The sequence below is a fragment of the Lathamus discolor genome, chromosome 4 (genome assembly GCF_037157495.1).
Source record: "Lathamus discolor isolate bLatDis1 chromosome 4, bLatDis1.hap1, whole genome shotgun sequence".
Taxonomy (NCBI): domain Eukaryota; kingdom Metazoa; phylum Chordata; class Aves; order Psittaciformes; family Psittacidae; genus Lathamus; species Lathamus discolor.
Window position 1 is genome coordinate 101,250,611 of NC_088887.1, and position 288,358 is coordinate 101,538,968.

Here is a 288,358-nt window from a genome sequence, read left to right on the forward strand (position 1 = left end):
AAGTTCATAGTATCATATAATCACAGAATGGTTTGGGTTGGGAGGGAACTTAAAGCTCATCCAGTTCCAAGCCCCTGCCATGGGCAGGGACACCTTCCACTAGACCAGGTTGCTCTAAGCCCCCTCCAAGCTAGTTTTGAACACTGCCAGGGATGGGGCAACCACAGCTTCTCTGGCTAACCTGTGCCAGTTCCTCATCAACCTCATAGTGAAGAATTTCTTCTTAGTATCTAATCTAAATCTACACTCTTTCAGTTTAAAGCCATTCCTCCTTGTCCTATCACTACATGCCCTTGTAAAAAGTACCTCTGCAGACTTTCTGTAGGGCATCTTAAGGTAGTTCACGTTCAGTAGAGCCATGCAAAATCATGGCCAAGATTGCTAAGCAATGACAACAAAAGCAGCTTTCACAGACCATGGGCACCTTATGGCACAGTGGACTCCTCATCCCACGCAGGATTGCTAGGGAAAGGCTCCTGGTTTTCACTGGGACGTTTCCTTGTGTTAATGGCACGAAATGATATATCTGGTGGAAAGACTGGAATCTGAAGCATGGTGCTGCAGGTCCAGCTCTCCCAGTACAAGGGCAGCACAGCAGGGCAATCCGATGCCTCCCAGTGATGGTGACCCCACCACGCACAAATACACAGCTGTTCTCCAGGAGGTGGTTATCCTGCATCAACCCTGCATGAAGTTCACAGGGAAAAGAGTTTAGATGAGGGGAGCATGTGCGTGGATTTTTCCATCCACACTGATGCCTTCATGCTTTGACATTGCATGGCTGGGCAGGAGCTCAATATGCACTTGACTACTCCACTGAAGTGCAGGGAGATTTCGCCTTTGATCTCAATGGCATCATGAAGTGGGTAGCTGTGCTATGTATCTGCGCTCATCATAAAGATGAGAAGGTGAATCCTGTCTTTTGTATGGCTGAAGATACGTAACAGGGATATACCTTGTAGCTAATGGCATACACATTGTTAGGTTTTCAGTAAGCACTTCTGATTTTATACATTTGCAGAGCTAGGAATAGCTGCTGTACCATCTCCTGCTCTAGCAGATGAATTAATCTTGTTTCCTGAGGTAATCTTTGGAAGTTTGCAGGCATGTGTGTGTCTGCCCAGGGTGAACCCAGTAATTTAATTCTTTGCTTTTGAGTGCGAATTATCATGAAGGGGTAAGCTCATTGTTATCTGGACATCAGAGAATCCGCACGGGAAGTGGTGCCAGTGAATAGGTATGCACGCCACTGCTCAGGGAAGTCTTTTTTAGTTTCTGCTGTTCCTGGGTAGTGCCTTAAATGTATGAGATGGTCCAGGCTACCCCCTCCCTCCTTCTGAGCAACCCTTCTGAATTTAAGAAGATATTTAAAAATTCATGGATTTCAAAGCGATCTTAAGCCCTAATTGTTTTTTGGGGGGCAGGGAGTTGTCTTTTGCTCAGTGTGAGTGTAACCCTATACTACTGATGGAAATGGCTACCTGAGAACTTAGCAATTTATGCGTCTCATTCAGCAATAGAAATGTGTGTACTTAGATAGGGACAACTCTCACATGCTTTTGTTTTCCCCACCTTCAGTTGTGAAACAAGAGCTTCAATCTCTTCCAAAGGTTGGCAAACAGCACCCGTCCAAAGAGCACAGCAGCACATATTTACCTGCACAACTAGGCACATGTGACAGGGAGCAGGGCCCAAGGGTCAGCCTCCCGAGCAACCCCATGGCACGCCAATGCCCATGGGGGAGGCAGGCTGAGCTGTTTGCTTTCCTTGGGTTCGGTATAAAAGGGAAAGCTCATGCTGGGCCGTGGCTTTAGGGGCTCCCCCTTCCTGGCAATTCAGGTGGGCACCCTCTGAGCCCTGCAAGAGACAAACATACTGCCATTCGCTGACTTTGTGGCTGGGAAATAGCAAAACAGGTCTGCTCTCTAGGACAGGTTATGTGCATTAGACCTTGCTACTGGCTTGGAAATAAACTGCAAGATGGAGCTTTGGACCAGACTCATCAGCAGTGTGAGAGCTACTTCAATCTGTTGCTTAATTTCTGCTGCTTGGTTGAACAGCACATGTTCCAAATGGAAGCTCTGAAAAACAGAGAAGGGCATCCATGGGTCCAATAAACTGGCTGGGCTCCAGTGACTTCATGATATTGTCTGTTTACTTCAGCTTGGGGAGCCAACTGAGAAAATATTGCTAATACCAGAAATCCAGAATACAGGAACTCTACCCATCTGCTTTCTGTGGTCTGAAGGCCAAAACCGAATGGGGTTGTTTTCTTTGCTTACACTTTGAACCAGTGTGTTTGTTCTGTTTTACTTTTCTGGTCTCTTAAATGATCAGAATAGGCACTCTTCAAACCATAAAAAGCTGGTCCCCACTTTGCTACGCTGTTGTTATCTATTTATTAAGGTACATCCTCTTAATAAAAACATCCAAGAAATCAGCCTTTGCTGATTATACATTCAGGTATTCCAGATTTATAGCACTCATTTACTATAATTGAGGCTTATGATGAGTACAAAATTTCTGCTAAAAGAAAAAGAGAGAAAATAGCAAAATGGTATGGGGCAGCGCTCATGTAGATATAAAGCAATGATTGTGTCATTTGTTTTGGAGGGTAGGTTTGCTATTAAGCTGAAGTCTAAAGTAAGGTACATTGATTTACAGGAAATTACTCACTTACACGCATAGTAGACATTTACATTCCGTACTTCAGAAGCCCCTGAATACTGATAAGCCTTTGAGATTTCATCCAAGTATGTCATCAATAACATCAGTGGCTGTTTATAAACATTTTCTTTTCCTGAATCAGGTAGTCAAAGTTCAGGAAAATATTTGTCTTTGGTCTCTGCAAGTGAATAGCTTGAAATTCAGTGACATTGTCCTCTTCAAAGGGAACCAAAGGAACCCAATCCTATTTCCTAGAAAAGCTTCAGGCGAGGAGATCCAATGTGACTTTCCAGAGAAGTGGCACCCTTGTTTTCATTTTTACCATTTAATAGAAAAAAATAATTGTTTCCTGTTATTGTCCCCTTGCATCTTGGGAGCTCTGAAAATTGCTTTCTTGATTTCCCGGATTACTTGTGGAGGAGTGATATATATATGACTTGGAAGAGTGCGTTAATAATTAAAATACTTTCCTACAATTAAGACACCAAATTTGGACTTGGCCACCCCCCGTGTAATAGCTGGCACTGGAACCTTTTTCCTGAAAGGTTTTGGCCCCATCTGAAGGTCCTGATTTAGCAAATCCCTTAAGCACATGCTGCTGTACAGCAGATGTGCTTAAGAGTTGCTGAAGTGCGACTCTACATTTCACTCCTCCTCCCATGTGTAAAACTGCAGAAAACAGTCTGTCTTTTGTCTGTCTTGTGCTCTGAGAGAGAAAGCTTCAGCAAGCAGGTGGTATCCCCTATTACATTTCAATACAGAGAATACACGATAATAGAACTTGGCACCAAGGCAAAATGCAAGTAAATATCATGTGGAGCATCTATCTGTTGCTCTAAAGCAAACATTAGGAAATGAATAATCTAAATAATTACGTACAAGAGGGCAGAGCATGGGCCATCATTATATAGGCTTCCTCTGCTCAGAGGCAGCCACTGGCGCTGCGGTGCTTCCTTCAGAGCTGGCCATTCTCCATTCCTGTCTTGGCCGGGCAGTAGCCCAGAAATACCCATTTTCTCCAGGCTTTGAAAGCGACATGGGGAGACTCTTCACGGGAGGCAGGATGTTAATTTATTTGCTCTGTTGAGTTTCTACACCTGATTCCCACCCTGCTCTTCTGCACTTCCCTTCCAACCTCCGGTAGGGCAAAGCTGACCCCTCCTCACCCATCCCTCTTGTGCCATCTTCAACAGATTTGGCTGGCAACAAATCTGGCTCCAAAACCAGCAGAAGTGGCAGTAACCAGAAACACTTCTGCTTTGCCTGGAGACAGGTTTTGTGCCAGCTGGTGCTCTAGAGACGTGATTGTTCCCCAGTGCTGTGGTTAAGCCAAAGTATCTTATGGCACTGGGAACTCATCCTGCTGTGGAGAAAAATATCAGGCTGTGGTCAACATGGGCCTTCAAGCACACCTTAACCACAAACTAAAAAACCTCAGCTGCTGTGTTTGCCCAGCAGCTCTGGCACTGCTGGGTGACATTACCCTGAAGAGGTTATCCTGCGGGTTTTTTCCCACTGAAAACCCTGAGATGAATGCAGGCATAGAGAAGAAATACTTTGTCAAAATGAAAAAGGTGCATGATAGTTTCTCAAGGTGGCTCTCCTTACAATGGCCAGGAAGGGAGCAGAGGGGTGTCTGGGGGACTGACCGTGATGTGCAGGACACAGAGCCCTGTGGGTCACCTCTCCACAGCCATGCTGCTCCAGCACCACCAGCTCCTGCTGTAGCAGCACTTGCTTCAGCTACAAGTGAATGAAACCACACAGTGGACAGCTCTGCAGCCTGTTGAGGATGACTTTTCTGAATAACCATGAGGTATGAGCTGGGCTTCCCCCTGAAGGTACCACTACCCTTCATGCCCACAGCTCTCGCTGAGCACTGGTATGCCTAAGCTTATCTTATCTTGTACAACTGTGTATATTCTCATTACCCATCTTGGTGCCTTGTACTCATTGAGTGGCACGAGCTATTTGCCTCTTACTGCCCAAAAGCAGGGGTTATGAGAGGAGAAGATAGGGGAGGATTTGCTGTCTCTTAGTTTATCCTCCTGTCAATCAACCAACTGCAATCCCTTACATATAACAGCTAATATCTGTTCAGATCAGCAACTGCTCTTCAGCCTCTCTTGCTGGGACCAAGCTTGAAATCAATGTATCCAAACACATTATGCTGGCTGAGTTAATGAGCTGTAAGAGCAAACTGAAATGGGGAAAGGAGAGAGAGAGGGAAGGGAGGGAGAGATGTTTGATGGCCCAGTTTCTGCTCAAGCTCCACTGGGAGGTGGGCGCTCACCTACCTAGAGCATTCCAGCTCTAGAGACTTAAACAGGCGGAAACGATATTGGCAGTGGAGCAGCTTTGCAAGAGTAAGCAATGCTGAGAAAGGAGGGAAGGCATTTGCAGTATCTACTGTAGCCACAGGATGCCCTCTAAAGGAGCTCTGCCTTCCCCCACAGCCTTTCAGATCATCACTGGCTCCCAGCCTCACTAAAGCTCCATACTTATGGATGTGCTTAGCAGATGTGACTATGTACATCTATGGCTATATGACATACGTATAGTCAGCCCTCCAGGTGAATGTGAACGGACAGATGTGGTGCAGCTTTTGGCACGCAGTTTCTCACCCAGTCACACCTGTGTCATCAGCAGATCATTTCTGTGCTGTTAGAGGGGTGCAAAATGTGCACACGGGGTCCCAGCAGTGGTTGCCCCTTGTAAAATGATGACAGCTCCTCAAGAGACACAGAGGAATCACCTGGGTGGAAGCCCGGCTGTCCATGACTCTCTTTAGTATAAGGGACACCCACTCTGGGAGATGATTTCCCCCCTTTTTCAAGCAGCACAAGAGGAACATGGAGTTTGTTGCTTTCTCGGCTTCATAACAAAGCTATCCAGTTCTAAAATTATCAGAGTGAAACGGAGGCTTATGAAACGTGTGTGTGGGTGTTAATGGAGACAGAACCGCTCTTATAACTGCCTTAAAAGCTATTTCATAAAATAGTTTCATTGTCAGGGACTTTAAACATACGCGATTAATATCTTAACTGACTATGCCTCATTTTGCATTATCTCAAAGGACAAATTTAAAAGATGATACACACTATCTAGTCTTTCTAATGCTTGCATCTGTAACTGGCATGCTTTGGGAGAGCTTTACTATCATTGCTAGCTATAGAAACATACTAACTTGCCATAAACAACCAGAAGTAAATTAATCAGATTTGCAAATGTGTTATACTGCATATGAACTGCCAAAAGCAACCTGATATCTGCATGAAGAGAGGTAAATATTGCTTAGAGATACTAAACAATACATGTATAAGTAAGCTTAATTTAAAGCATACTCAAAACTACCGATGCTGTTTTTTTCTTGTGACATGAGGTTGCATATTTCATAGAAATGCTTTTACTGAAAACTTTTAGATTTTAAAAATATGACAAATATCTTATAGCTTTCCTATTTCTTGAAATTTCATTTTAACATTTGCAATAGCATTGGTAGGGCACCTATTCGTTTTATTAGGTAGCCTCAATTTGTTAAGAAAGAAAAATGAAAAATGCTAATTATAGGATGCCTTAAAACACGTTACCTTTCAGAAATGTTTCATGCCTGGTAATTGCACGCCCCTGGGCGCATCACTGCACTCATAGGAATCCCTCTGTCTCTCCAAGCAGAGTTCTCACAGGGTGGGATGCTCAGGGAAAAGGAGACTTTTTCTATGAGTGCACAGGGAAAGAGGTCAGGTTCCTTAGTCTTGCAAACCAATAGCAGAAAGGAGATATGTTTGTTGCCTGTGAATATTAGAGTAACATAACCAAAAGCTCTTTCATCCAGTGGAAAATATTGGCATAGAAATAAATATGAGCATGCTAAGAAGACAAGAATTGACAGGTCTATGCAGCCCTGAGATCCTGTTTCTGACGTAGTGATGCTTAGGGAAGAGTATAAAAACATATTCATTTTAAGCTATCCCTCAAAGATTTTGAAATATTACAGAATCAAGAGGGATATCACAAAGCTCTGAGATGAAAGAGGGAATGTGATGCCCCAGTTTTCTCAGATAGAACAAGCATGCTATCCTTGTCTTCAGAGACTCCAGCACCAGAAACATGTCTCCTCTACTTTTTCCTGATGGCCACTCTCCACATCCTAGGAGGGAAGACCAGTCTTCTTTTCTGGTCTGAAAGATCTGTGCAGTTGTACAGAAAATGCATCATTATTCCTGACATCAGGAGATGAACAAAAAGGAGGAAGGTGCGCTCACCAATGCACACCCCATGTCTTCATTAGCTAGATATCCCCAGCATCCTGTACAATGTCTAGGGACACTGCATTACTCCCTGAGTGCTCTCTCTGGTCCATACACTAGACCTAGACACTGAGTCATAGAATCATAGAATCATAGAATAGTTAGGGTTGGAAAGGATGTTAAGATCATCTAGTTCCATCCCCCTGCCATGGGCAGGAGCACCTCACACTGGGGTCCATCTGCACTAAGGAGGCAAGGCATCAGCTTATAATATGTATATGCTGGGCAGTTGAAATAAACTGCCTTTGCAGCTATGGATGAAACCAAAAAAGCCTGTTGTGGGAGGTGGCATTCCCATCACTAGTGTCCTCTGGAAGACAGTCGGCTACATGGTTGGGGAGGACTGCATAAACCTTGAAAAAGAAGAGATCTACTGGGGAACATGGCATTAGCAGAAGGCATGCCCTTGCTGCAGACACATCACTTCTATGCCTTATGTATCGTTTCTTGCTTTGACTCATCCCTCCGTGGAACTATATCTCCTGCTGCATCACTGATGACTTCTGCCTTCTTGAAGAACAGCCTCCAAACCAATTTGTGCTACTAAAGTTTAGACGCCAAATGAGGTAGGTGATTCACAACTGCAGGTGCATGAAAGGGAGACACAACTCCAGGAGACTGGGATGGATTTGAGAGTTTCTTTCTTTTCTTCCTTAATTGTAGGGTACATCTTAGGGCAATTGCACCCCTAACTTACACGTTGCTCTTGGGTACTAATTGTAACCAGTGTAAGAGAAAAGGCGCCGCCAGCTATAAATTATCTGTCAGTTTGGTGACGTCTTTTGTAACTGAAATGGTTTCAGGACTTATGTACAAGGCTGCTCTCCAACCTGGCTAGCCAAGGGCCTGCTTAGAGCTCATGTTGCACACTACATCCTCCTCTCTCACTGCCTTCAGCAAGGACTTTACTGAGCAAGTTGCTCTGCCTGCCAGATCTCTTCTGGACCCTAGTGCCATCCCTGTAAATGAACATCATTGCGTTGGCTGGAAATAATTTCCAAGTGCACAGCTGTGGTCTGATCTCTTTTCCTTTTTCATTCCCTCATAGTTTGTTGCATCAAAATACTTTGCAAAGTGGCTTTTAAGTGAAGTAGCACAGCCCTTCATGCCCACAGCTCTCAACCATTTGAAGACAGTGATGGACTTAAATATATGAGGTACAGCTAAAACATCTCCTTGTGAAAGTCCACATCGTCTGAATCATACAAAAAGAACAGAGAAGAAGAAGAGAATTCTTCAATTCATAGTTATGTCTTCTAAATGGTCTTCAAATTTCTTGTCTTTCATCTCTGGGTTTGTATGCATTGGTGTTGCCTAAACCTTGCTTTGAACCCACAGACTTTCTTTTCCTCTACAGACTTAATTATTCCTCCATTCTTCCTGTCAGAGAAAGTCTCCTGCTCATAGACACAGCCTCAGAAACCCTAGCTGCTATTGAAGGCCAGGGCAAGAGACTTAAAAGATAAGCAAGCAATTGGCACTCTAGTGGGTATTTGAGGTTAGGCACTCAGGCAGTAGAAATAGCCACCTCGGTCTAAAAATACCTTGTAAGACTACATCACTACCAAGGACCCTGTGTGAGAGCTATTTTCACATGAAAACAATGTCTGTGACTTTCAAGGGAAGCGTATTTGTTGTTTTGCAAAAACCTCCATCTCGAGAACTTTGCTATCTTCTCCTGCTGCCTCCTGCTCGCAACCCCCATCATGTTTTTGTTCTTCCCACTGTTTAATCTTTATCTTCCTTTGCAAAAATAAAAGTCAGGTGGGAAACTGTTTTTTCTGGGCATTCTCACAGCACGTATTTGCATTTTTTAGCAGTATCTTAATAGCATGGTGTTCCTCAGATAATCTGAAATCATGGAGGCTATGCAGGTAGCAATCGCAGTACTATGCACAACTATAACTGACTATGCCAAGCAAGAATCAACACCCCAGAAACAAAACAGACTGGATGAAAGTGCAAAGCTTAGCTGCAAATATGTGCAGTCCCGGCTCCTACAAACTGCAGGTTAAAGGGCAGTGACATCCTGCAGTGGAGATTTCTCCCTCTGTTGTCTAACCACAGTGAATTTCAGGCTTTATTTTACAGTCCTGTGTGGACCAGCAGCACAGAGTGACATGGATTTCTGAAAGCCTTTAATATAAAGATACTTCAAAAGTTTCAGGAAACCTTGATCTAATCCGACAAATTGCAGCACCTCCAGAGGATTCGTTCAACTTGAAGCATTTCTTTGCCTTTTATATATTTTTTTAAACCTCAGTCATGATGTGAGGTGATAAAAGTGCCCCCCCCCCCCTTCCCCTCCCCCCATTGCTGGAGTGAAAGGCATCCAGTTTCTCCAGCGCTGATGCTTTGACACTTCGAGTAGTAAGCAACAAGGATTTGAGTTGGGGTTTTTTTAGGATTTTTTTGTGTTTGGTTGTGTTTGGGGTTTTTTTCTGCTTGCACAAGGGCTGGAACTGTATTTAAAAATACACCAGCTTCAGACCATAGAAAAGCTGCAGAAGAGGTCAGTGGTGAAGTGACTTGTTGCTACAACCAGTCTGGCTCTGGGTCGTAAGTAACAAGTGGAAGGTTTCTGTAGAATAGAAAGGTGTTAACACAAGTGCCTACAGTAAAGCAGGAGTCAAGTGTCATGTTTTTACAACCTCTGGCTTGTGTCCATTCTTTAGCTTCCCCATCCCCTCCCAAATCGGCATGCAGTATTCAGCAGTGCTCCAGTCTGGCTGAGCCTTGGCCAGCTTTTTGGACAACTTCATTCAGCACTGTTGTTGCCAGCAAAGATCCCTGCCTCTAGGTTTTCAGCTGGAACCACTCTTTCCTGATGCCCTTTTCTTGATAAACTAGAGCTAAGCAAACAGCCATCAAAACAGATTTAAAGAAGCACCAATATAAACAGGAACGTTTTGCTGCTGTTTTGACTTGGCAGGACCGAATGCAGATGCCTGCTGAACTGGGTAAACAGGGAACAGGGCAGTATTACACTTCGCTTTTTTATCAGGGTTCAAGGCAAACCTTTCCCTCCTTTCTTCCTATTTCGTACATAGTTTGGAGCTCTTTTTAGAAGTTACTTTTATTTGTAGGTTTCAGTCTTTTCCATTTTTCTGGAAAGTGAGCTAGCTGAAGCTGATTGTGAAGTTACTCCCCAGGAAAAGGTAAACACGAATCATGTAGAAATGCTGGCTAGAAAGAGGTTTTCACAAAAAATCTTTGTTTTCAAAAAGGCTATTCTTCAGTTACTGGTTAAATGCTTGCATGTTTGAATGCCCCCTGTGTTATGAATAAGCAGAAGCTACAAATCTGCCATCCTGGACCAGACCTAGAGCTGAGCTGGTTCCCTTCCTGCTTGCAGTGGTCTGGGAGAAGGGCCAAGCAGGATGTGTCAGGATTTCATGAAGGGGAGTGGTAGTAGTTCACCTTCACACCATGTCACCCCATTATGGGATGGAGACTGTCTAAACATAGAAAGTCTTGCACAACTTTTATTCACCAAGACAAAGTTCTGATATTCTTGCTCAACTTATACAAGCCCAATGACATTTTAAAATTTGCTGAGATACTGGGTCAGGCCACCTCTGTGTTTCTGATTTCCACAGCTTAATTATAGACAGCAGAGGGCTAAAGACCAGGGGAAACAGATGCTACTTAACAGAATCACAGATTCAGCTTCTCCATGCATGATGCGTGTCAACTGCTCCAGTACCTTTATCATCTCTTTGGCCCTTCCCAGGACTCACTCCAGTATGTCCATGTCTCTCTAGTAATGGGGAGCCCAGAACTTGACCCAGCACTCCAAATGAGGCCTCACCAGTGCTGAGCAGAGGGAAGGATCACTTCTCTTACCCTCTTGGCAATTCTCTTCCTAAATGCAGCCCAGGATACAATTGACTTTCTTTGCAGCAAGGGCACATTGCTGGCTCATGTTCTATTTGGTGCCCACCAGGACTTCTAGGTCCTTTCCTGCTAAGCTGCTTTCCAAATGGCCACCCCCAAGCTGGTTGCTGGTGCAAGACTTTGCATTTCTTCCTCCAGGTGCAGGACTTTGCATTTATCTTTTTTGACCTTTATGTGGTTCCTGCCAGCCCATTTCTCCAGACCTGTGTATAGCAGCACAACCCTTTGGTGCATCAGCCACTCTTCCCAGTTTTGTGTTGTCTGCACATAACGGGTAGAGATTTGACATCAAGAGAAGCAAGCAGCCCTCCGCAGACCATAGAGAAAAGCTGGGTAAAGCCAGGAACCGGCTTCAGTCAGAAACTATCAATTTGTGTGCAACAAATTTTCTGCTTTACACACAGCAACTCTATTTGTTATCAGTTTTTAGGCACACCGTATCTATTTCCATTCTGCACTATTTTCATTACCGTTGAAAGCCACAGTGAATTGTAACGGGACAGACCTATAAATCAGTTTTTCCTCTCTTGAAATTTTTGTCTATATTTATTCGGTCACATTCGCTCTCAGCACCCACTGGGGTGAGGTTCCAGTCTCTTACACATCTTCCCTCTGCCTTCTGCTGCTGAGAATCGCAGCACCTCAGTTTCACCTGAGACCTCTGAAATTTTGCCAGCTGCCATTAATTCTGCTGCCCTCTGAGCATCCATCTACCCCAAAGGATCATGCTCCTGTTCTTTCTCATCTCTGAGCAGCATGAGTCCCGTTGTTTAATGATCCCCAGCAATAAACAGGAAAGACAGGAGAGTGCAGGAAGTGCCTTCCTGGGTCAAATCAGTGTGTCTGTCCGGTTTTTCTGAGAAGAACACACAAATCTTGATGTTACCCAAGGTCCGTTGTCCTTGTAGTGCCCTACACAGCAGCTGTAGAATTAGGGATGTTAGAGAATACATCCTGGCTTATTTTCTTCAGGATCTGTTTATGGACCTGTTCACAAAGTTTTTCTCAAGTCATTTTACACCTGATGGTACTGTCTGTCCCCACAACCTCCAGTGGCAATAAGTTCCCAATTTTTGCTAGTTGCCATGTAACATTTTTCTTGCTGCCGTTATAAATTCATTTGTATTTCAGTGAGCGCCCACACCTCTGCTATTGAGGGATCAGGTGAACAACAGCTTTGCATTACCCTTACTATTGCATTCATATGTTGTAAGCCTCTGTCATAGAATAGTTAGGGTGGGAAAGGACCTTAAGATCATCTATTTCCAACCCCCCCGCCAAGGGCAGGGATATCTCTCAGAAGATCAGATCCTTAAAGTAATTAGAGAACTGATGTTGAGGCCTTAGAGAAGGAAAAGCTGTACTACTTGGTGCAGTGCAGCGTGGTAAAGAAATCTCAGGTAGCTCCTGTGGACAAAGAGCCAACAAATGGAAAACGGGAGAAATAGCTTGAGCATCTCCGGGACACAGAAAGAGAGGGAACCTTCTCTCCCAAGATTTATGGCTGTTAAAACAAATAAACAAGCAAAAAACAACAAAGAGAGGGTTAAAAAAGAAATATAGCCCTTTCTGTACAGAATAAAACTTAATAGTCTGCAAAGTAAAGAACTTGGAGGAAAATCCACCCTGAACTTCATTTTTCACAGTGAAAAGTAACTAACTGATTGAAAGTAGTTAGAACAAATAGCAGAGCTGCTTCAATTCAGATTACTACAGGGTAAAATCCCAGTGCAAATGCCTATAATTTTATGAAAGCAATCTAGCTAGTCACAAGTGACTAGGACTAAGGATTAAAATAAAACACTGTGGGAGAAGTTTAAAAGATATGATCTCCAGTTTGAGATAGAAGACAAGGCTCCTGGAAAAGAACACAAAGGCAGGGAAGCTTTACAAGGGAAGCAAGCTTTAAGAGGGAAACTTCATCAGCAACAAAAGGGAGGAAAAGTGGCAAGATAAAGAGAGGCAGATAATTCTGATATAGAAAAGATAAGGCCAGAAGAGATAAGAAAAGAGGAAAGGGTTTAGAACAAAAGTAGAACCAATCTTCAGATATTAGGTAATAGAGCTTAAGGGTTTACAAGAACAACAAAAGTGAGGGTAAATATCTGTGTAATGTGCCCCATCCGTACTCCCCATGACCAGCTTAAGAATGTCTTTGTACAGTTGACCTGCAGTGTGTGAAGCTGCAGAAAGCCAACTCTCCTTTAATGTACAAGAGACAATTCTTCAGATGTTAGACACAGCTCTTAGTGAAAGCTGGTGGGAAATGAAGAAATAGCCTCTTTCAATAAACGTGAACAGCAGCAAAAAAGCAAAGCCTTAAAGTTTCAGTTGCCTCAGGTGGATGTTTGGGTAGGGCCAAAGCTGTGCCCCTATGGGTGTTTTTACTACTGGAGTTGTTGTCCACAAAAGGCACATACTCAGGTTGAAGACCTGAGCTATCTTCTGTATAATTTGATGCAAGGCTGTTTTTTTCTGGCTTTAGGACCTGATCTGGCATTTAAATGTACAGCAATCCTTACTGCTTTACTACCTCATAGTCTTTGCTAAATGACATTTCAGATGGAGGCAGTGATCTGGCATCCATCTACGCCACTGCTGGAGAAGTAAAGTAGGAAGAGCAGATAAGCAGATTTAATCTGCTGCTGCAAGCGGATGCTAGGGGATGCACGAGGAAGGCTAAGCAGAGCTCCTCCTTGCTGTCCTGCAGGCTGTGGCCAGATAAGGGCACAATCAGAGCGGAAAGATTCAGATTAGACAGACAGTATCAGGGCAGTAAAATATCTGCTTATTCAGTGCTGTGGTTTGGGGAGGGAAAAGAGCCCCTTTCCTCACACATGCATGTGTTTATCCTCCTCTCACCCCATCAGGGTGGGTGGCTATTCTTGGTTCTGGTTGAGTTATTCACAACACCCAGAGCAGGGGAACTGGAGGACAGAGATTAAGTGACTTCCCCACCAGTGGTGACAACCAGGAAACAAACACAGATTTCCTGCTTTGCCCTTTTGGGCTTTAACCACAAACATTTCCATCACAGGGTACTGCAAACCTCCTTAGCTTCTCCCCCTGCTCCACTGCTCGACACCATGGCACTAGGGATGCTGAGGCTCAGGCATGGCTTTTAGTCTGTTTGCTCCTCACACCTCTCTATTCCCACAGAGCTCACTGATTCCAAATGCCAGTGCACAAAGCAGAAAGGGTCCTGCTGGCACTGTGCATCCCCACTGCCTCTCCCAAGCATCCCCTCAAGGCTCTCAGCAGCCTCCCCACCTTCTGCACAAAGGCAGGAGAAAGGCACACACCCCATCTATCACTATCACCTGCAGCCTTCATCAGCCTGCCCATTGCACTGCAGCAGGGCTAAGGATCATGCAAGCTGCATGGTTTTGAGGCTTATGCAAGAGTGAATGTAACTCTCGTGGTTTTTGTTTGTGCCCAGCATGTAACACCTGTAATACGGTGTATTGATGTTTCTGACTTCTGATATAGATGGGCCTGTCTGAAATGTCATTACCTGAAACCTGAAAAGCCTGTTTTCTTGCGCACCAGGGTTTATTTTTATTGCATAGTATGATCCTTTGCTCAGGAATGATCACTAGCTCTCCTGTTTCACTGTTCAGTGAGCAGCCTCTGATCTTGCCACTGGCCCCCCAAACCATGGAAGAAACAGTCTCCCACTATCTACAGAAACACCCTTCCCTCCACCCTTCACCCCAGCAGCTTCAGCACGGTCCCTGTCCCCATCACCCAGCTGCAACTGCCTCCTTTATCTGTGCTGAGCAGCCCTTCCTCTGTCTTTTCACTCTGCCATCGAGGGCTAGAGCAGCTTCCTGTAGTATTTTCTGTGCCACTTGTATCTTAACTTTGCCTCAAGTAATCAGTGTGTCTGGTGAGCATTTTCCATGCCATGTCTTGCTGCAGACCATATATCTTGCTTTGCCCCCATCCCTCACACTTCGTCTGATGCTACCAAATCTCTTCTTTACTCACTTGTGATTTTAGGGTTTCCTGTTCTCAGGACCTGGGATCTCCAGGCAATATAATGCAAACTGCCAAACCAATTTGCTTTTAACCTTCTTATTAAAGTATTCGAGATAACTCTTGCCCTGTTACACTCAAAGTATACATTGCATGTGTTGGTTTCTCCTGCTATTTCCCAAGCCCCTCCATGGTTTTGGACCCAAATGTGTTTTTAATCATTGCTGCAGTCAAGATTTTTCACAAGAAATCAGTTAAAGGCAGTGCATTTAACAGCTTGACCATTAGAGAAGAACGTTTATATAGGAAAGTCTAAAAGAAGTTGCAAATGTTCTATATACTATGTCTTGAAACTAAAATGAATGGGCATCATATGGAAAATTCACAGCACTCTATGTATTTCCCTAGGAAAACAGGACATTTAGTGAAGATTATGTTTTTAATATATGGACCATTACAAAGTATGTTTTGGAAAGGAGATATATGGAAAAGAACCATAACTGAGGATTTCCATGTTCTGTGCTCCTTTGTTTAATAGCAAGCAGCATCAATATCCAAGTTAACAATTTACTATGAAATTTGCCTATTTTTCCTTTTAGGAGGGGATAAAGAGAAATAATGCAATGGATAGATTAGTTTTAACTGAGGTTAATGAGAGATTCTTTAAAAGTGTAAATACTGGCTAATCACACAGAATCACAGAATCCCAAGGGTTGGAAGGGACCTAAAAAGATCATCTAGTCCAACCCCCCTGCAAGAGCAGGGTAACCTACAGTACATCACACAGGAACTTGTCCAGGCGGGCCTTGAATATCTCCAGTGTAGGAGACTCCACAACCCCCCTGGGCAACCTGTTCCAGTGCTCTGTCACTCTTACAGTAAAGAAGTTCTTCCTGATGTTAACGTGGAACTTCCTATGCTCCAGTTTACACCCATTGCCCCTTGTCCTATCACTGGATATCACTGAAAAAAGCCTAGCTCCATCATCCTGACACCTACCCTTCACATATTTGTAAACATTATATATGTATAAAATTTTGCCCATATTTATAGCACACCTAAATGCAGAAAGAATGATTTTTTCTATTGGTTTGTTAACAAATTGATCTTTTGGTGGTCTTCTCCATGTGGAGAGCTGGACTGGGAGGTTTCTGCTCAGCACATTTGTCAAATTCAGTCCTTGACTGGAAGAATGTTGTTTCTCCATATATAAAAATAACTCAGATGTGATGGGACACTCTTAAAGATTATTCCAAGACTCTACCTCTGCTGAGAGACTGAACTTCAAATGATTGGCTGCCTTACATATCCCTGTGTAGTGGCTGTACATGTCTCCTTCCTTTGTAATGACCTGCTTAACCTGGAATACATGGATGCAGCAAGATTACTTATGTACTGAAATGTGTGCAAAGGTTTCTACAGCATCAGGAACTTATGGAAGAAATAAACCATTAAAAAGTCAGGCATTACCACCACCACCCTCTGCCACCCCACCCAAGTTAGTCACCTGCGACAGAGCTCTGAGCTCACTCTGGTTTCCCCTTAGACAAGTTTCAGCAGCTTTTCTAGACTAAGAACATCATGACTTCAGAAAATGCATCCAGGATAAGTATACTCGGGAAGCTAAAAAACGTCTGTGTCTTAGGACACAAATGACGTATTTTAAACCCACTGCAGTTCTGTATCCAGAGAATCAGTAAAATCAATCTCAGAAATGCTGGTGCTGATCCATTCTCATTTCCCAGCAACACGCATTTACCTCGTGAGAAAACATGACTCTAGGGGTGGGAGAAATGATACTCAGTGAATCCATGTTAAGCAATCTCTGCTCAGGACTTTGGTATTTGCACTGGCTGTAAAGCTTTTCAGGTGAAGGTGACAGTAATTGAAAGGTCCCGGTCTCATTTTTGCTGTTGCTGCAACTGCAGTCATTGCCATCACCTGAGCTCCTCACAAAGTACCTCTTGAATAAGGAGTGTGGAGCAGCAGGCTGCTCCATGGCTGCTCCATGGCTGGGGCTTGCTGAACTCAAGGTGCCAGGACATCCCAGGCATGCCGAGAAAGATGGCATTCAAAAAGATCTCAGAAACATCACAGCCTACACTTTCTGTCCAGACAAATGCAGGCAGGAGTGTGTGTATGTGTCTAGCAGATTAAAAGTGCCCACCAGATAATTTTATTTCTCATGCGATTGTGGCATTTAAGGGTAATTTAGGCCATGCTGGGATCTTAGATTACTTAAAGCTATGCCAACCCAAGCACTCAGTATCCAGGTGGTTCCGTGTGGAGCCAAGTTTGCTCTATTTGCTTTTCTCTGATTCTGCCTTTTCCTTACTTAACTGCAAGAACAAAGCAGGACCCGGGGCTTGGATAGACCCAGTGCAGATGGCTGTTTGTGAACTGGTCCCCACTGTACCATCTAGGGGAACAGATGAGCACTTTTAGAGCACAGTTAATGTCTTCTGAAGCAGTTTTCTCTACCTGATCAGAAATGCATCGCTCTGAACACCCAGTCCTGTGCTGCTGACATTGCTGAGATCTATGTCCTCAGCAAGAGCTGTCTTTCGGCCTCAGGTACCTGTTAGACTTAAAGTTAAGGACATGTTCACGTTCCTGTGAAGTTGGTTTTAATCATATGCTGAAGAGCTTTGCAGGGCTGATGCCAGAATTCAATCGTTTAGTGGGTGGTTGGAGAGAAAGTGGTAACTTCAAAGACCTGCAATGGAGAGTCAGAAGAAAATGAGTTCGTCTCCAAATAACACCCTTGTATTGCCCATGTAACACCCTTTTATTATTTATCCCCTTATTTGCCTTAGGAATCTGCCTGATTGATAGATGAAATTTTGATTTTTCAGCTGTTTAACTTGTGATCTCCCTGCCTGTTTTCTCTTCTAAAGTTAGCCTGAGTAAATATTTGACTTTGTCCCCTAAGCCACTGCATACCGGTGTGTAACCTAATAAACCCTTTTATTTCATTAGCACCAGTTTATCCAATGTTCCGGACTAATTGAGAGTGGATTTCCAAGAAGAAAACGGAAGAACATGTTCAGAGCCACGGACACCTCCTCACCTGTTTACGAAAGACAACACGGGTTCTGCAGGACAGAAAAAATCCTGGCATAAAACACCGCATCTCACCTCCCTGCAATTTCCTCAGTCCCTATCGATTCCCTGAACTAAACCCCACAACATCCCGTGTTCAAATAAAAATGAAAGCTAAAAAGTAGAGCTGCTGTTTTCCTCTGCCCAGGAGGGATTATTGGAGCAGGTTCTGCGCTGACAATTCTGCCTTAGCAATGGGGGAGGCGGCTGGACACGCAGGTGGGAAGTGACGACCGTCGTCTTGTTTACAGCTACTTGCTTCAGCAGTGTTTGATCTTCGTAAGGAAGAGAGGAATCAGAGGGAAAGAAAACACCATGGCAGCAACAAGCCTGGGTCCCAAGCCTGTATCCTGCTTAACCTCCCTGACCACGCCATGGCAGTGGGGGTCTTCAGGTAGTGACCACCCCCTGCCTTGCATGGTCACTGCTCTCACTGTACCCATCACAGTCTCACCTCCAGACAGCTCGGATTGATTATTGCTGCTCTTCGGTCTCAGTTTATCGCTCAAAAGGATTTTCTGGGCTACATCAGAAAACCTTGGGAATATGATGCGTTATAAAGGAACAGAAAATACACAGCATAGGTCCTTTTCCAAGGAGGTTTGCCTTTAGGTGAGGGAAAGGCATATAATAAATGTCTGAAAACCTGGTTTGACTTGAACAAAATTGGGAGTGGAGCTTGTACCCTGTACAGTGTTTCTCATTGTGCAACCACAGCGGCTCTGATGATACCCGCAACCAAACAGCAAAGTTGCTGTCCCAAGGACCCACAGTGTCACCCTTCAGAGCCTCCAGGAGCCACTCCACTCTCCGTGTTGACCCAATAAGATGCCAGGATCCACTCTGTAAGTGCCCTGCATTACTCCTAAACATTTATGTTCAGGCACTACCATATCTGGGCTGCATACCTAAGCAGGTGATTTGAAAATGGCCTGACACCTCTTCCCATTAGAAGAACAAGGACTAACTGATAGCACTCCTCATGCAGCAATCTAAGTCATACACTCCTTGTGAAATGGTTCATAGAATCACAGAATGGTTTGGGTTGGTAGGGGTGTTAAAGATCATCTAATTCCAACCCCTCTGCTACAGGCAGGGACACCTTCCACTAGATCAGGTTGCTCCAAGCCGTGTTCAACCTGGCCTTGAACACTTCCAGGGATGGAGCTGCCACAGCTTCTCTGGGCAACCTGTGCCAGTGCCTCAGCACCCTCACAGTGGAGAATTTCTTCCTAATGTCTAATCTAATCCTCCCCTCTTTCAGCTTAAAGCCATTTCCCCTTGTCCTGTCACTACGTGCCCCTGGAAAATGTCCCTATCCAGATTTCTCTTAGGCTCTCTTCAGGCACTGGAAACCACTCTAAGGTCTCCCTAGAGCCTTTCCTTCTCCAGGCTGAATAAGCCCAACTCTCTCAGCCTGTCTTTGCAGGAGAGGTGCTCCAGCCCTCAGAGCATCTTCATGGTCCTCCTCTGGACTTGGTCAAGCAGGTCCACATCCTTCTTACGCTGGGGCCCCCAGAGCTGGACATAGTATTCCAGGTGGGGTCTCATGTGGATTTCCCCATAATTTGGTCCTTTTGTGGAGCATTTTCTGAGCCATTTCTAAGGGAGAAGGACCTGTAAGAGCTTAGACAGTCTTTTACGTGTCATATTCCAAAAATCATTCATAAATTCCTATTAAAAGTTAATGAGGCTGCTAAGCTACAAATGAGGACACCAAAAACACTAAAGGAAAAAACCCATAATAAACTATGTGTCCTCTTCTGACTCTTATGAACTCAGGACTCTGATCTTTCAAAGTCAACTGCCGATCCAGAGAATGAGCTCACGTCCTGCCTGTGCAGCGTGGCACTGTTACTGCAGAGCCAAGACTCTACACAGCTCTGCCCCTGTGAAACCTGCCCTTGCTCAGTGACAAGAGCGTGGCCGGCCAGGGACAGCGCAGGATGCACCCAGGCAAATCTGTTTTCTTCCCTTTTTGCTTTCTCCATGGCTCCTGGAATGTGTTTGCAGATGGTGGAAAAAATGCAAGAGCAGGGAGAAGCGGCCAGGAACGTCACTCTCCTGTCACCCTCCCTGTCGGCACAGTGGCTCACGCCAGCATCAGTACCAAGGGAAGCCACAGGAGCCCCTGATGCCTGTGTCAGGTGGAACACCCAGAGGTGAGATGAATTTTGGGGTAATCCAATTTGGAATTAAAGGAGGAAAACGCATCATCTGCACAAATTTTGTTAATGCAAGCTTGCAGCAGAAGAGGCAAAACCTGTTTTGGTCAGAAAGCTGGCTCGCAAGGAGTACAAAACACTTCACAAACTTTCAAACCAGTCTACTCGTTTGTTTTTTTTCATTAAAGGGCACATTTTATCCTGTCCTAAGCAACAGCAACAAGACTAATTAGTTTAACAAGTACAACAAATGGTTTTATTGACAAAAAAGAACCCTTTGAAATATACATTACATTCACAAAAGATTAAATTACACCCTATTATCCATTTTCCATAAAATAAAGATTACTTTGATAAATCACGACTAATGTTATCTTTGGCTGATAAGAACTCTGTGCTTATTTGTGTGGCTTCTATAAATAGTGTGTTCTGAATTTTTTTCTCCCTAAATATAGTCAGTGATACAGTCTGCCAGGCATTTTCCTGCAATTTGACAATACCACATCTGTGAACTAGGCAGCAAATGAAAGCTTCATTGTCTGAATATGAAACATGCAACAGCCTTCTTTCTTTTTTGTCAGCTGCGCTGCAGTAATTTATCAAACACCTTTCAGCCATAGCTTGCTCGATCAAGGTTTCCTTACTGCTAAAGCGAGAGAGCAGAAATAAACTTTCTTTGTTAAGAGAACAGCTTTTGTGGTCCATCTTTCCACTGTATGCAAAGTCTGTGTAGTGTGAGGGGGGCGTGCCCTCATTTAGGCCTTGATGTACATAAGAGATGTACCTTGATGAGCATAAGATAAATGTGCATTTTCAGGTGCTCCTTTGCACTTTGTCTTTCCATGGCTTTGCACCGCAGGATTCTGCAGATGACTGAAGATTTACTTACATCATCTTTGAGGGGATCAACAGCCTGTGAAAGATGTGAAAGATGGAAGCGATGTCTGAGTTTATTTCAGCCCTACCCGAGTTCTGTGTGAAGAGGCTCTTCACTCAAGGATGTAGATAGCTGGGGTATCAGAAGGTGACCTTTGTGTGACAAAGGCTCACCCAGGTTTTGAGAATTCAGTAACTACATATACCGGGCATCCCCACCAGAGCACCAGCCGAGCAGCATAGCTGGGCAGTGGACACCCAGTTTAGAAAAGCACAGGAGCACATGCTCACCTTCAAAATACAGACCTGGTTTCATTCTGAAACACTGAAGTTGGCTTCCTGCTGTGCAGCAGGCAGCCAGAGAGACCTGCCCTGCCATATGAAGGGTCATTGCCTCTCCTGCCCTTCCGGACAAACATCTAAGTTCAAGTTACATTAATTTCCCATTTTCTTTTAATTATTTCAAGAATGAAGTTGGCTCCAGGTTCAGCTACTGCGTCATATGTCCCTGGGTGATGCCAAGCATCTCATTTTACTCTGAATCACCTGAGGGTTAGAACTGGTGAAGCAGTTGCAGGATTGTCTTGGAAGATTAGTTTGCAAAGAGCAAAAAAGCAAAAGCTGAAGTTTAGTTTGCTTAAAAGCAGGGGGGAAAAATGCATAGGCTCTGGAAACCTTTAACGAGTAAGTATGAGAGGGAGTTCAGTTACATACCTTTCTTTCACTTCCACTGCCAGTTGCTTCTAATCCACATTTTGAAGATTCTCCAAACTATTCAAACATGACAAACATGTTCAGCCTGGAGAAGAGAAGGCTGCATGGAGACCTCATAGCAGCCTTCCAGTACCTGAAGGGGGCCTACAGGGATGCTGGGGAGGGACTCTTCGTCAGGGACTGTAGTGACAGGACAAGGGGTAATGGGTTAAAACTTAAACAGGGGAAGTTTAGATTGGATATAAGGAGGAAATTCTTTCCTGTTAGAGTGGTGAGACACTGGAATCGGTTGCCCAGGGAGGTTGTGAGTGCTCCATCCCTGGCAGTGTTCAAGGCCAGGTTGGATGAAGCCTTGGGTGAGATGGTTTAGTGTGAGGTGTCACTGCCTGTGGCAGGGGGGTTGGAACTAGATGATCTTGAGGTCCTTTCCAATCCTAACTATTCTATGATTCTATGATTCTATGACATCAATTTACAGCATCCAACCCTACTACGGCTGTTTTGGATGGGCGTCCTCATCATAAACAAGTGTCTCTGTCTGCTTTTTCCCTTTAGAAGCAGGTGGCAGAAGATTTCAAACAAACCCACACCCATGTCTGTGTTGCTTCTGGAGGGTGTGTTTTACTCATGGAAATATGTCTAACCCCTTTGTTTGATTTTCAGTGTTTTATAAGCTTCCCACCCCCAGGGTTGCCTGTGAAGTGACTCAGCAAGGCAAGCAAAGGGATCAAAGGCCAGATTGAGGTTTTTAAGTGAACGGAAAAGTTTAGCGGTTCTGAAAGTATTTTCCTCCGACACATATTTCAAAAACTTTAATAAAAATAATTACAGCTGAGTGTATTAACAGACAAAAAGCAGGGCTACAGACATAAATCTCTGAGAAGAGGGAGGAGCACTTTGAAATGCTGCAAAACAAATGTACTGCCACCTTTCCAAGCCTCCTCAAGCTTCTGTCTTCCTATGACAGAAAACAAAAAATCACTGTGGCTGGGTTGCTGTGTGCTTGTTGCAATTAAAACCAGTTCTGTATTTAATTTCCATAGTGGTGTGTGCATTTATAAAGGGGAGGACAAACTTCCACATACAGGATTGAACACAGAGGCATCGTTACCAGTGTGGAGGAACTACTTTGGGTCTAACCCAAAGTCAGCTCTGCATCTTGCTGTTTGATGGATATTCTGTGGGTGATAGTGTCATAGAATCATAGAATGGTTTGGCTTGGAAGGGACCTTAAAGCTCATACAGTTCCAACCCCCTGCCATGGGCAGGGACACCTCGCACTAGACAAGGCTGCTCAAAGCCCAGTGCAACCTGGCCTTGAACACTGCCAGGGATGGGGCAGCCACAGCTTCTCTGGGCAACCTGTGCCAGTGCTCTACCACCCTCACAGTGAAGTCCCAGGATCCTGATTCTGTTTTGGAGACTCATATATTGGAGGTCAATGCTAAGGTCCCTACGTAACAACTGGAGGTAGATCTAGACTTGGAGTCCTCAGGAGAGCCCTCACACACATACATGCCACAGGGCCAAACTCCTTGCTTATTCTGTCTCATGCCTCCCACATTTTGTACTGATTTATGTACAGCTGCTAAACTCAGAAGAAACAGAGCTGCCCCATGTCGTATTACACAACTGCCAAGGGCTTGGGTGCTCTCCAGGAAGGTGGGAGCTATATATTCCAAACTCTTTTGGCCCAGAACCCAGCTCGCCCACTTCCCATGAAAGTGCTCTTTGCATCACACAACGATGCAAAAAGAGGCCTTGTATGCATCTGTTCTTGAATTGGGTTGTCAGTGTCGAATGCCAAGAGTGCTGCCTGCTATAGCCAGTACTCAAACACCTCTCTTTACCCAGTCTTCCCAAGCATATTGCTGCTCACAACAGGGTAAGGGACTCACTCTTTGAAAGCATGCCCCTCAAAATGAAGTGCTGAAGGACCAACAGGAGGAGTGCTGACTTACCCAGCCATGCAGCTAAGCACCACTTCATGAACTGTCACGCCTGTCACAGCCGCAGTAACTGAATACGTGCCCGGTACTGACACCCATAATGATTCCATTTACTGCAGTGTTTATGGGGCATCCCTCTCACTGAACAATTAGAGGACTGTGGTGCCACAGTTCCTGGTGTGTGAATCCTGGGAATTTGCAAAATAAAAAAGGTCAGGAATGCCCAGCTAGAAGAAGCAGGTCAAAATCTATTCATCTTTTCCTTCCGCCACTTAGGTAGGCAAGCAAGAGGAAATAACAACATGGAAGGCAGAAATCAGTACTTTTATTAATGTCCATTCTCATTTGTGACCCTTTGTCATTTACTTTAATTGCACAGACCAATATTAGTGATTGACTTTATTTTTGTAAGTTACAATTTTTATAGCTTTTACATTTGCATAGCTTTATTAAGAGAAGATAAAATCATGGATAAGTCTCTACATGGATTCAAAGACAGGAAGCAACTTCTTACTAATCCTCATGCAAACTACTGACTGATTATTGGAGACTGAGGTTGAGTGTAGTTTCAGAAAAAAGTTCCCTCTTATGAGCATGTTAATCTAATAACAAGCTAATTTATAAATCTTTCACAACTGATGTAATTTTCATATATTAGATAATAATTATAGGCATATTAAGCAATATTAACATTATTAAACAACAATGAACAGCCGCCCGAATCTATACTACGATAATGCAAAATCTGAGTAATTTAAAGTGCCTTACCTAATATAAGAGCATAATTTTCCATTACAGCTTTCCTAAGCTTCTAGAATGTTTTCTGTCTTACAGGTCTGGAGTTTTTAAACAGAGTAAATCCAACACTGACATTTACAGAAAAATTTATGCCTGATCCAAGAACTCCAGGGACACTTACACTTTAAAATCATTTTCCATTATACCAACAAATTATGCCCATTTGGAAAAGGAGCTATTGCTTTATTCTGGTATTACCAAGGAAGCTGCTTTCTGAGCACACTGGATATATCTTGTGCAATGAGTTTTCAAGAGACTAAAAAGTATTGCTGCTGCTCTTCTCTATTTCTTGCTCTTTTGCAAGCATACACGAAACTGCAGACTTGGCTGCCACTAAGTATATATTTCATATGGAATATTATTACTGATAAAATGAAATATGTAAGTTATTCAATATGAATGACTGCTCATCTCTCCCCTGAGGTACATAAATAAGACACATCCAATATGAGTGCAAACTCAGGCAACTGTAGTAACTCTGTGGCACACAGAGAGAAGGAAAAAGATCATGAAATGCTTCCAAAAAAACAGTTATCTTAAATTATCTTAAGGAAAAAAAAAAAAACAACCCAAAAACCAAAACCAACACTAACTCAACCAACCAACCAACCAACCAAAAAACCTAACCTAAAGCACCCCAAGTTCCTTTTACTAATTTCTGTTTCCTTACGGTTTCTCTATAACAAGGCCTTCCTGAAGGAATAATACATTTAAGGAATTTGCAAAGAATTATCATAAGGCCCAATGGAGAACAAGTGCCCTAAGTTATCTATTTTCCATTTTACTAGAAGCAAGGGTCCCCTAAATCGTAACTCTCCATATAATTAAGATTTCTACACAAAGCAGGTTCAGCTCTGCACTGAAGGAGAAAAGAAATTAAGCCTTCACTCATGGCTTTCTACGCATCAGCCTAAAACACCTCCGCCCCCCCCCCCCCCCGGCTCTCGCACGTAATTCCCAGGACAAGCTGTGGCTGCCACAGGTGAACTTAACTACAATTTTTAAGAGGCAAGAACACTGCAGACATCTAAATCATGAAGCTTTTGGTGGATTATTAACTGAATAAATGCTTGTACTAGACCAAATGGACTTTCCCATACTTAAAAAAAGTCAAAACAAAAACCATGTACATGAGGAATGGCCACAGTGCTGTGCCAACCATTCTCCTAACCTTCTCAAGGTTCCAGCCTTAAGAGATCAACAAGTTTCAACTGGTATAAGGAGTGCTACAGAACGACTGCATTAAAACAAAATCCTTCACAAATAAAACAAATTTATACAAATATCTGAAAGCATTAAGTTCCAGGTTCTGTACTTGTATGTAGTTAAAACATTTCTTTTTCTTACAGAAACAACCAGAACTAGCAACAATGATACTGGATTCCAACAAAGCACACAAATTTTGCCTCGAAGATTTAATCAATAGGATTTGAAAAAACAGCATCAAATATTCTGAAATGATTTATGAGCTGTAAAAGTGATGCACTTGAGACATTCAAAGTATATCAGTTCTATCAAAATTACAGTTATCGGCATTTACTCTTGATAAACTGAGAAAAAGAGTGAAAGAACAGGAAAAAGAGCAAATAAAAGTACTGGTGAGGTTGTAAGACCCTCTAGTTGAAAGGATTATGTACAGCAATGAAAAAGCTTTTTCTTTTTCAAAGAGATTGCACATTGTCAAGGTCCATTTCCATAAGAGAAATACATTAAAGTAATTTTTAATCTATATTCTATTGTCTGGCCTATAGAAGGTATTCAAAGACACAGGAAAGACGACTTCTGCCAAGCAGATTAAACAAAACTGCATTCCTACACATTTTAACAACACAGTTACACATCAAAATTCAAAACAGAAAAATAACTCGATGCAAATACTTAACAAATACAATTATGGATTCTGAAAAACCTGGGGGAAACAAGATTATGAAAGGAGTGCCTGAACTTGATGAGGAGATCTGTGTAGTATGGTTTCTGGAGCCTTATATTCATTTGAAGGATCCATCACAGCTGCATATAACTCACTGTAAGCTCTGCAGACCAGTTCTGTTGACTGCTTTATTATCTGCTCTCTAAAAACACAAACCACAAACATAATTTGAAAACTGTAAGGAATAGAATTATACTACAAACAAGGAATTAAAAATACACACTAAAAATACAGATTAAAAACCAGTGTCAGTTACATTAAAAAGCTCTTTTACTTCAACTGTGAAAACATCTTAAAGTTTTAAAATAAAAGAAGGCTTCTTCATCTCCTTTCACTGTACACAGATAAACTCACAGATATGATCGTGATAACCAAGAAATTAGCTTCTTAGTTTTTGTAATCATGTAAAAAATAGTAGAAGGATTTAATTTGCATACATTAGTTTTCCACCTGCACTCCCCTGCATCTCCTAAAAGACTGATAATCTTAGTGATCTGCCTTCTGCCTCCTAGGACTTCTCACTGTCCTTTGTAAATAGACTCACTCTTTTTCATCTACCAGCAAATATATTCTATTTGCTGTATCTCAATAGCACCTGATTCCATAGTCAGTCAAAAAGGAAGAGCTGAAAGTAATAATGGACAGAGATATAAAAATTGCTACAGCCTTCTACCAACAATCCTATGAGGTCTGCGTCCTGTTATTTTACTGGATCTAAATGAGTAAGAATGCATGGAGACTGCATGCTAAATTCAACTGGAAAGTTTAATATTTTTTGAGGATCAACTAATATTTTTGTTTTACACTGCACTGAATCAGTTTAATCACCATGGTGATGTGTTTATAGTTGCAGATACATTTTTATTTATCAGAAAGGGTAGTTGCAACTGTTTTACAGCCAAACCCATGTAAATGGAACACCAGGAGAAGCTGAGGAAAACAAGGTAACCATGAATGCAGATTCAGCCCTGCTGTAGTACACAGTAAAGGAACAAAGACACCAAAACTGCATCCACAAAAATCAGGGCTGAATTCACCAGCTGCTGGGAAATGACAAATCTGAAAGATCAAGTGTGTAGAACTTCATCTTTTCAGAAAATAATTAAGCAGCAGAAGCTATGAGAAAGAAGACTAAGAGACAAAACCTGCACTGTATTCTGATGCATGGTATCCAGTTTTTTGATATACTATCAACTGCTAGTATTACTAAGATTTTAGAACACCTGAAAAAAAGACTGGCCTTATAATAGCAAATCTAGAAACACTGTTACAAGGAAAATATATTCATGGCATTCAGGTAAAACACCTGTAATCCTCCAATCACTGTCTGGGATCACTAAGCTACCATAACATGACAATCTTTTAAAGCATTGCACACAGAATTCATATAAAACTAACTGTACTGCACCAAATAATATTAAAAGGAAAAGTTCGTTAAAATATTCCAGAGGAGCGAATAGCATCAAATGATGCCGTTCACAAATCCATCAAATAATGTCAGTGTCATTAATCAGTACATTAGGATTTCAGTTGCCATAACAACATGATACATTTTATCACTAACACAAATGACAGCACCTTCTAAAAATAGTAATTCCAGCATTCAGTTTCTGTGATCCAACACAAATGCAAAGAGCTTTCCAAGACCAACAGTGACATAAATTAGTAACTTGAAACTTTTTAAATGAGCAAAGGAATTAGAAAGACAAGAGCATGCACTGCCAAATGTCGAACGTTCTTTATAGTTGTAAAGCATAACTGATATTGCCAGTGAGTATTTCACACACTGATCCCTTATCAAAGTATGTGGTCTGATTTTGAGAAACAAAGAGCTCTTGGGTTGCAGCTCAACTGTTAGCACAGTTATGTGAATTCAAGGAAGACATCTTCAAAATTGAACATCTGCAAAACTACTCAAAAATTTCAACTGCTATAGCCAAAGATTAAAATTATAGTACTGGTTAAATGTTTTAATCAAATCTTGAGATACTTTTGGATTTTGAAAGTTTATTCACTACAAAAAATATTGACTCTTAAGACTGTGATTCTACAAGCATGCACCTCTATAAACAGGAATCTTACCTTCAAAAGGACTGTTTATGTTTAAAGCTACATGGTCTAAGGCTGACAGATTATTTCTTTTTTAAATTCTGAGCAGAACCTGACCTATAGCACTGAGTTACAGCAGGTTAATAAACTCCTGCATGTTAGCTGAGCTCTAGCACCTATAGCAACCATCCTCACACAGGCCCCCCTCGCACCTCTCAGCTGCCCCCTCTCTCAAGATAACATGAATTCAGCTTAAACTGCACTGAGAGGTTTAAAAACCTTATCAAGGGGATAAGGCTAGGTGTGCATACAGGCCCAGTTTGTCTTGGATCATCTTACAGAAGAAAACAATTAAGTCAAAGTCATTTCACTGTGCCTGAGTCGTTACAGTAAAGTCTACCTCTGAAAAACTGCTTCTGTGTTAGCAGAGAGAAGTTGAAGGTTTCGAAATACATTTACTGTTGTTATGATTTTTAAATAGATCTACATTAACAAAATACCAAGAGCTAAAATACAGGTTTAATAGCTTGACACCTAGAAGCAGAAGTTGCAATACCTCACTGACATTACCACTCAAGCTACCCTGTTTGATCTGTACTGGAGCAGAACAGCTCTCACACACCAGGGTCCTCTCAGTGGGAATAGTAACCCTCGCAAAGACAGCCAACAGCCTGCTGAAAATCACCAACATCCCCCATGCCAAGCCATGCACCAAGTATATGGCATGAAACTGGAAGTCTTTGGATGAGGAGAACCTGAACAATACAGAAGAACGCAGCAGCTGCATGAGCTGATCATGGCACGTCTCTTTCAACTGAACTATTCTATTCTAATAAATTCCCAACAATAAATACTTCTCCCTTGACATACGTCACTGTTTAATTGCAAGATGCTGTAATACAATCCTGCTGAGGACAGGTGCTAGTGAGACTCCAAATATTGTTGCATTACACAATATGTGATGTGCTAGTCTTAATTCTTGATACATTCTCTCACCTGCATTCTTCCCAGAAGTGTGAAAAATAACTTGAAGAAAAGTTTTTGATCGGTGCACCATATAATTCTCTGACTTTATGTACTACAGAATGTCTTCGTATAGCTCACATTTAATTGTAAAGAGATTCATGCCACTTTCCTTAGCCTAGGGTTCAGTTATAGTCAAAAAGCAAGAGAAGAAATAAATAATATAAAATGAAAAATAAGAGCTATCACTTCTATACTTCACAGAAGAAATCACTGAAAAAAACCCCAACACATTTTAGGTAAAAAGTAAGGCAATTTCAGCACAACATTCCATGAGACAAAAATGCCAATCCTCTACAGCAGAAGACAACAAGGTTGAAAATCCTCGACCTGATGGAGCAGTGGGATAAAAGAAATCTTGAGTAAGAATTACATATTTCATCTGTCTTTGGAATGCTTACAAAACAGTTCTAAAACAATCTACAAATAAGTTGACAAAAATTGCCGACACAGCGGAACATGTTCAAAATAGATGAATGTAATTCATTTTGATGGTGTCTGTCAAATCAAGAGCAAGTACTTCAGCAAGTTACAGAATTATTATTTCTCACTGCTTGTTCAAAAGGAGAAGAGTAAGAACAAAACTGAATTGTGATCTGAAGGACAATACAGATGTTATCACAGCTGGTAACTTGAATTCTCACCATGAGCCACTAAATCCTAATCAGATTCATCCTGCTGATCATTACATAGGCATAATAGAAATTCAAAGGTAAGGTACTTACTTCACAGTGGCACTCAGAAGGAAATTCAGCTGGGCCATTAACAGACTATCTGGAGCAGACAGATAGCGATCGAACTGAGCCTAGGGCAGAGGGGAAGAGAGTATGAGACCAACATATTAAGAACTTGCTGTTACATGAAAATAGGTAAAACCACAAATCTCTGAAAAGTGATTACGTTAAAACGACACTCTCATATAATAAAATTTCCTCTTTTTATGTATTTAAGATAGAGCCTTATCATCTACAAATGTTTGAGGTAGAACTTAATTGTGCAAAACAAATAGCTAACTTCAGCACCTCTGTCACCAAAATTTTAAGTTTCTGACTCTGAGGAGTAAGGGTGGAAGGGTAAGTAATGAGAACCTAGCTTCCCTAATTATCCATCTAAGTTTCCTATGCAGCTAGTGCAGGTATGCATGCATCACTGAAGCTCAGACCTTGCCTATTAGGTGCAGAGGGAATATAGTAGCTTCCAGACAGAAATCTAGTCTGTCCAAGTTAGACATGTTGCATGTTTCTTTTTGGCAAGGAGTCACTGCTTAATAAGGAGCACTTACAAAAAAACAAAAGGGAAAAAACAAGAGCAAGGGACCTAATTCAGACTCCTTGAACTGCTTCTAAGCCTACTTCCCCTCCCCCATATAATACAGTTGTGTTGCTTTGATTCTAGCAGTTTGGAGAGGAAAACAAGAAAGAAGTCTTCAACTATCTATCAGTGAAGTTGTGGATGGTCTGCACCTGGAAGTGTTCAAGGCCTGGTTGGATGGGGCTTTGAGCAAGCTGATCTAGTGAAAGATGTCCTTGTCCGTGGCAGGGATCTTTAAGGTCCCTTCCAACCCAAACCATTCTATGATTCTATGATCAAACGGGTGACTACACAGAAGATGGAGCCAGGGCTTCTCATGGGTGAAAACATGAGGAATACTGGACACATATTACCCTAAGGAAAATTCTGATCAGATATTAAGGGAAAAATTCACACCAGGAGTGTCACCAAACACTGAACAGGTTGCCCAGAAAAGCTGTATAAGCTCTATCCTTGGAATTACTCACTCAGGAAAGGTCCTAGGCAACTTTATCTAATGATGGTAACCTTCCTGAACACTGGATAAATCTTCTCAAGCTGGTAAACCCTAAAATCCACATCCATCCATCATTTAAATTGGCAAAATGTCGGCACAAATTACTAATGAAGTTACAGTTCTCACAAGTTAATTTTTTAGGATTATCTACCCTTGTTTGGAAAGCAATACAGCTTTAGCTGAGAGAGGGATACGGACTTACTAGAACAGCATTTGCAAGCACACGTGAACAACTTAAAAAGACGGGACCTGCAAAACTTTCAGGTTAAATTGGGAGGCAGTAAATCTGCTTGCAAGTACTCCCTCCACATGGTTTACATCCTGGGAAGCCAACAGATTACGGTGACAGATGGGACTTTTGTGGGTTTCATTTCAGCATACTGGGTTCCATTCTGATTAAAGTGTACGGACACAAGCAGACATTGAACAAAGTAATGAAGGAAATAAAACAATTGCGGTCTTCTCTAAGTGTTCAAGTGAAATTACTATGTACCACTATAGATAATGGAGTTACATATATATAACTTAAGGAGATGGTTCCCAAACTGCAGTCTTTAAATTCCTTGTTGGTGTACAGACCATGATAAATAGAAGATATTTTAAATGCAAAATTTATAAAGGTTATATTAGTAAGAATGCACGCAATCTGAGTATACCACTGAGTGCTCTGTGCCAGAGCTCTGTTCATCCAACCAGCTTCAGAATCACTGGTTTAAAACTTGAGCAGAGGAAAACAGGTTACACTGACACCACTGGGATGGATTCAACACACAACTTTCTAAAAAACTTTGTTTGAAAAGAGAAATAATTTTTAAAAGACCTTTTTTTCATGGGGGTATACATGTACTGCTGGATGAGTGAGCCTTATTTACAGTTAAACTTTCAGAATGAAGCTAAACTTGGCTAAGCAAGAATAATGACAGACTATATATTATTGCCTACTGAACTGTGATATTGTTATCTCTATGCAAAATAGCCTCCACACACCCGTAAGAAAAAGTATCACCTGATAATTTGTTTTAAAATATATTATAGCTTTCAACTTAAAAAACACTACTGTGACATGCCCAGCACCTAATTTCTGACTTTAGCTGAGCTATTTACATAAAATCAAAGTGTTAGGACTAAAATTATAAACGATAGCAGAACCTATATTTCAAAGCATACAGGCAAAAAAGAAACTTTGGTGATTAAAACTAATTAGAGCTAAGTATTTGCTTTTAGCAATTTAAGATGACTCATGGGATAGCATTCTTGTAAGTAAAGTTCTGTTTCTTGAGGCTCAGAAACTAATCTACTACTACCAAATAATTTATGTATTTATTACTTTGAGTGGTCAAATTACTACAAATGAAGAAAGTATTCCCAGACATGTAATTTAGCTATTCTTAAAGAGACTGTTTAGATGACTATCTACTACATCATATAATTAATAGTATTCTTTCCCATGTCACAGCATCACCACCATAATATGAAATTGTAAAAATGCTTACCATTGCAACCTTTAGGGACACAGAATCCATATTTGGCAAACTTGAAAGAGGACCCTAAGAATCAGTAGTCAAAGGCGGAGGAAAACAAGGTCATATTAGCATATGGAAAAAGATAAGAAGGAAAAAGATAAGAAATAATAAATTCTATACTCAGTTCAGTGCTAAATTGTTGTTTGGTCCTGCTACAGGGTCTTAAACGTTTGGAAACTGAATCACCATATCAACCCCCTAGCATATGCTGTAAGAATTGTCACCTCTGCAGCCAGGCAATTGTACAGGCATAAATGAAAATTGCTACATTCCATTAACAATCTGCCCTGGTTGATCTGAAATCTGTTTTAGAAAAGGAGATAGGCTCATGAATAGGAAACCAAACCGAGTTATTAATAATTATTATTTATATATTTATTTATTCATCTTTATACACAAAAAAAAAAAATCTGTCAAGTTTGGGGACTTTATGCAAAATTACTGGCTGAAGAAACAACATAAAGCTATCCAAAAGAGTTCTGCTTTCTCCAGAAACACTGCTCTTCACTTTCTCAAAGGATCACAAAAGGACATAAGCACAGCTGAAGGGAAGAAGGGCTGTATTAACTCCTATCACATAACAACTGTGGTTCACAAGAAAGAAGAGCATGAAATCTGAATTTCAGTTTTCAGCTCACTCAAAGAAATCTCAAGTTTTCACTTTTAGACTTTCGCTGTCTTGGTGCTAGAACAGCTGTAGCAGTGAATAACGACAAAAGAAAAAATTATTTCAAATTCTGACTAAACTCACCTGCCAAGTTTTCACATAAAAAAAGAGTAAGTACCTACTGCATGCAGGGTATTTATCTACTCCATGTATGGTGCTATAGCATGCAATAGGAAAAACCTGAATGCTTCATGCACTCATGTAGGTCCACTGTGTTCTAGGTGCAATGGAAGTAGTATACCTACTCAGTATTTGTTTTAAAGCCAGTTTGACACTTTCTGAGGCATATTAAACTACTTATACAGTCAGTCTGATAATGTACAGGATGTCTGTGGTGTATGGAGCCTGTTGATGGCACACAGATAAGCTGCACAGGATTGTTGCATACCAAACCTGCTAGGCTTGCTGAACACACAGTGTAGGGGAAACGTTTAGCTGCAATGTGTCAGGTGTAATAGTCCTGGTCCCGTGTGAAAAATCAACAGGTATTACTGAGCTTTTACTTTCAGAAGCAGCTTCATTTGCAAAAACATTAATGACAAAATTTTTCTAGTAGGCAAGCATGCAGTATATCCTCGACACGAACATTAGACAAACTTACCTGTTCTGGTTTGTGTTGCTGCAATGAGTTATATATGTAGCTTAGACCAGCTCTTGTTAACACATAGGAAGCTTGCTCATTTATGAGTGTATCTAAATGAGCTTCAATCTGAAATTTTAAGCGTAAGGTATTTATAAAACGCATGTGAGAACATTAAATTGAACAAGCTATGGGGATAAAAGGTCTAGAAGCACAAATAAGAAAGAGAGTAGTCAATAAACAATAAAAAGCACAAATACATAGAGCATAACTATTTTATCCATTTACATCTTTTATATTACAAGAAGCCAATAATAAAAATACAGATATTTCTTTCACATCTGACAGAAGAACCTAATTATTTTGTATTTGTAAATACAACAGCATTAAAAAAAAAAAAAGAAAAAAAAAAAAAAAGAGAATACCTAAACTCTAATCTCAAAAATTGTTTATTTTGCTATAGTTCTTTGAAAATACATGATGAAAATCATAGAATCATAGAATAGTTAGGGTTGGGAAGGACTTTAAGATCACCTAGTTCCAACCCCCCTGCCATGGACAGGCACACCACACAGTAAACCATGTTGCCCAAGGCTCTATCCAACTTGGCCTTGAACACTGCCAGGGATGGAGCATTTACCACTTCTTTGGGCAACCTGTTCCAACGTGTCACCATCCTCACATAAGTGAACAGTAAAGAATTTCTTCCTTACATCTAACCTGAACTTACCCTCCGAGACCATTACCTCTTGTCCTATCACTACAGTCCCGATGAAGAGTCCTTCTTATTGAAAATACTGACAACAGCATCGCAGTTTTATGACAAACAAAGAGAAAGTCTTTCAGAAGGAAAATAAAACTGAAACTAAATAATAATCAGTAGTGATTCTAAACTCAATTCTGATAAATATGTATTTGAAAAAAGTTAACAGAAAGAACAATAGACAAATTACAGCTATCAATTTTGCTTTCATTATCTTCATATGAAAAGCGTCATAAACATATTTTACATTCTTAGTATAATCTTCACTTTGCAGAGAAACCTAATCAATAAATCCAGTCACAGCACCAGCAACCATTTTTTAGCTTTGTTAGTCTTAGAATAATATTTGGGAATATACACACTATTACTTTGTTATTACAACTAGCCCACATTTCATTTCTTTTTCTTCCAATCCTAAAGAAAAGCAAAAACTGGTAATAATTCAAATTCTAGTAAAATGTAAGATTTCCATGTCTGATATTTTAAGGGTTCACTTTTTTACTTTTTAAAATTGTTTAGAAAAACACTCATTTTAAATCAGGATGGAAATCTTAATTTGGTGATTTTTAGCTGTCTTAATAGAATTCTTTTTTCCTATGAAAAATGCTTCTCTTATTAAATATGCCATTCTATCTCCACTTTAATAACCTACTTATGTATAATCCTAGAGACAGTTTTTCAGTCTGTTCTTGTATTTGTAAAATGCTTGAAGAAAGTAAATGGTATTAAATGCATAACCTAAGCTCTACTGCTTATTTGAAGAATAATTCAATTGCAACATTAACTGTGAAAAAGAAACTGGTAATGGAAATTAGAAATGCCCCAGACAGTTTGGTGGAGTTGTCTGTTTGCTGCAGAGCTAAAAGGTGCTAGAAATCCTGATTAGGAGTAGAAAGCAAGAAATGGCTCACGGCCAATCTTTACTGATGCCTTCAAGTAAGAAGTTGTGACTTTTTTCCAAGCCCCCCAGCTCCAAAAGCTCTCCTGAGATAGATTGCAGAGATTTCATGCGGCAAAACTATAAATGGGAAGCAACTGAGTTTTCCCAAGTCAACTGTGTATAAACATACATTTCTATTTCAAAATGGCAGCACGTATGAATTACTATTCTGGCACATCAGGTGAAACCAAACAAATGAGAAAATAAAGGCAGAATGACAGACTGAAGTAGTAACTTCAGCTATACAATACTCTAGTATAAACAAGATGATGATCTAGTATTAACTACATGATGGAATATAGTCAGCCATTTGGCTGTTTGTGCTTTCAATTTCCATTTTCTTCTCCTCAGTTTGCAGATTAATATTAGAATTATTATGATAATGAAAATATTCACTTATACGGGTTTATCTGCAACTAAACCAAACAAAAACAAATCTTTTAATCATTTTTGCCAGTTGAAAATGAAAGATGCTTTGTACCATAAACTCTGATATCAGCTATTTGCTTATGGTCTCTAGTAAGAAGCCCTTTTATCTCATTTCCCCGATTTAGAATTGAGCCAAAGCCAGCATTACCAAAGATAAGTATGTTCACATCATAACTTACAGTCCGCAAAAATCACTAATATGTTCATTTTTTTTGGAGACTATTAAAGCTTACCTGAAACTGCAACATTTCTAGACGTTTATCAGTGAATTCAAAGAGAGCCAAAGTAGTCCTCATCATATAAAGTGAATTTACCATGAAGGTTGCCATATCAGCTGTGCCCAAATTACTAGCAGACATAGTACACATCTGTAATAATGGATCTAGCACACAGGACAGAACCTAAAATAGCAAATACACAGAAAAGGGGGGGAGAAATCACGTCACACAAGGCTTCTAAGCTCGTTCTGTCTCTATCACGCACTTATTCCCCAAAGCAGAATAAAGAGAAATGAGAGTTTCCAACTGCGAAAGTAGTTTTCTGCTGGATTTGTCAGCAGGTTATCAGATACCATAGTGTTGGGAAAAGCATAAAAACCTGAGAAGAACAGATTCCAACATAGCAGGAGGAAGAGTAACCCAGATTAGATAATTGGTAATTCAGAGTGTATTTACTTAATGGAGTAGTAATTGGATAACGGAATTTAGATATTGCATTAAGAGCAGCACTCCATACTGTACTGTAATTTGTTAGTCACCCTCTTATTCACATTACAAACTCGGGTTTGGCAGAAAGCTCCAAAACCAGACAAAATGATTAATGTTTCAGCCATCTTTTGTGTACCAAGACTAACTTACATATACTTTCCCCCAACACTCCTCTTCAGAGCATTCAAACATTCTCATACCTGCACGAAATCAGCTTGACGGGCATCCAGTGGAACAACAGATGAGTCGTGAGATGCCAGAACCTCCCGTAGCAAGTTAAGTGTCTGATTCAGTGCAGAGCTTGGGCCAAGATCAGGAGGTGGGAGTTCAACCTGAAGAACAAGATTATCCATTTGTGTTTGTGGCTGTTGCTTTTTTTTTTTTTTCATTTCATTTACAGCAAACGACAGAATCTGCTAGCACAAATGCAACCAGCTAATAATAAAATTACATGCAGCCATGCAGAGAAGAACTTCAACTTGACACTAGACAAACCTAGCATGTCTCAGACAACAACTGCCTGCAACTTTCAGCATAACCATCCTATTTTGTGACAAACAAGCAACATGAATTTCTCCTTTTGTTCAGACTATGCCTTTTTTATGAGCTAGAGAAACCCCAACACTACCGGTTTTGTTAGTAAAGAAAACCCCTGACATTTGCTAGATAAGGTGCCAAAGAATAGCCACATTGTTGGCATCAGTGAGCTGACTTTCAGCAGGACCTTCTGCAGACACTCCAGAATCTAGTGCAGGCAGAGCTCCGGGCTATTAAGGATATTAGGGCCATAATGCAGCAGCTCCTGACAAGGCTGCACAGCCCCTATCATACTGGCTATGGAAGCAGCAGTCACAGATGCAACAGTCATTATCCATAGCAAGCTTCTACCTTAATTTACAAGTACATAATGAATTGTGCACAAGTAACTCAATTACCCCTACCTAAGCCACAACGGTACTACAAGAACTGGAATGCAGGCCTACCTCAAAGATAAGAAGTAGGAACCACAGATGTTTAGAAACCAGAAAGAATAAAAGTTTGTATATATCAAAGAAAAAACAGGCTTTCTGAGTCGAATTCTAGAAAGTTGGAGCACCTGAAATGGACTGAAATTCCATGGTATTTTAACCCAGGCTCACTTACCTTAGCCCTTCTTTGTAACAGGCAAATACTCATTAAACACTTCATAACATGTTTATATAATTTAAAACCTAGCACAACTCTTTTTCTCAACCCACATTCCTCAGGCTCTACTCCAAACATAGTTGCATCTTCTTGTCTTCAGTGTTGCCTCAAACTGGCTTCCTGCCGCCTCCAGACCCCTACTATAATTCAGGCTGCTGGCCTTGCTTCCTTCTGCCAACAATCCTCTTTCCACTTGTCTCCTGTCTATATCCAAGGGCAAACATAGATCTGGCTGGATCACATGGGATTAAGGCATAGTATCAATCCAGAAACATGTACGGAGAATTAAATTTGGCCAGGACTGGCCTGTGTCTCACTCAAGGTGTCTGAGTGCAGCAGACCAAGGCAGAGGGCCCTTCTGCAATGCACTTAAGACTCCAGTCAACAAGAAAAAGTGGCAGCTTTGGATGGACCTCCAAGCCACAGGCAGCATGTTCTATGCCTTCCCAAATGAGCACTACTGATAAACAGCATAAGGACATGGATGTCCTGTGTCTTCCAGGGAGTAAAAAATCCAAAACCAACCAAAACAAAATCCCAATCAAATGGGCAGAGGCTGACAGCCAAAGGAAACCAAGAAGGAGAGCATAACTGGCATTTTTAGAGGGGAGCATACAGAGCCCTCTCAAAATGAATCTGTACCTAATGAAGAACACTCCAGCAGCAAAAGAAGAAACAAATCTCTCTCTTTGGAGCCAGGCCTAGCTTTCATACTTTGTGTGGTTGGAATACTTGAGATACTGTGCATGTCCCTACACTGTTATCAAGACAAACAAAACTAAAACTTATCTGCATCCTTCTGAATACAAAGTATTCATCTATTCTCACTTTTCCAATTTGAGGAACTAATGGAAAACTAAATCTAACAGGTTCAGAAAATGGTTATTTGGTCTAAGGACCACTGAAAGCATAAAATCAGTACTCTAGCCATGAAGTAACAGTAATTCAGAAAGAGGTACTTACTCAGTGCTGATCAGTAGTAAAGTTTACTGACATTTACAGCACTGAGTGACTTTCTTGTTATTCTTGTTATTATTAGGGATATTGATTGCATCCTGAACACACTGTTCTCAAACCTGAACTGGACCGTGTTCAGGGATATTTGGGCATTAATTTGAGACTAGAGTTTGATGGAGTTTTTACTTCCAACACACACAGAGATCATGGCAATGATAATTTCAGGCTTCTTTGCACAGAATTTTTGTCTCCTGAAGTAGCTGATGGTCAGCAGCCTCTAAATCAGCTTCATTTTTCATTTAATCTGTTGTTTTTAAGTCCACTGTCTTCTACATAGGAGCAAGGAACAACATTATGGAAGAAGAAAACATGGCAAAGAAAAAAGGTTTAGATCATCAAGAGTCTATTGGGGTTAGTCTGAAAATTCTGACTACTGCAATAGAGACAGAATTACCAGTAAGTGGGAGGAAAATTAAAGCCGTGCTATATTCATTTTGAAAATTCTAACTTTTGGCACATTAATATAGATTTTTTTTCAGGAGTAAAGAGGAAAATTTAAAAACAGATATATCTAATTTGTAGAGGCACCTGCCAACTTCAAGTGAGCTAAATCACTATTCTAATAATAAAAAAAACATCTGAATGTTTTATGTGCACTAAAAGATTATTATAACTGATTCTATTTCCAGAAAAATAAACTTGAAATGCATGTGGAATTCTACTTTTGAAGGACCTGCTTCAGATGCAAGCCAGACAGGAGCTAAGTAAAAAATTATCGAACATAATGTTCTGTAGCAGCTAGTTCAACAGCATTAGAACCTACTCTAAAACAGTATTAAGCTGCTAATCAGTTATAATCTGCAGTTCAGCCACGCAGAAATGAGACCAACCATATATTCAGCCTTTAAAGAAAACAATAAGAAATTCCCAATTTTTAAAATCCAATATACAAAAATCAAAAGAATTCTCCTAAGATACAGACTCAAAAAACCTCACTGGCAGGTTGTGGAGACAAAGTGCTACAAACCTGGAACCTTGTAAAAAGGTAACTGGATGTATCATCCTGTCTGTTACAACTGATTATAGAGTTCATTCTACAAATTGAGACAATATTCAACCATAGTTAAGCAGCAGAAGAGTAAGAAACTTGAGTGCAGGTCTACCAGGGAAATTTCAGAGAAGCTGTCCTTTGTTCTTGTAAGCATTATTAGGACACTTCAGAGATCACCGAAGTAGGATGCACAATGGCATGCTTTCCAGCTATCAAGTCAGTCTTAGAAGAAAAGACAACAGAAAGATTCTTGCTGTTTTTACTTGTTCACATGGATGCATTCAAAACCACAGCAATCTGATCACAACATCAACCAGCCTCATTTAATCTGTCCCATATCTGGTTTCCCAGAAACCTAATATGCTTCATTCTAACAGGAACCAAATTATTAGTGAGAAGATTGCATTCCCATGCAATGTTTTAATACCTCTCCCACTGACAAACTTAACAGATAATGCAATCACAGCACTTAATTTGCATACATATACTCTACAAAGAAAAGCGTGAAGGAATAACACTCCCAAAACTTGATTTGGGGTACTCTACTAATAGTCTTCTAACAGCTCAGCAGATGACAGTTTAGTTTGGCGTAATCTCTCTTTAGTTCCCTTATGACAACGCTCATCCCCTTTAATTCAATGTTTACAATTGTTCTGGAGTAACACTGAAGGACAGGTGTGCTTCAAAATTCCCACTTTCCTAATGTATTAGTTGGTCCACTAAAACATGCTGGCATAAGTTAGTCTAACAGGCTTGTTAAAATGCCTCACCAGTGGACTCATGATTTTAACTGACAATTGTAATATGAGAGAACAGAAAGAGCAGTCCACCCACTCCAGTGCATTAGGCGCTTTGAACTTTGCTACCAGTTTCATTGGAACATTTTCTGTTGTTCTGATAATTATTTTCATTGACTGTTTTTTCCTAAATTATCATCACCTGTAAAATGGCAATCAGTACCAGGCTGTTCATAGTTAGATCCAAACAGTGAGATATGAGTTATGTTCTTAGTTAGATCCAAACAGTGAGATATGAGTATTATGTAAATCCCTAAATATTTGATTTATTAGCACAGGGTCAAAGGAAACATACAAGGATAGATAAGGATTGAACCTAGAATTCTGGTCTGCTTTACTAGCATTGCTGGTAGGCCCATGGCTAGGTCCATGAAAGCTAAAGAGAGACAAATACAAACACGACTTTTCAGCACAAGGGCACTAACATTAACCAAAAAATATTCTGGATGAACCAACAACCAGAACAAATCAATTAATACCAGAGCCAGCAAGCACTGGCAAGACTGCCCAACACTGCCTCTGAAGGGTAAGGGCCAAAACCGCAAAGGAGAGACAGTGTTCGCAGTAAACGATGCACTGAACCTTCAGTGACGCAGCAGAAAGGTGGTGATGCACACCTTCTATATGATGTCAGCACCGACCACTGCAGTGATCTGAGAACCTCAAAGGTGTAAGTGGCATTTTAAACCTTGAAAACAAAGTGGCTTTGCAATGATTCTGTTAACACAACAGGTTTCAAGAAGTACCACAGCAAAAGAGACTCCCTTGTGTACTGCCTTTTTTAGTAATGAGGGACCTAATTTCAGGCGGTGTGCTGAACGTCTCTGTTCCTCAGATTTCAGATCGTGAACAGCTACGTTGAGAAGTCTGAATGAGAATGCCATAAAAAGAGTTTCTCAGACAGAACAGTCTAAAGTTGTGAGGATTGCTGACTACCTTACTTTCAGATTACGACCAGGATGCCTGAGATTTTCTGATGTAATGAAAAATCTCCTGTTCATAGGAAAATGCTTCTAAGCAAGCCAGTAAGAACTCTGAAGCAACTAGGGACTTTCCTGTATCATTTACACTGATGGCTTGACAACCAACTGGGAGAATCCTGATCTAAAACTGCCTTAAAGTTTCCATATAGCTCCATGCCTGTGACACTCCTTCTGTAGGACTCGTCTCAAAAACAGAAGGAAGTTATTTTGTTGTTCTAGAAAGAAGAGTGCGAAGTCTCAGTTTCCCATGGTGCTTCAGAAATTAAATCCCAGGCAACTGGAAGGCACTGCTTAACTCAGCATGCTAATAAATGAGGGAATTAAACATTCATCTCCATCCACAGGAAGGGATCTTGAGGAGTTAGCATATTTAATGAAACCTGGGTTGTTTTAAAAAAAGCTCCCAATAGCTATAGTTACGAGAAAGATTTGCTTAAATACTGTTCTCGTCTATTAACCAGTAGGTAGACCGTAAATGTTAAATAGGCATACCACAGCAAGACACAGTAACATACCAGTGTTTCCAGACCATTCTCCCCATGCTACAGCACAAGAGAATTTGCATGGGGCTAAAGAGACTCCTATCAAGTTACAAATTTACTGGTAATTATGACTAAGTCTTCTAGAATTTTGTAGCAATTGAGAAAACTCTTGAACTCTCTTGAAAATGAAATAAAAAAGTGCAGAACCAATTTCCATTTAGAATTCCTTGTTTATGATTTTCACATTAACAGCAAGAACTGATGATACTAAGGGAAAGCTATCACTAAAATGGTGCATCTTACACAGGCTATATTCACCACTTTCCAATGATCTGAACAAAAGAGGCATTTACATTTCTAGAAATAAAAATATTCTTTAAGAGCACACTATTTGCACTTTCATTTATTTCCAAAGTTATTTAGATTTCCTTAAGAATCATATTGCAACCCAAGTAAAGGACAACAGATATTCTTTGAAACAGGCTTATCAATGCCGTAAGATGCAAAATATAAGCAGAAATAAGGAACCATGATTTTCAGACTGTCCAAGTGAAAAGTAATTTATTAATTTTACAAGTGAATATTCTCTTTGTACGTAACAGGAGCAGCAAGGAAGTCTTTGCAATATGTAAGCACTAGGAGTTTGCTTTCCGGTGCTTTAATCTTCTCTGAAAATAAAAGTAATTTTGGAAGCAGCTGTAGTGTGTACACAGCAAAATGCTGGTAAAAAGGCTGGATGTGAAGAAACTCCTACTAATACATATACGCAATTTTGGTCTGAACACACATTAATAAAAAGGATGGTTAAAAGCAACCTTGAGATTCCTCAAAATGTAAAAGCACTGTGACATTCACTACTAAGTTAATGAAGACATATCAAAAGGCATAAAAGCTGGTTATCTGTATATTAACATACAATAAACTAAGTAACAAGAAAATTAGATTTATGATTGAAAGGGGTCTTTATCTCATGGAAACTAATGTTTCTCTGAGTGTAATTCAGCCCATTAATTTTTGTGAAGTAAAACTAATTTCAGTCATAAGACATCACTCTATCAATTCACTAGTCCACTCATAAAGGATAATAACATAAGGTGCTTCAAAGGACTGTCTAAAACAGAGCTACACACCAGTATAGTATGACTCGCTCTCAGCCACAGTTACCTCGTTGTTAATTCCTGAAGCACAGAGATTAATCAATAACTGTGGATGCCTTAGTTACTTGTATATCTAACCCTCTTCCGAGGCTCTTTAAGCTTTTGATCTCAATTATATCCTGAGGAAAGATCTTCATAGGGCATATATGCAATGTTTATGATTCAAATTTAATTTGTAAAATGTGTTTATGAGAAAGAGCAATATTATGATCTTTTTACATTACACGGTAGGCTCGGTATGCCATTCATTATTTGCAATAAAACACTACTGAAGGTGGCAGTACAATTACTGCCTTCATTTAACGTTAGGAAAACCAAATTCAACTCCTTTTTAAAACAATGGCAGCATCTAGAGACAGTTACATTCAGGCCGGAGGTTGAGGGAAGGGGAACTAAGAGGGCAAGGAGGATTATGCAACCTTCCCATAGTGATAATATAAGGAACACACATTATAAACTGGGAGAACACAATTCCTTAATCATCCCTTCTTGTATACATCTCCAAAGTGAAAACAACATAGCACCCAAAACAAAAGTATGAAGATCATATTACTCAAGTAGAAAAAATTATTCTGGATCCTATTTGAGTATAGATCTAAGACCCAGCAGAATAAATACAACAGAGCTAAATATTACAGATTAATAAAGAGCAGTCCTACAATTTCAAGCCAAGGAAACTTATTTCCTTAAGTGCAGCTTTGACTGCACATTCTTTGTAAGTAAAGAGCACTCATGTATTTTTGCTAAAGTCCATCATTGAATGGCCAGTGAACACTTCCAGGGATGGGGCAGCCACACCTTCTCTAGGCAATCTGTTCCAGTGCCTCAGCACTTTCTCAGTAAATAATTTTTTCCAGTCTCTAATGTAAATCTACCTTCTTTTAGTTTAAAGCCATTCCCTTTTGTCCTGTCACTACATCACATCTCAGACAGGGATGATGGATGAAGATCAGATGTGCAGCCTAACAGTTTTGTCTTTGCTTAGATTTTATCAAGGTGAGACTTCATGTATAGCTCCACCAACAGCAACATGATACAAATACAGCAGGTAGAAATCAGAAAGAACTGTCATTGTTACTGAACAACAGGAAGTTCACTGAAATGCAATTGAAAGCAATCAGCAGAAGAGGAAAAGATACCAGGAAAGTGAAGCTGAATTAGGTACAGTTGTTTGGTATAACAAATGTATATTCTACTTTCAACAGCAGCAATGCTCATGTGGCAAAACTATTTCTACAAAGGACAGGAAAAAAACAAGTTTTGTTTTTACTTAGCACACTCTCTTGGGATATACTTCTTAACTTCAAGAAAGGAATTATGCACATGAGTAATTAACTACTGATCTGATGAGGCATTAATACAAATTATCTGGATCAATCAGCTGACTTTGCTCTATCGCACTTAGGGAAATTTACTGATCTTGTTTCTTCTCATAGATTTTAAAAATATGTAAACTGCTCTGCAAACAAATACTGCTAAAAAGAGGATTTTAGTCATATTAAAAAAAAATCAAACTATTAAAACAATTAAACTGTATTTTTAATATAATTTCATAGCTAAAATATATAAACCACAAAACTTCAGTTTTAGGAAAAGTTGGCATATAAAACAACTATTTGTCTAATAATCTTACTAGATGAAAGGGAAATGAAGTGTATTTTGAAACATGAAAGCTGGATGATTTTGAAACAAACCTTGTCCATTAGTTTACTTGCATGAAGACTCAGGCTATTAAAGAATATTTTCTTGCTCAATAAATGCATTTCTTCAATTGTTGTCAACAGTGTGGCTGCGCTGTTTCCTACAATACCACTGGAAAGAAAATAAAGATTAAATAACGTGAAGGCGGGGCAAACATGACAGGGTCGGATACTTCACAGTGCATTTCAAATCCAATTATTTTCAAAGTTCAAAATTTACAACAAATAATTGCAGTGAACAGTTCTCCATATTAGCAGAGAGATTCATTCGTAAGATGACTGTGAGAACAAGCATTATCAACTATGTCATTAAACAGATATTAAGTGCAGGCTATCTAAAACTCTGCACAACCTTTTTAGTAGAATTCGAAAATCTACTGCATTTCTGTTTTGTTACTCTGTAAATCTATTTATGTTATAGAAAAAAGATTACATAAACAAAAAGGACTGTTAACTAGTCTGTCATACTGTCCTTTAGCGATACGATCATCTCTCTTCCTTCTTCACCATGATGAATCCAAAAAATACAAGAATTCATGCCTTTCTATTCACTGTCAAGCTATTACACTAAACACAAACACCACACAAACCTTAAACAGCACTACTTGACTATTGTTTTAGATATACCTTCTGTCTAAAGTAAAAATCCTTTTAAGCTACAAAAATGGCAGTGAAAATTCACAGCATCATAATAGGACTAACTTAAACCAGCAGCTTGATTTCCAGAATATAATCTTGTTGCATTTAATATATAATTTTTCTAGAAAATTGCATTTTCCCTTCATTAGTCAGGTGCACTTCCTCTATACAGAGGAAATTATTTCACTGAAGGTACTTTGGTGGTCTTTAAATAATGTAATATTAAGGCCGAATGCAACAGACCTTTCATTTTAACATAACATTTTCAACTGCATCCAGCAATTGGGAAACACTAACTTTGGAGATAGAAAAAAAATGTGGTTTTGTTTTGGAGTTTTTTTCCTTTTTTTTTTTTTTTACAATAAAATTAGGTCTTAAAAGCATTCTACCATAGATCTGCAATGCCATCATAATGAAGTATTTTAAATACAGGGGCAGGTGCCCAAGAACCACTTATCCCAATCTGCCCAACATCTAAATATCTCTTTACACAGAAAAGAGGCTCAAGTAGTAATATTTGTGATTGAAATTCTCAGTAATTCAATCCAGGGATGTTGGATCTCTGACCTACATGAACTACTCAAGAGTTACAATGTATAAAACCAGAAGTTCTGGCTTTTCTCCAGTTTCTGTGTTCCTGGTGGAATCTGGAAGATTGGAAGATGATTTGTGTACCTTCAAGAGTGAGATGCGGAATGAGGCAAGCATCTTCACAACAAAAATATCCAAGTGCATTTAGGAAAAATGTATCAAAACAGAATAGTTTAAGGAAGAAAACTTGAAGTTCTAGAGACAATTCAATTCTAACATTTTCTCAGAAAGGACTTGACTTTCTTAAATGTTTTGTGTAGGTTTTTTTGTATACTATCTGTATCCACACAGAAAAATAAGTTTCTGTGGCAAATTGGTGCTATTTTCCAAAGAAGATCTGATACAAACAAGGAATGACAACAGATAAATGGCATCTGCTTGACATCATGCACGTTTCTTCTTGATTCCGTAGTGCAGACTAGAAACTAAGCTACAAAATACTATTTTTACTTTAATCTTTATATATACAATTAAAAAAAAAAAAAAAGGCATCTTTAAACACGCTTTGTAATTTTGCATACCTGATTGTATGGTGATAAAACTTGAGAAGATTAGAAATCTTGTACAGTAAAACTGCTCCTGGCTCAGCAACAATGACCTGCTCAATTCTAACCTGCAGAATAAAGAAATACAAACTTCCTTCAGGTCGTACATTTCAAAAGCCAATGTGTATGATTTTATATGCAATATATGTCCCTCTTTTTAATGAAAAAAATAAACAGGAATAAATTTAAGAAGAAAATGTCAAGTTAATGGCAACATTCCGCTTGAACCAAAATGCTTGGTTGTCAAGCCTCTGTGTAGAAAACCAGCAGATGTATATATTCTTAAAAAAAATAAATCCTGTTTACCAACACATTGCTGTTGCAACTTGTTATTGAAAATCTCAAAATAAAGAGATGATCTGTGGGACTATACCAGTACATACTGGAATTCTCCCCAGCACTGAATAGCAAGAACAGCTGCAAAGCTGCAAAATCCCTAAACTACAACAGTTGATCATTAGCATCATGCAGCAAGTCAGAACATGCAAAGTACTAGGTATTTTACCCCAAAGACAATTTCACTTGGATTAGTTTCCCCTTCACTTCAAGGAGAGATTACATACCTCCTACCAGTATTTCATAACTAATGACCAACTACGTTGACTGATTATCTCAACTAGGAGATGCTGGCTACACAGACCAAAACAGTGCTGACTCTCTTCCTAGTTGAACAGTTGATGTCTTGTCCCCATGGTACACACACTCCCAATCCACTCATAAAAGGCTGCCCGCAAGGTCAGTCTTTGGGCACTTATGAAGCAGTGACAGACAGTGACTTATCACTGCACTGTTTTCCCACGTGCCTGTGTCTGAAAGGCCTACACACAAATCACCAGCTGCCACCCACCCTCCAAATTTATCTGGCTGCTGTTCAATGGAATGCAATGTGCAGCAGTGCCTCCATGTCAGAGCCAGCCGCAGGGAGAATTAGCTAAGATCATGCCTCCTCAATCCTCGCCCTTTGCATCTAAGTCAGAGACCAACAACAAAGAATAACTTTTGACACTCATTCACAACACTCAATGCACAAAGTTAATTTCAACACTCAGGTGAAGTTTCCTCTTCAATGTATATGTATATACAAAAGTATATATATACAAACTCCCCTCTCCCGTGTTGCATAAAAGGTCATTTGGGCAAGAGTGCCAAGTATAGTCAGGGGAAAAAGAGGAAAATCAAAATATTGACACCCCCCCCACCAAAAAAAAAAAAAAAAAGGAAAAGCAATAAAGAAAATAAGAAAAAATAGATAAAGACAGAATAGACAGAAAGAGGAATAACATACAAAAGATTTTGGAGTTAGGAGACAAAAATGAGAATTAAAAAAAAAAAAGGCAGCAAAGCAGGAAAAGAAGCATTGCTGCTTTCCATACAGAAGTCTTTACTGCAAAGGAGAATCAAAATTTGCAAGTGACTCAACCTAATCTGCTCAGGGAAGTCCTGGATTTATAAATTCTTACTGTTTCTTAATCCTATGCATCCTGTAGTCCGTTGACCATAAAAGATTATCTGAAGTCTACATAACGCATCAAAAACATTGTCTTAGTTTGACCTCATCTTCCTTCTGAAGTGAAAGTCCTGTGGTAAAATATACCACTACTGAGTACTCAAGACTCACTTGGATGACTAAAACTCAAAGCAACTATCAGTAAGAAATGTGGATAATTTGTACTGCATATAAGCATAATCCTTCTTCGAAAGTAAGAGAACTGCTTCATGTTATACATTCACATGGAAAAGCATAAACAAGTGAAAAAATTCTGAATAACTCTTTAAGTATTTAAAAGTCCTCATGGAAATTCTATGACTAGGCTTTTATCAGACTATTTTATACTTCAACATCAATTCAAATCAAAGTGTCAGGTTTGCAAACAGCAGCAGAAATCCACTAGAAAAGCAATATACTGTGGTGCCACACAACTACAAGAAAGAGTGCTTTCCCTGAAATTAATGCAGTTATTTTTCTTAACAGTGGACAATCTTCAGAACAATGTATTGTAGAAAAGATTTCTCCAAACTGAGTCTATTTTTGTTGTTCCTCCCAACACAACGGCTTGCAATTATCTAACTGCACTATATGAAGGCTTCTCTGTTTGGGTTTTTTTTTCTGCTTTTTTCCTTCTGAAACATTTTCACAGGAGAAATAGGAAGTATCGCATATTTTGTTTTGGGAAGTCTAGACTGGCAGTGAATTAACCCAAGTTGCATTCTCTTTAAATACAGAATATAATGAGAAATTTTTAATTGTTCTTTCAGGTTTTTTTCATTTTTACTAGTACAGTAACTACCTACCAACAACATTTCAGGGGATATTTTTAAGGACAGCAGAAGCATGCCAGTGTAAAGAGTCTGGCAATGAAAATGGAAGGTATTTTGTACCAAACTGTACAAACCACAAGTACTCAAATCAAGACTAAAACTCCCTCTGATTTATACAAAGGTTTGCTTCTATCCCTTATTACTTTGTTGGAATGCACAGAAATACTGAACTCAGACATCAGCATTCAGCAAGAAGCAACCTGCGATAATAGTTTGTTTGTCTGATACGACTCAGTGGATAAAGAACTGGCTGGATGGCCACATTGTTGTGGTCAATGGCTCAATGTCCAGTTGGAAAACAGTAATGAGCGGTGTACCTCAAGGATCGGGGTTGGGACCGGTCTTGTTCAAGATCTTTGTTGCTGACATGGACAGTGGGATTGAGTGCGCCCTCAGCAAGTTTGCCGATGACACCAAGCTGTGTGGTTTGGTTGATACGCTGGAGGGAAGGGATGCCATCCAGAGGGACCTTGATACGCTTGTGAGGTGGGCTGATGCCAACCTCATGAAGTTCAACCATGACAAGTGCAAGGTCCTACACCTGGGTCGGAACAATCCCAGGCACAGCTACAGGTTGGGCAAAGAAGAGATTCAGAGCGGCCCTGCAGAGAAGGACTTGGGGGTGTTGGCTGATGAGAAAATGAACATGAGCCAGCTGTGGTGTGTGCTCCCAGCCCAGAAAGCCAATTGTATCCTGGGCTGCATCAAAAGGAGCGTGACCAGCAGGTCGAAGGAGGGGATCCTGCCCCTCTACTCTGCTCTTGTGAGACCTCACCTGGAGTATTGTGTGCAGTTCTGGTGTCCTCAACATAAAAAGGACATGGAACTGCTGGAACAAGTCCAGAGGAGGGCCATGAGGATGATCAGGGGACTGGAGCACCTCCCGTATGAAGACAGGCTGAGGAAGTTGGGGCTGTTCAGCCTGGAGAAGAGAAGGCTGCGTGGAGACCTCAGAGCAGCCTTTCAGTATCTGAAGGGGGCCTACAGGGATGCTGGGGAGGGAATCTTCATTAGGGACTGTAGTGACAGGACAAGGGGTAACGGGTTAAAACTTAAACAGGGGAAGTTTAGACGGGATATAAGGAAGAAATTCTTTACTGTGAGGGTGGTGAGGCACTGGAATGGGCTGTCCAGGGAAGTTGTGAATGCTCCATCCCTGGCAGTGTTCAAGGCCAGACTGGACAAAGCCTTGGGTGGCATGGTTTAGTGTGAGATGTCCCTGCCCATGGAAGGGGGGTTGGAACTAGATGATCTTAAGGTCCTTTCCAACCCTAACTATTCTATGATTTTATGACAGGTGGTTTTCAAGAGGTCAAAAAACAAAAGCTGTGAAGGATGACTATAATTATATTGCAACAGGCACAAACTGAAACACAGGAGGCTCTGTCTGAACATCAGGAAATTCTTTTTTTACTGTGAGGGTGACAGAGCACTGGTGTAAGTTGCCCAGATAGGCTGTGGAGTTCAAAACCAGTCTAGACAAAGTCCTGGACGACCAGCTCTGTGTGGCCTGCACCAGACGACCTCCAGAAGTCCCTTCCAACCTCAACCTTTCTGTGATCCTGTGACATTCTAAATGGCACTTTCTTCCTACCAAGAACTTACATAGAGTATTCAGAACCTACCTATTAACATTTGAGACTAAGTATTTGACAGCTGGAGACAGTTGTTATAGCTACAGCATCCATGAGAAATTTACTGCATTTAGTAGAGTAGATTTTACTTCAAAACCACTTTGACTTATGTGCTTCATGGTCAGGCAATTACTGGTATCAGCTTCACCTTGAGTATTTTATTTTGTGCTTACATGAAGCACATTCAATAAATACGACAGTCAATCATTTGATGGAAATCATTATTAAGGATTTCTATCAAATGGGCCTCCTAATCTAAGGCTGTAACTTCAAAAAAGACAACTGTGGAGGAATGTGACAGAAATACAGCAAGCCAAGGCAGCATGAAGACTGCAAGTAGGAAACATTTTTCGTGGTCTCTTTACAATACAAGAGCTGGAGTTGTTAAACAAAACCAAAGTGAGTTGGCTTTCCACAGAGTTAAAATGTGCTCTTCCCTCCCGCAGGATATGTTACGAATACCAACATTTCATATCAACTTGACGTATTCATGCAGGAAAAATCTACTGAGGTCTATTAAATACAAACACAGTAGCTATGACTCAGTGAGTCCTTAGGAAATTCACAAACAGGCGAGGAAACTATTCTATCACAGTATCATGACACACCTGCGTAACCTGTACGCTTTTCCCTAAGCATATGATAATAGTAGCTATGAAAAACATGGTAGTAAATCAGATAGACATTTCATTTGACCCACTAATGCCATTTCTATAGACTTATCCCAAAACAGTCTTTTATATGTAAGCACTCCCAAACTTAGGAAAAAGAAAACAAAATCAAGATACAGATTTAGTATCCTAGTATCTCTCACTATATGGCTATTTAACGCAGGTATCTATGAACCACACAATCTTTAATTTTGAAGGTCTTTATGTTTCTTTATTAGATGAGAATCTAATTAGATGAAAATCTAACGCTTAACCAAGAGTACTGAAAATACACTGCAGAGATGTGGATACAGGTTCTAGAAAAAAACCCAGAACACAATATTTTTCATGTTCAGAATACTAAGAAAACAAAATACCTCACCTTCAGAGGCCTGCAGACACCTTCTGTGATGTGTCCAACTACTTCTTGAATATTTTCTTCCACACCTACAGTTAATGTAAACACATGCTAAGATTATGCAAATGTAATTCTCTTTTCTTCAAGACTATAAAACAAATAAACAAATGTAGAAGCTACTCCTTCCTAAAAAGCATTATGAACTGCATGTTTTTTCCTCCACAAGACTAGTTCACACCTTCACTGAACTTCAAGTCTAACCATTAAGAAATAGCTGCATGACAAAACAGAGCCCTGAAGAGTCATTACCTTATGCTAATAATTGCTTTCTAGCACATCATAGCGCCTGGTGATTTGAGGAAGAAGGAGCCAGGAGAAGGAAAAATGATCTCGCAAGAAACTGTCAGAGTAACGCTCAATATTAGCATTTCCTGAGATTAAACAGGAGGGAAAAAAAAAAAAAAGGCCAGTGAGATGCTCAAGGAGCGACAGTACAAACCCATTTTGAAAGGTCTGAACCATAAATACACGTGTCTGTCAGCATTCAGTGCTGACGTGCTCGTGGCATTGTTATCAATTAAGTGACATATGTACCTCCACACTACCACGTGATGCAGCATTAGCAAATGCTTCCTCCCCAGCAGCAACTGAAACTCATCTTTCACAGAACTATATACAAAAGAGAATATTGTCCTAACTTACCGTGGAACACAAACGAATTGTTGCATGGCAACCAGTACTGTCATAAATCAATCAAACTGAAAGCAACAGATCTTCAAGCTCTCACTTCAGTAACAACTCAGAATAGATTTATGGAGAAAGCAATACTTTAATTCTAATTTAAAACTTGTCAACAGGAGTTCATCTTCAGATGGGACCCATGCAATGAACAGTAAACAAACTGGCTGTGACATGTGATAGAAATCAGGTGACCTGAAGCTATATTTTACAGATCTTATTACAGACTAAAAGAGATTACCTCTGAGAGTAAAAATTATCAGAGATCTTTGCCAGTACCCCTTCACACCAAGCTACGTCAAAAGCCACGTAACAACTGAATTCAGTGTGGTGGCCGTAAGAATTTCAGCATATTAAATTGGCAAGGTAATAAAAATGTGTTTATTTATTCAAGTATTGATATCAAGACAGAAACCAAGATGACAAACCACAAGACGTATGGTCTGTTATGTAACAGCCAGCTCCCAGATACACCCTAGCAATTTACACTTTTTTTACTAGGAACAGTCGCACTTTCACTGTTCATCAATATAACAACCACCTAGCAGATATTCTGCAATAGCGTATCTAGACCAGATTGATGTAACAACAAGTTGTTGTGTATGAAAGTTTTAGCTGAAAAATATATACAAGTTCAAATACCAAAGGACATGGAGCCTTTATATATCACAATCTTGTGCCTTTAAACGTATTTTCATGTCCCAGTAGAATATTTTAGATTCAGCAAACAGTAAGAAGAAATTTTCCATCACAATGGGTTATGCAACTGTTGCAAGTTTCAGTATGCCACACGGACATAAAAGAATTATAGAATAAACAACTCTTAGAGACCCAAAATCACTTTCAGAAAACAATTCATTACTGAAGTTATGCTTCTGCCTGCTACACCATTCGTGTATCCTACATGTTTGTGTACCCTTCTGTAAGAGAAATACCCTTCTTGGACTTTGCTTGGCTTCTACTCTCCAGCTGGGTTCCTGCAACTCCATGAAAAAAATGGGTTTCTACTGCATCCCTTAAACAGAATGCCTGAAATTCTTCCAAGTGCAAGATCTCTGTAAGACTAGAAGACTCCTGTTAGCAGAACACCCAAGCTCCAAAGAAGATAACCAGATGCTTTATGCTTGTCCAGTATAATACAAAATAGGTAAACTTCTCTGAATTTGTTTCAGTGCTTAAAATTTTAATAGCATTTTTGGTCAGATTAATTTTAAGCAGTTAACATTTGCAAGCTGAACATTTTAAAACTTTTTAAAAGGTATTTGTGAATACTTGATTATGGGCTACATAGTTTGCTCTCTTTTAAAGTAAAAACTGGGATAGGAACACTTTTCCAACAATGTGGCATTCACAGTTTCTTCCACTAAGACCAAATCCACCTTTATTGCACCCCTGAATTAAAATAATAAAACGAGTACCACCCACAAAAAGCTACTCAGGTTGAAATTAAAGTTAAAACATTTGACTAACTTAACTTTAGAACCCCAGTTAGGTGTCTTATCTATAGCAGTTGCTTGGGCTCCCTCTATAGGGAACGGAAGAAAAAACCCCAAACAGTTGAGGTGAAAGCCTCCAGAAATGCCTACATTAGATCTAACTTTTGGTAAGATCTGCCCTCTGGAAATGCAAATCACTGTTGTTAAGTGTAACTGCAAATAAAAAAAGATGTCCACTTTTTAATTGGCTATGTGAAATTAAGTCAATCTCTGCTTGGAGCCTGTGCAACAAGACACCTCAAGACTGCAGGGAATTCAACTTGAACCTCTCAGTACCAGAAACACTGTACTCACTGATTAGCCACTACAAACTCAGAATCTGTATTTATGTAAAGCATATAATCTCAAGGTACTTCATACAGCTGCAGTTCCTATAAATATTTCTTATTAAATCTAGGGGTACCCCATTAAGAACTGCTCTGTCTTGCAGATCTTATTGCATAACCATTCTTGTCATCAAAACAAATCTCCCAAAGCTGCAGAGAGGTACAGTTAACAGACGGCACTTCCCAGGCTTTGCTGCTTCCAGTATGAAGCTAAGAATCCTTTTTACGTTTCTTCAGAACTGTACAACAGTGATGGCAAACCCGTTCCTGGACTGCTTAGGAAAACATACTTTTCCTCCAGACAGGAATACTTAATCTCTTGTTCATACTCATCTCTTGGGAAAAAAAGTTCTGACCTGGTGATTTAAAAAAAATTTATAAAAAATCCTCAAAACATTTTTATGCTCTGGATTCTGAAGTAATTTACTCTGATCTGTGACTGAAATGCTCTTCATCTATCTAATTACATGGTCATAGCATCTCAGACTAACGCCCTGCCAGAAGGACAAAGGATTTAATAGCTGAATAAATCACTGCATGAAAAGGTAGAAGAATTTCAGAATAGAATGAAGGCCTAGGCAGCAGCAACAGCCCAAGCAACAGCAGAACCAGATACAGTAACATGCTCCATGAGGCCGACTTGTCCTGAAGGACTCCCCAGCTACAGCAGAAGCATCAGACATTCACCTGCAAAGAACTGCTATGTCTTTTCCTCTACCATTAAACCATCACAAGGCCTGCTTTCCCATCTCCCTGAGACAGTCAGTAAATGGTATTAAATTCACTTCTATAGTAGTCTGTGTAACTGTAGATAAAACTCAACATTGCTTCAGTTTGATTTACAGTATTTCCTAAAGTCTCCTTTCTCATACCGTTAATTAGGAAAGCCAACTGCTTGATGAGAAGCTCAGCATGACCTGGCAACATGCGCTCACAGCCCAGAAAGCCAACTACATGCTGGGCTGCATCAAAAGAAGTGCAGCCAGCAGGTCAAGGGAGGTGATCCTGCCCCTTTACTCTGCTCTTGTGAGACCTGACCTGCAGTACTGTGTCCAGCTCTGGGGTTCCCAACACAGGAGGGACATGGACCTGCTTGAGCAAGGCTACAGGAGGGCCATGAAGATGATCAGAGGGCTGGAGCACCCCTCCTATGAAGACAAGCTGAGAGAATTGGGCTTGTTCAGCCTGGAAAAGAGAAGGCTCTGAGGAGACTTGATTACAGCTTTCCAATACCTAAAGGGGGCCTACAAGAAAGCTGGAGAGGGACTTTTTGCATGGGCATGTAGTGACAGGACAAAGGAGAATCTACCCTGATAGAGCAGTCTACTTTGACCTCTGTAATCCTAAGTTATGTCACATGACAAAAAAATTACATTTTACTTGTAGCATAGAAGAAAAAGAATTATAGAGAGAAAGAATTCTATTTTTCAAAATTACTAAACAAATGAGCAAGGCATAATAGGAATACTCAACATATCAATAAGCAACCCTATATGGCAATGCTTTTGGAGACATATGTATTCACACATTTTACAGACAATTTTTTAACTCTCAGCTATGGTCTAAAATGTCCCTTTGCAAATTTAGTGTAAATCCGTTATAAGCATAGTAAAATGAGAAGACTGCATTTTGAAATAGTCTTCTTTGTTAAGGGCTTTCTTTTGATAAACTGCAAGCACCACCTATTTTGAAATTATTCCCAGGAAATCTAAGCTCACACTCATAACTGCAGCACAGCCCAAGAAATTTATCATATTTTCTGACTTATCACAGACTTTTCTTTTTATCACTTCCCAATTTATGTTTTAAAATCTAGTACTACCTTCAATAGTTACAAGCTTTAACATAGCTTCTAGGTGTTCTTTTTCAGAAGCTGTAGCTTGATGCAACCAGGCCAGCATGTCTCCTATGTACCTAAAGACAGACAGAAATTTGTTTAAATCAGAAGTTTATGGTGTCAGGGTTTCGAAGTGCCAACAGGCAAAAGAAGAATTACTTCATATACATTCTTGCTAGTACTGTACCTCAGAGGATCATGGGAGTGCATTTCAATAGGGCGGGGAGTACCACCCAGACCTCCTCTAGTGAGAGCATCTATAAAGCCACGGACCACAGCACTCCTCCTAGCTGTTCCAAACTCATCCAACGTGTACCTGTTATTGAAAGATGAAAATGGGTAAAACAAAACAGTCCACCTTATCACAGTTTACTAGCTCAACTTTATAGTTAATATAAGCAACCATTTTTATAGTTCTAGGAATCTTGCATCAATATTTCTGATATGAAGCATTCAAAACTATCTCATTTTCCTGTCTAATCTAAGCAGATACTAAAGGTAACTTCTTCTTGACCCTCTCATTCTCTCACCTCACACAAATACATAAATGAAAAATCAGCTTTTACATTTTTGTACATATAAACACATATACATGTGTGATTAGTAGCAAAAAAGTTACTTTCATTTGATACTTGTCCACTTGTTTTAATCAAATTAGTCTTAGATATTTAATGGATGGACAATTACAGCCCAGAGTGCACAATCTCAAATGGCTTTCTGGTAGTAGAGAAGATACCAACAACATACACACAGCTCATTTTTTGGTGCAGGCTACCTTCCTACTGGGGCTGATGCATGATAGCAAATGAAGGATGGGAACTAAGCTCTGCTAATGTCCCTGCTACTGCTGCTTAGAAACAGGATTTCTGCAAGCCACGTAGCACTTCTTCAAAAACAAATTTAAGCATTTTGAACAAAACACATAAATTACAAAGGAGAAAAAGAAAATACTCATGACAGTTTATTTTTCCAATATAAATGCCAAAGAATAAGTATGGTGTCACTCACCAATGACACCCAGCAGCTGAAGAGATAAAAAAATAGTAACAAAAAACATGTTACTCACTGACTAAAGTTAAATGAGTACCGCATTCACAATTAACAGATGTGGAAAACAAAATCAAAGCAAACAAACAAAGAAAAAAACCCCAAGCAAAAACCAAAAGAAAATAGTATACCGTTCTAAATACGTAACAAGTTAAGTTCTATTAGATTTCTATTAGGCTATAAGAAGTCATAGGGATCCCTCATTTTCGTTCTTTTTAATCAACATTACTATTTGGGGGGGCGGGTAAAAAGCACACTGAAGAATCCAAAAATTTCTGTTTAAATCCTTCATACACTGTACTTGTTAACTCAGAGAGTAAATAGCTGAGTTAAAAAAAGAAGTCTAATGAAAAAGTCTTTAATAAATTGCTATTTACAAAAATTAAGCAATTAAAAGTGGGAAAGATCTGGGAGCTGCCAACTACCCACAGACCAGGAGTAGCAGCACTGCAGTGAAAAATCTCAAGTGTTTGTAGAAACCAGATAAGCTTTTTTTCCCCTTCAATAAACAGCAATATAATCATTAAAAATACAGCAGCAAAATCATTAAAAATCATTAAAAATACAGCAGCAAAACAGATCTTGGGTTCTTGTTATTAGATTTGAAAACAACATTTAATAACGATAACTTCGTTTTAAAAAGAAAACTACTAGTCTTTGTTTTGCTCTCAGTGGAACAGGGTACAAATATTACAAAATCCTACATCTTAAAAAATTCAGTAATAACTGAATTTATACTTGTTAACATTTAGATTCTTTTCAACCCAGCTTCAACTTTGTAAAACCCCAGTAAAGCAATGATCGCTGCAGGGAGAGGAAGAAAATGGAGAAAAAGCTCTGAAAACCAGAGTGGATGATGGAAGAGAACACTGCTTTGAGCTGTGATGCATTTCCTATGAAACACTTTTCTGTTACAACCAGGAAGTGTAAAACAAACTGAAATGCTTATTTCAGATCCCTAGTGACTGCAGTTCCCAAAAGTCCATCCATGGTGCAACCTTTCTGACACCCTAAGTTAACAAGACAGAAGTCCATATAAGGAAACAAGAATTTGTAGCTTTGTTTCTAAACTCCTGCCTCCTCCATCTCACTCACTTTCACCCAATCAAATCACAGTCTTTATCAGATGCAAGGGCAATGATCTGGAGAAATTACACAGCAATGGCCATACAACAATTTAAAATTATTTTCTTGTATGACATAATTTTTACATTTTAAACTCTTATGTACTGAAGGCATACAAAAATTTTTGGAAGGCAATAAATTAAATCTTGAGATTTAAAATGTAAAGCATCAGTACTGCAATTTTCACAATACTTCTGTAGCAAAGTAGTTAAGCATGATAATCCATGATGAGAGACATATTGCTACATCTTCTACAGTAATGTTTGACTTCGCACTTTAGGCAGGAGAGAAGTTCTACCTTTGGTAACATTAGTACTGCTGGTGGTGAGAGAGGTGTCAGAAGAAAAATAAAGTCTCTTTTGCAGATTCATTTTAACCTGGACAGTTATGGATTTATACAGAAGATGTTTGGGGTTTTTTTCCCCTAAATGTTAAGAAATCAAAACAATGGTTTTATGAAGTTTGAAAGTAACATAATTTAACAAAATAAATATTTACAGAAAATAAAACTGTTTCCATAAATGCTCCTATAAAATGCTGTGAACACAGCTGTGATTGATCCCTTGCAGCTGTGAATGAGGGCCTGGAGGGCACAAAGCAAGAAAGGACTCTGCAGTCCACAGCTATGACACAATGTACTGCAATCACCACATGCAGTAGCTCGGGAGGTCAAGTGACACCACTTCCCTCACATCAACCAGCAGAACTGACTGAACATGTCACGATGTGCACTCTCTCTCATACTGACAGAATTTTTAAGGTCCACTTGCACTATGCATTTTCCCCATGAAGAGCTCCATGGAGGTTTACACTGTGACACCTTTGCATATTTCACACTCTTAAAGACAAGGCTAGCCTTTGACAAAGCGCCTAAGGATTCTGCTGTCCTGGATGCCTGTGGCTGAAAGTAATTTGCAATAGCTGCAAAATGTGATGAATGCAGTTTTCAAAACAAAACCCTAAAAAGCAAAGAAATGGAAGTACCTCTTCAGCTATGGCCACCCCAAATAAAAGTAGTTCTTACAGTGCCACCTCGTGGTTGTTTCTACTAAGTCCCCTAAGCAAATTGTGAATAACTAAACAGTAATACATTTTATAAATACACATATATACATATATATATATGTACCCCTATGCTTTATATGCCCACATGTAATAGACTTTTTAATAGGTTACTGTGCAACTCATAATGGAAAGCATTCTTACTACCAGAAGAATTTCAGTAAAAGCTAATTTAGCCTTTTAACAATTTTAATCTTTGGGTATGTAAATGAGACAATCACGTGCTTTGGATGGCTTTTTTTTTTTAATTCAGAAAAACCCTACAGTGATAGCATCAGAGATTCAAAATTCACTTCAATAAAAACAGTCTGACATTTTACTTTAATTAGAAACCACTAAGTTGGAAAAAGCCCAATGACATTTACTGTACCATAATTATGTCAGACTCCTGAAATTTAAAGGAGTTGGACCATCATTTTTTTATATTCTTATTTTTTAAAAAAATCTGACACAAGACTATATTGTCACCATCCTTGGCACTGTAATTCATGCCCATCTTTAGATTTTATGGGCTGAAAATACTCCTTTCTGTTAGAGATAATAGTGAACATTTACTTACTTATACAGGACAGGTCTATCTTTTAAAGCTTCCATGGCTTGAGTGAGCACTGGAGAAATGTCACATGATTCTTGTGTCAAAGTCCTGCATTCATCTATAAAATATCAACACAGATTATAGCGCATTCTTTACACTGTAAGGCCTTTTATAACAACTTGTCAAACACAAAAATAAGTTAAAAATTCAGACATTTTTGATTTTGAATTGAAACCTTCAGAATACGCTACCTGGCCTACTTTGTGTTAACGCAACTAAATCAGCAATAAAGCATAAAGCACAGCAAAATGGATGTCCATCATAAATTTCAACAAGAATAAATATTAAAGGAAGCTTAATATCTATTTGCACCCCCACGTGCAAATGTGAAATCATTCAGCCACCAGAATTCTGTCAGGCTCCTTTATAACTATTTACTACATTCCAGATAAACTATTAAGAAAAAAGGGAGTGATTATTTAAGCAAGCTGTGGGTTTGTTTTGTTGGGGGTTTTTTATTGGTGTTTGCTTGCAGTTTTTTTGTTGTTGGAATTTTTTGTTTGTTTCTTTTTTATCTGCTTTTGGTATTTTTTACTTTAATCACATTAACTATATAATCTTGTACATTCCATGCAAATGTAGAAATCGTACTAACTAAATCAAACATCAGCATAAAATTCACTGACTTTTCATTAAGGTGAAACCACAACCATTATCTGAGGTTTTAGCATGCACTGAACAATAGCTAATGAATACAGTATTGCACTGCAGCATAATTTTTCTTTCCAACAGATCTTCTTGCCAATGTACAGGTACAGAGAAGTAATAAAAAAGCATCTACATTTTACACTATCAAGATGTAATATCGAACACTGATGCTTGGATCCATGTAAAAAAAATAATCGCCTACTATCATGCAAAAGAGCATCCTTATAAAATATGGTTGCATTGGGGTTTTTTTTCTTTTTTAAAGATAATAACCCACTCCTTCGACTAAACTCAATCTTACTACCAGATTGTCAAAAATGAAAACATCCCTGAAACCTGCAAGAATATGAAATGCCATACACTTAACAATTTGCTTAGACTACCAAACTGTAGTTGTTGTTCTCTGTGGAAAACCATCTAAAAATACAAATAATAGACTTTTACTAACAGAGATGAGATCTGCCCCAAAAAGGAGAAAATCTCCAATTAGCTGTTTGATTCACAACAAATCTTTCACTAAGAAGGAAACCCAAAGCCTTGTTAACGAATCTTGGAAGGGGTTTTTGCTGAGTTCAATCCACATGAAGGAATTAAAGGAATCATTATAATAATTTTCATAAACATAAAAACATTTAGTCCTACTTTGAGTCCATCTGTAAAGTCGTTCGTAAGATGTCTCTTGCAGTAAAGCCATCTGTTCCATAATTTCCAAGCTAGAACACAGAAAGATTTTATTTGCAAGTACTATTTTAGATAGTACTAGCAAAGACATGTTCAAATCAAATAAAATACACCATTATTAAAATAACGAAAATTTTAAAAGATGTTACTATTCTTCAGTGTTTTGTGCAATACTCTGTACAGTCATAGGAAGTAAAGAATAAGACCTTGCTTTAACTTCTGCTTTTGACTAGTAAATGGTTACCTTACACTCATTTATGTGCCACTCACCCTGCCCTTTGCTGATTTGTCCGGAGGAGAATCTTGACATCATCATGAATTTGCTTTACCCTTCCCAAAGCCTTGAAAAAATCCTAAAATCAATAATAAATAAATAAATTAATACATATAAATAAAAGCAGCATTCAAAAGCACCAGCTTCTTAGCCAGATATCTAGCACTCTATACTCCCCATTTCAATTCTGTACTTACATTCCTTACAGGTCTGTGTACCAAGTGCTGCTTTTGAAATACAAGCCCCTCTTTGCCACTCCTCATTTTTCATTCCACCTTAAAAGCCTTTGGAAATTTTTCTTTCCCACTGCATCATGCTTTTCTTCTACAAAACCCCAAAAAGTAAAAATAGAAGCAAAGATGTGTTTTTAACCTGTCTTTTACATACCATGTGTGTATTTTACATTTATTAGTTAACACTACAGGGAGTTTCTGAGGACATCACTATGCATTCCATCATCTTCTCCCCATTAATGTTAGCAACTATCATGTTTCAGTTTGCTCTTTAAAGTACAATGACTACAGGTTGATGTTTTTTGTTTTAATGTAATGGGGTAACAATTTCTAAGAAAAATAAAACATTTGCAGTAGAGTAAGCCAAGTTTTTTCAGGACAATCTTCCCTCCCTGAATAACTCAGCAGCAGCAGTGAAGAAAAAAGAAACAACCTAAAAGACACAGATATACAAGCAAATGGAAATCCACTAATATTTTCAAACACATGTCTTACAATGAAGACATCTTTCAAACATCATGGAGGGAACTAGTTAATGCAGATATAACTGCTGTATTTTCTGTGATTTGAACACAGTTTGCCTCAGGAAAGTAGAGTTTTATGCTGGCACAACTCATATAAAAATATATACATTTTAAGTGAAGTAGGACACTGATTTAACCTACTGCCTTGAATCAACTGCGTTGAAGATGATGTTTATTAAAACCCAAATCCTTCTTCCTTCAGGGAAAAATAAAAACCAAAACAAACTTTAAAAAATTGCCAAAAGAAGCCTGACTAAGAATATTTTAAGCATGCTGGTTGATTCTATCATAGGGAAAATGCACACACATGATTTTACTGAAGTCTGCCATTTCAGTAGCACAACTGTGACTGTATCTCTATTACATCTGCACATTTTTTAAACAGATCAAAGTATCAAAGGACTAATCCTCATTCTGCTGCAAACTGAGCACTGAATAAATGGCACAGCATTGCTGTCATTGTTCCCTGCAACATGTGTTTTTAGAAACCTGAATGTTCTTTCACAGTAGTAGTTGGCACAAAAGCATACAGCAATTACTCAAGTGCACAATCATTTAACACATTCCATTTATGCTTTCATTAGCACTGTTTATGGTTATCTGTTCCATGTCTTTAATAATGCTTTAACGCAACTGCAGACAGGATGCCTGTTGAAACAAGACAGTATGTCTCAGCAGGTAGCCTACATTTAAGTGAAGGTTTCTATGCAACCACAATAATAAAAATCTGTTAGGAGTACTCAATTCTCTCATTATTCAGTCTCTGCTTTTAGTGCAGAACAATGCGCCTTTCTATTAAAACCATAAACACTCAAAAACTTGTTTTGGAAGGTGCCTAAAAATGAATCAGCACATAACATCTTCATCAACCATATGCAAAATGCACACATGCACAAGGGTGAAGCGCTGCAGATTTCTCATTTGCTTTATATGAGTATGATGAAGCTTTAAAACATTTTTACTGAAAATTCAGACTTCATAAAGGTCTTTCTGAAATGTAGAACCATATGATAACTCATTTGCCTCTTTAACTCATCATATAAACTAGAATTTAATGTTGATTTTCTTTCTTGTTCCTTGAATCTTTCATCACATATTTCCAACTCATCAGAAATTCACCATTCTGTTAAAAGGTAAGCTCCTCCAATAAGAAATTATGCTACAAACTGATAATAAGATCTCATGTACAATTCAGCTAGGATGCTTCTACATTTTAGTTCAGGGCAAAGCTTTTAATATTCATTGAGATACCTCAGTAATTGGCTCATCTTTCGTGCCTCGAAGGAGGTTCATTTCATCTGGTGTCAGCTGGAATTTTGCTATAAATGCATCTGCAACTTGTGCTTTCATTTCTAGTCTCTGACTGTAATAAAACAAAGTGAAGAGGACATTACTTTTTTATGCTAATTTCAGATTTACTTTACATATTCATACTTTTGGGAATATATTTAGCATTAGAAATCAGTGTTATTAAATTATAACAGTGTGTTCTTGCCATCAAACACTTGAGTTACATCTTCACATACAATTTTCTATTAAGCTTACCTAGATAACTGAGTAAAGGCAATATAATGGTAAGTTTGCACATATGAAAACTAGTAAGTTCTTTTAAAAATATTCCTTTAGCATTTGTATCACAAATTATCTAATTCAGATACTTTGTGCTCGTACAGTTGGAATGGTTGCAGTTATTTTCTTTCAAATTCATCAAGGAAAGAATAAGATTTCAAGTCACACTTTCTGAGACACACAGAGGGCTGTAGCACCCAAAATGAGAAAATGATCATCTAATAGACCCATTTCTTTCTAACAACATACAGTCAGGATACAAATTTACCAATCTCACAAGCAATCAAAATATAATGGCTAATTCTCTTGCTGATTACCCTCTCCGAAATGAACACAGCAGGGATGTAATATGCCAACGCCATCTTGTGGACAGTATCGTTTTGCACCTTTTGTCATACACATTACAACTGCAGGACCTGAATGAATACAGTTTTATTCCACAGGAAGGGGCTGGAATTCCTGTAGCAACAGAAAATTAGCTCAAATTGTGGTTCGAGCACACAGCATTCCAGGAAATAAAGACTACTTTTTCAAGACATTGAGAAGACACTAATTAGTTATTTGTAGAAGAATAAGGCTCAATTACATCTAGATCATTTCAGCTTCCAATGTAGTTACTAGCTGATAAACACACTTATTATAGGGTGGTGAGACAGGCAAGTACACTTCTAATACTGACTGCAATAATTCAATTTCCTTGCAAGATCAAAGCTTGAAAAGTAAGCTTGCTTTTATTTACTCCTTCTCTACTATTTAACTAGTGTCTGGACTTCATTCAGCTGAAGCAGCACAGAAATCCAGTTTCCTTTCTGTAGACATGGATGACCTTCCCATCCTGCAGTACCACAAACTCTTTTAGAAATCAGATCAAATGGTTTGCAAGTGTCAGTGCTCTAGCAAACTGAACAGCAAAGCATCAATGAAAAACTATGGCACTTTCCAAGCAATCTTGTGGTAGCTCACTGCAAGTGAGGAAGAACAGGGAAGAAATCTAAAAGGGAGGGCTCAAGAGTGCACGCACAGCTTGGAAATAAGAAAATGCGGATACAGAAGAAATGAAAGGTATCTGGAAGAGAGGCAAGAGGCTGAGAAGCATCATGATGGTTTAGCAAGGACATGGAGTCAGTTTTCTATGCACAAGAAATGGGTGGGCATGGAAAAGTCATAGCCTTAAGAGAGAATAGAAAGCACCAAAAGACTGGGTGCAGAGAAGGGAGACATGTCAAGGGATGGGTCTAAAGGGACTGTAGTTGCCCCATCTTCTCTTTGAATAACTTTACCTAAACCTCTCATATTGGGGTGAGGACATGCAAGACTATTTTCAAACCTAAACAGCTGGCACTGTTCTCCAGCCTCACTGCTGTGCTTTTCTGACACAGAAATTGTGGTAGACCTCAATACAGTCCAAGGAGCATGGAAAAACAGCATTTTGAAGATATTCAATAAATTTTCAGCAGGAAGAATAGGCCACAGAATCTGAAGAGAGGAAGCCATGACATAACTTCAGCTGGAGACAGAGATAAAAATACCAACAGAAGCTGTCTACAAAACATACTTAAGAGAATCAATAGACAGGAGGATTTAACAGACAAAGGTTTGTGGGAGAATTTCTGATGATAACACATCATTCTCATAAAACACATGAAAGATGGGTCAGATCTGCTCTGCAGTAATATATTTCATCATTACACTTATGCCACGGCAGCCTAAACCACGCTGCTCAGGCTGCCTTGGCAATCCCTACTCCTGCCTCAGCTATAATGCCCTTTCCAAGGTGCCAGAACCTTGGAATCTGATCAAGGAACAAATCTGGAAGAAAAAAAAAAGACCCAAAAGTTTTTATTTTGTTTATTTTTGGGGGGTGGAGGTTATACGTATTCTCTAATTCGGTTTACCACAGGCCTGTACTAAGGCACTGCGGGGTACTAAGTTCTGCCCACCCCTTGTTGTAAGGGGTGTGCCAGCACAGTGAGCTGCCAAAACAAGGAGGCAATAGTTGCTCCAAGTCTCTCTTCTTGTGATGGAAATCTCAATTCAATACAAAACCATAAAGCTGGAAATACACTGGATTATCCCTCCCTTTAGGGAAAAGAAGGAAGGTAGGAAAGAGACTAGAGAAACAAATGCAAGATTTCTTTGGCTTCTACTGAAACAAGATCTCCCACAAACACAGATGGGATGCTGAGAAACTTTTCTGTTCTTTCGATGCATGTATTCCCAGAGTGCATAAAATTTTAAGTTCTATTACAGAAAAATTCCATTTACCATTACATCCTGTTCTTCAGACTATTTGAATGTATACATTCACCAAACTGAGAGCAGGGGGAACTCCATATTTAAGAAGTGCAATATACTGGGCAACACAGTTGTTTCAGTTTGGTTTGCAGATTTTGCTGGAATCATTTCAAAGAACAAGGACCAGAGTCAGGAACTGTACAATCAGCACGTTCATTAGTCTATGCTGGAATTCTGTGCTCCGTTCACTCCTGAGGTGATAAAAATGAACAATGGCAGAAAATCTTGCTACTCAATCTCTGCTTGCAAGTCCTCACTCTGCACAGTCCATCCTCTTGCTTTTTTGCTGCTACAGAGAACAAGATTCAATAAAACATCTTGCTTTAAAGTCATTCTAATACCTGGCTGTGTCTTTGGCTAATACCTGCTGTAACTGCTCACCCTCTACACACTCCCAATAATTAACTTCTATAAAACTGAGCAAATATATTAAACTCCAGCATTCTAGCAAGCTGAAAGTTTCACAATGTAAATACCCTCAAGGTGGCAGCAATGTTTTACCTATCTTTCTCAAGACAAGTGATTCGGAGGCAGTGAGAAACATCTATCTTAAACCTAAAACCATGTGTCTGAAATCTGATAAAGCTATTGCTTTGGGGCTCTTTACAAAGCACATGGGAATTCAACAAGCTACTCAGTTTCAAAACCCAGGCTAGCCACCTCTGCTTATTCTGGCTATGAAAGTTGCCTTAGTTATCAATCTGCATGAGAGATTCTATATCCTAGATGATGGATCAGCAACAGAACATGTAAGTGCTATACCTGGCAGTATACTGTATTAATGAAAGCAGTACATTCACACAGGTATTTAATTTTACATATAAATATATATTTCCTCAGACATAATCTAACAGATATTTAACTAGGATTTCATTAGCCTTACTCAAGTTTGCTATAGGTGTTTTACTGCACCAAGTGCTATGAAAAACACAATGCAGGTAACAAACGCAAGAGTAAGGCCATCATATATACAAGCTACAGCAGTCAGTACCTGCGTAGACACCTCGACATTACAAGACCAACTGGCTTTTCTGTAAACATAATCATCTCTAAGCTGTGTCTAAGCAAGAGCAGTAGAGCAGAGGAAAGGACACACTGTGCTCTTATCCCAAAGGTGTCTCTTGTTTTATTTTGCTTTTTACCAAAGTTATCCCTGCATAAAAGAACAAAACTAACAGATCATGGGAACACTGCACTGCTGCAAAGGGGGAAGTGCCAAGCTGTGGTAGACTTTGGAGCTTGGGTGGGGGACGAGAATCCAACAAAGAGCAATTTCCCCAGTTTTAATCGTTGCCAGGGAGACAGAATTCTTTTGCAAGAGAACTCAAAAGGCTGGGAAAACTATGCACTTCATGCACTTTTCCCTTGAATCAAATACAAATGTGCACTGTTCGTTAGGATTATCACCTAGACAGCTCAAAAAATGAGATAGAGGAGAAAAAGGCTTTTCAAAAGTTTAATTTTATCTTGCCACCAAATACAGCATAAAAATCTGTGAGCTTCCTTTACCTAGGACAAGTCATATCAGCATGTTCTGAAGTTACTTGTAATTTGTGGTACTTAGGATTCAACATATTTTTAAAGCCTCATAAAGATGGAGTATTTCTAACCCATAAAGAAATAACAATCTTTAACTGACATGTATAAAGGCTTTTCAGCAGCAGCTGGCAAAATTATTTTTCTGTGATGTTTTTTCTGGAAGGCAAATATACAAGACTATACAATAAAATGCGCTGGTAAGTGTTAGGAAACCATTCTTAAGTACCAGGGCGCAAAAATGCATTTGTAAATGCTGAGAAGAAATGTTTTTACTCTACATTTTGCAGTCAACTTACTAAAGAGAGAACCGAAATCCTGTGAGAAGGTACCAATTCCACCCCAGAATATAATTATGAAATCTTCTTAATTAAAAAAAAAAAAAAAGGAAGGCACAGAAAATCATAGTGAACTGACATTCACAGGATACGGGGAAATAGCATTAATACTACAGGAGGCTTTAGTGAGATCTCATCTGGAAAACAGATCACAATCCCAATCATCTGTGTTCAAGAACAACAGACTCCCGTTAGACCAGAGCTAGCAGGATGATCATGCGAATGGAGAACCTAATTTATGAGAGGAGATGAAGGAAGCTCTTAAGATAAAGGACAACATGAGAAAACAGGCAATTTATAACCAAGAATTAAGTTGGAAATTAGGGAAAGGCTTTTACTGGAAAGAAAAAGCTTTTGAGGTAAATGTTCCAAGAAAACAACACTTACAAAATGCAAAAATAATTCACTAGTTATATTCCAGAAAAGTTAGCGAGTTTATGAAAGTCATCATGCAAATGACAGCGAGCAGCAGTAGTGCAAGATTGAACTTAGAAGTTTTCTCCCATCTGTAATTTCCATTTAAAGACACTAGCCTGCAGTGCTGCAGCCCTACCATACAATATATTCTGCTCTAAAAATGAATAGCTAAAAATCAAAAAGGCTAAACAAAAAATTCAGCAAGAGGATACTAACTGCATTGACATGATTCAAATCTTGTCAAACAGATTACTAAACACTATAATTGAAAAAGCTTATATACTGTATATAAATTCATATAATTCAGTAGTTTTCTATTTACATACTGATCAGGCTTCCCACAAGCACCATTGATATGCATCTAGAGAGTAGTCTGGATAAGCAATTTTCACAGGCAAAACTTTACAGCAATCGTAATATATATACTTACTAGGTAAATCAGTGTTCAGCAATGTTTACAATACAAGATGTGGTTTCTAACTTGCGAAAAGAGATTGAGTTAAAAAGGAGTATATTTCCAGTGAACAGATTCTTTTCCATCCTGAAGAGGTAACCTAGTTGATACTGTCATACCAAAGAGACTGATAACTTCAGAATACCTTTTATACAATCTGATATAAAGACACTTGAAAGGGGCCAGCTTAGTCTATCTTCAAATTTACTATTAAATCCAAAAATACTGCCACAGGCATGAAAATAACACACTGCTCTGTACATCCACCTGGAGTAAGATTAGAACAAAGGAGCTTAACCAGCAGCAAAAGGAGAACTAAATCAGATAGCAGGAACACAATAAAGAACAAAAATCAATTCCAAAGGAAGATCATGGGCTTCCTGTTCCTGGGCTTTTCTTCTAAGAGCAGATTAGACAAACATCAGTCAGGCATGGTATCATGTAACTGATTCTGCACTTCAGATTACTATTTCTCAACCCATAACACCATCCCTTATTTCTATTGACCAAGGAGTAGTCCATGTCTTAACAGACTACCTGGCTGCCAGCTAGAAAAGGTTTTGCACTTTTTCTGATAGAGAGAAATAGCTATAACATGACAAATCAAGGTGTGGATTGTTTTGGGTTTTTTTAGATCCATTCTAGCTGTTTTGATCCCTGTGTTATGTCCAGTTACCTATGCTTTACTTTGGTACAAAGAAACCTGAAAGTGTGCTCAAGTAAATGTACAGAAATCTAGAGAAGATATGGAAGTGGATTTTTAACAATTCATGGAAATTGTCTAAATTAACTACCTCAGTTTTTCTTTATTATCAAAGTTGGTTATGAAATACATTAAAAATCCCCAACATTTTATTCAAGATTCTACATTACAGAACAGCAACAAATTAACCTTATGTTATAGAGAGATGGGTTGAATGGTTTGGACTACTTTTATTTCACACCACATTTCACATCTATTAAGCTGTGGTAAGTCTCAATTTTAAGGGGAGGGTGGGGGGGTGGGAAGAACCCAGTTCCCGTGTTAGGCAGATTTCATAATTAAAATAACATGAAGGAAAACTGTTCTGCTTCTAAGGTACAATAATTTTAACTAGTCTTTCTAGAGAAAATAAAAACAGAACTAGCAACCTAACTGACCAAAGAAATGCACCAACTGTGACATAAATATAAACCACAATTTTATTAATGTGTCCTAGTTTCGGCTGGGAGAGTTAATTATTTTTTCTTATGGAACAATTATTTTTCCATTATGTTTTACAATAGATTACTTTTTAAATTTATTATCTAAGTAACATACTCTGCTTAGCATTCATGCCAAATCAGATCTAAAGCTCGCAAAGCTACAAGAAAAACAATGCTGCAAAGCAACAACCTGAGAACGCAGAAGTTTCAACTTAAATCTGAGATTAACATCTTATTTTCTACCCCAAACATTAAAAAAACCCCACAAACCCACAAACAAACAAAAAAACCCATCATGAAAGGATAAAAGCATGAACAAGTATTCTAACTTAAAACGTGCATCCTCATACTCAGATTCCTACAGCCACTCTGCATTTTTGGGAAACTATTCTTCACTGCTATCATGCAGTCCTTGATTAAAAAGACCCCAAAACAGTACGCAGGTTCAAATGCCACATAGGGAAAAACTTCTGAAGATATAATTACAACCGCAATGTTGCAATCTAAGAAAACAGTTAACTTACTATTTCAATCTATCCTTTGTACAGATAGGCGAATAAAGTTACAACTCCAATCAAAAAGACTCTGGCTATTGACTTTTCTTAGGCTGGTTTTTAAGTGAACATTCTGTTCTTTTAATAGCAGTTTGCTTTAAACTTGATACTAATTCTGACTCCTTTTGACAAAATTTACTTTCCACAAGAACTGACCAGGCATGAAGAGGGTTTACCTAAGCCAAAGGTTCCACCTGCCATTTACTGAAAACAGCCTTAAGAATATTACAGAAAGCCAGCCAGACATCTTTGAACAAAGCCAGAGCTAAAATGTATTCTTAGAAAATGAACGGATGTAAATAAGAAGCTGTGAAATACAAATTCAAGTATTTGCCTAAGGCAGTTTTCTTTGTTACACTTAGTGAAGACAGCAACTCATTTTTCCTAAAATTTCAAACACAAAATCTAAGTATTTTTAAAAATCTAAATCCCTAGTTACTGTAAATGCATGAAATGCATCTGAAAGTATAATGTCTTCCTTCAGTTTTAGAACATTTAATCAAACCCTAACATTTTGTTCCAACAGAAACACAGCTAGCTAAAGTAAACAGGTAAATGCTAAGCATAACAGAATACCCTTTTTTTGACCCATAAGTAGTACAGCAAATCATTTACTACAAATCAGACTATTTCTTTAGTTATTTTTTAAAAACGGCTAAAACCAACAAAAACAGATGAGGACTTAATACAGTGAAGGGCAAAGTCAAAAAAAACTTTCCTGAAGGACACTATAAACAACTGGTTCAGCAAAATGGTATAATGTATTCTCTCTGCTATTTCAAAATGCTCAGTAATTGATCATTGTGAAGAAGAACATAACTGATGTGAAAAGGAAGAACATAATTAATTTGATTTTTCAGGGTAATGTTTATAAACCCATACCATTACTCAGCACTGATTTAAGAACTCACTAACACTGTGGTACATAAAATGGATTTTTTAAATTGAAAAATATTTTGATGTTATATTAAAAAATTACACAGAAAAATCTACTATATTGGTGCTATTAAAATACAAATTCCCATTATCCTAAATTTCAAGAAGCTTCTACCTGACTCATGTTTTCTTGTGAAAAGCCTATCATAAAATAAATAGCTGGTAGTACCAGAGAGAGTAGAATAGGAATTTGGCACTGAGGAAATCTGAAGACAACTTTTGTCTTCATGGTAACAAAACAGACATTTTTTTACAGGAAGAGCTCCAAAAAATTTATTATACTCAGGAATTACTGCTTTCTTCAAGACTAACTGCTCTTGCTTTAGGGTCACTGTTTCTATTGCCTTCTTTTTGAATGGGTCCAACTTTCATCTCTGCATTTCAACCACCATTTTAGGACAACCCTTGGAAGACAGAGAAGCCATGCCCTCCCAGTATCACCATTTACTCCTTTATTGGCTAAGGAATGTCACCGGTTAAACTGAAGGAGTCATCAGTTTAAAGACCTGTATTTTGTCTGACTGTAGGCAAAACTTCAGCTTCTCAAGAAACCCCTAACATTCAGCTGCAGATGCCTCTTCATGTGCCTGATGTAAACCAGAGTGATGCATCAGAACAAAGTCACTTAATGAATTAAAAGGTGACTAAAATGTCCCAAACAGAATAAAACAGCCTTCCCACTGTAGCTTTGTGATCTTAAGTTTAGCCAAGAAAACTAAAAAAAACAACTTTATTAATGAATGGCACTATGAGTCTTCCATAACCATTATATGGTAATATGACAAGTATTGTTTGGCTTCTGCTAGTGAGCACTTCATGATATGCTTTAAAAAATGTGTGCTCTCTGAGGCTATAGACCCTCAGAAGGACAGGCTACTTTCTAAACCTTTTTTTCTCCACACACTAGGGGGAGTTCTGCCTCTTAAAAGGAATTACCAGAAAGTCCTTTAAGTAAACTACTGTTAAGTACTGATGTACAGTCTGCATAATCTCCTTTAATGGTATTAAAGGCCAATCAGACATACACCACTTGGGATTGGTCTTGGTATCTTCCATTCTGCTTCAAAACAAGCAATCAAAGCAGCTTTCTTTTCCTTGAGACTACAAAAAATACAACCACCTCTCTGTCCTACTACTTCACATTTTTATATTTAAATTAACAAGTTTTCTACTACTTGACTTCTGCTCACTTATTAAACTGTGACTTTGCCAAATTCTTCATTTTGTATCAACCAGCACTGTATTTTATACAGCTATTCTACATTCAACTTTTAAAATATGTACAGATTACACACTAACTTCACAGACTCTCACGGGACATAATCCACTTCCTGCTGAAGTCCACAACATGAACCTACTGATTTTGCAAGTGCACCCAGAGCTCTCCAAAGCCATAATTTTTACTAGAAATTTATCACTGGAAATAATTATTTCTAGTCTCCAGTGAGCTGCATGTAATTTTCAGAAGAAAGCTCATAAAGCAAGGAGATTCATTCTACACTCACAAAGCCTGAAGCTGTAAAACCAAATACCCAAGCCATAAAAACAATAAAGACTACTTGAACCTGTCATAGGCTATTATCCCCTTCCTATGAATAAAAATACTTAAAGGAGCAAAATACAAATCTTTTCTTCCACAAGAGGCTGAAAGAGCCAAGGGGAAAAGTAGTCTGTGTTAGGCTCATTGAACAGTGCTTACGTATTTTACAGCTAGCTTTAAATACGGCAGAGTAGGTTATAATATAACTTTCTGTTCCCACATACAGTCCCTGAACAAGAGCATGATTTCCACTGGATATGATGCATTAACAAGAAGCCTGTGAAACTGATGAGACACTGAGGACGTCCGTATCTGTTACAAAACAATATAACTTATATTACCAACTGACATTAGGTAAACCACATCTGTTTAAAGCATGCTATAACACTATAATTGATTCTATTCTCTGAAAGACCAATTTTTATTGGTACAAACACTAACACATTCTTACCTTTTTGTACCCCCTGTAATAAACTAAGAGTTCAGTATTTTTATTCCAACTGAGCTACAAACTCAGTGTTAAAAACAAATTACAAAAAAAAAAAAAAATTCAAAGTTATTAATAAGAGTAGCAGAATAAGATCTATAAGATAATTCCATCAGTATTATCATATCTTAAAGAAATAAATAAGCTAGTATACATACTTTTCTGCCTGGAGCTTTGTGGTTTTTACTATCAAGTCCTGGGTCTGCTCCTTTGCTGCCTAGAACACAATTAGAATCATTAAGCATGTGAAAACCACAAACATATCAGATGTATCACACAACCCTTAAAATACGTAATACTTTTGACGCTTTCTGACCGTAAGCAGTTTAAAGAGTGTACTTTTTGGAACAAAAGGCCTTCTTGAATGAAGTATTCATTAACTCTACTTATCTTCAGGCATGAAAATATACATTAATAACCTTGTCCATATATATTTTCATCTCTTCATATTCATGCACCATCGATTAATTTAACACAAAAATATTATTATAAACATTGGAAATTGTTCTGATTATCTTGTTTGTCTGTTGGCTATAAATTGTTTGCTGTTACAAACTGAAAAATGAAACAAGTTCCTTCAGATACTAAACCACCCAGTACCACTGTTCATTCAGACATTCTTAACGTGAATACAGCTCTGCTGGTTTAAGCAAGTTTAGCTCCACTGTCCAAACAGCTTACAGGGCTGTTACAGGGCTGTAAGAACCAAGACGGATTATTAGGAAAAATTTCTTCACCAAAAGGGGCTGTCAAACATTGGAATAGGCTGCCTGGGCAAGTGGTGGAGTCACCACCCCGGTGTACATGTAGATGTAGTGCTTAGGGACATGGTTTAGTGGTGGACTTGGGAGTGCTAGGTTAACAGTTGGACTCAATGATCTTAAAGGTCTTTTCCAACCTAAACTATTCTATCAGGTTTTCCAATATAAAACATTTTATGTGATGAACATTTAGCTCATCACAATGCTAAATGTTCAATTATGACAATGTAAGGGAACCCATGCAGAAAGAATTTTGTTACAGACAGAAGGCATGACTAAAGGGATTGCTGCAACTGAGTTCTGAAACTTATCACTTTGCAAGAAGATAAAAGGTATCAGGAGTTATTTTCCTACTGGATACCACCAGTGATCATTTGGACAAAAAATAAGAAGATTTAACCAAACAAAAAACACTGAAATCAAAATGCATTCAGCATAGAATAATACTGCAAATGAAGAGGTGGAAACAGCTATAAAGATATTCTGCATGAATAATGTCACTAAATTATGGTGTTTGCCAAAATGGAGATGCCAGTCTTGAAACCCGTTGAGAGGTCTAATGCAAGAATATACACACACTGATTCACTTCAGCCTTTCTATCTGCCACACTTCATCAGTTACAGTGGAAAAGCAGTCAAGGCACAGGAATGCTTTGAAAGGGGAAAGCAGAACTGCAACTACTCAAGTACAGCTTTGGTCATTAGAGGGAGCCTGAGCTGTTCCATTAATATAGACAGTGGGCACCACTAAGGTGCATTTGCTGAATTTTTTAAAGGACACTATCATAGAATCATAGAATAGTTAGGGTTGGAAAGGACCTCAAGATCATCTAGTTCCAACCCCCCTGCCATGGACAGGGACACCTCACATTAAACCATCCCACACAAGGCCTCATCCAACCTGGCCTGAACACTGCCAGGGATGGAGCACTCACAACCTCCCTGGGCAACCCATGCCAGTGCCTCACCACCCTAACAGGAAAGAATTTCCTCCTTATCCAATCTAAACTTTCCCTGTTTAAGTTTTAACCCATTACCCCTTGTCCTGTCACTACAGTCCCTGACGAAGAGTCCCTCCCCAGCATCCTTATAGGCCCCCTTCAGGTACTGGAAGGCTGCTATGAGGTCTCCACGCAGCCTTCTCTTCTTCAGGCTGAACAGCCCCTACTTCCTCAGCCTATGTTCATTCGGGAGGTGCTCCAGTCCCCTGATCATCCTCGTGGCCCTCCTCTGGACTTGTTCCAGCAGTTCCATGTCCTTTTTATGTTGAGGACACCAGAACTGCAAACAATACTCCAGGTGAGGTCTCACAAGCGCAGAGTAGAGGGGCAGGATCACCTCCTTCGACCTGCTGGTCACGCTCCTTTTGATGCAGCCCAGGATATGGTTGGCTTTCTGGGCTGCAAGCGCACACTGAAGCTGGCTCATGTTCATTTTCTCATCGACCAGCACCCCCAAGTCCTTCTCTGCAGGGCCGCTCTGAATCTCTTCTTTGCCCAATCTGTAGCTGTGCCTGGGACTGCTCCGACTCAGGTGCAGGACCTTGCACTTGTCGTGGTTGAACTTCATAATGTTGGCATCAGCCCACCTTACAAACGTGTCAAGGTCCCTCTGGATGGCATCCCTTCCCTCCAGCATATCAACCGGACTTGCATGCAAATTTGATAAAAACTCAACAGAATTTACTGAACATTTAGTAGTTCCAAAATACCTTTAAGATTTTAATATCTTATATAAATTGTAATATTGATGGGTTTTAATGTATTTGTATTTTAAACTCTTTTTTTTTTAATAATATTTTCAATGCTTCAGCCTAACAAAAAAAGACTTACAACAAAAGACTAGACCTGAACAATTCAGTGTGTAAACCTACTAATTCCAGACTGGTTTCTTCCCCCCTTCCTTCAGAGTTGTAGATTTTAGTAAACCAGAAAGACAGAAGAAAGTTGCTTCCATTCCAGTACTTTCTGGACAGAAGTACTGATTGCCAAGAAGAATGCTAACTGGAAAGCAGGATTTTTTAGATCTAGGTAAATATCAGGAAGCCAGTTTTTATTTCCATGCATTCAAATAGAGGCTAGACACTGTTGTTATTGTATCTATGTGATGCAAGAGCTTAACATCTAATCAAAACAAGGTAACTGGTAGAAAAGAGTCAGGTAAGCCAAACAAAAAAAATCAGAAGGTTGGTATCTGAAGTTTCTTGCAGATCCAAAATAGAAATATTTTTCTCTTCCTTCCCACCTCAGTATACTAATTAAAACTTGCATTATCCTTCATCCTTTCTTTACTCCATTGCAGCACTTGCTTCCTTCTCTCCCTTTCACTACATTTATTAAGTCATTGTCCTGAAATCAGATCTGACTGGTTATTTGGATTGCATGATATTATAAACTCATAAAACAAAAAAAAGGTAAAACGCTTTTTGGCTTACCAATATATAATCCCTTTCATATCTTGTATTTGTTCTGCTCTCTTAATACAGCACACCTTCCTGCCTTACATGCTATAGATACTTGTCTTTGCATCTTCTATTTGCTCTATTTAATTCATTTTTGTCTTCTTATTCAGCCTGAGCACATGCCTGCAAGTCTTCGTGTTCTATTACAGATAAAATACCAGAGTATTTGACAACCTAGTGCTAGTTCATGGGCTTATTAACTTACATTCCTGCAGACAGAGAAAACATGGGTTGAACTGATACAAGTTACAAGTTCTGCAGGGCTGTAGAGGAAATCTCCTGCAGACCACAGAACAAAACTACCTACTGACTTTAACAGAAAAAGAAATCACTGCAGTGTGGCTCTACTCTGGAAAAAAAAAAATAATCACAGATGATAGTTACAATTCATGATCTGAAGACAGACAAGAGTAAAAATCTGCATGGACACTTGACTCGTTTCCGCATTTAAGAGTTCAGTCAAATAGTTCCTGAACTGCACTAGGGAACACAACCACATTAACAGTGTTCAAAGAGATCTGAGACCTCTGAGGTGCCTTATCTATTGTCACCACAATTGAAAACTGAGTACTGCAGAGGGCTACACTATTCACTCACAGTTTCTGGAAAAAGTTCAAACTACAATCATTCTTATGGGAATTACAGACAATGGCTATGAAACCTATATATCTAAGTAGGAGGACACCTAATGTACCCACACACACAAAAGGAGGGGAAAAAACAGCTGTTGTCACAGGATTTTTTACTGAAGGATTCTCATTCACATGATACAGCTTATGTGCTATATTCAGAACAGATTTGCTTTAGCAAAACATGCACACTTCAATATACATAAACCTTGTACACTAAACCTAAGCCAGATTTAGTAACACATTCTAAAACACAACTTTTTTTTTCCCCCCATAGAATGCTGTGGATTCAGGATTAATATGGAACAGAATTGGTTTTGTTACATACCAACATTCTGAAATACTTATGAAACAAAATCAAGAGAACAAAGACTGGCACACTAGACTTGTCTCCCTCTTTGGATTAGAAGATACTTTCTTATGAATGTATTTGAGGTATTTATATGAAGACGTAACTCAAGACAAGATTGTCAGTATGAAAGGTACACAAATTTTAAATTTAAATACACAAATGTAAGTAAACCTTTAGCCTCAAACACATAATTGTATCTTCACTCCTCAAATGGATTTCACACCACTATTCTCAAAATAAGTATATTGCTGCATACTGAAGCGCAATTTGGAAGAAATTAACACATTTTCTAAACAAGGAAAAAGAAACCGATTAATGTCCTAAAGTAATATAACACGCATACTATGGAAACAACTTGGTGTCACTGTTAGTACTCCAACTTTTAAAATAAAATAGGTGCATCTCAAAACGAAACACATACAAAGAATATCTATTAATGTATTACCTTCAAACGACTGGACATATCTTCACAGCAGCTGCTCATCGCTTGTACATCTTCATTTATACTCTCAAGCTCCTAAATAAGTTCAAATATCAGTAACTGTGATTTAAATCAGAAATGCCATGCCTAAGCTGAGCTTCATCCCACCAAAACAAGATGCCCAAGCTACAAGGAACAGATTTGCTCTAGATTCCCTGCTAATGGAGAGAGCGTACCTCTAAAGATCAACGTTCACCTGGGATTTTAATCTGTTTGAAACATCACTTCTCTCTGCGCAAGACTTTTCACCAAATGAAATAAATTATGAAATGGTTTTACTGTAAAAGTACATTTGTCCTGGAAAGTCAAAATCTCTTTGTTTAAACTTTAAATTACATAGCAGTACTCTTGCAAGACAGCTAGCCACACTGTAAAAAATGCTACCTCTTTAACTTGCTTGAATATGTGAACAAATTCTTCATTTATGGCTAAGCTTCGTCGTTCAATGTCTCCACGCAAGTTTCTTCGGGTGCGCAAACTGTTTTCAACAAAAAAGGTTGAGAGAGCCTTGAGTGCTTCCAGCATTTCCTGTAAAATAAACCAAAACACACTTTAGCTTTCCATACAGTTACATTGTGTGCAACCATCCCAAACCCATGGTCTTATAAAAAACAACACTATTACTGGGTTTAGACAAAAAAATACCTACACACAATCCAGATCAGTTCATAAACAAGTAAAATAACTGCTGAGTCTTTCTTACTATATAATCAACCAGGTTGGAAAAGACCTTTAGGATCATCAAGTCCAACCATTACTCCAGGACTACCAAGACCACCACTAAACTACGCCACTGAGGGCCTCACCTACACAGTCATGAGCACTTCCATGGATGTTGAGTCCACCACTTTCCTGGGCAGCCTGTTCCAATACGTGATTACCTCTTTGTGAAGAGATTTTTTGTAATATCCATTTTTTTTTCTAATATCCAAAGAATATACTTGCATGTTATAACACAGAACTTTGACTACTATTTTATAACAGCCTTCATCAGTAAGATCACATTCGGTTAAAGTATGAGCTAACCACAGTTACAAAACACTTAAACCAAACAAGCCTGAGACGCAGCCCGAGCTAAGCAATACAAACCTCCCTCCGATCCGAGGGGATCGGGCAGGTGCTTGGCATGTCAGCGGAGCAGCAGAGAAGAACCGCACTGCTAACGACCGCTGCAAACGTCAGGCTGCGCCTCCGCAGCGGAACTGAGGGTACGACCGGGCTCGCTTCCCAGCCCCGGAGCCTATCGGGGCTCGCTGCCCCTGACGGCTCATCCGGCCGATTCCCCGCAGGACGCTCCCCGCCGGGCAGGCCCGGGCCCCCGCCTCGCCCCTCAGCCGCGCCCGCCCCACCTTATCGTTCTCCAGGCGGGTCTCCAGGATCTTGTTGAGCTTGCGGGACAAGGGGTTGCTGCCAGGGGCCGCCGGCAGCCCCGGGGTGGGGACGGCGGGCAGCTGCGGCGCGGCGGTGTCGGCCATGGCTGCCCCCAGCGCCGCGGCGATGGACCGGCTCCGGCGGAAACGCGCTCCCGAGGCTTTGGTTCCGGGCTGGCCTAGGACGCCAGCCGGCGGCCGCTGAGTGTGGGGAGGTTGGATCCCTGGTACAGGGGGCACTCGGGGGAATGAATAAATCATTTTGGGATGATGATAAGAAAGAGGGTTCGCTTCGTGGGGTCGGAGAGCTGTGGTTCCTGTTCAGTTCTGAGCCCCTTAATACAAGAGAGATACCGAGTTGCTGGAGTGGGTCCTGGGAAGGGCAGTGAGGGTGGTGAAGGGTCTGAAGAATAAGTCTGATAAGGAATGGTTGAGGGGACTGGGGTCGTTTAGTCTGGAGAAGAGACGGCTCAGGGGAAACCTTATTGCTCTCTACAACTACCTGATAGGAGGTTGTAATGAGGTGGGAGTTGGTCTCTTCTCCCCAGTACCAAGTCATAGGACAAGAGGAAACATCCTCAAGCTGCACCAGAGGAGGTTTAGATTGGATGTTAGGAAAAATTTCTTGCAGAGAGGGTGGTCAGGCATTGGAACAGGCTGCCCGGGGAACTGGTGGCATCACCATCCCTGGAAGTGTTCAAAAACTGTGTAGATGAGGCTCTCAGTGACATGGTTTAGTGATGGACTTGGCAGTCTTGGGGTAATGGTTGGACTTGATGGTCTTAGAGGTCTTTCCAACCTGGTTGATTCCATGATTCTGTGATTTAATGCATGAAATAAATGCTTTTGTTACAATCATAATGAAAAAGGAAAAATAAATGGACTCTGAAAGTATTCAAGGCCAGGTTGAATGGGGTTTGAGCAACCTGGTCTAGTGGAAGGTGTCCCTGCCTGTGGTGGGGGCAGAGTGTGTGTGGGGGTGGAACTAGATGATCTTTAAGGCCCCCCTCAACCCAAATCATTCTGATTCTTTATTGCAGAAGCTAATAGCAATGACAGGAAAAACATGTCAAAATGAGGAGGGCATCTTGTTTTGGCTGTGCATTTACTGCCACAGAGGTTCTACCCCTGAAGTCTCCTTGTGGCTTAAGAGTAGCAGATCTGCCTTTCACCATGGTAAAGAGGAGATGTGGCTCCATGAACTAGGGTTTTGGTGGGATCCACATCCCCCGCCATGGCAGCATCAGCCTCCACACCCTGGACAGCCTGGACAGGGGCCTGCAGCCTTGCCACTCTGGTGGTTTGGCTCAAACATCCGCTGGAGCCCGGCTACATGTCCCGCTTTTGTGCTGCAGCCATGACATGTCCCATCTCAAGCACTGAGGTGCAATGAAGGGATATCTGTGAGTGTTTCCAAAGGACGAAAAGCTGGTATGCAGATGAAGGTCAGATGCCATGGAAAGAATTATAGAATTATAGAATGGTCAGAGTTGGAAAGGATCTTAAGATCATCTAGTTCCAACCCCCTTGCCATGGGCAGGGACACCTAAACCATGTTACCAAAGGTTCTGTCCAACCTGGCCTTGAACACTGCCAGGGATGAAGCATTTACCATTTCTTCAGGCAACCCATTCCAGTGCCTCACCACCCTCACAGTAAAGAACTTCTTCCTTATATCTAACCTGAACTTCCCTTCTTTAAGTTTGAATCCGTTACCCCTTGTCCTATTGCTACAGTCCCTAATGAAGAAGCACTCTCCAGCATCCTTATAGACTCCCTTCAGGTACTGGAAGGCTGCTATGAGGTCTCCACGCAGCCTTCTCTTCTCCAGGCTGAACAGCCCCAACTTTCTCAGCCTGTCTTCTTATGGGAGGTGCTCCAGTCCCCTGATCATCCTCATGACTCTCTTCTGGACTTTGGACTTCTAGCTCCATGTCCTTCTTATGTTGAGGACACCAGAACTGCACACAATACTCCAAGTGAGGACTCACAAGAGCAGAGGGGCAGGATCCCCTCCTTTGACCTGCTGGTCACGCTCCTTTTGATGCAGCCCAGGATACGGTTGGCTTTCTGGGCTGCGAGTGCACACTGAAGCCGGCTCATGTTCATTTTCTCATCGACCAGCACCCCCAAGTCCTTCTCTGCAGGGCCGCTCTGAATCTCTTCTTTGCCCACTCTGTAGATGTGCCTGGGATTGCTCCGACCCAGGTGTAGGACCTTGCCCTTGTCATGGTTAAACTTCATGATGTTGGCATCAGCCCACCTCACAAGCGTGTCAAGGTCCCTCTGGATGGCATCCCTTCCCTCCAGCGTATCAACCAAACCACACAGCTTGGTGTCATCGGCAAACTTGCTGTGGGTGCACTCAATCCCACTGTCCATGTCAGCAACAAAGATCTTGAACAAGACCGGTCCCAACCCCGATCCTTGAGGTACACCGCTCATTACTGTTTTCCAACTGGACATTGAGCCATTGATCACAAGTCTTTGTGTGCTGCCTTCCAGCCAGTTCTATATCCACCGAGTAGTCCATCCATCAAATTATATCTCTCCATAGATAGAGACAAGGATGTCGTGCAGGACAGTGTTCAATGCTTTGCGGAAGTCCAGGTAGTTCATGTCAACTGCTTTGCCCCTATCCATCTGTTCTGTGGCCCCATCATAGAAGGCCTACTTCACACAGCTCTTATATGAAAATACAAGGGTGCCACCATCATATTAGCTCTGAAAACAACAGCACCTTGCATATGCAAATTAAAGTTTCTTTCCATTTGTCTGATGGTGTGTTGATCAAAAAGCGAAGTCTCAAGCAGTAGCTTACCTCTTGAGGAGACTTCACACTGCTCTTCTGTAAGGCTTTTCCTGAGAACTATAAGCAGATTGAGTAGCCTTTGCCCAAGATGGAGCACTGATGTTCTGTTTAATTCACTTTTTTTTTCTTTTATTTTGATTCATTTATCTAATGAAAAAATTGTATGATCAGAGCCCCCTTCCTAAAATCTTAGCATGATGGGGCCAGTGATGGGATGTTTTTCTATTTAATTTTTATTTTTGTTTGCTTCCTCACATGGATCCACTACATAAAAGGCCAGGTTTTCTGAACAGCCTGTGCAGTGACTTGTTTCTACTCTCAGCTAGTCAGCAAGCAGGTTTTCAAGTATTTTCAGACACTTGTTTCCCTTAGTTTCTGTTCTTCCACCCCATTACACTGATGTTATTTCCTCTTAGATGTCCTTTATTTCTGACTAAGCTTCTGGGAGACAGGATCTCCCTTCTCCATGTCAGAGGAGATAAAACAGTATGCAGTCATCACAAGTGTGAGCAATTAGTATGTAAGCATGTCAAGAAAATCCTATTATTAGAAAGATTCCCTCTGAGCTATAAATTGGATGCTGTTAGCAGTTTGAACATTTCAAATGCTGCTAACCTGTTGGATGAGTTGACAGAGGGAAGGCACACTTTGAAGTCAAGAAGACCTGAATATCTGAACCGCAGGTGTCAGAAAAGTCAAGACCATTGCTGAGGCTCGTCTGGCAAGTTATACTACAAATATACAAGGAGCCACAAAGATTCTCCTCTATCAGTTGGGACATGAATTTTCTTTTTAAGCACCCAGTTCTGCTTTCAGATGCTCATTGAATGGTGTGCATTTTTGCAAGAATGTGTTTCATGAGCCAGAATGCTTCTAGCTCACGTAACACAGGCCTGGTGGGAACTGATAGGATTCTGAAACAGCATGCATTTATGTGTGCATGAGAAGAAGTAATAAGGGGAGCACTTTTTAACCTCCCACAACTGAAAGAAGTATTTGCATGAGGACACCAAGGTTTATTTTTTGTTCTTCTTTTACGAATATTGGATGCAGCTACAGAAAAAATCCTCATCTGCAGGAAGCTGGTTACAGTAGCTTGCTGCTCAGCTATGCTATCCTTCTGAAAGTGATCATAGCTCTCTATGCTGCAGGCCGTATAGATGGTCAGGTGAGTGGAACTCAGCTTTGCCAGGCTCTCCACTGCACACAGCATAACCCAGATGAAATTCATCATTGCCTTATGTTCTTCACTGATTCTCCGCCATCAAATTGTTTATTAGTTTTTTCCAGCATTGTGTGCTGTGGTTGAGCTAGAAAATCCAGCTGATAGGCCGGAGTACAGGAAAATATTCTGTGTCTTCAAGTCAATTAGAGTTATATCTTTTGATCCTTTATTTTCTGAGAGGTTCATATTGTAGATACTTTCCACCAGACCACATCAGCCCATTCCTTGATCTAACAGTTTTTCTAAAGCTCAGACAGTGTTGATCCCATTCTGCAAATTAAGGTATGACTCTGTGATTATTTGGCCAAAGGTCACCCTGACAGCAACCTGTAGTCATGTAGCGAAACCTGTCTGTGTCCCTTGAAGGTCCAGAGGAATGTACAGTTCTCAAATTTTTGGTTAGCTCATGCTGTTTCACTTGAGGATTTATTGTCATGCCTCCCAGTCAGCAGTAGTGGCTATAATATATGTGATGCTGAATCAGCCACCTGGTTGGAGGGCTGTTTGTTATAACTCACTGAAGAGATAACACAAGCAGTACAATATGCGCTTTAATGCATACCAAACCCATGAAATTTTCCTGTTCATCTTCTGCTAAAAGATACCCCCAACCATTGAGTTCAAGGGAAGCACTGTGTCAGCAAAACTAATAGGGTTTGATCTAAATATATTTGTCCCTAGTACTCTAGAGAATACAGGACTTCTCTAAGTCATCCAACTATCCAATCTAGGTCATCCAACTACATGGCCACATCCTGGGCAAGGTCAATGTCATTGGTCATGGAACTGCCACTCACTTCAGTAGGGGCCCAATATCACCCAGAAAAAATGAAACAAATAGCTTAGATGGTGAAGAACTAATATCTGCTTGTGGCTGACTAACAACATCACCTTAGTGACACTGTGTCTCTGTGGCTGAGATATAAAGCTTATCTTAGTTTGCATGTGCTAATTACTATGTAGATATGTAATAGAGATTATTGTTATGACTATAATAACAATATAGCAATGATGAAGAATATTTTTGGGAAAAATAATTTAAAAAAGTAAAAGCCAGACACAAGCATACACATGGTATATTAACACATATTTATATATATATATAATATATTTATCTATAAATATATTAACACATGATATAATGCTAATGGTGTTTTCCAGGCCTGCTATCCTTTCTCTTCAAGCAATGACTGCCTATATCCTGCTGGCAAAACATCTCAGGAATATGTTCTGTTTTACAAATTAAATAAAAGTAACCCAAACTACTGAACAAATATTACAACTATTCACCATCAGGCAGAGAAACAGTACACTTCACTATGTCCTGATCTCATGTGAAGTCAGTCTCTAGTGAAGAAAATCTGGTGAATACCTAAATTAATGGGCAGTGCTTCCATATCAGCTAACCAGCGCAAGGCCATTTATGGGATTATGACATGGCCATGCCATGGATCATGAGAAGCCAAAGGTATAGCTAATAAAACATAGGAATGATGGCATTAGAAAAAATGCATTTTGAGTAAATATATCAGGAGCACAAGTTTTAACACAGACCATAATGGCTGCAAGCTTGGCAGAGTTCTGTGACATTGCGATCCCTTAATGGAAATCCAGACCACTGCCTTAAGCCACCACACCAAGTGATGAACCATGGCTACTTCTCACTGAAATGCCTGCATAGCTTAGGCATTCTTGTTATCCCAGGAACCCAATCACCATGGTCGCTTTGTGTTTATGGTTCAAGTCACTGAAGACACATGATAAATATAACGTATATTGCTGCCATTCAGGATTAATACAGAATTTCAACATAGTATTACTCTGCTTTGCAAGACAAGTATATAGTAATAAAATCTATAACAAAGTGCATTTTTGTAGCCTTTTCTATTTCATTCTCTCTTCATTGACTGGCTGGTCTCTGAAACCTATTTGTCTTTTCCAAAGCCCCTTTTAAATTCCTGTTGTATATCTTTTGCCACCTTGCTCTTTATGTACCTACCCACACACACACTTCTGCCACACAAGCAGGGTAGTATGACAGGCTTCTCTCAGCTCCAGCCTATTTCCTTACCATAGTCACTATCCAAAGTACAGTTGTTTAGCATTAATAACTGCTGTACTGGATGTCGTGGCTGTTCCTTGAGATGTAGTTGCATAAGATGATGATAGATTTCTCACCTTGCTAACCCAGCAAATCTTGCACAAATGTTCATATTGGCACAGGAGAGACAAGAATATATTGCCAGCAACTCTGGGGGATAGGACTTCCCTTTCAAAGGGTGTCTATCAATTATATCAGGTGAAGTGAATCTGGAACCGTGAGGGCACAAAGAACTTTTGAGGGGACAAGCAGCGGTGTGGCAGAGAGGCAAAAGTGGGGCAGCTTCACCACAAAAGCCATCATCTTGTGAAACTGCAACTTATGGATGTTGCTAGTGCAAGTCATATAAAAATACTGACAATCATGGCAATTTTCATAGTAGCCTTACAATATCAACCTGATTTTACATGTAAGGGTGTCATAAGCAGGTTTTCCTAGTGTTCATACCAATTCTGTTTGGGTCAATTTAATGGAACTTTATTGCTATAGCAGGAAAAGTGAAAGTTTCCAAAATGCTAGAAGTCACACTCTATCAGGAGAGAAGCAAAACAACTTCTCAGGAGCAACGATGTGGTGCTACCTGGTATATTTGGATTTGATTTCCTCTGTAAAGTTGAGTCAGAAGTGTCCTCTGGGCTTGCCTCCACCATTCATCTTTGTGTGTCAGCTCATGCAGCACTTCCAAAGCCTTGGCGAGATGCCATCACCCTCAGAGATGCTGTAGAGCTGCAGTGGATAAAAATAACTTATTACTTAACAGCTGACACTGGTCGCAGTCACTGCAGATGGGTTGCAAATAATTTCTCTGCAAAGATCTGCTCACCTCCAGAAGAAATATGTTTAAGCCTGCGGTTTCTAACTAAAATTACCTGCCACCCCTTTCTGGTGGTCATTTCTGCCTTCATGATATTATTACATGACTGGCATCCCCATGACCAGTGCTGATGCACTGGCAGCCAATGATTATGTTCCCAAGTGAAGGCAAAGATCACAGGAAGCAGCCTTGTTTCTAAGCTTTGACTTCTCTGGTGTATATTTATCCATTTTCAATCTGAAATAGTAGGACTGGAATGAGCCTGGGCACTTCTGCCAAGAGCAGGCATCATGGTGGTTACCTAGCCTGTCCCAGACCCTGCTGGGTGGTTCTAGGACAGCTGTCAGGAGCATGGTGATGGGCTGCCTGCACTAAAATGTAGAGGGAGGACAGCTCAGCTTTGCCACCCTGGGTGATGCAGCTGTCAGATGGCTGAATGGTACTGATGTCACTGTGATAACATTGGAAGGCAAAGCTTTGTGCGTTTTGTTGCTCAGACGAGAGTTTTGCCAACCTAGGAGCTCTATGTCACCTACTGCAGCCGAGGAGGTTGTTTCGGCTGGTGTACGGCATGGCATCAGCAGCTATCTGAAGCACTCACATTCCCTGGCAGGAGCTCAAGGAGCATTTCCAGCAACCTCCAATTACAGTATTAATTACAAAAGACTAAGTTCTCCAGTAGAGGCCCTGAGCTTCCTTTGCATGCAACTAGCAAGGACTTTCTTGTCCATGCAGATAGAGCTCTCTTCAGAATATCATCAGCTTGTTTATACATCACCCATCATTGTCAGCTTCCCTTAAACAATGAGACATTAAAACATTGTTGTGCATGCAGAGCACATGCCTTTCAAAAAGCAAATGTCATGTTGAGTGAACTGCCAATCTGGAGGTGTTGAAAGGATATTATAATGTTAATTTTGATGATCAGTGGCTTCTTTCTACTTCTGTTCCATACTAGCCTTTTGTGTGATAACCTCTAGAATCCTAATAATACTGACACAGTAACATCTTAAAGAGAAGCATCAGGTGCCTTAACCAGCTTGCAGATCGCAGATTGCAGCACTAACTGGCAAAAATAAGCAGACTGTCTCCAAGCAATATTTGTGCCTCACTGTGGAAAGCTTATGGCAAGAAATGCCCATAGTGGCATGGAGCGAGACTTTCCTTTCAGTGGTCAAAAAGAAGATTATTTTGCTGCTCTATTAGTGATGTGATTGCTGACCCACATCTGATATAGGAAGTTCTGAATACTAAGTGACCCGAATCTCCTTTAGCTGTCTTCAATTTGGATACCTGAAGACTTGAAGACAAAATTAAGTACTTATGGTAGGATACATCTCACCAGTCTTCTACCATGTAAAGGTCAAGGGTGAAGCCCATAGTTAACTGTCCTATCAGAGGAGTACAAGAAAGGCACTTTCAGAAGGCCTTATCCCGAGCTAGTCCTTTAAACTGGCTTCATAGAAAACCTGTGTGATGGGTCGTTGACTAGACACTTAAGTTTTTTCACCCTTATTGGCCTGACTGTGGCTTTTGATTTCTCTGCAAATAATACTGTGTATATCCCAGCTTCTGTGCTGCAGAAATGAAACACTGTGCTTGAATCCTGTTTTAAGCCAAGACTCTCCTTATGCATATGGGGAAGGGGGGTTATTTTACAATTAAATAAATAAAATGTCTTACTTTCACAGTAAAATGATCCACTTGGTGCCTGTAGGCATGTGAAATATCATCAAGATGTATATATTTTTGGGTGACATATCATGGACTTCCCAGCTGCAAAGGTAGAACTGCCCAAGGGCTATTTGATTTTCACACCTGAAACAGAAAAACTTCTAGGTTTTCATTCATAAATCAATGGTGCTGTCCAGTTCATACCTGCTACTTCTGTTTCCTCTTCTTCTGTGCCTCCTTTCTTTATTAATTTTGTCATCTCTCTGTCTTCTCATGCAAATCCATCTCTCGGAGATATATGTTCCACTCTGTCAGAGATATGCCTACTTGGGATGCATTACTCACCTTCTCAGATACCAATATTAATCCAATTTTCTTTTAGCATGATGGGATTTGGACACAATTTCTATTATCAGTAGTGGAGATATTATGCCAGCATACCACCACAGGGATATCAGCTTGTGTCTGATTCATGGAAATGAATAGCTGTTTTATGAAAGACTTGTGCATGAGCAGGAATATGTGTATTGAGCTCCATTCTCCAAAGTCTTGGACACAGGCTTGAAGATGTGCTTAAGCACTTGGTGTTTCATGGCCAGAGTTTCTGTGTTTTACATGGTTGAACCAAAGTTCCTTTCTTTTTTCAGTCACTGAAGTTAACAGAAGGATTCATGGATGGGTATTGCAGTATAAATTAGAAGAAATAAGATGGTTGCAAAGAAAGAGGAAAGACAACTTTCACTGCATCAGATAGGAAGGATGCAATGCCTTCCTGAATTTGTCCTCCTCATCACTGCCTCTGCCACATTCTGCCTCATTTTCCTTTAGATGGTGAAAGAGCTCAGCAATGGGCGGTTCTTCAGTATGCAGAGCTACCACAAAGTCCTCTCTTCTTAAATGTGAAAGTGGCTTAGCAAATATAGAATCATAGAATCATAGAATAGTTAGGGTTGGAAAGGACCTCAAGATCATCTAGTTCCAGCCCCCCTGCCATGGGCAGGGACATCTCACACTAAACCATCTCACCCAAGGCTTCCTCTAGGCTGGCCTTGAACACCACCAGGGATGGAGCATTTACAACCTCCCTGGGCAAATTCACAACCTACCTACTCTAAGGACAGCTTATGGTGTATATTTGAGTGAAGGAATTTTTGTTTAAAAAAAAATAGTCCTTGGTTTAATGGGTAATTTCCCTTGAAAATGGTAAACTGCAAATTAAATGGCAAAAAGCAATTAATTATTGAAATGATAATATCCTTATAAAGGTTAAGAGGTAATATAAATGAAGTTCCTGTGAGCACATTAATGGAATTACTATCTTCCTCCTTATAAGTGGCAACTGTAACGACCTTGCTAATTAGCTATTTCAGCAGGAAAAGGAATATTGAAATATGTAGTTATATTGCAGAAGCACAATCTATGACAAGGTTATTTTGCTACTACATAATACAGAGAGAACCCTTCTACATGCAGTGAAGAGCTCTTCCCAGAGCATGCAGCTTTTGGTGGAAACAAGAAACTGCATTTGAATGACATAGGAAGAACAACTTCTAATCTGAAGGATAACAGGAGTCAAAGCAAAAGGTTTAACACGGATACACAGGCCAAGATACACCTCTCTTCAGCTCACTGCAGCCTCCCTGTGAACACAAGGCATGGCCAGAACATGATTTGACCCACTGTGTTTGAATAGGAACCAGTTGCTCCCCAGGCACAGGTAGCCTGGACTCTACAACCCAGTCTGGGTCTCAGGTACTGCCTGTGCAGTATCTGTAATATGTGGTGATATATATGTATAATACAAAAATGCATAGCTATGTAGGTATATGAATACTGTATATACTGGATTTTCTATTGACAAGTCTTTTAGGAAGCTTTAAAAAATGAGCTTAGTTCTTCCCCCACTGAGAACATGTTTTGGACATTGATACATGGCAAAGTGGGCACTGTTTGCATTTCAGCATTGAGATGCAAGAGATGGCATTCCAATTTTCCTGTGAATGAATCTGTGGGAGATGACAGGGATTCACCCTGCATGGAACCACCTGAGAGCGGTACAAACCTCAGGGTATGATGGGGAGGAAATGAGCTTCCACTTGTAGAACAAATTTGCCTTTGTCCCCAACAAAAGGATTTTCATCTTTCCTTTCTAAAAACCCCAGAAATCATTAGCATCATGCTTGGGAATGTGATCTAATATAGTGACCTAGATGCAAATGATTGCTAGAGCTCAGGGGGAGAAGCAGCTCAGCTCCAGTTCTGCAGCAAAGGGCTGGGGGGAGGAACATGTCACTGCCTTCCATCCCCATCTCAGATACACATGGTTTATGCAAACTGTGACACTAAAGTCACCATTTGTGTAAATGCACCTCAGGAAACTCAATATAATGGCACAGGGCTATTAGAAATCACTCAAACTTTGTGTAAAATAGAAACAAACTCTGCTCTCTGCCCCCACTTTTCATGCACATGCCTTTGTCTGCAGCCCGCACCAAATGCTTCAGCAGGAAGAAAGACCAAATCCCCTGCTATTTCTACAGAGCCCAGGAGGTGTGAAGCCCCCCTGTGCTTGCAGGCTGGCCTGTCCCTTTTTCCACCAGTTCTCCATGCCCTCCCTGTCCTGGACACCCAGCGAGTGCCACTTGAGCAGCACCGAGCACCACTACAGCCTCTACTGCACCAGGCACCCTATGGAGCTAACCCGAGGAGCAGCCCGCTTCTGGCCCTTGTTTTAAAATGTGACCCTCAGCTTAAAGCTGATCCCTAATTGAGGCTTTAATTTAAAAAGAAAAATCTTCTGGTTGCATGTGCCCTTAAAAAATCTTTTTTCTCTGGACGCACATGCCATGAATTGCAAGAAAACACTGTGGCAATACCTGTTTGTGGCACATTCCCCACATCTTTATTTAATAGTGTCAAGGGAAGACAGACAGAGATTTCCCTGGTAAATAAGATGCCACAATTGAATTATTTGTATTGGTTCTATATGCACAGAAAACATGCTGCCAGTTTCTTACCAGGAAATCACTCATTCATCATCCAGACATTCCTTATTTTTCAAAGTCCACTTGGGAACAGTGGAAATTTAGGATTGAAATCATCCTTGTTTTTCCTGAGTTTGTGCAGGACTAAGCCAATTCCCTGTTGAAGGAGGATGAGTCTGGGACCTGTCATCCCAGAGCTGTCACCTTGGCAGTGTCTGCGAGGGCAGAGCAGGCATTCCTCCTTTCAGCTGCGAGGCTGGTGCAGAATAAATGCTCTCTGGCCTCTCCCACAGCCACCAGGCTTGTCAGCAGCAGGACACAAAAGAGATAATCAGTAGCTTGATTTGCTGTAGCTACTATTTTAGAGCCTTGTAAAATGCAGATCACCTGGTGGCTTTTATATAATAGATAATAAGTAATAGTTTTATAAAGATGAAACAGCATAGGGAGGGTTTATGGCAAATAATAAAGGATGTTGCTTTTTTCTTATGTTACACTGACATGTTGTTTGTATGTGCATGTGTATTGGTTAACAGACTGATGTTAACAATAGTGTTATATCCAGTAAGGCAACTGTCCTCCAGAAGTGTGTTCTGTTCATATACTGTCAGTAATATGATTTATAAAAATTGCCACCACAAAAATAAGCCCTAATCATAATGCAGTTTTGGAATGGAAGTGGAGAGAGGATTTTTTGCTCAGAGCTAAGTTTTTAGGCCAGGATTCAGGTTTAGATGCCAGCCCCAGTTCTTGGGACTCTAGTTCCTCCCACAGTAGAAAACATGCAATGTGTTTGACGTGGAAAAGACACCACATGGATGTGCTGACTTGAATTTGTTTTCTTACCTTCCTTGGAGAAATTTGCAGGTGTTAGATTTGTGGTTATCTTTTTCTGCCTATTGAGTTGATTTTGTTTTTTCCCAGCTGCTGGGATTGGACATATTTCAGGCAAATATATTAATTATCAGATTATTTTCCTAGCAGTACTTGTCTGTTTGGTTTTTAGTGACTGTATTTGAATAATTGGGTTGACTTTCTGTTGCTCCCAGTATGCAGCCTCAAGTCTATTGTTGTGCCTACACCTTTCTTTTTCATTTGAAATCAAGTACAGACATGACCTGAAGATCCAGTTTTGTAAGATGCTCGGAACCATGTCTGCATGATCACTCTCCTGCAGACCACACAAGAGAAAACCAGATCGTGGCCTGCAAGATCAAAACGTCTTTTTATGTCAAAGACTGAAGAATAAGATGGAGGTTTAGTAGCTGCTTAATTTTCCTCATGGTTTGGGAACATACATATTTCCCTATGGCATTTTATAGAGAGTGGATTGTGTTACAGGATATGCTGTAATGGAAGAGTCTCTGGCTGAGCCTGTGATGTGTATATTAGTGAGGATTGAGTCAGGTTCGGTGATACCATCCTCTCTCTTTATTCTGCTGCTCTGATTAGCTCCATCAAGTCTGTAGGGCCCCAGCTGTAACAGCAGCTTAGTCAATGGGTCAGGGAGAAGAGAAATGGTAAAATCTATAGGCATATTTCCCCATCTCCCTGTTAGGGTAGTTTTCTGACAGTGTATTCACGGGTGTTTGATCCAGTCTGACTTCCAGTGGTTCCAGCAGTGGGGAATCTGGAACTCAGGTTCCCTTGACCAACTCTGAAGCATATTCTCTTAAATTTCAAAACACTAGAACCAGTTTTTAAAGCAGCTGCTATTTCAGTATAGACAAGACCCTGGGGACCATGACTTTTATCGCTCTGCTCCGAGGAGGTCTCTCTGCTTTTGTGGTTAGGAGAGAGACTGTGGATCCTGAAGCATCACATGATAACTCCCGTTTTCTTTCAGACAGGCTAGATGTGGACTGAAATATTTCCGCTAACTTTCCCAGCAGAAATACTTCTATGCACAATGTTCTCTGAAAGCGAGCAAATGCAGATACAGTTGAAGCATGCTGTGTTGTAAACATTAGGAAAATATGGAATGAGAGTTTGGATGTTAACTTATACACACAATGTGTTTAATTTGTTTCTAATCAAAACAAAACTCCTTCTCTGACAGAAAATGGACTGTGAAATAAAGCTTATTGCCTTACAAGTGCCAAAGTCATGCAGCCAGCTTGTGGGGGCATTCAGAGACAGCTGGCAAGATAAGATGCTTCAGGAGAGATGCAGAATTCAGTGTACAGTTTCTGTGAGGGAATGGAGGATGGCAGCAGCTCAGGGAGTGAATGTAAAGGCCATATAAGGGAAGTAAATGAACTGCTGTAGAGATGCCATTAGCAAAGCAAACACTGACTTGGGGACCTTGGCATATACCATGGAAGAGATAAATTGCATGAATAAATGCATACTTGTTTGCTTCTGCCTAGGTTTACAAAGCTAGTTTTAACTGAGACACTGTTCACATGTGTGAAACAAAGTTTTTCCACAATTTTAATGCCAAGCAATTTCTACCCATGTCTAATCCCAACACATGCCTAATTTAGACACATTTATCACAATTTCATTATAAGCAAGGCCCCTGGCCAAGGAAAGAATGTCAGACTGGGTCTTTAAACAATTGTGGGGTTAGTAACAGTACTTGATTCTTCTCTTTCTTTACACCAAAAGCACAGTTCAAGTGACACAGGGAGCTTAGTATCCCTGCCATTACAGGCACTGGTACAATGAATAGCAGGAGGTAAAACACCTGACTGAGCTAGGTGAAGGCACGCAAGCAGTAAATGAAGAGTGTCTATGCTCATGGAGCAGTGCACAGCTCCCTGCCAAAGTGGAGACCTGAGAGCCTCTCAGAGGTGGAGGCTTGGCACCAGGCAGACAGCTGATTTGAGGGGAGAGTGCTAGAATGGTATGCTGCAGAGCAGGCTCCAGCTCTCAGCCTTGGGAAAGTCACACCAGCTCTCTTTCTGCCTGCACATCTGTGGGCACATCCACATTCATGTTTTGGTGTGGATCAAGGGCATGCTTTTGAAGTGAATCTCCAGATCAGCCTCACCAGGCTGCAGTTCATTCAGCAGTGGTGAGTACACAAAGTGGGTGTACAGGGCACTGAGGCAGAATTCAAACTTCAGGACCGCATCTGATGTGTTCTGAGTGCTCATGGAGTCCTCAGTCCATAGACCTAGGTTGGAGTAAACCTGAAAAATAAAACTGTGGAAAAGTGTGAACATATTCAGGTCCTCAGCACCAACTGATCGGATCAGACTAATCCACATTACTCACTAATACAGGTGTATACCATGAGGATATAGCCTAGAGGTAGCCAGGGGTGGCATGGTTCTTTCGGGAGTATGCCTTCACTGTCTTCCTTGTGAAACACATTATTGCACATATTCTAGCACTCAGCCTACATTTAACCTAATTCTTTGATTTGAAGCACTTTTCCTTAAAGAATACGCTTGAAATGTCAGTATGGAAAACTCGATCTTGCTAGATACGTTCCAATCCATTTTTTATCCCTTGAGAAAATACGCATTTTCAGTAGTGTTCTGATTTTAAGACTTTGCATTATGGGGGAAAATGGGAAAGTCTTATAAAAAAAAACCTCAAACCCAATAATGTGGTTAAGTAATTTAATTCTGAACATGACTGTTGTTACTATTAAATGGTGTAAACACAGGCTGAGTGCAATAAGCCTCATTTCCATTTAGCATTAATAATATTAATGATCAGTACTTAAATCACGTACCATGTTCCAGCACTGAAGAAGAAACATTACAAAAGAGATTTTGCATGTCTGGTGCTGATACAATTTAAACCTGGCATAAAATAGTCTTCCCTCTGAAGGAATTTATTCAAGCTGCAGGGCGGGGAGGAAAAAGCCGAATAGGAAATCTCCCTTTCTCACAGAGGCTCCGTGTGCACCATCCCTCCTCGCCCCCAGAAGGCAACCCCTCCCCAAAACTTTCCCACTGAAGACACTCTGGGAAAGGACTGGAGCTCCTGCCTCGCTGTTCGCATTAACCCAGCCGCGATGAGCTGCTGGGTGCTGTGGTCACATTTACTCCCGCTGTAGACCAGGCTCCCGAGCTGTTGCTATCAAAATGCTGGATCAGCAGCTCGCATGCAGACAGACAGACACACACACGCCCACCCCCATCAGGAGATTAGCCCATATTTTCCCATGTAAGGGCTGCAGCCTTCCTCTTTCCTTCTAACACTCCTTCCCCGCCGGCTTTTTCCTCTTCTGCCCTCTCCCCCTTCTCCGGCAGCGGCTCCACAGTTCCCCACGCCCCGCAGGCAGCCGCCGAGCTGCGGCGGGCGGAGAGGAGCCCGGCGCCGCCGCAGCGCTCCCCGCCGCTCCCAGACCGAGCGGCCCCAGCCCGGCCCGAAGAGCCGTGACCCACCGCTCCGGCCCCCGAGAACCGAGACCCACCGCTCCGGCCCCCGAGAACCGCGACCCACCGCCCCGGCCCCCGAGAACCGAGACCCACCGCCCCAGCCCCGGCTGGGCTCGGGAAGCCGGGACCCCCACCCCGCCCCGACCCCTCGGAGCCGTGACCCTTCCCCCCCCCAGGGAGGGCTCGGGGGACCCCATTCTTCGCCGTGGCCTGTCCGCCGCTTCCGCCGCTCGGGCGCTCGCCCCCGACCCCGTCCGCGGCCCCGCAACAGCGCCGTCCGCGGCAGGTCCCGCCCGGGGAGGCGGCGGCGGGGGAAGGGGGAGGAGAGGCGGCGGAGTGCATTGCCTGCCGAGGAATCAAAAGCGCGGAGAGAGGAACGTGCGGAGGAGGGGAGGGAAGGACGGACGGGCCGGGCTGGGGAGGGTCCCTGTCCCGCCCGCCTCGGAGCGCCCGCGTCGCCTTCGCGGCGGCACCGCCGAGAGTCGCTTGGGGCGGCCGCCAGCCGCCGGCCCCACGCCCCGGCTCCGCGCCCATGTGCTCCTGGCAGCCGCGACGGGCGAGCCTCGCGCACGGCGTGTCAGTAAGTAGCCCTTCTCCTCCCCGGCACCTTCCCGGACCCGGGCCGGCACCCTCGTCACCCAATTCCTCCTGCTTCTCCCAGACCCCTGCTCTCTCGGACCCCTGAACCCTCTTCCTGTCACGGAGTCCTGACCTACCGCACTCCCTGCGCGCTGCATCTCCCGCATGACTCCGGTTCCCTGAGCCCTCAGAACCTCCTTTCCTTCCAGACCCGTGACCACCCTGCGCGGCCACATCTTCTGCAGTCCCGGACCCTCTGCCCCTCCCGGATCCTTCTTGCCCGCTCCGGCCCGCATCCCTTGTCCGTTCCACCGGACCCTCCAGACTCCCTTTTCCTCCCGTATCCCCAGTCCCCTTGCCTTCCCGCATCCTACCCCTCCCGGGCCCCCGTTCTTCCTGGATCTCCCTGCCACCAGGACCGCTTTCCCTTCCCGGCCCCTCTGTCTTCTCGGCTCTACGTCCTTCTGGCCCCCCAGGCGCCCTGCCCTCCCGGCACCTCTGCCTTCCAAGCCCTTACCCGCACGCATCTCCCTTTCTCTCCAGGACCCCCTTCCCCTCCCAGCCTGCTCCTTCCGACCCCCCTGTTCCCCCAGCCTCCTCCCTGTCCCCCCGCGCATCCCCTGCCCCCCTCATCTCGTGCACTTCCTCCCCCGCTCCCCCGCGCACCCTCCCGGCCCCGCGGGCACGGCACCCGCTCGCCCCGCAGCCTTCCCCTCGCATCACCCCGACGAGTTTTGGTTCCCGGCCGCCGCCTTCCCTCAGGGGGAGCCGGATCTCTCCGCCGCCCCCTCCTACCCCTGGAGGGCCGGGAGCGGGGTTTCGGGACCGGAGGGTAGAGCCCGCCTTCCCGCAGAGCGCCCGGCTGCGGGCTGGCAGTCTCCCGGTAGGCAAAGCTGCTGCCCCACCGCACTCGGCGGGTTGCGCAGCCCTACCCCTGGAGCCTTCATGTTGTGCCTTATTTCCAGCCGTACCTCCTCCCCTGATTTAGGGAATGATCTTCCCCAAGTGCCGTGACCCACTTTGCCTTAGACATGTGGTGCCACGCCAAGACACAGGCAGATTCTTCTCAAGAAGGTGTCCCTGGAGGGATGGAGGCATCCTGTGCCCCTCTGTCAAGTTTTTGTCCCCAGGGTTCTGGTGTTTTGCAGGTTGAAAGACATTTCTGTAGATAGGTGTATACTTCTTGAGTAGCAGCATAGGCCTTTTTTAACATTGTAGAAGAGAATTGCTTTTCTTAGTGTTTTAAAAGTAAACAAAACTTTTGTGTGGTGCACATGCTTAATTTCACTTGCAGACTCCTTCTCTACATTCCCTCCTTGTGCTGAAGTAGTATTAATTTTATTGCCTGTACATGAATTGAATTCACTGATTGATGTCTAATCACACTTAGAAGAAAAAGTGCCTGTATAAATAGCTATCGGAATTAATTTGGCAGCAACTGTGAGAAACGATCATACATTTACAAATACAGTTGGACTAATGATCCAGCGTGGATATAACAAGAAACATACCCCTAACCTCTGGGAAGTAGCATGTGGGTTTCTGTGGCAGTCAAACGCACTTGGTCACACTGGTGCTGAGCTTAGAGGCTGGGAGTTGTCTGAGGAGGAGGCAGAGGGGTTAAGGCTCCTGGGTTTGAGCAGGAAGAGGCAAAGAAGCGAAGGAGCTGGGCTGAGTAAGAACAGGACTATTTTGAGAGACCCTTGTGTTCTAATCATGTGCTGCTTGAGGGTATGTGGGGGTGAATCCAGAAGATGTGGTGATGTCTTCACCTACCAGGAGCCCACCTGAAGTTTGGGCTCCTGGCACTTCTGGACATCAAGTGATAAAAGGCTCCTTTTTGCACTTAAGATGCCAGCAACGTAAGGGAATGCTGGAAAAAATGTCACCTCATAAGACTTGGCTTGGGGGTGTGTTGATGAGGTTTACCTCAGCCACAAAGGTCTGATCTTGAAAAGCCTTAGGCACTGCAAGCAGTTTTGCACTGAAGCTGTGGGGACAGGTATAATGGGAAGCACATTCCCCAGGCATCACAAGAGGAAGGCCTGATAGGGGAGGATAAATGAGACCTCGCCTTTTTTCTTTATCCATATGAAAAGGATCAAGATCTACAGTGAACAGTGAGTAGGCAAGTACCCAGGGAGCCCCTGAAGGTGGCTGCAGAGTGTTCCTGGGTGCACACAGCAGCCTGTGCCAGCCGGGCTGCTTCCCACCACTGTCCCACCAACCCAGCAGCTGGTATCACTGACAGCGATACTAGCCGCTGCCTGCAAGGATGGGGCAGTAGATGAAATGTCTTAATGAAAAGTTGTGTGGGAAGGAAAAGCACTCTGGCAGGTAAACAATTTTTTTCTCCAGTGTCAGTATTACTGAACTTCCAGTTTTCTCCTTTTTTTGTATGTTATTTAATTATAGGGTCCTTTGACTTCATGATGGGAGGAAACACCCCCCTGGCTGTAAGGATCCGAACTTCTCCCAGTGCAAGGATTTGTCAAGGCTGAGCGACTCCGGATTATCCATAAACAGCTCTAAAACACACAACTGCTTTTCCGTCTCCCCATCACAAGGGGTCTTGGAGGAGACACAGAGATGGCCTCCAGCCTCACCTGTGCTGGTGTTGTCTGGGCCTTCCTCTCCTTCCTCTGTGCCGCTGCCTCCTGCGTGGGTTTCTTCATGCCCTACTGGCTCCTGGGGTCTCAGCTGGAGAAGTCAGTTTCATTCGGCACTTTCCGGAGGTGTTCCTACCCGGTGCGGGATGAGAGCCGCCAGACAACCGTGATGGTGGAGCAGTGCGGCCGCTATGCCTCCTTCCAGGCCATCCCGAGCGCCGAGTGGAGGATCTGCACAGTGGTGACGGGCCTGGGCTGTGGGCTGCTCCTCTTGGTGGCCCTCACAGCGCTCATGGGCTGCTGTGTGTCCGAGCTCATCTCCAGGACCGTGGGCAGGGTGGCAGGAGGCATCCAGTTCCTGGGGGGTAAGTGCTCATGTGGGGGGGGGATGAGGGTGTCTGTGTGGAGACTCCATTGGTGCCTGGGGAAAAGCCGGGGATGAGTCAAACTTTCTGCTGGCGAGGGAGACCACTTGGCTCTCTTGGTGGTTGAGCTGGTTGCCTGGATGTGGCCCAAAGACACAGCCACCTTTGGTCGCTCTCTTGTGCTCAAGTCCCTGCCTGGTCATTGTGCAGCCTTTGAGAGTTGCATGGCAAGTTGACTTCTGCGGGCCATCATCTTCGCAGTGGTTTTGTGGGCTGTAGTTTACAGCAGAGCTCTGCCAGGATGGCAGTACCTGGAGAAGCAATGGGACTGCAGAGCTCCATGGAGCATTACGGTTTTGGAGAGGAGAGGCTGTGTTACGTGGGAACATCTTTCTCCTTCCTACCCCATCCCTGGCAGAGCTCCCTCCACCTCTGCTGTCTGCATGGATCTAGCACAAGTCTGTGGCCAAGGTTTGAGGTGGGCGATTGCTTATCACTGGTAGGGGTGTCCCACCATCTCCCAGGAGGAGCCCTCCCAGGCTGCCTGACCCATGCTGCCTGCTGATGGTGCCACGGGTTTGTTGAGTCCACGGGCATTGGAGAATTACCTCCTCTCCTTTTTTTAGCATGTAATTGTACAGAGTATTTGTAACTGTGAAGTGTTTGAAGGGTACGAGACAATAAACAGGATCCTCAAGTGTGTTTTTTATAGGGCAGTTTTCCCAGTAAATCATCACTCTCTTGTCATTGGTGACATGCAGCTCACTGGCACTCACTTTTGCCTGGTGCAAGTGCTCCACCGCCTCTGTGTGCTTGCTCCCATAAAGGGATGCGTTCCCTTGAGCTTTGGGTGCAGGTGCCAGTGTTCTGGGTGCCCTGCAGTGTCCGGTCCCAGCCAGGGACTCTGGCTCATGCCCTGCAGGAGCAGGCTAGAGAGGGACCAAACAGAAACTTGCCCACAAAAGCAGTGTGGATACATCCCGAGACTGCAGCCCCAAGGAAGAACGGGACAAAAACTCTGCTACTGTCCAGCTCAGGGCAGACAAATGAGACAAGGAAAGGGCCCTGTGCCAAGCCTCCAGACAGACAATGCCAGCACAGTTCACTCCTGGCCACGGGCAGCTCTGCCTCCAACTTTTTGAGTAGTTTCTGTACTTCAGAGCAAGCCAACCCCGTCATTTCACCCTTCCCTCAGCTTTGCAATCCACAGGCATTCCTGTGTTTAATCTGTCTGACAATTAGAAGGTGCAGCAACTGCTGGAGAGTTAACTGCTGGGAGCTACAGCTTCTTGAAGTGTGCCCCATTATAGGATCCAGGTGGGCATCTAGGGGATGGAGGGGATTTTCTGTTCGGTGACACTCTGCAAGCCCACTTGGTCTGGCTATTTTCACTCAGAGCCGTCACAGGCTTGTGCTGTAACCACCCCCCTCTTTCCAGCTGCTGGCTTGGCTCATCTTGTTTAGAGTTTATCTCTTTTCTCTCTGGTGGCAGTGCTCTCTTGCCTGCCCATGGAGCGGGGCCGGCCGTGCCTGTGTCTGCTGACAGCCATCCCAGCAAACACGGCAGCTCCATCGATGAGTGGCTGGCTGGGGGACATGGGAGGAACCCCACTCCCCATGACATGGTGTGGGCTAGATGCATGCACCCTTCTCTGAGGAGGGATGGTGGCTGTTGTGGAGGTGGGTGAGAGGTCCCTTCAGACCCTACCATGTCCATTCCCAGAGCTTGTTCCCAGCTGACCAGGCAGCATTCCATCCATCCTGGAAGGGTGTGAGCAGGCAGTGCTTGTCCTCTGTAGGTGACAAATCAAAGAAATGTGAACTTGTGATATGAAAATTGCCAACAACTTTGCTTACAGTTCAGAAATTAGTGACACAGCGTGTCTGATTTTCTCCTCTACTGCCTTTTATGGTTGTCTCTCATTTCACTCAGCACTGCTGGAAGTGTGTATGAAATGAACGATGTGAGAGCCTGTCAATTCTCAACCTGCTTAAAACCCAACTGTGGGGACATGAGGGAGAGGCCAGGTGGTGAAAGCCAGTGATTTGGATGAACTGAAGGGACATACTGGGGTAAAGATCAGATCCTTACATCCTTGATCAGATCCTGCTGCTATAAATAAGTATAGTATCACTGTTTAAATGACGTGACTACATTTATTCAGATGTCTAACACAGGCACTGTAATTATTAGGTTGTTTTATTTCAAGATAGTCACAAGCTGTTCACTTTATTTACTAACCAGGAATGCCAGCTCTTTGTTCCCTGTACTACAGCTGTAGGTTTACTTATATACCACAATGTGTGCTTTGAATATGTCTCAGTGGCAGTACAGTGACTGTAATTCTGATTGGCCTCCACTTGGAGATCTAACCAAATAAAACCCTCATATATATATATATATAAATATGTATATATATATATATATTTTTTATGGGGGGAAAGAATCCCGTCCTATCTTTATATGAAATAAAAACCTTGGGGTAATAAGCAGCCCACTGAGTGATGCTATTTTGTATTAGGGCAAGGAGATGGCTAGGCAGTTTCACTTTCTTTTTGTCTAAGTCACCTGCGCCATCCTGTTCTAGTGGTGGATGATGAGCATTGGAATAAACTGTATTTCTCTTGAAGTTAGAAACCAGCATAAAGACATGCTCAGGGTAGCTAGTTTATGGCTTTAGTAGTGTTTCATGAGTCCAGGATCCAAGTAATTTTCTCAGCATGATTTAAAAACATGGACTTGGTGAAGACCTAAACCAGTTGACAATGGAGTGTTGTGGGAAGCCCATGAGTGGGTGAGATTTGCAAGCCTCTGAAGCTGTGGTGAACCAAAGTACTAAGGCTGCTAAAACTTAACTTCAACACTTGAAGCATTTTTACTGCTGGGAAGAGGTGGCGGCGAGGTTTGCTTACCAGAGGTGGTAAACAAGCAGCCCGATCCTTTCCTTCTAGCAGTATGAAGGAGTAGTAACTCCAAGTAGGTCAGTGGAATAGCACCTGTATAAAGGCAGTGCATTCCGCACTAGAGAAATGGTGCCAAGGTTTTACAGCTGGGATTTCCCCGAGTTGTATGTGGCAGCTCATGGGAGTGAATTATTCATGCATGCTTATACCATAAATCTGCTCTTCTCATAAAAATTGAATGGCAGAACCTGCAAGAAATGCAGTTCCATGTGGAGTCAGAACGGCTCTTTAGATATTGTATGATCTTGCACACTTAGTCTGTATTTGCTATTTCAGATAATCCTGGCTACAGAGATGCATGTATTTTAAGATGACTCGGGGATGCTACACGCTGAGTTTCTGTTCCTATGAGGAAGATTGCATCATAGACTTTTCCTCCCATTTGCAATTATGGGAACCGCTTCCTTTCCCATGCATGGTCACATGGCAGCTCTGTAGTCATTACAGCAATTGCTTAGATGAAAAACAATGCTAATTTTAGCTTTTTCTAAGGCAGTTTGGTGGTGGGCAACAAGAAGTAGACAACACCCCAAAGCCAGCCATTTCTGCAGTGGCTGTCAGTGGTCTGCAGTCCATAGCTGGCAAACTGCTGCTGTCTCAGAACATGTGTCATGGACATCTCTGTTGGATTGCTTCAAAGAACTGACAACTGAGGTGAAAGTCATGCTGTCTGTAACCTCTTGAGGGCACAGTTATGTAGACGGATACAGTCTTCACTGATAGCAGTAAGCGCAGTGTTTCCAGCTGGTTTCCTTTGAATGTTTGGAAGACTGAGGCATATATAATGTGTCTAGAACAGATTACAAGTATGTATCTTTGTCCATAACTACTGAGGCCATGACAGCAGGAAGTGAAGTTTAACAAATCTATTGCAAATTGGAGCCTGTAATTACTGATTCATTATTTTCATTGTGCTGCGGCAAGTCAATTCCACTCAAATGGGGAGACTAGAAATTTGCAGGTAGAGAGCTCAGATACAACGTACTAATTTGGTGAATAGTTTTGCTCTCTTGAATGCAGAGCAATGATTTTAAGGACATAATGAACTTAAAGCTTAGCCAGTTTTATGAGAGGCAGTAGATCAAAAGACACAAGTATTGCAAGGATGGTCAATTTAAAGAGCGTTATGCTGGCAAGGTGAAGCTTTTCATTAATATGGTCAGCACACGGGAATTATAGATGCTAGCTGCTATCTCAGAACTCCCTTTGGTTGCATAGGACAGCTAAGCCAAGCTTAGAGGGGGATGAATCCAAAGGAACACAGCATGTAATGATCTGCTGACTTATGCACCTCTCTGAACCTCACACTTTGGCCCTGATCCTGAGTGGCATGTGTGAACTGAGCCCTCTCTGTGATTACTGGGTAGCCATGGGGTTTGTATACTGTCAGCTTCAGTACCGATCCCTCATTGGTTGTACTCAAGTAAAGCACAATTTTTGCTACTCCCTTCGGTAAATGGGCAAAGTACTCAGCAGTGCCTTCTCTTCCTCTCATGATCTTGTTTCCCTCGTGTCTCGTGAGAGTGCTGAAACTCCTGAAACTGTGGTTGAATTGCTGGGTAGAAAATCTGTGGAGCTCTTGCAGTAGGGGGTGATGAAAAGAGCATTTGGTTATTTGAGGAGAAGGGGGGACAGATCCCAATGACTTCTGATTTTGTCTCAGAGAAATTAAAAAAAGTGGCTTTCTGGAAAAAGTTCTTAGCACCACATGAAATCGCTGCAGAATCCTTCTCCAAGTGTCCTATGCCCATAGTGGCCATAATTGTTTCCATCTCCCATAGGGTGCTCAGGACAAGTGTGTGCTGGGTGAAGAGGGTAGAAGAATAAGAAACACTCCATTAAGATAAGGAGAATGTCTAGTGTAGGGTGTTGGCTTTGTGTTGTCAGTGATGAAATCTTAAAGAAAGCCTTTGAGATTTTGGGCTGGAGATTTTAAAAAGACTGATACGAGGGAGATCTGCAGGTTATTAACCCACTAATAGCTGAATCTGACTCTAGGTTGAGGTCTAAAATGTAGAGGGCAGAGAAGGGAAGAGCACCAAGTCATAGCACTGTGGCAGCATGTAGAGAAGCTGTTCCTCAAGGGAAATGCTTGGGAAACAGTTAAAGAAGAGGAGGCTCTTGGGAGAGGAGTTGCTGGACCTGAATCATATTTCAAAAAATGTGTCAGAGACAACCTGTGGGTCAGTCTTGGTTCTGAGACTGGCAAAGTAAGTAGGGGCTTTGGTGAGGTTAGTTCTAGTTGACTACAGGGATGAGAAACTCCTGGTAAAGGTTTGTGTTGAGCTGCAGGCAGTGACCAGTAACCATTATTTTGTCTGACAGCTGAAGTGGGACTCTGCTTTCTGCTTGGAAAACTAAGGTCAGGATCATTTTCTGCTTGTAGGGAGAAAATGTAACTGAGAAGAGCCCTGCTGGGGACAGGGAAGATCTGAGATGGTCAAGAGATTTCCAGGAAGGAAACAGTTACCACAGACTCTTTTGCAATTCCCCCAAGGCTATCTCATCCATTTCGCCCATCTATATACATTCTTCCCAACTCCTTCCAGAATCTGTACCTGGAGAAACCTCAGGCAAAAACATGCAAAAATGGCCTTTTAGTTCTTTCGTCCTCTTTAGCTTAAAAACATTTTTCGAAAAGCTGACTTTGGGGAAAGGCTGGGGAGGGGCACCTTCTGCTGTCCAGCACCAAGCCCTCTCCTTCACCTGCAGGTTAGCTGCTCAGGCCTGTTCTACCATATCTTCCTCTCTCTTTCCTTCTGTTAGATGCAAAGATTCAGTGACCTTGCCGTGCTCATGTAGGCATGTGAAAGGGCAGTCCTCATCCTAGACAAAGACAGACTGCAGGCTAGGTAGTAATCCAGTGTATACATGCACATATGAAGATGCTGCAAGAAGGACATACGAAAGTGACAGATGCCTCACTAGGAGGTGGCAGAAGAAGAGCACACGAGGAACACAGCCCTGTTAAACGTTGCTAGTGTGTAACTGCATGGCATGTCATAGGCTCATAGATTCAGCAATAATAAGGTCAGCAGAGAACACTGTATTTAAGCTGAAGTCTGCTGTAGCGTGGGTCATAGGAAAGCATTCATGTAATTTTGGTTTGAACAAGAATATATCTGTGGGAAAAAAACTTCTAGTCTGAGCTTAATTAACTTCAGAAAAGCAGGATCTTCATAAGTTGTTCAGTGAATTACCCGATTTTTCTTCCAGATCATTACTGCAAATATTTAATTGCAAAATTACATTTTCTTGAGGACCATTATGAATATTCTTTTTAAGATCCAAAGTTATGTTGATTTTCATTCATTTAAGCTGTGCTATGTTGTGGTTTCTTTACCAACCTGTATAGAAGCTGATTCATAGCTGTTACGTTTCACACCAGTTATCTCTCCGGTTTTCTATAGGCATCCACCAAAAGGTGAGTGCAGTGAACAGTTTTGCAGCTCCATCCCTTTTTCGCTTGACTTCGACTTGCTAAACCGCATCCTGCAGCTACTAGTGCATATGTTCAATATCAGCTTTCCTGCACTATGAAATACCTTCCCATACTATGGTACAGCACAGAGTTAAATTCTTGGATTTAGGTTTGGAGTCCAGATGAGTTAAGGCAGGGAAGCATTTGGGAAGATTATCAGAACAAGGCAATTTAGACAGTGATGTTATCCTAACAGATTTTGTAGCATATGTTTTACTGAAGATTAGCCAGCTTTCTCTCTTCTGTATTCATACAGGATGTAAAATATAAGACAAATTCAGGACGGAAGCTGAACCAATGGAATACATGTCCTCTGTCACTCTCAGTTTATAAATGACATTATTTAGATTCCTACACTTTTAATCAGATGTAGCCTGTATTGCTTGAATCTTTCGTCTGTGCATGGGCCAGCAAGTCGGATTGGAGAGGAATAAAAGTCAGCAGATACTTATCTGAAATAGATAAAGAAAAGGTACAGACTTAGATCCTGTATATTCTTAAAAGGATCCCATTTCCTGTGGTTGCTTTCACCGTGCTCATGGAAGTTCTGACTGCAGCCTTGCTAAGGCCTGCTGCTCTGACAGATCTAACAGCACAGCTCTTTGTGCAATTCTTCTCTTAGGAGTCCCGCTGAAGGAGACCTGACTTAGCAGAGATTTGCTGTTTAAGTAACACTAACCATTTTAATAGACCAGATGAGCAGGGAAGAATCAGTAATAAACATTGCTGGTCATGAAGTGCAGAATCAATAGCTCTGAGGAGCCCATCCCTGTCCGCAGGGTCATGAGCAGTGTAGAGCAAGCAGGGAGTTGTAATGCTGTTGGAATAGTAGAGCTGCAACTTGAAGAAGACAAATGAGAGTAACCATCATGTCATACTCTGCTGTCTTCATTTTTTTCTTTCTGTCCCCAGCCACTTCAGATATCTTGGCTCTTTCAGTATTTCAAAATCATACTATAACAGCAGCGGAGCCCTTACAGGCTGCAAATTTTTCTGTGTCCTTTGAAGTCAGAGACACTAGTGCAAATTACATCAATACTTCTATCCTAGAGATAAGATTATTTGACTGTGACATTAGCCTAAATTGGGTGTGGTTCTGAGGCTGAGTTTCCTTCTGAAGACTTACTTTGGTAAGCTGTAAATTAACTTGTTTATGCTGAATTGTGCTTGGAAACATAGATTCTTCCCTCCGCCTATAATTTTTACTCCAATATAAATTTTGGCTAAATACAGAAGAAAAAAAGCGCCAAACCCAAACCTATGCAGAGTTTGAGGCTGGAACAAATACTACAAGTTAGAATTGAGGTGCTTTGGAAGCACATTTAAAATGGAAATGCTGATGTATTATTAAAAGATGCTGCTAAAATATTGGGAAGGATCTCTCTGCTTCTCTTTGTTTTCATATTGATGTTGAATGTAAAAGTGGTATTTTGAGTATTGCTGCAGCTGTGTTATGTTTAAGCAGAATTTTGCAGTAAGGAGCAGAATTTTTGATCTAAAGAGGTCCTGGAGTGCTGATTTATTTATCTGTAGAATGAAGTTCAGACTTCTTGCTTTTTCTCTCCCCTCTTTTATTAGAAAGGAACAATGATGCTCAGCACTTCTGTGATGCTCTTCATTTCAAAAGGCTTTGCTTGCATGACCTAATGAAACTTCAGAAAATGTGAGGCAGGGGAACAAACAATCTATTTTGCTGGTGTAGAGTCAATGTAAATTCAGAGTTACTTTACTTGAGATCCTCTGCATTTGTGTTGATTAGAGCAGAATCTGGGCTGGAGTTAGGAATTTTGTTTCTGCATTGAAAGATGTGGTTTGTTTTGCTTGCTGAGCTCCATGAAGTATTTGAATATCTCTGGGAACTTCATTTAGGCATCAAAATGTTTCAGTATTTTCCAGTGTGGATGAGGTCATATGCCCTACAGACAGGATAGGATTGTTCCCAATGGTGTATTTTCTAGGATTTCATCCAGTCTGGTGTTAAATGTCTATGTAATGTGTTTTGGACTTTATTCATTTACCTCAGGAAACTCAGTTTACTAGGCATCCTACTTGGAAGTTTGTCACAATATTCAACCTGCATTCTCCTTTTCTCACTCACATCCTTTTACTTTTCCTATACAAATCTTTACCCTCTAAGTTCTTTAATTTATTCTTTATAAAGTACATGAGACAGTTTTCAATCTCCTTCATCATTTCAATTAACTCAGGCCTAGAACTTGAGGGCAACCAATGTATTCTTTTCATGCAGTGAGGAGTTAGGAAGGAGCATGGTGTGATTAAGAAATGGACTGTAGTTTTAAACCAAAACTCCACTGACATCTGCATGTCTTGTGGTGGCCATCATACTGGCTGCTCCCTGGTCAAGGATTTCCTTCGGCACTGTGGAATGCCTTTGCTGACTTAAGCAATGTTAAGCTTTTTATGTTTCCCAAATGCAAGGTCTTAAGTGGCATTCAGACCATGTGAGGATGGCCTCAAGCCACAGAGGACTAAGAAGAACATCCTCTACTTGGTTTTGGGATGACTCTGCCACCACAAGACATCACAGGTCACAGGGGCAATATTGCATTTGACAGATCCCTTCTAGTAGCTGTCCTGTATCTTCTCAGGCATGAAAAATTGGGCATGGTCAATGCACCCTGACAATGCTGGTGATAAGGCTGATTCACTAGGCTTGATTAGATCTCATTTACATTGTTTGTTCAACTGTCAGTCCCCTGATGTCACAGGTACATCTGGGAACAGAGGCAGACTTCTTTTCCCTCCAGGCTGGCTTTTTCTTAGAGCCTGACCTGCTGACATCAACCGCAATATTCCTTCATGGGACCCAGGGGAGGGCAGGATCTGGAGCTCAGGGCTGTTGCTACTTATTGTTGCTAGTGGGATTTGGAGGAGATTGCTGCTGTGTAGCAGTACAAAGATGATCATGGGATGCCAGATCCTACCTAATTCACCAGGTATAGAATATTAATTGTAGCAGGACTAAAGCTTTAGAACAAAACTCTTGAAAGGGTTGGCGTACCATGACCTGAGTCCACGTTTTCCTGCATAAGTCTGACAAAGCCCAGTCTTTCATGAAGACTGACTATTTTGAATTAGTTTGCAGGTACAATTCTTGACGGGGCTAATAGACTTTTAGTCTTTTAGTGCGCTTGGCAGTAGTATGGAGGAATATAAAGAAAATGTTAATGGAAGAAAGCCTGAACAATCACCTATTAGAAATCACTGTTATTTTTATCATGTAGCATGATCCAAACAGGTCCAGAGAGAATGAAGCAGAAAATGCAGAGTTCTGATAAACACTATATAATTTCTGTAGTAATGTAAAGATTTGACCCTTTCCTTTTCAATCGGACAGTTCACTTGCCTTGCATTGTCTCCCAATAAAGATGCCTTTGTAATATAAAGTGGTATTGTTGTTTTGAGAAGAATGGTTTTGTAATAAATGTGAAGGGATATGGAGTTTGTCCCTTGCATTGAGGAGAAAGGATTTGAGATAAAGCCATGAATGATCTTTCTGGAATAACAAAAGCTGCTTCTGAAATACAGCACTCTGTGGAAGGATATGAAACCTGCTAACATAGTAGAGTGTAAGAAATAGCCTTATGGCTTCTGAGGAGTGTGCTACCTGACTTTACAAGTTCAGGCTTTTGTCTGAGTCTGCAGCTAACTGAAAGCCTATATATGAATACATTTTGTCAATATTTTTTTTTTTTTTAATGAGAATTAACTTGATATTCAGAGCATTGCAAGCAATTCAGGTCAGGCACAATACAGCTGAATGCCAGGTACTGTGAAGGGTTATCAGGACGTACTACAGAATTCTTAGTTTTGAGAATCTATAGAAACTGGGCTAGCATGATTTTGAGGGACCTTTGTGAGTATACGTGTGAGAGGAAACTTGTTTCAAACTTTACTGTGACTCAGCCGAGACCCTGTGCATGACTACGAGCTTTAAATGTCATTTGGAGATTAGTACATCTGCCTAGGAAATTTGTACCAACATCCTCAGTTGTACAGTTGTGGTTGTTGTTATGGTGTAGGAAATTCTAGAAATCCATTGTGCTGGGAGAAGAGGCAGAGACAGTTGCTGCTCCAGAGGAGTCCTGACTGAGACAAAGTCAGACTAGGAGATTGAGGTTTAGTGCATTTTTGCTATGGTAAGAACTGATGCTGACAAATTTATTGTGTACTTTGTAGAGGAGTAAGTAAAAGGAGACCTCTAAATGTTGGCTTAGTAACAAATGACAAATGTATTACTTTCATGGGTAGGGTTTCCTCTTCAGATAACCTGCATCCCTTTAAAGCTCTTTTACTAACTGCAGCCTCAGAAAGGTATGGGTGGAGGTGGGAACAGTCAGAGGCCAGGATTACAGTAGGCAAGGCTGGCCGAGGAAAGCAGGATGCTGCAGGGGGAAGAAAGCATGCAGAGGGGTACAGGAGGAGGATGCAAGGGGCTTCATCCCCTTGTAAAGCGCCATTTGCTGTACCTGCAGACATACATATTTTCTGCTACTGCTGACTCACAAAGGGTCTTTCAGATGTTGTATGCGTTACATGCAGGAAAACACAAAACTTAAGACTTCTGTGCTGTAGTGTGTCTTAGATTTCAAGAATTATGTTAGTTTTCAAGTCCTTTTTCTGGCACAGCAGTAAAAACATGGTAAATGGCACTAAATACTGGGATAAAGCTCTTTACAGCCAGCACAACTCCCTAGACCATTACAGGCACATTTTTGCAAAATCAAGAGGTTGTTAAAAAAGTCAGGACATTTTTACAAGAAACCCAGTGGCTGGCTCTGGAGAGCTTTGTTCAGTACTGGAAATCTCTAACTAGAAACTTTTTTTCTGAGAAGTAGTCCAGCAAATTGGAGCAGGTTGTGGTAATGAAACCCACAAGTGACGCAAAGGTGCAGACCCCCTGAGCCTCTCTGTGTAGCCCAGGGCCAAGAAAAAATACTGGTATGCTCTTCCCATGTGTCCGCCAAACTACTGATAGATCCCCAAGCCCCTTGAAATAAAGAATATAGCTGAAACTATTTCCAACAGAGATGGACTGCATACCTATTTTGTCCCTTGTTCTCAACCAGAGTTTGAGGCATGAATGAATGCAAACACAGTTCTGTTTGCGAGATGAGGTTTTTCTATAATACTATCTCAAAATAATGCTGTTATAATGATTAAGGAGTAAAATGATTTCTTAACAGGCTACAGTGCAGTGATGCTTGGCAAACCATTCTCCTTGTCAGCACTGAGCTATCTGATGAACAATCTGTTGCTTCTTTCTTCTCCTACTTTAATCTTCTATTTCCTATTTATTCCCCAGGCTGTGGAAGGGGACACTATGGCTGAAGACAGTTTATGGCGAGTTATTCACAACTTTGTTTAGCTTGTTCCTCTTTTCCCTAACAATTTGCAATAGAACCTGTGTCAGGAAAGAGCCCCGTGAGGGCTGCGACAAGTCTTACACTGGAGATGGCAAATTCCATTTCAGGCCACTAAGCCGGAGATCCGGTGCTAAGAACACAGGAAGCTGGGAGGATAAATAATGTAACTTTTCATCTCATGCATAAGAATTGCAGTCTGTTTTGATCTTGTGATAGAGAAAAGTCATTCTGCTTATCTCATCTAACATAGTGGCTAGTCTGATTACAAGCTTCCCTGCTTGGCACCTTTTTAAATTCAATTTGGCTGCCTGTGCCCTTGGCACACAGTAGGTTTCATTAAATTTCACAGCAGTTAGTTTTCATTCCCTCTGTGACACCTTTTTATCAACATTTGACTCTAGTGTAATTTCAAGCAATTGTGCTTTTTTTGCGAAGTGCTTGTATCATAATAAATTGGCAGAGCAGATGGAGATGATGATGCAGACACCGTTGCAAATCCGTGTAGAAAACTTAAGATATGGAAGCCAGGTCAGCTTGCAAGTGTTTTTCACATGATGATAAAAAAGGAGCTGCTTCCCTTCCTTCTCTGGTGCTCTCATTGAGGACTGTCAAAAGTGCAGTTAAAATGCTTGCTGTAAGAGGCAAATTTCATCTCCTTCAGGCCATTCACAGCTTTATTTTAAAAGGAGAACTAGTGGACTGGTTGGATTGACAATCCAAGGTTGTGAGACAAACCTTCTGCAACCCCGGCTGCTTAGTAAGTCTCTGTGAGTTTTCTTTTCAAAAACAGATGAGGAAGCTGCTTTGTTAGGAAAGCACGTGTGTGTGTGTCTGAGTGCAGGAATGCAGAGAGCAAACATGGTTGTTTTCCTTTTAGTATCCCATACTCAGTCTTTGGTAGGTGGAGTGAAGAAACGCAAGCACCCCAGCGTGGACCTGGCATCTCTTGTCCACATCGCTGCTGCCTCCTCCTTAGCGCAGAGCAGCATTTTCTCAAGTTTGTGTCTAAGGCAGATGCTGGATGCAGATTTGTGCAAGTATAAATGGTTTTGTGTAAGTATAAGTGGTTTTGAGGTGCACTCTGAAGGGCCTTTATTTGCAGACTGCAGGCCCTTTTCAAATGCCATCCCTTTTTCAGTCCAGCAAACCGAATATCCAAAAATAATGTGCTATGGTTTCTCAGTAATATTTTAAAAAGTACCTAATTAAAAATTAATTCAAAGTGAAGCTTTAAAGTTCTTGAAAGTGAGCTCCACATTCAGAGGCAACTCAGAGACTGGCAGACCTGTGCCTAACTGCAAGCCAAGGTCAGCCAGGCTTAGAAGACCATAAATCATTTTCAGATTGAGAGTTCTCGTTGATGAAACTTCTCCTTATACTCTTTAGAAGGTATTGGTTCAAGTCCTTTCAGTTTAAATAATGGAGCATCTTGCTTTCACCTACCCTAAGGTATCCATAGTCCCTTCACAGACAGTGTTTTCAAACATAGTCTTGAGCCTCCTTAAACACCTTAGTTTTTCCTTAAACCCCTCAGGAAAGCTGGAGGTTATGGACAGCTTTCTACCTCCTTTGCAGGAGGGACCTTTGTGCTCTGTGGCTCCTGGTGGGAGAAGACCCACTGAGGATCTTTCCCAAAGTACCCCTTTTCCTTGGAGGTTTCCCATGGGGTAGGACTGGTCAGCCGTATGCATTCACGTATGTAGCATCTTTTTGGTGAATAGGCTGACTGTAGTTTACATCTCAGGCAGTGGCTTGAGTTTACTGGGAAGGAGGCAGCTTACCTCTGCCAAGAAAGCAAGGGTGTCTTGCCAGGAAAGCACAGGCTCTCCGGTTTCCCCCGTGTCTCCAGACAGCAGTGGCTGCTGGAGTGCTTTGTGCTTCAAGTGTCACTTTTGAAGAGCGAGCCGGGTATGCAGCCAGTGCAAATTGGCGTGGTGCCGCTGAAGTCAGCCCTTGCTTGGATCTGGCTGGAAAAGGTGGCCTCACCCTTTCTTCTGGGGATGGAAAACATCTTTCCAGAGTACAGTTTTAGTGCATGGACCTCTGGGTATGGACTGAAATCTTGCTTGTGTTTTCCAGGTTGGCTGAGTACATTGGTTTCATGGATGAAGGCATAAGTAAGAGTTTCTGTAGCTTTTTCCCTACTAAGCTGAATGGAAGAATACAGATTTTTCTTTGTCTTAGAATGAGGGCATGAAGTTCAGGATCTTTACTCAGTGTTTCCAGCAGAAAATGCTCCAATGTAAGTAGCAGACCTAATATAATAGACTGTTCAGCAGTCAAATAGCTCTGGAGGAAGTTTCTTCCTCTTTCACATAATTAGCGATTAGTTTATATCCTAAAGTCTGGAGATTCCTATAAATTTTATACCTAGCGTAATGGTTGAGATTTAAACCACAAAAAGCATCTTATAATTATGCAGATATGCAATACCCAGGATTATTGTAGACATCAATATTTACAGAAACATTTTACTGGTGTGGCCAGTGGCAGCTCTGAGAGAGTAAATATTCAAAAGATCATTTAAGAATGCAAGTAAACGTAAATCCTAGAGGAGTTATATCTTCATGTTTGATATCTTAGAAGACATTAATACAAGAATATGTAATTTTGTTTCAAGATGATATATCTAATTATCAGTCCTGATGAGCACCTAGATTGGTGGGCCTTCAGCTAGAAAGAAGCAAGACTGCTAATGTCATGTGGATCCTGACAGGCGTCTCTGAGTACGGGCCTTGATATATATGCAATCTATGGATATTTCAAAACTGATTAGCATTTCTGAACCTGAGTTTAAATTTATACTTGACATTTCAGTAGTGTCAGGGCGAAATTAATCAGTGCTCAAAAGATATGCTGTCTTACTGACATGCTAGTGACAGTGAAATTATAAACCACTGAGAAATAGCCTACTGAAAGACAGAATCTAACCTGATTTTGGAAGAGGATCTGCGAAACTGGCTTGCTGCCATGGGCAGACTCTGAGGTGGTGTGCAGTGGTTTAACTGGCATTTACTGTCTAAGGTACCAGCTTAAATGACTCGGGGCTCTGACGAGTTATATGTCCTGTAATAAGTCACTTGAAAATCTTCTTACTTGTGAAACATTAACATATTAAATATGCAAACTAATCTCTTAAAACAGTTCAGATAAGCAGCAGTTTTAAATGTACCCAGTCAAGATGTTTTTCAGTCAATGAGGCTCAGCAAGCAAATGCTTCATTTCAGTGGCCCTCTTGAGGATAGTCAAAATTTATACTGTGTTGTGATTTTAGGCTGTATGACTTTGTAGTAAAAATGAGAAAGCAGAATGAATTTTTCATAGGGGGTTTTATCTGTTTGTTTGTTTGTGTATCTTTGTTTTAAATAGGGCAGCAATAGTCTACATATTTCAAAAGACTGCATAGAATCAGCTGCCACTCCAACCAGTAAAGCCAAGGTAGCTAGAAAAGACCTAGGAGGGGAAGAAGTTTGGCATGGAAGGTGGTTTGGACTGGATTAGTTTCTTTCCTCCAACTTTTTATATTTTTCTGCTTACTCATTGTGCAAGTTGTCTTAATTTAGTCTTTGGCAAGAGTATAGCAGCCCCCACTACTCCTATTTACCTCTGAGTTTGGTACATGGTAACCTATGTCCTCATCCATTGACACAGTGAACCTGGATTGAATCTTACATCTGGAAGCCATTCCTTTTCACATTTCCCCTTTACTCCCAGGACACTCTTTGAAGTACTTATGCTGTATTCAGCAAGCATTCCTTAGTCATCATGGTAGTGGTTGTTCCTATTTAAATCCAGACTGCTCAGATTGTCTTTAAAATATCAGAGATTTTTCTTAACTTCTGAAGATACAGGGACAATGGAGAATCTTCTGTCCTGCTAACAGATGGTGAGAGGCACAGCTTCCAGATCAGGCATACAAGTTTGCTTTGAATATGGAGTGGGACTGCTCTAAACCAAAGGGAAGGGTGGTGTGGTTTTCAGTGATCTCGAGCAGTACGTAAGCAAGAATGGAAAGCAAACGTTGACACATGCCTACGGTCTCAACAGGTTTAAATGTGAATTCACAAGTTGCAATCAGATTTTTCATTGCAGCCTGTCTCCAAATGCTCACAAGTAAAACTGAGAAGCCAGGTGCATCTTTAACAGGGATAATCAGTCTTCAAGGTGGATGATGAGGGCAAAACAGGATGGCAAAAAAGGAAGATTTGAGGGAGTTTAAAACTGCATAATTGTTGGTTTTTTTTCCCCTTCACTATTGGAGTACTCAATTTGATGTCATCTCTGGCAAAGTTGATTGACAGAATTCAATATTCTAAGTTTTAAGAGTACCTTTCCATAAAATATTTGTCTCCACAGAGTATTTAAGCACAGATATTATTTCCATTTTGCAGATAGGATGCTAGAAACTTATTGAAGATTGCATACGAAACTTATGTTTAAAGAAGTGTTGAGTAGAAGCCTTCCAAGTCTCAGGTTCAGCACCCACTGAACCAGCTGTCATATGGAGACGCTACTAAAACATAAAGGTATAATAATGTGCCTCTTCCTTACACAAAATTATGACTAAAGGATTATTTGCCTGGCATTTTTGAGGCAGACAGAAATTTATACTATGTGCAGCCTGAGCTGGTGGGTTACTGTGCAAACAGCATTGGTGACAAGCTAACACACACTGTTTCTCAAGGCAATTTATGCTGTTGAGCTCCGTGCTGCTATAATTAAATGGCTTTTTTTAGTCTAGTTGTGCAGAAGGCATGTCCTAACTGAAAGACACAGCTAATTTTCTTTTCTGTGAAGCTCTTCTTGTAATAATAAATGGTATTCCATGGTTCAAAAGAGGTCATAGCTTCTTTTGTATACAAAGATTATATACGCTTGTATAGATGACTGGTTTTCAACTTTTCCCGACTGGTTAACTCCCTAGACTGCTGAAAGGCATGGCTAAGCTTGCTGTGCTTAGTTACCTTTTGTGGACCCCTCAAAGGTCCATGACACTTCCTATGGTCTTAGGTCACAGACTGAAACCAACTGAAAGACCACTGTAAAAAATGTGATTTTTTCCATGGATAGATTTGTAAGTTAGTGCTGCTTTGTTGTGTTCGCGTTTGATAAGTTTTGTTAAGGACATTCCATTCTCCCTGCATAGAAGGAACAATAATTCTGTATGCTTTTGGCCAGAAAAGCAAGCAAGCAAACAAACAAGGAGTAGATCTGCTACACAGATCAGAAAAGGGATTTTAGATAGAAGATCACATGAAGCCATTATGTGGTCATCTTTTGTATATGTAAAATACGTAATTCCTGCACTTTTAATCTGTTGTGCAAATATGTATTTAGAAGATTAATGAAATGTGGATTAAATTTTTTTCAGAAGAGTTATTAGGGTGTTTCACCACACTTTCTAACTGGATCTTTCAAATGAGCAATTACTAGCTCTGCAGATTACATGGCACTGAACAAATAGTACTTTGCAGCAGGCTATATGCCATCATATTCACAAGGAAGGAAACATTTCAGACCAGTGTTGGACTGAACATACTTTTTAGGTTGGTACTGCCCTACATATTCTTAACTGCTCTTGAGATATACCTGTGTTAGGGGAACATAAGTGTGAAACAAAAAGTGGGAAGAGCAAAAGCTCTCCCCACACACAGTCTTCATGCATTTTAACCTTTAAGCGGCAGGAATTGGAGAAGTTTTTCTTTCTTTCATATCTTCTGATTTCAGAAGGGCTGCTCATCTGGATGCCTCATCCAAGGGTGAACAATCTCTCACGGAAGTATGCCTCCATATCTCCCTGCCAGTGCAAAGGGAAACAAACTTTCTCCCCCACGGCATTTTGGGGGTAGCAGGAAATTGCCCACAGCCAGGCTGACAGCCCCTGTATGACCTAAGAGTTTCTTGTGTGAGGAGCACAGCAGCATGATGGATTACCATGGTTTGGTGTCTGCACTGGGTGGGAACAGCAGCGCTTGGATGTTGATGGGAATTCTACCATTTGTGGAAGTGGGACCTTGATACACTGTGCAGCACTGTGACATGGGGTCTGTGTCTGACAACTGCAGAAGAACCAAGGCATTGGTACACCTCACTGTAGAAATTGCAGGAAATCCTACATAGCTGAGCCTGTCAAGCAAGGTCTAGCACAGTTAAAGTGACTCTCTGGCATATCCCAGTGATGGAGTCTCTATGCAGTTGTGCCCATGAAGAACTGGGGCAGGTCCCTTATGTGCTGTGAAATAAGAAAAAGTGCCAGACAACAGAGTTTTGTGATAATGTGATTGCAAGATTAATTGGCACACAGAGTTAGCAGAGGACACAGAATTTGCATTTGCTTGTGGGAAGAGTGAGTCAGAATGACTTTGTACCTGTTACCTATTAAGCGCATGTCACATATATTTGATATTTTTAGTTTAACACTTCACTTACTTTATTGTTTTCTTGCTTATTTTAATTTTCTGAACTACTTAATTGTGAAAACATATCACAGAAGATGCTGATACTTTTTATTTAGTAAGATGCTTAAATTATACTTCCGAAGTTACTTACCCAGCATTTTAGTTATCTTGCAGTCGTAATTATTCAGTGCCTCCTCCATTTGCTTTTATTTAATTATGACTGTATAGGCAGCAGCCACAGAGATAAGTCTCTCCAGGTGATCGGTTGCACAGAGTGCCTTCCACGCACTGTAATGAGTTTGCTTGACACCTGGAAATTAAATGGAATAGACTTTTTGTCACTATTCATGAGGCTTGGCGCTATATCAGGCATCCAGTGACGTGGCTTGGTTCTCACATGTGTGGCAGACTGTCTCTGGCAGTATGAAAAGGACAAATGAAATAAATTATAGAGTTGCCAGATGCTTTAAACAATCCTGTTCAGCTTCATAACCCAGTCTTGTCAAGTTTCTGGGATTGGATGCATTTTTGTGTGAATGTCTTCTTCAGCCTTTTCAACTGTTGCCAGAGAGAACCTCCTACTGAAATTATCGCTGCTGAAAATTTAAGAGTGCTTTCAACTTCTCTCTAAGGCAGGGTTTTCCAGAGAAGAAAGGCATTCTTTATCATTCTCCTGTATTTAATATATCCTTTTTGATGCCATGAACAGTGGTGGAGTGACTGGAGCCTGTGTATGTCTGTCAGCTAAAATTATACTCTTATACACTTGTTTACTGCAGGGCAATGCCACTTATTCCTATGGGATTTCTCCGGGTTTACTCCTCATGTAGCTGAAATCCGAATATGCACCTGCCTGTTTTCTGGGGTGCATAGGCACAACCGCAATTCCATTTACTGGGAAAGGAATTTGACCCATCTGGGTTTTATTCCCTCAGACTTGTGTGTATCCTGACTCTTCATGAAGGTGACTTGGACCTACAGATTTACTAAGCTCAATGGAAATAAAATATTAAATTACAAACTTTTTGACAGTTTTATCACAGAATATACCTGTGGTGTGTATCCACAAAGGCAACAGTTTGCTTTATCTTTTTGTTGTTACACCTTTTTATTTTTCTGAGCAGTGTACTTTAAATCAGTGTTATGACTTTGAGCCATTAACCGTTTCCAAAAGTGTATTCATTTTGTCATTTAAAGAAGCGAACATTTTAATTACTCTAACAGTGGCTAAAATCTGTTCATATTGAAGCTGGATACCCTGATGACTGATCCCCAAACAGTTGTGTTGGCCAGCCAGCTCTGGGTTTGCAGGGAAGAGACAACCAGGTGTCTGATGCCCACCACTTCAATCCATTTTTGAGAGAAAAATATTTTTCATGTTTTCACATGTTCCAGGCTTGCTGAGGGGCTTAATTACCCATCTCCCCAAGTGAAAAGCTTAATTTTGGTCATGAGGAGTAATTATTCCAGGAGGAATAGTCTGAACAATTAGAAAGTGTACAAGTAATGAAACAGTATCCAAAATGTCATTTCGATACTCCTTTCTGTGCGAGGCAAAGCATTGTTCTGTGTATGGTTCCTGTCCTGCTGAAGCACTTATGCCGATATCTTTGTCTTGCTCTGTTGGAGTACTTCTGCTCTATCAAGTTTGTTTCACATTTCCACACGCTGCAGACAACTATTTTACCCAGACACCTACTTCTCCTCTTCTTGAGCCAGGGGACCACCTGACAGCACTACAGCATCCTCCTCCTAAGGACAAAAAAATCAGAACACATTGATAGATTTTTGGCCATCTTTGAATCTTACTTAGCAACTGGCAGTAAGAATGAGCCCCAAGACTCATAATGGAAAAGTGTGCTCCGTTAGCAAAGTGTCTGTAGTATCCCTGCTATGCTGCAGACCTGCTAGTATCTGAGGAGCTCAGCTTTTTTCTTTACTGTCTGAGACTCTTTCTGAGGTCTTTAACACTCACATGTCTCTTCAGGTTTCTATTTCTGCACTGTTTGCAGTTGAGACCATAGGACAGGGCAAGACACCAGTTGGTACTTGAGCCCTGTTGCACCACCCCTGTGGGAGACATTTAATCTGGAAGCTCTGGCACCACATCTGCTCACCAAACCCTCACCTCCCACCATCACTGGAACATTTTCTGATGCCTACAATGCTGCCACTGTTGCCTTGCTCGTTTTTCACCGTGGTTCTACTTCCTCTGTACCCCATGCACTGGCTGCTGTACTTCTGCTGTTTCTCCTCAGTCTGTTCTAAAGTGGTTAAAGGCAGCTTCTCTTCGACATCATTTCTATGCCTTTCCTTGCACTGATCAGCAGTGTCACCTGCTTTTTTTGTACCTGTGTGCTCCAGATTATAGCATATGCTTCATTATTTTCTGTCTTCTTCAGGAGGTGAACACTTCACGCTGTGCCTGGGTTTCCTCATACCCTTTATAACGCTTCAGAAAATTATTAGGGGCATCTGGTAGTTCTCCTCATGTTGTATTTTTTAATCCAAGCTATTTATTGCTTGAAGGACAAGTCCAATTGACTTGGGGAAAAATAGAAGAAGTTATTTTTAGCTGGATCAATTCCCCTCTCTGATTCCCAGTACGGCTGCACAAATGTTTGTGCTGGCACAATTGAAAGGATACTGTGGGAGTGGGAATGAGCAGTCACAGATACGAGGAGGAGAGCGCAAGGAACTGTATGTGTCACCAAAAAAAGTGTGCATGCACTTGTAGCCTGAACTCAGTGGGAATATCAGGAGAGTCCTAAAATGACTAGTGTTTAAGAGTAACAGTATATGTAAGTGCAGGTGATGATGAATATGGAAAGTGAACATTTTCATGGAAATGAGGTGGCCAGAACAGTCTAAGAAGCAGTGGCTGGAATTACAAAGCAAGAAGTTTTAGCAGAGCCTTGCTGAACTTCTGATGGCTTTTTTCCAATGAGCATAACAGTATCATCCCAAAACCAGCAGGTTGTCTCTTGTAGCCAGATCTTTCTGAGTACGTAGTGCAAGTGAGAAGTACATGTGATAAACAAGGTTGGGTGCTTAATTATTTAGAAAGGAAATAATTTCTATTATAATGCATTTCGCAATGGCAGCCTCTAGTTCCCCTACCTTACAGCATGTATGACCAAAACCTTAGTCACAGCTTGGGGCTGCAGAACATTGTCTTTATTCAGTGGATAATGCAGAGATTTCAGTAATCCTCAAGGGGTGGGGAAAAAAAAGAAGAAAGAAGCCTTCTGCCGATGAGATTTCCAAAGCCAGAGTTTATGCACTGTATATTTAATGGGCACAAGTGAAACAATTGTATTGTTTCTTTCCAGGATGGTACGAAGCTTGTACTCAGGAGTGCTTGTCAGTGGGATTCCTGTACCTAACATTTAAACAGTACTTTCTGGAGGGAAGAAAATAGATCTGAAATTTAAACTCATGGATATTTCTAACGCAGTTTTTCAGGTTTAATTTTGCATGCAGTCATGATGCAGTCTGTCCTCCTCAGCAAGACCTAATGCTGTAATACATCACAGCACTTTTCTCTGAGGACTGTTACTTAATGCCTGCAACCAGGTTGTGAAAATTTGAGGCTTTTTCTCTGCAAAGTGTACACTCATAAAAAAGGCGTTTTTCAGAGCTGTGTCAGCTGAAGTGTTTCTGTTATTATGCTTGGCTGCTTTATGATGCTATTAGCATCCACCTTACATGCTACACCAAAATGATCCATCATGTCGTGTTAGTAGCTTCGCTGCTTAATCTGCCTTGCATTCATTGTCTTGCATTTTAAACTTAAGACATGGTCCTCCAAATATAACTTTCTTTAATTTGTGGCTGTAAAACCCACAAGGATCAAGTTTCCTGAGGACTGCATTATTTGGGATTTTTTATTTACAAAGGAAGAACGGCAGAGGTGTCTGTGTTCCCAGGAACTTGGATTCTCTGGAAGATTTCTGTTTCCAGGTAATGGACCAGAAAGTGTCAGAGGCTCCAGAAATCTTGCCAACCTAGAAATAATTGAATTGGTGTCCCAGAATGAACTGAATGTACACAATGTATGTTACTAAGCAATTAGGACCACTGCTCTCTGAGTGCCTGCAAATATGAGACCCCCTTGCAGATACCCAGTGGATTTCAGATCTCTCATGTAAAGTGCATTGCAATGCTATTTCTTTAAACATCTCTCCCTTTGGTCTGCTGTATGTTTGCTTTCTTAAAGTCCAGTCTGATGTCTGGCAGTGCCAGGTCACTATATAATTTTCAGAAGAACATAAATATCAGAACCACAATACCATAATTATAGCTGAATTCAGGATGCTCTATTTTAGTCTTCTCCTCCCATGTCTAATTTGTGATGCGATGCTGAAGTTAGCTTCTACCACATGGCTGCCCGTTGTGAAACCAGTCCCCACAGTCACTTGCTTTTTCTATGGAATCAGTAGGGCATGAGGGGAAACTCACGATCTCGGTGACAGTGATAACTATGAAGAGCTGGATCCTGACATGCGGGGAAGCTGGGGTTGAAACTTGGCAGCCAAACAGAAAGAGCCCAGTTTTAAACCTCCATGCTGAATTATCCTAACACTTAGAGTTAAATGTGGAGCTGATTTTGACCCATGTACATCTCACATTGGAGCGGGTCATTTCTTGGTTCAGAATAGTTGTCTGATATTTATGTATCCTGTACTTCAACAAGGGTTACACAAGCAGTTTTAAATGCTTCATCATAATGTCTTTACGTGTGACATAAACGTAGCAGAGCAGCTTCTCTACAAGCAATGACATTCCAGAAATAGGAGATCACACTGTTCTGAAAGGTTGTTCTAGATCCTCAGCCCTTTGATGGTTAGAAGTCTTCTGATCTATATCCAGGATGAATTTACATATTGTTAGTACATACTTACATGCTCTTCAGCCAGTGTTGACCCTTAGCTTATATAGCTATTTTTCCCTCTCTGCGTCAGTTGCTCTGATTTATATAGACAGCAGTCTCCACTCAGACTTAATTTTCACTGTATATTTTTTTAAATCTTGAATTGTTTTACCTCCTGTTGTAAGAATTTGCAGTCATCTGTCTCACCTTGATAGTCCTTGTCACAATCTTGCACAAATTTGTTTCTCCTGTTTTTAATTCTGGCAGCCCTCAGGTCTTCGGGGGTATGGTTTCAGCCTGCTGTTGAGGTTCTCTGTGTTCAGAGAAGGGAGATAGGCACCTCCAGTAGGAGCCTGGTCCCACCTGTGTTAGATCCCACATGTATTAAGTGAGAATAAATAGTCTGCCAGAGGGGCCTCTGGTCAGGATAGAGAGAGTCTGGACAAATAAGCTCATATAAGATGCTTCACTGTTAGGTGGCTAAAGTTTGGTGAGATGAATCCTGCCTGCTCTGAACAACCTTATTTGGTATTAGTTTAAGACTAGGGATGATCTGTGAGTACACCCGTGCCACATACTGATGTGGTTCTCCTCCTTCAAGCTGGCTTTGTAGGGCATGAAAACACCTCACAATCTTTTTTAGAATCAGTTTAATGACACCACAGCATAATCCTTTATCATCTGTTATGCTCCATTGCACTGAGTACATCCCATAGGACAACTCTGGAAAGAAGTGGTTGCCTGCCATCCATGTGGAAGGCCTGTTTCCCTGATTGATTACCCGGCTGCATTTCATACTTCAGATCACCCCTGCATGAGAAAGCTATGCCTGATGAATGCTAATATTGGCACTACAGGTTGTGCCTTACTTTACATCAGGGCTCACATTACTAATTTTCTTACTTTGATTTCAGGATCTTCACTAGGTGACCCCTTGTCTGTATATCTAAATGGTGGGAGACTGCATTTTCTCACATGGGTGGTGACAGCATCCTTTGTTCACGAATTAATCTTGGCAATTAAATGTGGAACTTGTGTTGATACAGCAGCCCACTCAGGACACTGTGCAGCTTGTAAACTCTGTATTCTGGATTAAGTAGACCTTTTTTGGGATTCACTCCATAGGCATGAAATTGAGCCATGAATGAAAGGATGTGCCTGAAAAAAAAGATTCAGGTATGATGCCTTGCCAATGTAGTTTGCTAATGCCTTGAACAACTGTAGTTGAGTTTCAATTATTTATGCTAATATCTTTGAATGTGCCAATAAACATACTGTAATAGGATTTTTTAAAAGTAATGAATTCCTAGAAATATGAGATCTTGCTACTAACATAAATTAAAGCTCTGCTGAGAAGTGGGATGAGTCCCCTTGGGGTTAAAGGGGTTGGTGAGTTCTTTAAATGTGTGGATTAGCAAAGGGAGAATTAATGAGCTGTTATTATTTATAGAAGCAACATCTGATCAGTGTTTCCTCATAATTTATACTTTCAAAAACCTGGATTTACTTTACTTTTCCTCAGCTAGAGGCTTTAGACTCAGTAATATTTCTTCTACAGAACCAAGATTCACCAGTATTTTAAATGGGGTCTCCATTTTGTACTAGAATAATTATTCCTGATTTATGTTCTGGTTTGCATACAATGGGCTAAGTTTCTACTTAAAATTCATGTAGTTCCACTCATGTGAAATAGGCTTGAAACAGTTCAGAGGCAGAACAAGGCAGCTGTGGACATGCCTGAGACCACGACTCAGAACAGAAATTTCTCTTGTTATCCTGACCAAATCACTCAGGGTGGAATTTATCCACCTGCAGACAAGATAGCTGCCTTAAGCTTCTTACCTGGACCCTCTCTAAAGTCAAAGGAGAGAGAATTTCATCAATTAGAGGTTATTAATTCTACCCTAAAATGGTTGTCCTAGGTGACAGAGGCTTGATCATTTGTCTGTGCTCAGTATTTGGTGCTCCGGCCGCATGGTGCTCCTGCATGAAGGTCAGGGTAGCCTGAAAGCCACCCTACTTTGGTGGCAATTCCCTGCTGACATTTACTTCTCAAGTCTTGGAACCATTTAAAAATGCATTATTTGTGTAAGTCAGTGATATTTGTGTTTTGGTAACTCCTACTACAGCTGCAGTTGCATTTTGTCTGTATTGCTACATCTGTATTGCTTATCTGTATTGCTGCTCCTATGTAAAAGGACTATGAGCAGTAAATACCAATGAGTTTGGCACCAGGAAGAAGTGAAGGTGATATACTGTGATATATGATTTCAGATATGATGTCTGCTGTCTGTAGCATCAGTGCTGTCCCAGCACCTCTGGCTGTGTTTCATACTGTTTGAGCCACTGGAGTATCTGAATCGCCAGGATCCACTTGAGAGTGCCCCTTTTAATAGTGATTTGTAAGCTTTAGCCTCTGTGATTATTTCTGGTCCATAATCTCATTACCTAAAGACTCTTATATTGAACAGTCTGAGTCACTTATCATCCTGTAAACTAATTTATTCCTGTCTCTTCTGAATGTGTTTGCTTTTGTCTTCTGATGGATGGTAATATCTTTGTGCCTTCTGCATCATGCTGCTGTCATCCCTTCTGTTTCTTCCCTTTCCCCAGTCCTCCTGGTACTCTTGCTGATAGCTGCTGTTTCCTTAGGTGAAAACACCTCTGATTTCCTGCTGCTTTTGTTGGCTTGTTCCAAGTCCTGCTTCTGCTCTCCTTTTTCTTTTGTCTTTAGTCTTAGGTATATTTTCTTACTGTCTCCTCAAAATGATGTTTAGTGGTTTCCTTGATGGTTTCTTCTCTGTACGTACGCCATATTACAACAACCCTAACTCAGATATGTAAGTGCCTTTTCCTATTATTACCATTATTATGCCTACCACATTCATTACCAACAGGCAGCCACAAGCTTTACATATTAAATATTTTCCCCTTGAATGCCCTCTATTTCTCCTCTCTCAAGTTTATTTTCCCCTCAGCGTATGGGAGAAATTATACATATAACTACCATTAATGGTAGTGGGAACTGTGTGAGTAAATCTCCCTTGTGTTGAAAAGAGAATGGGCCTGCATGTTTCTTGCCATTTAAAATGTCATCCTGGTGGGCTTTCTTAATGCTTCTCTTTTGTATTTTCCCCCTCCCCTCACCCCATGACACAGTATATGGAAAGTGCACGTAAAATGTGGTGCAAGTCAAGGTACGTTAAACAGGTGTCAAAACCCATACGGAAGAATGGGTAAGCTATGGTGGGGAAGTGCAGAATACAGACAGGCACTAAGGAGGATGAATGTGAGCTGTGCCTTGAATAATTCGATGAAACATAAATAAAATAGTGACATGATTTGTTTCCCCACTTACCTCATGAATAGGAGACACCAGCCCTAACTCTTCCTTACTGGAGGGGAAGCATCAAGTTCACTGTGTTACTCCTGAATTGCACTGATGAAAGTGAAGAAAAATTGGCTTTATTTTTGGAGATGATATTGAGGGAGTTGTTGGAAAGTAGTGGAGCTATTGGACTGACTGTTTAAAGTCTCCTATTACAGCCTTGTGTATGTCAGGGCAGAATTCATACTTCCCCTGTATGATAAATTAGTATTTGTCCTGGAGCAGACATAGATATTATGGTATCAATGTGTCTTGTGAGTGAGATGGGAGACTGAACCATGACAGAAAGAAAACCGCAAGGGAATTAAGCCATTTGGCATGGTAAAGGGGGCTATATTGTAAGGGATAACAGATTTTAATTTTAATGTAGGAAATAGCAGTACCACATGATGACTTCAGTAGGGTGCTTTAGCATATTGAACAAAGCTACACAACTGAAGCAAAAAAACCCTGGCTGCATTAAAGGACGTCTTGAAGGGGTTTTCTATGTGTTTTTCTTCAGAGATCATAAACAAACCACATACTGAATGTTGCTTTCTGCACATAATAGAAGGTTTTGAGTTGTCCCATTGGTTTCAGTGGAATGAAATCAATCTGTAAGCACTGGCTTTTCATGCAGGCACCACTGTTATTATTCTTTATTAATTTGTACAGCATCCAAACAGGCACTTTGCAGACAGACACAGTAAGATTTTTTCCCTAAGGAGCGTAAGATTGTAATTAATCCTAGCAGTGATTTTAACAGAACATTTCAAGCACTTAATATATTAAATACATATTGCTTCCAGTATCTGATCTAGAGGAGAGGTAGGGACCACTCCCCAGCAACGCCCAAACTCCTTCTTTCCCTGTCAGTGTCTCACACACTCTATGGTCTGTTGACCCTTTGCACTGGGCTTTGACATGTAGGAAGAAAGTCCTGGAGCTGGACAGCTGCAGCTGTGCACTCCAAAATGCCCCAGAGGATGATAGTCAGGGGTTAGAAGCTCATGGGGGAGCTGTTCCCTTCTGGTGCTTGTCTTGACTGAAATGCAGATGTTGTGTAGGTCATGTAATCACAGGTGATCTCCATCCTCAGCAAAGGATAGGAGAAAGGCAACTCATGTTACATCAGGACAGCAAAACACCATGATTTCATAAATGTTTTGAATGTTTTCTAATAAGACATAATGGACTATTATTGTCATATATGAACTATTTTTAATAGTGCCATGGCTTTGATTTTAACTTATTCAGGACAAATTCAGTCCTGGAATGAGCAAGAGCAGCTCCAAGACAAACCTTAGGATCAAATATGAAATATAGCTCTAAAGACACACATTTGATCTCATTTGGCAATGGGATGGGTATATGAGAAGAGGGCATGATGCAGCTTTTGCATCCTTTTTAGGCTCTGTTTTAGTTCCCTTGGTGTCTGTGCTCATAGCTGTATGTGTAAAGATTTACCTTTTAAATGGATGGAGACTTCAGCCTGGAAAGTACCTTTTACAAGTCAAGGGTTGCTCATTGCTGATGTACCAACTATATTTTACTTGGATGAAGCAGTTCTGAACACAGTATTAGAGAAATGAAAACTTTGCTCAACCTGAAACTAGTTTAACTGACTTCTTTTTTATTTTTAGTCCTTAAATTTTTCTAACTGAAAAGTAGCATTACAATCTGCATTAAAGTTACAAGTAATAATTGTAATAATGATATCCAGATTTCATGTAGCATTTGTATTTCTTATTAGTGGTAGTTTCCAGCTATGATGATAATGTGTGAAATAATTTCCATGGGCTCATGTTCTTGCTGTGAAAATATGAGTTCAACCCATGGTCTTTAGTGAACAGTTTGTTATAAAGAATCTTCTTTTAAAAATGGTCACTTGGGAAGCAATTACTAATAATTACAGAATCCTTCATCACTGCTTTTGATCTTTTGCATGCATGGATCTAAACCCCTAATATTCGCAATGCTGACAGTACAGCACAGTTCAACAATAGCTTTGATGCCAATAAGAACAAAAGGGCTTTTTAAAAATACTCAATTCAGCAATTACTGTCACAGCTCTACTCCCTTGAATGCAACTGTGTGTGTTCTTTGCAGTTAATTCATTCATACTACCTTTTAAAATTTACAATATTTTTCTAGCCCTTATAGTTTTTAGGTGGGAATTGTATCAGTAGTGATATCCATCATCAGTCGGTGTTTGCTCTGTGAGTGTGTGTTGCTCTGTGTGCAATGTGTACAATTACTTTTGAACCATAGACAAGATAATAGTCAGGCCATTTCATGCCTTAGGCAGGGGACATCTGCCAAGCATATATTGTACTCTACCAATAGGTCTTCAATCTTTCGCATCCCCATGAAATTAATTTTTCCTGGAGCTCTAGATAATTTGTCTTGTCTAATGAAAGTACAGTCATTTAACAAATGACAGAATGATTCTGAAAACTTGTATTATAGAAAATACTTGCCTTTTTAAATGTGAAAAGCTGATTTTTTCAATGAGAATAGTTTTTCTGTTTAATTTTCTTGGGAATTATGAAAAGAAAATATAGGATGTGACCAAAATGGATTATTATGCTAAAGCAAAGGTCTTTAGAAAGGTCTGGAATGCAAAATGTATCCATGCAAAATATGAGATATATATCTATATGACTCATGTCATACATATTTCATGTCATATAAATCATTAAGGCGAAATATAGGCAATGTTGTTCACTCAGTTGTAAGCTACAACCCATCATTGTTCATCACTTTAGACTGTGCAGTGTTTGGGACCATCCCACCATGTGGCATCTTAACAGCATCTCATAGTGCTCCCAGCTATTAGAGGTTGCTGCTGCCTTGTGCTCAGTTGCTGAAAGGTCTTCAGCCACACGGCGAAAGGCCACACTGGCTCATACTGCAGCAATATAGCCTTTGCCCCCTCCATCAAGAGGCAGGAGATGTGTGGTTCTGTGTCCTGTGACCAGGAATCATCAAGAGCTGGCTCATGGCTGGTGCCCCTTCTACCTAGCAGAGCTTCTCCAAGCACGGCACTGGGTTTGATCGCTTCTCCCTTGCAGCAGCCCTATGTTGAGGCCTCTTTCCATCTTTAAACTCACCTGTACCAGGTGTACCCATCTGGCAGGTGCCAGAGCAAAATAACTGGCTCTGGTGCCTGTGGGGCCAAGGAATAGGAGAGAAGCTGTTGGACTCTTCAGCCTGGAAAAGGTGGGATACACTAAGGAACTACAAAATCCTGGATGTAGAGAGAGTGGATAAGGGCTATTTCATCCCAGGCAAGAATGGATGTCTGTAAGATGGAGCTACTTGGGAGACAGGTTCAAAAGTAATAGAAGGCAGAAGAAGGCATGAGCCTGTGGGACTCCCTGCCAAAGGAAGTTAAGAATGCACAAGTTAAAGGAGAGCCTGGGCAAGTATTTGAAAGAGAAGATTTACAAAAGATTATTAAACAGGCAAAGCACATGAGGCTAAGAAAATCTGCTCAGATGAAAATAATAAGGGGTATGTGGGGAAACACTGTAAATGTATGTCCATTTCTTATTTTTCACTGGACGTGGGCTTATGGCCACTGTTGGAGGCTAGAACTGGTCTAGATAAACTCTTTGTTCAAACCAAAACATCCACTTATACATCCATCCGCATGTAAACCACAATGCTGGGGTGGAAGCAGCAATACTTGTCCCTGCACAAAGGCAGCAGTCTCTTAATGCTTGTCCTGGAAAGATGACACGACTGGAAATCAGCTGAAGTTATGCATGTCTGGGGCATTCAGGAACAGGCCCAGAGATCTGTCTGGCTTGTCTGTCCTTTCTTATCCTTTTAAAGCCTTGAAGTTACTTATTTCCAGAGGATTTTGAATGCTTGCTGTGGCAGGCTGGAAGTTTGCCACTGTTCTACATCTGTATCTCTGGGGATTTGCTGAATGTTTTGGTTGAGTCAATTCCACTTTAAATACCCTTCACATTTTAAGCGGTGATCCCAGCAGCAGATGCAATCAGCAAGAACAGAAACAAATAGGTCTACTTCCTCTCTGGCTGGACTCCTGTGCCACAACTCCTGATACGCTCCCGAAGCATGGAGTGGCTGTTGAGTCTCAATGACCTGGCTTATCTCCTGTCAACTTAAACAAGAAAAAAACTCCTTAATAAATCATGTAATTACAAGTTACACAGAGATAGGAGTCTGAAACCCGCTGCATTAGGGAGTTCTACCTGTCATTTGCTTTCCTTGAAGCAAAAAAATTACCCCTGGCATGCCTCCTGCTCCCTTGCCTTGTCTTTTGTCATTCCCATCTGTTGATGATTTTACAGTGGACTTGTGGGCTTCCTTCCACATTAGGTTTTCATTCTTAAATAAATCAATTTTTTATCACGTGGCATTTCCACAGCTGGGTTAACCACTTTGCTTCTCTCTGGACATAACTTGAAGAAAAGCTGGAAATACTCAAAAGTGTGCTTGTATACCCAACTAGATCAGTTGGTTTAATAAACAAGTTGTTTCTTCCTGCATACTTTGCCTTTATAATATCTCTCAATGGTCTTTACTATAGAGCTATGTTGAGAAATGGCCACTGCAGCAGGAAGGCTATCAAGGGCTTATTAAAAAACACTTCTGTAAACTATTTTGATCTTAAAATGAGTTTGTATTTTTATGAACTTTGCTTCATTGGAAGAAGTATTTTCAGAGGCCTTTACAGTAAAAGATAGATTTCTGCATTTTGCATTTTCCTTCTTGTACAGAATGCTGATAGTGTTTTCCAAGAAAACAATATGAGCTCATAAAATGCCTCATACTTTCTGAACAAACATGTCTAGGAGCAAAGATGATTACAGAAAAGGCACTACCTGCATACTTCTTGCTTTTATTTAGTACACGTATTTTAGACCTGACTCTCTGTGCTTGGCAGAAGTGAGCTCTAGCTTTGCAGGGAGGCAGGTCCACATCTTGACTTGGTGATGGGGTAAGTGTGGCTCTGGGTGCTGCCATGGGATCTGCAGGGTGACAGGGAGTCAGTGCAGCCCTGAGTGAGATCCTGATACAGAACAACCTGGCAAGAGGCTTCCTGTACTGTAAAGACATAAGACCTTCTTTGCCTTCTTCATTCTATTAATATGCTAGTATTTAATATCCAGCTGCTTTTGCTGCGCTCATCTCCATACCGAAAGCCTAGATGAATTATGCTTGTCTTATTTTTTTTCCCACAAACTCAGCAAAGAGTAGATTAATGGCACTTTCTGTTCCTCCTACTTTTCCTCCTACTCATTCATTTGCTTTGGGCAGCAATAAATTCGGCAGCCGCCAGCTTCCAAACAATGAATTTGGCCAAGAAGAAAGGCGTTCTTCAAACCTGTACTGAACTGCTCAGCCCACAGTCAGAACAAAGTCTGCACCTCCCAACAGCGAGGAAGGCAAATGCACTAAAACAGAGGCTTGCAAACATTCTTCCCTTCCTCCCTTGTCAAAGGTAAACACTGGACTGGTTTGCAGGCCTGGCAGAGGATGGGGAACTGTTTCCCCGTATGTGTTTAAAAAAAGGCCTGCCCCTTCCTTTGCTTGGGACAGCACCTCCACATGGATAAATCTCCAACATACTCCATTTTGAAGCAAAAGTCCTGGAAAAAGTTGCCAAGCAATGAGAACATGGGAACATGGAGTGACTTGGGGGATCCTTACCTGCCCATATAGGGGACCCAATATTTGCCCCCAGTTTTTTGTCCCCCAGACTCAGTTTTTAGAGCATAGCTCTTCGTATGTTCGGCTAGCTACAGCAGGGGGAATGCTGCAAGAAATGACATATTGTACTAAGCCAAAGCTTTTTTTATTTACCTATGTGAGTAAATTAGGGTTTTCACTGGCTTGTCTTTTATTATAATGTACATACTCTTAGTATAGTTATTACCCTTCTCAGGTGAATCAATGTCAGAAGATGTCAAAATTGAGGTCTCCAGTAAGTATAGGCAAAGATGAGGATGGCATAAGATCTGCTGGATCTCACCATTAGGGGCGAGAGGATCTGCAATGGCTACCAACACTTATTCGTTTTCAAAGCTAAGGGGAAAATGAAGTTTTCCTTTCACAATAAATTATATGTCAGTTTAGGACCTGCCAAGATTTACAAGGACAGATTCTAGGCTCTGTTGACTTCAATGGCAGCACTTCATATAAAGACAGAGCATAGTCTACCTTTCAGTGAGTTTGCTTCCCTGTTGACAGGCAGTGTTTTCAATATAAAGTGAAGTTACAAAACCAGGGTGAAGTTCTTAATGAATACTTCTTGTTTTGTTTCCCTTAATCAGGACCAAACACAATATCACTCACAGTAAAAATTTATATTGATGATAACTTCCTTCTCCAAGTGATAGAGAAGCCAGTGAGAAGAGATGCTATGCTGGACCTCCTTTTAATCAACAGGGCTGGTGGGTAACATGAAGTTCATGGTGGAGGTCAAGATCCTTAGGGCAGTGAGGAGGGCGCACAGCAAGCTCTCTACTCGGGATGTCAGGAGAGCAGACTTCAGTCTCCTCAGGGATCTGCCCTGATAAACCCCTGGAGGAAAGAAGGGTCCAAGAAAGCTGGTTAATATTCAAGGATCACCTCCTGCAAACTCAAGGGCCACCTCAATCAGCTCTGGGGCCCCCCAGCGTAAGAAGGACATGGATGGGTTGCAGCAAGTCCAGAGGAGGCCGTGGGGATGATCAGAGGACTGGAGCATCTCTCTTACGAAGACAGGCTAAGAGAGTTGGGGTTGTTCAGCCTGGAGAAGAGAAAGCTGTGAGGAGACCTTAAAGCAGCCTTCAAGCACACAAAGCATTCCTACAAGAAACCTGGAGAGGGCTTTTTTACAAGGTCATGTGGTGGCAGGACAAGAGGGAATGGCTTTAAGCTGAAAGAGGATAGATTTAGATTAGATGTTCTTTACTCAGTAAAGATGTTCTTTACTGAGACGGTGGAGAGGCACTGGCACAGGTTACCCAGAGAAGCTGTGGCTGCCCCATCCCTGACAGTGTTCAAGGCCAGATTGGATGGGGCTTGAAGCAACCTGTTACAGTAGAACCTGTCCATGGCAGGGGGTTGGAATTAGATGATCTCTAAGGTCCCTTCCAACCCAAACCATTCTGAAATTATATGGTTCTGTGACATATTTTTGCGTCCTTGGTTGGAACTTGTGGGACACTTTGCTCTGATAATCACTCCTGCATCCGACTCAGAGTTTAAGTTTCTCAACCAGCAGGTCTGTCCATTTGCTGTTGCTTTTTCTGAAGAATTAGTTTCTAGAATCCCATTGACACTCATTAGCAAAGGTTTCCCTGTGGACTGTAGTTACGTTGTGTCTACAGATATGCCTCAGGACAGATGAGAGGTGTGTCTTCTGCAGTTAAACATAATTAAATAAAACAGTATTGCCAATTGAGAAAGTCACTGAGTCCTTTGACCTTTAGAATAAGCAGTGCCAGAAATAAAATAAAATGTAAGGGTGTTGTAAGAATTAAGTGTATTACTGAGTCTAGTGGGACGAAAGCCAGCGTCTTAAATGGAGGGCACTGGAGTCTCTTGTTGATTTCAAATGACACTGCAATGCAAATCATGAGCCAATGTTTCAAGCTATTTTGTTTCCCTCTCCCCACTCCAGGGATCTCTCTGTGTTCACTTAATCAAGAGAAGGAATCAGGTCTCCCAGAGGTGTACAGGGGCCCCAAACAGCCAAGCCAGATGCAAACTCACAGACTCCTGATTAGCTGAAATCTGCTGTTGAGCAACAGGAAAAGAGAAAATCCTGAGGACTCTAATGCTTGACGAGTGTAGGGCACTGCTTTCTAAGGCAACTCTCTGTAGGCTGGCAGGGGAGAAGCAGAATAATAATATGAAAAGGAGTATATCAAGGTGCTTTTTCCGCCTTAATGTTCCCCTCCTTCTGCCTCTCAGAAGACTTTGGAGGTGATGCAGTGGCTCTGCTCCATTCCTTGTACAGACAGGATGAAGGATTTGTTATTTTAAGAACATGGACAAATTTCAGCCCCAGTCTAGCTCCACATTATACGTAGTGAGGATCAACTATTTTTCTCTGTGTTTATACCAAGCCATGAAATGCAACATTAGCTGATGTATGCTACCTGGCTGTCCTAGGGCTGATAGTTGATATTCCAAGAGTGTATGAAGAACAAAACAGGATATAAATTCCCTCTTCACAAACAAATGTACAAGGTACTGAAACTCTTATTTCACTCATGTGTGACAGAAAGTCTGTTAAATAACCAACATGCTTAGAGCTTTAGAAAGTAGTGTAGCATGATCTTTGTGGACAATGATATTACACTTTAAACAAATGAATTACCAGCAGAATAGCAAGGTGAATATACCTGAGGCCAAATGTCTCCATAAACCACTGTAGTAACTAGGAGACTGATTCTCTCATTTGGGGTCTCTGCAGTTGCCCATCCTGCACTGCAGTGCTCATTATAAGCAGAAAAGTGACCCTGGATTTTACTTTTAATCCACCTGCAACCTTCTTGGTATAAAGCTGAGATATTTATATTTTCTAAGCCTTTCCTCACAGATATTAGAATAATGTAACGAATAAAAAGAGCAATTGACATGGCTCTTCTTTGAGGGGGGTGACTATTAACAACCCATTTGTCCCAGGGGCTCAACTGTAGCTGGAACTGAGGGGCTCAGTGGCTGGGTTGTCCTCTGGTTTGCACAAGGCCTTATGGCAAAGGCAGAGGTAGAGGCAGGAGCTGAGATCAGGGGTTTGTGCCTTTCCAGACAAACCTCCTTCCATCATGACCTTGAAAATTTAGAATTCAAAATCCCCAAATATGCATAATTTAATAAAGAAGAATCTTCCTTAAATATTCAAGAAGCCAGACACCTTGCATTTCTTCTCTCTATTCTACTGTCTCTGAGTCTCACTCAAGAGCTAAGCCTATTTAAGTTTCCTATAATGATGCATATTGTAAAAGTTTATTACAACAGAATTTAATGCTAGGAAGAGAAAGTCTGGAGGCTGAAGCACTAAATCAAAGGTAACCTTTTAGTAGAAAATTTTGCAGACATGGTAAATTTAATCTGACTCAACTATTTTATTCTTCACAGTGTCTTTCTCATATCTCTCTGAGGCGGGGAGGAAACAGGCCTTATTGGGTAATTATTTATACTTCTGCAAAGTGGATGTAAAGTTCTTCCAAATACTGATGGCAGGATTTTCCATGCAATTGGCAGAGGAGCTGAGAAGTGCAGAAGGAATCAAGGAACAGAGACCTGGGGGGCTATGGCTCAGCCTCATCCCTCCCAGCTTTAGGCACCTATGAAACCGAACTTTCGCATGTGGTTGCCATAGGTATCCTCTGTAGTCAGTAATGAGGTCACCTGCAATGGGAAATTATCACCTAAAATGAGCTGAATCAATATCTGCAGGTAACTCTGGCTGGCTCCAGCCTAGAAAGCTCCATTCAGTTGCTTTAACACAGGTGTTTAGCATAATTTGAGATACCCAAAGCAATCTTACCTGTCCTTCAGCTGCCATGCCAGAATTGTGTGGGTTTCCCATAGAGCTTATGTCACACATGCCAGGCCTGAGATAGCCTAAGGAATCTCAGATGGAAGAAAAGACTTATGTTTAGGCAACTGACTCAAGGTCTGATTAACTGGACTCCCAAATTCTGGGAGGGTAAACCTGAAATGAGGGAAATCTGAAGTTTGTTATAGGTGGTCTGAATATAGCTTTTATCTCTTGCACAGCGACGAGTGACTGATTTCTGGCATAGGCTAACTCACTTAGCTAATTATAGTATGTTGGTCATCTCTTGAATCTCTCGCGAAATTAGAAGTGAGCTCAGAGGAGGACAAGAACACAGATGCAAGCGAGATCTTCAAAAACGTGCTGTGAACTCCATTTCCCTTTTCCTGTCCCAACCCTCTATATTGCCAGTTACTTGGGATGCAAGTTGGAGAAAGGCTTGCCTGGAAATCAGGATTTCTTGCTTTTCTAATCAGCTCCTGGATGCCCCTGATCAAATCTCTTCACAGCTTTGTACCTCAGCTTCCTCTTCCATGGCTGGGGGTCATGACACTGACATCCCTTCTCAGGAGCTTTGACATGTTATGGAAAAGACTATGTGACTGTTTGATTTTGGGGAGTGCTTGTCATCTGTCTTACTCTAAAGAGGCAGTATTTTAACTATATTGGGATATTAATGGAAAAGGTAGATCTTGTATGTACTTTCCCTGCTTCAAGATGGTGCTGTGGATGCATGATCTCCTCCTCTGGCAAGAGAATACCGCATTCTGTTACTCTGAGAAATACATCACAGCATATGACTGTAAGTAAACCAGAAGAGAAACACAGATTCTCTGAGATGGGATTGTTATTGATACCCATCACAGTAGTCATAAAGCTTGATCTAGCATATGTAATAATCTGACATTGACCTAGTAAAGTCCTTGCCCATCTTGAATAAAAAATTAATTTCTCTGTTGCTTCTACTGTGGTTCAGTCCTTCACTACTTTCGTCTTCTCCAGATTACCTAGGAAAGCTATTGTATTCCGTTACTCAAGTTCTTCCACAGGAAGCTGTCATGATCTATAGCGAACATCCTGAGCTCTAGGTGACAAATCACCTAGAGGGTGAGCCTAAGATTTCCCATGGCCAAATGAGTGGATGTTATCTAGTGCTAAAGCAATCAGTTCTTTTATCAAAAAGGACATTGACCCCCACCACTGTCAGGAATACTCACTATATTAATGTAGAGCCAAGCTCAGTTTCCACACATCATTTGACCTTGCCTCCTTATGGAGACATACATAACCTTCCATAGGAATGAAGTTAACACTCTGCCAGGTTGTCCAATAGGGTTCTATTAAAATTATTCTAAAATTGGGAAGCAATTTTAAGGAATAAAAATACCATTTTCAAGGGTAATTTGAGCCATTTTACACCAATGCCATGAGACTGATATCAATCTCAGTTCACTGCAGGAAGATTATTTAAAAATCCACAGGAAAATGTTATTTTCTATTACATGTTCTAGATGCTTCTGGTAATATGTTTAGGAGGTGAGTTGGAACATGTGTAGGTTTCATTAGTCCAGGTCCCCAGTGCATTTTTTTTTCTGAGTAGAAATCCTTTGTTTTGTCCTTTAAAACTTTTCTAAGCATAATGTTCTCTAGACTCTTCGTTCCCTTGGTGTGTTGGTGGTAGATAACCTTCACAGCTAATTCTTCTTTAAGTGGAAAGAGGGCCATTTCCAGTCTAAAGGGCAGCTCCTACATATATGTTTAATTTGGTTTAATGAATTCAATTTCAATGATCGGTTTCAGATACTTCTTAACTGCAAGTAGGAACCTTGCCCTTGTAGAGACTTGCCTACATTTGATTCCAAAGAAAATCTGCACAAAGCCTTGCTCATACTTAGAGCATGCATATTCAATAGCATGAAGGTAAAAGAAGGGCTGGATCAAGTTAAACAGCTGGAGAGAAAGAAAATAGTAGGAGGCATACACCAGTAGAGTATACAGCAACATGTGCATAGTGTGCCTGCATGCCTGCATGTTTTCACTTTGCATGGCACCCTACCTCAAATTCCTAGGAACTACTAACATAAACGATCTTAGTGTTGTGATGGAGGGCATCTAATGAAGCTTTCCTAGGGGATAACTCATTTGTCAAAAAAGATATATGAAGAATCACTTGTTATAGGGAACTTGCTCTACAGGATGATAGGCAGTGGACTGATAGCCACCTCCTATGGTGCAGTAATAATTTGTCTCTGTGATATATAAGCATGCCATTATTATAGGCTCTTGTAGCAGGGGTGATAACTCAGCAAGCTCAGTGACTGGACTACTGGAAAGCTTCATTTGATGTGCAAATGAAAGGTTCTGTTCAATGGGGTACATATGTCCCAGATGTGTGTACATGAAGCTCCACTTAATTTCTGCCAGAGCCTGTGAAGAACATAGTGTATCAGATAAGGACTGGGACCCCTTGAGGGACTGCTTATCTTAATGTCACTAGCAGGGGCAAATTGAGTTTTCAGTCTGGAGAAGCTTTTCATTCAAAGTGAAGAGCATGACGTGCTGTAGCCCTGATTAGAGAATGAAGTCATGAACCAGAGGCTGAAAATTATCATACCTAACCAGAAAGAGCAGGAAGAAGCTTTCAAGCATATCCTAAATACCTGTATCCTTGAAAACAAAGCTTTTAGTGAAAAATCCAAACAAAATATTCCTTAATAATCTTCTCTGCCCACAGTTGCGTGAAAAATGACTTTGCACTTCTCCAGCTTTCTGGAGGAAAGAGAAAGAAGTGAGATCACATCCCACTAAAAGAAAGGCAAACATCTTATATATGTCTATTTCTTGCCAAACTGTGAAACTCAGAAAAGCTGCTACTGTTTTCAGAGAGGCATTGTACCTGCCAAAGATCCACTCAGAACATCCTAAAACTAAGTCAGGGTGACTGATCTTGTTTCCAGCAAAGAGCATCACGCTTGTGGTGATGTATCTTGGACTCCGGTATAACATACACAGGCCTATGTGAAGTGATTTAGTACAATGGGAAGAATCAGATTATGTCATTAGAAAGAACATCTGTATGTGAAACCAAAATAATTCAGATTATGCAGCATGCTTCTGCCTAAACCAGAATAAAGACAAACAATCTTTGTTTGATTTTAACTGAGCTACTTGAAAAGTAAAGGACTACTCAGTCTGAATAGAAGTGAAGAAATCTGTCCCTACAACATGAAATTAAATAAACCCAATCTTTCTTCCTGAATGCAGGAACTAAAAGAATCTGTTCTTGAAAACAGGTATTTTTCTGTACTCAGAAGCTAGTTAAATAATTTCCTAGTGGCAGGCAGATCAAATTCCAGCTATGTTACAGGGTACTTGAAACAGTCAAAACATTTGAAGTGAAATATTTAAAGCTAGATCCAGGAGGGTCAGGACTAATTTGTGACTCATCAAATGGCCCAAAGGCAACCTGCATATAAATGCCCAATTTTGCGCTGTAGTTTGTCACCATCATAAAAATTGATTCTTCTGTGCTGTGTGACTAATATTGATAGGCAAGACTCACTGGTGGAACGGAGGTTATAAAAAGCCTTTTGTCTGCCGAGGCAAGATAAGGCTCAGGCACAAATTTACAGTGCTCTCAGTACTTTGCACTCATTCTCCACAGAGGCTCTTTACTGGTGGGATGTATTGCACGTATAAAAAGTACGTATCTTGCTTAAGCTGACTGGGATAGACTCCCTTGGCAGCCAACGAGGAGAAATGGATGCCTCCATGACAGGAGAGAGGAGATAATTGCACTGTGATGCTACACACCTTCCTTGCTACATACGGGGGTCTACAAACAGCTTTTTAGGCAGAACATTTTGCTGGCTAGGTGTAGGAGAAATGAATTTCACCTTCTGGACAAGGTAGTTACTTCTTCACTGCATCTAAGAAAACTGTTTAACACCAAAGCAGACATATCCAGTCCAGGGGCTAAATTTTACTTGTTGGTGGATTATTTTAGATTAGCTTAAAAGTAAATGAAAAGAGACTTCTGGCCTATAATGGCCAAAGTTTACTTAATAGAAAGATAAAATTTTGACATCCACAGAGATGTAGTAGATGCAGGCTGAAAATTAGAGAGTTAGATTTATATAAAAGCCTCCAATAAAATAAAAGGTAAAATACAAATTAATTTATGAAGATAGCGACAAAGAAAAATACATAAGTGATAAGAGGGAATAAAAGTGTGACATTCAGGAATCCTGGCAAAAGATGGCTTTTATTTTATGGATGCAGTCACCTAACATGAATAAATCTGGCTTCCTTAGGCAGGGGTCAGTCTTCATTCATCAGAGAGGTGACGAAATGATTTCTCTAGGGAAGACATTGTGAATAACAGCAGAAAAGCATGAAAAATCATTAGAAAATGTGCAACTACTGCACTGTCTTACTCTCTGATTTAACCCATTCCTGTACACCCAACTGTAAGTCATGCTGCTTTCAAGTATTCTTGCTTTCTTTCCTCTTTAAGGATATAGAGCAAGCTAAAAGCCAGCAGGTGCAGTGGGCCAAATGGCTTTTGTCTGTGCCACATCTCATGGTTTTGTGGTAGGATGTGAAGATTATACAGAACCTTTATGGTGCAGGGCTGACTGACATTTACTTCACTTATTTCTTCCTTTTATTTTTCCTCCACCACTGCTGTGAGCACTTGTAGATAGAAAGCGAAAAAGCAGGGCAGCGCAGAAAGGGCCCATTGTGCTCCTTCACCTGGAGACGTGTTAGTTCTCCAGTGAGTATCAGAGCTCGTTGTTTCAAAGTCAGGCTTCCCTGTGGCATGCTGAGTGCTCTTATCTACTACCCAGGACATGCCTTGAGTCAGCTGGAATGCAGAATGTGCTTTTTGGGGCTACAAGAAGACTGTGTCAACACTGCAGGATTTATGATTTAGCTTTCCAGTTAATGGGTTTTTTTGTTTAATTTCTCCAGTTCTCTTCCACAATTCTTTGGTGGTGTTTTCTGGGAAAATAATTGTTTTCCATGTCAAGTGCTGTTGCTCCGTGCTAAGCTGATAGCACGTGTCACAAGAGGAAGATTCAAAGTCTCGTGGATGTGGCTCTTTTTTACTGGACTGCCTGTGCTTCTGAAGGATGAAGGCGCTGTGGTTTCATATTCAGATTGCAAGAGATTTGCCTTCCTCTCTTATTACTCCTATTTATTACCTGTCCTCATAATTATATTTGGCACTTGATAGAGATGGAAGCAGAAGAGTGGCCAGATGTTGTTCATGCCTCATGCTAATTACAACCTCACTTGCGTTTTATTCCCCCTCTGGCACTCATTTTACACAGCAAAACTTGACCACGCCTCAGACCATGTGGTGGGAATCTGGCCCTTGAGGTCTGTATGCTCGTGGGATGATGCAGGGAAGTACCAAGCCCCCCTGGCAGCTGTAACAGATTGTAAGTCCTTCGGCTACTCGTTGCCTCTCTCAGGGGCGAGGCTGTTCCTGCTAGTGGCCATGCCCACCGGAGAGGTCTCTTGGGTAAACATTTCCTTGCCTTGTCCCCACCGCCCAGGGGCAGACCTCCTATTCAGTGGAGTGGGACTTGGTGAGAACATGGAGATGAATTTCTAGGGGCACAGCTGGGGAGCAGGTCGGCTGATCTGCCCCTTTTGGATTGGATGGTGGTTGGACAGCTGAAAGATCCGTCCTGAAGGCTCCTGCCTTAAAAGTGCTGCCGGTAACTAGCACCACCTTACGTTAAGGTTATTCGTGTACTCTCACGAGCATTATGGGCCTGTACCCCAGTTTTCAGAGGTGCTGAGAGCACTGGTTACCAATTCATTCGCACAAGTCAGTAGGTCACAGGACAATTTTTCTCACACTTTCGAGCCTGTGTTTGTACCTATCAGAAGATCTGAATCATGATACGGCATTTGGGGAAATGCTGTTTGCAGAGCAGGAGTTACTTATTCAGCAGTGGAATATATTTGGCTTGACTGGGGCAGTCTTTGATCTTTTGTTCTAGGTTTTAAGAGTCCTGCAGCCAATCTCTGGCAGAGTCTTTTGGAAGTAATCTATCTCCTTTAAAAGCCAAGTCATTTTGGCTACCTCAAGGTCTGAAGATTCCTCATTTATAAGTTAGATGGTTTTCTGGGAAGTGGATTCACACTTTAATGTGCATTTGAGCATCCACCTTGCAAATCCATTTAAGCAGCTTGAATTATTTGGCATGGCAGGAGAAGCCCAAAGTGCGAGTTAGCTTTCCCAAGGAAGATTTTCACTCATGCAGATTTGGGTTTCAAATACTGCCTGCAAAAAAGAGCAGAACAAAGAAGAAACTCAGCCACCCAAACAGGGATTCCTCATTACACCTGGTTGGCTTTTTCTTTAGATTGTGAATGAACCACTGAATGAATGCACAGGAACACTTCCGTACTTGTAGCCACCTATTGTATAATGACTATACTATAATTCTTTTAGGAAAATGAAAATACTGGAGGCAGCCACTTAAACATTTTTCCCAAGTTCAGATAATGCCTCAAGATCTATTTTTATACGTGCTGACAAATTATCCCTACACTTTTTTTCTCCCTGAAAAGAAAATTCTTGGACAGTTAAACATGGAGTAACTTCCCATTGCTTTGCTCTGATGTTTTACTATGTGATGAGTCAAAATACTGTAATTCACAAAGAAATGGACCAACAAGACAGGTAGCCAGGTAGGTGCGTAATTCTTCTGTAGTCAAATGCCTCATGAATCACTGCCCTTGTAACAATTTTTAATTAACTTAATATATTTCCTATCAGCAATTCAAAACAAACAACTGTTTCAGAGGGAGTTACTGACTTTGTGGACATCTCATAAGCAGTAATAAGCATAGGGATGAAGAAAGTTTAAAGGAACTGCTTTAAGAAGCATTATGTTTAGAGCGGCCTCTTTCACAGCTCCCTTTCTACATCCAGCTTCTGCTTACGCAGCATTACTAATGTACCTTGACAATTGACACTCATCATGTTTCTAGCAGTGAAATTTGTAGTGACACAGTGACTTAGTGTTTCTGTGTTTGCTGGGAGAGCAAAGAGAATTACTCTGTGCATTGCTGTCTGACCCTCACCAAGTACTGCATCTGTTCTGTCTGGGTGCTACAGGAAGTGCTAATTCCTATCTTGCCATGTGCCTGAAATTGTCCTAACTCTTCAAAGCCACAGGAACATTTTACATTGTTCATATTTAATTAGGACTCTAAAAGTCATTTGTGTCCCAGGTCCCAGCTGTAATGTAGCAAGTAATGCAAGAGGGTATGCAGTCTCTTTCCTGCCTGTGGGTAGCTGGTTACCAAGTTCTTCTGGTGTCTCTTGGTGGGGTGAGAGGCCCTGGGTCCATGCTATGCACACATGGGAGATGTGATGTTGCTCGTGGAGGAGCACGGATGGGCAGCCTGTGTAGGAATCCTGAAGCCAGCCTGTGCAACCTGGCAGCTCAGCAGCACCACCGGTCCTGTCTTACCACCTTTGCGCTTTGTTTAATAAACTCGGGGAAGGGAACCTGCCCTTTTATCTCTGCTCTGGGAACAGAGTCCCGGGGCTTAGGCTGGAGGGGAGGGTGAGAGGAGAAGGAATCCCTCGGCTTCAAAATCCAGCCTTAATTGCTGTCTGTCTCCTGTATGGCTTCCACCCCCGCGGCTGGCACAGGCTTCAAACAAGGGCCATGGGTGAAACCTCTGAAATTAATCTACATTCATCCCCACCCTTGTGAACAAGAAGCCCTGGTGAGAGCAGCTCCCACACTGATGGCAGCGGTGGGGTGCGTGAGCTGGCAGCCCATCTCTCCTTGCCACCACCACTGCTGCCTTTGGGAACTCACTGCTCCTTGGCTGGGTCTGGTGGAGGCACCATGAGGAACAGCCACCAGCACACAGAGAGTATTTTTATTTCATATCACCCTGGGAGACTCTCCCTGGGCACTGGACACTACTGCAAAGGACCAGGCTGTCAGCAGCTTGATGGGGTGTAGACACAGCGCTGGGAGCCCTGATCTGTCTTAACCTGTCCTGGGAGAAATCCCATTGATCTCTCTTGTCTGCTCTGCCGCACAGGGTCTGATCTTACCAGGCACCTGCTTATTCAGGCAGCTACTGACAGCATGGGGGTGCCTGGAGGCCAGAGCTCCCTGGGCGAGGGGTAGGTGAAAGGTGATGCTGCAAAAATTAATCATAAACCTTCATGTCAACACGCCTTCTGATGCAGGAAATCCCTGAGCTGCAACCTCTCACTACAGGATAAGGAGGTGTTTTCTGCCCAAATATCTCTGTATGTTTCCTCTTAAGTTATACCAGTCTGACAGCATCCTCCTTTGGCCCATCTGATGGAGTACTGGGCTAGACAAACCTTCACTTTCTGACCCAACTTGGCAAGGAAAAACAATATCTGCTCTTCACCTGACATTCCCTGGCAAAGCAAATAATAGCTAATGAGCTCGCTGATGACATTAAAAGTTTCAAAAGGTATTTGTATATAATTATATATTTAAAAATTACAATTATATTTTCTTCCAAAGTCAACAAAACTGGGAAAGCAACTGCATGTGTTTTACATATGAATGAATTTGTAGGCTGTGAATATGTAGGATGCAAATTTGTAGATGGGTTTCTATTGCTTTTATCAGGTTACAAATAAGAGTTTTGACATGGGCATATGCAGGCATCCACCTGTAAAATTAGTGAGAAAATTCTCAGAGGTCCAATAGTTAACAAATGCACCAGGTCACACCTATAGCAGAATTACTGCAATATCCATTATAATTTATATTAAGCATATTATATTACTGAATTAGGAAACCAAGCATGCACAAATGAGGTCATCCAGGCTTTTCCTGATGGGGAATGGTTGGAGGGTGTCAGCTCCTGCTCCTCTGAAGGGGTGAGAGGTGCTCTCCGTTGGGAGTGGCTCTCTGCCTCTCAGACTGCGTGGTGTGCTGTCACAGGGACCGCTGGGCATGGAGAGATGCACACATAGCCCGCAGTGGGATGTGCTGACACCACCCTGCACAGCACAGCGTGGCTGCTGCCGTGGCTCCTGCCCAGCTGTCCAGATGAACACCAGGAAGCTCTTCCCCCTTCCCTCCAGGAATAATTAAGATTTTCCTACAGCAGGCCTGGTAAGGAGGTAGGATTGCCACAGGTCATTTGGAAACATTTGCTAATGACCTCCTCGGTCCCAGTGCTGAATGCTAATTTACTTTATGAATTTCACTCGATGGTGGTGCTTGCTGTCAGAAATGCTGACTCAAGATGCCATGAGGTGAAGACGCTGGAGCTAGCAGAGATGTTTAGTAAATCTGCATAGGCTGCACTAATCAGGAAAGAAAGGGATAAAAATTCTGCTTAGAAATGACACAATTTAGTTTAATGTAATTTTTTTAATGCTTTTAATGCTTTTTAATGTTGCATTGGAGGTTCATACACTATCTGCATCTTAAACCTAAGATGTAAAACCCTTGCATATAATATCCAGATGTAATCTTACTCAGTCAACCAGCAAGTTTCCAGGAAAAGCAGCGTGGATCTGTAATTTAATAGCATTTAGAATAATGTGCAATTGATGCCAAAAGAAGAAAATGTAGAATTAGCTGTACTAGCTTTGAAGGGCCTGAAACAAAGGGGAATATGCATGAATAGCTGGAGATTCCTCAGATAATAGTAATGTCATAAATTTAGAATATTATAACATACTTTGTAAAGCAGAGTAATTTTATATTCCAAGTAGAGAACAAATATAAAAAGCGTTCCTAAAGCGTGCAGTAAATTAATGAATTTCAAACAGGCACATCAAAGTAAATCTAACAATAACACTGCCACGAGTAAAAAATATGATGGGAAGAAGTTAAAATATAGCGAGAAACAGCCAATTTTTTTTCTCTCATTATCCCAGTGTAAATCCAATGTAACTTTGCTGATCTCTTCTGTGATTCGAGGTCTAGAGATGGGAGTGACAAAGAGCAGAATTTGACTCACACTTGCAGTAGAAGTGGGGAGAATATAGAGCTATGAGCGAAAAAAGCCCTGGGTTTTTTTCCTGAGATGAGAGATCTTGAAAGCAGGGGGAGGAAAGCCCCGGAGGAAATACTCGGAAAGGCAGAGCGGTGTGGTGTTATCCTGGCTGTAGAATCCCCATCTGGGCAAATGCTGATCCACAAAGCTCCAGAAACCCGGCAGATCAAAAAGGACCTAAAGCGAGGGATGACTTGCAGGGGAGTTTGGAAACATGTGGAGGGGGAGGAGAATGCAAAGCACTCTTACGAACACAGCTTCACCAGAGAGAAAGCAAGGGAGAGGAAGAGGAGGGAAACCTAAGGCACCTCGTTCCCTGAGTTGTCTACACATGTGCTGCCCATGCCAGCGTGCGGAGCTGAATGCAGAGGGTGCTCAGGCTGGCAGTGTGTCAGCCACAGTGTGCAGCCCATCTGGCCACAGCAAACCCGGGGGTGACAAAACTGCAGCCATGTAGCAGGCAAGCACAGAGGCCTCCAAGCTGGAACTCACCCATCAAGGGTGCAGACCAGGGAGTGTACCATGCCCGTCTCAGTCCAGGCACCTGCATGTGTCTCCTCCTATTTCCAGGGTCGTCCACTTTGGAGCAGCTGCAGCTTCTCCCTGAGATGGCTGAGCCTCTGATCTTCCCCTGCTACAGGGCTGATTCGAGTGGGATCACTGGGTTGTATCCAGCCACCACTGCCTCCAAGGCTCCTACCTCTCACCAGGCAGCAGAAAGGAAATAAAAGAGGTGGCTTTTGCATGCTAGGGTCATTAATAATGCTAGAGACTCCAGAGTGTTTCAGCTGAAGTAAATAAATATGCAGATGCATCCACTTACTGAGGGAACTTTAGGAAATGTGTGGAGACTTGAAGGCACTGAAGGCTGCACACGATGACCATAGCTAAATGTTTTTGCTGGAAGCTGTTCAATTGTTACAATCAAGAGAAAGTATGGTTAAGGTTGACACGTCCTCTCCCTTCTGTTAGCTTTATTCTCCCTTCTAGTCCCTCTGGCATAACAAGCACATACACACATACATAAAAAAGAAGGGTGGGTAATGATGGGACGTGGTATGACATGCTTGCTACTTGGGTTCTGCAGCAACCTACTGGAGTGCCTTTTGCCAGACTGCTGTTCAGCCCAAAGGGACCAGGCAGTCAGTGTATCACATAGCAAAAGATCACTTAAAAATAGAGAAGACTTGTGTCAAATTTGGAGGAAGTATCGATTGAAGCCAGAAGAGGAGGTAGCGCTTCCTTCAGTGTTTCTAATCTGTCTAAATGACCTGCACAAAGAAACCAGCTGCAGACTTCTTATGTTCTCTCTTACCTGTAAGTGAAGAGCTGACAGCAAAAAAAAAAAAAAATAAAAGGGATGTCAGATGTACTGTGAAACTGGGTCACTGCACAGCAAATGGAATTTGCTGTGAAAATAGAAAGAAAATGGTAGGTAAAACCAAGAAATAAACAGAGCTAATGAGAACAGCTCACAAAGAAAGCCTTTGGAATAGCAGTTGCCTGATTTACTAAAAGGACTGAACGTTTGAGAAATCAGTCTCCAGGAAATAAATCAAAACCTGAGAAACTGCTAAGATACCTGGCCACAGCAGTGGGCTCTTTGGTATGGGAGCATTGTTTCCATCACGTGGGCTGTGGCCAAAGAGCAGAGAAACAGGATGTGGCGCCTGCTCTGATTTCCTTGGATTTCCTCGGATTTCCTCAGATTTCCTCATTTTCAGCTATTTTAGGCAGTCTTCTGGAGATGCGAGGAAAACTGAATTTAATCCTTCTTCTGGGGAGTGTTGCAGAAACTTGTATCCACTGGGGCAAGGGGAAAGGACCCTGGGAGGCCCTGGAAGAAACCCTGTTACAAAGGCTGTGGGGAACTTTAAAACTTCCTTTTCTGAAGTTCTGGTAATATCCAGTCTAGCACTTGATCGAACAAAGAGCTCCTTGTTGAAAGCTGTTGGCTGCTCCAGGGAGCCAGGAGGAGGAAACAGGCAGATTTCCCTGGTAGACTGTGGGGTGCTTGGGGATGCTGCACGCACATCCTAATAGGAATAAGCAGTTGCAGGTCAAGAAGTTCTTTGGGGTGTGACAGAGGAGAGTAGGGATGTAAAACCAGGGAAATTTCCACTTAAAACTAAGTGGAAACTGAGAAAACTTTTCCCCCCCTTCTTGTTTCCAAATCATGGCATTTGAGCTCAGGAGTAACCTCAGGACACTTCTTCCAAGTGGGTGGGACATTGCATGCCAAGTTTCAGCAATAATGAGGAGGCTGAGCAGGGAACGCATCTGCGCACTCCTCTCCTTTAGCCCAGTGCTGAAGGATTTCTGTGTTAGGATGTAGTGCTGGGCCACAAGGCGGCAAGGGTGGTAAAAGTAAGAATATGTAAGAATATTTTTACCTAAATTGGTGGTAGCTCCCAACAGGGACAGCAAAGGTAGAGAATGGAAGGAGAGGTGGTGCATACTGAGTGTCTCCACCACGAAAATAGGTATCTATGCATGTGCAGAGTAAAACATATTTTCGTTTGGCTTTCAAAGCTAAAGGCATTGAGGTAGAAACACACTGGTGTTATTTGGTTAATCACAGGCTGCCTTCTTGGAGGAAATAGAGCGTTAAATAGAAAAGCTAAGTGAACTTTGATGAACCGAATGGCCTATGCTTGCGCCATCGTTTTTTATTAATTGCACCAAGTGATTCACTCTGGGTGTTTGTGTGTATATGTATATCTGAATGCTCTGCTGTGTCTCTGAATTGGTCACCTGGTCTCTGGTTACTGGAAGCCTAAGGTGACAGTGACAAACTATCATAGAATCATAGGATAGTTAGGGTCAGAAAGGACCTTAACATCATCTAGTTCCAACCCTCTTCACATGGGCAGGGATTCCTCACACTAGACCATGTTGCTCTGTCCAACCTGGCTTGGACACTGCCAGGGATGATGCATTTACCACTTCCTTGGGCACCCTGTTCCAGTGCCTTACCACCCTCACAGTAAAGAACTTCTTCCTTATATCTAACCTGAATCTCCCCTGTTTTAGTTTAAACCCATCACCCCTTGTCCTATCACCACAGTCCCTGATGAAGAGTCCCTGTTCAGAATCCTCCCCAGGTGTTCTCCGGCAGAGAGATTTAGAAGGAGAAGAAGGACTATATGGGGTTAAAACTTAAACAGGGGGAATTTAGACTGGATATGAGGAGGAAGTTCTTTACTGTGAGGGTGGTGAGGCACTGGAATGGGTTGCCCAGGGAAGTTGTGAATGCTCCATCCTTGGCAGTGTTCAAGGCCAGGTTGGACAGAGCCTTGGGTGACATGGTTTAGTGTGAGGTGTCCCTGCCCATGGCAGGGGGTTGGAACTGGACGATCTTAAGGTCCTTTCCAACCCTAACTGTTCTATGATTCTATGATATGGAATATGCAGAACTCTAGGGGACAGAGGGTTTGCTACTGCCCAAGAACTGAGTGAAGCTGTTGGTGTGTAACCAGCCCCTCTGATAAACTACTGTGTCAGAAATTACTCTTCCCTGCCAGCTTTTTCTATATTGCTTCCAAGATGGCTTTCATGCAAATTCCAACCTGGGCATGGTGGTAAGTAGGGTGGGGGGCAGATAGCAAATGCCCTTCTACAGCACACCTGAGACCGGCCCTCCCCTGCCTTTATTTTAGGAGAGGCTTTTTGGCAGTAATTGTAAATGGGCAAGTTTTTCCTTGTGCCTGGAGCTTGTCTGTTGCTGTCTCCTCAAATGCTACTGAGCCACTGTGGCAATGACAGTTTGTCCTTTAGACGCAGGATATCAGTTGCCAATGCAGAGTATTGATTTCTGCTGATTGCTAATGAGTAGGTTGAACTGTAACTTTGTGTGGAGAAATTGAGCTGATTCAGACTATTGGAAGTGTCACTCGGACATTTCTTAGCTAGCGTTTAGCCATGTGCATCTTTTGCAAAGGGAGTTCCCTAGGGAAAACTTCTTACCCTGTCTTTCCCTTGGTCTCTGAAGCAGGTTTGCATGAGACTGGTGCCTCTCCCTAGCCTAGGGCGGCAAGTTCAGGGGAGGGAATCAGCCTTCACATCAGAAAATGAAGCAATGTGACATTCATATTTTTAAAGCACCTACTTCTGATCTGTTGAAGTTCATTTGCCTTCAGAGTAGTATTTGCCATGGATAATGTAGTGCACCTCCAAAGGCAGGCAATCAGCCACCTCCCATCCCTACTGGATATGCAACTCCCTAACCTTATTTTCATGGATATTTTATCTGCACCAACGGTTAGCTTCAAGTTCAAACTCCTGGTCTGTATGGAATAATTTCTGACAGGTCTTGAAAATACCTGTTCACACTTTGCTGGAATAGGACTCAACTGAGCCAAATAAGAAAAAAATAAAAAAGAAGAAAGAAAAAAGGCTGCTTAATGCCAGCAGGATGAGAAATCCTCCTGTCTGCGTTCTAAGCGAGGGAGCCTCTGTCATTCCTTGAGATTTATTTAGCTGAATTCTGATATTTTGATGTATCTCCTCTGTGCTTTGATATATTTTTCTCCCTGTCAGCAAGTTCCATCTTAAGCAGTAGCAGATTCTTTGCAATTAACCAGCATTTTGAAGAGTCACAGTTCCCTTTCCCCCCTCCTTCTGTCCCTCCAGTTTTCATCTAGTATTATTCTTGCAAAGTCAGTGGCAACGGGAAAACTAATCCTGTTAACCTCACTGTAGGAGTTCTGAAATTAACCTTCTAGGAAGGAAACTTCTTCCTGCATTTGAGACTTCAGAATTGCTCACTTCCTTGGAGCTATACTGCTTTGATATCACCTGATGGATGCTGTATAAAACCTAAGACAGGTATTCATGTTAACAACGTCAGTCAAAAATCATACTAGGATGTCAGGATGGTCATATGGGGTAAGACTATTGCTCCAGCTGGTCAGGATCCACCTTCAGCAGCTACAAATCGATTAATCAATTGATTATCTGTGTAACCATCAAATTCTTCACTTCTTCAACTTGATAACAAAAATGAAGGATGCTGTGGCACCAAACTGATCGTTCAGGTCTCTTCTCAAGGGGTGGACAGCTCAGAAAGGTATTTTCTGTTTTGTCTAGGTATTTTTCCACCCAGCTATGTTATTCTGTGCCTTGTGTGGAAATAAATTATGCAAGAAAGCTTGTGTGGATTCATTTAGAAATCGTACCTATATTTTTATAAAAAAAAATCTTCTTTCTGCTTTGTTTTGTCCAAAGGTGAGAAACATTTATGGGTCACAAAGCTTGTAACAAGGCAGAAGTATAGCCAAGGGATGCGTAACCTTGTGCTGGTGAGGTGGAGTACTTGCATGAAGCGTGTTGCCGGGCTGATACCTCCTTGTCTGCAGCCTGGTATCTGCGGCAGGAGCAAAAGAATGCAAGGTGGCTTGTAAATAAATTACATCATTTGGATGGTATGAAAGCTGGCTGGAAATGTTCTGTATTCCTTCCTGGAGGCTCCTAGATGTGCAGAATAGCTGTTCAGAGTCCTTGTTGTTGCTGCAGGGCCTTAAGTTTGCTGATAACATATGTTACATGCAACTTAACAAGAAGAAGCACCAAAGGGAATTGGCAGTGTGAAACTGTAATTAAGCCTCCACAGAATTTGGGCTTTTGGGGCGTGTAAGTCAACACGGGGAAAACTTGGTGTGACTTTAGTGAAAAAATACCTGTGATGAACAAAGAAGAGCTTGTAATTAGTTCCTCAGGAACCTCTGCATTGTGGAGCTTCTTAAATTTATTTATGTGTTTTGAAATCAAGGGTTTAACCTGGCAAGATGGGCTTCTCAGTCAGTGACAGCATTCAGCATTCATAGAGAAGACAGGTTTGTTCTTGGACATCTTCCGTACCTAAATGCCATTCATCTCTTACACGAGGTCAAAAGGAGACCTGGGTCACCAAATCCAGCCCTCTGCTATTACAAGCAGCTGTATGGTATGATGACACTGTGTCGTGGTTTAAACCCAGCCAGCCACGCAGTTTCTACTTCCCCACCTCCCGGCTCCTGGAGGGATGGGGAGGAGAATCGAAAGAATGTAACTCCCACGGGTTGAGTCCAGTAACTAAGGTATAACACAAATCACTACTGGTACCGCCAATAATAGTAATGATAAGGGAAATAACAAGGAAGGAGAATATGATACCACCTGACGAAACAAGCCCGACCGAGAAGAGTGTGCCCTTTGGGGTAACTCCCAGTTACCTCCCTGGGCATGACGTGCTGTGGTATGGAATACCTCTTTGGCTAGTTTGGGTCAGGTGTCCTGTCCCTGCTTCCTCCCCGCCTCCCCTCCTCTGTGGCAGAGCATGAGGCTCACGAAGTCCTTGGTCACAGTAAACATCAGTGTTATCAGCGCTGTTCCCAGGCCGAAAGTCAAAACACAGCACTGCACCAGCTACTAAGAAGGAGAAAAATAACTGCTACTGCTGAACCCAGGACACACTGGCACCAATGGAACCTGTAGCATTCACTGGCAGTAGCGATTCCTCAGCATGGCACAGGAGGTGAAAGGACGTGGAGAGCAGAGAGCTTGCTGGGGCAGGATTGCTGCTCACCAGGACCTGGATGTATCCCTGATGCCTCCTCCAACCCACTCACCCTGCCAGGTAGCGAAAGAGTCTGGGGCTCAGCCTGAAGCATGGCAGCTTCTCACAGCTGGAGGAGGGCAAAGGTTTAAACTGCCAAAACACACCAACTGCTGCAATTTGTGTGCAAGGGAGATGTGGGGAAAGATATGCAGTCCATCTATTATTGAACTGGTACATAATTACCTATGATCAACACTTTTTTTTCTCCACTTCTGTATGTAACATGGCACTGGGAAACTATCACAGATCTGATGTTCATACACAGATAGTCAGCAAGCTAGTTAATCACAGCATTCAGGTGGCTCTGAGCCCGCCTTGCTGCCTGGCAGAGATAAATTTGGGAGAGTGATACAGAACAGTATTTTAAAACTATTAAAACCTAAGTGCACGTTTCAGAAGTTATTCTACCACTTACAGTTCTGATAGAAGGTGGAATCGTTTTCCTTTCTTTGTATAGGATATGCATACGTATGCATATGAATAATTGACACTGCTTGCAGTTTTTCTATTCATAAAGCTACTGTTTATCAATCAAAGTGATCAATAGCTGCTTTGTCCCCAGACTGCATTAGGTCATTCCGTGCAGAGCATATAGCTCCTTCCTCGGTATCTCTGGAGAAGCACAAACCTCCCAGTCTCTTCAAAAACGGATGCAGCAGCTCAGGAGAATGCAGCTTGTGGGGCTGTTGAGCACCTGAACCTGCGGGAGAGGCTGCAGCAGATCCCATGTCTCTGCAGCTCTGCCTTTGGTATCTTTTCAGACTGCCCTGCAGTGTTTTCTGGGGAAGGCCTCTGTGTTTGTGGGCCCCAAATCTTGTGGGTCTGATGGCAGAATGAAATGCTGGAGCTTGTAGGGAAGCTAAATGGAGGCCAAACTGCAGTTTTCAAGGAAGACCAGTGCTACATGACTGGTTCAATCTCCTTCAAAGTCCTGCACAACCCTTTGTGAATTGCTTTGCAGGAGTGGGTTTTGTGACAAAGATCACAAAATTAGACCCTTTTCATGACCCCGTTATAATTGATGATGTCTGTTTAATAAAGAAATCTTCCAGGACATCTTCTGTTTCTTTCAAAAGCAGTCATGCTAAATGTTCCTCACTGGGGGAAATTCAGCATTTGAGCCAGCACAAAACCTACTTATCATCAAAGTCCCACACATTCACCTATAATTTAATTCCAAACACATGGCCAAGACCAGATAGACACCAGGTAAGTACCATTTAAAGTCTTTATTACATTTAGGCTTCAAGCTGGGCTTCTGTATGATGCTAGTTGTTGATGCAACTGCATATCTATATTAAATCATTTTCTTATCAGATTGCTACTACGAAAGTGGCATATCTCAGCATCCTGAACTCTTTACTTTCTTGATTTTCAAAACATTTGCTCTTAAGAGGGCTTGTTTATTCCATTGGAGTTGTTGGAAGACATTGTGGTCTAATCCCACTGGATGAAGAGATTTGCTTCTTCCTTAACTAAGAAGCAAAGAGGACCTACAACTGAAAGAGCTATGATGAGCTTTTGGATGATGCTGGGTTGAATTAGCTTTGGCATCTCGCAGCATACATCTTGTCGTGCAGTTGTGAAGAGCACTGCATATCTGAAAGGACTGCTAGTTTTGAAAGACAGAGATTTTCTAAGCAAGAGCCAGGGGCACTGGCAGAGTCACTTTTGCAACAGTACTCTCCTGCTTTCTCATCTTCATGGCTAGTCAGACAGAAAGAAAAGCTGGTTCCTTTCCCAGACTGTGCTGGCAGACTTGTATTTACTTCTGTACCTGACTGTGACATTGAGGTACCTTGTTTTGTTCCTTGAGGACAGATACTCTGATGCACCTCAGGGCATTACAATGGAGAGAAGAGCATATGCAGAACCAGCTACAGTGGGAGACGTGGCTTGGGACCTACAGTAGCTTGTTCTTTAATCTACACCTCAGGTAACCATTATAAACCCTGTGGTATGTTCTCAGTTTGGCAACCATCAGGTCTTTTTTACTGCAGCACTGAGTAACAAAGCATTTTCAAATACCTAAGCATAAACTCATGACCTCCGACAGTTTTTTTTTTCAAAGCAGTGCACTTGCTACCTTGCAGTTTTGGGAGATGGCCCAAAAACCTCCCTGAGGAGAGACCAGAATAGCATCCTTAGAAATGTTAGTGAGTTGGAAGGGATTGTAAGGATAAAAGAATGCCCATAGCCCTCCTTAGGTAGAGGCCAACTTGCAAACCTCAACCAAACCCCGTTTTCTAAAGTGACTAGTTTTGAAAGCTTAATGTTGCCTTCCAAACAGTATCCCTCCAGTGCTATTGTTAGTTAGTTAATCTTCTGTATGGCTTTCTGTATGACCTCTCTGGGAGACCTCAAACCACAGTCCTTACTAGTTATAACAGGATTCGTGCCATTGATGTCAGCTGGCTTTGGATTGAGCCCTAAATGCATATAATACCAAATTATGTGGCAACTGTGCATTTTCCATTGAACTCAGTAACAACAAAGCAGTCTCCCTCTCCACATTATTGAGAAAAGTGGTGTCCATAGAAGAGTAAGTGAGGAAAAGCCTTACAACAGCATTTGTGCAATTGTTGGCTGCCGCTGCCGCTACTTTCATTATAGAAAGTGTTCCCTTAAAATTGCTATGCTGCCGGTGTTGCCCATTCTCTGGTCACTGCCTGCCAGTATTAATAAGCCAGTGACAAAGCTGTGTCAGAAAGTTCCAGCTCTGACTTTATTTACCCTTGAGGGCAGATACAATCTCGGGAGGAGCTTTGAATCCTATTATGGCCAACTGTGGCTGCAGTGGCAGGTTGATGAGATAAAGAAACCCACACTTCCTCGTCTGAAGGAGTTATTAATAAAGTTCCTGAGGGTTGTTCAGTTATTTTCTAGTTTTTCTAAAATGTAAGGCCACCTGCCATGTGTCCTATTTAATATAAATGCACTGCTTGGGGTGTCCTTCATAGTGTGTAAAACAGATTACTGTGAATGATTGAAAGGGATTACTTACTTCTGTCTCTGGACCCAAACAAACCCTGCGACTCCCAGGTGCACAGGCCAGAAGTGCAGCAGATTTGCCACCCAAGGTCACCCTAAGATGTGGCAGGGACTGTTGTCTGGGCTCCACTTAGACATGAATGGAAGCTGTTTAGGTCAGACCACAATGATGGATACTGAGACTTCATCAGGGCCTCCAGTGGACCACGCTGGACAAGAGTGCTTTTAACAAACAGGTAGAAACACAGTTGTTTCGAGTGAGGGCAATGCACTTGTAGCTTGATAATGAGGATTTTCCATGCAGTCATCACAAGAGATTTGTTTGCTCAGGAAACAAAGGTGCATATACAGGACTTTAAAGTCTCATTTATAGAGACCGTATCTTTCCTCCTTATATTTACAACATGGCTACTAGCTCTGTCATTTTTGATAACAACACCAAAAGGGCTGTTTGCTCAGAAAACAAGTCCTCATTGTCCAGGAAATTACCATTTAAATTTATTTCATTTTATTAAACCTCTACTGTTTGGCTACCCACAGTGTGGGAGCATTGGGACATATACAAAGCAGCAAGACTGCTGAAGTCTAAATCAGGCTTTAATAAGGGAATGTCATGTTTCATTTAGAAGCTTTTCCTCACCTTCCTTTTTTGTGCCGTCAAGTGAAAATAAAACTAGGGTTATAATTACATTGCTGCCTCCGCTCCACATTATCTGTGAGATCTCTCACATTTCTTTCCACACCTTTTCCACTCGTCCCCATCTTTGCTGCTTGCTTAACAGGCTGTCAGGATCCCGGCTTTCCCTCCAATAAGCAAGTGACTAGCTGTGGTCCTTGTTCATTATGGGGTGACAAGCTCAAGGAATAAATGCCTACAACATGGAGAGTTTCGTGCTGCGGGGTGTCAGCCTGACTTGGTTGGGTGGAAAATGAGGTGGCCTGAGCTTCCCCACTCTCTCTGGAGTGTGAAATTGGACAGAGACTGACTTGGAGAGATGCTCACCCTCTTTGGAATCTTATCGCTGCTCTCAGATCCACCCTGTCAGATTGCTGCATTATGGTCTTACAAACTACTGTCAAATTTTGCTTCTCATTATAGAGTGCTTGACAAACTTTTTGGCCCAAATCCTTTTTATTCCCCCCTAAGCCTTTTCTTTTTTCGTTCCTGTACACTACCCCCTTTCTTCTCGCTTCTTCATTTTTTTACTTCTTGGCACTTTCCCCCTTCTGTTCTTTTCCATACTTCTTAATTCCCTTTTCCTTTAAATCATCCTTATGATCAACCTGTGTATCCTCAAAGATTCATAGGCCGTTTGTTTCCTGGCCTGCCCTGAGTTCCTAGTTTCCAGTTTTGATCCAAACTCCACACTTCATGGTACCCCCACAGGCTTCCCAGGACTTTAGAGAAGCTCCGTGCACCCACTGGCATGACTCTTAGTTAACAGGGACCCCAGACCATAGTTCCTTCAGGCAGGGATTTTCTGTGTCTGTCTCTGCAAAATCCCTGGCCCCCAGTGTGAATGATGTTGGGTGATTGCATCTGTGATACTTAAGACTTCTAGAATAGGTTTATTTTGGAGAAATAAACAAGGTCCTGCACCTGGGTCGGAGCAATCCCAGGCACAGCTACAGGCTGGACAGAGAAGAGATTCAGAGTGGCCCTGCAGAGAAGGACTTGGGGGTGTTGGTTGATAAGAAAATGAACATGAGGCGGCTTCAGTGTGCGCTCGCAGCCCAGAAAGCCAACCATATCCTGGGCTGCATCAAAAGGAGCGTGACCAGCAGGTCGAAGGAGGTGATCCTGCCCCTCTACTCTGCTCTTGTGAGACCTCACCTGGAGTATTGTGTGCAGTTCTGGTGTCCTCAACATAAAAAGGACGCAGGAACAGTTGGAACAAGTCCACGGAGGGCCACGGAGGAGGGCCACGAGGATGATCAGGGGACTGGAGCACCTCTCGTATGAAGACAGGCTGAGGAAGTTGGGGCTGTTCAGCCTGGAGAAGAGAAGGCTGCGTGGAGACCTCATAGCAGCCTTCCAGTACCTGAAGGGGGCCTGTAGGGATGCCGGGGAGGGACTCTTCGTCAGGGACTGTAGTGACAGGACAAGGGGTAATGGGTTAAAACTTAAACAGGGGAAGTTTAAATTGGCTCTAAGGAGGAAATTCTTTCCTGTTAGGGTGGTGAGGCACTGGAATGGGTTGCCCAGGGAGGCTGTGAATGCTCCATCCCTGGCAGTGTTCAAGGCCAGGTTGGATGAAGCCTTGTGTAGGATGGTTTAGTGTGAGGTGTCCCTGTCCATGGCAGGGGGGTTGGAACTAGATGATCTTGAGGTCCTTTCCAACCCTAACTATTCTGTGATTCTATGATTCTAAAGCTGGTTGGAGCTGGGAAAAACAGAGCTGGGAGCTAGATTAACTTTAGCAGTGGGGACAACAGTAGCCCTGAACTTCCACACAGTTCCTACCTGTCTTATTTAGCGGATTGCAATTATATTTGGTCTTTGGGAGTCTGTACAGTCATTACTAGAATTAACCACCAATCCTGAAGTCAGTAATGGTATAGTATTAATACATAATAATATTTTAAAACTGAAATGAAACTCCTGGGTCACTGAGTTTAGTCTTCCCTTACCACAGATGATCACATCATACAAAACCTTATCTAAAAGGTAGATATTTTCTTTTGAAATAGCTGACTGCCTCTTTAAGTTAGGAAGGTACGTTGCTGAGAATGATACGGTACATTCATCATGGGACTTTGCCTTTTGAGCATTAAGCTGCAGTTATACAGGTTAAGCTGTAGTTATGCATGCTCTTTCATGCTATAGACATTGCTGCCTCCCGGAGTGGTGAGCCTACCTTCTCTGCCTCACGTGGCTCGTTCTTGCCACCTTCCTTGAGCAGTGTAAGCTTTCATAGACTTGCATTGCTAGGCATAGTAGGTAAGTGATGCAGCTGGAAGCCAACTTGGACAGGAAAAAAAGGAAAGAATAATATTATGTGACTTGATGAGATGAGGCCCACCATGCAGCTCTGTGAACACTAGTGCTAGAACCTTGATGCAGGGGAATGCCAGAAGACTTCTTCCAGGCAATCTGGATTTAAGCCAAGTTAAAGTGACTCTTTACTGCAGCATTAAAATTGGCTCTTTTGCTAGTCTTCACAAGAGACAAGAATGAGCCAGCTGCACTTTCACTGTGCTTTATCTGATGAAGCCTCTTCCAAGCTTTTCATGAAGGTAGGTGGCATTGTTCTGAGTAGAAGAGAAACACAGTTTAATGGGGAAAATAGTGGCTGAGCTCTTGATAGTTAAAGTGCCAGCCACTGGCATTTGTCCTCAGCCTAGGCAACAGACAGGAGTGTAGAGGTTATGTGACACAACTGGCTGTTCTCTGATTTTGAAGCTCTCTGATTATTCAGGTCTCTTCATCTGGAATAGCTGCATGAAAGTAACACTGACAAGAAGCCATATTCTGCTGAAACTGGTTTAAACTAGTACACTCATCAATTTACCATGCTCCAGCTTTTAATAAACACTTAGAAATATTTCATGGTGATTTTTTATCAGATACATGCAAACATTCAGTAGCAGCTTTCAGTGAAAGTTTCAGGAGCTTTAGCTCTAAAGCCTCTTAGTGGGTCTGAATTCATTTGTAGGCAGACTGATCAAAAGGAAACTACTATTGGCATCTAAATATAAAAGATTCAGTTTGTAACTGATCACAGTTCTTTGTAAAGCCCAGTGAATAGGAATTATTTTAAAGGCTTTAAAAATCTCTTTATTTCTTATCTTGGTTATTAGTATTATCTGTGGCAAGATGCTCAAGCGAAGCACAGGAGTGATCTGACTAATTTATCATTTACTGCTATGATATTTATTTATTGTAAATGGTAGTCCATGGATGTGCCAAACAACAACATTTACTAAGTATAAACCCCATTATTAATCTCCTGGTGTGCACAGTCAATGGGCTGATCTTCAGGAAACAGTATAAGCCAACAAAGCCCACTGCCTGATCCAATATGAAGTATACAGCAGCTAACGCAGCTTCATAATAGTAGACCCTAAAAATGATTCTTGAAATTGAATGATCCCAATGAGGATTGATATCCGTTATGATTATTTGTGTTTAAAGAAAAGGCACATGTTGGACCTGCCGTACGTAAAAGGATGGAATCAAAGTTCAGCTAACAAGTTACTTGCCAACCCAAAGTTTCCTGGAATGGGCACAAATTATAAAATATATTTGATCCTGACTTGGAACAAGGGCTGGGTCATATCTTTGATCCCTTCCAAACCAATGTTTTACGATTCTGTGGAGTCAGTGGAAGAATTTCACCTTGCAGATCAAGAAGGGCAGAAAGATAAAGCGACACCAGGAAGTGGTATCAACAGAAGAACATATGATATAGGCAAAAGAAGTTTTTGTTTTGTTGTCCTTTATCTCCTGATGGGAATTTTCCCTGTTCTATGCTTCACATACACTACATTGCTTTGATGATTTGTACAAGTATGGCCATTGCATGTTGCTTTGGTTTGAGTTAGTATTTCTCACTTATTAGTTGTGTTCTATGCAATGTCTTCTGCTTTGTTTTCAAGGTAATCTCTGAGTTTTATGCTTCTTAATTGCAAAGCACCGTGTACTTGTTGGTTTCTCATGGGCAGACAAATGGAAAGTCAAAATGTATTCATCTACTGGTGCCAAGCACAAAACTCATCACTCCCGAATGTGAATGTAACGCTCTTTGCAGAAACAAAATACTGCTACCAATGCAGCAGAGGCATGCAAATAAAGAAAATCAGTTTATAAACATGCAGTCAAAAGAACTGTGATGCATTTTCCTTTTCCCCCCTCGTCCTGTCCATGAATATATGCATTTTGTATTTATAATCCTTGCCTATAGAATGAGCATCTCGTATTGTTTTCTCCCTCATCACATCCTTGATAATGAATACAAGTTGAATTAGCATAAACACTACTTGCTAGCTTTGTTTGTAAACCAGCAGCTTTTCTACTACTCTGTCCATATGTTGACAGACCTCAGAGTGTTAGAATTCTGTTCATTCATGTGAAGGTTTTTGTCTCGGTGCTTTGTGTTTGTGTTACAGCCCTGTGCCTGTGGGTGCAATCAGTGCTTTTGTTCCCACATTTGTGGGGTTGCTTCTGTGGGTGCTTACTCTGCTGTCTCCTGTTTCTGGTGGAATCGATGGTTTCAGGTCCTCTTTGATCTATGTTAATTACAGAGGGGCATGAAAGCAATGTTAATTGCTTAGCTTCTGACTCCAGTTCTTGTTGTCAGAAATACATTTCTCCTCCCATACTGACTTGGTGGGTGCAAACACACAGGGTTTTATCCACTGATGGGCTGTGCCCTTCCCAGTTCTCTGTGACCAGACTTTGAGCAGCAACTTGCTCTGCTCAGTCATGTGCTGACTGGTGCAAAAGCAGGCTCCTTGCTTCAGAATTGCTTCCTGTTGCGTGTGAAACCTGAGCAAATAGTTCTTTTTCCAAACTGAAAGCTTATATTGTTTCCTAGATGTTTTTCCCCCACTGTGTAGGCATTAATCTCTCTATTATGGGCAATATTAATAATTGACAGAGGGCAGGAAATGCAAACAGTTTTAATCTGAGCTTCATACAATTATTTAATAACAACATATCCATTTTTAATGGCATTATGGATTTTTAAGTAAGAAAAAAAGTGCATTCCCTCACTGGGGTGTGATTGAAGTCTTACATTCCTACATGGGAGAAAAAGTTCAGACCTGACCTTGAGGCATTTAAACACAATCTTAAATAGTCGTGATAATATTGAAACCTACTAATTCCTGTAAAAGTATCTTCAAAGGGAACTGTGATAGGGTGTAGTCACTGGAATGTATTTATTATAGGTCTCTGGATTGCTACCTAAACCCATAACAAGCAAGATAGCACCTCAGACAACCTTTATTAAGTACCCTATTCTTTAAGGGGCAGGTCATAGAGTCTACCACTATTTAATAGATTTAATGGCTTATGGGGATTGTACTAACAAAACCCTCCAAGCTAACTCCCAAAGTCAAACATGATGCCAGAGTCCACTATATTGTAGAGTCTACCCTGCTGTTCAGAAATAGTGTCTTGTATGTTCAAGTGCCTCAAACATTTGAAAGGCCATAGGAATTTTTTTCTTTATCAGCTTAAGCATCCCCTTCTTGCACTAAATGCTCTCCACACCAAACTGTTTTGCATAAATCTTTTTCACCAGTACTGAGCAGTCCCCATCCACAGCTCTTGGTGGCCCCAGCCTTGTGCTGCTGCTGATGTCTGTAAAACTACATAGCAAATTGAGCCAGGGAACTGGTCTGGCTGAAACAAATAGTGGCAGGAAGGAAGAAATGGAGGTAATTGGATTCCCTGAATTTGCTCTCTGTGTGGCAGACACAAGTCAAAGAAGGTGGACATTGGCTTAAATGACATTGCTACAGGTTGTCTAGCCCCAGCCTCAGGGTGAAGCCCTTCAATGATGTCACAGTCTTCATTGTCTTGCTAAAATGGCCTTGAGCAGAGCTTCTGCAGTCATGGAGACCTAGTCAAACTGCTTGATGACAAGTCAGTTGGAGGTCACTGTCATAAGATTGCTCACCAGCAGCAATTGTAGCTAAAAGGGTCACAAAGTCATGTTTAGCATCTTTCTAGCTGAGAAGACTCCTTATCATTATCTTCCAAGATGACTCTAGAGAAGTTAAACTTTGAATCTTGCATCTTGGCAGATTTGTTCATGAAGTAGATGTAAAAACACTTGCCTGCCTCTGTCATGACATGAGAGACATACATAGAAAGCAGAAGTGGCTGGGGGCATTCTGAGGAAACACACATTTGTTTCATCAGAATCAGACATGAGATTTTGATTCCGGACCGTCTGCAACCTCCTAACCAAGACAGAAGCTCTAACCAACCTGTCTGCTGTCTACTGTAAGGAGAGTGTTTAGGGGTTTGGTGTTGGCATTTCATGTTTTTTTCAGGAAACAATATTGAGGTAGTTCTAAAGAACAGGAAGCATTTTTGAAATCCCAGAATTTTTTGAGAATGAGAAAACATGTTTCCAGATCAGCTTACTCCTGAACAGCCAAAAGGCTGGGGAGGGATAGGAATTTTAGGTGCCGTGAGGAATGTAGGTGATAATAAGTGGTAACATGCACACACTGATTTTATTACCCCCCTCTTTGATTATCTTTGGCCAAGAGATACAACACAAAAAGTCTACTGCATACTTTGGCATGAAAATATTTTTGTAAATGTGGGCAGAAACTGGAGGTGCCTGCAGCTGACTATGGGTGGTAGCTTGTGTTTATTTTGTGATGCTGTCTTAGACAAAGCCCTTTGGGGATCAGGGGCTTTCCCAGCTGGAAGTAGACTATCAAGGGCCAACATGGGAATTATTCCACATTGGCATGTGATAGGGACGCTGTCATCTCAGCTTCACGAAGGATGTTTCTGCCAAGCTTTACTCCTGTGAGTAAGCCTTCCTTGGGCTAATTGTCTCATTGGATTTCAATGGACAGGAAGAACATTTTCATGGAAGTGGGAGCACGCTGACGCAAGGTCTTGTGCCTTCACTCTGGTTTGGCCAAATGCATAATTCATCATGGCTTCAGGATCTGTAAAGCTGCTCTAGTGCCAGGTTGTGTCCGAGTTTAACATGCCTTCTTTGATTGCATATTAACTCAAAGGGCTGCAAGAAGATTGAGTTTAAGCACATTACTTCAGTAATGTGGCTGTAAGGGCTTTCAGACCAGAGCAATAGTAGTTTGCTCAGCTCATAACAGAAGTAGTGGGTGGAGCTCAGGGGTATGCCTACTTTTCTGTTAGATATGCACTAAACATCTCACTCTGTTGCAAGATTAGACAAGATTGCACCTAACATTATTGTCTTGGGAGATGTGTATCCCTGCAGTGACAAAATACTCTTTCTGGGCAGGTGAGATCCCACAGGGAATTCCCCAGAGGTATCCCATCTAAACCCTACCACTTTCTGCCACTACTGTCTCTACCTAAGCAGGATTGTCAGTCTAATTTACAAACCAGGAAAAAGAACAAACTGAGGCACCTTCTGAATTAGTGGAGAACTGCCTAACAGTAGAGAACTATCTCTAAAGTCCTGCCATTGTTCCCAAGAAGAATGGTTTTGTCCAGTCCCAGTTTAGCTTAAGGAGAGATATCAAAGGAAGAAGTGAAAGAAAAAAGAGCTACTGTAAAGCATGAACAGTTTCATTTCCCTTCATCCAGAACACTGAAATCTGCAGAGTCTTGTGCGTGTTTCTGGCAGCAGAATTGGGTCTCATTATTTGTGGCTTCCGTGTCTTTCCTCCCCCCCTCCCCCCCCTTTTTTTTTCCTTTTCAACTCCTCCAGTCATTTTGAACCTTTGAATAGATGTAGTGACACAATGGATTTCCCTGCCTCCTGCTACTGCCATGATCCCTCTGATAATTGTCTCCTGAACCCCATCTGTACCCCCAGCCTGAAGTTTAAATAGGGCATTGACTGGGACCCTTTCAGCTGCAATTGGTGGGACCTTACTGCTTTGGAGTCATGTTAAAGCTGATATATAGCTCAATCTACACTGCCCACAAAAGGTAATTGTTCAATTTTATTTTTATAGTGCTTCAATTTACAGCAGGTAGTTAGATTTTGTATAGGCTTATGCATTTCAGGGTGCAAAGCCCGATCATTTTAGTGCAAAGGTTTCATGTAGCCACCTACAGACTGTATTTTAAAAAGCCTGGCAATTTTTTGTTCTGGGCTCTGGGATAACTTTGTTACCCCTGCAGTTTAATATGAGGTAGGATTAATTATACTCTATAGGCAACTCTGCAGCTTTGTCTTTGCCTCTGAAAGGAATGCTTTAGAGGTGTCCAACCATGTTAAGGGAGGAAAACATTCTCTATGTTATTACTTAGCCATTTTTTAGCAATAGACTGGCCATTGCTATGTTGTGATTGCTGTTTAGCTTCAGGAACTGCATGTGAATTTTTCCTTGTAGTGGGCTATTTCATCTGTAAAAATTGCATTCCTGGGGTGTCAGGCATGACACATGAGCTTTAGAGACTAGGCCAGCCTATGAACACCATTACATGCAACACTTGATTATTTCCCCCAGAGCAGATAAACCTTAGAGAACACTAAAAGGAAAAGATGCTGGCTGTAGTGGAAGACTCAAATGATGATCACCTAGATTAGATGGCAAACCAGTAGAAGGCAAAGCAGTTTGGCTTTTGCAAGAGACTTCACAATGTTACTTAATTTTGTGGTTCTCCATTAAATAACGAATAGTAGAATGAGAATGAGAGCTTACGGGATGTTTCTTGGTATCTTTACCATGCCAAGTCTTACGTTTCTGTCTAGAGGCCCATTTCAACATTTTGCAGGAGCAAAGAACTGTTAGTTCTGATGCTGTAAGTGAATTTAATCTGGTATCCTCTCACCACTAATGGTCAGTGCATCTGAAAATGGTTCTGGATGCTCCATATTGGTGCTTATGGGAAGATCACTTTAAAAATCGCATCAGCTGGGCACATGTATGTGATACGAAATCCCTTACGCTTTTCCTCCCCATGCCTTGTTTGCTGCTGAAAGGTTAAGCATGAATAATTTCATCCATGCTAACTGTTGCTCTTGCCTCTATATCATTAATAAATTCAATCAGCAACAGCTCTAGCATGGAATTTGTGGGCATCCTGCTGTTAATCTTTTGCCACAGTAAAAGCAAGCCTACTATCTTTGATCTCAGTCTCTTAGCCGCTTTCCAATGCGTGACAAAATGTTACCTCTCATCCCATGACTACTTATTTTTCATAAGAGCATATAGCAAGGGACTTGGTCAAAAGCTTTTCCAAGTTTAAATGGCCTCTGGTGGTTGCTAAGGGACAGGGTATTTCAGCTCTCCATGTGAAATGTGTGAAATGCAACAATATTTGAAGGCCAGGCTTTCTTACCAGCAAGATACAACCACAGGAGGGGGATTCATCTCAGCTGCCTTTAGCTGTCTACATACCAGCTGTGTAATCCAAGTTAGTTATCAAGGCTATGTCTGCAGTCACTATAGAGAGAAAGAGCTACTTCCAAAGGGCAATACATTTAATCCCAAAAAGATGCATTTAAAGGTTTCATTTCCTGAGATGCTGACTTCAGTGGCAAGTTTGGCTTAAATAGCTTCTGCTCCTGAATTTGCAATTCCCTCCCTTTTGATGTGGTGGTACAGCTGTTGCTATGACCATGCTAGAACAGGGAAACTGAGTAAATTTGGCTTATTTTTAACCTCATAAGAGACTTTAATGCAAATTAAGGATATGATTTCAGCTGAGCTGATTTAATGGCTAATTAACACCAAAAAGTGAAGGTTTGAGTTGTCTTCTTTCCTTCTTTCTGACAGGATGGTCTGGTCCTCCCTTACGTGCCCATCAGCATGTTTCCAGTCTTTCTCTGTGTTGCTACAAGCTCCTGTACTTGCAGAATGAACTTGTTAGAGAAATCATGAAACAGAAAGTAAGCACGACGAAGCATAGCATTTTTTTGGCTACATTATGTCCTTGATCTTGCTGCCGTCACACCTACTAGAATGGTAGCACTGGTGGGGAGGGAAGAGAGTGTGGAGGAGTTCGAGCCAGACCACTTGGTAGTAGTGTGTAGTTCCATGGATGCAAAATGACTCAGAAACCAGACAGTATGAAAGTCACTGGGTGAGAAGTAAGGTTATGTCATGCTTTAAAGCAGGTTTCCCAAAACTATGTCCAGATATTCAAAACCTCACAGGACACAGACTTGGGCAACTTGATGTATCTGACCCAGATTGAGTAGAGCATTTTCACCTTACAACTTCAACAGTACTGTGGTCATGATTAGGGACTGTTCCCCCCGTAAAGGCTGTTTCTATGCTCGTAAGATCAGAGGTAGGCTTTAAAGCCTGGTCCCATAAAGAGTTGAAATGGCACAATTGAGAAGTGGCAAACCGAACCATGAAAATGTGAAAACTTGATTGAGAGTGGCAGGGAATGAAAATTTTATAAACCAGTTTTGCTGCTGCAGTCAGCATCTCGCTGAGCAACCTTTATATAGTTTGGAGCAATTTTGTTCACTCCAGGCACCTATTTCACTTCACTGATTGTAGGGGGAGACTTGATGAGTAGCTTAGATTAAATGGCTAACTTTCAGATGACTAAAATTTGGCAACATGAGTGTTACTGTAAGCTGCTACCTATCAGTGCTGCTCAAAGCTCGGAATGCAGCAATTGTGAAGGGTTGGCTAGTGTAGCCTCAGAAGGCTCAGGGAAAGTCTTCTATGATATGATAAAGTCATTTCACTCCTGGGCCTGTTTTTTAATGTTAATGTTATGCTAGGAAACCTCAGCACCTCACTGCACTTTTCTGGTTTCCTTTCTCTAGCCGATTTAAGTGGGGACTCCATTAGGACATCACAAATGATGTGGTAATTTGGTACACTCAGAGCCTCTTCACTTATTTAAAAAGAATAAAGTCAATGGCTGAGTTATCCATTTTTTATTGATAGCACTTAAGAAAGCACTGTGGTAGATACTGTTGCAAACGAACATATCATGATTGAGCAACTAAAGTTTGTGGATGACATATTCTAAAGATTGTTTCAAAACATCTTTCAAAGGGGAAAGTTTTCCAGCTTTAACGGCTTTGAAAGAATTGCTTTGAAAGCTCTGAGATGCATGAAAAGCTATTTTCAGATAGCACCAAAAAGCCACGCAAATTCCTCTATATCCTTAGATGCCCAGATGTTGTACATCTTGAATGAGGAAGGCCAGAAGGAAGCTAACCAACCTTCTACATAACCTACCTTTCATTATGTATTTAGGAATGAACTGTATCCTTAGATCAGTGTCTAGGAGACAACACGACCTAGTGTTTAGGACAGAACAGGATCTAAAGCACCATATAGCACCTCCACAATTTGATGATCTTCGGGGTATTTCCAAAATAGTCACAGTATGTATAGAATTTGACCAACATGTTGCTGTCTGACATAAACCTACTCACAAATTTCCTTTCTTACACTCAGAATACCTAACATCAGAAGGAGGTGAAATGCATCATGTATTTATGGGATAGAATCAAACAGATAATCAGTGGTCCTAGAAACAGTGTAAGTAAGTTACAAAAATATAGGGCAAAAATATTATGGTTGGGATTCATCATCCTGGCTTTGATTGCTTGCAGTGTGATAATTGTGTCTGAAATAGTTATCTAGACATCCTTTATACCCAAGGGGAAGAAGAGGACATTTCTGGGCTGTAAATCCTCTGGCCGACTTTAATCATCTTGCTTTGGTACAGAAACTTCTTTTTCTCTCAGCTTACTATAAGAGAAGACTGGGTGAGCAGATCAGATGAGGACATCCACATGGAGGTAAAATGCGTCCTCTCTTAGTGTACACCAGCCACAGCACACATATGCGTGTGCAGTCTACCTTTCTGTGTGTGAGGGAAAAGTCATTCTTTCCATAGAAATCAGTGTTGCAACCCAGCAAATTTAGTAAAAACTTGAATTCAACTAGTTTTCAGGAAATGAGAAAATCAGTGTGTGGCTGGAGGAAGAACATAGAGGAGGAAACTTCACTGTTTTAAAAGCACCAAGACAAATAAAAATCTGCTGGCCTGTTCTTCAGACTCCTGGAAAATAGGTCCAGTCTGTTGTTCCTATGAGCATTTCACTAAAAAATGCAAACCCCTTGCCAGGTAAGGTATTTGCTTTTAAGTTTCTGCATAATGTGGAGCCAATCAAACTAATACTCCTCTCTGCTATTTGTATATGTTGCAACATTTTCCACTTGTTTTAAGTATCTTACCAGTATGCAGAAAGGTCAGTAGGTGCAGCCTTAAGCCAGCTGAAGATTCTCCATCTGTACTTGGAAGTTGCAAAACTGCCATGTCTCTGTACATAAATAGTTGAAGCACTGTGCCAGACTAATGGGACTACGCAGCCTCCAGATTATATCTGACTGGCTTGGAGAGATGGAGACATCAGAAATGAAGGCGTCTACTGAACTGGACTGAGAAATCTGTTAGAGATATCACACAATTTATTTATTTTTATCCTGTTGAGTGTTGTTCAAAAGAACTAAATGAAAACCACCATTAGTGTGATGAAGTCTACTTTCTCTGTCATTTGTCATGGCCCAGTGCTGAAGTCCTGTGCTCACTCCTTAAAGGAGATTTGAACTTTGCTACGGGGTTCTTTTCTGCTGTAGATATCACTATACCTGTTCTGTTCAGACAGTCTTCATTGTTATGCTACATTGGTATCTGAGTAAAACTGAACTTGCAATAAACAGAAAACCAGAGGAGATGAGAAACTCAAGGCGCCTTTTTAGTTTCTGTGGGATTTTGAAGGACCAGTTGTTATGCACTAGAAATGTTGCAGTTTGAATACCTAGCAACATCCAAGAAGATCAGCAGGAAAAAGAAATAATATCAAGTAACTGTTTTTTTATCGGATCTTTTGTGCTTTCACAAACCTTGGAGATTTTCAGGCAAGGCTTCCTGCTTTCAGCCTCCCATAACAAACAAATAATATGTTTAACTACTCTCCATGTATTTTTATTGTTGATGCGGGAAGGCCAGAGGGTCGTTATCTCCTGACTTTTTCTTATGGCAGAGGAGCTGGTAACCAAAAAACCACAAAGTCATACTCCTGGGTAGAGTCTCTTGGACCTTGTGCCTATAGTTTTGCTGTGTGTAAACTTCCTATGAAAAATGTCATTGTAAGAAATCTAATTTTCTTCTCTCATCATTTACCTCTGTAGGAAAACAATCCATAAGCACTGTGGTACAGCAGGTTAACAAAATCATCTGCATTTTATCAAAGACTAATGAAGTGTTCTCTAAAAAGTTCTAAGCCTGTCAATAAGTGCTGATGTAATTTTAATTTATGATAAAACATTAGGTGTGTACATCCTGTTTATGCACATTTTCAGTCATATGGTGTGAGAAGAGAAGTGTATACTGTTAGGAAGCAAAGTAGGTAGACCCCAAGGTGACATGGTCTGACTACATCAGCCTCTGGAGCTGAAGGAATTGGGATTTCTGAGGAATCACTGTAAAGAAGCTCATGTTTTCCTTGATAAATAGCAATGTCATAGGACCATGGAATCACAGAATCAACTAGGTTGGAAAAGACCTATAAGATCATCAAGTCCAACCATTGCCCCAGGGATGGATATACTGTGTGCTATCACTGCCGAAACTGTAAACTGATGTTTCAGGTATGAATCTCATAACATGGGATGATTCACATTCTAGAGGTGCCTGTCTGTCTCTTGTTGGCCATACATACAGGCTTATCAGCTAACTGAGATGAAGGAAGCGATTCAGGTGCCAAATGCCCATCATGTGCTTTAGGGTATTCTTGGCCTTTGGCTGACAAGCTGGAGGGTAAGCTCTCTGTCATTCCTGCCAGGCCTGTACAGGTATCTTGAGTCTGGGAAATGTTTAAAATGGCACTAGATGTGTGTGTTTGAGCACCCGAATTGCTCTAAAAATTCAGCTTTAGACACATCTAATTTCATTTAACTCAGTATGTGAAGATCTCTTGTCGGTGTGTACATGCAAAGACCACACATATGGACTTTGTCTCTTAGCCTTTACCACCTGGTCTGGAGCTGGGCACAGGAGGGCTCAGTGACTATTTACTAGGGAGTGATGTGGAGCAGAATCCAAAACCCAAATTAAAACCAGTGTAGCTAGGGGCACCTGAAAACCCACCCCTATTTTTTTGTTCCAATGGCTGGAAAAAAGGAAAAATAGCTTAAATTATCCTTGAATGAAGTTACTTTTTTAGTGGCTATGCAATAAAAAAAGGAACAACTTCCAAGGGAGATATAGACTCCAAAAGTGCTGAGGGAGGACTCATGGCTTTGCACCTCTCTTCTCTTTTCTACCCTTAGTTTGAACATAATCTGTGATGTTGTGAGCATGCATTTGTGGCTTCTATAGGCATCCCCAGAAAGAGCAATTACTCTGCTCGTGCACCTGGGAAGCAATTTGCTGCTGCTCCGAATTAGCAGTAAAGCATCTCATGTTACTGACCAGTATATTTGAAGGCTTCACCTGTTCCATTCCTGGCTGTCTGCCAGTCCTGTAAAGGAAGGGGATATCTTTTATTCTGTGACTGCATAAGCCACAAGAGGGAAATAGGGGTTGGAGGAGTGTGTGGTCCAAGCAATAGTCATAGTCTGTACACATACATTTTAATTCATTTGCAAAAGGACATATTTACTAATGAACTTTCCTAGACATTTCTCTCTTGTTTTGCAGTGTATCCATGAAAGGCCCTTTGATTAAAACCCTTGGGCATGCCATGGAAGATGGGACTTGCTTTAATTATAATGTGTTCTTAGCCGACCAATAAGTAAAGATGAAATAAATTGTCCCATTTCCTGTCTCTGAGGCTGGTTGTTTGAGCATATTACTCATCTGGGGAGAGTGCATTGTATTGCCAAGGCTGAGAGCACGCACATTTATCATTAGTAACACCAAAGGGATGAGTTGCTTTCCCATAGCCTTGTCTTTTGTTTGTGAGATTAACCTGTTTTCAACATTGCAAATTCAATGTTATGGAACAATTCCATACTCAGTCACTTGAGAGCTGAATATGGTTTTCCCTTCTGTAGAAGTGCAGGGTTTTCCTGTCTTGAGCAGTCGGCTTTTGAGATTTTACAGTTATTTACAACTGGAATGGTGTATCAAGCTTTAAACATAGGGGAACGCAAGCTTTTTTCACTATGCAAGCAGCGCATGCTCTTTGCTCTTTTCCATTGGCTCTATTTTGTTTGCCAGTGAGAATATTTCACATGCGGAGTTTATGGACTTAGGCAGCTTTAATCCAAAATCTGATACTGCCTCAAACTCTAAATCAAAGCCACTTGATATTTAGAGCTGTGGAATCACCCTAACAGGAAAGAATTTCCTCCTTATATTCAATATAAACTTCCCCTGTTTAAGTTTAAACCTGTTACCCCTTGTCCTGTCACTACAGTCCCTGATGAAGAGTCCATACCCAGCATCCCTATAGGCCCCCTTCAGATACTGGAAGGCTGCTATGAGGTCTCCACGCAGCCTTCTCTTCTCCAGGCTGAACAGCCCCAACTTCCTCAGCCTGTCTTCATACGGGAGGTGCTCCAGTCCCCTGATCATCCTCGTGGCCCTCCTCTGGACTTGTTCCAGCAGTTCCATGTCCTTTTTATGTTGAGGACACCAGAACTGCACACAATACTCCAGGTGAGGTCTCACAAGAGCAGAGTAGAGGGGCAGGATCACCTCTTTCGACCTGCTGGTCACGCTCCTTTTGATGCAGCCCAGGATACGGTTGGCTTTCTGGGCTGCGAGCGCACACTGAAGCCGGCTCATGTTCATTTTCTCATTGACCAGCACCCCCAAGTCCTTCTCTGCAGGGCAGCTCTGAATCTCTTCTCTGCCCAGTCTGTAGCTGTGCCTGGGATTGCTCTGACCCCGGTTTAGAACCTTGCACTTGTCATGGTTGAACTTTATGAGGTTGGCATCAGCCCACCTCACAAGTGTGTCAAGGTCCCTCTGGATGGCATCCCTTCCCTCCAGCGTATCAGCCGAATCACGCAGCTTGGTGTCATCAGCAAACTAAAGAAGAGGGCTTCTAGATGCCTGTGCCTATCCACTGTGGGTTCCCCACTCCTGCAAATTAGTTAAAAACAGGTCAGCTAAATTATTATTAGTTAACAACAGGGCAGCTCCCAGGGCACATCCCAGCACCTCCTGGTTTGTCTGTGAAAGGGGAAAAAGCAGTCCCTATGAGGCAGGGATGATTTTATTCCCAGTCTCATGAAGGACAGTGCAAACTGCTGGGGACATGGGAAGGAAAGGCAACAGCTGCCTCAAGTCCAAATGGCCTCCCACCAGTTAGCACACCACCGGCCGATGAATATTACCTTTATTCTCCTGGTACAAAGGATCTGAATTCTTAGTGCTTATGGGGGAAAGGTTGGAGGCAGCTCCAGGGTACTGTGTGAAAGGAAATAAAAAAGCAGTTGTAAATCATTACAACCCAGTGGGAGAAAAGAAAAAAAAGTAGCCCATTGTCTTTTATTACAGTGCTAAATCAATGAGAAAGGAGGTGGGTGATTTATCAAGGTGGAATCCACATTGCTTACAACACCTGAGTTCACTTTCATTGGAATGCCAGTTTTCTGATCAAATGATTTTGCTTTTATTAATTAGCCTTTGTGCAAATGAGCCCCCAAAAGCGCCACTTCCTGCTCACAAGTAAGGAATCCCATCTGCCTGGAAGTGGAGAGGTTGTATAACTCTCCTTCTCAAGGTGAACACAATTAAATGTGAACACCCTAACAAACCCCAGCCCCCAAATCTCTTTACACAGCCACAGCAATAACTAATAATACTTAATGCTCTGACTGGCTTTTATCCCTGTTGTTGAAAGCCAGCACTAAGGCAAACACAAGCATAAATAGCTGATCACAAACAGCAAAAAGAATGTTCAGCTAAGATCTTTAACAAAAGCTTTGTTCAAAATTAGGTGACGGGCAATTCCAAGCATAGGAAATACCCATAGTTTTAAAATATTATAACCTCAGCTGCACAATCAGTACTCCCTGTTGATATGCCTTCTATACTGTTTTATTGCACTTTCTTGTTTTCATTAATCCCCGATTCTCTATAATGCTGTGGAACAGCTCCAGCAGGTGCTCACACATTCACGAGGAAGGTTGCCTTAGCAATTCCACCTGTACCGATTGAAGGTGAGAGGGGGACAATGTGTGGGCAGCAATGGGAATCCCTTTGCAGCTGAGCAGATTTTTCAGGCAGAAAGAGGAAAGATTTCATGGAAGCTATCATCTTGTTGCTTGGTTTGAAACATCCTGAAATGTAATACCAGTGTCATAGCATTGTTTTTCAAATGCCTACAAAACGAGAGGAGGCAGGTCCTGCAGATGGGCTCACACACACTGCACAGTGCCAGGTGTGTTTGCCTCTGCTCAGAGGGTCTGTGCTGCTTCCGCATCGGGCACACTTCAGCAGCTTCCCTACGTGACATTTATGAGAAGCGGCGTGCTCTTGACAGCTCTGGCATTACATTCTGGTGCAGAGACATGAAACACTCTTTGAGGGTGATCTTCCCTTCTTACTTTGAGCTCAGTGTTTAGCAGGGACTCTGGTTTCCTCTTCATGCTTACTGATAAATTGACCTGGAAGTCCAAAGACATGGCTCCTTCTTTCTGTTTCATTTTCCTCACCCCATAAGCACTGCAAATGTGCCTGGATGGAAGACACATACAGAGGGGACACGGGCTGTGTGGTTGGTGTCTGGAGAAGAGACGGCTCCACTGCACCACAGAGCTTACCCAGTAGGTCGTTGGCTGTGACACGGAACCTGGAGAAGTATTAAGGCTTCCTGGAGGTACATTCAGAGCTGTGCTGAGGAGACCACAACCAGTGGAAGAACCCAAGGCCTGTGGGGAAAGGGTACCTGTCGGAAAAGCTGTTTGGAGCCAAGAAGGAGATGGATTAAACCTCTGCAGGAGCTGGGTGTATTCTTTTTCATTAAGAACTATTACCTGGAGAGGTGCTGGGAACATACTTACAATGAAGGGGCTCGGCAGACTCCAGGGCACAACAAACCCTCCCACTGTGGTTTCCAAAGGTTGTGGATATTATGTTTAGGGCTGGTTCTTTTTTCTAAAAGGAGAGTTTAATAAAAATTGCAACACTTGCTGAAAGTTACGGAATCGCTTCTATGTAAGGGCTGAGTAGGTAGGACTGCTCAGCCTGGAAAAGAGGTTACTGAAAAGGTTATGTGAAAAACTGATAAAATATTGAGTTATAAAGAAAAGTGAATAGCAGACTTTTCATTATAAAACTGAAGGGCTTCAAAGGATATTAGCAGGCACTGAGTTCAAACAAAACAAACAAAAGGAGGTGTTCCTTCACACAGTTAGTAAGCAACATCCATAGCAATTGCTGAAAACGCTGAACTGCTTCTTTTGTAAAAGCAATTCATGGCACAAAAATTCCCCAAGGGCCGTTGAGCATAAGGACGTTGTCTCTGGCTGGGAAGTCCTTGAGCCGCAAAGTCTGCAAGCCTGGAGGAATGATCTGGAGAAGTGTCTGTACATGCTTAGTCTGTTCTTCAGATGGCCAGATAGGGAACTAGGTGGATCTTTAATCTGACTCGGTAAATCCATAATTGTGGTCTTAAAGTTCAGGAAGAGTTCCTATCCCTCTGCATCTCTTTCAAAGACCCATCTAAAGGAGGATCAGCTTGGAACCTTTTGAAAGATTTTCTTACTCTTCCACGTGCACATACTGCTGCTTGCAGGTTTAACTACATGGGTGCACGCTACTATTAAAATTGGTTCTTTTTCCACTCCTTCTCTAAAAAGGGAGTTTAATAAAAATTGTAACATTTGCTAAAAGTCAGAATAGATGACAGAGAGACGGGTGTGCAGAAAGGAGTGAAATCCTGTGCTTGTTCTTTTAATGTGTGTTTGGAGTGCTTTCTAAAGCATGTTTTTGCTTTATTCTCTCTCCCCCCCCCCCCCCCCCCCCCAATCATAAAAACACAGCTGTACACTGGTGAGCTAAGTGCACTGGGTTTAATTGTCTGTTTCTGTGCTAGGGAAAGGCATGGAAAGGTAAAGATAGCATAAGCTACTGCAGGGAATTCTTGGGTCCAGTGTTTTCCAGAGTGTATTGCAAGGCCTGCCAGCTCCTGATATGAAGATAGCTACTTCATAGCTGCTCTGATTTATGCTTATCTTCTTACAGGCTTTGGGAAACAAGTAACAGGAGAGCAGCACACTCCATTTATGTCCTTGATACACTCTTTATCCTGAGGACCATAAGCATGACAGCCTTTATTCTGGCTGCTCCGTGAGAAGGCACACCAAAAGGCAGAGATGGAGGAAGGGAGGGAGTCCTGTGGAGGTGGCAGGAGGGTTGTTTCTCCTGGGTGTAAATACCTGTGTGATTTTCTATTTTCTTGGATTTCTGAAAATACAACTCGTGCTGGTGAGCTAAGCTCCCTTTGGTTTGTAGGACATTTCTAGTATAATGGGGAATCAAGCCTGCTAGACTGCTGCAGGCAAATCAAACACTGGACCAGACATTTTCAGAGCTGCTTTGTCCCTGTCACTTGGAATTCCTCCATCCTCATCATCATCTCTCACTCTCTGCATCCCACATCCATTTCCCTAATTGACATCAGCAAACTGAGCAAGACAAAGCATCCTCCCAAAAATAAAATATCAACTGGGAACCCATTGATGTGTGATTTCCCTCCTCATCGCTTTCTCTCCTTCTGTCAGAAAGTGACCAGGAGCAGCCGCTGAGGCCTGTGACTTTAAATGATGAGTCTATAGCTGGTGAGGGCAAAAGGGTGGTCTCCTAAGCATGGCTGGGAGTTATTAGTCCAGGTTAATTACTAGGGGAATTTATATGGTGGGTATCAATCACGGCTTAGGCACATCAGATCCTGCTGTATAAACTGGACTGCGCCCAAACTGCATATGACTTTTGCCTTAATATTACTACTGTATTTGTCAGCTGAATATATAGCCCCAACATATTCTGAAAATGGAAAAGTCAGGCAAACCCCATCAAATATCCCAGGACTGTGAATGTCAGTCTGCATATCAAATGGGATAAACTTGGAATGCCTGGGGTGAGTGATAATTTATAACAGTTTGGCATTGATGGGAAAAGGCCTAAGTAATGGATTATAACATTTTGCCCTTGCTTGGGGTTACTGAATCATGTCAAGGAATTATGGAGTGGAGGATAACATGCATGAGCCACTTTTGCTGGTGGGATTGAGGCATGTGCTAGACAAAAGCAGGCTTGTGGCACTGGTATTTCCTTCATCAAACCAGAGACTGTTTATCAACACTTGGGAACAACTGAGTGTTACTCCCTCCTGGGACTGACTTCTTGAGAAAGCAATGTTTGTCAAATACAAGTGATCAGGGGGTCCATGGTAATAAGTAGTGTCTTTAACTTTTCCGTACAGGGTACAAAAGAATGAGAGGGGAATAAAAATGAAAGAAAAATAAAAAAATGTTTAGGAAAACCAGTTCAATCCCAGTTCACTGTAAGAAGCGGCTTCCAGTTGTTCCTCAGTATTTCGTCTTGGGGCCTGTGGAAAGCATCTTATTTGTGCCAAGTCTAGGGAAAGGGTCAGGTGGCAGTAGGATGGCTCTCAACCCATCCTGGTTTCATAGGAATGAGTCAGAGAAGGGTGTGTGAGGTGTGGGGTGGACTTTCTTCCCCATTTCTTTAAGCACTTGGCAAGAGGTGGTGGCTTTGAATGTCTGTCCTCACTGAGGCCACCACAGAAGAGACACTGGGCTGGCTGGGATTGCAGGGGGGCTTCAGCCCTCTGGTGATGCACTCACAGAACTGGGTTCAAACTTTGGTTGAGGGAAGGCTTCTGGAATCTGAAATTCAGTAAGATCAGCTAAATGACAACCAAAGGCTCTGTGAAACTGGGTGATCTGCAGGTTCACAGTTCCAATGACCACATGTATTTGAAGAAAAAGTTTGAAGAACATGACTAAGGCTATAAAAGGTATGCAGACTCACCCTTCATTTTGTAAAACAACCTCACTCTTTAAACTCGTTATAGCACTTCCACAGCCACAAGATGCAGCATGCACAATAGTGGGCAGGTAGGAAAGTCCTGGGTCACAGGGACAGCGCCTGAGGGCAGCAGCCAGGCAGCAGCAATTGCTTCCTTCCATGGTGTGCCTTGGCAAGAAGATAAAATACACCGCATTTAGGCTGTCCAGGCATCAGTGAACCCCCATCGACAGCCAACGCTCCACCGGCTCCATGTTCAGTTCTGCAGCAGCACAGGGTGGAAAATCTGCTACATGTCTGCCTGCTTCAGTTGGGTTTTCCTATTAAAATTCCTCCATCGTAAACTTTGGGCAAGTGCCACGCATCTGGGAGCGGGTGGGAAAAGGGAGGGGGAAACCCGGGGGTTATTTCAGTGATGGGACAGCAGTGCATGGTGGCAGGGACATCATCTGCTGCTGGTAGAAAACGAGAGGCAATGGCAAGAGTAGGAAATTGGATGGAGAGAAAAAGCAGGAGAGGGAGAATGCTAGAGAAACACAGATAACTGTTGGTCTGTTTATGTTTTCTATCACTGTATTCCCTCCCCATTGTGGATACAGTCACTCGTGAGGGTGATACACTGCATCACCTCCTGGTGCTGCAGCCTAAGGAAGACTTCATCTCGAAGGGCCAAAGGCATCTTAAACAGCCCCATGTGGGGCAGTCATCACCAGGCACTTGCAGAGGCACAGGCATGGGGTCAGCAGTGGTTCTCTACCCTGAAACTGATTCCTCTGCCTTTGCTCCATATTCCTTTCAATGGGAAATACAAGGGAAGATTTTTGACGCTGTAAAAGAAGACTCAGGCTATTTTGTGTTGGGTGGTTTGGTTTAGGGATTTTCTTTGGCCGGAGATTGTGAAGTGTTATAGGGAGAAGGAACTGTGGCTGAGATCTTGGAAGAGCATGGGGAATTTAGGGACCCAGCTCCCCAGGGCTTTCCCATTCTCCTTGTGAAAATTTCAGCTTTCATGGTGCAAGGGCTTGTTATGGCCACAGTCTGACAGTGAAGTGAGGCTTAGTTTGGGTGGATGTGCATGCAGAAATGGACCAGAGGCAGTGTCTACTGTTCCTCCTCAGAAACCCTCTTATCCGGGAGGAAAAAGAGGTGGATATCTGAGTGGACATCAGAGAAAACTGAATTCGTTTTGTCACAGCAGCTCTCCTGTGGATGGAGGTGGAGGTTTATAACATACGAGTACCCTGCAGTAAGGTCAAAGGTTGTAGATATGCTGATAGCTATAAAGTTTACAGGTGAACCCCTCCCAAGCACCCTTCAGCTCTATAGTGGAAGGATGAGTCCCGCTGCTCTTGCTGGAGCAACGCTGCAGGAGCTCTGTGCATCGAGACTGACATTCCCAAGTGGGTCATAATCTGCTCTCACATAAATAAGCAGCATGCAGCTGTCACAAAAGCTTTCATGGATTCAGGGCAGAAAAAAGAGAGGATAAAGATATGTGGCAATTAAAATATTTAATATTCAAATGAGCCTGATGTCCTATGGAGCGGACCCAGAGTGATTTCTTGTTAGGAAAAGTAAAGCCAGCCAACTGGATGCTTTCCCTTCCACAAAGTAAGAGACCGCCGCAGCTGAACTGTTGCCCTCTAGCACCCTATGTCTGCTATACTGAAGGTAAATCAGGCACTGTCTGGAGTATCATTATAACACAAAACCTCAAGCATTGTCCTCCCACCATGAATCTTCTCATCTTCCCTAAACCAATGAATGGAGTGATTCCTTCTTGTCCTGCTTTCCTCTGTGATGCCCAGGCAAAAATGACTTTTACTATGTTCTTCCTGAAGGCTTTAAAATCCCCTGGTGGGTAAAAAGCAAACACCTCCCATATATTAGTCAGCTTTTAAAATATGTTAAACCCAGTAAACAGACACATAATCTGAAGTGGCTCATCTAAAGACAAATTTAAGTGCTCATTTATATCAGGGGGTTTGCCAGTTTGCAACTGCAGTGGTAATTTTGGTTGCTGTGGTTTTAGGCAGAACAAGTGCGGATGCTACCCTGGTTAATGTACAATACAATACTAATGTAATGCCAATTATAGATAAACATCTTAATTAAAAACTGAGGAAAGCATGCTCAGATGCTTTCTAGAAAGTAAGATTGGAATGTAATCTGAATCTTTATGAATGCAGTGGGGAATAACAGATAATCTTGATGTTCCGAGGCTTTTCTCTTGGAAACAGCTTTTATTTTCAAACAGCGAAGCCCTTCTGCACAGAAGTAATCCTGTTTTCAGAGAAACTGCTTGCCATGTTGACAAAAGAAATCAGTGTTTGTACTCAAACACAAGACATACAACTGTTTTGTATGTCTCGGAATGAAAAGCATGTTTTCCAAAAAAGGCTAATAAGCTGCCCTCTGTAATTATTGAAATTCAAGGCATTTTTGGCAAAAGCTTTACACAGTAAGGCTGTTATGGTCACACAGTCATCTTATCTTTGCTCGCCTCTCACAGATGTCTGTTAATAAAACACCACAGCTGAATTCGGACCTGATACAGAGTTTCCAAGTTCCCTGCTTCTCTCAGGGTTGGGTGGGTAAAAGGGGGATCCCAATGAAGCTCTACTGAAGGCAGTTGAGATCAAACAGCAATTGGGTGTAACACTTCATGAGTATCTTCATAAGGCACTTCGTAAGTATCACCAACCACATCCTCAAGTGCTGCAAATTGGTGGGGCTCCAATTTGCTCCGTGGGCCATGTGGGTTTCTCCTGGGACATTCAGGCACTGCTTTTCTGCCACTTTGTGAAGTGGCTCTTAATGCATCTAAAGGCTCTGAATCAAACCTCTAAGGAGTATGTAGGATGAAAAGTACAATGAATTTAGGAGCAGCTACCCGGGAAGCTAACCTAGAGATAAGAACTTGCTAATAAAGTGCCGATGAGAAAGAGAACTGATATTTGAAAGTAACAGGCTAACAATAAAGCTCAAAGGAAATGTTTGAGGCTTTCAGATGTCCCAGCTGATTTTTGATGCTGAAAAGATATCATATAGTCAGAGCTAGCTGCACACTGGAGACTAGTGTGAAACATGCTGAGAAGTCTGTCTTCCAGCTGACAAAACAGCCGAGCCATTAGAAGGCAATCTGGCTAGCATTATATCTTTTAATATATTTCCAGACTTTAGTTTCTGAAATCTCCAGGGGATCATGAGCCTCCAAGGTCATCAGGGTTTCGACCTTTCTTTTATTGCCATAGCAACCAAAGCTGTCTTTAGTGTTTAAATTAGTTAATCAATTGCAGTCCTTGATTTATGCTGGTTGGCAGCAGCCATCCTTGAAAGCTATTTCTTGACTAATATGTGCTTTTATCACAGGAGGGTATTCCCACACCTCAGCTGAATAAGACCCTTTAATAGAGGAATTCACTTCATCATCTGAATTCAGTACTTCATCTGGGGCCAACTAGTATGAATTACTATTATAGATTTTTTTGCCCCCTAGAATCATCTTAATTCTGGTTTACGACCACTTAGAAGAAGACAGGGGGTCACTTAATTGGAAAAAAGGACAGGCTCTAATTGCTTCCATAAAAAAGGAGAATGCTCCACCTTTGAACTGTGTGTAAATGAAATTACAATGAACAAACAAATTAATCACTTCAAAGAACTCTTTTGAATGAGGTCAAAATATGAACCATTTTCTGTTTAATTGACATATGCTGATAGTCCCTCATTTTTCTGAGATATAGTATGGAATAAAGGATTAAGGGCAAGATAAGTGACTGAAATGCCCCAAGACCCAGGACTGTGCCCTGATTTACTGTGTGGGTTTGGATACTGTAGTGCATCCCTCTGTGGCTCGGTTCCCTGATTTGTAAGGTGCAGTTAATGCCTACCTTGCTCGCACGGAATCAGAAAGGTTAAGGGGTGAGTGTTTTCCTATTTGAAACGGCACCTTCTCCTCTTTTTCTTTTCCTCTGTTAAACAGATGTGTCTGCACAAGTACATGTGCTTGCAGACAGTTCTGCTTGTGCTCCAAGCTGGCTTAAGAGGGTCACAGGCTCATGCGGATGGGAAGTGACCTCTGGAGGTCTCTAGTTCAAGCCCCTGCTCAAAGCAGATCCTGCAAGTTGTGCAGGCTGTGCCCAGGTCGGTTTTGAAAACCTCCAAGAATGGAGCAAGCCTGCAGCTTGAGTTGGCACTGCTTCATCTCTGCAGAGATGTATTCTGAGGACGGCACTCTCCCAGCAATACTTCTTCATACAGCAACATGCTTTTAAGAGTTTTGCAGTTAAACCTGCTTTGTCTCCTTGGACAATCGGTGAAGTCAGGCTCTGGCTGTATCATGCCTGTTCACATCCTAAGATATTACCCATGTGTGCTCTCTACAGCAGTGCTGTGTTAACAGTAACTTCCAAATGTTTGTCAAGCTCTGATCTGTGTGAGAAGCATCTCCTTTCTCTTCTAACTGCTGGTAGCAGCTCTAAGAATGAGATGCGTGGAGGAAGCTAGGAATTTCTTGATGAACTGCTAGAAAACTAAGAAAATTCCTTCTCTGTTTTGGGACTTATTCTCCGCTAGAGTCCTGGATCTCAAAACCAACCACATTTGGTTGAAACTGTACGCGTGTACTTCTCATAATGCCTATCAATATCTATTATTCATTGGGCTTTAGAGAAGGGCATGGACACTGCAATGCCAAAGCCCACGTGCTGCTGAATGGTGAAAAAGCGCTCTGTACCTTCATTTTCGCTAAGGCAGAGTGAAGCATGCTGTTTGCAGAGTGAAAAGCAATCCCTGCAGTCCAGCATAGTGATTCTTTCTGTTGCCTTAAACCGGTGGCCCCTGGGGATGCATTCGCCTGGGCTGGCTTCTGACAACATGACCTCATCATTATGCTAAACCAATGTTCTTCCTGTCTTTACACAGATAGTCTTGCAATCCAAATGAGCACACTCTTTGTTATTTTAAAAGAGTGGCTGGTACCAAAGCGAATCATTTTTCTTTTGATTAGCATTTTCAAAGGATAACCTTCGTGAATTTTCCATAGAGGCTGCTGCTGCTACACAGTGCATCTGTTTGAGTTTTAATCATTTAGCAATTCTTGGCCTCAAAATGCTGTTGTTGTTCCTAGAACTTCTTGAAAGTTGTGACATGACGGCCAATGGGGACAATGCCTTTTTGCTGATGTGCATTCACTGTGTGATAGGATTCATGTTTTACATCCTCTGTTTACTGCCAAGAAAGCTGTTGTTGAGGGGAAGGTGAAACCAAAGAAGAGGCGTCTTTGTAATGTACAATGGCAACGTATCTGTGAAAGACATGGGATTGAGTGCCAGCACAGAGAATCAATAAAATCAGAGTAATTTTCATATGCTTGCTTATAGCCTTGGACATATTTCCCCTGTAGATCTAAGAGGGGTTTAATCTGGGTAAGTGTTGATGCAACTTTGATCACAAAGTTGAGACTTTGCCGCATGTATTGAGCACTATCAAATGAACTGACAAGCACTGTAGTTGCAGTTCCTCTGGAACAACACTATCCATTTCCAGAGGGATTAATTAGTTATGGTGCTCAGAGAAAGGATTTCAGTAGTAACTTAAGGAATTTACTGCTATATGTAAAATAAATGAAGGGGGAGAGGGGATGGAGATTGGGATGCAGCTTGCTGTTTTATAATATTTAAGCTGATTGCAGGTTTTCAGAATAGTTCAAATATCACTTTGGCACCAGTCCTGATCCTTTTAATCTGATCTTACTTTGTGATGTGACTCTTGCTGAGAGGCACCCAAGCCCTTTGTGAAGATAACAAAACAAGACAAATGGAGCTGGTGCTGTGCCAGACACTGTGTGGTCATGTCCGCCAGTGATCCTCACTGCTGCCATCCGCTCTGGGAGCAGTGGCAGCATGGTTTTGGTTGGAGTTGGGATTCCTTGGCCCCACTGCACACTGTTGAAAAAGTGACTATAAAAACAAGAGGCTGTGGCTGTCTCTCCCTAAAGAAGAGGGAAAACAATGAGATTTAAAAAGACAAGGTTGTGCCACCTCAGAGGAGGTTTGTGTTGGACTTCTGAACTCTTTCTTGGCTTTTCAGCCTGGCACGAACTGCATCTCCTTCTGAGGCAACACCATAGCACTGCCAGTGTGTGCAGGATCATATATTCAGGCCTTGGTCACATAGAAACACCCTTTAAATCATTTGGCGGCAGCACCCCTTGTGGGGTAAAACTTGTGTGTCAAAACTACCCAACAAGGAAAGCAGGGTGAGAGGAACCTTATAAGTAAAATGTAGGATTTGATATTTTCTCATTTCAGATATCTGGTGCTAGAGCCGTAGGGTGGTATCATCTAAGAGTCAAACTGAGGAAAAGTCACTGAATGACGAAACCTATGTTAACAAGCGTATGTAAACTGCAAAAAGCAGAGATTGCCTTTGATGTCCGTGTTATCTGTAGGGAATGTTTTAATTGTGTGCAGATCAGGAGTAGTTGTCTCATGCTGATTTGAAGTCGCATTCCCTTTCACTCTCCACCTTTACTCCAAGCTTAACTCTCTTTTTCTTTTCTTTTTTACTCTGCAGTTTGCCTTTTGCTGACTTTCTCTGCTTTTTCCCCTGTTGTTCCTTATAAAAAATAAAAAAATAAATCTGCAGAACTTCCTATTTCTGTCTTACCATCTGGTCTCACTCCACAGTGGCTTCCCTGCTAGATCACTGCCACTGGAACTGCATAGCAGGTATATGCCTTTCCAGGCACATAAATTTTCCAGAAGCAGCTGTTACAAGAGTGGTTTTTGCTTGGAAAATGCAATTTCAAAGTCAATTAGGATGATAGTGGTGTGCACCCAGGGTGTTTAAAAAAAAAGGCACAATTAAACCAAGATTTTATTTATTTTATTTTTTTTTTAAGGAAAAAAATCCAATCTTTATAGATATTACTCCTTCTTCATTTTAAGTACCTGAATTTTATGTAATTTTCTCCTTTCCTTTCTTACCCAGAAGCTCTGCTTTGCCTTATAGATCATCTTCCTTTTCCAGCACAGTATTCACCACTGTAGTGTCAAAGTGTCTTGCTCCGTGTGACTAATCTATGTCATGTGTTTTCACCCTCTCCCTAATAGCAGTGGGATGTTCAGTGACATCATTTTGCAAGTAGTAGGAAGAGGTTCTGTTTGGGTTGTCATTCTGGTTTTTCCTTAATCCTGTTTTTCTGTTGTTCCCCTCCCCCCTCTAGTTAGTGCACAGGAGCTTTCATTTTTCTCTTTCTTCTTCAATTTGCTCTAATAGCCTTCAATGTCTGCGGTCATTCTCAGTGCATCTCCACCTTTCAAATATATCTGGATCTGAGATGATTAATCATGGCATAGCAGTTTATTTTCTCTAAGGTATACATAGCTGAGTAAGATTTAATGGGCTTCAAAGGACAAACTCAGAGGAACAGAAGGACATTTCAGTTCTCCTTTTGGATAGCTAGAGGAATTGTCAGGAAAACAATAATAGAGTGATAGATACTACAGCAAGGTCTGTGTGGGAAAAAGATTTACTTGTAAAATACATTAGCAAGGGACTCCTCCGCTGTCTGACACCTGACAACACAGGTTACTGCTGAAAGCCTATTTAAAAACCTCTCTCTCACCATGCTGATCTCTTCATCCAGGATCATTTCTAGCAAGTGAAAACTCATAACAGATTGACTTTTCCAGATTATCCAAGGACGGTGTTTCCTGTTGATTAATGGAACCTCACAGCTGGTGAACCAGAGGATGACAAAACCAGGCTTGTAAAGCACTCACCGGTTCGTGCAAGCCTCTGTACCAAGCAGTGCTCCTCCTACCTCTTCCCCTGTGCTGTGTAGCTGCTGTGTTGAGAAACGTGGCTTTTAGTCATCCTGAAAGTATTTGGGAGCTTGCCCTGAGATTGTTGAAGGCGTATTCAGGATGAGGGTCACTAAGGGGGATGGTGAGGAGCAGGAGGTCTCTAAGAGGACTCGAGAGCTTGAGATGGCGGTTGCCCTCTCTACAGGAGGGGGTGCAAGCCCCTGTCCTAGGGGAAGCTAAAATACTCGCAAGGGGCTGGTTTCAGTCCTACTTGTGGAAGATGTTTTAATAAGTATAAAGTATTTAAATAGTCGTTGTCCTAGGATGCAAAAATAGGAGTTCCCCTTCCCAACAGGCTCTTCCACTCTTTGTCTCATCGAATAATTATTTCTTCCATGCAAAGGGGGGCAAGTGCAAGCCCTGGGACTCAGCTAGGCTGACCCTGATGTGGGGCATGGGCGGCCAGGAGGGAACAAAATCTGCTGCTGAAGTGCCCTGGGTGGGTGCACGAGCTGAGGGCTATTGGCACTGCCCTGGTGTGAGTGTGCCAAAAATCCGCTTCTCATGGCATTTGCTGTTGTTCAAAGTGCTGACACAGAAATGAATCTGTTCGGGATTTTTGTTTCACTGACAAATACTAAAAAAAATGAAACATATTTTGGTTTTATCAGATTCTTTTTTAATTTTTTTTTTCAAGAAGCCAGTGCTGTTTTCATTTTCTATTCAGAGGCCAGTTATGACATAACCCTGCGCAAAATAATATAGGGGATTACTCAGGAATTGTTTCTCTCTGCATTTGCACTGTTGAACTGTTGAACAACTCTGATGTTTTGCTCACTTGACAAGCAGCCTTGATATTATAGCTTAATGCTGTTAAACAGCACTATCATCTGCTTTCTCATTTTGTAACACTGTTTAGGACTAATGATTCATGCAGATAATGTACACACTGTGTAACAGAAAATAAATACCATGGGGTTTGCTAAGAGAGGTAATACAATATTTGAGAGCCTTGCTCCCCAGAGAAAGGAAATGGTAATTGTTTCCATAATGCATCTGCCTGATGACTTTTGAGCTTCACAGTCTGTAGGGCTGAGCTCCTTCTCTCCACTGCCTTCCCACAGCAGGTAGAAAGGTCTGGAGCAAAGCCCTGTGTCTCTGGTGGGAAAGGGGAGCACAGCTCAGCCCCAGAGCTGCTGCACCCACCAGAACATGCTGTGATGAAGATTGTGACTTCCTGTGTCTCTATGCAGAAACATTGCCTGAAATCCCTGCATCCTCATGCAGAGCTGTCAATGTCAGGGGTTTGGGATGTCATCTTCATGGCTTTCCTCCAGTCTGGGGAAAGTCTCTTCCCACCTCCAGAGTCCCTTCTCCGCAACTTCATGTTAGTAGCTGCTGGAGCTTGGTGGATGGGACTCAACACCGGGCTGTAGTCATAAGAATACACTCAAATACCTTGAGGCTGAATTGAGGCATGCTGTTTTAATCTTCATGGCTTGCAGTGCTTTCAGTGAAGGAAGCTCACCACAAATCACAGTCACAGGTGTTCTCTTCTGAAATCCAGGGAACATAACCCATGGTCAATGATTTCAAAAGTAACCAGTGATTATGTTGCCTCACTGCTGGTGGGGATCTTACAGAAGGCTGAATTTCAGAGGCTGAGTGCTTAATGCCAGGGATAGACTCAGCTGAAGCGTGTTAAGCTCCCCTCTTTTCATTAGTGATGTCTGCTGGAGAGTGTGCTTCCGGAGGAGCTCTGGGGGAACAGCTCTGCTTGTCACCAATCAGTTACTGGAACAGAAATCAGGTCATCATTCTGTGTTCATTAATTATAGATCTTTGTACTGCAAAATCACCTGGCTGTACCAGAAGGATCCAGCACAGGCACTAAGCCATGGCCGTATTCCTGTTGAATTTGCCAAGGTGCACGCTGAGTTTTGTGCTGGCTGTTGGGTACAGATGACGTGGTCCAGCCCGAAGTTAACAGTACTTTAAGTCCTTTGAAACAAGGTCAATGCTTTCAAAATTTTTATCAAATTTGTAGTGATTTTTTGCCTGTTCAGTACTTTATATTCTGTGCCTGTTGCAATTTTTGCTGTGATAGAAGACACCCTAAAACTGTCTACAGAATCTTGTGGACCTGTGCCCACATTTAATCCCACAGAATACTTCAGATTCTGAATATGCAAGTTGCATCCTAAAACCACAGTTCACTCTCTTAGCTGAAAATTCTGTCCTTCTCTCCTCTCTCCCAACTTTATGTTTTTGTCATTTGCTAAACAGATTGTAACTTCAGACAAAGAGCTTTCCAATAATAACGAGAGGTGGTAGCAGCCACGTCAAGGATGTTATAAAAGCCTGCTGTCTGTGTCATTTTGCTTAATCTTCACAACACAGCCAAGAGAACGAAGCAGTGAACAGAAGGGATGTAAAATCTTCTAATTCAGCATAATGATAGATAGCATACTTTGCCCTTTTGCAGGTCTTTATGAATGGTTATGGCTAGGCTTGGATTAAGCAGCATTTCAACCAAAATACTGCATTTGGATCTTTCAGACATTGAGTCATTTGAAAGATGGGGGAACGTTTAATCTTACACCCACACAGACATCTTCATTTCCAAACCAGGATCTCTCCTGACATTTAATGACTCTCCAGCCTGTGTTGAAACTGAATGCTGAAAGGAAAATACATCAGTCAGCAAGGGAATGCTAAAACTCTCTGTACTCGTTTAAACATCAGTCAGCATCTCTGGCTTTTGGGGGCTTATACGTGCTAAATATTCTGGACAATACTCTTTATAGCCTGGAAAAATCTCTATTAGGTGTATTTCATGTAGCAGCTCCTCTTTCTTCATGAGTCCTACATCAGTATTTCACTAGCCAGTTCTTTACTGAACAGAGAGAAATACTCTGATTCTCCGGGAGCTGGTTCTCAGCCTCGCCTGAGTTACTGATTTCCTTCATGTCTGATCCCTTTTGACAAACCATTTGTGCCTCTTGACCTTGACTCGGACCAGCCGGAAAATGGAATGAAAAATGGAAACTCTGGAAACTGCTTACTCTGTCTCATTTGAGCTCTCCTTCATGGATGTAGCTCATCTGTGTCATAGATGAAATATCAGGTGATTCTAACTTCGTTCCAGTTTTAATGGCAAAATTTTCACGATTAGATTTGCCATGAGTGATGGAGATTTTGTAGAAGTGCTCCATCAGTACCGTATGTACATGACAGTACAGTAAATGTTGTACTGTCACTCCATCACTGTTGGGGCAGGGAGTTATCAGTGAAGTAAAGGGAAGGTTTTAGATAATTCTAGGTTAATTATGTCACTTCTTTAATGGACTTGGCAGTGTCTGAAGGTGTCAGTAGGCCTCGTGAAGACCAGAATATCCTCAGTGGCATTTGGCATTGCTTGGACTGGACTCTCCTAGAACTGCCCCCAGATAATCAGCTCTCATTTGCATGGTAGCAGACTGGGAAGCTGAGAGCTACACAGAGTCACAAGAAGACCTAGTTTAAGCACACAGCCATCAGCTGGGAAGTTCACCGGATGTTACTTTCTGTGTTGCATCCTGTCCATGCCTAAGAAATGGGAATATCTGGGGCTAAAAATGAGGTCCGAGGCTTAGAGGTGGAGTCCAAGGCAGGTGAGGGGCAGAAACATGTGCTGGTAGCTTCAGGTGTGTGCTCTGGATCCTTATTTGAACATCCACCAGCAGAATGAGCCACCTTGTAAAGTTTGGTCATGTTTATTTGCTTACCCTGGCAAACCTAGCAAGTGAAATCAGGCAGGAAGGTCAGCTCTCCACCTGAGCCATGGACGTTCGTCGGTTTGAGATCCCCCGACGTGAGTGAAACTGGGGAGGCTGTAACCCAATCCTAAGGAATTACCACTAAATCCACTCCTTCCGGAAGCCTAACAAGCCATGCATGTGGCTGCAGGCTGGCTCAGCTCAGGTTGTTCTTGTGCTGCAAACCTCCCTCCAGGTGTCTTACTGTCCCTGGGGAGGGTAACACGACTGTTACTGCCAAATGAAATAACACATGGACTCTCCGTTTTCCTCTAACCATTATTTGTGTCTCACCAGGTCTTGGTGGAAAGAGTTTGACTTTCCCTGTGGGGAGAAACATCAACATGAAATCCAGCAGATGTTCTTTTTCCAGCAGCTTGATCTCTGCTATTTTCTCTTTATTTTCTTTACACTAGTTTTCATCACATGTTTTTTTTCTTTTGTTTGTGAAAAGATAGATATGAAAAATTTATAGGAATTTAGAGCAGAGGGTAAATGTGATCTTTTCACTTTGAAATAAGGTTTGTAACATTAACAGCATCTGTGTGTATAGAAGACCACTGAACGGTTTTGTCCTTTCTGCTCTTTGGCACTGACCCACTACAGCTTTATTCAAACCCACTTTTTTAAAGATAGGTCTGTTGGGGGGAATGGCCTCGGTTTGGTGGCATAGAAATAGGCACCTTTGTTGAACTGGGAGCACTGGTTCATTATGACCCTGGTAAGGAAGGCACTCAGGCTCTACATCATATGCAGGTGCCGTTTGTTGGATCCAGCACTAGAAAGAGAGAAAGACAATAGCATAAATAATCTTGTCTGCTGTGAGAAGCTGGGGATGCTGAGTTGTGCGGTGTGGTGTGGAGCTCCGGTCTGGGTGCAGTACTCCACACACACCCCATCTCTGCAGTGGTTACCCCATTTTGGTCAGTTGAGCTCTTAAAGGGTTTTCTTCCAAGAAAACAACTTCGTTAATCACTTGTACTGCCAAACAGAGAGGACGTCCACATGAGAATTTGTTTCTGAATTGTTAGATAAAATCAAGACCACACAGATGTGTAATTGTTGGTACCAAGTGAGGGCTGCCTGTGGGCTCATCCATTACCATCACCCAGCTGAATCTGTCCTGCACCAAGGCAGCGACAGAGCATGGCACAGGCCTGAAATAAGTCTGGTTTTGTCAAAAAGCTCCCATTCAAAATAGGTGCTTTAATATTATTTCAGCAGAAGCAGCAGTCTCTGTACTATAATGTATTAGCTAATGCCCCTCTTAAGCTCAGTAGTAGTTTCCTGTAGTGGATTAGCTGTAGGTTTTAATGTTCTTTTGGAAGGGTATATCCTTGTCAATATGTTGACAATATGTCAGTACAGTCATTAAATCATTCAGTATGCAAAAGATAGTCATGATCACTTGTGTCTTAGAACAGTGTCAGGGATGAAAAATACTGAGACGAAACAATAAAAAAAAATTGATTTATTAATCTTAGAAAATCTGAATACATCGTATTTTTAACAGGTTCAAATTCTGCTGAATCGATAACAAAAACTATATCTTATCGATAAAGTTTTGGCATGGTGGTTTCTTTTGTTCAGTTGTTTCTTTTGTACAATTCCTTAACAAAAGGGATTTTTAAGAAAGACAGGAGCCGAAGAGGGAGAATAAGAAGAGGAGGGAGGGAGGCAGGAGAAAAACGGAGGAAGGGAAGAAGGAAATGAAACTGTGTTTTGGTCATAGGTCTGTTGTGGTTCCTCTTGCTGGCATACGGTGCCAACTTTAAGTTTCTTAAAATTAAAAAAAAATGGCAGAAGAACTGCCATGCTGAAGCTGCAGACACGTCTTTCTGACTTTAATCATCTTCAACACATTATGTCTGTAACTGCTTGTCCCTGCTGCTCAGTACTTGCATTATTTAAATCTGAACTTCATATCTGAATTTACTTCTAAAGTTTGTCACAAACCATCAAATTCACAACTTTGTGGGGTTTTTTGGTTTGGTTTTTTTGATTGGTTTTTTTTTTTTGTTTTTTGTTTGTTTTCCTGAAACATCAATTAAAGAGATTGGCCCAGTTTCCAGGTTAAAATATAAAAATAATTCAGACTTTTTTCTGCTGTATACAGGCCAGTACAGAAAAACCCCCACAAAACCAACAGAAACAACTTAAAAGGATTTACAAGAGTGACAGTCCTCATTTTTTAATTGGTTCCACTTGTATCTTCCCACTGTTTCCTTCACACCTTTCACTCATGGAAGCTGCTCACCTGTCCACAGCTCTTGACTCCTCTGGTGTCTCCTCAATAATTACTTCTTTTTTCAGTGCTCATGGGGAGGTAGTTCAGCAATAGAGACCTAAACCAACATTCAGATGGATATTATTTCTATTTGAGAAGGGTAAGACAACATTATAACTATTTTCTTACTTCTCCACTGACTTACTGTTCATTGATGTATGACATTTGATTCAGTTGCTCAAATAGCTCAGGGCAGGATAAATGAAAGTCCATTAACTGTAGGCTCATTTTAGTCAGTGGATGAATGCTGTTAATACTGGAGCCCAAACTCTGGGCAGTTTAAAGCACAGAAGTTGAATGTTCAAAAATCAAGGATAAGTTCTCCTTTATACATTTTTATAAGCCTGTATAATCTCTTGACTTCTCTTCCTTTTTTGTAAGATTAATTTTGATCTCTGTAAAAGAAATAAGATGATCTGTCATTGGTATTTCTTGTGCCGGGAGCTTCCAGCATGACACAACTAAAAATGGTTTATCTTTTCTGAAAACTACTGGCTACAGTAGAAACCTGAGTATGCTTTTTCATAGCAGGAGCTCCATGTCATTAGTGGAGGTCTTAAAAAGTGAAGTCTAGATGGTCTAACAGTGTTAGTTCTTCCCTAAAGTTGTTCTTGCTCTTCCTTTCATACCTTGAATTATAGAAACTGTGGGGCTGGGGAGGCAGGGCATCTAAAAGCCTCCTTCATTTTCAAAGGCATCCTCCACCTGCACTGCTCCTTGTGATTCCAGTAGAAATTGCTTATTTGGTGCAAAGAGACAGCCCAAAGACTTCGGAGTATTAGGAAATACAGGCTCCCCACCTGCTCATTAAGAGTATTCTTTTCTTATCTACAAATATATGCAGATAAGATGCTAATTATGTGAATCCATCTGTTGTATTTAAAGTGTCGTAAATGTAGTTCCTAAGTTTAAAGCTGTTCATAGAAGCTTATTATATTTCAAGTCCTTCTTCTTAGAGTATGATATTTGAGAGTACTCTTTGCATCTGGAACAAAGTTTCAGAGTCTGTGAAGGTCTGAAAGTTCCTTTCAGGCAATTGGGAACCATATTTTCCCTCTCTTTTGGGAACATGCATGACAAAGCATTTTACTCACCTTGCTACAGCTCCTACCATTTCTATGGCGTCTGCTCCCAGCACATGAGCTGTACCTCTATTAAACCCCAAGTGAGGTGGGAGGGAGGAGATACTTTCCTTCAGTAGTAACCTGTTAACCTGCTAGAGAAGAGCTTTGAGCATTTGTACAAGTTTCTTTGCCATGACTGATTTGTGGGTGTTTTGTGACATTCTCTGGCACAAATAAAGCCTTGGAAATGGGAGGAAAAGGGAAGAAGCTTAATCTTTCAGTATCTGATGGTCAGGTGGTGGAACTGGGAGTTCTTTTGATGCATCTGTCAGAAATATACTAGAACTTCTCTTTCAGGTTTTGCAGCAGAATTAAAATGAATCAGGGAAGGATCCAGGTGGTACATTAGGGGGAAAGCCCCAGATGTCTAGCACCCTATTTTTCTCTTCCAGTTCAAAACAAACCCATGTAACACATGGCTTGCTTAAGGGACACAACTAAGCACTCACATTTGTCTCATGAGTATGCACTTGAAATTGGGGATTGAATGTACGACAGCTTTGACAAGACCCCAGAGGTAGCACAGTTATCTTTCCCCACTCCTTTCCCCATGTCCCAGCATAGGTCCAGACCTGGGCAAGCATCGTGCCTTCGCTGTCCCTCCAAGATGCATCCTTGGAATGCGGAGTCACAAGAAGACAGGCATATTTACAAGTCTGTAGTTTCCTCTTTTGGTCCAGCAACATATCCTTCTTTATGTAGATGCCAAATATATTACAGCAGTTGATAAGAACTTCCATTAGATGATATTAGAAACATTAAGCACCTTTCAAAGAAGGGAAGCATCCATTTTTCAAGCAAGGTGAACAAACAATAAATAAGGACAGTAGAAATAAATCTGTGCATGGGTGGCTTCAGTCAGGAAAACCAGGACAGAAATTACTGGAGCATTGCAGTAAAGCAGACCAGTGCCGTCCTGTTCAATTTCTATGTTTTAGAGATACCTAGTATGAGATTAGGTGTCTACGAACCAGCAGTGAGCTAGTTTCCACATAATCATTGGGTATGTAAGGAGGCCCTCTGATGTGGATGCTGATTTGACAGAAGATACGTAATGTCTATTGAAAGCGAGTCCTCATACATCATCCAAGCACTATCAGGAATGCGTAACCAAGTCTGAACAGCTTCAGTCCGGCAGGCAACAGCTATTAAAGCTACAAAGAAATGTAATCAATTTACATTTTGCATATTGACTGCTGCACATTCCAAGATATACCTTCCCATACTGGTGCTGTCACAGTCCATATACCATCAGCAGTAGCACCCTCAGCTTCCTGTCTCGTGGATGGAGCAACAGAAGGGTAGCTAATACAATTTGATACTCAGCCTGAGACAGTCCAGGAGCAAAAGCTGACTCATGTATTTTGAAGAGGTTTAGCAGAGTTCTCCCCCTCTTCTTGATGGGGGGGGGGGGGAGTTATATAAAAGACTTTTTAATATTAAAATATTTCCTTTTTTCTATGTGGTCTTTAAAATAAAGCCTCCAGGGCTGTTAATATCTCTGATGTTATTGCTTTGAAGACTACATAAAATGATTTTAAAGCAGAAGCTTTTAAAGGACTCATCCATTTCTAACACTGTCACTCAATCTGACTTTGTAGCACTAGCTATAAGTGGAAACTTTGATATAACAGAAGTTTAAGGCAAAAGATTTTACATGACAGTTTGAGCAGATGCATATTTCTAAGTGCTGAACTTTCATTTGTTAGGATTTCATTTAGAGAAGGATGCTTTATAGAACTACAACTATCTCACTGCATTTGACTGTAGATTTTTAAGTGTAAAAGATCATCTGCCTTTTATGTACCTAATTCAGTAAAGAGAAAAATGACCCTTTTCTACCTAATACCAAGGAATCCACAAGAATTTTAGCACATTAGCCCCTGCGTCAGCCTGGAAGGAAAAACCAGGCACATTCAGCAATGTCTTGTTTAGACAGCCCAGGAAGAAATATCTGAAAAAAACAAGTGAGAGGTGTTTAAAGTTACTTCAGTCTGTCAGGACCTGTTCTTAAGGTAGATGCCCCATCCCTGGAAACATTTGAGGTCAGCTTGTACAGGGCTCTGAGCACCCCAATCTAGTTGAAGATGTGCCTGCTCGTTGCAGGGGGCAGGGACTAGATGACTTTTGAAGGTCCCTTCCAACCCAAACTATTCTATGATTCTATAGCAGTTAGCTGTATTTTAAGCCATTATTCAAATATCTGACAATCAGATTTCAAGGAAGAAATATTAACCTGGCTGATGGTGTAACCAGCTTCTTAGAAAGACAGGCAGTCTTCCCCAAAATGCAGTCTGTTGTAATTATTACATGTGTTTATATTTGATCTACTTGCACGTGTTTGGTTTGTGTTTGTGTCATATGGAATTATTACCTTTCATCTCTTACAAAAACTCTGCCTTGCAATTATTGCCAAAGCAGCAGTATCCAGCTAGCCAAATCAGGTGTGCTCAGAACACCTGAAGAGAATGTTTCTCAGCTGAAGTTGCAGTCTCTGGTCCAAGTTTACATCTGGTCTAACTTTGCAATTCAAAACATCCATTTCTTAGTGCGTGCTGCATGTAAGACAAAATGCTTACCTTTGAGAGAGGGACTGAGGCCTTCCCCTTCCCCAGATGCAAGCCTGCATGTGTTTGTGAATGTGGTTAGAAAATTATGAGGGAACAACAAAGACCAGTGAAACAATAAAAATATCCACTTGCTGCCCTCCCAGTTCTCTGGGATTATCCTCTCTGATGGGCAGACCAGCAGTATTTCCAATGCAGTGTAGGGTCCTTGTCCCACAGCTAACCCTCCCTGCATGTATTCCTGGGTTAAACCAGGGGGTGCTCAATCCTGTCTTCATCCCAGCATATAATCAGGATGCAGCAAAAATCACATAGAGAGGAGGAGAAGGCTGGAAAGTCCTTGCAGTCCCACAGTCAAAGTGTGGATCTGCAGATAGATATGAATGGAGCTGCTGGCTTGGTTCATCTGGTGATGGACACATGTCCCAGGACAAAAGGCAGGTATCCTGGCAGGTTTGATTTACCTGAGATGCTGAGCACCAATCTAGTATCACAGTGTGGAAGGCTGAAGACAGCTGAGACAAATCAGCAGGGCAGCATCACAAAGATTGCTGCCACACGTTAAAGACACTGAAATCATGTTTTTCCAATGCTGATTAGTTTGATGGCCTCATAGCTCTTACACTGAATGAGCATGGCAAGGCAGAGAAGGGTATTCCTCTTGCGCTCCTCTTCCCTTGCCTTCAGGAGCCAGCCACTATCTGGCTGCAGCCCTTAGAGTGTAGATTTGATTCACGGCAATCCAACATGTCACCTAGGATTTATGCTACATCAGGGGGACTGTAATCCTCTGTTTAAAGTGCCTGTGAAGAAAGGCTTCATGAAAGTCGGGCACTCTGTTGCATTAGTGAATGTTTATTGCTATTCTGATAGAGTACTTTCAGGTATCATAACTTTTGTCAGACCGGAGCTGCAATCAGGGAGGCATAAATATCCCAGGGAAGACTGCTTACATGACACACGCTCTCTGCAGCAGGATTTGCCTGAATGTATACATAGTGTTGGTGAGCATCCTCCCCCTGGGACTTCTGGGGTGACATAAAGATGCAGAGAGATTTACCAACACAAGCATTTGTCTCAGCACACCATTGGAAAGATGCAGAAAGGGAAAGGAAGAAAATGGGGAAGACCTGGTGGCTGTAGAGGAAGCTTTAGCATGACAGAGATGTTGATCTAACCTTGTGTTGTTATTCCTCTCAGTTGCTTCAGCTGCCCCAGATTCCCACCATTCACCTAGAAAAATGCAATTTACAATCAATATCGAGGAAGCCGTACGTCAGAGATTAAGAAAGACCTTTTCTTCTCACCTCTGCATGTACTAAAGTCATATCAGACTGAGCAAAGAGCAGAAATAGAAAATATAACTTGTCCCTCAGCACTGAATAATTCACATGATTTATTTAGCATCTTCTTTGCCAAGTGAGAAAATAACACATTGTTACCCTTTTTCTTCTGAGATGCTGGTGCTTGCCCTGCTATCTCAAAGTAGCCTCTCAGGGTGCACCAAATATAACAAGAACTATTTTGCCAGATGTTTTCAGCTTAACATGAAACAGAGACTGGCTCTTTGTTTTCCTAATGCGCTGGCGTGTGCTCTGCTCTCCAAGGGGAATGAACTTGGAGCCAGGTTAGTCACTCACCCATAGATGGAGCAGGGTTAATGTTCAGATGAAAACAAAAATAATTATAATTTGAGTAGATCAAATTTCTCAGAGTATGAAGTAATATAGTGAGCAAAAGCTATAATTCACATGGCACAGTCACCCACTAATGACATTTCTGGGTTGTTTCTGAGTGATTTCAAGACACTGTGCCATAAAATCTTAATGCGTTTTATTAGAATAACCATGTGTTTTATATGTAATGATCAGCAGCTCTAGGGCATGAATGGAGCAGTAAGAGGCCTTCTTGGAGCATTCTTGTTGTATGATTTATCGTGCCTTAGAATTATTTTTCAGAACTGACATTTGTGAATGATAAGCATTTTTTTCTGCCTGGTAATGTGGCTGGAAACAAAACCATGCAAAAGATAATGTACTTCTGTGTTGTATAAATGCAGCTGATACTCTATTACAAGACAAAAGCATTCTCAGAAAATCTTTTTGTGTGACAGTATGCGGCCGCTCAATACACCAACTGATCTTGCACAAAGGGAGTCCTATGATGAAGGTTTTGATTGTCCTTAAATACACAAAAAGCAGCCTTACATGTTTCATAATGACTCATAACAGGGTGATTCATAGCAGCTAAGCTGTCGGGGTCTTTGAAGGAGCTCAGGTCTGAATTTTATGTGCATTAGGAATATTTTTCTCCATTTTGAGGAACAGCAAGTTAGGCAGAAAGGGCCTCTACGATGAGTTAAAATTGTTCCTGAACCAACAGAGTTGTTGTGCAGGCTTCTGGATAGATGGCTCCCCCCTGGACTGTGCTGAGTTGGTGCTAAGCACAGCAACATAGCCCAGCTGGGCAGGTTTAAAGATTTGGAGTGGTGGATGATGTGGACACCCACCATGCAGTGCCCCTGCATCCTGACATGGGGTTTATTAGACAGCACAATTAACCCTGTGAGTACTTCCATGGGACAACAGCATTTTACTTATCCCTCTGAGCAAAAAGACATCATTTGCTTTTTACTTTCTTGATTCTTCATTAAATGATCTACTGAATAGACACTTTGTGCTGATCCCTTGTTCCCACATACCCACTTCCATTCCCATATGAGCTCTCCTCTCCATCACTCCCTGTCTTTGCTAGCACACGCCAGTTATCTCACATCCCATAGCAATTCAGCTCACAAAAGCTGCATTTTCTGGTTTACAAGTGTTCCTATTTCAGCCATCACTTTGGCTTTTGTCCCCATTACTCCTTCTCAAACTGTATCTGTTCTTTGTGACTTTTGGTACATTTGGTTAAGGCTGTTTTGAAGAACAGCTTTCTTAGAATTGCTCAGCAAGCCCACTAGCTCGTGGGCTGGCCTGACTGACCAGTCCCATCAGCCTGTAGACCTCAAGAGATGGAGAAATTGAAATGAAGCTCATTGCTCATCAGCCACTGATCACAGCTGGACTTCATGGGTGATGATAACTTAGGCCGAGATCCAGTGTAAGCAGATCTGATTTAGGACTGGATGAGTCTGGTGACGTTCAGGTGTGTTTCTCTCTCTCTCCACAGTCTCAAAACACTACCTCTTACTTTAGCTAAATTACTTCTACTCGGTGCTTTTGAGTGCTGGAAAAATAAAACACGGGTGTTTCCCCCCATAAGGTGATCACGCTGGATCTGTGCCATGCAATAATAATTATTATTCAGTGAACTTGATATTACATGGGAATATCAGCTCTCTACCAAAATAAGCATAGTCCAGGGCTTTAATAAAGCTGAATCTTCATAATCCATGCGCTGGTCATTGTGAAATATAATGATCTAATTAAACTGTGCTTTGCACCTTTCTGCTCTCTTCTGCTAATCTCTCACCGAGCTCTGGGTTAATTTGTCTGTTTACATACTATAAATCCCACAGTGGGACTTTGATGTTCATGCAAAGTAGCCGGTGAGTCCTGAAAAGCCAAGGCTGTTTAATTTTATTGAGATACCACAAAACTGAGGTTTCAGTGGTTAAAGCAGTTATTTCATTTGGAAAACTTAGGAAAACCCGCAGCTGTGACATGGTAGCTCAAAGCCTCCTGCTTTGATGAGAGACATGCAGATGTCTGTTATTCAAAGCACGAGATAATCATCAGTGTCTGAACAAATTCAAACTGATATCAGCTTCTGCTCATTTTATTATGCAATTTCCACTTACTCCATCTGTCACTCATATTATAAAAAGGAGATGCATTGATAAAATAGAGGATTTACATGCTTCCTGGAAATAAAGCTGCAATAACCAAACAGTGGCATCTGGTTTCCGCAACCATTGATAAGAACGTTGTGATCTCTTGCTTAACACAGGCATGATCCAAAGCACAGTAACATTTGACAAAAGCCTCTCCATCCTTGTAGTCCAGCTTATTGCTACTGAACCCTTGACGCTACCACAGTGTAAAACCTGGCTGCACAGTATGTTCCCCTTACAGGTTTAATAAACTACATTTTGATCCTTCCGACTTGTATCTGAAAATGTGCCTGTAAATTAGACTTCACAGATGCATTAGTAGTGTAATTGGGTTGCATAGCAGGTATCCCTCACAGCATTTTTCATGTCTAGAAAAGGAAATTATGATCCAATGCAATTTCTTAATGTCCTTAGAGAAGATCAGAGAGAAAAAATAAACTCTATTAATGAGACACTTCAGTGTCACCTAGGCTTCTTCTGCTTCTTCCCACATTTTTGTTGTCAGTGTATCACCTAGACTGGGCTACATATGTTGGAGAGAACCTAGAAGTGAAAGAACATCCATTAAACCTGTTCTTCCTCCTAGTAATGCTTTAAGTCCTCTGATAATACCATCTGAATGGCTGCAGATCCACATCATGTTTCTGTGCTGAAGAGCCTTGAAACATATCCACACAGGCAAGGGCCTGATCCTGCTTGTGGGATGGAGAGGGCCATTTCCACCCACCACTGGACTGGAGCGTCCATGGGGGCACATAAGGCTGCTGGAGGGGGTTATAGTTCACCAACGCCTGAATGATAACAAAGACTCGATTCTCTGCTGGAAGTTCAAAACAGGAAAGGGGGAGGGCAGGGAAGAAAGAGAGAGTGAGCTCTTGGGAGCAGTTAATTCCGTAATGAAGTTCCAGGGGAGGACAAGTGGGAGCTGGCTGTGCTTGGGTGTTCTGCATGAGAGCAAGCAAATGTCATCCTCTTCTGTTACAAAGATCTTAGGCTTATTGTTTAATGTAGTAATAAATATTGCATTATAATAATTAACAAAATAATGCCAATAAATAATGCATTTCTCTCAAGAGCTTAGGCAAAAATCTAACCCAACCCCTGCACGCACTGCAACATCCCCTACAATTGGTCGCATAACAATTGCTCCTCAGCTGCACTGGCACTGATGCAGTGATTTGACCTAATTTAGCCCTGTCCATCAAATGGCTACCCACAGTTTCACAAGACAGAGAGCACGGCTGCTCACCAAGCCTGTCCCATCCCCAGCACTGCCTGCAGGCTGATGCCTTTTAGGAAAGGCGCTACTGTGCTCCACATCCATAAGAGGATCATGATAATCTCCTTGAGTATAAAATTGATGCCGACCAGCAGCATTAACTCTCTTTTGGCTGGTGAGGTGAGGAAGGAGACCCACAAATAAACTCTGTGGACTCTTTTTTTCCCTCGTATAAGCCTTTCATTTGCTTTGTTCTGGTTTCTGCTGGGATAGAGTTAATTTTCTTCTTAGTAGCTGGTGCAGTGCTGTGTTTTGGCTTTAGTCTGAGAACAATGCTGATAACACACCGATGGTTTTGTTGTTGCTCAGTAGCACTGACCCTGATCAAGGACTTTTCAGTCTCATGCTCTGCCGATGAACAGGGGCACTGAAAGCTGAGAAGAAGCAGAGACAGGACACCCAATGCAAAGTAGTCAAAGGGGTATTCCATACCACAGCACATCATGCCCAGTATATAAACTGTGGGGAGTCACCCAGAAGGGACCAATAGTTGCTTGGGTTGGGCTGGGTATCAGTCAGCAGGTGGTGAGCAATTGTTTTGTGCATCACCTGTGTTCATTGGCTTTTATTTTTCTCTTTTTTTCTTCTTATGATGTTTTACCCAATTTCAGTTCTTAACCTGTTCTTATCTCAACCCATGAGTTTTACAGTTTCCCCATTCTCCTTCCCATCCCACCAGGGCAGGGGCAGAGTGAGTGGTACTTAGTTGGTGGCTGGGGTTAAACCACAACATCCCTGGAGAAAGCAATATTCTCCTGAGAAACTGAAATAGGATTTACTGTATATTAATGTCTTATTTTTTCTACTCTTCCTCCCTAGCTTCTTTCATCTGTATTAAATCAGTCACACTGGCTGACCTGAAATGTGTCAGCTAAGATCTTCCTGCACTGAAACTCAGGAAAAACTAGTCTTATTAAACTTAAAATGACAGGTTAAGGCAGGAAACCTTGTAATGATTTTCTTCTTCTGTGGGCAAAATTGGAGCTTTTTGTGACTCTCTACTAAGCAAATGTCTTAAGCATTTTATTTCTTGCTGACAAGTAGCAGCCACCAGTGCCTAATACCATACCCCCCCCCCCCATGCAAGGACTGAGTCAGCCTGTTTCTGGACATATCCACCTTGACATTTCGTCTGAAAAATACTGTTACATAGATCATCCAGTTTCCCATTTCTCCTTTAATAGTGGGGGAGGATGAGTGAAGACTAGTTAGGTACAAAGAGGGAACATAGAAATTGCTCTTGTCTAACAAGGGCTGTGCATGTAGTCAGCCCCTCTGTGATGACCCCAGAGGCTGCAGAGTGGACTCGCTGGAAATACCCATGAGATGCAGGAATAAGACTGACCATCAGATATGCAGGGCTTTAGTTGCCCAATATCAACTGAGCTGTGGTTGCCCCATGGCGAGCACTGCACTACAAATGCAAAACACTTTGACTTACCTTCTTGACCTTCTCTTGTAGTCTCTCGCACTGGTATGAGGCAGATTTTTCCTGCAGGCAGCTCATTCCTACCTTCTGATTCAGACTGGTATTTTAGTAAATTATCATGCCACCTTTCTCTCTTTTCACTCCCTTCAAAAAGTATCAGTATTATGGTTCTGCCTGTAAAAGCATCATCTGTCTGAGGAAAGAGGTCTGGCTGCCAGATTTGTTCTGGTTTTGGTAGCAGACGAAGGAGCCTCCCTGATTTCAAATGCTGGAGGAAAAAAAAAATCATTGCACAGCATTTATGAAAGCAAAAGGACGTCTTAAAAAGGGCAGGCTGCAAACTGAGCCAATTCCAGCCTGGAGAACCCTTCAGAAGAGAATACAAATCCCAATTTCTCTGTCCTCACTTTTGTGGGTCATACAGGCAGCACATTTTTACTGACATTCATCTTCATCATTCATTTGCAGCATTCACCTTCTGCATTCAGGAGGCATTCTGAGTGACAAAGAAAAGCCAAAAGAGACAGATGTACTCACTGGAGAAGGCTTATATATTATTGAACATGTAAACATTTGCAAGCCACTGTTAGTTTTACAATTATATGAATAACATTGTCCTGAGTCTTGCTCATAGGCCTGTCAGGAGCTCTGTAAAGCTGGGTACAAAGCATCTCCCCCCTAATTCACCACACCACATGCTCTGGGCACCGTACCAGTGCTATGTGGTGCTTTGTGCACCCCTGCTTTGAGAGACCATGTCATGGCCAGCACTAGGCGGTGGGTGTCAAAGACGCCTTTACCATGGCTCTGCAGTGGAAAGACAAGGTGTACCTACACCAGGGACTTTAAGTTGCAAACTGTCCACCCAACTCCTTTTTATGGTGTCAAGAGTCAATAAAGTAAGTTATGTTCTGCCTTTGGGAAATACTCAAAATCAAATGAATTAGTGCCCGCTGAGTGGCAAGGTAGTGACAGAGGAGTCCTCAGAAGGCTCATCTTGTGACAGTTCATAAGTAATTAGAAAATACTGCCCTTGCACAGCTTTGCAGAGGACTTTTTTGATGTGTGATGCAGTAAATCTGTTTGATGATTGTCAGCAGCACATTTTCAGTACTGCCGCTTGCTGGGGGGAGCTTCCACCCAAATGAGATTTGGAGGGATCTTCACCCCCAGTCGGAGTAATGAGTTCAGAGTTTTGATAATGCTCTTTGTGAGCTCCAAAGGAGTATTGCAGGGAGACCACCCTTCTTACCCTGGGAGTTAAGTTCTCTTCAGTGCTATACATTGCTCACCATGGCAATGGGAATTGAATTTTCCGCTCCCTGAGCTCTCCTGGATACTTAAACCAGCCTCATGTGATACTATTGTGGCCAGTGTCATCGCACCACTGAAAACTAAATGAATGAATAAATTGGAGCCGTGGCATTTTGGATTGCTGAATTGCATCCAAGCTTTTTATTGCCGGTCATGTACTCCTTTCCGATGACAGACGGAATGATGCTTATTAGGCAGGTAGGCAGATCATTGTAACGAATGAACGCGAGAAGTACAGTAGCAAGGCTGTATATCAGGAAACTGAGAAGGGATTATCTCTTAAGAAACCTCTTTCCAGCTCCAACTGCCTTTTGACTGCAGGGCCCCTTCGTATTACACAACAGTTTATTCTCCCTTATTGATGCAAGTAATCCAAGTTTATGGCTCCTATCACAATCTTTTCCTCCTTGGCCTTTTAACTGCCTTTAATATAGAAGCTATTCTCATCTTGAAAGTTTTTGCTCCTTCAGCTTTCAGCCTGCTCCTATTTCATATGTCTCGGAATATCCCTCAATGTCACATTTGCAGTGCTCTTTCTCTCATTTCTATGCAGTCGTCTCCAAGCCTTTTTCCTCAGCCCCACTTAATCTCGTTGCACCACAGCCACTCTCAGCCATGGGCAGTGCTGCAGATCCCTTTGGCTCTGCCCACCTTTCCAGGACTTGGTCAGGTGCCAGACCACTCTTTGGACACCCCTTATTCCCTTGATGTATCTAGGCTGTACTCCTGACCTGTCTGGGTCATTGCGTGGAGGGCTCAAAACAAACTGACCTGAACTAGGGTTTGATTATTTGCCCAACCTGATTTACTGGCTACTTGGGAGGAGGTGGCCCTTTGCCCTTGGCATGGCACTTATGTTATCTGTCAGTATGTCCATTTGGAGAGTTAATGCCAACAGAATAATATACCTGTAGAAAGCAGTGCCTGTGCTACTCTCTGAACTGGTTCATGTTAGCCTGAAATTGCATGTAGGAAGCGGCAAGAAGTGGGCAAGAACACATACCTGGGAATGTATACAGTGTCTGACTACCCCTATATGTATATTTAAAAAATTGTTCTAGGAGACCTCTCAAGTGTTCCTGGTGAAACATAGATATAAGCCTTCATTTAATTGCTCCCCTGCAATCAAACAAGAGCGATCCATTTGGCTGTGGAACAGTCGCCCCAGGAAAGCCATAAACCTTTATTACTTAGAGACCTTTGGAACTTTGGATATACCATGGTGTTCAGCACAGATTAAAGCAATGTGCTCAGGGAGCAAAGCACAACAGACTACCTCAGGGAAGCAGCTGCCCCTTGGGAGAGGGGAACTGGGTGCAAATTGTCCTTTTCCATCTCCAATCTGTGTAGCTCTGTTGGACTCAGAGGTCTGGAACACAGTGATCTGCTGGAGGGTACAGTGGCACAATTCTTTTCTTTTTTGATAGCCTTATTCTGGTTCGTGTTGCTGACCGTGCTGAAGTTACCCTGACACCACTAACATGCTTTTCAGGGAGCAGAGTCAGACCCAAACTGTAGACACCAAAACCTTGTCTTGATTACTTTCTATGTACAAGCTGATTTTCAGTGATATTTTAACCAAGAACAGCAGATGTTCACACTATCAGGTTTGTTGTTGCTGCCTGCAAAGTGCAAAAATGATCTCATATTTAATTTATGCTTATTTCACTTATTTAAAGCAAACAAAAAATGCATTCATAAACTGTGAGATAGAGTATCATATCTTTAACAGACAGTTTTGCATGCTTTCCCAGGGATGTGTTATTCCTAACTGAGGTAGGTAGCCACTGAGGTTATCATAAGTGGAGGAGTGTACAAAATGGAAAAGATAGATACTGTTGCTTTTGTTCATTCCTGGAAGGGCTGGATTTGTCAGCCTACTGGATTGTACCTGCTTATCGCATGCTCTGGCCAGTTCTATGGCTTCTGCAAGAGGAGCACTTAAACGTATCTCAGCCTCTTCAGATCACAGCGTGATCTGCTAGGTTAAATGGCTAATTGTAGGTGAGTGCTCTAGTGTACATTAGTCAAACCCTGTAGTTAAAATGTCAGATGATTTCTTTGTAGCTGCACACAAAGGCAGATGTCTCTGTTTCTTTTGTCTGCTGCCATCCCCACAGCCAGCTATGAAAAGCTGCTGATTTAATTGCATAATCTAGCTTGACTCAGTGGCAGGGCTTTAACATAACTGTATCTAAGGTATCTGTGTTACACAGCCACTCTTTCTTCTGCCTTCTCTATATGCACTCATTCCGTATCTGTGTTAAGCCACATGGGGATATTGGAAGATGCTATAGACCCAGATGTCTGCTGGAATCTCAGACTGTGTAATTAGCTGTGGACATCTAGACACTAGCTGAAGAGATACGTCATTTAATGAATAATGCTTAGTTTTGGTGCCAAGAATTTTACGTTCAGGCTTCCGCAGACCATATCACAGGCTGTGGAAATAGCTGTTCCCACTCCTCCTGGAACAAGGGCTATGGTGGGCTCTGCCCTTCAGAAAGTTGGGCTGGTTTGTTTGCTTGTTGGTTTGATTTTTGAAAGTGTTCCTCTTCCCTGCTAAACAGAAGGATAGAAGAAAAGAAATTTGAATGAGTCTGAATCAAGCCAAGTCCAACAATAAAATCATATGATTCAGCCCATTGCTTGTTTTACTCTTGTTGCAGGTTGCAAACCTTGTGTGAACACCTTCCCTCCTCCCCACTCTACCCCTCAAGGTCTCCAAACACCACACTGAGGCAAGAAATGCCTGAGTCTTTTGGAACTATTATCCCCTCTTCTTCATGTAGGGAAAAGAAGGCTTCAAGGTACAGTATGAGTAACATACTAGTTACACAGAATTCCCTGGTGAGGACAGATGTAGCGTTTGTGACTCTCCAGGTCTCTGTAGTGATCTTGATAACATTTCTCAGTCATTATAGTTGCAGCTTTTTTGATTCAAAAAGCAGCCTCATGTCAATTAAAGACAAAACTGAAGCAGTTCACCAGGGCCTTAAATGTGTGTATTTGACACCACATCTTTCCTCAGCTCCTCACTCTGCTCTTGGAGTCCTGCCAGCTGAGGGACAGTCAGAGCTACTTTGCTTTCCTCCAGAGCCTTGACCTGCGCACTGGTGGTATCTGGAAGTTGCAGCAGTAAGTCAGGGCAAGGCAGGGTGAAATGTGCTTTTTGGGCCTTGGCCCTTTCTGCTTCATTACCATGAAAAGCCTACAACTGAATATCAATTCATTTGTATTCAACCTGGCTGTTCTGCTTCCATACCTCCTTTCTTGTCTGCAGCTGACAGGATGTCACAAGGAAGTGACAGGGCAGTGACAGTTTGTGTGTCATGGTCCACTTCTGTTTGAACTTGATTTTTATCTAGTAATGAATCAAGCCATGGGAGTCCAGTCTGGGAAGAAAAGAATGTCCCAAAGAAGCAAGCTGAAGCTAGAAAGTTTTTCAGTCCATTTGGAAATAAGAATGCATCACAATGTGCTTTTTCCCTCCACACCAGACCCCTGTATTCTCACAAGGTAACTGGGTATAAAAGGGGTTTTGCATTATTTATTAGTGTGCCTCTGTCACACATAATGAGGGCTATAAAGTATGTAAGAGTTTATAATTGGCTATCTACAAGAAGTAATCCTGAGGGGTCTGTGTGAGGATCAAATAAATTATGCTTCATTATAGTAGTTATGCCAAGGATATTAGAAAATTGTTTTTAGTTGGAGGAAGAAAAAGAAGGTGAGGCAGAAAAAGAAAACCCCCTCAGTGCTTCCCAGACCCACTTCTGTCGAAGTTTTTAGAGGCTGAGGCAAGATTTCAGTCCTCCTCTTTAAAATTCCTAATGTGTTCAAGATGCTAAGTAAGCAGTTGCCAAGATACTTGTACAAATAATGCATAAATGGAGTTTATCTAAATTGTTTTATTCATAAACTTTACTGAACTCTCCCATGCAGTTAAGAAGGAATCCCAGTTCCCCACTATCCACCACTGGCACATCAGCTTGCAGAAATGAAACTTTTATCTCTTCTTCTCAGGGGATATGAATGCCTCCCACCTTCCCCCCAACCCCCCATCCCCGTTTCCTTCCTGAATCTAATTATTATTCCCATAATTCAGAACAAGGATTTGGGGACAGTAAAATGCAAAGAAAAAGAGGATGAACAGCTGAGCCTGGAAGCTGTGATGGTATCATTTTAAAATGAACATTTAAGTTTCAGAAAAGTCAGGACAAAAGGGATCTCCATGTTTCTGACTTAGTTGTAGGACTTTTCTGATGCTTCTGGATATAATTTGTGCTACAGTGGAGGTGACCCTGGAGTTAGACAAGGGAAAGTCTTTTAGATCCAGGAAGAAGGGAATAACCCTTCCCTTAAAGCAGTTACTAGGTATTATTCTAGCTTTAGGTAGAAGGCCAAGGAAGGACAGTTTCTCTCATGGCACAATATGCTTGGTTCTGAACAGTTTCCAGCAGTGGAAACTACCTGTGAAAATGGCAACCTGAAGGCTGTGGCTAGAGCTCTGGCTTCACTGAAATTAGTGGCAAAACTGATTGATTTCACATGGGCCAGTTGTCCCCCCATTAGATCTCTTTGAATGTGTAAGGTTTCAAGACTGGGCCTGCAAGGTCAAGCATCCTTTTGTATGCTAAATGTAATACTTTCACAAGTCTAAAAATGTATCCCATAGTCTTTATGGTGCCCTAGTTGCACCATAGAATCATAGAATAATTTGAGCTGGAAGGGACCTTCAAAGGTCATCTAGTCCAATCCCCCTGCAAGGAGCAGGGACATCTTCACATTGCTCAGAGTCACATTCTGCTCAGCCTTGAATATCTCCACCAGCCCCTGTCCACCAGCCACTGCCCAAGCCATAAAGTGAAAATGCTTTGAAATGCATGAGTAAAACCGCATTTTGTATGTACAGAGTTGTGTGAAAACCACAAAAAGCAGGAACAAACTGCACGAACTAGGAGCAGTCTCCATAGGCAGCTCGGGTCAGCCTGCACACTAGAAACCTCTGTTAGTATTGCCATCATCTCCAAGGTCTTCATTTAACATAATTTGACCCTCCTTTTGGTTTCTCTCCATTGAAAATGAGTTTGATTCATTCATTGCTATGTTTTGTTGGGTTTTTTTTTCTATTTTAAAGGAAAAATTCCAACAGATTGTCAAAACCAGCAGCCACAGAAATCCTCTGGAAAGAGAAGGCTACATGAAAGGGCCAATTCTATCAGGAAAAACTGAATAAATTGGGAATGGTTAATCCATTGGAGAGAAAATACTCAAAGGGGGGGAGAAAATAAAATGCTATCTTGGAGCCCTGGTAGTGGTTTAGCAAAATCCAGGATTTAAGGAGTGAACTTAAATTACAAGGAAGATACATGTTAGACAATATGAAATGCTTCTGTTTGAGACACAGAGCCAGAAGAATGCATTGTCTTAAAAGTTGGTGTGATCTCTATTGTGAGAGGTTTTTTAAGATCAGCTCAAACAAATAATTTTCTTGGAAGATATAGGTACAGCTTATACTCACTTTGAGGCTGAAGAATGGATAAGATAGATACATTCTTGATGTCCCTTCCAAGCTGTTTCCAAAATGTTTTCTTGTGTTTTAAGTATGCTCTCTGTATAAAAGAATTTAATAAATTATGGGAAGCAAGAGACTCTCAATATAAAGAGCTGCATAGTGCTGAGGCATCCCTTCATTGCCTTGGGTTAACTCACAGGTGGGTGGGGAGAAGATTTCAGAGTGAGTTCATAGTTGGGCTCATGAGCTCATCATGGGAGATGCATACCCTCTACACACTGGTCTTCGTTAGCAGTAAGGGTTAAGTCTGTTTGACGTGTTGGTAAGGTTGTCCATATGGATTTTCTCTGGAGAGGATAAGCAGCAGTGCCAAAATTTTCTGAGCTGCAGATGTGCAATATATTTGTAACAAACTGCAGCTCCTATCCAAAATTATGATTTATCACATTTTGTGGCAAACTGAAAAATGGGACCTATTTGAGGGAAATTGTCTTGATAGAGTTCTTTTTCCTCTGCAAATTGGGTCAGTGAGTTGGAATGTCTTTGGATAGAAAGCACGGAAAGTTCCATTTCTTTTTATTTATTTTTTATTTTTTTTTAATAAAAAGTATCCTTTTCTTGGGTATGTCACAGGAAACAAACTTTAGAGCATGTAAAAATCATGCAGAACAAAACACAGACAGTCTGACAGCATGGAAACAATATTCTGAGTGTCACACTGTTCACGTTGGAGCTGTGCTGAACCTTACCATCTTTCTTACTGAAAACAAAGTAGCTGAGAATAGGGTAATAGTTGTTTTTCAGCTTGAGGAAGCCATACGAAGAATCAGTTCCACATGGAGTCTATTATTGCTTTGATTTTACTCCATTTCTTTTGATTTTATACTGTAATTCAGCACAAAGGCGAACTCCACTGAATATACTATATTCATGCATAGATTAATTCATGTGCTTTGCTGTATGATCTGCAAAGAGCCTTGTGAAGGTGGAGAGCATTTTAAAAACTGCTAAAAAGTGATGCAGCTACAGCAGCAAACTATACATTAAACTGACTTCTTCACTAGTTCCCATTTATTTCATAACACTTAGCTGTCTATGACTTACCTATCAGAGAGCTCTAAACTGTACAGAGGGAGATGTGTTTGATGGCTGTAGGCCTGTGTATCAATAAAGCTGGTGTGTATACTTCAGCAGAGTAGAGGGAGGCTTAAACCTGGGAAGCACAAGTAAGAACAGGTTAAAGGGAAAAGTGATTCTCAGCTTTGGTGACTGCCACTGACATTTACAGCTTTATAGCAGTTTATCTTACCATATTTCCTATCTAGAGAAATGGTTTCCAAACTTGTTTGATTTGAGGAGTATTGCAGACTCTTCAGTAGAAATGCACACCTTTTCAATCTTTTTTTCAAGTTATAGATTGCCTAATAGCATGTATGAATTTGCTTGGAAGTACTCCTTGATTTGCCAGCGGGTCTGCAGACCATGTACTGAAAATGCTACTTTGAAACCTTGAGTATGGCTGTGATGTGCAGTGGCTGGTCTTGCATCAGTCCTTGGACAGCTCAACTGACATAAAACAGACTAAAAGAAATAAATAAATGGCGAAAGTTTGATGTGCAGTATTCCCCAGAGGATATATGCTTTGCATCAGTTCCCGTTCCTCTGTCACTTTGGGGATATGCTGTCAAAGTGAAGGAACTGGCTGGATATCTCGTTGCTTTATCCAGCATTTACAAACTACTGTTTTTCACAGATCAGTGAACTAATAGACATAGAAAAGCAATTCCTTGGTATTTAATCCGTGTCTGAATATTTCCAAAGGCTGGGACAATCTTGAGGCAAAATGAATGGAGTGGTGCTCAGGAGTTGGGCTGCTGCAGAGTTTTCATTAATGCTTGTAACAACCTTGCTCTGCCCAGTTTGTGTTGAAAAGATATGGCAATGCCTGTCCATTTATCCATTTGTCTGCTTAGGCATCTTCACCAGCATAGGATATAACTCCTTCATTCCCCCCTCATAGTCCTTCATGAGATAAGTTCACATACTGGGAAATGCTTTGAATATGGAGCTTCTGCAAAAGCACTGGATAGTTTTGTCCAGTCTTCAGCTGCTATTGAAATTCGTATTAACAGAAAGGAATATGCTTTATCTACTATGACTACTATAAGAATCAGGTATTTTGGGAAGCTAGTTATTAAACTACCTTTTATTAATTACAGTAGGAGCCCTTGTGTTTCTAATAGAGTGATTTCTATTTAAATACACCATGTCATATGCCATATGCTGCTCTAGACTCTTTGAACTGTCAAGCATTTGATTCTGAGCCACAAAACGATGGGGTGAGCACACAGATGGGTTGTCACATAAAGAAGTCTGATGGCATGTGATAACGCTTAGGCTTTTTTTCTTTTTTCTTCCCCCCCCCCCCCCCAAGCATACACTGTACTAGCAGTGATCATGGCTTGCCAAACAAAAATGAGCTGACAGTCAGACTCCACTGTGTTTTGTGGAATTCTTCAAGCATTTCAGTTCCACTCTGCAGATTCAGTCTGCCTTTAACTGGACCATGTCACATCCCTTTCAGAACAAATGGTGTCAATCATTTTGTTGTGCAACAAACTCTGGGAGGAATGACAGAGACTCACCAAAGCTAGTCCCAAGGGATCTAGCTCTGTGGTGGCAACTGAGGCAGACAGAGGCCATTTTAAAGCAGCATACAGATAATTTCTTTTTAAGGTAGAGCATACAGGCTTGCACTCAGGAGCAAGACGATTTTTTCTTTCATCTTCTTTTCTTCCCTAACATTCAGGTCATTTCCCATAAAGGAAGGCAGAATTCATTACAGGAATTGAAATACTTGCATCTTAAGGGCAGAACGAGGGCAGAAGGGTAGAAGATAAGGGATAATATAAAGTGTAGGTAACTTTGGCTGATTCAACTACAGATTCATACACTTTTTAAAGGTGTTTACAATACATGTATTGCCCCTTGAGGTAGGTTTCTAAGCTCACATTAAGATCAATACATATCTAGGGTGAAATTCATTATCCTGAATCTAGATGCTTTACACTGTTAGAGATACCATAGAGTCTTCAAGACCTTTGTATGGGTTGGCAGGTATGACAGAGGACTTATGGGAATCTTTCATTGCTCTGGAGAGGCCACGCAGGATAATGAACAGCACTTAATCTAACAGAAGGTGACATATTTGGAGGGGCTAAATCCCACTCTAACTCAGTACTGCCAGTGGAGCACAGTTCAGTCACTGACCTACAAGTGTCCAGTGCCATTTGAGATGCTCTCAGCTATCCCACCTCCAGCTGCTAGCCCAGGAGCATCTGTGTTTCCCTACTGGCAATGTGTCATGTCTGCCAGTCTCATATGAATGTCTTTGCTATTCTTTGAGTTAGGTGAACTTAGATGTGTCCTAGTTATAAACCTGTGTATCTGTATTCTTCAGGGTGAGAAAAAATTCTTCTAGACTCCATTGATTCTGCTGACAAGGGTCTCAATTCAATGGCTGCTACAGAGGCATCTCCATAGGTGTGATGTGTCCTGTGCCATCTGAGCACCTAGAAAGGAAGACCCACGCTGTTCTGGGAGCAGGACCTGGTCTCCAGGTGGGCTACCCAGCTGAAATGCAAGTAGTCCTATGTGCATGCATGTGACTTGAGCTGAGGTTCCTGAATGATGGAAAACAGATTCCTGAAGTCTTTCATGTTGGAAGGGATGTTGAGAGGTCATATAGTCCAACCTTGTGCTTCAAGCAGGACCAACCCTGAATCATGACTACAATAATTACTTTCATGCCTTCAGATATCCCCTTAGACAAACAAAAGCAGACAAGTGTATCCAGACTGCTTAGTGCTGTGCTTTGTGTCTGAACACTGATTCACATCTCCGTACTTCCCAACTTGCCTCGTCCATGGGAACATAACAAGTATGTGTTGCAGGAGGCCCAAAGGAGAAAACCCAGTGATGCTGGAATCTCTCATATCCGATTGTCTGCACCCAACACTCATGGCTGGGAGAAATAGCAGTGGTGAAAGCCTTTTTTTTTTCTGTTTTTTTGCCTGATTGGAACCTTGGTCTCTCATCCCCTGGCATCTGTGGAGCTTCTGTTTGAAGGGTGCTGTACTTTGTGCCAAATACTTTTGTCATCATTGGCTGAGACAACTAAAATGTTAGAGGGACTATGTAATCTGGTGGTAAGGGAATTAGCCTGGAGCCTTTGCTTCAGTGAATATTCATTCTTTAATCAATTGGTACATCCCCCAGATAAGCACCACCTTGACTCTGGCCAACCTTAGCCTCACTTAACCATAACCAATAAGATATTGTCGTGGTTTAAACCGATCCACACAGGTCGTCCACTCACACACACACACACCCCCCCCCCCGGCCCTCCCCGCTCCCAGAGGGATGGGGAGGAGAATTGAGAGAATGTAACTCCCACGGGTTGAGATAAGAACAGCCCAGTAACTAAGGTATAACACAAATCACTACTGCTACCACCAATGATAATATTGATAAGAGAAAATAACAAGAGAATACAATACCACCACCGAACGAGTTCAACCCCCCCAAAGAGAGAGAGTGCCCTTCCGGGTAACTCCCAGTTACCTCCCTGGGCATGACGTGCTGTGGTATGGAATACCTCTTTGGCTAGTTTGGGTCAGGTGTCCTGTCTCTGCTTTCTCCCGGCCTCCCCTCGTCCCCAGCAGAGCATGAGGCTCACAAAGTCCTTGGCCAGAATAAACATTACTTAACAACAGTTAAAAACAATCGGTGTTATCAGCTCTCTGCCCAGGCTGGAAGTCAAAACACAGAGCTTGCACCAGTTACTAAGAAGGAGCAAAACGGCTCCTGGTAAACCCAGGACAGATATAAATTGCACAAGCAGGTACCTCTTTCTCTTGATGCCCCTGCATGGTAATAAAGGTGTTCCAGTGAAATACCCAGCTACACACTGTATATTCAACTAGTTCTGAGATCATGTTACTCCTCCTACTGTGTACATAGAATAGGATTAAACTCTTGGATTTCTTAGTATCTAGTGCAAACCTTCACAGACTGTCAAGCCTGTTTAGTGCTGCTTTATAAAATCTTGTTAAAAGAAGTACTTTCAGTGATTCTGAGGGGTTTGAATTTTGGGGAGCTGCAGTCCCTTGCACCAGCACCTATTTTTGCAGGGCTTTGAAATTGATGCTGAACCTTTCCTTTCCTCACAGCGGCTGCCGTGGTCCTGTTACTTGTCCTTTTACCAAATGGCTCTTATTAAATCACTTTTTGTTTAGTGGCAGCTCTGTGTTTGATTTCTCCACTCTTACTACTTCAGTGTTTCTTTCGGGTTTCTCTCAGCCCTCAGCCCCATTTCCTGAAGGTTTCAGAATTGCTTTAAAAATGCCCAGGGCCAAACAGAGCAAAGCCATTAGGTTTTGAGGTAGCAGTGTAGCATCTCTGGGAGGGGAGATTTCCCCCTCTGAGCCTGAAGCACCTCTGTAGTAATGAGCACACTGCCTTTGATCAAATGAAGCAAAGTGATGCTTCATCAGTCAGAAGACTCCCATCTGCACCCTCCATTGCCCTGTGCCTGCAGTCAGGGAGAAAGAGCTGTGACTCTCCCATGACATAGCATTTTGCTGTGCTGGATGCTGGCAGGCATTTGTAATGCCTTTTTTAGGCTTCCTCTGCCACTGGCCCTAGTTTCCTACTTTCTCTGGGAAGTAGTAGCAGGCAGGTGGCAGCTCTTTGCTGTGGCTGTTTGATGAGGTTCAGAGCAGAGCAGCTGCCAGACAGTGAGTGCTCATGGTGTGGAGTAACCCAAAATAACAGAAAAAGTCTCATTTGAGGGATGGGGCTTGACAGTCAGATGGAGGGGAGCTAAGCAAAGCCAAATGTGTTGAATTAAACCTGGAGATCAGAATCAGAAGGGAAAGCGTGGTGGGGTTTTGCTGCTGGCTGAAACCCCATGAGTACTATTTCCATCACACTCAAGATGAAAGTTTTACTGGAGGCAGGATCTGAAAAACTGAAGGTTGTAGCATTTTGTTCTCTGGGGGATTTTTTTGTTCTTATGTTTCATTTTGCTTTGTGTCTACATTCCCTCTAACATCCTGCTATAGCAAAGTCTATGACAGAAATACTTGACCTGAGTAAAGCCCTGAACTGACTAGCTGTCTCCCATACCATGATCCTTGTGAGGAGTGGGAGGAAATTTGGTACAACATAAATGTAGTTTCTATCTATGTGCCTCTGAGGACTTCTGCTTGGACACCCAGACAAGGGGGAGTGCCTTATTGCATTCATTCACATTCTAGGCAATTGTTCAGTGACTACTAAATCAACAGAGAACTTTTGCCCAAAGTGTTATCTCATCTTTAAGCCTGATAATATCCCAGCTCAGGTGCCTGTCTGGGTTTCCTGAGGGACAAGTACTAACAGCAGTGTGAAGGAACCAGTATGGTAATGTTTCTCTAACAGAAGAACAAAGGAACCAAAGAACAGAGTGACAGTGTTAAAAAAAACAGTAGGAATGTAACCTTGAAGAAGGAATGCTTCTGGATGAAGATCTGGGAGCTGCCAGTATAGAGGCATTGTCCCTCGCTCACTGAACTGAGGCTGGACTCCACAGGTATGGGAGCCAGGCTGACTGCAGCCAGCATGGCCCTGCTCCCCCCATCCCCACCTTTGCTCCATTGGATCCTGCTGCTTTGCCCAGCCTCTGAAGTTTGTCTGAACCTGCTCTGACCCATTTCTATCACTCAGCAGTTGCTTGGTTGAAGCTCCTGGAGTTTCTTGAACACAGACTTCAGAAGCTGTGTCTTCTGAAGTATTTCACAACACGGTTTTTAACCAATTCTTCTTTAACCCATGGTTTGTTGACCAAGGTATGTCTGAAAGCAGCAGACAACTTCTTGTGCCGGCTCAGTTTTACTTTCATACCATAGGCTCACTTTCATATCAGGTAAATGCTTTAAGACCATTACATCAAGGAGAGTTTTTAAATCACAAGAAGTGGAGAGTCAAAGTCTGTGCTGCATCTAAAAATTGGTTTTGTTTTGCATGTAGAGATTATTGTACCTCCAAGTGACAGATGGGAATGTGAAAACTTTCTATCATCCTTGAAGATTCAAACGGGCTGATAGAGAAAAAATGTGAAAAGAAAAATCATCATTAAAATGGTCTTGAAAGGGATGACTTCCAAATTATTGTCTGTCAGCTTCTCCAGATGGTCTGAGTATCTGTCAGATGAGCAGTGTTCATTAGACATGCCTAGAAAAAAAAAAAGGGGGGGCAAGGTTTCTTTTTGGTCAGGTCAGAAAATTAAAGGGGAAACAGTAGAAGATGGGGGAAAGTGAGGAGGAAGATAATTTGGAGATTTTTCTTACTAAAGGTGACTGTACAAAAAGCAGCATTTGGTTCTGGTTTTATTTTCACTCTGCAGTACATATATGAAGCCTGACCTGTTCCTATTACTTTTCTAGATGGAAATGCAGACTGAGTTTTCACAGTGGTACTGGGCTCCTTCCTGCTTGAGAGGCTTCCCAGGCCCCCTCATGCTACAGCAGTGCAGCCCCCCTCTAACTGCTGCCTAAGGAGGCCCTTTATGGTGCCCAGGCAGTCCCTTCTTTCACTGCATTCATAGGGTATAACTCTGACTGGAGCTGAGGACATACAAAAAAGGAATACAATTTCCAGTGCCCATGTAGAAGGCTCCTAAAAAAGCCATAATCAAGGAAAGCCACCATGGGTTTTGTTCAAATGAAAATGCATTTTCTAGCAGCAAGACCCTGAGACTGAATCCAAAGCTAAGTGCCTAATTCACTGCCATCACTACCTCTCTTTATTGACCAAACTGATGGTTTTCCCCATTGTATTTATCTGAATAATGTGCTTAGGTTTACCCTATTCAAAGGAAACGGAAGGACACTGGGGAAGGTTTGGCTTTATTTAACAGGCTTTTGAGAATGCAATGATCAAATGGGCTGACAACAAAACAAGAATGAGACATATAGCAATCAGGGGCACGCTGTGACCTCAAGTGAGAGGAAAAGCTGAGTCTGTAAAACAGGACTTGCTAGCTGCGAGCTGTCAGGACAGCTACAGACAATTAATTTATGGTGTGATGTCTATGTTGGTTATTTAAGGCACATCAGATCTTTGGGTGGAGTCTCCCATTAAAGCCACAGCAATAAGGAACCAGTCAAATGTCCCATATTCAGTGGCCACTAACTCAGCAGTCTGAGGACTGCCCTCCACAGGGATTTTCAAGCTTCGCTTTTGTGCATTGACTTTTGACAATGTCTTGGTCCTTCTGAGTGCAGTCATTTTGCCCATGGAAAAATTTAGTTAATATTTCTTGGTTTATTAATCCTTCTGTGTTTGTTGTTTGAGACTTGCCTATATCCAAGCTATTCTTGGAGATAGTAATAGTGGTTAATATTTTACATCTTGGAATAAGCTGATTGCTGCATGCCACAAATCATTTATCACTTCAAAGAGGAAACCTAGATCTGTGCCAAGCCGCTAATGTAATTACTGTCCCTTCCCTGCTGCATCCGCCATATGCAGAACCTGTTATATGCAATTATTTTCAATCAATCACAAGGTCCACTCCAGACAGACAAGATGATCTTGCAAGCGCGAGGTGTTACTGAAATATGGTCGCACGTTACCTGCAGTGAGGGTGAAAGAGAAGGCAGTGTGGGATGGACAAGGATTCCTCTGGGTGGTTTACTATTGAGGCATCCATCCTCTAGTTTATAATTTTGCAACTTGTAGGTCTAGGCAGCTCCTCACTTAGCAAACGGGCTGGTTTTAACTCACTTTTTCAAGGTATCCAGCTCTCTGCATGGACCAGTGTAGTGGCTAAGTAAGACCCTATTGAGTATTGAAGCCAAGCACTTAATTCCAGTTTTGCACTGCTGAAGCTGGCTGCATTATGTCAGCCCTGTGGCTCTCTCCCACATGCCTCACCAGCACATTGAGTCAGCCTCAGCATTTGCAATAGCCTTGTTTCATGGATCAGGGCAAGGAGACTGTTTCAATCCCAAATGCAGAACTGCTTCAGAAGAGCTGGTCTCTGGAAGTGCCAACACCTCCACTGGTGCATGGCACATCACCCAAAACAGCAGCCAAATGCCACCAGCACCTCCACTACTGGCTGGCCCTGTCCCACTGCCTAGGTCCCTCGCACCTGGAAGCCACAGCCCCTTTTATGAGGGTGCTGTTTATAGACCTGCATGTTTCCTTCCCCTTTCTATTTCTTTTAATGTCTGTGACAGATAATGAAAGACGACAGATGATCGTAATTACAGCAGGGTGGTTGGGTTTGTTGGTTTTTTGGTTTTTCTTACTTTCCTTAAGAAATGTTACAGGCATCCTAAGCATTTCAAGCAGCTGTAAAGACGGGTGTGGTGTCCTGGGTAGTGTAGCTGGCTAAATACAACAACTATAGGGCAGTCCAGGATGTGACTCTAGAGCTAAACCAGTAACTGCTCTTTACTGAAGCTGCAAAATTAGCTTAAAGATTTCCATTGGGTTTGCAGCCCTTGGATTTAGCTTAGATTTTTAAACGGAGGTTGCAGCTATTCAGCAGGATCTACATTCTCTGTGATAAAACACATTGGCTGGGTGTATGAATTATTAGCTGTAATAGTGTGCAGTCTTTTTGCTTTTGCAGGGTCTGATCCACACATTCAGTTGCTTACAAACAGGGGTGTATTGATCAGAAGAGAAAGAAAGGGCTGAGGGGCTTTTGTCCAAGTTCCATTTGCACCATGGGCTTTGAGGCATACTCCACACTTCTAGTGCATAAAATAAGGGAGCTGAAATGCCAGTTCCCAACTTCACTGTTCATGCAGACCAAGGCAGCATCAGCCGTGTTGAAATCATGACGAATCCTGTTGAAAGCAATGGGACATTAGACACACACACTCATACTTACCTCAGGGCATAAACCAAAAGTTGTTAATTTTTTCTTACTGCCTAGTAGGCTCTAAGCCCTTGTGGAAGCATTACAATAGGTAAGTCCATTGGTGCTTTGGGGCCGTGGGGCAGCAGCACTGGTGTTAGGTAGCAGTTTCCCATTTGATTTCATCATCACAGTTAATGCAGGCTGTGAGCAGAAACAAGTTGCAGTGCTCTATGTCTGGTACTCCATAAGTGAAACAGCACTGCTAAAGCCCATAGATAACTGGAGAGCCAGATGTTGCTGGGGTAGGGAGGTTTTCTAACATAGCATGCTAGATTTCCCTTATTTGGTTTATTTATTTCAAGGAGGCACAGCTAATGGTGAGGCACAGTGGGGGGTGCTGTGAGCTGAACAGTGCAGAAGGGTTTTAAGGACAAGCATTATGTATAAGTGAAGCAGTTGCTTCTTTGGAGCAGTTTAACTTTACAGAATATTGCATTGCTAATGAATTTTTGACTGAACCCTAGAATTTATTTTCACTGAAACTGGGCTTTGGACTTACAGAGATGGATTTGCAGAAATGTGAAAGGAGGTGTGACAGGGGGATGAAGAGGTCTGGCTAAGGCAGGAAATAAGTTATCGAGGCTAGCGGTCACTGTATCCAGTGTAGCATCAGAGGCAGACAGTGAACAGGTACCCATGTTTGGAAGAGGGTGGGCTTTGCTTGGAGGGTGGCAGTGGAAAGTGTTCTGAGCGATATTCGTGGGGAAAAAACCCAAACAACAACCTGGTTACTGCAACAAAACCTAAATAAAGCTGAAAACAAACAGTCCTCTGTGAATGCAGTGGGCACCAGACACTATTGCCACCTGAGGAGAGTAATTGGTGAGTGCTGAGTAAGAGCTTTTTCTGGGTTTGGAGGGGCAGCATTGTTATGCTAATTGTCCTTTCACTTGCCTGCAGTGATGCTGTTGTGCTCTCCTGGAAGAACTGGGCAGGAGGCTTTCCCAGGACCTACTTGTGAGGAAGGGCTGGCTGCTGTTTCATCTGGTCCAATGCTGTCAGCTGCAAGCCTGCCTTCCCTCCTACCCCCTACGTCTCCCTAACCTTTGCAGTGGAGCCCTTTGAGCATTTGCAAGGTCTCCAGAGAGTCTGTTCAAGGACACAAGTTGATTGAAACCAGCACAGGCAGTCCGGTTCACTTTTAGTCAGAGCAGCTTCTGAGCTGTGGTCTGCCTGGGCTGGCACCGCGCAGGCCAGTGTGGGAAGGGGTCATATTCACATCAGGACTGGCTGGCGCTGCCACAGTCCACCAGTCTGTGAGGCTATCTCCAACATCTAGGTGATCTTCCTCCCTTTCCCAGCCATTCTCATCATCAGTGGTGTTGTTCCTTCTTGCCCCATTGGGTCCTGCCCATCACTAGAACATCACCTGTGCTGTCAGCACTTCACAATGCCCTTCTTGCTTTAACAATTCAAGTGAGAATCAATCAGTTTTTTTCAGTCTGAAGCTGTCTTTCACAAATGTAGACCCAGTTTTGTCCTAAGTTCTCTTGTCTGAGAAACATCCTTTCTGAGAATTTATTTAGAAGGGACTCACATTTACATGGATTCTACCAGCTGGCGTTTTCTCCATGGCCCTGGGCGAAAAAAAATCAGATGATACTGTGAAAGCCGTTGGTGAGGACATTAGAAGCAACTATATCCAGGTCAGACAAAGTTCTGAAAATACCTAGCATTCATGTGTCCTGAACTGCTTTTCCCCCTTTACAGCTGTTGGGTGAATAATCCATCTGAGAGGGGGCTGCCTTAGGGATTTGTTTTCCATTATGTGTTGTAGATATGGAGAGAGGAGATGGCAATTACTGCTCAACAAAGAAAGGGAGAAGTAGACTTGAGCAGCAAGAAGAGATTTGAACTTAGTGGGTGAAAATCTAAGGAATGAATATTTGGCCGAAACAAGGGCAGATGTGCTCAGAGGACCAGCAAAGGAATTGCTGTGGTACTTTGCTAAGAGCTAAGATGCTAAGATTGTTAAACGTCTTTTGGAAGATGTGATACATTTCTGGATTTCAGTGCCTGGTTCAGGTGTGTCTTTGAGCAAGTCAAGACATAATAAGGTGCTTTCTATATCTTACAGTAGCATCAGAAATATAAGAAGCTTAGGCATCTTGAGGACATAGTAGAAATAGCTGGCAAAGCTAGCTCCAGGCCCTGAGTCAGGATCATTCTTACAACTCCCAGGGCTCCTCTTCAACTGGTGTGATGTCCACAGTGCCTGTCATCACACCCAGGGCTTTTCTGCACTAGAAACATGGCAGCAGAAGTGCTTTGCCAGGGAGCACATTGTCCTTATTCTCATTGTCAAGACAGTAAAAGTGAGGTGGTGTCAAGTCAAGGGACTTGCCCAGAGTCAGGCACTGACAGCTGTAGGGCTTGAAACCTTGTCCCAGTCCTGTGCTCTGCCTAACAGGTAAAAGGCAACACTGCAAAACCACACTGCAAACTTTCTGAGCACTTGTTTGCCTTTACAGCCTGCAAATAACGCAGGTGCACCGAGCCCATTACCTACACAGTGATTTGTTTCCAATCTTCTAATAAGATCTGGCACAAAGGAGGTACATTTAAATGCTGTAGCATATATTGAAATCTTCTCTCTAGGCTGTCTGTGTAAGAAGCTTTGCCAGCAACACCCCGCTTTTTGGCAGCTGCTGCAGTGACAGCTGAGAATGCAGTTTGATAAAAAATGCCACTTCTGCAAAATAATCATGGCCCATCAGGTGATTCCCAGCAAGATCTTGTGAAGGGAAGGACATAGCCAAAACACATCTGTTTGGGGCAGCATGAGGGCTGGAGAAAGCAAAAAATGTTGTGAATGTTAAGCCAAACATGATAAAAGGAAAATGGCTCAAGCCCTTGCTTGTTTTGGCTGAAATTATTTGAGAAAACTTTGTGGACTGTGTATCTGTGGTGTGAATTGATTAGGTGACATGAAACCTTTCTTCCTTGGCTTTCAAAATGGCGAAAACCAAAGGAAGATGGCAACAGATCAGCACAACTGACAGTTTACTTTTCCTGCTAGAACCCTGATAGACCCTGGTTGACTGTTGTTTTAATTAATCAGAAGCAATCAGCTTGTAAGTGCTGTGATTAACAGATCTTCTATTTAACCCTGGCTGAGTTTTCCAAACAGTGTATATAGTAGTTATGCAGAGTAGAAGGGATGTCTAAAAGCTCCGAGGCAGAAGCTCTAGAAGCTGAGGATGGTTTCTGGTGCTTAATTATCAAAGCTGCTTACAGGCCACAGACCATAGACCATATGTAAAAACAGTATAGCAGAATGCAGCAGGAGTCGAAATGACGTTCTACTGTTTTTAGGAGAAGAAAAGATTTACTTTTTTCTTTGAGATTCCCAAGTGTCACTTTGACACTTTGCAAGTGACAGCCTGTGTTTAAGCTAATTGTATAAACTTCTGTTTTCTTTTCTCTCCATAGGTTTGTTGATCGGCTCTGGTTGTGCCCTCTATCCTCTTGGCTGGGACAGCGAAGAAGTCAGACAAACCTGTGGTAACCTTTCCAACCAGTTTGAACTGGGTGAGTCATCATCAGATCACCTCAGCCACATTATACTCTTCTATGTGTTGTCCATAAAAGTAAAGAAGGACATAAGTGCAGGCTTGGAGAAGCAACCCAGTTGTGTGTGGTGGGGTATTCATACAGCATCATTCCGGTATGGTGCTAAGGCAAGGGATTTCAGATAGACTTGCTGGAAGTGTTTTCCAAAAGAACATTATAAAAGAAAATGAAGGAATGTATGTATAAATTTAAGACATGGGATTTAATAGTCTTGCAATATGGGAGCTAACATTCCTGGAGATCTTGGCAGGGTAGGCAGAGGCATCACGTCACAACACAGATCAAGGCAAATCACAATGAGTGCAATTAGCTGTCTTTGAAGTCTGACATGTTTATGGCTTTCTAACCCAAGCTTAGAGAGTATGGCTTTGGTTACTTGCATCCTTAGGAAGCTGGTAAATAACACTTGTTCCTTATGTCAGCTTTCTCACAAAGAAACCACTGGTTTTACTGTTGGTGGCTGCACTAAGCACTGAATGAGAGTCAGTGATGTGGCTCATATCCATGCTGTATGGGGCAATCTGCCTGTACAGTGATCTCTAGAAAACAAAGGCCCAGCAGTGACCTAAGGATTAAGCAATGTGGATGATTAGGATCTGATGTGTGAATGCACATCCTGGTTCTTTTTTAGCTAGAAGGATTGATGCAGCTGCTGACACCCTATTCTATAAGTGCTTTCTGACCGTGTGTCATTTGAGGAAGAGAGGAATCTCCTCCTGAAGGAGCAGGCAAGACTGAGCACCCTCAGTGCTCAGCAGGCAAGACTGACCCTCCACCGGTGTGAGAATTCCCTCTCCCAAGCATAGGCACACAGAACTTCCCATTTGCAGCCCCTGTGTGATAAGGTTAGTGTTAGAAATCCTTTCCCTAACTGTGTTTGCAGGGCTTCTGGTAGCCTGGCAGCAATCCCAGTGCAAAGAACAGTGGATGTAAATGGTGTCCCAGGGTTAACCACAAATTTGCTGCATTATCTTTCAGTTTTGCACTGATATTTCTGTCAAGCTTCAGGAATAAGGAATTATGTTTCCATTTCAGAGATGTTTCTTACAAATATATGCAAATAAATTGAGGTTGAAAGTTAAAAATGTTGTTTTAGGAGACATGCTTCAGGTCACCCTCCCTTATGCCAATTCCTGTGGCATTTTGGAGTGCTTTTCATCTGGCATATGACCAGAAATTCTCTTTACCAATATCAGCACCCATCTCTACCACTATCAGTGCTTTTATTATCAGCAGCCACTAATGGTGGTGCCCAAGGGGTGTGTAATGTGCTGTAGAAGCTTTACCTTATTATTCTGAACTCTAATATCCTTCTGTGCTATTGATATTAAATTTTCTTTTCGGTGAAGTATAAAAAGTTCTTGCAACTTTTTTATTCACCTAATAGTTGAAAGATTGAACATGAAGGAGACAGAGCAATGAGAACAGAAATTTAACAGAAAGTTAACCAGCAGAAAAAGAGTGTCCCAGAACTAAGATTCCCAACTCCATCAAAGCGTGTCTCAAAGGATGTAATAGAAAGACTAGGCAAAACACAGCAGTAACTGTTGCAGGGAACAGTCAGGTTCATCACTGCCCATGATCAATCTTGTGCCTGAAGTAGTTCCTAGATATCCCATTTAGCAGCTCCCTCATTTTAAGGGCTGTCTGGCCCCTTGTGGGTGCATACTGATGCTACCCTTCCACACCAAGCATGCAGTTCTGCTCCTGTGGATCCTGTTTGTCTCCTGACAGCCTGCTTGTTCCTAGGCTTGTCATTGCTCTCCCCAGAGTGCAGAAAAGCGTGACCTTTCCAGGCTATTTCTCTGCAAACTAAGAAGAAGCTGGGTGTCATGCCAGCCTGAGCTCCTTGAAGACAGCACTTAGGCAGTTACAAGCTGTGATCTTAAACATAGTTGTGCTCACAATCAAGCAGTGTCTCTGAGACCACCTTCACCATCTCATGACTCATGAGTCAGATACCTGCATAAATTCAATCACCCTGTCATTGACATCAGTGAGGAAACCCATGTGAAAAATTTCAGCTGACAGCATTCCTTCCAGGTACACGTAAGGACCATGAGATTTATTACATTAACTGTGAAGGCGTGTGCTCTTACTTTATTTTCTGGACCCGGAGTATGCTGGCCATGTGTTATGCATGCCTAGACTTGACAGGAGTGCTGGTCTCACTGATCTGCTGCAATCATATGTTAACACATTAATTAACAGATTATAATGAGAGCTGAAATTTGCTGTAGTGATTTCCACGAGGCAGCTCTGTCACTAAGTATCTCTTTTCCAGATACATTGGCAGGGAATTTAAATGCTTGGCTAGGATTTTTTTGTACTTTATGTCAATGCCTGGTTGATGCTGTGTTAGCAGAGTTATCTGTAAAGAAGAGGTACTGTCTGAGAGCTATTTAATAACCGCAATGCTCATCGTCTTTCATAAATACCTCTTGGTTGGTGATAACCCAAACCCTCTAGTCTTTTCTGAATCATTAGAGACTGGCTTACTTATTATAGCCTACAGGCCAAAAATGATGTTTCAAAGACTTAATCTTGCTAAGTCTCAAGACAAATTTAAGTAATTATTGCTTTCATTTAAATATTTAATTTGATTAAGCCGCAATGGTATGCTTTCTGTTCATGAATTTGTGAAATTAGTTGTCTCAAGAACCACATATATACAGGCTGCATTCTGCCCTCAGAAAAGCTGAGCTGCCGTGAACCTTGCACGGGTTTGCTGATGGGAGAAATGCTGGCGGTGGGAGTGCTGGTCCTTCACATTCTGCTGTGGTGGGTGCTAGTAAGAGTGACACTGAGAGTCTAATTTAGCATATGTGGTTACTCTCAAAGGAATATATTTGGTGTTCAAAGGGATGCTGATCAGCACACAGCATACAGCGTCCTTTATGAGGATGGCAGAGTAACTGCTGCAGCATGGACCACAGGCAACATGTGCATGCAGTTAGGAAAGACTGGACCAGAGAGCCAGCAAAGGTGGAGGTTCAACACTGAGATTTGCTCTGGACTTACAAAAGGTGAGGGGGAAAAATGGTTGAGCTTGAAGGTAGAAAAGATAAGCCAGCTGCTGCAGTATGCATTATAGGAGGATGCGGAGGACAAGAAGCAGATGCAGAGGAGGGACTGCAAGAAGTCAATTGGGAAACAGCTGAATTGTTTACTGTGAAATGTAATGTTAACCAGGAGTATTCCAGGATTAGCATTTGAATGAAAATTTTTGCTTTACCAAAACAAGAAAAACCCCCACTCCCTGTAACATGCTTGTAACTAGATAGAATAAATAAATAGCAATGCTAAGAACCCATTAAAAAAAGTTTAATCCTTATTGGGTGTGCTAGACAAGAAGTGCTTCTCCATGTCTTCAAGGTCTCTGAAAAGGCATTAAACTAACAGGTACTCCAAATAGTGCTGAGATCGCCCATACTGTGAAGAGGGAACCTCCTACTTCCACCCCCACCAAACACACACATTTCTGTGTACATTCCAAAGCAATATTTAAAAAGGCTGCAGGAAAAATAACCATGCCTTAAAGTTATGTATAAGTGGATTTGGGTATTCTTTTCTAGAAAACTGTCATGGTTTAAGCCCAGCCGGCAACCCAGAACCACACAGCCGCTCGCTCACTCACCCCCCCCCCCTTCCTCCCCCCACTCCTGGAGGGATGGGGAGGAGAATCAAAGGAATGTAACTCCCATGGGTTAAGATAAGAACAGTCCAGTAACTAAGGTATAACACAAATCACTACTGCTGCCACCAATAATAATAATGGTAAGGGAATAACAAGGGAAGAGAATACAACCACTCACCACCCACCGACTGATATCCAGCCCAACACGAGCAGTGATCTACCCCTTCTGGGTAACTGCCCCCACTTTATATAGTGGGCATGATGTACTGTGGTATGGAATACCTCTTTGGTTAGTTTGGGTCAGGTGTCCTGTCTCTGGTTCCTCACGGCTTCCCCTCCTCCCTGGCAGAGCATGAGACTGAGAAAGTCCTTGGTCAGAGTACACATTACTGAGCAGCAACTAGAAACATCGATGTTATCAGCGCTGTTCCCAGGCTGAAAGTCAAAACCACAGCACTGCACCAGCTACTAAGAAGGAGAAAAATGACTGCTACTGCTGAGCCCAGGACAAAAACCTAAGCCATGATTGGGAAATACCCAGCAGTTTGCTGTTCTCTTTAAAACTGGATATTTATTTGTTTTTTATTAAGTAAAGTGAACTATGTCCAAAGGGTTTACTTAAATATTTATGTATTGAATCAGGATAATTTTTTTTCAATCAAATGAAAGTGGTTGTGCAACTCCATCTCTACAAAGAGGCATCATTCTTCAACTGAAGATACCCTGCCAAAGACAACTCCATTTGTCAATTAAGTTACATTCAATGGATGAGCTGTTTTGCTAATGAGGATGGGGAGTACCCTCTGTAAATAGACAGGCAGAGAGGCTGATAGACCTGTAAAGGGGCCCGCTCTCAGCTTTTCTTCAGCAATCTGGTTTTGTCATCATGAAAAAAACAGAGTGATCTATGGGGGCTTTGACAAATGACCTTTGGCAAATGTTGTTGAGGCGTCAAGGGCATGATAGATCTCTGCCGTGCTCCTCTGCTTGTGGTTCCCAGCTCCCTGGCAGTCAGCAGGACCTGTATGGAGGTCTCGGGGTCCTGCTCTCTGTTCATGGAATCATAGAATCAACTAAGTTGGAAAAGACTTTTTAAGATCATCATGTACTACCCTTAGCAGGGCATCATCAGTTAAAGAATGACACTGTTTTGTAGAGATGAGTTGCTCAGCTGCTTTAATTTGATTGAAAAAAATGTAGCCCAATTCAATACATAAATGTTTAGGTAAACCTTTTGGGCATAGTTCACTTAATAAACAACAAATAAATACCCAATTTAAAGAGAGCAGCAAAGTGCTGGGCATTTCACAATGTTGGCTTAGGTTTTCTAGAAAAGAATACCCAATGAATACTAATGCACTCACATGTATATACTCACATTGCAGCATCCCATCTCAGATCATAGATGGAACAGTGTTCCTACTGAAACACCAGATTGTGAACTGGAGCAGTCATCTGCTGCTGTTTTTAGGGTGGTAACTCCTAGAAGTACAGCAATATAAATAAATGGGGCAAGAGAAAAGCGATTTTATGATTTAAGCCATCATAGTTTGCTCAGTGACCAAGCTCAGTGACCCAGTCAAAGTGCTTAGTCTAATTTGGCTACAGGCTAATGCTTGAGGTGGAGACTGGAGTTATAAACCAGCAGTACTCAAAGGGACTGCCTTTCACTTTTACCAAATGTCTGAGGACGGATCAAAATCATGTTAATCTCTTGTCATCACACAAGCTGTTGCCGTTATGATGCATTATTTACACCCTGGAGTTGCCTGTGAGCCTCTTCAGGACAGCACTGATGTAGCACAGGAGAACTGAGCCACTGAGAGTGTGAAAGTGAGTCACATCTACACAATCCTGTGGTCTGCAAAAGGAATTAACAGGCAATTTCCCCAAAGCAAGCATCTTTATAGCATATCACACATATAAGCATATACCACACATTCAGTTTTCCTGAGCTAGAGGCACTAATACCATTTTGTTTTCATTTCTAAATCTACCACATAAGAATAACAGCTGAAAAATAAGGGGTTTAGGAGGAAATTTATTAAAGTGAGGGGCCCTGCATTAAGTTGAGAACATGCATTAAAGGTTGCAACCATCAGACATATGAAAAAACCACCACATTTTGCAAAACTTAAATTGTATGAAGAAATCTTCTGAATTTGCTTGCCTTTTTTTTAAGGGCAATGTGAGTATATATATACGAATACATTAGTATTGGTTTTGAATGTCTAATATCAATATGAGACTTCATTTTAGGTCATCAATTTCATTTTTACGCATTGATGTGCATGTGGAAGCTGCTTAGTTGTTGCATGTTCATTTCTGTTGCAATGGTGAAAGGGCAGTTAAATCCCACAAAAGGCACCAGAGAGTAGAGTGCATGCTCAGTTTAACTCCTGAAATCAAGCCTCAGTTGGCATCTGGTGAATAAGCTCCAGAAACACTACCAGACCAATATCTAAGAGTCCAAACAGCAAAATTATTATCTAGAGTGAGACTCATTTACCTAAATGTAGATGATTCGTGCCATTGTAGGTGCCCTAGGAAACTCCAGCTGCCACTTCCTACCACAAGATGCATGAAATGATAATATGTACTTATTACCTGATATTATTACTTATTACTTATATTATGTACCTTATTAACCTGAAAGAATAATTTTTTGTTTTAATTGAACTGCTTGGAAAATAAAGTTGTCTTTCTTTGAAGAAATATGGTGTGTTCGGGCAGTCAGGACTCAGTCTGGATTATTAGTGCTCAAGAACTTTTCACATCCTGCCACTTTTTGTAAGAGGTTACTTTTCATTTCATGCATTTCCTGCCTAAGGCTTACTTTTTTATTCTCCAGTATGATCATTTGTGCTAAGAAGCATCCTACAAATGTGACTTGGTGTTTGCTGTAACTACCTTAAGGGCTCATCTTTGAGTTTCATGATGCTTTTTCACTGCTATTAAAGGCAGTGAAAATCACAGGTCTGGCAGCGAGGACTCATGTGGCTCAGGTATGGCCACTGGCACACCATGCCCTGCCTACCTACCTGGCAGCTGCTGCCATAGCCTGCCCAAAAATACATTCTGTGCTTGTTTGAGTTCATGCCATCCTTACAAGGCTGGGAGCAGTCTCCTGCCCTGTTTCTTCCACACGTCCTTCTAGAACCTCTGCAGTTGTTTTGTGTTCTCTGGCTGTCATGCTCTATTGCTACCTGTCATACACAGAGACGTTTTAGGTCTGGGGGCCCAGTTGCAGCAGCAATCAAAGCAGGTGGCTTCAGATGCGCACCTTTGCTTGCCCTCTGTGGTGGTCCATCTATCTGTGAACTGCTGCGGAAGGGCTCTCCTGGCCAATGTGGCCATCTGGAGGGCAATTTAAAAGGCTGGCTCCCATCCTGAGCTAAACAAGCAGCTGAATTGCCCTCAAAAGCTCTCAGAAACTTCTCTGTTGAGTGGTATTTGTTTCCAAAGATCATTATTATTAAGGTTCTCCTTTGCCACTTTTAGAGGGCTTGAAACATCTTAAAGAGAACTGTTGACTTGATAGTTACTTCTGTTATAGAAATATTAGAGTCAATTATCTTTAAAGCACTTTAAAAGCAAACAGTGCAGTTACTAAAACAACATAAAAACCCCGCAGAAAGCAGTGGATATATAAAAAAAAAAAGCTTTGTCAGCTAGTTAATTTGCCTTAGGTGGCATCATTTCAGCATCTGGCTGAGTGTTTGACATACAGTGCCAAAACAATCAAGAAAAGGATTTAGAGGGTAGGACAGTTTATTAGAATGCTATTAAAGGCAAAGGCTTCAAAGCTATATTTTCCGATGAGCAATCTATCTGACAAAGCCAGTTTTCTTGTTTGCAGATCTTCTGCAAACAGCTCAGAGATTTTACCAGTTCAGTTTTTTGAGTGAGGCTAAACACAATCTTTACAAGCACACCTGAGCTTCAGCTGCTGAGTTCTTAGATAAATGAATGGGTCAGTCTACGTGCTAGTAAAAAAAGTGTTTCATCAAGGAACATTTCCTCTTTAGTGCCACCTGGATAACTTTCATTATTAAATCTTTGTAAGCCTTTGGTGACTATATCAAGATCAACATTATTCCCTCTAACACAAGGCACTTGCCTTTGTTGCCAGAGTTAGAACATGGGTATGCAAGGACCCTCTGCAGTCAATAGAGATAAACAGGAACATCCAGAAAGGGACTCAGGCCACCTGGAAGCAAGTACCTGATGCTCTTTATTACCTGTAAAGGGCAGCTAAACTGGTTGTTTGGAATCCCTTCATAGTTAGGGGGTGAGAATTAGATGCTACTAGAGCAGGGTTCACCTGTTATACTTTAAATGTCTACTTTAAGATGAAATGCAACACACTCCTGTAAGTGACTTTTTCTCCTTGTCTCCAGAGGGAGTCTGAGAGACTAGTCCAGTGTAAATCTCTGTACTGTGGATGTCCAAAAAGAGGTGAAATTAATTTCACTTCCTGTAATAGGTGGGCTTTCTGCTGACTTCTTCCAGGAGTCTGGGAAAGCTCCTTATTAGCACAACATAAGCTCTCAGGAATTTCAGCATTTTAATTGACATGAGGTATTGGTTTCTTCTTCATTGTTCCATGGTAAATGCACACCTAAGCAAATATGAGGTTCAGTTAAACAAAATTACGTGATCCTTCAAAGAAAGAAGGATTATAAGTAAGTGTCTGCATGCAGTAGAACTGAAGAATTTCAAGTTGGTGCTTCTTTTTTCTGCTTTTTTACACTTCTGAATTTTATGATATTTCATGCATTTAATTGCAGACCAAAATGCTCATACACTTTCTTTGACCAATTATAAGTAACCAAAATAGCTTGATCTGTGCATGCATAGAAAATCATGTATTTTAAAAACCAATGAATCTCTTAAGAAAGTCATAGCCGTGCAGCAGACAAAGAAACCAGCTTCACTAAACTCCTTATTTGATATCCAACTGTTTGTTTGGCTGCAGTTTTACCTTATACAGTGTTCTTTCTGTGTCACCTACCTACTTTAATCCTTTCTGGATGCATTCCAAGTTTTAACTTCTTTTCATGCTTTTGTAGGTGATTTCACATGATGGTTTTTCACTGTAACTGTGTCAAGGAAAAAAAAAAATCTGCAGCTATTTAATTTATCTTGGCTTTGTTTCAAAATAATTGTGCCTTCTTATTAATTAGCTGATTATCTTTAACATTCATCTGTGGCTTTCATATTTCCAAATCCCTGTATATCCCTTAACATCACACTCCTTACTTTTTTCTCTGATTACTTTTCTAACACCCTGATTGATTACGTGAATTCACATTCCCTGTAGTACTGGACTCTCATGTGAAGCTGTTAATTAGATTTTCTGCACAATGTTTTTGCAAGTAGGAATTGTAGTTTTTATTTTTGAAGGTATATGATTTGTATTCTTCAGCCCAGCTAATTCTGAAAACTTTTTTCCTTCATCTTTTAAAATAGGCTGTACCTAAGGTTAAGTGATCAGTTTGCCAAATACTCCAGGCTTCAAGCCCAGGATAGTCTTAACATTAACAGCAAAAAAGGCACAAATATTTAGGATCCTAAGTCTTGCAGTTAACAAGTTTGCATCCAAGACACTTTCATATTCTGGATATTTTTTCTTAAGTGTCAATTATTGATTATTTTAGATTAAAATCATATGTTATTTTGAAGACCTTGATAACACTGTGATAATTATTTGTAAGACATCATGAGTAAAAGTCCTAGTAGGATTCTGTTTCAGCAACTGGATCCTGGCACAGCTCCACAGTAGATCAAGTATCCACAGATTTTATGTTGCCAAATTTCACTCGCTCCCAAATTTGTCTTAATCTTTATATGACTTACATATTGAAGAGGAAGGGGAAGCTAAGAGACATACATCATGCCTTGAAGATCACGTCAGAAATCACAAAAAGGCATGGAAGTGTTTTTTGATACGCCCGTTCATCACTGCAAAACTACCATTATACAATTTTTGATCTTTCTATTTAGGGAATATTGTTTTATATTCTATAAGACTCATTTCTCCTGAATTTTCTTTCTACTGTGTCCTCAGTCACCTTTTTTTTTTTGTCCTTTATCTTCAGGGACTGCAGTTTCTCTCAATCCTTTTACAAAAGAGAGGAGTATAATGTTTCCACGCTTTCCTTCTTTTATTTGCTTGGAAAGTGGCCATCCATCCATACAGCTGCAAGGTCTTTTATTCTGTGCTTTCAGTGTTCATCCTGACACTCTCTTGCTGCCAATCCCAGTAAAACAAATGTGAAAACAAAGTTCTTGATGGCTGACTACAAATTTACCTGAGCTGACTTGGACAGTCTTGCTTCACTGAGCAACCAAGAGCTCAAATTATTTATGCTTATCTTTACCAAAAAAAAATCCCCCCAAAGATTCATAACTAACAAAATGGTGAAGCCATAGCTTCTCCCACCATACTGACCTTTCAAGTAAAAGACGGAATTCCTAAAAGCAACACCAACCGTGTGCAGAGAAAGAAATTGCTGTGATGCATGTCACCTCTGTCAGCTAAAAGAGTACTTCAGCTGCTGGGGAATTTACTTTGGCATGAAACCAGATCCATTGCTTCTTATGAGCAAGAACATGTACATATTCTCGGACGCATCTCCACACCTTCAGCGGACTAGCACACTTCTACTGGCATATATGTATTCCTGTGCATCCTTAAGAAATGAACAATTTTTGTGCCTTTATGTGTGTGTGAAAATTGATGTGTTTTTAGTAATTGTTTTAATTCAATCAAGTAATTAGGTGGTCCTGCTCTTCATTTTAGAGTTTTGATGTTAAAAATATCAGAAACTGCAATGCAGCATTTCTAATCTTTAGTATGATGGGCTCCATGAAGGAGAACTGCTCTACCTGATGGTTAAATTGAAGCCTCAGCTCTGCAGAGTTCTTAACTGTTTGCTAACCTCTGAATACAACTACTCCCACTGATGTTCGTGCAATAAAATTAGAACATGAAAAAGGGTCCTTCTGTGACCCATTATTATAAAATAAAAAATCTAAAGCGAGAAAGCAAAATCTATCTTCTCTTATAACATTTCTAAAGATGTTTTTCTTTTCATTTGATGTTACATTTAATTACTCATCAACCCTGCTTTTTATAAAGCTTCCTGTTCCTCTTAAAATCTGTGTTTAATATCAAAGCGAAGCAGAAGTCATTTTACAATTTAAACTGCAACTAAGTTACCCAATTATTGACAACGAAAAATCTTTCTTTAGGGTATAGTGGAATAAAATAGGTCATATATGTAGTAAAATGAGAACACCAGAGCAGAAACGTTAACTCTGAAAATGTTTTTTCTCCTTGTGCAATACCGGATTATAGAAGGAGCGGTGTTGTTTCATTTTGACACGGGGCTATGCACTGCAGGCAATCATTCATTGCACCAGGTACCTTGAGATTGATTATCTCTGGCCTTATAGCTATACTTAGCTATGGACCTAACGAAAAGTACAGCTAAGTCCTCTACCCTGAGACACCTTCTCTGCTTCAGGCTCTTCAGCACAGTAGCTTGAAATGCTGTTCTGCTCAGCATCATCTGAGTACAGATCAGGCTATTCTATCCAAGGTCTCCCATTGCTTCTGACACAGGCAGGAAATAATGGCCAGGTTTATTGCTGTATTATTATAGCTGTAAGGTCAGGCTCCTGGCTCTTTCATCCTTTCTCCTTCACTCTCCCTTTCTTTCATTTGTTCATCTTAACCCAACTCACACTTCTGAACTACATTGCATTTGTTTGATCAAGAGACTGCCTGCCATGCCTCAGAGCATTAAGTAGGGCACTGGTCCTTAGGGTAAATGGAGCATGGTATGGAGAAATAACATTACTCTCTTCAGCCAAGACTGAATGTGCATGTTGTATATCTGTTGAGCGCATCTCTGACACTGATTTAACAGTTCTTTCTTCTTAACAAGTATATCACGTACCTTCTCCCCCTGTCTCACTGCCAAGGCATAAAAGTTGAAATCACGCCATGTAAAAGTTCAAATTTACTTCATTCTATCCCACTCAGGTCACAGCTTTGGGCAGTGCTAGCAGGTGAATCTTTAAACTCTTCTTAAAGGTGTCATTTTGACATTTATTTTCTCTACCTGGAAGCATCATGTAGAGAAAGGTTTACTTTTTCAAGCTGCACCTACAATACTCTAATAGTTTTAGGAATACTTAGCAACTTAAAAAGACCGATCAAATACAGTCAATCGTATCATAAGACTTGCTTTAACACACCCTACCTTGGTATAAATGTGATCATATTCAAAGCAATCTAGTGGATGTAAATATCTTGTGTATGCTTATCTCTGGTTTTGAAATTCCCAGCAGAAGCTATAGACAATGTGTGTACAGAGGCAAAGAAATAGATGTCCTGGACACAGGTCTCTGAACATCAGAGACATTGACAGGCACTTGGCAGTTCTTCATGGTTTCCAGTGGTCTTCTCTTTAGGAAATCAGACTCTGTGTGTGGTCTTCTGTAATGAAGCCAAGAAAGGTGTTGATCTACAGAGCATAACTAGATTACAAAACCAAGTAAATCTCCCTGCCTGCTCCAGCACACTGAAGAGAGGGGCTAATGAGCTCAAGCCACAGCTATTCAAGTCCTCTGGTCACATCAGGATTTTTGTTTCACTGGACATTTTTTTTTTTTTTAATAAAAAGCTTTAAGGGTTGTGAAGAAAAAAACTCAACAAGTACTATGCTTCCTGCTCTGGTGTCAAAATGGTATCTTCAGAGCAGCCAAAAACCTAAGTCTTGCCTCTCCCTAATGTCTCCTTACAAAGCTGGCCTGATAATACCCTGAAGACAGTCAAGGGACATGCTGTCTGCCTTGGAGAATGCTAATGCTTTGGACATGTTGAGATGTACAAACATCTTGTGTGTCTTGTGCCTAAGGCAGGATTAGCTGAACCCAAAGCCTGGCCCTCAAGGATGCCACTGGAACAAAGTATGGACACGCCATGTGTTTCAGCTCTGTCTTCCTGGGTGGTAACTCTGTTGTTACCTTCTGTTCTCCAGAGGGAAGAATGGTTTCTGCCGCTTTTTCCAGAGGGTGGGAAGGAAGTGTATTGCTGCTTGTGCTTTACTGAGAATACTCACTGCTCAAAGTAGGGTGATATCACCCAAGATTATAACACAAGAAGAACCTCAGTGGTAAAGGAGTCCCAGACACTCAAGATCACAATGACCAAGATCATGCAGCCCAAGTGAAAATTATTTTTGAGATGGGCTGAAACCCTGAGGATTAACAGCACCTATCTCCCTGCTTTTGGAGATCTCTGGGAGGAAGCTTCCTTCCTACTGCAGCTGCTGTTTTCCTGATCTTCTCCTGTACTTAAGGCACAGTGGTGCCTGGAAGGGGAGAAATCACTTCATGGTCTACCATGGGAATCCCCAGCACCATTCACTAGTGATGAATTTGGCTCATACTGATAAAAGATACTGAGGCCATTAAATGTATTCAAGGCATAATGTGACACTGTTAGACACATTAGACAAAATATGAGTGAAGTTTTCAGCAATGAGTTGTGACCTTGGTGGGGTTAGGGAAATTTCTGTATTTTTGTATTCCTGGACTCTGTTCCCACAGCAGCCCCCATGAAGGTGGTCCCTTGCCACCACACTGTTTTGTGGATGTTCAGGGTTGATGCTTATGTGAGGGAGACATGTTCCTCACAGCTGTGTTCTGGATTGTCTTCCAGCAGCTTGCAGCCAGGTCTGGTTTCGAGCCCTGTCACTGCAGTGGTGGACCTCGACCCACTTAGCTCTTCATGAAGGAAGCAGATCCTGGCCCAAGTTACCTGCAAACACTCAAAATCTCAGTCAGAAATAATCAGTATATGCTCAAATGCTGCCTGGAGGAGGGGAAGAAAGAGAAGTGTGGGGAAAACCCTCTTTAGACCGCAGCCACTGTGGAGAGCATTGCCATGGGCGCTCCCTGGGCCAGGCGGGCAGAGGGATGCGTGCCCATGGCTGAGCCCTGCCTGTCCCACGGCTGAGCCAGCAGCCTCAGCTTTGGCTCTCACATGTCATTCCCCCCTTGTGGAAAATGGTAACTGGCCAAGCAAGCGATCCCAGAGGCCTGTCTGCTTAACCAGTATATAACAAATTAAGGGGAGACATTTAACAAGCTTGGCTTCTCTAATTGCTTGAATTATACCCTGTGTTCCCTGTCTGAGGTGGATGTACAAGCGAGCAGAAACCTAGACAAGTGTTTTCCGCTGCGTGGGCAGCAAGGAGGGTGGTGGCAGTGCTTCCTCCCCTGGCTAACACTGTGCCATGTTGCTGTGTTTCCCTTGCAGGGACCTGCCACATCGGCTGGGCCTACTACTGCACAGGTGGTGGCGCGGTGGCGGCCATGCTGGTGTGCACCTGGCTGGCCTGCTTCTCAGGTAAGAAGCAGAAGCAGTACCCGTACTGAGCAGCCCCAGCCGCAGGCGCTGCCAGGCGCCACAGGGGCTTGCCGACTCTTCTGGATAACCACGCTGGACAAGACGTTTTCAAGTGCTTCCTCTCTGGAGCGGGTGCGGGCAGGGTGGCGGGTGGCGCCAGGGAGGGCGGGGAGGTGACTGGCTCTGCAGAGCCACGCGGCCGGGCTGGACAGGGACGGGCTTTGTCACCCGTGCTTGTGGTCTGCTCCGCAAGGAAAACTCCGCTTTGGTAAATGGCGAAATCCTGCGTGCACCAGTTAACTGAGAGGTGGGATGGCGGTGCCCAGAGGCTGGGGTAGCAGCCCCTTGGCGCGGCGCTCCCAGAAGCACACATGCACGCACAGACATTGACCGTGGCACAAAATGAGCAGAGAGGATCTTTTGGTGCGATTCTCCTTTCTTTTCTTCTTTTTTTTTTTTTTTTTTTACACTTCTCTCCGGTGGTTTAAAATTCAGTGTTGCAACACTTTTTAATCTATACATAAAACTTAATAAAAGGACCAATAAGCCACTTTATCAGTATTTTGTATATTCTCTACACATTTTTCCTCCCCAAACATTTAGCCACTGCTTATTCAGCCCTATATAACTTTTATTAAGCCTCTGTGTTTTCAGCATTATTACAAAAATGCAACATAATTACTTGGCATATGTAGCGTTTCCCTATAGTACTTTTATGAAGTGAAGTAAATGGACGTTTTTCCGTCCGTTGGAAATTCCACTCATGGTACTGTAGAGCTCTGTTGGTTATATACGACTAGCAGGAAACTTCTTCCAGACATAGATTTCTGTTGCGGTTATGTTTAGCTCATTGATGTTGTATTGTGCTGTACCATGTTTATTATTTCAATATTCATTTTTGTAAAAAATATATATATTATATGTGCTATTTTATGTTTGTATTTGAAAAATCTCTGTAAATAAATATTTCCTTGATCAATACTTGCAACACGTGGTCATGTCAATAGATTAAGAAGTTCCTTCCCAGATCCCCATTAGAAAAATCCTTGGAAATAACCATGACTTTTACAACCATGCTGCGTCCTTTTTCCCTGTAAACCACATACATTTAGGGTTCAGTTACACTGCCTGAGGACAGACCTCTATTGTCACTGGAGGCATTCTGACGTGCCACATTTTTGCCTGGTGCTGTCAGATGTCCTGCAGGACTTCAATGAGATTTTCCCCATTCTGTCCTGACTGCTGTGGACTAGGAATTTCACACATCACTGCATGCCGTGTTTTAAGCGACTAAAACAAGCCCTTACTTTCTTAATAGCATGGACACTGATTACATACCTACCAGGCAGATTTCCCTGCACAGGATACTGGGACTTGTATATGCAAAAAGCATATACAAAACTTCAAAACAATCTCCTATTTTCTTTAACAAAAACAGTGGGAGGTTAGAGCATGGGAACTTGTGCAGGGTTTTCAATCATAACATTAGCTAACATTATTCCCTTTCAGACCTGTTTTTCTGCTCTTGTTTTCCCAATATGTTTCTGTTGTGTATTTCCAAGTTGCAGCCTATGTTCTTGGCACAGTTCTGCTGGTTATTAACATTTGTCGCTGTTGCAACTCTGAAATCTTGCAGTTGCTTTGTACCTTATGCTGGGCAGCTTTTTGGAGGTATGTGGGAAATAGCAACGTCAGCTTGCAGTGATCAATCCTGATACCACTGAACTGAATTTTATCAAGTTTCATTATAAGCTAAGCACTATTTACTTGCTTTATGCTGCTGTGCAGTGAAAACAGAATTGTACCTTACCCCTCCCAGATTAGCCCATAATAGCCCTATCACATCCAACTGCACTTCTGAGAAGCACACCAGCCATGCCCTGGGGACTTTCCTCCCTGCATGCTTTTCCAGTGGCACCAGCAGCAGTGGAACATGGAGCTCTTCTGCCCTCAGGTTTCAGGTCTCATCCCTTCTTGTGAGCACTGAGGACCATACCCAAACCTGCTGCAGGAGGTCAGTGGCATTCCGTCTACCCTCACAGTAAATATTAATATGTCTGTTAGTTTTGTGGATTGCTGCTTTATTAAAACTGAAAGAGATGAAAACACAGCTTTGGCTGTGGTTCCCCATGGTTCCAGTAAGAACTTTGGCAGATACCTCAATAGAAAAATGCTGCCTTTGTACAGTATGCTGCTGTGGGAACATGGCTTTCCCTCCACTGAAACTGCAGTTTTGCCATACAAAATTTCAGTGACTTGGCTATAGAAATATGAGTGTTACTATTCTAAATTTGACCCTCCCTAGATTACATCCTGGGCTATGCACCATGGACAACATTTTCGCCTTTTTAGACCTTCCTGTGCTCAGGTTTGGGCTTGATTTATCATGATAAACTGGAACTATGCAATTACTTCATGAAGTAAATTAGGGTTTTGTTACAATGCAATACAATTACAGCATGACCGACTCTCTGATTTTGTAAACAATCTTTTTTGAATTTGAGCTGTAATAAAGTGTCAATTTTTAATAAATGAGCCAATGATATATGCTGCACCTGCTTTGTAGCTGTTTATCATATAGCCTTCAGCTGCTCACATATAAATAAACCAATTGCAGCTTAATGAGATTTGTCCATATTTTGTGCGTTTTGGTTCTGATACCCATTTTGCACTAGAATATAAATACCATTTATTATCATGGCTATCAAGCTTCACAGTTGCAAACTCTAATAACTTCAAAACGGGTAAAAGATTGCTTTCAATTGCACACAATGAAGTGTCAATGAAATATTTACAATATTTACTATGTTTAATTTTCCATTTATTTAGTCTTGGAGATGAGGAGCTTGGCCTTGCATTTGTCAAAAGAAAAGACATGAACTTGCACAGCCTCCTAGGTCACTGAATTCTATCCTTCCCATTGCTGGCAGTCATACCACATAATCTTGTTCATATATTTGTCAAGCTGTATTTTGAAACTATTTAAGCAGTTTTCCCCCTGACAACTCCAACGGGAAATTTATTCCAAAATCTCAGTCTTTGGGTGGTTAGACACTTCTAAGTTACAGACCACCTTGTGTTCTGGAGCTCACAGATGTCAGAAGTCACAGTTCGTTCCAACAAATACTCTAGAAGCAGTAAGTTTCATCTGTCACACTTAGCTAACACAGGAGCTACATAGAAATAAATTGTATGGTGACAGACTACTGTTCATTATCAGAAGATATCTTAGGACCACAGGATAATTCAGGTGTGGAACTTGGCATTTATCATAAAGTTCCTGCTGTCCATTCCTCCAGCCTGTCTCAAACCCTCTGAATGGCATTCCTGCCCCTCAGTACATTTACTGGCCCCCCAGCTTGGTGTCATCTGCAAACTTGATGAGAGCACACTCCTCCAGCCCTTCTGGGTCATTGATAAAGCCATTGAACAGGACAGGTTCCAGCACAGATCTGCGATACCCCACTCACCCAGGTAGGGGCTGGCCAGGAGCAATGACCCTCTGAGCCTCTAGCAGGCTTTTACCCATCTCTTTGCCTACCCATCCAGACCATAAAGTCCCAGCCTGAGTACAAAAAACCCATAGCAGCCTGCGCAAAAAGCCTTACTACAATCACAAGAACAACCACTGCTCTTCCCACAGTCACAAATCCAGTCGTTTTACCATGGAAAACCAACGGGTGGGTCAGGCATAGTTTGTTCTTGACAAATGTGTGCTAACTGCTAGCAGTCACTGAAATGAGATCTAGCTATATGCAACTACCAGTGGAAATAAGGTGTTGGGATACCGATGCCTTTGAGTGCCTGATGTTTGCTTAGCGTGGCTAAATACAGGGAAAAAAAAAAAAAAAAGAAAGCAGTCATCAACAAATCTAGAAATACAAAGGGTAGGAAAAAAAAACTGAACTCTGGAAGTTGGAAACTTCCTTCAGATATGAATTTGACTGAGGCAAGTCAAGGTCAAAGAACTTGGTGCAGTACCTTATTTATATAAATTTGGTCTTGGGAATGACTTCAGGAGAACACATGTTGAAATCCTCCCACCCAAACCCCAGAGAGCTGGAGACTTTCTTTGCCTGTGCAGCACAGTGTGCAGTGCCAAGACTCTTGGCCTGAGCATTAACACGGGATTTACTGAGAGGGAAAATGCAAATAATACCATTCAAGCATCAAGTCAGGGAGAAGCTTTTCTGCATAAATATGAGGCTTGTGAAGGCCCTGTCTGGAGTTTGAGAGGGAATTACGCTCTTTCTGTAAAAAAATAAAAAAATAAAAAATCATTACTTTCCAAGACCTACATGTTAACAAATGAGTCAAATTTTCATTGCCTGCTGTAGAGTTTGCTCCCTCCCCAAAATGCAAATATGTGTATATGAAAAAAAAAAACCCTTTAAAAATGTTTTGAAATGAGATTTAGATAGCTCCTGAGGTGATTTAACCTCTCTATTTCTTTTTTACTTGATAGAAAATTCAGAAATCAGTTGCAACTGCAATTTATCTGTCATTCTGGAGTTTCAAATAGTCTACAAAAAATGTCAAACTGAATGGCATGACAAATAATCTGTACATGAACATAAGCATTAATTCTACTCTACATACTTAACCTTTCAGAGAGACAATGGTGAAATTAGATATGTCTTTTTTTAGAAGTGACATTTTAGTGTAATCCCTTAAGCAGACAGGATTTTAAATATATGCTTTTGAGTATTAAGTGTTTTAATTATTATTATTATTTAAATAATGAAGGATCAGAGAAAATGAGGACATTTTGGAAAGAGTTTTAAGTTCAGTTCTCTTGGTGGCAAGAAGGATGGTTATTAGATGACATATAAATAGGTGGCCATGTTTCATGTTCCTCACCAAGAAACAGAATGTTCATTGAAATTTATATAGATATTTTAGCAGAGTAAAGACAGACTCTGGATCTTTAGATTGACAATTTTAGGACCTTTTAGTCTGCTAGCAGTATTTGCTAAGAACATCAGTATGTTAGGGATATTCTATGTTATGCCATGTATATTAAGTTAAGCCATCACAAGGAGAACTATAATCTGAATGGAACACATGACACAGCTTCATTATACATGTCTATATCACCAGGGCCTAGCTTATTGTTGCTTGCTTTCCTGACTACCTAAGAGTGAATGAACTATGCAGTCTGTATGTTACACTGCTTTACGCATCCTTCATCACATAGGGGTATCTTGTGCTCCTCAACAGGCACTATGGATCGTACTGAGCATTACTAGAAGTATGATCATATCTAAACATGCCGCATGCATGACTGTCACCCCAGTGGTTATAAAACAGTTTGGCTTGTCAGAGTGGGAATGGTAAAGCAATGATAGAGCACAGAAAAGCTGCCTCTTACCTGAAGCCAAAAGCAGATACAGCTCTACATCAGCAGACAGAAAGCTTTTGCCTCATACCATCCGTGGAGACTGGAGGAAAGTTTGTTGTCACCATGGAAAGCAGCTGTTAGTTCCTGTCTGCAGCAAGACTTAGAAGCCCTAGGAGTGAGTCTGTGAGTCTGTAACCACTCAGGTAACTTTCCAGATATTTTTCTTACAGGACACGCATGGAAGGCACTGCATGAGTTCCCAAGAGAACATATTAAAGAGTGACCCCATCTTTCTTGTCCATCTCAGATGCAATTCCACCTGGGTCAGAGGGAAATGCTCATGTACAGCTGCTGCAGCACAGGTCCTGTGAGACCCCTGCACCAAGCAAGTTTCAGCTCCGCCATCAGAGGTAAAGACAATGGCAACAACCAAAGTGCTCCATGTGCTTTTGAAAACTGCATGCAGCCCTCCTGCATACATAAATGTCTTAATCCTTTTTTCATTCTCAGGAGCCAGAGCTAATTTTGACTTTCTTCACACCAGCTAACAAAATCAATATTTAAGTACACTTAATAAAGAAAGGTTGTTGGGCTCAGTAGAGAGTCACTTTGCAGAGCACTTTTGGTCCAGCTTGTCACCAAAGAACTGAATGCTTCATCAAGTAATGGACAGCAGCTTCCCACAGAGGACTCCTGAGCTGGTGATTTTGTGCAAACTCCTCTGCCCCTCAGCCCAATGATTTTATTTTGTTCCCTAAATCTCTGCCAGATGTGACCACTTTTCAAAACCTTGGGCTTTTGAAAGCATGGTAGTTGCTAAAGAGAAAGCAAACAGTTCATGTGAATACTTTGTTTTCTGTTAAGGATTCCAATCATTTAAATGGGCTTGGACCAAACTCCATGACCCTGATCCAAAAACTATAGGAGCCAATGGCAAATAGTCCACTGGCTTAACTTATGCACAGAAACAATGGTCAAAATGCCGTAACTATTTTATATCTGGCTTTGTATTATGTTCTGGTAAACTATCTTATTTTTTCCTGTGAACAAAATACACACACACACACAAAACACATTTTGCAAGCACAAAAATCCTATATCTTTCTTGGCTTTGTACTCATCTTAATGTTCCTTGTCATCCAAGAATTAACTAAAACAAGATACTACAAATACAAAATCTATATGGCACTTAATACCGTCAATTAGTGTTTATTTAGGAGTTATGTTTTCAAAGATCAGAAACTTAAAAAAAAATATGTTTTGCATTTATTTTACAGCAAACAAGCTGCTGGATCTGGATAGTAAAACACCTATGTTTTGAAGCAAGCCAGCTCTGTGTCCTTATCTTGCCTGTTCCAGAGGAAGAAAATGGAAAGTGGATTAACTAACATAATGAATGTTTCAAAGGATATAAAGTAAATCTGTTATATGATGTAAAGCTGCATTTCTTAGCTGATATTATTACGCCGGGTGGGTCCGAAGAGACTCTTTCTACTGCCAAATGGAACAGAAAAGGAACAGAAAGTAGACATGTAGACTTATACTGGGGGTTTACAATGGACTCCACTACAGGGTGGTAGCAGATGCTCCACACCTATGATTCAGTGTGGTTTGGTAACTCTTCATGGGTTATTCTCCTCCATCTTTTTCTCTAAAAATATCAGTAAGCTTTCTGTTTGTACAGCACACAGGGGACATATTTCCCAGTATATCAGCAGGGCCCCTGGGTCCTCTCCTAAAGTGAAATAACTCCACTTTATATAGGAAGAAAAAGGGTTAGTAAAGGACTTTCTTTTATTGAATTCTAGTATCATTTGGTAGGGAAATAGAGAAAGGAAATCTCAGTTAAAACACAAGCTACAATTAGAACAATACATTTGAAATGATGAAATACTTCTTGCCTGGAGCTCAGTGGCCATATTAAGAATTGAAGTGTGAGATATTTGTTTTCAGTAACTGTCAACATGTAATTTGTTTTCTTCACTTCTGGGATTAATACCTAATTACGGTGCACACAGGAATTAAAAAGATTGAGTGCATTACTACTCATATCTCTCTGGCTAAAATTAGAACTCCATTTCACAGAATCTGTTTCACCATGCTCTTCCATGTTGACTTCAGCAGCGCTGTGCACCTTACAGCCACTGCAGGAAATCCCTGACCTTGTCTCTTCTCAAAAGCCTGTTGTGCGAGAGATATCTGCTGCTGTTCTTCATATCACACTTTCCAGCTCTTTGCTACAACTTGCTGCTGCAGAGTACAGCTGTCAATTCTGGAAGGTTTCAAGCTGTTTCTCACTAACTGATTAGAGTACTCATTTCAGGAGAATCTGTTACAAAAGGATACCACAGTACACCACAGCACAGCACAGCAAATTGTTTCATTTCCAAATTTGTTGTTACATCCTACTCACTTGCAGACCATTTAACAATGTTAAATGAGGTAGTAGCCATCACTAATTTTCTTTTCCAGGTCCTAGAGGCAACTGTACCAGAAGTTATACCACAGGCAACAGACCTGTCTGTGGTAAGAGGGAAGAAGCTGACTTTTTACAAGTAGCATGTAGAAAATAAAGACAGCCATGCCCAGATACACAGTGACATTTCAAAGAGGAAGCACATTAAATGTTTAGAACTGCAATGAAATATTAAGCAGTCTGCATTTGTTGTCAATGTGTGTAGAAGTGGAATTCATCTCTGAAGAGTGACTCTGGATTCATCATGAACTGGTGAGCTGTTTCATGGCCTCTCAGTCTTTAGGTTGTTCCACCTGCACACACTGTCAACACCAAGGAATGTGAATTATAGGACAGCTTTTTGGGCCAGTCTGTCTCTCAAGCGGAATCTGAAAGAGATTTTAGCTAGTTGTGTCAGATCACTGAAGCACACCTGATTTTGTGTGACCTGCAGTCTGCAATATAGCTATGCTTAACTTGCAGGTATCAAAAAAGCAGAGAGACCTAACAGATGACTACATAGAAACTGCTGAAAAATTATAGGGATCTGCAAATAAGATAAGCTGAAAACTTGTTTTTAAGTAATATTGATAACACATTTGAATGAAAATAATTAGTATTGAAATTCCCCACACTGCATCAGAAAGCTCATGGACATAAGTAAAAATTGCTGCTTTGTTTTTCAGTAACTTCTGTTCCAGGCAATGGAGCTGGTTTTGTCTCCAGCTTATGCAATGTTAGCAAAATTGAGGTCTAATTAAGTCTCATTAAGCCTCACAATTCTCCCTTTTTCCCTCCCCCCCCTAATTTTACTCTTATAAGATATTGATCTTCTTGGTGGAAGCCATCACATTCACTGGTGTAAATACTCTCACTCCATACAGAGACATTTCAGGACTGTATTTTCGAAATAGGCAAATTCTTTTCACAAAAGACTCAGCAGTCTAGTTTTTATGCAGTTCCCTTTGGGAGCTCCAGTAAAACTTCTGTGAATGCTGCACTCAGTGCAGGGTACTTCACTGGCCTTCATAATTAGGAAACATTGCTGCCTGAGCCTTGTTCAGACAGATGATTTCAACAGCCAAGAAGTGAATGTACTTAGCAGCAAAGCATGCTGTTCCTTTTTCATTGCCTCTAAGACAGGAGAACTATTCAGAGCTGCCTGAGCGCAATTATTAAATGTTCTGAGCTGCTTGGAGCCATTTCAGTCAATCTGAACATTTACTTCCTTTCATAGCAATGCAGAGTGAAGGCACTGACAATTCTTAAATGCACTGCTCAGGGTATGCAACAATTCACAACCTAGCTTCTGGGCCAGGTGGTTTTAAGATGTCCAGTGGTTTAGGTAGCACAGGTATTGCTTCCTTGTGTTCACCTTGTGATGATGCTTTAACTAGCTGTAACACTGCGGATGGGGACAGATGTCCAGAACAGTGGTAAATAGAGATTTTTTTTTCTCCTTTACGTCATGGGCTTGAAGAGAGGCCAAGTACCTGGCACCTGATGACTGCAAACTGTTGAACCAATGCACATATGAGATGAGCATTTAAAAAGAGGTGATTGAGAGAACTTTTCTGCACAACTTGGACAACATTTCTGACAATGCCAACAGCTAAGCCATTAAGGCAATAGACTTGGACCCTGAACACCATTCTAACTTCCCTGAGTACCACCCGATCTTCAGGGTAATGCAAAAAGAGATCTTCCTCCAAATACGGAAGTAATGTTTTCCATATCAGCACTATTTTTTTTTCCCAGTCTGCTTACTTCTAGCTTTGCATCTGTTTACCCCTCACCAAACTCATTACTAATTCAATCATCTGAATCCCCACCAGCATCTACAGCCACCTATGTTTTCTTAATGAGTTAAAAAAGGAAAAAGAAACCCATTTATATTGCTCATTATATTCCATGAAGTTAATCTTATTTGCATAAAAAAGGTTTCCCCAGAAAATCAAATGAGGCTGACAGATGTCCTAAAGATCCTTTTTGTGCCTGAGAGGAATACATTGTAGAAAATGTTTACTGTCTCCTGAGTAATGGGGTCTGTGATAAGCAATTTGTTTTGTATGAAAACAATGTCACCTCAAGCAGCTGAAGGATATCATATGACTTTCCCACACTGTCAGCATTCCATTGTATCTTTTGGCTTCTTAGTACCTGCTGTATTGAAAATTAATACAAGTGAAAGAGAAAATTGCTGTGAACATGTTAAATATGCTACTGCATTTCAAGGATGTCATAGTTAACGACTATTACCATTATTAAAACCAGAATCTAGTAGAAACCTGCACTTTGTGCACAGTATATGACGGCTGGCTTCAGGATGATGGGTCCCACCGAATTATTATCCCTTAGGTCTGCAGATGTTTCTTTTCTGGGACCTGACAGAACCTGAGGTTTAAGGAGGCTTTGGATTACAGGTACAGCACAGGCTTTGTCTTGCGTGTAGTGCCTAATGGAAAAAAGTCAAGGAATTCTCAAATGTCATCTGAAATCAGTTCAGGACTAAGCATCCAAAAATCTCTCTAACACTGGGAGACTCCATAACTTTCTTTGTTCTGTTGATCAATTGCCTGTGGAGAAGGGGCGTCTTAAAATAGCTGAACATGATGAAGGGACACACTGAGGAGCTTTAGCAATGGAGGAGGAACCTGAGGGAGGCAAGAAGAAAATTGAACTGCCTTCCGCAGTGTTACTGCTGGTGACAAAGTGCCCACTTATTCAGCACAATGACAACATTTTTGTTCTCAGTGTGAAAGGGCTGAACTTAAAGGGAAGCAACCAGATTTCTCATAAGGATATATCTTATGCACTCAGTTATACTAAATTAGAGGCACTAAATGAACAATACTAAGACATCTCTGAATAGTGAATCATGTCCTTGAGCATGTGCACTGTGGGAAGTGAGATAAAGTAGCCTGGAGAAAGCACCATTCAGATACTTATTTCTTGTTTGGCATTGCAAGAGGACCAGAGCATGCAAATTCAAAGTGAGCCAGGCTGATACAACCCACAGCAGTATCAGGATCTACACACCACTAGCCAGGCATAGCTAGGGCAGTGTGCACAAATGTGAGACCATGGATGTCTGGAGCTACAGATGCAGGCTGATTTGGGGCTGGTTTTTGTTCCCAGGGTAGCCAGGCGTACGCAGCAGGTGCTGTCTCCTACCTGGTGAGCACAATGCCAACCTCTCTTGCCATGAGGAAAGCTTCACAACAGCATGTGTCACCAGAGCCACCCAGCTCCTGCCCTATTCTCTTCCAGGGCATGGGACTGTAGTGGGTTTGGTGCAGATGGGTGCTGGGGAGTGGCATCCAGCTCATGGTTTTCCTTCTGTCTCACTTAGCCCAGGCACTTCATACTGAAAGCAGATCTGCTGGAGCTCTAGAGATGCCCTATGCCATTAAACAGAGAAAAGAGGATGTGTAGCAAGGCAACCCACTTTGCAGTCATTGCTGAGCAGCTGCTAGCATTGCTACACTGTGGGACTGTGCAAAAGCCCCCCATAAAGGGATGCAAAGGAGCCTGCTGAATATACGTCTGTGTATGCATCTTCTAGAAACTGGAAGTTATAGAAGCTTGAGCATCTTTCTTGATGCTTATGTCAGCATATATGGCACCTTTCCATTAGAAGTTCTCAGTGGACTTTGCAAAGGTGGTTAATGGGTCTCCTCATCTGGGAGTTATGTAGTCTTGCTGAGAGCTGTTTGTGCAAGCCAAAGACAGAACCAGGCCTGTGACCCAGGTCTCTGTCTCAAACTATTCACTTCCCATGAAGCACCTTTGCCTTCTGGTAGGGATTTCTTCTACTGCATGATCCAGGATTTATGAAAGTGACGTAACCAACAGTTTCCAAAGTTTTCCTTGTATAACAATGTTCCTCTGAGCAGGGAAATTTCCTTCCAGGTGATGTCTGACTTGACATCGGTTCTCTGCCAGGATGTGGTTGCTATGACAGCTGCTCCCAGTTCGGCAAATCCTCATCCTGCCAATCCTCCACAAACACAACTCTTGCATATCTTGTATTCTCTGGGAAATCAAAATATGTTTCTGTTTTTAGTCCTTTAATCTTCTCATGTCTGTGTCTCCTTTTGTTTGGAATCAGTGATGTTAAAGCAGCCTTGTGCTGCCAATATTTTAACAACAGGTTTTCAGAAAAAATAACCCCACCTCAGTCTGTGACAGATTTGGAGTGCTGTATTGCTTGGGCTGCTGAGAAGGGAGACTGGGGAATCTACTTTTGTAGCTTGCCTTTGAAATAAAAACTCTTTCACATAAAAACCAGGAAGTTAACATTACTTGGCAAATAAATGCAGCTTAAGTGTTCTTAACTGAAAGTAGTCACAATAAACCTTCCTCCTAAAAAATCTGCTGGGTAATTTTCCAATGATGTGAACTGGGGTGCTGGATGGGCTGGAAAAGTGCATGTGTGTGCCGGAGTGGGCACTTCAAGGTGTTGAGAAAACTTATTAGAATCATAGAATCATAGAATAGTTTAGGGTTGGAAAAGACCTCAAGATCATCTAGTTCCAACCCCCCTGCCACGGGCAGGGACACCTCACACTAAACCCTCCCACACAAGGCTTCATCCAACCTGGCCTTGAACACTGCCAGGGATGGAGCACTCACAACCTCCCTGGGCAACCCATTCCAGTGTCTCACCACCCTAACAGGAAAGAATTTCCTCCTTATATCCAATCTAAACTTCCCCTGTTTAAGTTTTAACCCGTTACCCCTTGTCCTGTCACTACAGTCCCTGACAAAGAGTCCCTCCCCAGCATCCCTATAGGCCCCCTTCAGGTACTGGAAGGCTGCTATGAGGTCTCCACGCAGACTTCTCTTCTCCAGGCTGAACAGCCCCAACTTTCTCAGCCTATCTTCATGCAGGAGGTGCTCCAGTCCCCTGATCGTCCTCGTGGCCCTCCTCTGAACTTGTTCCAACAGTTCCATGTCCTTTTGATGTTGAGGACACCAGAACTGCACCCAACATTTTAGCAAATGTTATAGCCCACAGGGATATCTATTCTTTCACTGTCCCCTGCTGCCATTTTGAAGCACACAAACACACATAACAGTCATATAGGCATTATCTCTGTTAAAATTCTTGTCAGATCTAGTCCTCACATCTCCACTCTGTTAAATGAATTAAGCTCGGATTCCCCTTGCCCCCTGACTTATCTGCATTGATCTGCATGTTAATAACTCTAAGTCAGTTTGTTTGGCCTTCTTCTTGATTTGCTCTCCACGGTAATTCTGACTGAGTTCCTTGCCCTCAGCTCACAGAAGAGGGAGGAAACTGATGCAAGGTGGATTTAGGGGAGTAGAGAGTCCATCCCAGTGATTCTGGTGACTTTGCTTTCACTACTGTTGGGCAAAGCCATGCTGGACAAAGCTGACTATCTCCTTGGATGTCCACCAGGGTGCAATGGAGACTGGTCCACTCATCTTCCCTTTCCAGATCCCTCGTTTTGGATATCTGACCCAGGTACCTTCCTTGCTCGTTAATGTTTTGCTCATTCATGAACTTTCATGGTCATCCCAGTTCTGCAGCTCTCCCCTTTTCATTCTCAAGACATGTTAGCTTTCAGGATAGATATCAGCCTGTCTTTACTGAGGAAGTCAGCTGAGATAATGGCCAGCAGTAGGAGCAGCCATTCACCCACTTCTATTGCTTTCAGAAGTTGTAAGACAAATCTGGCCCCTCTAAACCAACAGCCTGCCAACAACCAGAGTCAGCTGCTCAACGATCATTCTGCCTAACTGCTGGCAACTTGGGTGGATGGCCTAAGTCTTTGAAAGAAAAACAAAAATCTCCCCCATGACTCTCTCTTCTGGAGTCTGACTGTCTCATTGTATCACAGTGAGCAAAGCTCCTTTTAGGAAGAATCTTTCCAGTGCCAAGGAGGAGAGGGATGGCTGCCCGCCATATCTCCCAGCAATTTCTGTGAGCAACACGCAGCTTCTGGTCCATCAAATCTGGTCCCTTGCGTCTCTGCACAGTGCTACATCAGCTTAGGGCACAGCTTCAAAGTGTGCATGTGTGGGGGAAAGTGACTGCTGCTGTTGCACAGTTTTAACTGAGTTTTCTCAACTTCCTGGTTGACTGCCAAAGACCATGAGGCTTAATTTCCCACCTTTCAGTTCTATCCCTCTCAGAATCTTCCCATCTGGTGCAGTTCATCTTGCCCAGGTAAAGCTATGCTTGCCAGCCTTCCCCTTCCAAAATACTGCAGTGTTTGTTTTGTTTCTTCCAGATTGTGCTGGCTCTGAATCCATGTACTGTGACTACTGACTCACGGTCCTGCTGGTCACCTCTATTTGATTCCAAAGTTTCACGATCTTCTGCTCTTTGCAGTTCTGCACAGACACTTTTGCCTCATAATACTTAGCAATCTGTTAATGTGGCCACTGTAGAGATCTGCTTTTATATTTAGTAACATCACTCATCAGTGCAGGATTTTTTCAGTAAAGGAAGTCTAAAAAAAAGATCATCAGCTGTTCCTGTGTGTTTTCGCTGCATAAACTTCAGAGAAAAATATTCTACTGAGGTTTCATAAGCAAGCAAACTGAATTATGTGATTTTTTTTTCTTTTTGATTTTGCATGCATTTCCCAAACTCTCAGATTAAAAAATATCTGACACATACTCTGATAAGTTATTTGCTGTGTGCTTTTAAATGAGCTCTGGATTTTGCATACTAGAACTGAGAACTTGAACAGAGGACAGAGTGGAATTAGCTCTATCCTGAGGCCCCTTTGCAGGATGCAAAAGAAAGCCAAGTCTCACTGTGGCTTTACAGTGAAGTAAACCGGCATTGTCTTCATGTCTTCCTCACAATTCTCTACACCTGTAAAAGGCCAAGATAATTGATAGAACCTTAGTGGATCAGCTGGACCAGACTAGCCTAAAATAGAGACGCTTTGACAATCCTCATGTTGTGGTTACAACCCAGTGATATCCCAGTTTAGGGCAAGCACAGCTCCAGCTCTCACTTCAAAGCCTCTTCACTGTCTTGGGGAGCAGTGGGTGCCAAACCTGTCAAGCCCAGCAGCTGGTATGGATGACAACTTGCTCCGCATGCGTAGCACCCATGGGAAACCTTGCAGTCCCCTTATCTCTTTCCCACCAGAGGATCAAAGTCCTTTGAATAAAACAAAAGCCCCAGATTAAAACCCCTTCCCTTGGAAGGTTGCCAGCCCCCATTCTGCTCTCCTATTCCTCTTTTATCTTCAGGCTAGCCTTTTTGCATATGGTCTTTTTTCAGCCCCTCTCTCCCAGCCCTGCATGCAGCTGGTGAGGCTTAGCAGCCACCTGGGCCAAACCTGACTCCACCAATTCCCCTGCCTGCTCCATGGCCACTGCATCAAGTCTACATCCCAGTGTTGACCTTGATCCCCCTGTCTCGGGCAGGATGGTGGGCACGTGCTCTTCTTGCCTTCCTGCTCTCCTGCCTCTCTCTGAATACCCCTTGGGTACTCATCTATCGACTGTATCTAAACAGATTGAACACAGCAGGCGCCAGAGCTTTTGGTAATTGCACCCCAAGGCTATCAAATTCTCTGACAGCAAATCACCCTGCCAAATGCAGGCTGCAACATTTCTCCCTGCTGAAGCATGTCAGGCAGTGCAGTTGGTGTTTGTGCCCTTTGGAGCTGACAGCACTGTGTCAACGCAGGAGGGGGAAAGCTGTTTTATGAAGACGTCTGCTGCCTTTTCAGCTGCCAGCAAATACAAGGATTGGATTCTTCACCCTTCCATCCATCCACTGGCAACTCTTTCTTAGATCATGCTTTTGCTCAGAACTCACTGCAATTCAGGTGTCACTGGCAACTATTTCCCATGTCTGCTCTAGCCAGGTTTCAAACAGAGGAAAACTTCATCGCTGGATGTTACAGACTTGTTTACCTTCACATGGGAGAAAAAGGCAGAGTAAGAGACAGGTCCATGGAGTTCTTGGTTCTGGTGGCTGGCTCCCAAGTGAAGACAAGTCTTTCTGATCAACCCTCAGCTGATATGTTTAAATCTGTTTCAACATTGCTGATCATGTTTCTTTGCCTCTGGGTCTGGTAAGGATCAGAGCCAACATACCATCTCTGTGAAGACTGAATGCTAAGCCTGTAAGTGTGATCCAGATTACTAACAATGGATTCATAGGTTATTTCCTGAATATTTTCTGTGTCATTGGTTGAGGTGAGTGCTCCCAGGTCAGCAAAGTTTCATTGCCAGATTGGGTCTCACAGTATTTTTCCCTGTCAGAAATTGTCTGAACATCCAGGAGGAAAAGGTACTGGAAGATGCCTGGTGAGGAAAAGGGAACATAGAAGTAAGATGAGGACCTGAAAAGAGCATGGGGATCTAGCTATGAAGGAAAAAAGCTTTTGGTGTCTGATCTGGGGATAGTGTCCAGGCAACTGAAAAAAGAAACATCTTTAGAAATGGCTGAAGTGGGGACTGTCATTCCCAAAAGGAATTCCTAAAAGCCCCTAAAGGGCTTTTCCTTTTTTAAGACACAGGCAGTATTTTAGACAATAACAACATTGCCAAGACCTCACAATGAAACCAGAAGGATGTGACAGTGATGTCAAACATTTCCAATATACCAGCTGGACACTGGTCTGTGCTCTAAATTTCTCTGCCTTTGTTGGGAAACGAATCTGTGTCCCCAGCTTCAACATGAATTTGCTGAAGCTTTGTGAGGAGCATATTGTTAAGAAAACCCCTATGGACGATTCTTGCCATTTCTTCATTTTTTATTTCCTTTCTGTCCATGGTCACCCAAGAAAGCAGCAACAGCTCCTTTTGTGACCATGCATGGGTTTGTACTCAGAGAGCACCACACACTTTCCATTGTGCTTTGAAATAAGGTAAGCCCAGATTTGTGTGGTCACATGTGACAACGACTGAAATCCTCCAGCCACTGAACTGTAACAAATGCTGACTGCAGATGTACTCAACCTGTGCAGGCCACTTTTCCACTGTTGCCATGTGGAAGATTAGACCCTTAGCCTATGAGGATTACTGTGACTGTATTTGACCACAGATGAGATTAAACTAGTGTATAAATGGAGCCCCACCTGAGGGCCAGACAAATCATCCCTCCTCAGAGCAGCAGGTCTGCAGTAGGGGATTCTCCTACTGGGTTGGGAGGCTGCCCAAGATAACTCCTCAAGGTAGTGAGCCCTCGCCTTATTGGGTGAATGATTACATGTTCTTGGTTACACTTTGAAAACTTAGGAATTTCTAGGCCAGCTGTTTACTAGCAATTCCACTTGACATCTTGAATTTGTAATCAATCAATGTTGGCAGAGCTTTAAGTGCTTTATAAAGTGAATCTCATTTGAGTGTAATATATAAATTAAGTTTATGTGACACCATGGCAGGGCACATCCTGCCTCTGTGCGCAGCTCTGCAGCTGCAGGTGGGATTCACCTCCATCTCTAGCCTTGGCAAGTTAGCGAGAGTCTTTCAATTTGTGTCAGGGTTTTCTGCCCTTTTGGTGCACACAGAGGGGAGTGAGATCTGGGTGAAGTGGGTAACTGTAGAAACAGCATGGAGGCCTCTATACTAGCTTGGAGATAAAACACAGAGATTTTCATTCAGAAGCATCGTAGAGGGAGTAGAGATTCTTTTGCCCCCCTTAGGAGCTAAATCAACACTGAAGACATTTGGATTCATAGCAGTAAGTAGCCCAGGGATTCTGGACTTCAAAGAAATGGGTAGGCTGCAAAGTCCCTGCAATTTTAATCCTTCCTCACTCTGTCTGCACGGTTAGGGATTAATCTCCATACAATAGCTTTTTCCACCTAGGAACAAGAAATGTTATTCACCTGTCTCAGAGAAGTGTTCATGAGGATCTGGGGCTTTTATATGACCTAGGTGTGAGGGGCTTTATATGACCTAAGACTGAGCAATACATGAAATAAAACTGGTGTTACTATATGCTCTCATTGGATATATTGGCATCAGAGCTATATTAACACCAGATTGTTTTTTTCCCTTCATGTTTCTCTTGCAATGAAGACTGAAGGGCTGTAACACTGCCAGGCCCTGGCCTATCCCTGAGCAAAGGAATTTGGTTGATCTACAGCCTCCCACTGGAGAACACAACATACTTGATGCAATGGCGTCAAAAGTTTGGCAGCAAGGTCAGAGCCAAGTGGTTTGGTTTGATTAGCTTTGATTTTGGTCTGGTCTGACTCTCATAGAAAGAAATGGGTTTCTGGGAGAAGTTCTCTATCTTAATGCTTTTGAGTGAATAATTAGCATTGAAATGGCTGCCTACACTGCAGCCTGCACGTCTGGGAGCTCTTTCCCTTCCATGTAGCTGTTCAAACTACGTCTTGAACTCATACTGGGCCGAGCAAGGACAGGCACATTCCTCCCTTTTCTATGTATTATAACTACCTCACCAAATGAATTCACACCCCACCTTCAAAAGGAGTGACAGCACACACTGACCACATGCCAGCCTAGACTGAGACAGCAGGACTCAGGTGCATGTGGCAGCAGTCCAAGTTGGAAGACACATCTTGATGAAAGGAGAATTCACAGTCAGTACTCTTCTTCAAGTTGAGCCCTTTAGAAGACCCTGCTCTTACTGAAATCCCAGTCTCTAATATCTGGGTGTGTGTTCAGGCAGGCAGAGAAGATTTCTGCTTTTCCACCTCCATACAAGTATGCAACAAACACAGACTTTTTAATGACTGAAAAACTTTGGGAGAAAGTGTTGCCTCACAAGCTGTCCCACACGGTCTCTGTGCAGCCACACAGCTGTGCCATGTGAGAAAGAGGCTTGCTCACACTTTATTCCTGTGATCACTTCCATAATCCTTTAATTTCTTTCCTTTGAGAAAATATCCACTGCAAAAAGCCTCCCCCTTCATGCAAACCCTAATGTTTTGCAGTAACAGTAATCTATTATGTAGATTTTATGGATCACTTATACAAATTACAGTGAAACCTCAGACCCGACTGTGGTTTAAAATAGACACAGGAATAACAATATGACAGCAACAACAATAAAAACAACAATGGCAATAATAATAATGAATTGACAAAGAATATATTCACTAAGGTTTCTTCCCTCTGCAAGTACTTGATAATGAAAAGGTATTTTTAGCTTGCAAATTCTTTAATATAATTCTGTCTTTATTCTTTATGGCTTCAGAAATATCAATAAGGTTTACAGACTCCTGCAGTATTTTAAGACACAGAAAAATCACATTTTCTTCTGAGCCATCAGAAGAATGCTTTTATATGAAAAGAGGTAGTTAGATTTGTGTTTTTCATTTTGTTTAAGATTCTGTACATTATCACACCATCCTGCAGAGGAAAACATCTCTTTTTAATAATGCAGTGTATTAGAGGTCTATTAGAGGTCTCTTAAGAGGAAACACCTGGCACAGAAGTTTCACTGGTAATGTAAGCAACCTATGGAAGAACATATCTATATTGTGGTGACTATAGTTAGGACTTCACTTTTCCTGGACCAGTCTAATCTCCTTGAGGGTTGTGCCTAACTGATCCATGCTCAAAACAAAACACCAAACCTTGCTTGTTCAACTTCTTTAGCCAGTGCTGCTAAAAAACTTATACAAATTATTTTATGTGAAAACATTTCTTCTTCCTGTGTCACCTCTGAACCAGAGCTGTCACTCTCCTGCCTTTCCCCAGTGAAGCTTTTCCAAAAACTTTATTATTTTATCAACATAAATAAGCCAGCCCACTTGGACTCAGGCTCATTTCTCCTCTGCTTCTCGACTGAGGGTCTTCTCATAAAAAGGCAGGCAAATCCTCATGAGACAAGTGGCAGCATTCTGCAAATAGTCATGAACAAACACCCTCCCACATCCAAGCAGCTGGAAATTTCAGAGGACTTGGAAAATGCAATGCCTCTGCCACTCCTCGCAACTGTTACCACCTTTCTCATGTTTATGGGCCACATGTGGCGAGAGGCACACAAGGATGGTTTCCCATTTCCTACCAAACTGATATATTCCATACATTTCTCTCAAAGATTAATCACTTTTTCCACTTTCCAAAAATATTTTTGAGTACTTCTTGATTGGAACTAAAATAAGATTATAAAATACCATTTTTATCGACAGATGTAAAAAAAAAAAAAAAAAAGGAAAAAATTAGAGACATCATTGACTGTGTATATGCATTTCCTTTTCTTCTGGTTCTTTTGTAAAATTAGTTGGGTATTTATTAGCTCGGCTAAAATACCATAGTGCTTTGAAATCTCTCCTAATGTTTTAAAGATTTTTCCTCCCATTCAAAGAACGGACATGTTTGAATTGTCACGAAGCAGAGATGCATGGGTTCATTAGGAAGAGCCAACAAGTACTTGGATGAGAGAAGTCAGGTTAAAAAGAGTGGATGCCTTCACTTAGAGGCAGGAGCCTGAAGCTTCTCATGCCAGTACTGGTGACAATGCAAACATCAAAACAACAGGCACATATGAGAGGTAGAAACACTCACAATAATGGCACATAGAGCAAATGTGTATTGGTAGTTGCTGATGGCATGTCTGCAGCTCCCTTACCTTTTGTTGCTTTAAGTACTTTCCTATAGCTAAAACACAATAGAAAGATGTGGTTTAAGTATCAAACTTGATTAATAACCTCTTTTCTCTCCAAAACTATTATTAGCCACATTCACTAACTAATCTTTGTTATGGTTCAGTGCTGCAAAGGATATAACAGCTCCTAACTACAACTATGGGTAAGTAAACTGAGGGGCAATGCATACTGATCAGCATGGGAGCCAGTTCTGGAAATTCATGTGTTTGATTCATGCAGTCAGATTCAGATGCCTCATTGTAAGATTCATGTCACTTAACAGTAAGTGTCTGAGTTACAGATGTTTATTCCTTAGCTCATTTTCTTAGATGTGGGTGAAGAGAAATAGGCTTTTCAAAGGCTTGATCTTAACTTAGGTCCTTACTCTAGGATAAGATTAAATTATACCTGATCTATGCTCCTTGGGAGTGCATGCTTCTAAAAAAACCATGTGTTTGTCTGTGTTTATCAGATTAACTGTACCTTGTCACAGCCCCTCCATCTGCACACATGAAGAAACCTAGGCCAGGCCATGTCTCCAGTCACTGATATGTGGTTGCCCGTACCCTTTGTCAGCAGGCTGACTTTGCAGTAGACTTTGCCCAGGCAGGGTTCTGGGACTGACATGATCATGGGGATGGCACTGGCAGGATTCAAATGGTGATAAGAGAAGCTTAGTGAAGCAAAGAGAGTGAACCTGCGTGGACGTGGGCATACCAGGCCACTTGGACTAAAAGCCTGCATATACTTCTGGCCAGTTTAATTTATGGGCCTAGAAGATGCTTTTTTATGTACTTGGATTTCTTGAAAACACATCTAAAATTGTAGCAGCTCTCCATCTGATTGGTTTTGATATGCTGAACACTACATCCCTGTGTGGGGGTATTTCAGACCATGCACATCCTTGTCCAAGAAAAGGTGGTGTTCTACCATCCTTTCTTGAACTTCCCATAACCTGAGTGATGTGGAGGGCAGATGCTGCCAGGTGCTTCATGATCAGCTTGACCAAATTCTCACATCTAAGTCATTAACTGTAGTTCCTTGGATCACTTCTAAAACCAACTTTAACATGTATGCAACGTCTACTGCTTTCCTATCCTCTGTAAAAGTGGCTGCTCCTTTTGGAGGGCATGCAAGTATTGAGTTTATTTCATTCCCTGTTCTGTTGTCTCCTTATTCAGGAGTACCTCACTGTGGCTATCAGGGAGCAGATGGGGGGAACTGCTCGCTGTTCTGGTGGTTAAAACTGAGGCAGATAACCATTCTCACTCTCATCAATCTCCTTTTATTTAGTTGCTCCTTTCTAGCTACTAGACTCGTGAATTCTACATGGGCTCCTTGCTTCACCTAATTGTTATTTTTCTTCTAATAGAAGATGTTTGGACCTTCCAGATCTTTTTTATGTTATCATATTTTCCACAGCTCTATTTAAGATCTGATGCCTGGAAAGTTCAAATGGATGCCACCTGCTGTAGCATCCATTAATCATTACTGTTTGTCTGTCACATGTTCCTTGGTGCTAGGTGACGACAGCCAAAGTAAATAGAAAATATAACTGGAGAAGTAGAACACACTGTAGTATTTGTCAGTTTCGTCTCTTTTGGAGATTACTCTGCCATCAGTCATGACAAGTAAGAGCATTTTTTTCTTTTGTTGTCTTCCTAGTCATAGAATCTCAGAATCATAGAATAGTTAGGGTTGGAAAGGCCCTTAAGATCATCTAGTTCCCATGTTCTAAAGGACTTTAACCGAAACATTTACATTTCAGCCATTTATGACCATTTTCAGTTGTTTTCAAGCTAGTGCATACAATGAACTGCTTGGCAGAATGTCTGTACAATAAGCCTATTTCAAGTAAGTGTTTTACACTTGCATGTTTTCAGAGAATAGTGCTTCTTGCTGTCTTGTCTGTGCCAGGAGACCACATAAAAAGCTGTATCATGATCCATTCCTTATTGATTCTGTCCTCTGAGATTATTCCAGATATGAGGCTTGAGTTTATGCTAACTCAAGATAGACTGAAAATGTGTGCCTTTTGAAGTTGATGGCAAAACTCCTGTTGATGTCGAAAGGGCCAAGATTTCACCCAAAGAAATTTGGCATCAGCTTCACTGGGGAAGCATCAATATGGACTGCTCCAATAACATTCTTACTTTGTCAGTGCCAAAGCATCCACCCACTCTATGTCCAAACAGCAGAAAAGTCCAGATGGTGTCACATCACACTGACATCCAGATCCGTTTTGAAAGACTTTTAGAGCCAAATCTGATCAATATATTTAAAATGTTTGAATAAATTCTCTGTAACGCTCCAGTAGGTAGTTCCTAGGATAGATTCCACAGTTAACAGGATATGAGTAACAGTTATCCTCAGCTGAAGGAACTGGCCAAGGGTTCACTAGGATCCCTCCCTCTGTATTTGAGTGACAGTCATCACAAATACACAGAATTGGAGAGACTAACATTCGTATCTCAGAAGGAAGGTCTTCCCCTTTTCATTCCATCACGCTGCACTATTCAAGAGTATATCCTGTAAGTGTCTGGTTTTCTGAACAGGAGAAAGTCTCCTAAAGAAGCTAGGGCCTGGCTGAGCCTCTCCCTGGGCAGAAGCAGAAGGAACTTAAGGAAGTCACTGGTTATCAATAAGCAGCTTTGCATTCTTTGTCTTCTTCAAACAAGGGTTAAAAATGGACCAAGGGGATTTTAATCAGAATCTAAAGGTTGGAAAATTCTAGACACCAGTTTGGCTTTCTCCCACTGTCCTTGTCTTTGGAGGAAAATGGATATTGACCTGAGTGGAAGGTTAAGTCTGGTGAGGTTTTAGACCAGTGTTGGTTTTGCTTTGTTGGTTGATGAAATCTAGAAAGAGATTACAATTAAAATTGATTGGAGTTGAATGTGGGACTCTAAAACATACAAATGAACAGCCTTTCTCTTAAAATCTGTAGTCCTTAATGAAAATTTAGCTGTATCTTTGTTCAATGTTATATAATTTTATAATAAAACAGAAGAAAATTCAGATTTTCCTGGTGCTTCCTTTTGACTTGTATAACAGACCATAATGAGCTTCATAGACCAGATCCTGCTTTAACTGGGGCAAATCCAGAGCAACTCCATTTATTCTGACAAATTTCTTTCTAAGAAGAGCAGCACTTGACCTTCCAGCACCAGTGTTTAAACTGTGTGCCCTTAAAGCAAATTCAAACTTACAATGTTATTGGAAATTTTCCATATCTTTTATTGTCTATGTGCAAAATAGATCACTGAGCTCCTAACAGTTAATAATCTTTGTTTAGTAAGAATGATCTGCACAATAGTTAAAGACTTCAATCACTTTTTGAAAGTAAACCATAATATTTACTGTTAAGATGTGATGTGTGCTATGGATGTTCATGTTTATACATTAAATCTATTACAGCCATGTTGCTTTTAATATTTTTTGAACCGTCCTCAGCATCTTTTTGTAGCATGCATAGTCAGGGGAGGTTGAGAGTCCCCTGTTGGCTAAAGCAATGCATCTTCCATCCTTAGATCCTGGCCAGAGGCTACGTAGCCTTGTGATTAATATGTTAGCTGTGTATTTAGAAGGTAGAAAATTCACCTTCTGCTGATCATGTACTGCTAACTTTTTTCCATCTCTTGCTGCTGATTATGGTTTTATATTTTTTCTGTAACAAAAATGCTCAGACATATCACCACATATTTAATAGAGTCAAATTATTGTAAATAGAAAGATAGGGCTGACATTTTACTGTATTATGGGAACAGAGGAGCCCTGTTACACACAAAAGAGGCATTTCACTTACAGTTTTGAAGTAAGATTTGCAGAAACAAGCAACAATTTTTCATGTTTTATCTCTCAGGTTATTGCTAATGAGCAAAAATTCTTTAAAATTCCCACTCCTGTAAAAGCAAAAATTGGACACTAAAGAAGAGAGAGTGACAAAATTGCTATTATAGACACTGGCCTGAGAGTTGGGCTTGTTCAGCCTGGAGAAGGTTCCAGGGAGACCTTATTGCCACCTTCCAGGACCTAAAGGGGGAGAGGGACTTTTTACAAGGGCATGTAGTGACAAGACAAAGAGGAATGGCTTTAAACTGACAGATTGAGATTAGACATTAGGAAGAACTTCTCCGCTATGAGGGTGCTGAGGCACTGGCACAGGTTGCCCAGAGAAGCTGTGGCTGCCCCATCACTGGCAGTGTTCAGGGCCAGGTTGGACCTGGCTTGGAGCAGCCTGGGCTAGTGGAAGGAGTTCCTACCTGTGGCAACAGTGTGGAACTACATGATCTCTAAGGTCCCTTCCAACCCAGACGTTTCTACAATTCTTTGATACACTCAGATCTGTAGCTGAGCGTGTCATATACTATTTAATTTTTACCAACAGCCCCAGTTACCATCAGACCCTGACTTGACCTTGCATTGCAGCTATCTGCAGATACTCCATTGACTATGAAGGGAACACTGAAGGACTAGCAGAAAGATGGACATCTACGTTATACCTCTGCAGTCTAGTGAGATAGTTCTCATATGACCTCTTCACTTTTACCCTTGTAGGTCTTTTGCACACACACTTTTTACTGAATAACAATGCAGACATGAGTGTCCAACTGTGGCCTTGATTATGGATTCAACATTAGGTTTAAAAGGTCAGGAATGTCTGCACAAGAACATAGAATCATAGAACAGTTAGGGTTGGAAAGGACCTCAAGATCATCTAGTTCCAAACCCCCTGCCATGGGCAGGGACACCTCACACTAAACCATCCCACCCAAGGCTTCGTCCAGCCTGGCCTTGAACACCGCCAGGGATGGAGCACTCACAACCTCCCTGGTGCTGTTAATGGATACCACACTCCTTCACCCGTCTTCTGCCTTACCAACTCACCCTCCCAAGCAGTGTTGAGGCACATCTCAAGAAACAGTACATACCAAGGATTGTTCCCAACAGGTGGAGTGGATAGAACTTTCTGGTTTGGAAGAGATTGTAATGATATGAATATCAAGGGTGTCATCGCTTTCATCCCATGATCATATCTTCCTGCTCTATTTGCTAGCATAGATATAGCCCAGGTGTCCCATCCTGCAAATAGAAATGTAGTTGTTTGGTTCAATAACAGTTCTTTTCTAGTACAGTGTTTTATTCATTATGTTTCATCTGGTTAAATACTTCTTTTCCTAACTTGGGTTTTTGTTTTCGTATGTAAAATGTTTTGGATTAGGTATAAATTCGCTGACATCTCTGTAGGAGGTGGTAAATTGATGATGTTAAATATCAAGACAATTATTTTTGCTTATGGAACATTGTCTAATGTCTGTTGCAGAAGAGCAGAAACATTTTTCTGTAGGAGTATTGTCACTTTTGATAAGCACTGTAGTGGTTTATTTTTCAGTATGTCATCTGCCTCTTTTCTTTCTTTCATTGAGTTTATATAACATATGCACAAGAATGATTAATCTATATTCAATGTTTTGAGGGAAAGCAGGTGTTTGACTATTCTTTTTCTTACTTGTTTTTTACCTCTACCTTTCTGAAAATTTACTCATTCATAGACTGGAGGTCTTTAGCATCTCGCTTTTTACTGGTTACTATTTATAGGGGTCTTTTTTCCATGTCTTCCAAAAAATTGAAGATCAGAAAAGCAGATTGAAAGTAAGTAGATTTTCTGTCTATTGGCATCTTAAACCCCAGATCTGGACCACTGTATATTTTTTCCAAAAATCTCAGAAGCTCCTTCCAGGGCCTTGAAGATGAACTGAAAATCTGAAATCCTTGAAATGAATGACAGGGGGTCAGAGAAATACTGAGCTGAAGCCAAATCCTTGTCAAGCCATGTGGGTCTGTGCTAGATCTGGGCCACATTAACAATGCTTAATAAGTTAGACTTGCTCTGAATAGTAAATTTCCCAGCTATTTTAGTCCATCAAACCAGTCACTGTCTTGAGCACAAAATCCAGTGTTAGAACTTCACATTTTATACCTCAGCTCCCCTAAGGGTAGTCTCAAGCTCCTAGTAATGTGTCTCAGTACAAAACCTGTGCTGTCATTGCAGGGTCTCATTTCTTGGTACACATCTTGGCCTGCAGGATAGCTGGGTATCCTTCACATTTCTCTCTCTGACTGTTAGATCAGTTTAATAAAATGCTGCAAGCACAACCTGGATATAGAATTTAAGTAGGTCAACTTCTCTGAAAAAGCTGCCGAGTTCTCTAGTGCTTGGAAGCAATAATCACTATTCATGAGCCTTGCAGTATCACTCAAAGGCCTTGTTTAGATCAGAGACATCTATTGTGCTAGCTACTCTACAAAGACATAAAAAGCACCTCTCCAAAAGACTTTGCAACCAAAATTTAGAGTAGGCAAAGTAATAGAAGTAGCAGTGGAAAGAGAAAAAGCAACAGGGAGCAGCTTGAGACACCACTTAGTAGCATATTTTAAATGTATTGCCTTTATTCACTTTTTGTAATGTAATGTGTGAAGCCAAATTGTGCGGATACAATGCTCCTTTTGTGGAGTGCAGTACCTGGAAAACAAGTATTATTATCTGTGATCTCTTGATCTAGGTGGGTACTGGTCTTTTCTGATGGTGGTTTGTGACTCCCTACCCTTTAAGCATAGCAGCTAATCTCCTCCCCAGGTGAGGCAGGGATCCAAGGCTCTTTCTCGTGAAGAAAAGGCAGCAGGTAAGGGGAAATGTATCAGTGGCTTATTTCTTCCTATGATGTGCCTGACTTGTTGGAACAGGAAGATGATAAAGACCTATGGAAGGACATCCTTGTTCCTCCTAATGCTTCTGTGCAGTTCATAAAACCTAGATGCACAAAATCTCCAAACTACTTTAATTTGTGACCATCTCCTTAATAGTTAGTACTGTCTTCAGTCAACACAATGAGGATGGACATGATGACAGTGAATGTGAAACGTTGCTTGAGTTGCAAACAATGCTTCTCGAAAACAGCCATATAGGCAGCTTATACATTAAAGACGCTGTGAAAACTTGGAAACAATGCAGAGAATAGTGTTAACTTTCGAGGAACAGAGAAATGCTTTATAATGAAAGAAGCAAGGGCATCCCTTTGCTCATTGCATACAACACCAAGAGGCAACCTACATACTAATATGACAAGAAAATGTTCAAGTTATTATTATTTTTCTTAACCTGTCAGAGAAAAATATGATAAAAACCAATGTGAGTCAGTTAATGCCAATCAAATTCAAGTTAGGAGTAAAACATGAATTTTCAGCAGCAAAATTATTAACTGCTAGGACAAACTAACATGGGAACATCTGCCTTAGACTTCATAAAAGGCTGTTTTGGTCTAAAGCAAGCCGCAGTAAGACTGTGTGGTAGACTTCACATGGCAGGGGAAGTAGGGGACAATCATACCTTAATCAGAAAGTTTAGCCGCATCATCTCCTAGATTCCCCCCAACCTCACAGTCTAAGGCTCTGGCAGGTTTTCTGCCGGAAGGGAAGATAGGTAAGACAACAGTTGGGTTTGAGAGGAAGCAGTCCAATCTGTACTGAAAGTGTTTTCAAGTGCCCATGATATTCAGGGTTATGTTGTGTACAATGTGTTCTCTTCATCCTCAGTGACACAAAGGAATCAGGAAAGAACAGAATGGCAAGTACTTTTGTGAGGATGATAGCTGTGCCGAAGGAGCAGGTACAATTTCAGTGGTTTTATTTTTGATTTACAAGACGGTGAGGACTTACATTTAAATAATATTTCCCTGTGTGCATGAAAAATATAATCTATATAGCAGCTATCTGAGGGGTATCAGATGTTTCTATGGCACATCTGATCCCATTCTGAGTCATACCAGTCTGAGACTGGAGACTTGTATTTCGAAAAGCATAGTTGCCTTTCTGCATTTCGAGTCCCGAGCCCATGCAATGCAGCAAGTTCAAATCATGTGTGGTGCAGCCTGTTTGCTGAACAAAACAACACAAGAAAACCCATAATCATTGCCAAAAGCATTTTCCAGTATATGTTTGATGCATTGTAGAATGGAACCTCTGCCAACAATACCCGGCATAAGAAAAAAGTTATATAAATGTCTAATAACAGCTATAAAGATGAAGCACTATGCAATAAAGACCAGAACTGTGTTGAGCAAGCCAGCTGAGAACAGCCCACAAAGGAAGCAAGTGAGAGGTCATCTCTTGTCATTCACGAAATTATGCTTTAAATCAGAGACAGAGGGTGGCAGGGGAGTCCATTGCAAGGTGTTTGCAAATGCACTGAGGGGGAGTACATGAAATTGTGAGAGATAAAATTGAAGTGATGTTTTGAGGCAAAGGAAAGCATTTAGAGTTCCTGCAAACTCAGCAACTGACCTGAGCTGTGGCTGGTAGGGAGGGGATGAATATTGTCTTGATTTAAAAATTTCTTTCATGTTTGTTTTCTTGATGGTATTCCCTGAAGTAACAAAATTAAATAGTTAGGCTTTCATAGGAGATGAAAGTAGAATCATGTTCTTTCCTTCTGTATTGATGGATGCTCGCCGCTAGGATTCATATCAACTTGGGGCACTTACAGCTGAAGTTCTTCTTTTCAGAGCATCTCATATTCTGTACTGCTGCACATGAAGCCCTACAGCACATCTGTGAGGCACCAGATAAAATAGCATTACCCACATTTCTCTGACATTGGGTGAGACAGATAGAGGGAAAAACTTTATCATGGCATCAAGATCAGCAAATACAAGAAAAGGACTGGGGTATCTGAGTTTACTGTTCTCAACCATAAAATAAAACCCAATGAATATGACCTAGAAGACCCTCATACAGGTTGGGAACAGAGCCATGCAATGATTCTTGTGCAAAGCATTCAACACTGTCCCACATGACGTCCTTGTCTCTAAATTGGAGAGACATCAGTTTGATAGGTGAACCACTCGGTGGATAAAGAACTGGCTGGGTGGCCGCATGCAAAGAGTTGTGGTCAATGGCTCAGTGTCCAGCTGGAGACCAGTAACGAGTGGTGTCCTTCAGGGATCGGTGTTAGGACCAGTCTTGTTCAACATCTTTGTCTGTGACATGGACAGTGGGATTGAGTGCACCCTCAGCAAGTTTGCTAATGACACAAAGCTGTGTGGTCCGGTTGGTATGCTGGAGGGAAGGGATGCCATCCAGAGGGACCTTGACACGCTTGTGAGGTGGGCTGATGCCAACCTCATGAAGTTCAACCATGACAAGTGCAAGGTCCTACACCTGGGTCGGAGCAATCCCAGGCACAGCTACAGGTTGGGCAAAGAAGAGATTCAGAGCTGCCCTGTGGAGAAGGACTTGGGGGTGCTGGTCGATGAGAAAATGAACATGAGCCGGCTTCAGTGTGCGCTCGCAGCCCAGAAGGCCAACTGTATCCTGGGCTGCATCAAAAGGAGCGTGACCAGCAGGTCGAAGGAGGTGATCCTGCCCCTCTACTCTGCTCTTGTGAGACCTTACCTGGAGTATTGTGTGTAGTTCTGGTGTCCTCAGCATAAAAAGGACATGGAAGTGTTGGAACAAGTCCAGAGAAGGGCCACGAGGATGATCAGGGGACTGGAGCACCTCCTGTATGAAGATAGGCTGAGGAAGTTGGGGCTGTTCAGCCTGGAGAATAGAAAGCTGCGTGGGGACCTCATAGCAGCCTTCCAGTACCTGAAGAGGGCCTATAGGGATGCTGGGGAGGGACTCTTCATTAGGGACTGTAGTGACAGGACAAGGGGTAACGGGTTAAAACTTAAACAGGGGAAGTTTAGATTGGATATAAGGAAGAAGTTCTTTCCTGTTAGGCTGGTGAGACACTGGAATGTGTTACCCAGGGAGGTTGTGAGTGCTCCATCCTTGGCAGTGTTCAAGGCCAGGTTGGACGAAGCCTTGGATGGGATGGTTTAGTGTGAGGTGTCCCTGCCCATGGCAGGGGGTTTGGAACTAGATGATCTTAAGGTCCTTTCCAACCCTAACTATTCTATGATTCTATGATCCGTGGACAGTATTTTTAATGGTTCACTGTGAGGAAGGATGATCAGGGCTCTGCAGTGAACCATCTCAGGAGTTGCTCAAAGGTTTCACTGGTGACCTGTATAATGGACTATAAAATAGGACTGTGACATTTTGTAGATGAACTGAGAAGGGCTGCAAAATTTTTGGAAGATATTAACATTCAAAAAATCCTTGAAGAGATCAAACAAAAGGAATGGATGGATTGCAGTAACGACAAGTGTCACTCAAGCAATAAAAGGGGCAAATTCTGGAACAGGAACAGCAGGCAGTTTTTCTTGCAGAAAGTTTGAGGGTTCTAAAGAAATGAAGCTGAATCAACAGTAGGATGACTACTACAAAAAAAAAAAAAAACAACTACAATCCCAGGTGCTCTAAAGTGGAGAGGAGCCTGGAAGGCAGATGGAAAGGAAGTACAACTGCAACCTAGGTTGTGTCCACACTTGAATTTAATTCAAAGTTATTACTGTATTTAGAGTACAGAAACTATTTACATTTCTCAGGTGATGGGGCTGAAAACACAGCCATTAAGTATCATGCTAAGGAAGGATGAGTTTACTTGGGCCTTCTGTGGGTGGAGCATGGGAGAGCCATGGATCTGCTGGCAAATGTAAGAGCAGCCTTTGGGGCTGGATACCCACCTGTGCACATGCCACCTTGTCATGCTAGCCCCTGGTTTTAATTTTTTTTTAATACTTGAAAAAGTCTATTTTTCATTCCTCTAGCAAAACATGGCTTCCCTGGAAGGACCTTCCCTGGAATTTAGTATTGAAAGGAATTAGATTCAATCTTAATTACTGTTTTAAAACAGATGATTTTTTTTATACCAAGAACCAACTCGATAGTAAACTCCCCATTGCAGAGCATGCAAAGAACTGCACAGTCATTTTAATGGACTATTTTCTCTGACATGCTGCCAGAACAGATGAGACCTTTGAAACATCATGTCAAAAGTTTCCTCCAAATTGTACGGAATCAGGATCTCAGTCTACACCAGGCATAAGATCCAGCAAGGCTTCAGCCTCCAAGCTGAGCCTCTGTTGTTTAAAGCATGAGAGTTTTGTCTTCTCAAAAACTTCAGCTGAATCTGCTACAGCGTGGTGTAATTAAAACCCTTGTTTGGGAGAAGGGTGAACTAACTTTTGCTAACTGGCACACAACTAGGATTATGGTTCTGTTCCAAAAGCTACTGTAGATCCCCCCTGAAAACTTGTCTTTTATTGCCTGAGGTACTCACATTCCTTGTGCTTATTTCTGACACATGTACAGTACAGTCATCAAAAATGTGAGAAGCATGTGGTGGAACTGGCAAAACCTTGCTTTTCAAGATAGTCACTGGACTTTCTGCCTGCAGCCAAATGAAGAAGAATATGCCACGTTAAAATTACTATCAAGGAATTATAGTTTACTTAATGGATTTTCTTCATGCTTTAAACAGGTTGCAGCCTTGGGTAGTATAAGCAAGACACAGGGTCAAGCGTTAATTCACAAGACGTAAAAGTAGGTTTGTTTTCCTGCATTTCGACAGTGCTACAACTTGAGCCAAACCTGTTTATGGGGATGTGATGGTGGCAGGAGGCCCAGCGCTGATATTCAGCTAAGCAAAGCAGACTTCTGCCCATATCTTGACACCACATATGTGAATTGTCAAAAACATACTTTAAAGGGAAACAATTCCCCTGCTTTCACACTTTCTGGTTTCACTGGATGGAGAAAATTGCTGAAGTTGCCAACTCTAGTCTGGCAAAGTTAATCAACTTTGCAGTGGAGTGAGAAAATCTGACAGCATGAATTTTCAAAAGCAGGAGTGTATATATATAGGAAAGCCTAGGAGAAGTTCTTGTGTTCAAAAAATAATTTTCCGAAGCTTGTTTAGTGGCATTTCTTTTCTATAACATGCTGGATTCTGCTTTCAGGAGCTTTTGTCTTTAAGTATTAATCCCAGGCTACTGATGCAGGCTATTGTACATGCTATTGTATATGAGAGGCAAAATACCCCGAAGCTGAGACAAATTTTAGTGGCACCGGATGGCCCTGCAGGTACGTTTGTGTTTTGCAACTTTTTTTAGTCTTTCCAAATCTGCTGTCAGGAAGCTAAAGTTGATGTCAAAGGAATAGAAAAAAGAATTCAGTAGTTTCAAATCTGGGACCAAAAGCAGACTTTGGCTGTCTGGATGGATTGGTGACCAGAATACAGCATCTTACAGTTTAAAGTAAACATCTTGAAGACAACAAATTATAATTACAGTGAAATAGCTGCATGCATATGACCAGACTTTCTTGTTAGTTAATGCAACTTTGCACTTCTGTAACAGCCAGTTGCAGAAACGCAGTAAGTGCAAAAGCAGAGCTGTTATGCCACGTAACTGTGTGTAATACTTCTGTAGGGTTGTGTCCTGGGTTCAGCAGTAGCATTTTTCTCCTTCTTAGTAGCTGGTGCAGTGCTGTGGCTTTGACTTTCAGCCTGGGAACAGCGCTGATAACACCGATGTTTTTAGTTGCTGCTCAAATGTTTAGCCTGACCAAGGACTTTCTGAGCCTCATGCTCTGCCAGGGAGGAGGGTAAGCCGGGAGGAAGCATAGACAGAACACCTGACTCAAACTAGCCAAACAGGTATTCCATACCACAGCACATCATGCGCAGGATGTAACTGGGAGTTACCCAGAATGGCTAGTTGACTGCGGGGTTGGACAAGGTATCGGTCAATGCTCGGTTGGGCTGGGTGGGGGAGTTACCGGTCGGTGGGTGGTGAGGTGTTGTATTCTCTTCCCTTGTTATTTCCCTTATCATTATTATTATTGGTGGTAGCAGCAGTGATTTGTGTTATACCTTAGTTACTAAACTGTTCTTATCTCAACCCGTGGGAGTTGGATTCTTTTGATTCTCCTCCCCATCCCTCCGGGAGCAGGGGGAGGGCAAAAGAGGGGGTGGGGGTAGTGGGTGAGAGAGAGACTGTGTGGCTGACCGGGTTTAAACCACGAGAGGTCTCAAAAGTTTTCTCAATGGGTCTCCCAGAATTCTGCAGCACAAATCAGACCAGGTACAGTCTGAGCTCGTTTACTTCAATATAAAAATGAGCATGGAATTTCTCTCAGGTTATTTGAATGGCACGCTCCAAAGATGTATTAACACAAAGAAGATTCTTTCTGATAATTGCTCATTTTGATAACTTATTTGTAATTTTGTTAATATATCCATTTTGCTAACTGCTAAGATCACTGTAAAATATGAAGTATTGTCTTGGCAACAGTTTCCTGCTTCCTGAAGATTATTGTAAAGTAACACATTTAGTATTCTCCAAGGTCTAGTCAGAAACTAGTGTTCCTACGCACATAGATCTCTGCACTGTTATCTGGAGAGCACTATTATAATGAAAAACATGAATTCTCCAATATTGATGGAAAAAAAATACATTTCTATATCTCAGTCATAGGATAAACTGCTCTTTATAACTTTCTAACTGTGTAAAGGAGACCTGTGTTGCTGCAGAAGTCTGAAGGGAACTCAGGCTAATTAAGAGTCAGTGCAAGCCTGTGAGACTTTGGAAGTAAAGCTGTGTTTGACAAACACTTTGAGCATAAATGGGTCCAGCTCAAAAAGCAGCCTTTGGCTTTCACTAGCCCCTCACTGCTCATTCCCAGCCCTGCAGCTCCTCCACCCCTGCAACAGTCTGGGTCTGAAGCGGGTGGGAGGAACTGCTCCAAATTAAAATGGCAAAAAAGAAAGGAAAAAAAAAATGGATTAATTTGTTATGAGGAAGTGTGGGGAGGAGAACGAGGGGCTTGGTAGTTGAGATGAGAGTGCAGCTTTTACTGACAGAGCCCTTGGAAAGCATTTGTGGGCTCTAACTTCAGCTCCTGACAATTTACATTGCCTGTCAGCTCTGTTTCTTTGGCAGCTATTTCTCTTTGCTTTTTAATATTTGGGGAGATTTCACTTCTACAGAAAAAGCCATTTCCATTTTTCCTGAGGAAAAATGCCTTTCCTTTACTATTTTCCTTTAGTATTTTTTTCCTGTAACTTATTGGTATGTCAGACCAAGGCAAGAAGCAACACAGTAGCACCAAACCCTATGTCCTTTCCACTCTTGCGCACAAGTATTGATCGTAAAGAACAATCTCTATAGCTTTGTTCATTTTAGAGATATTCCTCTCCATGCAGTTTTTATTTCATTTCCTGTGAGCATGTGTTAGCCAACGCAAACTCACCACACAGAACAGCAAACATGAACAAAACAAATATATGAAGCTTATGGCTTTTTTAAGTTGGGTGCTATTCATCTTGCTGGAACAAACAAACAATCAGAATCCCCTGCTTGGCAAAACACATTTTCAAACTGAAATACAGTTCTTCTTTCTGTAACATAAAATCTGCAAAGGCGCCATCAGTGTTGCGGAGGAGAGTTTCTATAACAACTAAGTAGACCTACAGGGTTTTCATGGCTGACAAGGGCTAAAGTGAAGGAAATTCTGCACAAATTCATATTTCTCTGCCACATGGATGCCTTGGCTGTACCCTCATTGTTCATGAAGATCTGCCTCCAGACTGGCTTTTCCTCTGGAGTGTTCCATGTTCACAGTGTTCTGTGCTCCATGAACAGCCCCAACGTGCTCTCTGATGCCTGGGTACGGGCACAGGGCTCAGGCACATCCAGTCTTGACAGCAGTCTCAAAGACACCCTTCTCAAATGTTCTGTTTTGTGCAATGCACTTTTCGGGTAAACAGGACTTCCCCATAGACTGGTAAGAGGATCTCCCAGCTCAACTGGCTCAGTGTTTACCTGAAGATTGTGACATGGCCTTTTCCTCACCAATAATTGTCTGAAAAAAGCTTTCCATCATAATCCACTATCTCACTTCTGCCTGTTCTTGGTGAGGAAGGGATAACATCAGAAGTACACACAGGCAATCCCAGTCAGATGCAGTTTCACTGTGCAGCTCATCAGAAACTTTTTTTTCCCCTCTGGAGATACTCCCCTGTTCCCCCACAGTGCAGGTGACTCAAAAGAAATCTTGAATTTATCAGCAGAAAAAGCTAGCAGCTTCCTCACAGCTAGAGAATCTATCTGCAAATGGAAATAGTTGAATTGAACCAGCTGCACATCACCTGGAACATTTTCACTGCAGCAATCCGTAGCAGAGGAGAAATGATCTTTTATTTCTCTCTCTTAAAAGTGTCACAAAAATAGTCTCTGAGCTGAATTCAGAGGTTTGTACCAGTGGCCTTCTGGATGCCTTGTAGTTTTGCTGTGTTGTCTGCTTTTTGCTTGGGTATTTATTTTGTTGGGTTTGGGGTTTTCTTCTGGAAGGCAGTGGTGAACTCCAGAGGCCTCAGAGAAGAAACTTGGGTAAAAAGCACTTAGTGTCCATGTACTCATGAAGAACAGGCCTCCAGGGTAATCCAGACAACTCTGATTAGGACTACTGAGGTCTCAGTCATAGTATTAATATAGTTTTCTGTGCTCATCTTTTTCAATGGTCTTTTCCATTTACATAGTGAAAATATGTTCTTTACCCCAAGGCAAAAAGACCACTCCAGTCTCAGACTGTAGTTAGTTACACCTTGATGGATTCAAACAGAAAAAGCAAAGACTGGCAATTCTATCTGTACCCTGCTTCACTGCCAGTGGGATTTCCTTTATTATAGACTTCCCATTGGTGACATTAGGATGTCTAGGAATTAAGACATTGACATTGTGAATGTTCCCCTGGAGAGTTATCTGGCATTTTCTTTCCAAATTAGGATGCTTAGCAAGCCTGTGACAGAGAAACTAGAAGTGCACCCATTGGTTCTGCAGATGTTATAAATACAAATGGATAGTCAAAGGTTGTTAATTTTTATGTGCATAAAATGCACACACAAGAGAAGAATATAAACCAACTATAAAACAGAAGCACAGTGTTCTCTAATGCTGTGCTCATAATATTACACCAAATGCTGTGAAGTTCTCTCCTCCACACACACACCCCCAGTCTCCCCCCCCCCCCCCCCATTATTTATGTATTTGCTTTCTAAATGTTTGTGTATAAATTCAACTCTTATTACAGCTATTGGTTGAAAGCACTGGCTGTAACAAGCTCTTGAACAGGCTGGCTCTGCAAAAGCTTTCCTCTTGACATCCTTTGGAATGCATTTTTATTCAGGTCTGAGATGTTCTTTCAATTCCAATGGGACTGAATATACATCCTCCTTTAAAAACAAAGCAAACAACAAATCCCTCCAGTTCTCTTGAGAATGAATTAGTATCTCATCTCTTTGTGGAAAGGGAGCATCAAAAAATTCTGTGTCATTCTTAATATCGTGAACTTTCCACTGAAATGATTTTTCAAGTGATAATGCTGTTTCAGCAAAATAATAAATTTCCTGAGGAAGTCTGGCTTTCCTTGCTACACCCTTCTGCCTTCCTAATTTTCTTCAGAAAAAAATACATCCCAGATATAACGGGTTCAGTCAAAATTGATTATACTCAAAAATAAAACACTGTCAAACACTTAAATGTTTTGATGAGTGCAGTTTGAGGTAAAATCACGATGTAAATCTTTTTAACTGAGCTATGTGTTTGATCTTAGTAGATAGGGCTCTCATAATCTGCCAGGTAGCTTCTTACAAGGGAAGAATGAGGATCTCAAGCATCGCAAATGCAATTGTAATGTGTGTCATGGTTCCTTGGGTAGATGTACTTCAATGTCACCTTAATTTTAAATAAAAACTTTTAATTTGGGAACAGCAGAACCTTTCCTTTATAAGTATAAAACAAACCCCCCCCCCCAAAAAAAAACCCCCAAAAAAAACAAAAAACAAAAAAACCCCCAACCAAATCCAAAATTTTATAATTTTCAGAGTTGATTTTTCTCTTTCAGCTTTTTTACCTGATTTAAAAGGGAAAAAAAGTGTCAGAACTGGTGGAAAAGGAATTCTGAATTTTGTTCATGCTCTAGTTCAGTATCTGTTGTACGGTGCCATTGCTTGCCAACTTCACTGTTCGTATCCTAACAAAATCTGCACAGTATTTTGGGGGTTTTGGTGAACAAAATGCTGTAGGATGTTGACCATGTGAGTATAACATAAAACCCCACCGATATGCTATGTTGGACTGCAGTTGTTTCATACATAAGGCAGAGCACTCATGGGGGGAATGAAAGAAATCTTGAATTGCCCATAGATGACTTTCTGAAAAACAGTTGTTAGCTGCAGTGTGAATTCTAGGGCTCAACAATATTAATCTCATTGTTTTGAGAAGAATGATTCTCCTTACTTTCAGCATAAAGGAGGTAAAATCTGTGCCCTACAGAGCTATGCTGTTGGATAAGTTGCAAAGGTGGATTTTTTTCTTCCTATATACCTACGGATGAAATGTCAGTACCTGGCCCAATGAGATATTAGTTACCTGAACAGAACTCCAAGATTTCAAAATTAGACGGCAGGAGGTCTGGTCTGATCGCTGATGCATAGGTTAATTACAGTCTGAGGACCACAGCAGAAGAGCACAGCTGGAAAATTATCTTGTTACCAAATGTAAGAGCATAATAATGAGGCACGCTGCTACTTGTCATTTGTATTACACAATTGTTAGCTGCATACCCTGCAACATTAAATTTTTACCCAGGCAAAGTATTTTTAATAATCTGGAAGTGAATAATATCTTTAACTCATTTAAAAGAAAATAAGATTTGCACAGTTCTTATCACCTCTGTTTTTATACTTGACTAACGGCTGCAGGTGTTGTGTTTACTGCAAGGAATATGAATGAACATGGATTAAAAAAAATCAAAATCTTTGACTTGTGTATCAGAAGACTCTACTATTTTTTTGCACATAACCTTTCCTTTGTCATTTCTCATATGGATTTCAGCAGAAATTTTGTCTGAATTGCACCAGTAGGGTTTGATCGAGTTTGTCACGATCTGCCTTGTAGTATCACAGGTAAGTTTTGTTTCTTTGATCACATGTTGAATTTCATAATAACATGAAGGGAATGCAGTCTTGGAAAGCAGCACAGAGGAGAGGTTCAGCTGGTCTGCCAGTGGGTGAAGGTGTTCTGGGAATGACTCTCAGCACTTTGCATGACCATAAGCTTTAACATTTTATTTAGGATCTCTGCCATTATAAAGTTTACACATATGAATTATTATTTCCACAGATATCCATGCAGATAAGCCCAGTCACCTGCATTAGCAGTTGCCTATATCAACAATTATATTCAGAATGTCTATGTGGAAGCTCTGTTGCCTATAGATAACATAGATTGTCCAACCCTTAAGCTGCTAAAGCTGAGTGAGATAAACTTGACTGTTAATGTGTATGGTATGGGAGGTTGATATAACCTGGAATAGAGTATTAAAAAAGACCAAAGGGCTTCCCGGAGTTAATTCTTGTTTCAGTTAAAAGAAAGAAAAAACCTACAACACAAAACAGTCACAACCCCACCCCAATTAGGACTCAATGTAAAATGTCAGTAGTAAGGAACTGATCACCACCCTTGATAAGTCATTCCATTCCTTACTTACAATTAAAAACTGTACCTCAGCTTCACCCTCCAGCCATTGGATGGTAGTTTGACAGGCTGAAGCAAACATACCAAAGGTTACATCCCCTAAGAGCCCATATAAACTTTGATTGTATCGCTGTTTGCCTTGTCTTCAATAGACTATGTAGACAGGAAGCCTGCACCCTCTGCCTACAAGTTAAGACTAAAGCCATTCTTTACATTCTGCTGGGAATTCATCTCATTTAATTCAGACTATGTATTAAGTCACCAGCTCATCTAAATTTGACACTGAGATTTCAAAAGTGAATGGAAAATAGATGTCAGCATGGGTGAAAAGATTCTTAAGATTTCACTAGTGGTTGAGGTACATGATGGGCTTTAGGTGCCTGATTAAAGCTAGGTGAGAACAAATATGTATGGTTTATCAAAACCACAAAATCATTCCTTAATGGATGACTTTGTATTTATGGGGTGACTTCTCAGTCCTTCCCTTTGGTATTAAGCAACTGAGAAAGAGATTATACACTTTTAACAAATTAACACCCAAAGGTGCCTGGGGGTTTAGAGAAAGCCTGGAAAAACTGTTTCAGAAAATTACAAACATCAAAATAATACTAAAAAATAACTTTAAAATGCAATTTTCTGCTCAGCCATAACCAAAGAATCTGCACTGTAGCACCATGATGTTAAGTATTCCATTTCTAGCTTTGGAGTTGTTTTATTTATTTATTGGATAATTGTGGGGGGCTCATAACTAAGTTTATAGATGGATGTAAAAGCTTTCTGCTGCAGTTAATTTTCTTTTAATGTTACAAATAATTATAAAAAAGGCCAGACTACTTCATAAATCAGCAAGATCCTCCCCTCTCACTTCCATGAGAAAAAAAAACCAGTTCAAATGATGTCATGCCAGCTAGACTTCCACTGGAAGGGGCATCTTTCATGATGAGATAAAAGTGTCATTTCTGTCACTGACAAAGCTTTTGCTGTGGTCTCTACAAAAGAACCTCTTATCACCAAGCACAGCTGTAAGCTTTACAAATGTATGCTGCGGCTGCCCAACTCCAGCTCCTATTGTAAAAGCCATCAGTAAGAAAATTGATATGCATATGTCTGTACAGTTTCTCGTCCTTGGGCTGAGTATGGCAGCTTATCAGGAATTTAGTGATACTTAGAGATTACTTGCCAAGCATTTCTTCATAACATGGATGAGGGGAACTCACATGCCTTATATCACAGTTACTGCATGTTGAGTGTAAGTCTTGTTTAAACACAGTGATGTGGAAAGCTTTGGCATTAGAAGGAGCATAGAGATAAATATGAAGCCATAGCTTAAAGCTCTTATACAGAGATAAAATTGTCTTCCTCTGCTGAAGTTATGCATTGAAATACTGCATTCATTTTGTTTTCCCTTAGTTTTGGAGACTAATGTTGTTTGCCCTTTGTGACCCCACTTCTTTGGAGTCTCTGCTGTCCAGAAGACAGTTCTTCAGAGAAATGACTTTTACCTCTTGTTTGTGGAATGCCACCTTTGCAAGAAAACCCAAGCTGCCCACGCCTTTGCCCAATCCCCTTCTTTGTTTCCCATTCTCCCCAAGCAACTGAACACGCTTTTATTCCCTCCATGCTGGACCCCAGCATGTCCACATAGGCACAGCTTGTCCTCAGCTTCCTAGATATAAAAGAACACCTGTTCATAGAACTGTATAAGTCACAGAATATCTTGAGTTGGAAAGAACCCATAAGGATCATCTGGTCCAACTTCCTGTTCCTCACAGGACTACCTAAAACTAAGTCACATGACTAAGAGCATCATCCCTGGACTCTGACAGGCTTGGTACCATGACCACTTCTCTGGGGAGCCTGCTCCAGTGGCCGGCCACCCTCTCAGTGAAGATCCTTTTTCTAATGCCCAATTTGAACTTCCCCTGGTGCAGCTTCATTCCATTTCCGCACGTCCTGTTGCCGGTCACCAGAGAGAGGAGATCAACTGATGCCCTTAAGGAAATTGTAGACTGCAATGTGATCACCCCTCAGCCTTCTATTCTCCAAGCTGAACAAATCCAGTGACCTCAGCCCCTCCTCATGATTCTTGCCCTTGAGACCTTTCACCTTCTCAGTTGCCCTCCTCCAGACACACTCTAATAGTTTGGTATCCTTCTTATTCTGAGGGGCCCAAAACTGCATATAATGCTTGAGGCACCAGTGCAGTGCAGAGTGGAACACTACTTTCCTCGCCCAGCTACCTATTCCTGTTGATGTACTCCAGGACCCAGCAAATCGTTTTGGCTGTCAGGGCACACTGTTGACTCATATTCAACTCACCATCAACTCAGATCCTTAGATCTGTTTCCATAGGGCTGCTCTCCAGCCTGTTATCCCCCAGTTTGTATGTATAACCAGGAATATCCCACAGCAGCTGGAGAATCCCGCAGTTGCTCTTGTTAAACTTTGTATCGTTGGTGATTGCCCAGCTCTCTAGTCTATTCAGTTGTCTCTGTAAGGACTGTCTACCCTTGCAGGAGTAGACCTCCTAGCTTAGTATGGTCAGCAAACTTACTTTATGTACATTCGATTCCCAGACCACTTATAAAAACATTAGAGAGCACTGGCCCTAGAATTTTTTAGATACTTTTTGGAAGACAAAGCACTCCTCTGCCATTAATGTTTACATCATTTTAAGTCCAATGCATAACAGATCTCCTTGATAAACATACAATACTCAAACTTCAGTAGTGACTTGTGAGGAGGTAGGAATTCCCATATGGAAAATACGCCTTTCACAATCTGAATAATCTTGGCCTGAATATTCAGCTGGCTGCCTACCTAATTTGAATTGTATAACAAAGTTGTCTTTTAGGGAGATTCATCTCATTTCAGTTTAGCCATGGAAAAGTTCTGCATCTGATCTCTGGTAGTAACTTGGGTGTTTTCTCCATGTGATTTAGAGAAATAGATATTTTCAGAGGGCTGGACATCCCCCTAACTTGAAGACATTTTGAAGCATGGGATAAGCCTGCCTATGCATTGCTTATATATTTTTATGTTATGGAAGAAACTCAATTACTTATAGCAGGTGGTGCCAAATTCCCAGTGGGGAAAATATTTCCATACTGCCTATCTGTATGTACCTAATGATAAAGCTTAGAAGGCTAGACTGCAATTCTCTGGATGGCAGTGTGGAATACCAGGCTCTTCTGAATTGCCCTCTGGAGAAACCTGTCTTTTCCTCTTGATAATACAGGAAATTACTTATCTAGGCACCTAACATTATATCTCTTGTGTCTTAAGTGTCTTGGTTATATGGCAACCAGGACACTGCACCATTTGCCAGACTATACGGATGAAAACTTGTTTGGGTGGCAGCTGAAGACACAAATGATGCCCATAGTTTATCTGTGTTTTGTTCTTTGGCTTTAGTCTGCTACAAGACAGGACTGGTTTTTCACACATGCAATGGAGCTCACTATAGAGCCTCTGCTATGGATAAGTAGGTACAAGAGGAAGGAATCCAGCCTGCCAGTAGCCTTCATGCTGCATTACAGGGCTAACAGTTTGAAAAATCTTGTAGTTACACCATGTGCCTAAATTGAACCTTGCAGACAGAGATATTATGGCTCCAGACTGCCATAGCACTCAATAAAACCCCCAAAACATGTCATTTTGAGCAGAAAGCCACTTTGCAGGTACAATAGTCCGAGAGGGAACAGTTTTCCTGGGAAGCATAGTGTGTCATTTCTTTCTGTTGAGGGTAAAACCTCCACCACTGAGTACCATTAAGGTAAGACTTACCTTTTTGCAAGGCAAAGAAACATTCACCAGTAACTTTGTCCTTCCTCTCTCAAGACAGTGTTGGGCAGTGAAGCCCTGCAATGTTCTGGTAGGAGCTCCAGACTTGCAATCTCAGATTGTTCATTGTTCCCTCAACACTACATGTTGCAATTCACACATCTCAGGTGAACAGAAGATGGCTTTGGAGTACAGACTAATGATTGCATTCAAATGGAGGTAACAATAAATATTAAGACTGTGGTAGACTGGAGAGGCTTGAAGCAAGTTGCAGTATTTGAAACTGTTCAAGTTGTCATGTTTACCTTTTATTTCAGCACACAGTGTCAGGGGATGGAAATAGAAAACACACTGTGAAGTATGTCCTTTTTGCCTGTGCATAACTTACACTTCTAAAGCAACCGTTATATCTAAAATAAGATCTTTCCAGGTTGCAGGTTCAGAAAGTGGCTATTATTATAAGCACCTGTGAGCTTCAAAAGCCATTAGGGAACAGCTGTATTGCAAGGAATGTAGAAAGCAGATTTCGTACCTCATTAATATTTTCCTGCTTTGTTTTTTTTTTTCCTATCCTGCAGAGTGACTTTAATCTGTTTCTAACTTATTTCACTTCTCATAACCAATTAAATATTCACTGACATAGGGACATATCCCTCAACCCATATGTGTGCCTTAACCTCCAGGTTCTAGAGACAGCTGCTTTCTTATCAAGTAAATATTACTGATTTATTCACAGAAAGTGGAACTGCTCTAGTTGGAGAGAATGAAATGAACATCCGAAGTGAATGGCTGTTTCTAAAGAGAAACTATTTAACTGAAAAATTTCTGCCTATCCCTACTCTTTCAAACAATGCACTCACAGTTCTGTGTTTAGAAAAAATATCATCCAAAAAAGAAGTTTCTCATAAAAAGGTGAGTTTCTGAAAATAAGGATTGCCATCAAATTCTAACAGGCAGAGTATATGTACTAGCTTGATATAATATTTATTCTGGATTTTATATTAGGTGGAAATGCATTGGTTTAATACAAGAACAGGGAAAAGATAAGACAGCAGGAAGCTGCTCCTTAATGACTGAGTTCCCTCTTTAAATGACACCACCACCTTCAGATTGAACTACACACCTTCACCTGCAGAATTTGTTAGTTGGAATCTCTGAGTAAGTATACAAGCTGACTAAAGAACTTTGAGACCATACCATTATTCTCCAGTTACCTACTGTGAAGATTTCTTGCACCATCTGCTGAAACATCATATATAGACATCCTACACCATCCTGAGTCCTGTTTGAGATGCAGACTGGCTCTACATGGCAATTCTGTGCTACCTACAGGGAGTAAATGAAATAAACAAACTGTTACATGCTAGCACAAAATATCTGTATGGTATCAAATGCCATTTTGACTTGGAATCCTAGTTTTACTACATATACTTTCCAGGCCCAGGGGATAGCGGGGAGTAATGAAGCAAAGAGAAGTATATCAAAACTAAAGAATTTCCAGGCTGGAAATTCCCACAGTGGTGATTGTCCTCCCTGCAGTGAGCAGCAATTTGGTGTCCGCCTTTGACCAGCTATAAACCAGACTATTTGTTGGTACAGTATGTGCACAACTTCTGGTGTCCTGCAGAGGTGTAAGGGGGAGTTTTGCAGTCTATAGTCATGAGAAACTTATCCAGAGCCTCGTAAGATCCCTGAGCAATTAGTCATTTCCTTTGCACTTGACTATACAAGCTAAAAGAGGGAAGCAGTTGACTGCCCTCCAATTGCCTCTTTCCTAATAATTTTAAGAAAGCAATCTTAAAAGAAAAAAAAAACACCAAAAAAAAAAAAAAACCACAAAAAGGCAGAGAAAAGATGACAGTCTAATAAACTCATGCAAAAAGAGGGGAACCAGGCTTGGTTACAGATATCAGGCTCCCTTTGGAGGCAAAGAAACTGGTGGCTTCAGTCACATCAAGGAGATGGGTTGTCCTTGTGTGTCTCAGCCTTTCATTTCACAGGAGATTTTCAAGAAGAAGAAAAGGTATATCTTCTCTGTTGTGCATTTTAGTATCATCTGAAGCTATCTTTAAGCACCTACTATAAATACTTACATAGCAACTTAGATAACAAAAGTGTTTCTTAACTTACCAGTGAAACTTCTGTTTCTCTCTATGGCTTTACTTGCACTGCAGATGTACTAGACACAGCCAAACTCTGTGCAGAATCTCTCCTTTGAGTAATTAAGCATGAGAGGGAAAGAAGACATCTAGACTACTTCTTCCACAATTCATTTAAAGGAATATTGGTACATATGGGGTCACCTCTTTGCTTTCAAGTCTCAGCCTTTGGATGCGCCCTACATGCCTTTCAGAGACATGCAGCTGGCTATGCAATACAGTGGGTCCTTGAAAGTCGCTATACCGTGTGTTCTGCATCATGTTGAGTAAAATTGTGAGACTCTGCTCTTACAAAAACTGTAAGAAACTAGGGGAAATTAGGCAGCAGGTAAGACTGCCTGCCACTGTTCCAATCCTGTGTTCTAGTGTTACAAGAAGCCAATACAATAGCATAGTTAATACAAAATGAAAGTGATCATAAACACTTGGGTTTTTTCCTCGGGGTACGTATCAATGCATGCTGTCCAAAGGCTTCTGTCTTCCTACCTTTCTGTGCATAATTTTATGACTGTGCTGTTGCAGAATGACTCACAGAAGTCATGTAAATGTAAACCTGATCAACAGTCTGAACAGTATTTTGTTCATGTTTCCCAGGAAGATCCTTGGTTCTTAGAAATGCAGTTTTTCAGGGCTCTTCTACACAGCTACACTTGGAAGCATACAGCTAAATTAGACTAAGGTTATTTCATGCCTGAAACACTATCCTGAAACACTACAGCAGCTTTTACAATACTCTTATGGTCTACTATATCAGTACACCTGTGATACATTTACTTTTTGACTGACTGCCTACAGCAAAGATGCAGAAAGTTTTCTGCACATCTGTGTGCTAAACCAAATACCTGCTATTGTTATTGAATGAACTAATGCACATCACAGAATAGCCGAAGTCCTTTCCATTAACACGTATGTGTGCATTTTTATATATATGTATATACACGTAAGTGTATATCTATATGTAAAGGAACATAAAAAGAAATAATCACTTTAGGTTTTCTCTCTTCATTGTAATTTAGCACCTGCCTATTTTTAAGACAAACTAGAAATTAATCATCTGGCTCTGACAGCATGGGGGATTCATATGTCTCTGAATACGTACACAAGCTCACATACCTATGACAAACACCTAAAGGTTTGGTTTTATTTTTCCCCTTAATACACATTTTCTTGCAACTCTGCCTCCCAGCCAGAGATAGAAACAGAGGTGAGCTTGCTGAAAAATTTAGGGACTATCAGCTCCTATTATTTCCATGTATATATGCAAATGACCTCAAGACATTTCCAAAACACTTTGATAATTACATGGATCAGATCAACATAAACATGTGCACTTTGAGGGAAACATCTGTTTTAAAGCTCACCTAAACATTTATCTTTTCAAAGCTTAAGTATTTATGTTTGAAGTTGGGCTTTTGGGTAGTTTCTTTAAGTTTATAGAAGGCTTTGAACACAGGCCACAGTGTCATGCAGAAATGGAAAACAGCACACAGGGATGGAGAATCAAGAATGCAGGCGTCAGGATACTTCCAGGATTTCTTTCACTCTCATTACCCCTGGCAAGGTGTAAAATGCCTAGTGTTGGGTGCCACACACTGTGAAAGTGGGGATCCAAGAGAAGACTGTCGAGGGAGAAACAACAGGAATGACCAAGGGTGAATGAAAAGTAGACCTACAAACAAAGACTGCTGGGCTGAATCAAATTAAATCCAGAGAAGAAAAGATAGAGGAACAGGAATAACTTGCAGAATCACTATTGCTAATGGAAGTAAAGAGTACTTAACTATCAGCTAGATAAACTACCAGGAAGCATATGGATTACATCACCCTCAGGGGAAAAAAGGATTAGATAACTTCCACCCTGATGATTTTGTATCCATATTGACAGATATGTATCTGCAGATCTGGATATATCATAGATGCTCCCACATGTGTACGTAGGATCTTTCCTTTCCCTTAGGATCTTACATTTCTTACAGTGCAATCGCATCTTCTCTTCCTGGAGCAAAATCTTGGCTAAAGTCCTGTCCCTGTATTTTAGAGTGGAAAACTGCAGGCTACCAGGGAGCCTGCTGCAAGTCTGGGCAATATGTAGTAGAAGAGGGAACAGAGTGAATAACTGAATTATTGAAACAATGCCATTTCGGTTTTTAAATGCTTTTTAAACTGAGATGAAATCGCCAAGGAATCCAGACTGAATTCTCGCAAAAAAAGAAAATGAACAAAACCCCAAATAAGCAAAAAAAAAAAAAAACCCTTCACCCCCTTAACATTTTGTTAAGTGTTTGAAGACCTGTTTTAGCCATTCCCATGTCTGGTTTTGATAGTCCCATGTTCAAGATCTTTACCTGAAGTGCAATTGTTTTCTGTGCCTGAGTCTAAGGAGGTCTTGCTACCAAGAACTCGTGTTCCTCAACATTCTGTTTTCCCCATTTGGTCACACTGTATCATTCTTTTTGGTTTGTTTGGGTTTTATTGTTGTTTTTTTTTTTTTTTTTTGCTTATTTTGTTGGGGATTTATTTTGAGATCAAATACCTAAGCCTGCAATGCAAACAGGAGCAACAGGAAACAAAGAATGGTTCACCCCACAATAGGGATCTGGGGCATTTTCTGAATACCTAGGATATACTGAAATATATACTATTTGATATAAAATTAAATTAATAAATTTTAAAGTATTTAAATAGCATTTAATTATTTAAATTAACTTAAATAATTTAAATATATTTACTATAAGGCTTCAAGTGGAAGCAAGGTAACAACGGCAGCTACATCTATACTGCCAAATACAGTAAGACCAAGGAGAGCTATGATCATCCACAATGCTAAGTAGTTATCTTGCTTCCTGGGTTTATTTTGTCTCTAATGGTCTCTCTAAAACAAATCTACTTAAAGGGCTAACCCTAAGCAACGTGGACTGAAGACAGTTGGTGACACTATACTTTAGTGATAAGGATCAGTTCTGGCCTTTTTCTCTTCATCACTACTGAGAGTCACTGTGTCGTCCTTACTTGTTCTGTTCATGACAGCTAAATTCCTTTTGAATCTAGTCCTTTGCTTTTCTATTTAAAAGTTGAAAATGAGCAAAAGCCTGTTTCTTATAAGTGGTTCCAGTTTTCAAATGTATCTCCTCAGATTGGTTTGGCCCAGTATTTCAGACTCAAGTTTCATACATATCTCCGTATTTCATATATATCTCCATATATTTATATGCGTACATATATATATTCGTACACACTTTTTTGTTGAGTTGTAAAACTCCAAAAGTTCAAAACTAAGAAAAAAATACCAACTTACACAGTCCTTTCCTTCAAAGACCTTTCATCAAGAACCTGTGACAGTCTGTTTGTGTAAACGTAGAGCCCACATCTTCAAAACAACACCTCACTTATTTTTTCCTCAAAACATTTAAAATGAAGTTTAAATCCATAGCACATACTGCTTACACATGTGCTGCTCTGGGCCTCTCTAAACTCACCTCTGACAAGTGGAAGTGGCTTACAGTGCCTGTAGTGTCTGTGCTCCACAGATTAAGATGCCCTACAAGGCCCTGAGCTGACACCACACTAGTAATCTTTGAGGCAGATAGCTATTTCCATTTCCAGGCTGCCTGTTTAAAGTGTCCACTGAGCCCTTTAAAGTTAACTCTGGTATCTCTGCATCTCACTGAAGCCATCCCTGCAACCCCGTGCTGTCCTGTGTCTCAGGCTCTCCAACACCTGCATTGGATAACCCCTTTTGGTCACCTCAAAACTCTCCTTTTTCATGGTAATTTCAGTTTTAGCTGGCTATGCCTAGCCTTGCAAGGAATAAAGCTTTCTAGGGTGACTGAGGCTAGCTGGGTGGGTGGATAGCTTCTCCCCTGAAGCAGAGATGGGAAAAAGATGACAAAATCTACCTCAAAATTATGTGATTACTATCAATGTAATAAACCACTTGTCCTTAGCTGTTTTATTCTTTAAAAAGCCACTTTTAGTCTCCTTTTATTTAATCCTTTGTGTTCAGACAGGCAATTCAAAACTGGGCAGAGAAAAACAAACCATCTCTAATACCATTCCTGTTGAATAACGTCTATATTTTTGTTGCTGATCATAACAAATGCTGCGATATCATGTATAATAGCAATCAGTTTGACCATCTCTTTTTTGATTCCCTAGCTTTCCAGTATACTGATACTGCAAGCAACTAATCAGCTCGGATCTTGACCCATTTTTCACAAGCCTGAAAAGTGTCTGTGAAAGACAGACTCTTCCCCATCTTTTCCAGGTCAAGGCTAGGACTTGAAATTGGCACCAGCAGCTTCCAAAGGAAACTGCATGCAGCTCTCTGAAACTGGGAAATATCCCAACAGGGAACTGGAGGGAGGAAAAAATGAGAGAATAAGGAAGAAGATGGAACATTCTGTAATGATATCCTGGTGAAAAAAAAAAAAAGGAAAAAATCTGCTTCTTAAGGATATGGTCCTTTGAGAAAAATGTAAGCATAGCTACATACTCTTTCAGCAAACATCTTTATCAGTACACTCTCTGAGATTGCTTTCAAGTCAGCTGCTTCCCAGGAGCTAAGCATTGTGTAAAGGCCCCTTGATGGGTGGGGATGTTTTAACAGGTACAGGTGCTCCCAGGGCATCAAGCAGGACCCTCCAGACAGCCAGGGCTGCACTCCACTACTGCTGACTACAGAGACAGGGATCTGGTTGTGCAAGGGACCACCAGACAAGCACCCTGAACCCTCACCTCAGTACCCCAGGCACACTGAAACTGAGAGGGTGCTTGGGAGCCCTTTGTTTATTGACTCCACTCCTGGACAAAAGATGATGGGTTGATTCAGTGCATCATTTTGTATGCTTTTCCTATCACAGAGGGTGTTAAATGAAATACAAAGTGGAGCACAGCCCCATGATGCTTTGGCAGATGAGTTGATATGCAGTAACAATGCTCTTGTGAATCTTGGGCACCAAAGGAAGAACAAAAAATCTATGCAACGGAGCATCTTTCAGAGGCTCCTTATGAAAACAGGCCATCTGGCTTCACTGCAGTGCATTTGTTAACTCTCCAGCCTACTACTGTTTCCCTGCTGGGTGACACATGCTGAATCTGTCACACATCTAGAACAAAATTATAAATAAACAATGATATATTCAAATAAAACAGGACTTTCCTGCAGTGGGCTTATTGGAACCAAAAAAGGAAGCAGAGCAGCAAATCCTTGTTCTTTTGTGTGAGGGAAAGTAGGTCCCTTGTTCAGTGCTGGAAAGGGGGCTCAGTTTTGCCTGGAGGAAGATGTCTTTTGTTGAGTTATGCTCCTCAGGTGTTGCAGATGCAGACCTAAAGGCATTATTGCTAGGAACCACTTGGGCTAGTTAGTATCTCAATCACAGCCATGGACCTGTTTTCCTGTTCAATGGCATGGGTACTTGCGGTACTCCAGGTTTCAAGAGAAACAGGGGCAATAGGGAAGCAGAGAGGTGAAGTCCAATAACAAGTTAATAGGAAGAATGAGAAAGAGAGCCCAAGTCTGCAGTAGAGAACTGGACTATGGGATTGCACTTGCATCACTTTTTGTGGGGATTCTGTATGCTGTCTCAGACACTGAGCAGTCTTCTCCTTTTCTCTTAGATAATCAGAGAACTTCTCTAGTGCAGAGAGGCTGTTGGATCTGAGAAACCCAGCTGAACTGCAAACCCATGTAAGCCAAGATGCAAGATAAATATTTAGGACTTTTCATCTCAGTCTTTCCCTCATTCTCTGAGCAGCAGAAAGAAAGCTGGGGAAAAATTACATGCCAGATCCCTGGCAGCCAGTTTCATCCATGAGCCAAGCCTTATACGCCTGTGAACTGCATGGCAGCAAAGTGATACTTTCTAGTGACACCTCCTGGGAAAGACAGAAGAAGCTTTCCATAGGCTTGTGAGCCAAAAGGTCATGTTAACACTGGCTGCAAGCCACCACTGTCTGTAGGCAACAGCTTTCTGTAGATGGAGAAGACAACTGGCCATGCTAACCGGGATACTCGGCTTTTCTTTTTTCCATTCCCTAAGTCTATATTATTCAATGCCTAAAAAAAAAATAAATATTGGGAAAGAGTACAAAATTGTTGCAAGTTAGATTTGGCAGTGGAGGTGGTGCGTTTGCACAGGCTGCAGTGCTCAAAGGCCGAAAGCTGGGTTGTTAAAAGATTAAAGAGTTATTCTATTTCAGACAATCTTCAAGAAACAAACACCCACTGGGTCTTGTTTGCACAGTTCAACTTTGTGCAGCTTATTTGAAGTCACAGTGTATGAGTAGAATTGGATTTGTGTTCATGGGAGTTAGAGATAAGCTGGGCTCATGCGGGTGAATGGATGTGTCCTGAGGCCTAATTAGGGTCAGGGGGGTGTGTGTGTATATGTGTTTGTGTGCATGTTTGTGCGTGCACAAGCTATACAGCTAGAAGCCCCCTCCTGCACGCACACAGCTGCACACACAGGCACACACACAGAACGCTGCATTGGTGATTTGAAAATAGAATATTAACAAGAAGAAAGCCGTAGGAGCTATTGAAAAGTGAAGCTGCTTTTGGAGCAGTCTTGCTGTATAAGCAGTCCTGGGAAAGTCAGAGGACTGGAACTGTTGGTAGCAGGAGGATCTTTGGTTGGCACAAGGCCGGTGTAGGACATCATCGCCATTTTGACCACCTTTACACCCATTTGTTTCAGGATAAAGTCCCCCAGGGTCACTGGACTTCCAGCACTGACACATTCATCCAAGCTCCCCAGCAAAGCCAGGCTGGGTTAACCACAGCACAACCATGCCCAAGTTTCAGATGAACATTTTTTAATACTAGCTACTATTTTTAATGCTAAATTCAGACTTTGAAACAACACAAACTCCCTTTACAGCTGAAATCTCTAAAGAAGCTGGCAAGAAGCATACATGTCCTTACTGACTATATAAGGAGTCAAATACCTCTTTTAAAGCAATGTAGTTCAGTCATATATTGAGGGTGAAGCAAGGTAGAGCCAGGAAACTAAATTAAAATCAACTAAGTGGGTAGAAGAAGAGCCGTCTCTGGGTTTACTGCAAGGCATCTCCATTGACATGAAACTGTTGGTGCCATCAATGCATTCACTGCTTGTGCACTCACTGTGGATGTGGAGACTTGGGTCTGGGGGCGTTCACAGCCTGTGGAGGTTTCCCAGCTTTCACAGACCAGGACAATGTTCAGACCTGCAGGCAATGAGGCACACTGATGGGGAGCAAGCTGCTTGTGTTCTGGAAAGAAAGCAGAGTGGGCAAATGGGAGCCTGGGCAGGAGCAGGACTGGAGCACCAGGTCCTGGAGCATAAATACATTTTTCTTTTGACTAGGTAATGACAAAAAAAATAAAAATCTCCATTTTGCTACACTTTATCACATGCAGGAGTCTTGCAAAAGCCAAGAGTGATCACACTCTTCCAAAATGTGGCTGCCAAATGGCTCATGCTGCAATTGGGTACTTCCACAGCCATCATCAGGTACTGGAGAAATGGGAGTGACCTAGTCATTATGGGCCAAAGTGCTCACATTCCCAAAACGAGGTTTGAATGCAGCCCTTTGAACTGTGGTTTACATATTGCTTGGGCCAACAAGAAGATTTACCCTTCTGAGCCCTTGAGCGTGTCCCTGTTAACTGCAGTACCATTTGAGCGCAATGCCAGGCAGAGGCCCAGATCCAGCAAAGCATGCTCAGGGATGTATGTACACACGTAATCGCATGCTCTGGCCACAGCTTTCCGATGCCGCTGGGAGGAGTTCCTGGCAGGAATTAATTCTGCCTTCCCGTGAGGAGCAGGGATGCGAACTTCCCCTGAACCATTGCGAGCGCAGCTGCGCGCCTCCCTCCCGCATAACAGACAAGCCAGGCAGCAGCTCCTGACAGGGCTGGAAGTTTATGCTTTTACCACACCAGAGGCTCCCCACGTGCAGTGTGGCTGCTATCTATTGTTCAGATCAGAGTTTGTTCTCTGGTCGGTGGGGAAACAGACTTCAGCATTGAACGCTTTTCTCTATTTGGCATTACACCAGCAGACATGCAGGGAGTTTTGCTTATGAAGGGGCAGATTTGTCCCCAGGTTCCCCTGGGGAGAGCTGCACAGCAAGCTCTGGAAACTATGAGCAATGGGCATTCTTGTTGGAGGGAATTACATTTGTCAGATTTCATTTATTAAAATAAGAAACATATTCGTCCATTCCCTACTTTGCCTTGTTTATAAAATCATAAGTACAGCATCTCCAGAGAGATATGAGCCAACAGCTGCACATGACCCACTCTGGGATTTAGACTGCAACAGGAAACTCAGCTTGGAACAAGAATTCTCTCTTAAATGAACTTTTGA

The 288,358-nt window shown here is 41.6% G+C and overlaps 2 protein-coding genes and 2 long non-coding RNA genes across 4 annotated transcripts; 1 reads left to right on the forward strand and 3 right to left on the reverse strand.

Annotated features, from left to right (window-relative positions):
- Window positions 1-23,963: 23,963 nt before the first annotated feature.
- COG6 (component of oligomeric golgi complex 6) lies at window positions 23,964-80,071 on the reverse strand. Its single transcript, XM_065678339.1, has 19 exons — window positions 79,853-80,071; window positions 78,888-79,031; window positions 78,468-78,539; window positions 73,978-74,036; window positions 63,760-63,871; window positions 61,748-61,830; window positions 61,439-61,509; window positions 60,113-60,206; window positions 56,507-56,635; window positions 56,305-56,396; window positions 51,947-52,011; window positions 46,938-47,029; window positions 45,181-45,298; window positions 37,075-37,206; window positions 36,401-36,568; window positions 34,057-34,164; window positions 32,759-32,812; window positions 30,184-30,263; window positions 23,964-26,528 (listed from the first exon to the last, which is right to left on the reverse strand). Exons 1-19 carry the CDS (start codon window positions 79,976-79,978, stop codon window positions 26,381-26,383), a joined length of 1,947 nt encoding a protein of 648 aa, XP_065534411.1. The 5' UTR covers window positions 79,979-80,071; the 3' UTR covers window positions 23,964-26,380.
- Window positions 80,072-93,479: 13,408 nt separating this feature from the next.
- LOC136013861 (uncharacterized) lies at window positions 93,480-95,962 on the reverse strand. Its single transcript, XR_010612431.1, has 2 exons — window positions 95,172-95,962; window positions 93,480-94,620 (listed from the first exon to the last, which is right to left on the reverse strand). It is a non-coding gene; the product is annotated as an uncharacterized LOC136013861 (long non-coding RNA).
- A 120-nt stretch (window positions 95,963-96,082) lies between these two features.
- LHFPL6 (LHFPL tetraspan subfamily member 6) lies at window positions 96,083-236,196 on the forward strand. Its single transcript, XM_065678340.1, has 4 exons — window positions 96,083-96,403; window positions 98,818-99,376; window positions 221,012-221,110; window positions 235,126-236,196. The coding sequence occupies exons 2-4, from the start codon at window positions 98,992-98,994 to the stop codon at window positions 235,242-235,244; spliced, it is 603 nt and encodes a 200-aa protein (XP_065534412.1). The 5' UTR covers window positions 96,083-96,403; window positions 98,818-98,991; the 3' UTR covers window positions 235,245-236,196.
- Window positions 204,487-212,226, reverse strand: LOC136012802 (uncharacterized). Its single transcript, XR_010611966.1, has 5 exons — window positions 212,160-212,226; window positions 208,705-208,813; window positions 207,607-207,697; window positions 205,348-205,477; window positions 204,487-204,644 (listed from the first exon to the last, which is right to left on the reverse strand). It is a non-coding gene; the product is annotated as an uncharacterized LOC136012802 (long non-coding RNA).
- Window positions 236,197-288,358: the final 52,162 nt, after the last annotated feature.

Excerpts from the sequence above, each read along its gene's own strand:
- COG6 (XM_065678339.1), bottom strand. The coding sequence starts at position 79,978 with ATGGCCGACACCGCCGCGCCGCAGCTGCCCGCCGTCCCCACCCCGGGG. Across the intron at positions 30,264-32,758 it reads TGTCCCTAAAGGTTGCAATG|GCTCAGTTCGATCGCTATCT; the intron begins GTAAGCATTTTT and ends CCTCTGCCCTAG. Across the intron at positions 26,529-30,183 it reads CTTCTGAGTGCCACTGTGAA|AGAGCAGATAATAAAGCAGT; the intron begins GTAAGTACCTTA and ends TTGTGTTTTTAG.
- LHFPL6 (XM_065678340.1), top strand. The coding sequence starts at position 98,992 with ATGGCCTCCAGCCTCACCTGTGCTGGTGTTGTCTGGGCCTTCCTCTCC. Across the intron at positions 99,377-221,011 it reads AGGCATCCAGTTCCTGGGGG|GTTTGTTGATCGGCTCTGGT; the intron begins GTAAGTGCTCAT and ends TTCTCTCCATAG. Across the intron at positions 221,111-235,125 it reads TTCCAACCAGTTTGAACTGG|GGACCTGCCACATCGGCTGG; the intron begins GTGAGTCATCAT and ends TTTCCCTTGCAG.